At 37.4% G+C, this 288358-nt stretch overlaps 22 protein-coding genes and 1 non-coding gene across 43 annotated transcripts; 7 read left to right on the forward strand and 16 right to left on the reverse strand.

The window, feature by feature from the left end:
• Positions 1–915: 915 nt before the first annotated feature.
• LOC127799639 (PLASMODESMATA CALLOSE-BINDING PROTEIN 3-like) lies at positions 916–2467 on the reverse strand. Its single transcript, XM_052333849.1, has 3 exons — positions 1988–2467; positions 1783–1816; positions 916–1302 (listed from the first exon to the last, which is right to left on the reverse strand). Exons 1-3 carry the CDS (start codon positions 2316–2318, stop codon positions 1050–1052), a joined length of 618 nt encoding a protein of 205 aa, XP_052189809.1. The 5' UTR covers positions 2319–2467; the 3' UTR covers positions 916–1049.
• An 872-nt stretch (positions 2468–3339) lies between these two features.
• On the reverse strand, positions 3340–11716 carry LOC127799638 (ubiquitin carboxyl-terminal hydrolase 2-like). Of its 2 annotated transcripts, none has more exons than XM_052333846.1 (3): positions 11453–11716; positions 7989–11002; positions 3340–4315 (listed from the first exon to the last, which is right to left on the reverse strand). In XM_052333846.1, the coding sequence occupies exons 2-3, from the start codon at positions 10994–10996 to the stop codon at positions 4054–4056; spliced, it is 3270 nt and encodes a 1089-aa protein (XP_052189806.1). In that variant the 5' UTR covers positions 10997–11002; positions 11453–11716; the 3' UTR covers positions 3340–4053. The 2 variants fall into 2 exon arrangements, with proteins under 2 accessions (XP_052189806.1, XP_052189807.1); XM_052333847.1 differs by having other exon boundaries at positions 3347–4303.
• Positions 11717–16378: 4662 nt separating this feature from the next.
• On the forward strand, positions 16379–17787 carry LOC127799881 (ethylene-responsive transcription factor ERF062-like). Its single transcript, XM_052334116.1, has one exon. It carries the CDS (start codon positions 16429–16431, stop codon positions 17545–17547), a length of 1119 nt encoding a protein of 372 aa, XP_052190076.1. The 5' UTR covers positions 16379–16428; the 3' UTR covers positions 17548–17787.
• A 1305-nt stretch (positions 17788–19092) lies between these two features.
• On the reverse strand, positions 19093–43539 carry LOC127799882 (uncharacterized). 3 transcript variants are annotated; one of them, XM_052334117.1, is made up of 4 exons: positions 43138–43539; positions 42811–43031; positions 20566–20628; positions 19093–19359 (listed from the first exon to the last, which is right to left on the reverse strand). In XM_052334117.1, exons 1-4 carry the CDS (start codon positions 43384–43386, stop codon positions 19257–19259), a joined length of 636 nt encoding a protein of 211 aa, XP_052190077.1. In that variant the 5' UTR covers positions 43387–43539; the 3' UTR covers positions 19093–19256. The 3 variants fall into 3 exon arrangements, with proteins under 3 accessions (XP_052190077.1, XP_052190079.1, XP_052190078.1); XM_052334119.1 differs by having other exon boundaries at positions 20573–20628; positions 43138–43538; XM_052334118.1 differs by lacking the exon at positions 20566–20628 and having other exon boundaries at positions 43138–43537.
• Positions 43540–46342: 2803 nt separating this feature from the next.
• LOC127799089 (uncharacterized) lies at positions 46343–47662 on the reverse strand. The gene is made up of 2 exons (XM_052332810.1): positions 47152–47662; positions 46343–46715 (listed from the first exon to the last, which is right to left on the reverse strand). Exons 1-2 carry the CDS (start codon positions 47378–47380, stop codon positions 46456–46458), a joined length of 489 nt encoding a protein of 162 aa, XP_052188770.1. The 5' UTR covers positions 47381–47662; the 3' UTR covers positions 46343–46455.
• Positions 47663–47798: 136 nt separating this feature from the next.
• Positions 47799–49138, reverse strand: LOC127799883 (uncharacterized). 3 transcript variants are annotated; one of them, XM_052334121.1, is made up of 3 exons: positions 48771–49138; positions 48403–48671; positions 47799–48323 (listed from the first exon to the last, which is right to left on the reverse strand). In XM_052334121.1, the coding sequence occupies exons 1-3, from the start codon at positions 48820–48822 to the stop codon at positions 48144–48146; spliced, it is 501 nt and encodes a 166-aa protein (XP_052190081.1). In that variant the 5' UTR covers positions 48823–49138; the 3' UTR covers positions 47799–48143. The 3 variants fall into 3 exon arrangements, with proteins under 3 accessions (XP_052190081.1, XP_052190080.1, XP_052190082.1); XM_052334120.1 differs by having other exon boundaries at positions 48403–48700; positions 48796–49135; XM_052334122.1 differs by having other exon boundaries at positions 47799–48305; positions 48403–48700; positions 48796–49130.
• Positions 49139–49372: 234 nt separating this feature from the next.
• On the reverse strand, positions 49373–56038 carry LOC127799880 (high mobility group B protein 15). Of its 5 annotated transcripts, none has more exons than XM_052334111.1 (7): positions 55829–56038; positions 54517–54728; positions 53376–53454; positions 51522–51681; positions 51315–51437; positions 50320–50735; positions 49373–50205 (listed from the first exon to the last, which is right to left on the reverse strand). In XM_052334111.1, the coding sequence occupies exons 1-7, from the start codon at positions 55832–55834 to the stop codon at positions 49660–49662; spliced, it is 1542 nt and encodes a 513-aa protein (XP_052190071.1). In that variant the 5' UTR covers positions 55835–56038; the 3' UTR covers positions 49373–49659. The 5 variants fall into 5 exon arrangements, with proteins under 5 accessions (XP_052190071.1, XP_052190072.1, XP_052190070.1 ...); XM_052334112.1 differs by lacking the exon at positions 55829–56038 and adding an exon at positions 55549–55766 and having other exon boundaries at positions 49375–50205; XM_052334110.1 differs by lacking the exon at positions 55829–56038 and adding an exon at positions 54853–55410 and having other exon boundaries at positions 49375–50205.
• Positions 56039–57011: 973 nt separating this feature from the next.
• Positions 57012–63143, reverse strand: LOC127800037 (uncharacterized). Of its 3 annotated transcripts, XM_052334427.1 has the most exons (6): positions 62978–63143; positions 61928–62703; positions 59610–61120; positions 58361–58421; positions 57566–57610; positions 57012–57347 (listed from the first exon to the last, which is right to left on the reverse strand). In XM_052334427.1, exons 2-4 carry the CDS (start codon positions 62643–62645, stop codon positions 58362–58364), a joined length of 2289 nt encoding a protein of 762 aa, XP_052190387.1. In that variant the 5' UTR covers positions 62646–62703; positions 62978–63143; the 3' UTR covers positions 57012–57347; positions 57566–57610; position 58361. The 3 variants fall into 3 exon arrangements, with proteins under 3 accessions (XP_052190387.1, XP_052190389.1, XP_052190388.1); XM_052334429.1 differs by lacking the exon at positions 57566–57610; XM_052334428.1 differs by having other exon boundaries at positions 57012–58421.
• A 3184-nt stretch (positions 63144–66327) lies between these two features.
• LOC127799595 (receptor like protein kinase S.2) lies at positions 66328–69056 on the forward strand. Its single transcript, XM_052333764.1, has one exon. The coding sequence runs from the start codon at positions 66399–66401 to the stop codon at positions 68868–68870; it is 2472 nt and encodes an 823-aa protein (XP_052189724.1). The 5' UTR covers positions 66328–66398; the 3' UTR covers positions 68871–69056.
• An 88-nt stretch (positions 69057–69144) lies between these two features.
• On the reverse strand, positions 69145–72950 carry LOC127799596 (probable calcium-binding protein CML22). 4 transcript variants are annotated; one of them, XM_052333769.1, is made up of 6 exons: positions 72600–72949; positions 70430–70470; positions 70111–70350; positions 69810–70012; positions 69551–69725; positions 69145–69448 (listed from the first exon to the last, which is right to left on the reverse strand). In XM_052333769.1, exons 3-6 carry the CDS (start codon positions 70295–70297, stop codon positions 69330–69332), a joined length of 684 nt encoding a protein of 227 aa, XP_052189729.1. In that variant the 5' UTR covers positions 70298–70350; positions 70430–70470; positions 72600–72949; the 3' UTR covers positions 69145–69329. The 4 variants fall into 4 exon arrangements, with proteins under 4 accessions (XP_052189729.1, XP_052189728.1, XP_052189727.1 ...); XM_052333768.1 differs by having other exon boundaries at positions 70430–72462; XM_052333767.1 differs by lacking the exon at positions 70430–70470 and having other exon boundaries at positions 72600–72758; positions 72832–72927.
• Positions 72951–77243: 4293 nt separating this feature from the next.
• LOC127800808 (protein PHR1-LIKE 2) lies at positions 77244–83793 on the reverse strand. Its single transcript, XM_052335636.1, has 6 exons — positions 83339–83793; positions 79419–79495; positions 78845–78899; positions 78411–78486; positions 78171–78240; positions 77244–77902 (listed from the first exon to the last, which is right to left on the reverse strand). Exons 1-6 carry the CDS (start codon positions 83532–83534, stop codon positions 77462–77464), a joined length of 915 nt encoding a protein of 304 aa, XP_052191596.1. The 5' UTR covers positions 83535–83793; the 3' UTR covers positions 77244–77461.
• A 2267-nt stretch (positions 83794–86060) lies between these two features.
• LOC127800377 (uncharacterized) lies at positions 86061–107543 on the forward strand. Its single transcript, XM_052334959.1, has 14 exons — positions 86061–86162; positions 86279–86358; positions 86457–86568; positions 87333–87415; positions 87705–87770; positions 89325–89425; positions 90870–90988; positions 98084–98124; positions 99842–99930; positions 101053–101221; positions 101304–101420; positions 103818–103862; positions 106399–106527; positions 107009–107543. Exons 1-14 carry the CDS (start codon positions 86099–86101, stop codon positions 107141–107143), a joined length of 1350 nt encoding a protein of 449 aa, XP_052190919.1. The 5' UTR covers positions 86061–86098; the 3' UTR covers positions 107144–107543.
• LOC127800378 (transcription factor FAMA) lies at positions 100409–110106 on the reverse strand. The gene is made up of 4 exons (XM_052334960.1): positions 109463–110106; positions 108687–109151; positions 108465–108536; positions 100409–100542 (listed from the first exon to the last, which is right to left on the reverse strand). Exons 1-4 carry the CDS (start codon positions 110075–110077, stop codon positions 100498–100500), a joined length of 1197 nt encoding a protein of 398 aa, XP_052190920.1. The 5' UTR covers positions 110078–110106; the 3' UTR covers positions 100409–100497.
• A 1889-nt stretch (positions 110107–111995) lies between these two features.
• LOC127799482 (26S proteasome non-ATPase regulatory subunit 1 homolog A-like) lies at positions 111996–127761 on the reverse strand. 3 transcript variants are annotated; one of them, XM_052333547.1, is made up of 13 exons: positions 127389–127761; positions 120371–120434; positions 117587–117692; positions 117359–117470; positions 116803–116971; positions 115410–115885; positions 115159–115294; positions 114777–115022; positions 114466–114686; positions 114123–114381; positions 113539–113771; positions 112933–113452; positions 111996–112811 (listed from the first exon to the last, which is right to left on the reverse strand). In XM_052333547.1, exons 1-13 carry the CDS (start codon positions 127538–127540, stop codon positions 112503–112505), a joined length of 3003 nt encoding a protein of 1000 aa, XP_052189507.1. In that variant the 5' UTR covers positions 127541–127761; the 3' UTR covers positions 111996–112502. The 3 variants fall into 3 exon arrangements, with proteins under 3 accessions (XP_052189507.1, XP_052189509.1, XP_052189508.1); XM_052333549.1 differs by lacking the exon at positions 120371–120434 and having other exon boundaries at positions 127389–127499; XM_052333548.1 differs by lacking the exons at positions 116803–116971; positions 117359–117470; positions 117587–117692 and having other exon boundaries at positions 127389–127760.
• Positions 127762–135574: 7813 nt separating this feature from the next.
• On the reverse strand, positions 135575–138944 carry LOC127798714 (cyclin-dependent kinase inhibitor 5-like). Its single transcript, XM_052332267.1, has 3 exons — positions 138377–138944; positions 136226–136429; positions 135575–136110 (listed from the first exon to the last, which is right to left on the reverse strand). The coding sequence occupies exons 1-3, from the start codon at positions 138856–138858 to the stop codon at positions 136041–136043; spliced, it is 756 nt and encodes a 251-aa protein (XP_052188227.1). The 5' UTR covers positions 138859–138944; the 3' UTR covers positions 135575–136040.
• A 5522-nt stretch (positions 138945–144466) lies between these two features.
• Positions 144467–162393, reverse strand: LOC127799901 (E3 ubiquitin-protein ligase PRT1-like). Of its 2 annotated transcripts, none has more exons than XM_052334167.1 (7): positions 162167–162393; positions 161208–161236; positions 160952–161131; positions 159940–160302; positions 159661–159861; positions 145524–145648; positions 144467–145090 (listed from the first exon to the last, which is right to left on the reverse strand). In XM_052334167.1, exons 1-7 carry the CDS (start codon positions 162241–162243, stop codon positions 144737–144739), a joined length of 1329 nt encoding a protein of 442 aa, XP_052190127.1. In that variant the 5' UTR covers positions 162244–162393; the 3' UTR covers positions 144467–144736. The 2 variants fall into 2 exon arrangements, with proteins under 2 accessions (XP_052190127.1, XP_052190128.1); XM_052334168.1 differs by having other exon boundaries at positions 161208–161291; positions 162167–162371.
• Positions 162394–165172: 2779 nt separating this feature from the next.
• On the forward strand, positions 165173–166522 carry LOC127800784 (glycine-rich cell wall structural protein-like). The gene has a single exon (XM_052335597.1). The coding sequence runs from the start codon at positions 165363–165365 to the stop codon at positions 166197–166199; it is 837 nt and encodes a 278-aa protein (XP_052191557.1). The 5' UTR covers positions 165173–165362; the 3' UTR covers positions 166200–166522.
• A 6352-nt stretch (positions 166523–172874) lies between these two features.
• Positions 172875–186981, forward strand: LOC127799918 (uncharacterized). 2 transcript variants are annotated; one of them, XM_052334206.1, is made up of 12 exons: positions 172875–173044; positions 173138–173221; positions 176279–176374; positions 176477–176552; positions 176656–176754; positions 176856–176944; positions 177029–177136; positions 177240–177377; positions 184368–184473; positions 184833–185044; positions 186396–186513; positions 186593–186981. In XM_052334206.1, exons 1-11 carry the CDS (start codon positions 172982–172984, stop codon positions 186462–186464), a joined length of 1140 nt encoding a protein of 379 aa, XP_052190166.1. In that variant the 5' UTR covers positions 172875–172981; the 3' UTR covers positions 186465–186513; positions 186593–186981. The 2 variants fall into 2 exon arrangements, with proteins under 2 accessions (XP_052190166.1, XP_052190165.1); XM_052334205.1 differs by having other exon boundaries at positions 186667–186981.
• Positions 186982–187911: 930 nt separating this feature from the next.
• Positions 187912–222100, reverse strand: LOC127799916 (glutathione reductase, chloroplastic-like). Of its 3 annotated transcripts, none has more exons than XM_052334202.1 (18): positions 221937–222100; positions 221715–221831; positions 221005–221155; positions 219982–220046; positions 218138–218207; positions 216626–216697; positions 214478–214681; positions 214180–214253; positions 214023–214106; positions 209923–210010; positions 209701–209782; positions 208125–208198; positions 201770–201877; positions 201594–201658; positions 195640–195753; positions 193045–193144; positions 189390–189443; positions 187912–188232 (listed from the first exon to the last, which is right to left on the reverse strand). In XM_052334202.1, exons 3-18 carry the CDS (start codon positions 221143–221145, stop codon positions 188146–188148), a joined length of 1482 nt encoding a protein of 493 aa, XP_052190162.1. In that variant the 5' UTR covers positions 221146–221155; positions 221715–221831; positions 221937–222100; the 3' UTR covers positions 187912–188145. The 3 variants fall into 3 exon arrangements, with proteins under 3 accessions (XP_052190162.1, XP_052190164.1, XP_052190163.1); XM_052334204.1 differs by having other exon boundaries at positions 221715–221819; positions 221937–222073; XM_052334203.1 differs by having other exon boundaries at positions 221715–222032.
• Positions 222101–223738: 1638 nt separating this feature from the next.
• Positions 223739–241704, reverse strand: LOC127799362 (uncharacterized). Its single transcript, XM_052333336.1, has 18 exons — positions 240748–241704; positions 239885–239995; positions 239740–239796; positions 239510–239586; positions 239327–239426; positions 237828–237901; positions 236711–236811; positions 236484–236587; positions 235623–235676; positions 235445–235500; positions 235313–235351; positions 230385–230526; positions 229268–229452; positions 228685–228752; positions 228473–228545; positions 227441–227502; positions 224903–226184; positions 223739–224202 (listed from the first exon to the last, which is right to left on the reverse strand). Exons 1-18 carry the CDS (start codon positions 240826–240828, stop codon positions 223932–223934), a joined length of 2937 nt encoding a protein of 978 aa, XP_052189296.1. The 5' UTR covers positions 240829–241704; the 3' UTR covers positions 223739–223931.
• A 4516-nt stretch (positions 241705–246220) lies between these two features.
• TRNAM-CAU (transfer RNA methionine (anticodon CAU)) lies at positions 246221–246306 on the forward strand. Its single transcript is given in 2 exon segments — positions 246221–246258; positions 246271–246306. It is a non-coding gene; the product is annotated as a tRNA-Met (tRNA).
• A 757-nt stretch (positions 246307–247063) lies between these two features.
• Positions 247064–249286, reverse strand: LOC127800321 (uncharacterized). The gene is made up of 5 exons (XM_052334871.1): positions 249105–249286; positions 248878–248998; positions 248332–248587; positions 247977–248117; positions 247064–247842 (listed from the first exon to the last, which is right to left on the reverse strand). The coding sequence occupies exons 1-5, from the start codon at positions 249188–249190 to the stop codon at positions 247721–247723; spliced, it is 726 nt and encodes a 241-aa protein (XP_052190831.1). The 5' UTR covers positions 249191–249286; the 3' UTR covers positions 247064–247720.
• Positions 249287–267203: 17917 nt separating this feature from the next.
• Positions 267204–269625, forward strand: LOC127799093 ((-)-germacrene D synthase-like). The gene is made up of 7 exons (XM_052332824.1): positions 267204–267342; positions 267506–267770; positions 267886–268273; positions 268368–268586; positions 268708–268846; positions 268962–269210; positions 269293–269625. Exons 1-7 carry the CDS (start codon positions 267238–267240, stop codon positions 269623–269625), a joined length of 1698 nt encoding a protein of 565 aa, XP_052188784.1. The 5' UTR covers positions 267204–267237.
• Positions 269626–288358: the final 18733 nt, after the last annotated feature.

Raw genomic sequence — 288358 nt, forward strand, 5'->3', positions numbered from 1 at the left:
TTGGTACAAATTGTTTCTCTTAGAGCTCAAAGAAGCAAGAGATCATTGCTCAATCAACAGCAAAAGCAGAATATGTTGCAACTACTACTGGTATGAATCAAGCCTTATGGTTGAAAAAGTTGTTATCAAATTTGAAGCATGGTCAGTGGGAAGCAACTAAGACTTTTGTTGACAACCAGGTTGCTATAGCTATTTCAAATAATCCTGTATTTTATGGCAGGACAAAACATTTTAAAATTAAATATCACTTTATTAGAGAAGTTCATAAGATTAAAGAAGTTATTCTAGTGTATTGCAAAACTAATAATCAACTAGCTGATATTCTGACAAAGGCTTTGTCTAAAATCAGATTTGAAGAACGAAGGAAGAATATGGGAGTTTGCAGCAAGGAGGAGTGTTGAGCATGCAATTTCTGTTGCTATATTTGTGCTAAAAAATATGCAAAAATTATCTTTAACAGTTAGCTAATCTCTTTTGAATTTTAGTTGCTTAGTTTAAATAGTTTAATTTAGTTTGAATTCAAGTCAAATTAGTTGCTATTTTTTAGGAGATAATAATGTTTTTTCTATTGATCTATTGCTATAAATCAAGTCAGTTTAATGAGAATTGATCTATTCCTATAATTTCCCTTACTTGTATACAACATAAATCGTTCGGAAACATTTTGGAATGTCCTCTTGATGTTGTATAATCTCAAAGGAAATTTTGGAGAATGAAGGGCTTCAATTGGACTGCAAGCCCTGGTGGCGAGCATTTAATTTTGCAACCTATAGCTTCATACTTGCTAGCCATCTTTAACTTACCCACTAAATTCATGAAAATAAATGCAACGAAAAGAACCTGCTAATTTGAATTTGCAAAATCTACAATAATCCATAGCAATGAGGTTGGAGGATTCACTTACAACTAACTAGCTGGCCACTCTACAAGCAAAGCACCTTCACAAACCAGATAATTAATCTGAAGTTTACTAGCAGCAGCAATGCTAACAACCCATTTTAAATGGCTACAGGGTATTGACAAAAATCCCTAACAAAATTGCAGTAACCTTAAGTCTTCAAAGGCCGCCTTACAAGGGTTGATGATACATGGAGGAGGGAACAAGAAAGCCAGAGAGAAAAGAAAATTGTTGCGATTGAGAACTCAAGACAAGCTTTGGAATGGTCTATGTTTGGCGCTGCAGATCCCACAGTCGGTGCCAGTCCTCCATTGTTGTAGACTACAGGCACGGTGGTCCCTGGTGGAGGTGGTGCAGTGACAGATGGTGGGGTTGTAGTTAAAGGTGTCCCTCCTCCTGCTGAGCTGAAATGTTGAAAGATTCCAATAAGAAAAAGATGAAGAAGCCATTAAGCATCAGCAACAAAAAAAATACACAACAGTTTTCAAATAACTGCTAAACAAGTAGCTAGAAATAACTGGGAATCAAAACTCCCATCACAAGTAGAACAACTGGGAACCAAAAAGCAGATCAATTCTTCATATGATCGGAAGGGGATTTATCCTCTCTTTCACTCTCCGGACAAGGCACTGCAGGGTCTATAAAGTATGAAGCGTAGACTACTGGTTGTAGAATTAAATTCTCCCCAGGTGATCACTTAATTCCTTGGCACCATCCTCAAATACTACCAGAAATACAAAACTAACCTTCCTATACGCTAATCAATTTTACAAATATTCTTTTTCCATCATATCTATCGAAGAGTTAGTAACTAATCGAGGGTAATTATGTTCTTGAAGTCACAAGATGAAAGTAACCACGAATAAATTAAGGTAATAGCATACCTTGGAGAAGCTGGATAAACACAGGATCCAAAGCCTAATTGAAACCAAAAGCCAACCCAAAGAACCAAAAAAAGAAAAGAAAAAGAACAAGTTAACAATAAGCTTGCCTCTTGAGATAAACATATGTCTAATACGAGAAAACAGGAGATGGAAAAGAAGAAGAAGGAGAAGAAGACGAGATGATAAGATGATCAGACAAACTAACTGGGGTCGGTTTTGGCGATGGTTGCGGCGCCAGAAAAGTTGCAGGAGGAAGGGGCATTAGCTTTGCGCTGATAGTAGCTGTTGAAGGCATAGGAAGCATGGTTCTGAATAGAGTTGGGAAGGTAACACAGCCCGCTCGACTCTATGGGCGCGCAGTCGGCTCCGGCGGAGCAGGCGTAGTCCAGGGCCTCTTGCAGCGCCCCGTAGCTGGCGTCGCTCCTCGCCACGCACCACGTCGCTTCCACCACCGCCACGTTCAGACCCAGCACCAGCAGTACCACTAGTGTCATCGCCGCCTCCCCCACCTCACGCGGTACTGGCGTTACTGCCATGGTTGGAATGGACGGCCAGGCCAGGCCAGCCCGGAGGAAAGTTGTATGCTTTTTGGAGATGGTAAAGCGAGGCGAAGCATGGAGAGAACCAAAAAAGAAACAGCCACTGCAGTGCAGTGCAGTGCAGTCTCTTTTTCCTTTCGTTTTTGGCTTTTGCCTTTCTTTTTCATTCTTTGTATTACACTGAATAATAATAATACCAAATGGCATTTGGAATATCACAATTTTATTTTAGTGTTATTTTAAAGTTAAATTTTAAAATTAAATAACAAGCAAGAAAAAAGTTAATTTTTTATGTAAATTTTACCTTAACTAATTCTTATAATTTCATGTAAATTATTCTATTTATATGAGATAGAGAAAGTTTTATCACTTGATAAATAAAATTTCGTAATAACTAAAAGAAACACGCGATGCTTGCATAGACCCACCACATATTATAATAGACAAAACACCGTAACGACCACATGTCACCTATGATGCACAAAAATGGCTTAAAGAGCATCATTTCAACATTTTTGACACGTTTTCATTTTCAAAATACCAAAAAATTATTTTCAAACTATTTTTACAATTTCCCAAACATTTTAGGATTGTTCGTCTCCAACCTATGTTAATTAGTAAGTTATGGATCATACATGATAAAATTTATATTTATGCTTATTTAAATACATTAAGAAATTTATGTTTATTTTTAAATTGAATAATTATTTTTATAATTTTTATTTTAAAAATTATATATATAAAAAAATCTTTATATTTTTTTATTTATACATATTTTTGTTTAAATATCATTTTTTTACTTTCTATTTTTGTATTATATCCATTTTTTGCTTCTATTTTCATACAACTTAATATAGCCAAGCCACACATAAGATCATATTGACCGTAAGTTGCATTGTAATGATCGCGACCCAAAATATAAGTAAAAAATTACGATGACTAATGCCTCGGATTTAACGTATTCTCTTTTTATGAGACCTTGAATCTCAAAAAAGTCAAAAGTTAAAGTTAATCTTACCCCCTAAACAACAATTATACAAGGTAAAATGAAACACAAGGCATCCCGAGTATGGTTGCCTACAATTATAGCCATTTTATGAGGAAAGGAATACGGTGAAAACCTTCTTCGAACGTCATGTAGAATATAAATTGTGACAACCTAATTTTCTTGCTTCAAATGTAAACTTCTACCACTAGGTTACATTATAAATCTCATTATTTTGGGAATCATAATTCTATAACCAGATAAAACCATGACCTGCCATGTCAACTGGACAAAGGGTGAAGAAGCAAACCCAGGAAGCTTATGGCCTGTGGTTTGGCACGGAAATGGGATCTGCTGGCTGCTGGTGCATGCATTTTCAGAATAATCATGAACCTCCTCCTCCTCCTCCTACATCCACCCCTCATGGTTGTAGCAACTATAAAAGGCAAATGAACCATTGTGATGCAAAAACAAACGGCTCAGATTCCATGGAAACCAACAAAACTCATTTTCTCATCATATTGAAGGATATACATCATAGAACTAACTCAATTTGGAGAGAAACCCCCCCCCCCCCCCCCCAAAAGAACAAAACTAGATTAAATTCTTCATAATTGTTGTACTCTCTCTCTCTCTCTCTCTCTCTCTCTGTGGTATACATCGCAGGGTACTCAGTGGATTTCCGAGTTCATCTATTAGAAAGGTCATGAAAAAACCAAAAAAATATAATGGGAAATAAATATTTTCTCAAAGAAGATTTTCATAAAATAGGATATAGGCCTCACTGCGAAGAACTTCTTCCAAAGACGCCTGCCGAACGTGAGTATCACTGGCATGATACCACACAAAACCTCCATTTTCATTTTCTTCTTTCTCACTGTTGCTGCTGTTTCCCTTTCCTCCTCTCACATATGCTACGTAGTGGCCCCCTCTCATGCTCCCCTGATGCTCCACCACCCCAAGAAGCCGAAACTTGTATTCCCCTGTCTCTCTGCATCTGTGTCCAATCCTAGTTAGTTACAGCATCATCAACACCCATACGCTAACCAGAGGTTTAAATAGCACATAAACCAGCACACTGCGCTGCACATATCATTTAGCTACAGAGAACAAAATATAGTACCTAATCTTTAAAAAAAAAAAAAAAAAAAAAGTTATGAACATGGCTAGTATAGATATTCACTGTAAATAGGCAATTAGAAGTCCCAGTAACTCTATAACAAGAACAATTTATAATCACAACTCTCCTCCAACTCTTGCAAAGAAGGAATCAGGGAAGCCTAGTGAGTGCACTAGGGGCGCATGTTGCTACACCATTGTCATTCTACTCCATTCCCCACCCAAAATTTGACAAGTTAATTGGAGTCACTTCAAACCCTTATAATAGCCCTCTCCACCAACCAACCCCACTAGGGAAAGAGACCACAAGTTATCCACCCCATCTGTTGCTCCCACATTTATACTCCATCACTCTCCTCCAAAGACTTTCTGGTCCAACTGCAAACCTCCAGAAACACTTCCCTGAAAAGGATTTGTTAAAAAGACGTAAACTTCTAGTCCCTTCCTAGCCCTCCTCCTCCTCTTTATTAACCAATCAGATTTTAACTGGTTCAAGAAAGAAGTGAAACAGCTCCTCCATGCTAAATGCCAGGCAACCAATCTCAACTAACAATAACACATTTTAATATAAAGGACACACCATGTGCATGACCTCAGTGTACATAGGTTCTGCACATCAGCTTTTTCTTTTCCGCAGAAAAACTGTGTTTCTTAAACCATGAACTATGAAGAGTCTGGATCAGAATTGCATACAAGACATCTTTGGTGATATACAAGAGATTGTAAATAGTGCTAAACATCTTTAAAGCATCACATAGAAGAAAATTTTGATGTAACAATGACATCCTTCAAATTGTTGATATAGAAAAAGAAAATATGCTGCCAAATGCCTACCAAAAAGAAATTAACATATCACTTAAGCTGTAGTTACATCTGTAATGGATTTGCAGTAAGTTGCATGCATAGAGGCTTGAAATAGAAGTCTTGAATCAATGACATGTGTCAATATAAAATGGAAACTGCAGGTAATCCCTGCACAACGTTTTCTTAATTTTGAATAATTTGGTATGTAACCATTACTCAGCATGAAGCATATAACCTCCCTTCCCACAGAAAAAAAAAAGAAAATAAAAGAAAAAGAAAGCAGATAACCCCCCTTGGTACCGAGCATGAGGTCCACTTCTGCTATTCACCTTTCACAAGAAGGGTGGCATCCATATGCTTAAATCATATTTCAGATAAAGCAGGAAAAAAAAAACTCTTATTTTAGATAGTTACCTGCCTACATTCTGAGAGATTGTATGGAAAAATGAAGCTTTAGAGCATGCCATTCTTGGCGATGGGATTGTCAAATATCATATGAAGGACAAGATCGGTGATTGATTTCAATGCAAATCATTCCAAACTAACTTCAGAGGAGCCTCAATTCAGTTCTCATCCTTGTTTGCAAAAATCAATGCTCTCTGTTTGGTTTTCAGTTGGTTGGTTATCTACATTATAGACCTTGTGATAAAGCCAAGTGTCCATAAAACCACTACAGATAATTAAGTATAACTATGGAATTCTAAAAATTTAAATTCCATATCAATATCACCGTCAAAAACCTCCCTCCCCGCCTATAGTTTCTTTTTTACCTCTACATTGAGAAATGGATGGCTGTAATTACATCAATAACAAACCAAGCCTGCTAGATGAAGGCGGTTATATGGATTCTAGCTCAAAAATCATCTCCATCTATCACTATATCTTTTGTAAGGTCATTATAGCCTATGTCATGACTACAAGTTTTCCACCAAGTTTTTATTGATAGTCCTCTTATCTCTTTTGCTTCGAATTCCATACATTTCATTTCATCAATTCTTCTCACAAGAGCATATTTGGTTTTTTTCTCATATGACCAAAAGATCTTAACTGTGTTTCACATATCTTATTCTTTAAAGGAGCTACTCTAGCCTTAATATGGATAGCTTCATTATTAATTTCTTTCCTTTTCTATGTGAATGCACATCTAATATCCTCGTCTTAGTTATAAGCTTGTATTCTGTTTATGTTGGTGTTCTATTGTCCAACATTTTGTGTCATATAATGAAAATGATCTTATAGATGAATGATTGGCAACATTAGCTTAGAAATATTTCGATAACAAGAAAGACATTGGTTAGATAGATGGCAACTCTATAACACATCACAAAATATATATACACCTCTCAACAAATACCCTCTCTCCAGACTGAGTTATGCTAGTTATGCTAAAAAATTATCAGATAAGGAGAATCAGGAGGTCGGATTGGTGACAATTTGGGACTTTGGGGTGGCATTTTAAGAAAGTGTTCCAGATTGGATCAATTATGGGTACACAAACTGAATTGACTCATATGCACTCCTAATTTACAATAAGAAAATAAAGAATATACAAAATAAGAACCCTGACTTTATTACAACCTTCCCCTCCATGTCAGTCTTCTGTTTATGATATGATCTTAATAAAACACACACAATAGTCATTACCTAAGAAGCGGGAAAATTTCTGTGAAGGTGTCATATCATGATACACACTTGTGCCAAATACCAGAACAGGAGAACTCACCAAACACTTCAAACTGCAACTTGGAAACCATCCAGTTCTGTCCTATAATGTTTTGATTTTTTTAATTATAAGATGAGTGTCTTATAATTAGAGAAAAGATACTTCCTATCTCCTCTGAAAGCGAAAAGACCAACACAATGTAGAGCTCACAGTTTTCCAGAATTCCATCAGAAACTCCAACAGGAGGATTTCTCTAGATTGCACCCTCCTTCAGCACCCTAATAGTACCAAACCTCTTTTTTTTCCCCACTCACCAAGAAGTAACTAACAATTTTTTATTCCCCTAAAATCAGTCAAAGACAATGATATTCCATTAAACCACAACTAGCTTGTCAAGCCGTCCACATAATCCAGATCTTTCTCCTCATGGTAGAACATGCAGAACAGCATGCACTCTTTCTTTCCAACTAGAAGGACTTGAATACCATACCCTAGAGGCTAAAATTGAGCAACAAGGTTAAGGGATAGTAGAGAAAATTCAAATCTAAAGTTCATCTTAACCAATTGCACCTGTATTTCCATTAAACTTGGTTGTGAAGGAAAATACTAGTGCAGTAACTTTTCCATTTCCTTGCAATTGAATTTGCGGGCAATATCACCTAATACAATGAATACACTTACAATAAACATGAGCCAAGGCCAGAGTTGTTCAAGGTAACTAGACCAATCCTAAAGCTTGAATAAACTAATGAAACAAAATCAGCCCCCTTAATTTTCTCATTATCTTCCAATGTCATGCAAATATGTGACTTAACACCACAATGTAAACACAAAACATGCCTAATATTTTATTGGATGCCCAATTATTAAAAGAAATTTTCTAGAACCACCTTAAATTGGGGAAGTGCAGTTATACAAGTATATATGGTATACCTATTATATGTACCACATTCTTATCACATTTCTTTTTCACTATTGCAAGAATGAAAATAAGAAAACAAATTTACCACACAAAACAACAAACAGATTTTGTTAAACATGGAAAATGAAGTTGACCAAACGAAAAGGTTTTAAGACAAAGGTTAGAAGCTAACACCTGGGATCTATGTATGGTCTGAGATCAATCATCTCTCTGAATTCTACATGGCCATTCAATTTACTCAAACGACCACGAGCATCATGGCTGAACCTCTTAAGAAGAATAGTCAATATAGGTGGTGTTCTGTTAATTAAGGTCCTTTTAGTAGCATCTCTCTTCACCTTCACACTCTCAAGAATAATCTCTTCATTGCCACTTCCTTCTGATTGAGATCCTCCAGATAACAAGTGCTCCTTCCTTTCCTGGACCACATCACTATTACATCCAGCTTTACTAGGCTCAGCAACACTGCAAGAGTCACTGGCTTCACCACTGACACTTGATTGACTACAAGTTCTATAACTTGAAGACTGAGTTAGCTCTGCCAGTAAATCACTCATCTCATCAATTCCTTCTCCTGACTGAGAAACTGCCAGGATCGGCTCAATTTTTTGTCTGGCTTCATCTTTGTAATTCTGGTTATCACCATTTCCATTATCTGAGACTAAACTTTCATTTGTAGCAGTAACACCGCCTTTTCTCCTCTCTCCACTTAGGTTTCTGACCTCACTAGGGAAATGGACACGCTTTGCAGAACTTGTTGAGGAACTTAGAAGTTTATCCTCAACCCCACTTGTCCAAATCTTTGATGTAACTTTCTTCTGCATTTTCCTTGACTGAATCATTTGCTCTTGCAGAGCTTTTGAACAATTTTCACAATGCCAAGCATCCTCTTTAGAAAGAAGGTCGGGCTTTGTAAAATATGCCAAACAACTCTCAATGGACACTGGAGAATCACTATTATCCACCTCATCTGGATCAGAGTCACTGCTATTTCCAACTAAGAGACCAGTTTCTGCAACTTCATTTACCTGAAAACTATTGTCACTTGTCGGGCCAGCAGCAATCTCTGGCTCATCAAATAAGTCTCCAAAGCCATCAAAATCCAATGAATCTGGTTCACAACCAACAGCTGATGAGTAGGTATCACCTTCTCCTCTGAATACCTCCCCACTAGTTGAACTTTCTTCTTTGTAAGGAAGTAACAAAACTTCAGAACCTTGAAGCTGCAAAGGGTGCTCACTCTCAAAAGAATTGCCTGGATAACTAACTTCAAGATTTGACTCCCAATAACTAGAGGAAGCCTGAGAATTAGCTCCTGATCTATCTAGTAAAGAAATATCATTCTGATCAGCATCCTTGCCTCCCAAATCTTGACTTACTGACGAATCATTTACTTTTGAAGCCAAATCATAATCATCTGATACGGTGATTTCGTCAAGGTAATCCAACCATGTCAAATTTTCCAAAGAGGTTGCTACTTCTACCTTACAATTTGAGTGGATCTGCCTTCTATATTCTATGACATCCTGTAATGAGGCACCGTTTTGAACAGCATCACTTTTTCCTGAATCATTAGTTACTGCAGTAAAGATAGCCCGTGATGCTGTATCAGGGTTGTTTGTTATAGGATCTTGTTCCAGGTAATCTAACCATGTTGACTCATCTAATGAGGCCTCTGTTTTATCACAAATATTATTGAGGAATGGCTTCTTTTCGAACTCCGCAGCAGTCAAGAGATCTGATGAATCTGAACTTTTCTTATCTGCATCTGTATCTTGGCCAACTGATTTAGAATGTGCAGAATCAGATAATGCATCTCCCATTTTTTCATCAACAGGCACCACAGATTCTGCATGGTGGGAGGATGTACCACCAGCTGATGGATTTGAAACATTTACAGATGCCTCAGAACTTGCATCCTTGTTAACTTTAGGACGACCCCGTCCACTTCTTTTTGGGGGCAGTTTTTGTTTCTTGGCTTTAGAAATTGATTGAGCTCTTTTTGACTGGGGTTTCTTGGTTGGAACTGGGAGTGAGAGATCCATAAATGGCTCAAACACTGTTGAAGAGTGACCACATTCCAAACAAGAAACAGTACTAGATAGTTGACCGCCAAAGATGGCATCTATAAAAGTAGGACCCAGATTTGTAGAAAACCCATTTTCCCGGAAGGTACTCCGTTTTCGTGCACTGAGTTCTTCAGTACACAAACAATCAAGTAAACAACGAAGCAATTCATGACTGTCATGCTGTTGATATCCCCTGAATTGGGGAGCCTTGGTACAAAGACACCCAAAAAAGGATCTTGGGTTTATCACACTTCTCAAGCCAGCCTCCGGATTAGTTTCAACAAAGAGCTTCTTCAAAGAAACGGTAAGAGGCCCAATCGATTCATCCATTTCTAAGAAGTGATCCCGCAATCTATTCATCGCCAAGAGATTCTGCATGACTGAGTTAAAGAAGCAAGTATTACCAAGATTAACCAAACCTCTGACTAAGTAACCACTTCTCCCATCCAAACTTCTCAGAACAGTGCTTTCTGATTTTACCTTGCTTGAAATACTGCCACTCCCAAGCCAAACATCCTCAACATCCACAGGGGCAACTTGTGATGACCTGCCCTTTATCAGTTTCAAGATATCTGCTAGTGGATCTTTTTGTTCACCAGTTTCCTCCAATTTTTCAGCTGGAATAAGCATATTGCAACGGAAGCACCAACGCAGCTGAAGGTTTTCAAATTGGATAGCCATAGGGTGATGGGTTAGCCTGGCATGCCGAACTGCATGACTTTGAGGTGTTGTTGGAAATCCAATCCCTCCACAAGAAAAATGCGCGCAATCCAAACAAACCCAAATTGCATTGCACGCTGGTTTTGCATCCACAGAACCTCCCCCTTTCTTCTTCCCCTGCTTGCCTCTTCCCTTGCTTGCCCGCCTATCAATAACACCCTCCCGACAATCTTCACACCTAATTTGTTCTGTAGACCCTATCTTTGAAGAAAATTTTTCCAAATCAATACCCCTGTCAATATGGGGGCATACTTTCCTCTCTTTTGTGACTGAAAGTCCATCATCCACAGTCTCCATGGTCGAAATACTATGCTGAGCAGTAGTTTTATGAGAAGGGGTAGACACCCGCTTCTCCTTATGACCACTGCGAGCCTTCTTAACCCTTTTCCCCATTAATCCCTAAAACCAATCCAGAAGAACCATAAATACGAAGAACAAAAATCAAATCCACTAAGCAAAGTAGCAGGCATCCAAATTACCAGCAAAGAAACCAAACGAAACCAATACAATAAAACCACAAACAAAACAATCCTTATGAAGAAAGAGAAAAGAAAAGCAATCTAAGGAGAAGGCCAACTGCTCCCAAACCCAACAGTGCCGACGACGGGCAAAATATAAACCGAGGGATACACGCAACAGTCTGAACCGATTATTTCGCTTAGAAGATAAAACGATTTGAAAAGACAGAAGAACCGATCGCAGATTTGTGTATTTGGGAGATATCCAGATGCAGTTGTGGTGATAAAAGCATTCGCGTCAGCTTCCCAGTGATCGAACACGGAAAGAACAGTAGGTAACCGGAACCCAATCAATAAAACCAGACAGTAGAAAGCATAAAAAAAGATTAACCTGAGAATCGGAGGGAAATTGCCGAGATTGCAAAAATAATCTCCAGCGGGTTCGAAGGAAGATTATGTTCGAAGATGGAGAATCTAAGGAGAAGGGAAATGCAGTGTTGTTGGTGTGCACATGTTACGGCGCCAGGGGCACCACCACCATCTACTCTGGCTGTCCCTCTCTCTCTATCGACGGGGAGGAGAGAGAAGGCAGAGAGGAGAGAGAAGCAGTTAAAAACACAGGCAGACAGACAAAAGGGTTTATCTTTGGGGGGGGTGGGGGGACTTCAAGCTGTAGCTGAGTTGGGGTTAAAGCCCTAAATATATTTTTTCTTCTTTTAATTTATTTATATTTTAAGAAAAACCGGTAACTACGTTCAATCAATCACTCCTACCGTCCAAATTTTTAGACTTATATTTTAAAAAAATAATAAAATAATAACTTGTTCTATTACTCAAATCCTTCAATTTTTTTTTTCGGTCAGTAAATAATTTGTCTAATCTGTGGATCGAATTCGACGAAAGGATTCATATTCATGAATTATCTGATTATGGGTTATAAAATCTTTTTCTTTTTTAGTTTCGTTTAATTTATTTATTTCTTCTAGTCGAAATAATAGAATTGGATTTACTTTTGAGAATTTTTTTTTTTTAAAAAAGAATTCCTTTGATAATCCATTTTTTTGGTTTTTTTATGATATTTAGAAATAATTTTGTTCAAGTTAAAAAAATCATATATCATTATCTCTTTTATGTAATACATCTTTCAACGAAAATGTTACACACGACTTAACATTACTTCAAAAAATAATAAATTTAAAAATTTGATATAAATGCTCATATTATATTAAAATTTCAAAATAGCCCTCACACACGATCGTTATTTTTTTGAGACGCCTAACATATTTAAATATAATAATTAAATGTTGAATCATTTAATAAGTGGGTTTCAAAATAAACTTTGGTGTGTGAGTGAAAAAACATCTATTTATCTTCCTTTAATGTGGCAATTTGAGGCATTTCATCCTTTATAAGCCTAAAAGTCATTTTATCCCAATCCTATATATACCTGAGGTCAAGATAGAACATCATTAACATAAAAATGTCTAAACCCATTCAAATATGTCACAAATAGCATGCATATCCAAAGAAATATTACTAGTCAAAGGTGAAATATATATCCCGTTAAATTCATATTTTTATTTTTATATTTTTATTTAAATTTTTTATTATTTTAATTACACATCAAAACTTAATTTTTAAGTCAATTTAATTCATGTACTTTGACATTTTTTTTCATTAATAATTTAAATTATTTATTATTTCGATTACACTTATCAACTTGTATTTTTTAGTCAATTTAATCTATATACTTTTATTTGTAAAAATAAATAAATAAAGTGAGATAACAAATTTCATATCACACTTTGTTTACATCAAAGTATAAAAATTAAATTAATTTAAAAATACAGAGGTAGGGATGCAATCAAAATAATAAACAAAATTCATATTATTATGAAAACAGTATTAAAATATAAAGCTTAAATTAACTTGAAAATACAAATTTAGAAATATAATCAAAAAATTCGAATAGCCATAAAAAAGTGAAAAGAAAAAATATAAATATAGGTGTGACCCACCATATGAACATGAATGTAACTGTGTGGCATGGGCAAACACACACCATGTGAAAGTAACATGAAATAAATTAATAGGTTTAAAGGCATGTCTAAAAGTTTGTGTATGCGATGAATTAATTAATATTTCAGACATACAAATTTCCTTTTTTCCATAAATTATTTCTAGCATAAATTAAATTAAATAAGACATAAATTGGAGATGCATATCTATTTTTAATATTTTATTATATATATATATTTTTTAATTTTCTAATGACCTCATCATGTGTATACTTTACGCCTTATAATTGACTCTCATTCACTTAATTTTTCTACTGTTTTTTTCAATTAGAGATTAATTTTTAGACTTTTAGAAAGTTTCAAACTTTCCTATTTCTCGATATTTTTCTTATATTTTTCTTCTTTTCTCGGTCTACCTTTTCTTACCCTTAAATCACTAAGAATTTTATATGTATATATTTATATTTTTGGTAACTAAAAATTATATTTAATAGAGGAGAGGAGAGAATTTTAGAAAAATAAAAAATAAAACGGTGGATTTACTATATATATATATATATTCTTTCTATTTTAAAAAGGAATTAATACAAAAATAATTAAGCTCTACTAGGTTTTGTTGATATCCCAGAACACCAACTCCGATAATTTGTTTAAAAGCGTGGGCTGGATTTGTAATTTCACAATATACTTTTATTTTTTTTTTATAAGAAAAGAACAATAAATTAAAAGGGTGAGAAATTAAGAACCTACAACTGCATGCATGCATGCTTGCCAATATATAGTTGTTTTTGGAGGTGGGAAAAGTGTAGTAGTAGTGGGCTAACAACATCTGCAACAAACAGCAGAAGGCCTTAGCAATAAGGGGCCTTAGCAAGGTGGCCCATCATTCCTGGCCCAACATTGCTGCCCCAAGTGCTTCTTCTAATTAGTATATATATATATATATATTAATTAATTAATTAGTTATATATATGCATGCATGTATCTGAATGTTTTGGACTAAACTTAGGACCTTAATTAATTATCACATAATAAAAATGCTACTGTTTAGATGTATATCCCTATATTTATTATTTTAATTAATTATTGTCATTTGTAAGCACTCAAACACTAGCTACTAATATTTAAGGAGTTGGCATGGAAAAAGGTACCATGCCAGCCATATATATATATATATATATATATAGCTTAGCTAATTAGCTAGCTTCATATAAGGGTTTAATCCAAATAGAAGAGGTACGTACGTACGTAGTTGCATGACCAGACACACTAACCTTGTTTCTTTAATTAATTAACTATGATTTGATATTTATTAACTGATCCATGTTGTTGGTAACAATCATCAAGATTTTTGCAAATGTGAGATTAATTTGTATCTCTTATCAAGACAGTCATGATGATCATTTTAGTATTCAAATATAAACAGTACTATTAAAACACTTGAGTAAGTTAGAAGATGTGACAAAACGATCGATCTATTAAAATTAGATCATCTACTATTTTTAGTGGTTAGACAAGATGTTCAATACACACACTATAAAATAATATATAGAACAAATTAACATTTGTAATATATATATATATATATATATAGGTTTCTTTAACTAAAAGGCTTTAATTAGCGGGTAGTTGTGGAAGTTAAGAAGCCAACATCCCAATAACTGTAAGTTAAACTAAGGGCTAGTAGTGGACTTATTTTACATACATAGGTTTATTATATATATATTGCAGTGTACGTACGCATTATGTCTTTTATTATTATTGTTATAATAATTAATTTACTGCAGTTTGGTGAAGCCTCATCGTCCATGCATGTTATGTATCTGCTGCTGCTTAATTTTTTAAATTGAGAAATTAACTAACTAATTAATCAGTAGCTAGCTAGCTAGCTAGAGAGGGAGATGGCCGGCCGGTCGGTTACAATTAATTAATTAACAAATAATTAAGAAGCATTATTAGTTATTGTTGTATAGGGGTCTTCGATCGATTGTTAATTTGAGGCTGAAATATATATATATATATATCACACAACGTACGGAACAAAGAACTAGCTAGCTAGTTAGTGTGCTTGATATATATAACTAGAAAGGAAATTAATGTGAATGAAAAAGGGGAAAAGCAACTTTGAAAAACATGGCCTCATGCTTGCTTGCTAATCTTCTTCAAGATGAGATGATGAGAGGCAGACAAGACAAAAGGTATATCATCATCAGCCAGCACCATGCATGTCTACCTGTATAGAGTAACGATTCAAAAACACCACCAAACGTGGAGAAACATTTGTCATATATATATATAATAAGAATTAACTTCAAAATTGTAGAATAGCCAGACGGGCTCTTTGGAATCTCTCTCTCTCTCTCTCTCTCTCTCTCTCTCTCTCTCAGAGAAAAGAAAGTTGAGGTAACTTAAGATGGATGACTGCAACAGACCCTAAAAGTAATGGGAAAGCAACCATATTTGAGGCTCAAACTGAGGGCTGGGAGAGATGGGCCATACAGTCATCAGTTCCCTTCAATATATGTATGTATATATACAACTTTTTATCTTTTCTTGAGTTCGGTAAAGTGCCTCCTAACCCATCTCAGAATTATAAGGCACAAAGAGAAGCCTGAAGAAAAGCCAAATAAGAAAACCCAAAATATGGTCTTGACCCCCCGGAAGCCTAGCTATTTCTTTGATACTTCATAATTATTGATGGAAAAATTAGACACGGCCATTCGTTTCTCATTCTTCCTTGTGCAACCAATGTCATTTAAAATGCTTTGCATTAAGACCTGTTCAAACTTGATAATGATTCTGATGATAAGGTTGACAATTAAGCTTTGGTGATCTCGTTAATTAGTATGGACTTTCTATTTCCCTTTACCTGTAAAATCAGAACTCATGATTAATGTCTATATGCAATTAATTAACTAGCAAGAATAATTCTTATGTTACTTATCCGCAGTGATCTGCAGCTACTCTCCCTAATATGAATTAATGATGATATTGGTATAATTAATCATTGCAATAAAAAGTAAAGCAAAAGAATATATGTTTGAAGAAATGGCATGATCATTAATCAAAAGGGGTTGCACCAATGCATGCCATGGAAGTAAAGCAAAGGTTTGAGAGGTTGTGGTTACCGGTCACTGTCTTGGAAGAATTAATATTCATTCATTTCAGCTTTAAGGGGGATGATCTGAGTCAGACAAAACTTAGTAATCCTCTTAACTTAATTTTTTAATGAATACTGAAAGATAATCCTCATCTCAAGCTGTGTTCTTAAGTCCACATACACATGCGCCACACACAATTGTAACAGGTCTCTCTCTCTCTCTCTAGAGGAGGATCGTCACTTTACAAGATGGAAAGGTTCGTGCTGAAGGAACTGCAAATCCATTGTCAAGGGATGGGCATGGGTTCAAGGTTGATTGGGAATGCCAGTCCAGAATGCAATTCCCCAGTGGAACAGGCTCCTGCAGCTGCCGTGCTAGATTTCACCATAACACGTCCATTACCTGGTGGTGGATTGGATCTTCTCTCACGTGGATCTTCTGCTGCTTCTGATCTGAAAGGCAGTAACATTAATATTCCTGTCAACAACTTGCTCAAATCCTTCCCGCAACTGATCAGCCACGATCATCATCATCATCATCATCATCATCAATTACCAGCAGAACCATCCAGCTCTAATTCATCAGCAGCCACTTCACAATTCCCAAATCTTGATTTGTTCCCAAATCCTTCATTTTCTATGCCCCAACTTGGCCAAAGTGAGCTCCAAACAGGGGTTGAAGTTGAGTGGCTTAGCAAGATCAACAGCAACTTGCCCAATAATTATCCCTCTAAAGGCTTGATCAGTGATTACTGGATCAGAACCACCAAGACTCAGCCGATGAAGTATGCCGGAAGAAAATTATTGCAGCAGCAGCAGCCTCGCAATCTCCACAACAAGACTTCTTTCTCATCCCAGCAGGGAAAGATATATAGAGGAGTGAGGCAAAGGCACTGGGGAAAGTGGGTTGCCGAGATTAGGCTACCGCGAAACAGAACGAGGGTTTGGCTGGGCACCTTCGGCACAGCAGAAGAGGCTGCTTTTGCATATGACACTGCAGCTTACATTCTAAGAGGAGATTATGCGCACTTGAACTTCCCAGATCTAAAGCATCAACTTCAGGCCAGCTCTGCAAATGGTGCCACTGCTGCGCTGCTTCAAGCCAAGCTACAAGCAATTAATGAAAATAATATGAAGGCCGTAGATGATCATCCACAACCAAGCCAGATTAGTCCAACCAGAAGGGAACAGTTAATTAAGTTTGAGTTGGAGAATAAGGTTGGAACTGACGAGAAGATTGAAAAGAAGAATAATCAGCAGCAGGAGGTAGTTCCAGATGTTGTTGATCATGCATTTCAACTAAGTAGAATGCCATCCTTGGACTTGGACATGGACATGATTTGGGATGCCCTTCTAGCTAGTACTTGATTCATGACATATGTGCCGCCTGTCATTAATGAACCATCATTCACATATTTAGGCTACTTAATTAGATTCTTCAAGTGGTTATGATTGATTACTTCTTGGTATGTTTGACAAAGAAAAACAACCAGACTTTGGATTTAAGCCGGTGATGATGATCAGTTTGCTCTCTCTGTAGATGAGATGACTATACTTTAGTACTCTCCCAATCTTTTCCATAGTGTTAATTTTTTGATAAATATTGATATCGTGTATTTTATCATGCAGTTCTTATTCCTCTTTTCTTCTTAAAATTTCATTTGCTAAGAGTTTGTTGATTTTACCCAACTTTAGGACACAAGTAATGTTGGACTTTGATTAACATTCAAAGCTCTCACTAGAAATTGGAAGATGCAAACTTCCCCTTTCCCCTTTTGGTATATATTCTTCGGATTGGAAGAACCGAAACCTTTCTTCTGGTAATAGTAGTCGCCAAATTTGGAATGTGTTTGCTGGGCCCTCTGGATAAGCAAAAACGAAGAAAAAGGAAAAGGTGGGCCTTAGCTAAATATTCTCAATGCTTGAGGCATTGTGGGCCCATATTTAGAGAGAGTGAACAATGCACTGTAGCCTCTCATACGTCTTATCTTGGAATAAGAATCATGGCATTGTACTGTTTGGAAATTTATTCTAGAATATATAGATGGACGTGTAAAGACAAAGTGCCAAGCCAAAATATTTCCTTATTTTGCTTGGTAAAGTAATTCATTATACACAGGACTGGAATGGCAAAGTCTCAATATCACATGGGCTTTGCTCTTCCTCCGAGCCCACAAAACATGATGTAAGTCTGCTTCGGCTGCATTCTAGGCAAGATAATGAAAAGATTTGTAAATTTAATTTGCCTAAATCAATCTCTGGGGACCTTAGTTTGGTTAAACAAAGTAAGTAGTTAATCAAAATCTATGAATTTGAGAAAAAGTTAATTTTCAAGAGAAAAATAGCCACAATGATGGGATGGTTATGTTTTTTTGTAAATTATATTTTTATGCGTACAATTTGCTATAGTTTTAGGTGCATTGTGTGGATGAAAGAGGAGTTAGGGGCACAAACCAGAAAAAAATTGTAGTTGGAGAGGTCTTGTAGCCAGAGAGCAGCCTGACAAACATTTAGCTGAGGTTTCCTTCGAAATGAATCAAAGAGTCAGCTTTACTCATAATCTATGAAGCCACACAAAGATAAGATTTGCTTCACATATTTCTTTACAAGAAAGTAAACCTAAAATTGCCCTTTTAATTGTTTTAGAATTTGCCCAAACATCATCTGGATCAGTTTGATTGCCTCAAGCAAATGGCTGGGTTTTCAGATTCAACCTTGGAAGTATTGTCATCTGGTTGGCTGGTCACTTTCCTGATTAGGAATTTAGGATACAAGTTTCTGTTTAAGTTCTGCCTGGATTGTTGAATAATAGAGCCCATGACTATGGCTCAGAAGCTCCCAGTCGGCCATTGTTTTGGCCTCTGGCTTTAGCACTTGGGTGGTGGAAGATACGACTTAAAAAGGCTCGAATAATTAACTAACAACACAGCATCTGCTGTGAAGAACTGCCAACTTGGGCTATCATATAGACAGAGGAAAGAAGCAGAATAATGATCGATCAACCAAAACTTGTGGGCACAAAGACAACAAAGTAACCCTTCAAACTACACGAAGAAATCATTTATATTCATCAACTTTCAAATAGAACAGTGCACCGACAGCCTCTTTTTCCTTCCGCGCTTCGAGCTGTAGCTGTGAGCATTAACAAGTGAGTTGATCCTTGACCAGCACCTCCATATCCTACAAAAAAAATATATATAAAAATTAAATTATAAGAGACTTTTATATTTATTGAAGTTGATGCAAGTGTTATGAAATTGGATCGACAACAAATTATAATCAAATCAATCAATCACACACGAATACCAAATTTACATAGAAAACTCAAATCGAGAAAAATTACGGACAGAAAAAATAAAATATCATTAATCAAATATTGATAATACAAAAGTAATATTAACACACACACTGTTTAATTCTATATGACCTAAGCACTTATTTATAGATCTAAAATCATCTATGGATGTATACAGAAAATCATATCCTAATTAAAAGATGATACATGAGAATATTCCTTCAAATGAGATAAATCTCATATAAAATAGAATTTGACAATATCATAATCATAGTCAAATTCGAAATCATAATTACGGTCAAATTAGAAAACTCAATCATAGATAAATAAAAATTTGGAGTCATAATTGTCACAAATCTCCAACTTGACTCTAAATCCACAAACGAAATTATCCAAAATTATTTCTTCCAACGAAATCACGGAGAATCAATCTTTTTGACGAATACCAACCAAATTCTCACCATAAGAAATATCAATCAAATATACGCAATACTCACTACAGTAGATATCCTCAGTTACACTCAAAGCATAGGCGACAAAATCAATTTCAAAATATCATTGAGCAGGTTTGATATTTCTTCTGGGTCTATCTTTAGCAATATAATAATTTGATAAACCGACATTTGCTTTTAGACTTGACTTGGGGCTTAACTGAATCTGATATGACGACGACAGTTTAGATGTTTGATTGTTATCGATTTCAAACTCCACCTAAATATCAGAACTCTGATGACTTGTAGGGTTAAATACTTTTGCAAACGAACCACGAAGCATAACAATTTTATTAAAAATAATATCTCTGTTAATCACAACTTTAGGCACTTCTAGATCCCATAACTTATAACCCTTAACACTAAACTTATAATCAAGGAAGAGACATCATTTAGATATTGGTTCTAATTTCCCATTATCAACATGAATAAATGTAGGATATCCAAAAATTTTCAAATCAGAATAATTTGTAGGAGTACCTGACCATAACTCTTCTAGAATTTTCTTATCAATAGCAAATGAAAGAGACCGATTAACCAGAAAACATGCCATATAAGCGACCCAAAAAGAATTAGATAAATCAGTATTAGACAACATACACCGTACATTTTTCATCAAGGTTCTGTTCATCCGTTCGACTACACCATTTTGATGTGACGTACCTGAAATTATTCAATGCCTTAGAATTCCTTATTTCCTACATAAATTATTAAATTCACATGAATAAAATTCTAAACCATTATCTGTGTAGAGACACTTAATTTGTCTATCGATTTGTTTATCAATCATAGTCTTCCATTACTTGAAAGTAGAAAAAACTTTAGTCTTCTATTTCAAGAAGAATACCCAGACTTTCCTAGAAAAATCATTGATGAAAATCAACATGTATCTGGCACCACCTGCAAATGGTACTCTGGCCAGACCCCAGAGATTAGAACAGATATAGTGTAGTATACCTTTTATATTGTGAATGCCTTTAGTAAATCTAACCTATTTTTGCTTATCGAAAATGCAATACTCACAAAATTTCAATTTTTCAGTACTATACCCTTCAAGAAGTCATCTTTTGCTCAATTCAACCATACATATTTCACTCATATGTCCAAGACACATGCCATAACTGAGTGAGATCCATATAAAAAAGAAGAAATAGAAACAAAAGCATCATCTATAATAGTAGAACCCCATAAAATATATAATCGATCGTATTGTTTTGTACCTTTCACCATAACAAGATCACCTCTACTAACCCTAATAACTCCACATTCATCAATGAGCTTGTACTCATTCGAATCAAGAGTACTCAATAAAATAAGATTTATCTTGAGATCGAGAACATACCTGATATCAGTTAAAGTTTGAACAATACCATTGAACATTTTAATTTTAAAAGTTCCAATGCTAGCAATTTTACAAAAAGAATTAGTTTCCACCAACACATTGTTAGAATTCAAAGTTTTATATGTCGAAAACCAATCCTTATTAGAAGACATATGAAACATGCATGCCATGTCGAGAATCCAATTTTCACTAGGTTTAGTAACCTCATTAGTAACCACAATAAGTTTTCCATTACTAGTGTTATTTTCAACAACATTGATTTCTCTTGAAGTTTTTGATTGTTTTCCTTTTTGATCAGCTTTTTGTCTCCTAAGTTTGTTTTGCAGTTTATAACACTCATTCTTTATGTATTTTTTCTTCTTACAATACTTACAAACTTTGTCTTTGTTCCTAGACTTGGATATACTTTGTCCTCTACCACCAAAATTTTTATCATGTGTTTTCCCTCTAATCAATAGACCATCTCCCTAATTCTCAAAAGTCCCCAATAATTACTTATTAATTTTTTATTTCGAGAATAAAACATTATAAACTTCATTTAGGGTGAAAGTATCTCGACTATAGAGTATTGCGTCTCTAAAAGTTGATTACGAGGGTGATAGAAAATATAACAAAATTAGAGCCAAATTTGTTAATGTGTGGAGCCTAATTATCACATTGGCGCATATTATCCTTACGCAGAGTCAGTACGCATATTACCCCTTGGCGCAATTTTATAACAAGGGTTTTAGGTTTTCACATGTATTTGTGTTGCCCTAATTTTTACTTATATTAGAGTGGTTATTAGATAGTGTCGGTGCTTATTCTTGTAATCTCCAATTCGATTACAGTGAAAAACTTACAACAATGACAATGGACGTAACTCATATTGAGAGTGAATCACTATAAATCTCATGTGTTCTTCGTGCTCGTTTTGATTTTTTTTTCTACTATTTAGGATTAGTACTTGTTATATGTATTTCCCGCATCACCCCGCATGGGCCAGACTCGGTCCGATAGACCGGCCCAATCACCCAAGGCCTAGAAGGCCCGGACGACCTCGTCAAGGAAGGTCCAGCCTCCACCAAAGATCCGAAACTCGTAAAGCGAGCATATGGCGAGCTCCCGGTAATCCCCCAACGAGCTCGGAGCAATCGACTAACGAGCTCCTGAAATATCCTCCAGATCGCTGGACCATCCAGGTCGCTCGCCTAAAACCTCCAGCTCGCACGAGCGGCAAAGCTGCTGAGAAGTCAGAGGTAGAGTCCGATCACTTTATCTGCAACAGCCCATGCCCCTCGTAATGAGGATCCCACTCCCGGTCTTGCGAAGGCGGTAAGAACTATTTGTCCCCCATTATACAAACACTGTATTTTTATATATTATCTAGATTGTAAAAGCCCCTAAAGATAAATGAAAATAAAAGAGACCATGAGGGGCAAGAAAAGGAGAACAAGAAAAATATAATCAGATACCGCCACTCTGGGAGAAGGATCAGATGGCGGCCGTGGACTAGGCATCGTTCTGGCCGAACCACGTAAAAGATTCTGGTGTACACGCTTGGAACGTCGGGGGGAGGGGTTTTCTTCCTTCCTGCTCGGTATTTTTGGATTGACTCACCGCGGCCCAAAACGAATCACGGTCGGCCGAAATCAAACGTCGACATTTTGGCGCTAGAGGAAGGGGCCGCTCTGATCAATAGCCATGGCTAGAAGAAGGAATACTAGAAGTTCCGAGGCGGCGGTCGACCCACCTGAAAATCACCACGACCGACCACGAGACTTACCACCAAATGGAGGACCCATTGCCCCGACAGCCGACACTCCTTTGCCGCCGCCCGCCGGAGACGCTCCCGGCATACCACCACGGGTCCCTGTCCAGCCTACTGTCCAAATCACTGGGACAGGGACGATCCGGGACTGGCAGCAGCGCCAGGAAGCATGGGAGAATACGGTAATGCAACTCGCTGACGCGGTCAGAATTCTGGCCCAAGCTCAAGCACGGGCTGTCCACGACCCACCGGCGTCGCCTCGCAGGGTCCGCCAACCGCGGGAGGAGAGACACCCACCCGCGGAAGAAGATATCGGGGATAACTATCCGTCCCCAATTCACCGCTCCCCAGTCCGAGAAAGAAGCAGTCGATCGCAAGCCCAGCAATCAGTAGGACCGGACTCAACTGTGGAAGAGCTGTATCAAAGGGTGCGACAGCTGGAAGAACGACAAGGAGTCCGCAGCCAGAATAATGGCCGTGGGGATAGGACGCCATTCGCCAGAGAAATTGAGCTCGAACCCCTGCCCCGGAGGTTTAAGGTCCCGAGCATGCCACAATATAATGGGGACAGCGACCCCTATGACTACCTGGATGCGTACAACGTGCAAATGGATCTACAGACAACCAGCTCGCTGGCTAAATGTCGCGCCTTCCCATCAATCTTAGGAGACATCCCCCGAGCTTGGTTCAGGAGCCTTCCGCCTCGTAGCATCAACAGCTGGGAAGAGTGCCAACAGAGGTTCCTTAACCAATATAGGGCTCTAAGGAGGCAGCTCGCGCCACCTTGCCACCTCGCCACCGTGTTCCAGAAAGCAAACGAGCCATTAAGGGATTACATCGCCAGGTTCAGGCGCGAGGTGAGCAACGTCGAGGATCCCTCGGATGAAAGTATCCTAACGGCGATCTCCGCCGGCCTCCGAAAAGACGGAAAGCTCTACGAGAGCATCTACCGAACCCCGGTCAAAGACCTGGGGGAATTCTATGAACGAGCTTCCAAGGAAATCCGATGGGAAGACGCCTTCGGGACGAAGAAGCCCGTCGGGTCGAGAGAAGAAGCTGGGGGCTCCAGCCAGAATAAGAGAAGGCACAACGGAGACGCCGGAAGAGAAGCTCGGGGGGAGCGCTCGAGCAATGAAGTGTTCAAGCGAGCTCGGAAGGCAGAGGGAGATGAGCGACCTCATAGATCACAGCGCTTTGACAGCTACTGTGCCCTGTCAGACCCCCAGGAAAGGATCTTCGCCATCGAAAGGAACAAAGAGGAATTCGGGAAGCCCAACCCGTTAAGAACCCCAAACAAATTCCGAAACAAAGAAAAATTTTGCGCGTACCACAACGAGGCGGGTCACAACACCTCGGAATGCTGGGCCCTAAGGGACGCCATCGAAGATCTGATAAGAAGAGGTCACTTGAAAGATTACGTGGTGCGGCCGACTAATCAACCAAGCCAGCCACCTGTACAACAGCAGCCTCCCACCGATGATGACCAATCACCGGCTGTACGAACCATCTACACGATCCATGGCGGGCCCCACCTCGCTGGATCCTCCCACAAATCCCACGACAAATACATACGAGAGGCCAACCATGTCTTGCTAGCGAGATCGGGCGAACAGCCGGTTCCCGCGAAGCGGCCTAGGGGTAACCCGATCCCAGAGAAGATGTTTTTCTCGGAAGAAGACGCCAGAGACGTCCATTGGCCGCACAACGACGCGCTCGTTATACGAGCCCAGGTCGGCAACTCCGAAGTGCGAAGGATAATGGTGGACACGGGCAGTTCGGTAAATGTAATGTACAGAGCATGCTTCGATAAGATGGGTTTAGGACCGGAACAGTTGAGTTCATCCCCAGAGCCACTCTATGGGTTCACGGGAGACGCAGTGATCCCCGTCGGTCGGATCAGCCTTCCCCTCACCATCGGGGATGCGAACCGCCAGGCCACTACTTTGGCAGAATTCCTAATAATTGATTGCCCCTCAGCATACAACGTCGTACTCGGAAGGCCGGCGATGAACGACCTGGATCTAGTCACCTCAACCAGGTCGCTTACGGTGAAATTCCCGACCCCCGACGGTGTAGGGTGTGTACGAGGCGAGCAGCACCTCGCAAGACGTTGCTATGAGGACGCCCTGAAAATGGGAGCGAAGGGAAAGAAAGTAAATATCATCGCAAAAGTCGGCCCGCGATCAACCGGCCGATGGGAGGACCTGGATCCACGCGAGGTCGACTGCGAAAAGCCCACCGGTCCCATGGAAGAGCTCGAAGATATCTCAGTCGGCGAGGCAGACGAGGAAAGGCACCTCAAGCTAAGCAAGAGTCTAGCCCCCGAGGTAAAATCCCAACTTACAGATTTCCTTAAAGCTAACCTTGATATATTCGCATGGAACCACGAGGATATGGTGGGAATCGCCCCAGAAGTCATGTCACACAGGCTCAACATAGATCCAGGCTACAGGCCAGTGCGCCAGAAGATGAGGCCAATGACTCCGGAGCGTTATACCGCTCTTAAAGAAGAAGTGGACAAACTCTTGGCGAATAATTTCATCAAGGAAGCCCACTATCCGGTCTGGGTGGCCAACCCGGTCCTAGTAAAAAAGAAAAACAGGAAGTGGAGGACCTGCATCGACTTCATCGACCTGAACAAGGCCTGTCCTAAAGACAGCTTTCCCCTCCCCAGAATCGATCAGCTCGTGGATGCAACGGCTGGTCACCGCCTCCTCAGTTTCATGGATGCCTATTCAGGCTACAACCAAATCCCCATGAACCCCACGGACCAAGAGCACACCTCGTTCATAACCGACCGGGGGCTCTATTGTTACAAGGTCATGCCCTTTGGATTGAAGAATGCTGGCGCGACCTACCAGAGGCTGGTCAATACGATGTTCGAAACACTGATCGAAAAAACCATGGAAGTATACGTTGACGACATGCTGGTAAAATCCGAGCAAGTGACGGACCACGTTTCCGATCTAAGAGAAACGTTTGGAGTCCTCAGGAAATATCAGATGAAGCTCAACCCGCTCAAGTGCGCCTTCGGTGTAGCCTTTGAAAAATTTCTTGGGTTTATGGTAAACAACAGAGGCATTGAAGCCAACCCAGACAAAATTAAGGCTCTGCTCGACATGAGGTCGCCCATAAGAAAGAAGGAGGTGCAAAGCCTCAATGGTCAGGTCGCGGCTCTGAGCCGTTTCATTTCAAAGGCAACTGACAAGTGTGCCCCGTTCTTCGAGCTTCTAAAAAAGGAGAAAGACTTCAGATGGACAGAAGAATGCGAGTTCGCATTCCAATAACTAAAGGAGTACATGGGACGGGTCCCACTGCTCGCCAAACCTAAGGAGGGAGAGAGGTTGACCTTGTATTTAGGAGTATCCCAACAGGCTCTCAGCGCGGCCCTCGTTCGGGGGGAAGAAGGGGTGCAGCACCCCATTTATTACGTCTCCAAAAGCCTAATCGATGCAGAAACAAGGTACGCACCAATAGAAAAATTGGCTTACTGTCTAATAGTGGCATCAAGGAAGCTGCGACCCTATTTTCAAGCTCATGAGATCGAAGTCCTGACCAAATACCCATTGAAACAAATCCTCCAAAAACCGGATACCTCAGGCCGTTTACTAAAATGGTCTATTGAGCTCGCTCAGTTCGACATAAAGTACAAACCAAGGACGGCGATAAAGGGTCAAGCGTTGGCAGACTTCATTGCCGAGTTTACTGGGCCAATTGACGAGGAGCCGGAAAACCTGGAAGGACCGTCCTGGGAACTATACGTCGATGGATCATCGAACGAACAAGGGGCGGGAGCCGGGGTTATGCTAATAAGCCCCGAAGGTCACAAAATCCTCTGCGCCCTAAGGTTCGGTTTTTTAGCCACCAATAATGAATCCGAGTATGAAGCCTTATTAGCAGGACTCCGCCTGGCAAAGGAAATACGAGTTGAATTCTTGGAGATCTTCAGCGACTCTCAACTAGTTGTCAACCAGGTGCGGGGAGAATACCAGGCCAGAGACACGAAGATGGCAGCATACTTACAGAAGGCACGCGAACTTTTAGCCACTTTCGAAAAATATGAAATGCATCAAATCCCCCGTTCCTAGAACTCTCATGCGGACGCTCTGGCTCGCCTAGCAACTGCCCGAGACGCAGAATTCTTGGGGGACATACCTGTCGATTTTTTGGCCACCCCGAGCATAGAACAACGAGATGAAACGCTACTGATCACGGTGCCCCAAAACTCATGGATGACCCCCATCTTGGAATATCTGCAAGACGGGAAACTACCGGAAGACAAGCTGGAAGCACGTCGCCTGCGAGCTCAAGCCGCCCGATATTGCATCTACGATGAAAGACTGCACAAGAGGGGATTCTCGGCCCCACTCCTGAGGTGCATTGACGGCACCGATTGCCAGTCTGTGCTAGAAGAAATTCATGCAGGCCACTGCGGTAATCATGCAGAGGCACTCTCTCTGGCACAAAAGGCCCTCCGACAAGGGTTTTATTGGCCCACCGTAAAGCAAGATGCCATAGAGACGGTCAAGAAATGCGAGAAGTGCCAAAGGTTCGCCAAGGTTCCGCGAGCTCCGCCGGCTTACCTGCAGCAGATGAGCAGCCCTTGGCCCTTTGCCATTTGGGGCATGGATCTAATCGGGCCGCTGCCCACGGCTCGCGGAGGATGCAAACATGCCATAGTGGCAGTTGACTACTTCACCAAATGGGCAGAGGCCAAAGAGCTCGCACAGATCACCAGCGCGAAGACACAAGCTTTTACATGGGATAACATAATCTGCAGATTCGGAGTGCCACAGCAAATAGTAACGGACAACGGAACCCAATTCACCAGCGAGCAATTCATCCAATTCTGCGAGTCAATGGGGATTCAAAAGAGTTTCACCGCCGTTGATCACCCCCAGGCCAATGGGCAGGTCGAAGCAGTCAACAAAATAATCAAGCAGACCCTGAAGACAAAGCTTGAGGCTAGAAAGGGGGCCTGGGTGGACGAACTGCAAACAGTGCTATGGACCTATCGGACAACAGCCCGAAGCAGCACTGGAGAAACCCCATTCTCAATGGCATACGGGTCGGAGGCTATGATCCCCGCTGAGAATAAAGTGGCCAGCCACCGAAGGGCCACCTTCAGCTCAGATCGCAATAACGAGCTACTGGCGGCTAATCTGGACCTGCTCGAGGAGTCAAGAGATGTAGCTCGCGTGAGGATCGCCATTTATCAACAAAGAGTGGCACGATACTACAACAGGAAGGTCCGAATCCGACGTTACAACGTCGAAGATCCGGTACTACGCCTAGTACTGCCAGGAGCACGGGCGGCAAGCGATGGCACCTTAGGTCCTAACTGGGAAGGTCCATTTATCATCAAAGAAAATTTGAATAACGGAGCATATCATCTGGCAAACATGGACGGTCTCCCTCTCCCACGAGCTTGGAACGCAGAACACCTTCGTCCTTACTTCGGATAAATGTAATCGTTCTTGCCTATGCTCCGTCTTTTTCATTACGAATGACTTTCATGATTCTGGTCAGAATTTATGAACTTTCATTGCACTTTATTCTTATTGGTATTCGATTGAATGCCCTCGTAACGAGGGGTCGAGAAGCCATGGTTTGCGAGCTGAGGCCTAAATAACCTAGCCGCGGCGCTACGGTCAACGGCTTAACCGAGCATTCACCTTGGTCCCTCCCTCAGGTCGTGGTTTGCGAGCTGAGAACCAATCATCTTGACTTTATGTCATGGTTTGGAACCTACTGAGCAACCACTTCCACAAGTAACCCCGAGCTTGGGTTCGCTAGCCGAGGTCCTTTTATCTTGGCTTAAAGCCATGGTCTGCGACTTACCTGGGTGTTCCCTCTCAGTTCAAATAAAACTTGTAGAAGCCACTGGGTGTTAGCTGAGGCCGTAACGCGACCTACCTGGACACATATCCCGGCCGTACAAGTCAAACGAAATAACAAGCCATGGTGTGTTAGCTGGGGTCACTCTATGACCCGCCTGAACATATAACTTGGTGGTACAGGCTGCGCTTTCACTAGCTGGGGTCCTCCTATCTTGGCTTAAAGCCATGGTCTGCGACCTACCTGAGTGTTCGCTCCCAATCTATTGAAAACTTATTAAAGCCTCAACATGCCGGCCGAGGCCATGGCATAATCTCATACCGTAGCAAACTTTGCGTATTGGACCCTATCAGCTGAGGTCCGTCTTAACTTGGCTAAAAATAAAGCATTCGCGACCTATCAGGCACACGCCCTATAACGAGCTTCTCAGCCACCACATGTTAGACAAGATCACAAGGCCATCCGACTTTACATATATCTCGGGAAGGCTCTCGTTATTTCGTCAAAATATGCCGAACGGGGTTTCCTAGAAATTGCCTAAGTATGAGTGTTCGCGCTGATTATTACAACTATCATCAACGAGCTAGTTAAAGAGCGTTAGTCTACAAGCTGATAAAACTCCGGATCTACCTGGACCTATGTTCGAACAGTTTATTATCAAGTTACATACTCAAAAGTTCCTTATCAGTGAACCTTTCAAAAATACGGGAGCTTTGTTGAAGAAATTTTCAAGTTATACCATGAAGAAGTTACTTTCAAGACATGATTCAAGAATCGTCATGCCAAAACCCCGTCAGAGTTAACTTGAATTCGCGAAGAAATCTGAGGCAACATGCACAAAATGTCAATTTTTATTATTAGATGAAGCTCACATTACAAAAAAAAAAAAAAAAAAAAAAAAAAAAAAAAAAATACATGTGGGAATCCTAGCTAAGAGGGGCGTTCGGTTCTGCAGGATCAACCTCGACAGGGCGAGCTTCAGTAGGTAGGGTCGGCTGGAGATCGACCTCGACAGTCCCGGCTGGGCAAACCTCGGCAACCTCCACAGGAGGCTCCTTGGCAGTCTCACCAGTCTGAGCCGCGGCGACCCCGGATAGCTCGGCCCCGACCTGAGGAGCTTGCGTTGCGACCAAAAACGAGTCAAGGGGACTGGCATCATCAGCTTCCTCCGCGGCCTCGGCAGCATACCGAGCCACCTCCTCGACAGCCTGCGCACCAAAGAAGGAGAAATCCATCTCAGGATGGTTCACCCAAAGGGTGTACAGAAATGCCGAGCAGGTGTCGGATCTAGTCTCCCTACACGCCGCGTCCATCCGCTCTCCGACCTCCGCCCTTATGTCGTCAATGGTCCTCTTGGCAAGCTCCTCGCATCGGACGGCACGATCATCCGCCCGTGACCGCTCCTCCTTCGCCGCCCTAAGCTCCGCCTCGGTTGAGTCGCTCCTCAGCCCTCCGCAACTCCGCCTTCGCTCCATTTAGCTCGCCGGTGAGCCCGGAGTTGGCTTGCTCCCACATGTTCTTCGACCTGCGAAGCTCCTCGTCGAGATCTTTATTCTTCTGGATCTCCATCCTCAGACGCGTCAAGCAACCCTCCACCTCCTTTTGAGTGGCAAGGAGCTCGACCTGGAGATCTTTCTTCTCGCCCGAGAGCTTCGTTATTTCGGCCTTTTGGGCGTTCTTCTCGTCCTCAAGCTTCGCTATTTCGGCCTGACGGGACATGCTCACCGACTGAAGCTGCTCCTCGAAATCTTTGTACTGAGCTCGGAGCTTCACGGCAGCGAGAGAAGTCTGCAAAAGAAGAAATGTTAGCTCATTAAAAAAGTAGGCTAAGAAACCGAGGTACGAAGAATTCTTACTTACCACCAGGCTGTGACGGGCGACAAAATCACAAAGGGGGATTCCCTTTAACTTCGGGTCGTCGAGGGGCTTCGAGTTCGGACCCAGGAAGTCGGGCACGGAATCCAGGAGGGGACCAACAAAGACCCCTCCTGGCAGGGCCTCCACGGCCAGCTCCTTCTCACGGACCCTGACCCGTTTGGCCCTGATATCCTCCCCCTGTTGCAGCTGGTCCGATCTCCGTTTCGAGCTGGCAGCAGGAGCGTCTCGAACCTCCACTGCGACCTCCTTCCCACGGGCTTCACTCGAACCATGGTCTCGGGAGGCAGGGGGCCGATGCCCCAGCTGCAGATGAGCTTGCTTTGACTGTTGGGGCTGACGGGGCAGTGTTCTTTGCCGCTGCTCCTGTTGCCCCCCCCGCGACTGTTGGGTTTGCTGCTGCTGAGGGCGTGATTGCGGCTGCGTCTGCTCCGACCTGCCATCCCGCGAGCTATAGCTCGGAGTTATGGAGGACGTAGTGCTCGACCTCGCCCTATGACGCTTCGGTTGGAGGAGCTCGAGATCAACCATATTATCGTCTTGGTCGGCTTCCCCTCTTGAACTGTTCGTCTCAGCGAGCTGTAAGCCGGAAAGGAGAATCTCCGCACCCAAGTCCCTGAAATGATCTCCCTCGATAGTCTCGGTGCCAAGAGGAGGGGCGAGCTCGTATTCGCGAAGTAGCTCGTCCGAAAGTTCAAGAATCTCCGAGCTCGACTCCGCAGCCACAAGTTTGCCAAGGATATCAGTCTCCTCGGCCGATAAAATCGGTTTCTTCCCCCCAAAATCTGCATCAAAGCATGAGCAAGTTAAAGCAAGCACTCTCGGAACAAAGGAAAGATTTGTGAGAGCTCATATTCTCTTACCAGGGGTCAGTACGAAGCTACAATTCCTAAGTAGAGAAAGGGAAGGGCAAGACACGAAGAACCAACTGGACTTGTAATCGCCCACGTTGGACTTCCCCTTTGCTTTACCCTGAGGAAGGGCGGCCTTGTACGGAGAAGGACGAGCCGCCAGGTAATACAGCCCGTCCTTGGCATTTTTGAAAGAAAATAAAAATCTTATCAGTTTTGGCGAAGGGAGAGGAAGTTTGTTTATAAGGAATAAAACGGCCAAAGAAGTAAGTTGGGCATACGAATTCGGTGTTAGTTGGAAGGGGGCGAGCTTGACGTCGTTCAAGAGGGCGATAAGGTACGGGGCTATTGGGAACCTAAAGCCAGACTCGAGGTGTTGGGGGCTAATAGCTATGAAATTGGCTGGCGGGTAGGCTGCATGGGAGCTCGATGCAGGGATGTATACTCGGCAGGTCCTGGGGAGACGAAACTCCTGAGCACAAGTCATCACCTCGTGAAGCTTGGCCTTGGACGAGAATCTCTTGAAGACTGCAAGATCAGCACTCCCACCAGCGATCTGATCTTGAACCTTCAGCTTGGTTTCCCGAGAGGTCGGGACGGCGACCTCCCTGCACCCCGAGCTCGCACCCCCAAGATTTTGGGCCTCCATAATGAGACAATCTTCGGAGCTCGAAGTGTCGTTTTCTCCTACGATATAATTGCAGCGCTTTTGACCTGAATTTCCACGGTGTTGGTCGGACATCTACAAAGGAAAAGAGAGAACAGTCAGGTCGCAAGTCGCGAACCAGACCTCAAGAAACTAGAAGAAAAACCCTAAAACGTCCCCTAGGTCTTCCAGGCCGAGCGCTTCGCAAAAGGGGTGCCGCCTAGGGCGGAGGGGCTGCAGCCGCAAGCCCGGTGTTCCATGAAAAGCTAATCCTAAGGTCATTGGACCCAAAGGCCCAGCAAACGACAAACCGAATCGTGCTGTTTCTCCAAAAATGAGAACGACATCGATCGACGAAGCCAGAGAAACCACCGACGGCTAACCAACGGTGGACGGCCTCACAAGAAGAAGAAGAAAGTCACGACAAACTTACCTAAAAGCTGCGCTTGACGACTGAATGGGGACTCGTACCAAGCACCGGACGAGAACGGCAGACGTCTGAAAGCACGGCGATAACGGAGGCCTCGAGAGAGAAAAAAGAAAGCAGGAAGGCAAAGGTTTGAGGGAGTTTCGAAATAGCGTGAAAGAAGAAGCGGGTGGACACTCCTCACTATTTATACTGACGGCCTGGTCCATCCCAACCGTCGGATCGAATGACGACTTATCACATGCTCCGCATCCAGCGGCCGCACAACAGCTTGTGGGTCCCACGAGTGTAATCATGGGCAGAAATGGGGAGGGGGCGCGCATTAAATGCGCTCCAGACAAAGCGTGCTGCGTGGAACGACGAGACTTAAGGTGATTGGACAGAAGTCGGAGGGATGGAAGAACAGCTGGCACGCGTCAGTTCCCAGCACGAAGATCGTGCCGCGAACTGGGGGGCTTATGTTATATGTATTTCCCGCATCACCCCGCATGGGCCAGACTCGGTCCGATAGACCGGCCCAATCACCCAAGGCCTAGAAGGCCCGGACGACCTCGTCAAGGAAGGTCCAGCCTCCACCAAAGATCCGAAACTCGTAAAGCGAGCATATGGCGAGCTCCCGGTAATCCCCCAACGAGTTCGGAGCAATCGACTAACGAGCTCCTGAAATATCCTCCAGATCGCTGGACCATCCAGGTCGCTCGCCTAAAACCTCCAGCTCGCACGAGCGGCAAAGCTGCTGAGAAGTCAGAGGTAGGGTCCGATCACTTTATCTGCAACAGCCCATGCCCCTTGTAATGAAGATCCCACTCCCGGTCTTGCGAAGGCGATAAGAACTATTTGTCCCCCATTATACAAACACTGTATTTTTATATATTATCTAGATTGTAAAAGCCCCTAAAGATAAATGGAAATACAAGAGACCATGAGGGGCAAGAAAAGGAGAACAAGAAAAATATAATCAGATACCGCCACTCTGGGAGAAGGATCAGATGGCGGCCGTGGACTAGGCATCGTTCTGGCCGAACCACGTAAAAGATTCTGGTGTACACGCTTGGAACGTCGGGGGGAGGGGTTTTCTTCCTTCCTGCTCGGTATTTTTGGATTGACTCACCGCGGCCCAAAACGAATCACGGTCGGCCGAAATCAAACGTCGACAGTACTTTAATCCTAACAAAATTCTTGTCATCATACTTAATCTCCATCAGAAACAATTGTTTTAAAAATTATTAAATGACTCTCAATAAATGTACATTCGATGAGAATATAGTTAAGCTCTTCGTGATACACAACTGTTTCAGTTTCAACCATAGAGCAGTAGTGGGTTTTTTTTTTTTTTTCAAAACATCTTATAAAATTTGATTCGATAAATATAAATGTATTTAACACAAGGCATTATGATTCTTACATTATTTTTCTTCAATACTTCATGATTGTGAAATTTTTTCAAAGCCTAAAAGTACATCATCTAAATTTATCTACGCCAAAATTGTACGCATCTTAATCTGTCATAGCGAAAGTCTAATATTCCAGTTCTACAAAGGAATATCGTACTTCAATGAAGCCATTAAATACCCCTAAATAATATCAAATAACTGATAAATAAAAACCCAATTAAAATGGAGCAAAAATACTGAATATGGGCCAAATTTGGGCAAAAAACCAAACTGGATTTGCCTGGCAGGTCGGATTTGGCCTAATGGGTCAACTGGGTCGGACCAAATCCAAATTGAGATTTGGGTGAGAAGCTTCTACAATGGGGAAAAAGAACATGTGCGTTAATGGCTGAAGCTTGTAGGCAACGATGGGAGCGATCAATGACGAAGGGCAAACGACCGACGAAGAGGCTAGTGGGCGACCGATGGCGAAGGGCAGACGACCGACGAAGAGGCCAGTGGGCGACCGATGGTGAAGGCAAACAACCGACGATTAGAGTCGGCAATGAGGGTTTGTGATGTAGGAGGCCAACGGTTGCAATGAAAGGGGAAGCTAAAGCGACAGTGACCGACAGCAATGAAGGCAGTCACGAGGGCGGTCCACAGCAGGGGCAGTGTCGACAGTTGTTGGGTCTCTAAAATAGCGGACGTCGAGGCTGTGTTGTGAAGGCCGCGATAGTGTGCAGCGGTTGGACGATGGGGGCGATCAACGATGGTGGTGGGTGCGATCGACAGTGATGGAAGTGTTGGTGGAGGCGGCAGCCTGTGCTGGTAGCGACAACAACTGCTGCTTGAAAACCCAAACTGAAGATAAAGAAAATGACGATGATGATGCTGAAAATTGGATCCAACGGTTGAGATCTACAAACAGTGACGGTTTGATCCAACGGTTCTGATACTACTTTATAATCAAATTTGATCGACAACAAAACACAATCAAACCAATCAATCACACACAAACATAGAATTTACATAGAAAACCCAAATTGGTAAAAACTACGAACAGAAAGAATAAAATATTACTGATTAAATATTGGTAATACAAAAGTGATATTGACACATAAATACTGTGTTTAATTCCATGTGACCTAGGTATTTATTTATAAATTAAAAATTATTTATAGATGTACATAAGAAATCATATTCTAATCAAAAGATGATGTATGAGGATATTCATTCATATGAAATAAATCTCACATAAAATTAAATTTGACAACATTATAATCACACTCAAATTCGAAATCATAATTAATCATGATCAAATTAGGAAATTCAATTACAAATAAATAAGGATTTTGAGTCATAATCATCATAGCAAGAGAGGTTTTGTTTTGATGTTGAGGTACGAAAAACTCAAGAGAGGCAAGAGTTTAAAGGGAATGTCTATCCCATTTACGATTGCCGAACCAGGATGGCACGCAAATAATGTGAGAATAAAGGCAACAGACTAAATGCTGTACAAACTGCACGTTACCAAAATTTCTCAGTTGCAAGCGTTCAGCCCGTGATTAGAGGAGATTGCATATACGCACACACAATGGCTATATCTGAGATGGAGATCCGGTTTTGATTAATATCATGTTTATATATATATATATATGCAGTTGTTGAATTAAGCCAGTTGGTGTAGGTCTGATTTCTGATTGATTTGGTCCTTTAGTGAATGAAGATCTGGAGGTAGCATAGCATATTGGCTTATCAGGGTGAAGACCAATTTCACAAGGACTTTGCAAGCTGTCAGTTGAAATTACACTAGTATAAAGCCTACTAAAATTCACCAAAGTAGGAAAGAAGAAAATAAAATATAATCAGGATTCCTTAAAATATACCAGTTAGGGCCGTGTGTCTAATAATCTATGATCTGTATCCCAGAAAAAACCTTTGATTGATGTTTGTACAATTGCTCTAGCTAGCAACTGGATGACTACAATTGGCTATGACTATGCTAAATAACTGAAACTAGCTAGGCTGGAACCTCTTCAAAGTTAACTAACCTCAAGTCGGGATTTACCTATTCATGAGTTCTTCCGATCGAGTCCCAAAAGGCATTATTAGTTTTAGCATTGTTTGGCCCTGAGAGAGACAGTATAAGCTTGACATTTTTCCCAAGTTCCCATCGATAATTTCAGTGGATCATCAGTTTCCAGGACATGCATACACCACCAGCTGGGGGCACAGAAGCTAATTTAACCAATCTTTAGGCATGGTGACATACTGCTTGGACAATATTCAAGATGACAATAATGGGAAGGGAAAATATATATATATATATATAGGCCTAAAGCTGCTCTGCTATTAGGTTCCTTGAACCAATTTGGTGAAAGAAGTTAATTCCAGTTGTCAATTTGGAGCTTTAGTAAACATACAACTGATTTGTTTCAATTGTTTTATCCATGCTTATTGAAGATTTCAACTGTCCGTTGTTTTATCATGCACTACTTCAGTATGCTTCTTCGTATTTTTAAGGCTCATGAGTTTGTTAAACCCCAAAGGTCATCTATTCTTCTGATTTGCTTCTGGTTTTGTCAACTGTGAAGTCTTCTGATTTGTTCATTAGAGGTAAGGTAATTGATGTACCCGGGAGGGCAAAATGAATCTATGATCAAGTGTGAACCCCAATAGGAGATAAATCAAAGTCAAGGGCCAAGGAAAACCCGCTCGGCCGGGCCGGGTGGGAGCCCACTCGGCGCAACCGAGTGGCTAAGACCACTCGGCACAACCGAGTGGTAAAGACCACTCGATTGGTCCGAGTGGTTGAGACCACTCGGCTGGGCCGAGTGGGGGCTCACTCGACATGACCGAGTGGAGAGGGTCACTCGGTCATACCGAGTGGTCCCTCCCCCAAACTCGGCCCAATCGAGTGGGGGCCCACTCGGCATGACCGAGTGGAGAGGGTCACTCGGTCATACCGAGTAATCCCTCCCCAAACTCGGCCTAACCGAGTAGAGGTCACTCGGCATGACCGAGTGACCCTTCGAGATTGTTAATCCAGTCGAATACCCCCCCTCTCGCCAGACGATCAGCATTGCGAAATTTCCGTAATGGGCCGCGAGATTTCCGCCGAGAAAACCGCGAGGCCTCTCTCTCTCCTCTACTATAAATATGAGACCCCATCTTCATTCCGAGGTACACTTTTTTGAGCAATAAAAGTACAATTTCCTCATTTTCTCTTGAGATTTTGACTTAAGCATCGGAGGGTTTGCGTGGGGACCCCCACTCGCGTCCTAACGGTGCTCTCGTTTTGTAGGCCACTCGGTCATCAAGGGCACTCGTCATCAAGGCCACTCGTCGCCCTCAGGTCACTCGGTCACTACCACACGTCGCCCTCAGATCACTCGGTCACGGCCACTCGTCGCCCTCAGGTCACTCGTTCATCCGAGGCCACTCGTCATCCTCAGGTCACTTGTTCATCCGAGGCCACTCGTCATCCTCAGGTCACTTGTTCATCTTGGGCCATCTGATCATCAGCCCACCAGATTTACCAGATCCATCAGACCATCAGATCTATCAGACCCTTAACTCTGTAAGATCACCAGATCTGGACCTCTACCAGATCCAGTTACTCGTCAAGATTCTCATCAGTGAAGGCACGACTCCCAAGACTCTTGTGCCTCTCCTCAATTAAAAATAGATTGTTGTATTTTGACAACAACAGTAATCATCCATTCTTCAAAAGGATTAAAATCTCCCTGAAGAGACTTAGTAATGCAGAATAAGGATTTGATAACAAGGCATGTGTAACATCATCCACTTTAGAAATAATTAATTTATAGATTTAAGGTGATTTATTGGGTTATTTGTGATTTTGAGGAAATTAATGAAAAGTATTAAATTTAGTATGTTTTTGGAGTAGGGAAAATAATTGAAATTCTATGGAATTTTTGGACTAAAAATATTCAGATGAGAAGATTTTACAAGTAACGCTTGAGTGGTTCGAAAAACTAGAATCGATATAGGAATTGAATTGATAAGTGACCGAATCAACTGTAGAGAATGTCCTAAAACTTAGATATCTAAGAAAAATAATATGTGATTGACGAGCATTTCAATGTGAGATTTATGACAATGAAATTAATTAGAGCATAGATAGTTTTGGGTACAGTTAAAGTACAACTTAGAAAATCAAATGATTGTAAGGGACATTCAAAAAGTCATCAGAACCGTGAGGAGAGCTCTAGTTTTATGCAAAGATTAACTCTGAAGTAGTTTCAAGATGAAACAAAGATTCTCTGAGAGTGCAGAGACGGAATCGTACTTATCGAATAACTTGGATTTATTAATTTTAAGTTTTAAGTATTTCAATCATTATTAATTTGATGTTAAGGTCTAGTAGCAATTAAAGAAATACTTAAATAAAATTTTTAGTGAATAATTTTCATATTAATATAGTATATTATATTAATATAGTATATTATATAAATATAATATATTATATATAAAAAATATATATTGGTAACAATAGGATGAGAATCTGTGGGGCACATTGAAAAATATGGGCAATTCTACATTGTCCGACAAAGCTTACCGACGGCCTTACTAAAGTTAAGGGAAATTTTATTTGTAATCATACTTTTTACTCTTCGTAGTCACTTTTTAATATACCTAAAATAGTTTTGAACGAAAATTCAATTTTACCATTCATTTTATTCAATGTTTAACTACCCACATTACGCAATCACTTACCATCGTATTTTTTTTCTCACAGGCCAAATTCTGTAATTCATTTCTTATTATTTTATACTCGCTATTGCAAAGCTATGTTCTCCTCACTATAATAGAGAAGTCACTCATTTCTATTGTTTCACGTCCACCATTACTTAATTATTTTCTCTCAACCAGTCGGAGTTAGTCATAAATTACTATAGTCAACTGTTGACAACGATGTGGGTAGAATTTGACGAGGAAGATAACAACTACTCAAAAAAATACCACAAATAATTTGATGGACAAGTAAACGAATTTTGAGAGTTATAGTAATATCTGTATGTATGTATTAGTGTCTGTTGTAAGAGGTCGGAAAGTTGGATTCGAGAAACTTTAAGATTCCTGAACCCTAAGGTTTGGGGAAATCCATGTTTCCCGAACCCTAAGAATTTTCCTGTATATTAAATAAAATTTATGAAAAAATATGTATTTATTTTTTTTGAAATTAAATTATTCAAGTCCAATACTTAGATTAAAAAATTAAGTATAAGAAAAAATATGTTAATATAATGCATAAAATATGTTAATATAATGTTAATATAAAATATGTTATATTAAAAAAATATATTAATATAATTACATAAAATATAAAAAAATAAAATATGTGTTCCTCGAACTCGTGAGTTCAGGGAACTATGGATTTCCTGTACCCGTGGGTTCAGGAAATCCAAAGTTAGATAAAAAAAAATTAAGTAAAAAAATATGTATTTATTTTTTTTAGAAATTAAATTATTCGAATCCAATACTTAAATAAAAAAAATATATTAATATAAAATACAAAATATGTAAATATATTGCATAAAATATGTTATATTAAAAAATATGTTAATATAATTACATAAAATATAAAAAAAATAAAAAATATGTTCCCTGAACCCGTGAGTTCGAGGAACTATGGATTTCCCGAACCCACAGGTTCGGGAAATCCATAATTAGATTAAAAAAATTAAATAAAAAAATGTATTTATTTTTTAAAAAAATAAATTATTCAATTGTAATACTTAAATAAAAAAATTAAGTATAAAAAAATATGTTAATTGGCACTATTTAATTAAAAATTGGGTTTGTCAAATATTTTTATAAAAAATAAAATATAAAAAAATTAAAGATATAAAATTTGGGGAACCATGAATTTTTCCATCGTGCGTTGAAACCTCCGAACTTAAACCCGTTGCAAAATGAAAAATTCAAATTCATTATTTGAAAATTCCGGTAAGATGAGGTAACTCCGGCAACAAACAAATAACAAGTGACATAGCAAAGAATGCAATAGGGAGTAGAGAAGATGCTGTGTAAGTTGTGGCTGTGTGCGAGATATGAGATATGTGAGAGGGTAATTTTGGAATATAAGTGACTGCGAGGAGTAATAAAAGCAGTTGCTAAGAGTAATTATAATTTTTATTTATTTATAGCTGCGAAGAGCAAAAACTTGGCTGCGAATAAAATTTTCCCGAAGCTAATTACTATGACAAAATTACCCCTCATCCCTTAACAATATTGCCAATTTGCCATTGAATCTCCTCTAGGGTCTTCCTCATTTTCCCTCTCTCCACCATATCTCTCTCTCTCTCTCTCTCCACCCATTGTGACGTGCGTCCCCTCCACCTCCAGCATGCGTTTCTTCCTGTCGTCGACGCTCACCACCAGCAGAGATGTCTCTCTCTCCCTCTCGTGCGAGCAATCGGACCTCCAAAATGCTTTATGCTCGTGCCGGCCGTGGTATCTCCAATTGTCCAGCACAATCATTTCCTCCTTCCCCCTTCCCTTTTTTTTTTTTTTGATAAACCAGGTATCGATGCTTACGCTCCCCTAATCCTGGACCTATGACCCCCCCAAGAACCACAGACAAGTAAATTCGGGTTTGATCTCAGTCAACAGAGTCAGTATTGGCTCTAACGATGCACAGTCCAGTAGAAATTACATTACTTGCATCCAAGCTGCTCCTCCCACCACTCGAACCTGCGACGTCCTTACCACTCGTTCCCTCTTCCACCGCTGAGCTATCCCGTCGGGGTTTGTTTTCTTCTTTCTATGTGAGAAGTAGAACTGATTTTGACTATGATGTTGTGAACAAGAAATTTTAAAAACTCTCGGTATACCTCTCACAAATATTTTATTTAGATATTTTTATCTTTTTTAAAAATTTTGATGATATGTCAATTTGGATGCCTTCGTATCGCCACCCAAAATTTTTATTCTAAACAAAGCCTTCGCAAATAGCAATTCTAAGTAGAAACAAACAAACATGATGGCGGTACCTGATAATGACAGAAAGAACCATGGAGTTTTATCCATGTTACAGAAACAGATTAATTACCATGAACATTGAGGTAGTTGAATGTTCATGGTTCAATGTTCATGGTAATTAAACCCTGCTTCGAATTGCTGAGGCGAGGAAGCAGGAGGAGGAAAAAGGAGGTTGAGGCGCGTTTTTTGATAAACCCTGCTCCGAATTGGTCTTAAGAATGGACAGACAAAATATCGCGCTATATTGGCTTCGGTAATCTCTCGGTATGAGATATTCGGGTATTGTAGAATTGACCATGAAGCAGGGGGTGCCTGAAACTCTATATATAGGGAGGTTAGTTGTGAATAAAGAGCAAGCAAGGCAGAGATGATTTTTTGAGAAGAGTTGGTCGTGAGCCCAAGGAAGGAATGTGTAAGTGATATATATTTTTAAGATTAATTCAATAGTATTTAATAGAATGATTCGTGTGTCTTATTGCATTAATTTATGATAATTTATGTTAAAGGAATATTGAGAAATGATATTGGTGATTCTGATGTTATGCAGAAATATTGTCAAGCTATCAAGGCAAAAGGTCGGCATGCTTAACAAGAGTAGGCGACTAATATTGTAAGGTAAGGGTTAATATGTTTTGTGTGTAAATTTCTTTTGTCGTGGCTTGCATAAAATGTCAAGAGAGTGTCTAAGCATGGGGCAGTAGATATTTGACCGTGAGGGTTCTAGGACAAGGTCATGGGTGGAACCACTAGGGGCCACCTAGAGCTTAAGATAAGTGCAATGGACGCGCTTGCATGCACGTTGCACTTTATTTTTATCTACGATGTCATGCTTATTAATTTACTACATTGCATATTACCTTTACTAAGTCACCAGACTCACTCCTTTACCCCCACTAACCCAATAGGTGGCTCAGGATCTAAGAAAGAAAAAGCGATGTCGGTGGAAAAGTTGTTGGTTAACAGTGAGAATATGGGTTGTGTTTTTATATCGTTTATATAATAAATATGTGCTATGTATTTAACTACGAGAGTCAGCTTCAGTTTAAATGAAATTTGATTAAGATCAAGTTAAGGTTCCTGTTATGAGTAACTCAGAATGTGTGTTTGAATCGATTGGTTGCTGGTCAGGAAATAAAATATACTTGACTGTTGGGGTGTTTTTATTGGACATATTGGTATTTATTTTATTTGAAATTGAATTTATATTTCGAGGGCTTAATCGAGTACGAGAATCGGGTGAAATTCCCCTACTTATGCATTTTACACCCGAGTTCTCGATCGTTGAAGGCGGCGAAGCCTGGACTCCACCTAAGGTGTCCATATTATTTTATGTTGACAGGATATAACCGTTATTCAAGATAGACTAAGATTATAACCGTGGATTATGGTGGCACCCGGTAGTGGGGGCCAGGCCGAAAATTGCAGAGTTTCCAACAGCTAAAAAAATATGTATACGAAGCTTGAAACAAGGCATGCATAAGAACCACCATAAATTAAGAGAGTATGCTTTAATCTACAAGCCTTATCCTAGTGTTAATTAATTAGCTTAAGGGCAACCTGTGTGGTAAGCAGTGTCACAGCACAGGTTGGAGCCCACACTTACTATTGGACCCCCCCGCACCCCCCGCACCCCCACCCCAGGGGGTTTCTTGCAAAAGGAACCTGCAAGAGAAATCTTGCATCCCATGAAATTAAGTTGTAATGTTGTAGATTGGTTTAACGGAGGAAATACCGTTTGTTCCACCAGGGGCTTCGTGCTTGTTTCCGGTAATAGTTGTGGTCTTCCTGTTGTTCCTGATAAAGATTCAAAATTGGTCTGTCAGCCAGAATTGGATCCAGGAGAAGCGAACAAACGGAAAGCAGCAACTTCTCAGCGGTGAGGGCAGAACTCCACTGATCTGTCAGTATGTTGATGTGAACAGTGCCATCTGCGCCTATATTTGGATGACAAACCTGCATACATATACGAACAAGACGAACCCAACTCAGCTGGCAACAACTGAAGAAGAAATTTCTTTTATTAATTTGCTCTCGACCAAACACAAAGACAATTACGTACCTGGGTTTGGAATTTGATGTGGGGAGGGCTGAAAGGGTAATCAACGGGGAACTGGATGGAGAGGTGGAAGAGATCACCCTCAAGATGGGTGCCCATAGGCCCAATAATGATGCCTTGCCAGTGAAACATGCCATCGTCATCATCAGTTGCAGGGCCGAAGCTAATCTGGGCCGGGGGATTCGAATTTGAGTCTGCCAGCTCACTTTGAAGCCTCGTTCTAGCACTTTTCTTCGAAGTCTCTATTTCCATGGTCGCCCAGATGGTTGGTTGCTATAGTTGTCCTGTTACTGCAAAGCTTCTTCAAGAAGATGATGATAAACAAGCATGGAGATGGAGAATAATCAACGATGGAGGGACACAGAGAAAGAGAGAGGGGGGGGGGGGGGGGGGGGTGGCGTGCGCGGAAGTCTTGAAATGAAGTAACAGACACGAAAGAAAGAGTCGATTAGTGCAAGTCTTTGTCAACGGCCAAGTCAAGTCTCCTCTCCTATCCTCAACCTTAATAAATAAAAGAAATGGGAGACAGACAAACTATATGGCAACTGAGATTTCATTAGTTTCTGGTCAATTTATCATGTTAGGTAAAATCCCACCAAAATACCTTTTCATGTGATTAAATTGTTAATAGAATTAATGTTCGATTTATATAGACAGTGAAGAACACCATAAGAACGAGTTTCACTTTATCAGAAGAAAACAGTATGTGGCATATATAAATGATAAAAAAAAAAAAACTGATTTGTTTGGTCAAGTTCGAAAAATGAGAAAAAGGACCAATAATTATGCATCAAATGAGTATGTCTTTAGTTGGCTCCTCATTAAAAGTTTAATTTTTTACTTTACTTTCCTTTCTGTTTGCATAACAAGCTTTTAACTACGGACAATTTGTACTACAAATCTACAAACTTTTAATTGGCCGTTCATCAACTTGGTATCAGAAAGTTGTTTGAATTGGCTGTTGATATGAAGAATTATGCCGTCTTCATTGAATTCGGACTGCAAATCTGCAAATCAGACCAACCTACGCCATCATCACGACAAACAATGACATCCTGGTGCAATAATAAAGATTTTAATGAAGGGCAAGAAATCCGATGTACTTCACTTCCTTCCTGGTTCTAATGTTCTCAGTACAGAGACAAGCCCCAAACCCAAACATCAAAAGGTAATTTAGGAAACTTAAGGGTTTGGGCGTTAGAATTTCGCTCCATTTCAAATGACTAGCCACCACTCTTTGAGTCTTGACAGTTGAAACTTATTACTCGGCTCGAGGACTCCACAGTCCCACTCTATACTTTTGGGCGTACTTGAATATCAGCTTTCTCTGCACAGCAAGAGGTTGTCTAGGTGAATATACAAACCGAACCATATGCAGATTAACGAGAATTTCATATCTTCAAGTCACAAAACACAATTTGTTTTTTGAATATTTCTACATACAGATGGACAAGCTGATTAAAGATCCTCTACTCAAGTACATGACAGGTGCAGCACAATACGATTTTACGTCTTCTGATAATACCGACAAGAATGGTGAATGGCATATCAAAGTTATAAAGAACATGGATAGATCCAGCAAGAAGGACAAGGACAAGAGGAGGATATGTTGATGTCGTGAAGATTAGATGCATTGGGCCAGGCTTGTATAGAAAATCAGACAAAAATTCCCCAAGACATCCTATCAATTTTTGATGAAAACTAGATAACAACTAAATGAAGCCTATTAACTACTAAGCTCTTCGAATTAGTCATACAAGTAGACAACTTGAGAGATTATGACCTCTTTTGGTACATTTTCTCCTATCAGAATTAGCCCTCGACATTATTTCATTATAGTTAATTTCCTTCCCTAATTTCAGAAAGCAAGAAGGAAAACAGTTCTGTGATCATTCTCACTGTCAAGTTCATTGTTTTGTCAAAAATAAGCTATGACTTTGGACATGTTCTGCCAAAACATAAATTGTTAAAGAGTATTTCTAGTTTGATGGTCAGTTACAGAGAATCACCTCATCTGTACCCCTCTATATATATCACTTAATCCCTGAACTACAGAAACATTGAACGTTGATATTTCTAGTTGTATCCATAATCTGTTGAACGTTGATATTTTTCAAGATACTTCAAGTTGAAATGATATTTTATTTACCTTAAAGTTGTAGTTAAAAACTTAAGTCTAAAAGTTGTGGAGATCTCTGTTTTAATATAGTTGTGTACTATAATTGTAGTTATTATCAGAGTTGTTTTGATCAACATTTTTTAAAAAACATAAGAGCTATCTGGTTATGAAGAATATTTTTTTATTTTTTATTTCTAGTTTTCATCTCTGTTTCCACGTTTCTATTTCTACAGAAAATCAAATAAAAATGAAAAATACATTCATTTCTAACAAATATAAAATTAGTTTTAGATTTTAAAAAATGAAAAAATATATTCAAAATTATGTTATTTTCTATAATGACAACGTTTTGATAATTAGATTCAAATGTGTCGATGGGTTGAAGATGACGTTCCATCGATTTAACAGTCAAGATAGTTGCAAACGTGTAAAGGAGATGAAGAGAAGGGAAGAGGGTGGCTATAAATTTGGGAACAAAGACTAAGGGAAGAAGGTGGCTATGAATATAGGAAAAAATGAAATAAAAGGAAAAAAAAATGTTGTTGATAGGATTCAAAATGAGAGTGAAAAAAAATGAAAATTTTATAAAGGAAAAGAGCAGAGAATATCTCTAAGATATTTTCTGAAGTCCAATACAATTTTGGAAAATAAAAAATTTGTTTTCTATTAATCTAGAGAAAAAATAATAATTTTAAACACAGTTTCTAATTTTCTATCTTTGTAGAGATATTTTTAAGAAAATTATTCTAGTTTTCCAAACAAGTCCTAAACTTTGTTCTCTGTACAAGTAAAACTGCATTTAACGAATAGAAGAAATTTATTTTCCATATATATCACCTTTCTCCCCTATTTTTGTTCTCTTCCTTCTTCCCTGCCTGTTTCTTCTCGAGTAATGTTCTTACAGCAACAACTTTCATATGATTTTAAGATATCAAACCACTGATTCACTGAACATAAGTGACGTTCTTCGTAAAAGAATTGAATGCCCTTTATGATGAAACATGAATTGATCACACACAGTAATTGCAAAGAAATTAAGGAGTAACCCAAAGAACATAAAGGAAAATTATTTACAGCAACTCTTCATTTTTTACCAGTAGAGGAATGCCAAAACACATAATGAAAGCAAGATATATCATCCATTACGTAACACAACAAAATGTAGAGATTCTAAACTTAGCTAGGCATGCACCAACCCTTAATCAGAAGAGTAAAAAAAAATAACCATCAGAATCATAATAGTCAAATGCAGAAGAGTCATCGTAATAATCAACTGCATACCCTCGTGCCCGAATTCTGGTTTGTGAGAAGCAAGCTTTAATATCTTCAAAACCAACGCAGTCCCTAGCATCAAGATGCTCAAGTTGTTCACAGCCTTGTAAAATGATGAGTAGGCCGCTCATGAACCCCTTAAAACTAACCTCTTCAAGTTTGGTAAACGGGTGATAATGGCCGTTGCGTTCTTTTTACCAATTGATGCGCTACTATAAGGTTCAACCCAACAAAGTTCTTACAGTGAATGCTGATTTGGGTAAGGACTTCTTCCAGTTCAATTATGAGCCTTCCATGACTTTAAAGTCCCAAATTTTTCCACCTGCTCGTAAGGTTTGGGAGCATCTCACGACAATTGATTGGACACCCAAGCAGCTCGAAAGCCCGTAAATAGGGACGCCTGCTCAATAAAGAACACACAACTAACAAGAAAGTATAGTAGAGTGCATGCAGTGCTTCTTCCTTTTCCTTAATTATTTTACTTATCTAATAAATCATCAAGGATGTATAGAACTTACTCATCTGCAACGTAATGCAATGCTTCTTCTGTAAAATACTTGGGAAGTGCTATCAAAGTGGCACATCTATTGAAACGCTTGACCCATAGACTTAACAAGTGCCTCAGAGGGGCTGGCCCCTCAATTGTAATTCAGCAATTAATCTTGAGGCTAACACATACGAATCAAGAATTGCAGCAAAATCAAGGCGCCGCCAGCATGGGGGATTTTTAGTAGCTTGGTACCATGATTTGCATAAAAAGGGAACGTCCAGCAGCAGTGATCCCAATCCCAATCTTCCAAAAACATTCACTAGGCAATCAGTGTTTAATTCTTCCCATTTTGGTTCGTCACTCATCCAAACAATGTGGACAAATTGTAATTAAGACAGGAAAAGCCTGTATCAATCAGCTAGAGCCTAGAGAAGAACCCTTAAAAAATTTCCACGAGAGAAGAAGAAGAACCGATTATTTTTGCTTGCTTTCTATTCAAACGATCAACTACTTACGGGACATTAGGTATTTATAGTACTCAAGAACAACCCCACACAAGTTAATGAGATACATCAATCCTTCAAAGCATTGTATTTATTTAGAGAATTATATTATGGACTCCCGACCTTTCATTTCTCAAGGCTTAACAAATCATATTTATTAGTATCCCAATCCAACGAGATCTAACATTTTTCTTTCACCACATACTTTACGTTTGCAAAGAAATAAAATTTAATGGGATGTATATATAATAATGCAAAAACAAGTGACCCAAGGAGAAAATTAACATAATTAACTAGTTGCTATATAAATCTCTTATTTTCCCTTCTGTTTACGTGTCCAGCAACTGAACAAACTTTTGACCACAAACAATTCGTATAGTGCAAAATTATGTGCATGGAAGCTATTGATTTGTTTTTTGTCTGCATCATCACTTCGTGTCAAAAGTTGTTTGAATTTACTCTCGTTTTTCAGCTACAAACCCTGCAATCATTAACCTAGTATTGGTATGTGACAAACATTCAGATACCCAAAAAGAGAGAATAACTCTATACTTGGTATCTGTTTCAATGCTTAGCAAAACTTTTACGTGCATTCTACGATTGTTACAGTCTCTACACTTGGTGCTTAGAATGAAGATTGGGAAGTGGATTGGTCTTCCAGAATGGGTTCATAAAGAATTGAGCAGATGGAGAGTAGCAACTTTTCTGTGGTGAGGGCAGGGCTCCACTGTTCTCCTAGTATGTTGATACGAATGGTGCCATCTTCACTCACATTCGGGTGGTATACCTGCAAATCAGACCCAACCTAACCTCATATAAGGTTTATTTAAAGCGCAAGAAGAACTCCAATATAATCACGCACACATATATGAATATGCGTTAACCTTGGTTTCAAATTTTACTTGTGGAGGACTATAAGGGTAATCAGTGGGAAATTCAATGGAGAGATGGAAGATGCTGCCTTCGAGTGCGGTGTCCGAAGGTCCCATGATGATTCCTTGCCAGTGGAAGATATCATCATCGCTTACAGGGCCGAAACTAATATGTGTTGGGGGATTTTGATTCATGCTCATGAGCTCCATTTCAAGCCTCTCTCTTGCCCCGTCCAGCCGAGTCTTTTCTGCTGCTTCCATGTTGCTAGCTAGAATGGTGTCTGTTGATGAAGATTTGTGGGATGATGATCTTGCAGAAGATAAACAAGGCAATGAGATGGCTTCAAAATATCACCATATATAAAGTGAATGAAACTTACTAGAGAAGAATAGGGGAGACCGCACAGAGAGCAAAGTCTTTGTTTTGTGCATAAACTCATCTATTGGAAACCTTCATCAGGGTCAAGGTCAAGTGGGGACAGAAGTCTTCTTGTTTTGTCAACAAGCGGTTCGTAGAACAGTAAGTCTAGTTGCCTGCCTGCCTTGTCTTTTTTACTTTCCTCGTCAACAGAGTCACCACCACGCAGTTAATCAAGGTTTTCTGTTGAACTTCAATCAAATTGCAACGAGGACTATTCACTAGTATCTGTTCCAGCTTATCCTTGCATTGCCACCACCTAATCTTACGACATTCAATTCGAAAGCTATATGCTTTGGCAGACCAACCATGCTCTCCAGACATATCTGTCTCCAATGCGAAAATTAGAAGACAACAAACAAGAACAGAGAAGAAAGAATAAAATAATCAAAATAGAGATCCAAGAGCTGGATGGCGTAGCAATTAAGCTATAAGAATGATTCCAAATATGCCGAGTGCTTTAACACAATAGATATAATTCCTGTTAAACTATCTATATTCCCACGGTCCCACCAAAAGGTAAATGCGACAAATAAAATTCGACAAAACAGGTGACTGATTCGTTGATAATATAGTTCAAAACTCAAAAGCACGGGGTTAGGAATATGGCGTAGAATGCTCATTTAGCCAAATCATCTACATTTCTCCACTACAAAATTGTTCAAATGTTGGCTAAGACTCGGCCCCTACCCCAAACCTAAAAACACCACCATATATCTAAAAGCACCCTGATTGTACAAGACAACCAACCAAAACCACAGAAGAATTAATTAATGTATCTAACATGTAAGTATCCTCGGTCAAAGACATGATCTACAGGGGCTAGCCATCCATCCAACATAGAGAAGAACTTAGCAACTTTCACCATGCATCGATGCTTTCGCTTCACTCAATACTGCTTCTCTCTGTTCAGTGGGTAATGATTCTGTGGTATCACAAGCCATTGATCCTTTATCTCCCTCAGGTGCCAACTCTTGCTTGCTCTCCACTATCATACCTGTGTCACCCGAGCTTAGCAAGCTCTCATGTCCAACCTTGTCAATCCTCTTCTGCAACTCCAGGCACTCCTCATCAGCTGCTGCTGAATATTCCATAACCATATTTTCTGCACCAACTTCCTCTCCTGGATACGTTTCCATATACGAGTCCTTATCTTCTGAGTCACTGTTACAGCTCTTACCGGAACCAATCTGATTTTCCAGAGTTTTAGGTGATTCCTGATGTGCAGGTTCAATTTTCTTACAAATAATATCCACCAGGTTCACATCTGGCTCAAGAGGCCGCTGCTGTATTGGCACTGCATTGCTTATGATCTGGCCCGTCCTCAACCTCTCCCTGTAATCTTCCATTTCTGCTCTATATCTTTCTTTGTCCATCACAGCTTTATCCTGGTATACCTGAAACAAACAGCATAAATAAGAAAACACATGAACATTTGTGAAATCAAAGACATAATATCGTACGTCAAGCAACATTCTGAGATAAAAGAATTACGGCAATCATGGTCTTACTGCTTTTTCAGATTCTTTCATTTTTGTCCATAATTCACCAATCGTCCTACTGATTTCTCTGTCCTTTCCTGGATAAAGTGGTTTCAGTCTAGCATGCTGCTCTGCAAAGAAAAAATTATATCCACTTCTGTTAGGTTTGGGATGAGCAGGGTCCCTCTTTTTCATCTCAGATTTCTTCCTGCGTCTGCGACGGAGTATGCCTGGTGCTGTAGGATTGTTATTAACATTGCTGAAAGATACAATTTGATGTTGTGGCACATTATGTTGTACGACTTGATGTGTTGGGTTCTGTGGAGCTTGATATAGGACTCCTTTTAGTTTCTCTGAGCCAATTGTGACAGTAACAAGATACCCACTCTCAAATTTCCCATCAATGACTCCAATCACTGGAGAACCTGTTGATGGCACTGAAGTTGCTGCAGCCAGTAAAGAGGTACAGATATATATTCATCAGAAACAGCGAACAAAATCCAAAAATCAAAACCAGATGAAATATTAGGAGATTGGACTGTAAATTATTTGAAATGAAGGAAAATCCAAATTAAAACCTGAGAACAAGTAGCATCACAAAGTATATGCTTGATAACTATCCTCAAACCTCAATCAAATTAATAGCAATCACAAGAGGCATGCAACCTTAATTAGCATTTTAACATTGGACTAACGTGGAAATATTCCTAGTAGTTTTGTTTCCTTGCAGAACTCTCAGCAATTTATTTATTTATTTATTTTTTGCTCAGTAAAAAAATAAAAAACTATAAAAGGATCATATATACCTATAACCTCAGAACCCTCAGCATTTAAAAGGACAATATATAACTAAAACTGCAGCAAACTCACAGGAGACATCTGAACTATTCCCTAGATGAAACTCTTAATGCAATGGAGAAAGTACTTCCCTCCAGTAATACATGTGAGTGGGAAGCAAAAAATATCCAGAGCAAATGCAGCAGACACTGAAGCAATAAGTGGGGGCAGAACAAGAAAAAGAGAACCTCTATTTAAGAACTCTGCAGCATTTGCTACCTGCGGCAGCATCATAGCTGCCTGAATTTCTGGCGATGGCTCAATCAAACCCTGAGGTGGAACAGGAGGAGAAGACAGACACTGAAGAGGATCTGCAAAAGAGTTTCATTCTATAATTGGGAATACAACAAAAAGCAATTACAATTGTGAGGAATTTAAGACTTCTTTGCACATACCAGCAAGTGGGCTCCAACCCTTGGCCTTAAAAAAGTAAATTTGCTCATAATGGTAAAGCAATAGCACATAGTATTTGCGCAGCACAAAAGACGCATTTGTAGCTGTGGATGGAAAATTGAAAACGGCAGTTACCTCTTTCCATCGTCTCTCTCTAAGAATCTGTGGAACTCAATTTTTTACCACGAAAAGCACCAGTAAGCAAATCATGTTTCATAATACATTTTACATGATATATATAAGAGGGAGAAAAAAAGTATAAGGAGAGGTAGGCAAGGGATTGTTTTCAGTGGGAAGCATGATTTCAAGGATATTGCATAAAAATATATAATAAGGCAACTTTTTATATATTATACACATAGGAATAAGGAGCAGGTAATAGACATATTGTTAAACAAATTAATACTTGCTCTCCACACAGCCAGGGGTGCCCCAGTACTTAACAGAGAAAGGGAAAAATTGCGTCTAGATTCTGTGGTTTGAATCACTTTCAAAGACACCCCTATAAGTCCCAATGTTTCATTTATTTATTCAACAAACACCTTTTTTTAAGTGAAAGCTAACAGAGTTTGCAGACTAGTTCAGAGTTGTGTCGTTTTGGACTCCATATGACATTGATATGGATGTTAAGTGGACGTACTTAGGAATAAAGTCACTAAAAATGTCAAATAATGGGACATAAAAATGTCAAATTAAAGCCACAAGGGGTGTCCTTGAAATTGAATCAAACTGCAAGAGGATGTATATGAAATTTACCCCCAAAAATTGTGAGATACTAAACAAATCTGACACTGTTTTAACATTAATAAGCACTTAAATATTCAGAAAAACCATGCATGATAAAAAATTGTTTAAGTAATAAAATCTAGAAGAAATTTATTTTGTAACAAAATGAATAACTGGTCACATTACAAATATACAAAGGTTAACAAACTTAAAAATGATTATTCATTTTATATTTTCAATTTAAATTATGTTGAATTTATATGTTTTAAACCACAGAAGAAAATATATTCCCATCTAAATCACAGGAAATTTTTTTTTTTTTTTTTCTGTTGGGCCTACCCACTTTTTTATTTACTGTTTTATAGTAAATAAAGAGTTGTTACTGTGTACCCTAAAGCACTAGAACACACCCATCAATTATATAAATATCTTGGAGAATGATCCAATATTAGTTGCTAATATAGCTAGAGTTGAAGAGTCTAGGTGACTAGATTCAATGTTAGAAGCAGAGGAGGCAATGAAACAACTGGAACACCAGCTTCAACTTCTAGTTCATAGCCAAGTTTGGTTGAAAAAGTCAATTAGATAGCACTGAAGAGGAAGATGATGAGAACTACAACTCCAATTATGAAGATGATTTTCTTAATTGTCAAGAGAAGATACAAACAAACATTTACCCTTTCGTGCAGCATGGATACAGCCACTCTTGGTTCAATCAAACTCTCAAGATGAAATAAAATAAAATAGCAAGCAAAGAGAAGTGCTAAACATTTGCTTGGAACTATATTGTACACATCTTCAAAACAAAGAACAGTTTGACAGTCGCCAAAAAAAAGGAGGACCTCTTGCCCACTCAGCAATTAATAAAATTTAAAACAGCTACAACTTGTTTGGTTCCAAAGTAAATTTCAGGGTTCTGAGGGCAAGCCTCAGTTGCAATGGTAAGGTACTGAAAAGTCACATGTTCAAGTTGTGGAAATACTCTTTGCAAAAAAGCATGGAGAAGGGTGCACACAAATACGAGCCTCTCTTGACCTTTGCAAAGTGGGGAGCCTCACATACTGACAACCACCCTTTTAGCTAAATTCAGGGTTCCAATTAGATCAATCTGTAGATATCAATAAAAATACCTTCTGAATACCACCCCGAGAAGTGACTTCCACAAAAAGCCGATGCAAGTCTAGGTCCTTCCCTCCTATAATCGGGATCCTACAATAAGCATATATCCAAAAAGTAATCAACAGAAATGGTTGACAAAAGGAGTGGCAATACAGCAGCAAGGGAAGATGTAAAAATAGTTAATGAACAAAATTATATGCTAGAAAGCCTACAAGTTAATCCAGATCTGATGGCAAAGATGTTACTGATTAGCAGCCAAATAGATGGGTGAGTATTGCACTGTCATCCAAGGATTCTTATTTAGAATTGTATATAGGTAACATCTATTAAAAATTCTAATTTTAGAACTGTAATATGCAATCAGGGATTTAGGAACAAATCAACCATGGTTATACCAGGCAGAGTAGTTAGGACGAAGAATAAGGAATGGTTAAACCATATGCAGGACATTCTTGAATCCCAAAATTAATAGAAGTAGTCTGTAGAAATCAAGTTTAAACCCTCTGTCACCATGTACAAGTTCCAAAAGCATATCAGGTAGAAAATTTATGAATAGCTAATATCAATAGTGTAACCCCCAGAACTTCCATCTATCTGCCATCTAAATTTCATAAAACATCTAAAAGTCAACCACCCAAAAGATGCATGGGACTGCTGTACAGACTAAATATCGGGTTAAAACCAGAAAGATACTATGCTGCTGCTGAACAAATAGAAACTAAGGATGTGTGTGTGTGTTGGGGGGAAGGAAAAAAAATTGGAGCCAATATCCTGGAGATTTAAATTTAGATCAAAAGAACCAAGCATGTATTCAGTAAGAACCCAAGAAATATATCTACATCACATAAACTACACATTGCTGGGGTTGATGATGAATTTCAGCAGGAAAACTGTTTTTCATCACGTTGACAACATACATGTTTCTTGTCCAGTTACACCAAAGAATAGGAGTTCCACATCACACAGCCGGGTCTATATGAATCTGCATCCTGGTTTTCCACGGGGTATATATTAATGATAGACTTCAATAGAAAAGAAGAGATTTCAATTTTAATCAAACAACGCATACTTCTACATCTACATCAAAAGCTGAAAATGTAACACAGTGAGCCTAAAAGATTAGAAAATCTGCAGAAAGCGCATGAGAGTTACATGAATTTTGTTCCCATAGTAGCATGGAGCTTCTCTAAAGTGTCCATGAAGAGCTTGGGACTGACCACAACATCCTCGTATCTGGCCAAAGGAGGAGGATATGGAAGATATTTTTGGACTGCTTCTCTCTTAGGCGTTGAGTTGTTGCTTGCAGCAGAAGATGATGCCATTGCCAATGTCCCTCTACCACTGCCACCTTCTTCTGTCCTCCCCTGCCCAACCACACAACATATAATATAATTTACTTTCTTCACCTCACTGCATTCAAGATAATAAAGCAGGCAACAAATGCTGGGAAAGTGCAAGACAACCAAAGAAAAATACAAAGAAACACACCACTTGAAAAATCATCAGAGAGAAGAAGATTCGATCAACTGCATGCAGCAAGGAAACAGACAAAACCCATCAAGAAAAGGAACCCGCAGTTCCAGTCCAGAACAGATTTGAGGATTCTAGCCAAATATTGGACAGAAACAAAGAAAATGCATTCAAACTATGAATGTAGAACTGAGAAACAACAACCCCATTTGGTGAAGTAACTCCCAGTATCAAAGAGAGAGATTCAAAGCCCGAGAAAAGGATATAGTACTGCGTAGCTGGCATAGCCATGAATTCCTTCAGAGTACCAAGGATGAAAGAGGAACAACACATCAGAGCTATCAGGCAGGCCTCTCCTACAATCAGAGAGCGAGAGGGGCTAAAATCTCGAAAAGAGATAAGACTCTGGTAATAAAGAACCCAGAACCAAAAGCCTCTTCTCCAGTCTCTCTATGCCTGAACAGAACAGAACAACCATAGGGCCTGCCTGACATTCCAAAGATATGATGACATACAATTGGTACTGTGCGTAATCAGTAAAGTCCAAAACTTTTCCTTTTTTTTTTATTTTCTTTCTAACCCCTTATCTCTGACATAGTTTCTGGGTAAAAAGATATCGAAGATACCATACCATGGTGGGGGTGGTCAGAAGGGAAAAGTGCCCATCCATCAAGAAAAAGAAAGACATCTATCTCGAAAGAGGCCAAAACATACCTTTGCCAAACATATCCCACGTTGAAATTTCAAATCGGAAATAACCCTCCTCCCTCCTCCATGCAAGAAGATGGATAGACTAATGGGTCGAGGAAAATAGCAAAGAAAAACAATGCGGTGCTCTACTGTTCCCGTTTGTGGTTATTTTTTTTAACTGTATCTCGTTGTGTGTATTTTACTTAATATTTCATCTGCAATGCTATAAAATTAAGAATAAAAACAATAGAAACCCAGATGAAGAAATGAATAAAATATAGGGCTAAGCAAAAGAAACACTTACCAACATTTGGAGAGAGAATGATTTGTATGCACAGAGCGCAATGAGAGGACATTAAGGACGAAGCTTTTAGTCTAACCCTTAAAAATGGGGAGTATTATGTTTGGAGATTTTCCTTTTTAATAGTGACGATGGGGATGGGGATGGGGATGAGGATGATGGAATTGGGTGATGAAGAAGAATGAAAGGTAACCCCAAAAATAATCACCCGAGTGAAGAGACAATTCTGCCCCCGAGGTCCAGATGTTGCAGTGGTACCAAAAATAAATATCCCCTGAAAAGACCAATTTGCCCTCCTCCAACTTTCTCCCCATTCATGGACACAAAGGATTGTTCAGTCACCTGACAGATTCTATTGAGTGCCCATATTATAAGCCTATGAACACTATTCACTTTCCGTCCGTTTGTTTGTTTGTTTATTCTTCTGAGAAAGGCCCAAGTCTATATTAATTAACTAATTAATTAATTAATATACTTTAATGCATAGATAGCATTACATATCTGGCAATTTATATGATGCTGGGCGGTGGGTTAGTGGGGAATCAAGGAATTAGCAAAACGTGTCGTTTTGACTCCCCGCTTGAAACGCCACATCTCCCTACCCACTAGTCCCTATATTTAGGATTAATTAATTGATTTTCTTTCTGTCTTTAATAAGTAAATCATTTATTTGCTTTTTTTTTAATCTTCACTTATCTCTATCACACTTTCAAGGGATCAATCAACAATAAAAAATGGATGAGATATCGGTGCCGTAACAGAAGCAATTGTATGTATTTAATACAAAGACAACTTCGGCACAAGTCCCAACCTCTCCTCTGAGCTCTCAACCCCGCGCCCGCCCCCCTTTTTCCTTTTTGGTTAATATTATTTTGTCCATATATCCTTTTTACCATGACCACAGACTCTTCCACGCTTTCTGTTTGTTTCTTCTATTTTTATAGGCCTCGTCATCATGCAAGAAAACCCTCTTAAGAGCTCGCATGAAAGTTGCTTTAGATGAATTAAATATTTTTGTCAACTTTGTTTTAATTATTATATCAATGTTGTGAAGCATCTGTTGTACTGTACCATGCATATTTCAGAGGCCGTGTCTGAGATACAAGTGCATGCAGTTGTTTGGCTGCTTCTTTGTTATCAACTTTGCAGGACAGATTAAGGTGCCATAAGAAAATAAGAAAATGTGGGAATAATGAGCCAATAAGAGACTAATAATAGTGTATGATTTTGAAATATTACACTGGACTATATAGATACAAGTTGGTGGCAGCCAGCACTCCTCCACCTTTGCTAACTTTATACAACGAACTGAACCCACAAAAAAATAAGGGAGAAAGAGTAGGTAAAGAGGGATCTGTTATTGACAGAGTCCTGTTTGTCTAAGTGGTAGTAAACATGTAAGGGATCGATACTTCTTGACGAAAAGGTTGCAAGACTATCAAGATAAAGATAGTTACATAATTCTTCATGTCTGCTTCATGTTGCTGCAATCCTACACGAGAAGATCCAGCCAACTGCATATCTGCTTGAGACAGCATAAAGATAACCTAAAAAAGGGGTCCAACCACCATAACCAATAACAGACTAACTACTGTACTTGCATCTGGGACAAAATGCAGCTGCTTTAGCTCAAGAAATTCAACAATCCTTCATGAATCTATAGCCAAACCCCACTAAAGCAGAAAAACAAATCTAAAGAAACAAGAGGCAAAAGAAAGAGAATATGAGCAGAGTTGTTACTTGTTATCATCTGCAATGGCGTCCAGATCCGGAGAAAACTGAAGACTGCCACAAGGATCCAGAACTTTAACAATTGCAACAACAAACTCTAAACAGATTCCCTCTAGGGTTTCATAATAGTTACTGAAGCGTATAATCAGTAGGAATATAGCAAAGACATGGACGATTTTGCAGCATGACGTGAAAAAAGGTTTAAAAAAAAAGAAACAAAAAGTAAAATAGGAGAAAGAATCAGATGACCACGATCATTTAGGAGAGGAAGTATTAGAACTCAGAAGGTTGAGACCTGAGAATGATAGGTAGGCATTGATGGCTTTTTGTCCTGCCACGTCAGAAATTGAATGGCATTTGTGGCGTACAGAGTAATATTTTGCTAAATAGTTTATGTTGAGTATTCTTTTATCAATTTTTTTATATATAATATAGCCAACCCATTGAGATGGCCCAAGGTCTAGAGTTCATGTAGTAGATTCAGGCTTGTGACTGTTGTTTGTATAAATAACATTATTTTTAGGAAAAATTCTTTCTTCATTGAATATTTGCTTCTTAAAGAACTTGAGAGGGACAAATTGAGATGTTTTTGTTATTTTCAAGAAATCCAGTCTTCACTTTAAAATGGTGGCGAAAATGTGAAAACCATACTGAAAAAAGGGATAGAGAATAAGTCATGCCCAAGGACATCAAAGGAGATTTCAAATAAAAGTATTCTTTTGGTTTCTTTGTTTCCTTTTACTCTTCCACTCAATGTTCCCAATAATCAACAGTCTTGTATTTCACAAAGTAAATAACTCATACCTTAAGAGCTCTTGTGAACTCCTACAGATACACCTCGACGGCGCCTTTTCTTTGTTATATCCTGTGAACCGTTCTTGGTAGTCAGAGAATCATATTCATCAAAGTAAAAGAATGCCAAAAGAACCAGTAGAAACTTTATCATTATTTATTATTATTTCTTTCAGCAAGTAATATTAGGAACTAATTAACAGGAAGAGCATGTTAGGAAAGATATAAAGAGTTACTTCTTATGCAATGACGAAGACAACCTATTACCACTTACTTTAATTCCACTCTCTGATGTCATGTCAAGCAGGATTCAATAAGCAAATTAATTAAAAAAAAATCCTTGAGTGGATAGAGATAAGTATCGACTTTTTCTTAATTTAATCAACAATTTCCTAAAGCATGAGTGAGCTTTAGAAGCTTGGTTTCCAATTTATGCTCTGGTTCTTTTAACACCTGTTTTTGTCTCCTCCAGTAAGACAGTATCATCAACAAATAGCATATACTAAAGCATTTCTTATTGGATGTTTTTAGTGAGTTATCATCCATCACAAAAGCAATGAGGAAATGGTTCAATATAGATCCTTGATGCAGTCTAATTGTAATTGAAAAAGACTCAACATCTCCTCTGCAAGTCCAAACACATGTTTCTGCTTGAAAATATAACATGTACTTGAGCAATCCAAACTCCTTTCTTCTCTAACGTCTTCCACAAGGCTTCTCTAAAGACTTTGTCATAGGCTTTTTCCAAGTCTATTAATACCATATACAAATCTTTTTATTTGAATACCATAGTATATACACAGTGGATACTTTCTAGTCTTTAGGGGTAGCCCAGGAGCAATTAATGGTGATGCCTGCTCCATTGCAACTTGATGGTTTCAGACCAAGCAGCTTTTGTGCATGAATGAATAAGACTGTTTACTTCTCTTTCTCCCCCAACCTCACAATTCTAACCTATAAAATAGCTTCTTTGCTTATTGTTTGATGTCTTTTGCCTCTTTAAAGAAGTGTCATGTAAGCATACATATGGCACATATCTTATGGTTCTTATATATCTCCCATGTTCATATCAAGAGTTCCTAGGGTTTCAACATGAAGGTAGATTCACCAGGTGAACAGCCTTAAGGAACCATCATCCAAAAAAATTGATGAGAGACAAAAGACATGTTTCAAGAAGTGTGTGAAATGAGAAATCAACATATAAGGCACCCTATTTGATACAAATGTGGAGACTGGTGAAAGAGAAATGCAAAAATCAGACCTTAGAGGGCGGCAAGGGCAAGGAAGCCTGTCGTACAGCCTTTCCTGGTTCTGTTAACCGCCAAATATCTCTAAGTTGACATGCAATATCTTCCAGAAGTTGCAATTGGTAATTTTCCCTTTCACGACGATCTACAGAGAAGTTGAGCTTCTCTCTTCCTTCTTGCACAACCCTTAACCTTTCTCTGAGCCACCCAACTTCTGAATCAATTTTCAACCTTTCAATATCCACTGCTGACAAGGAATGTCTCCGGTGATCAGGAAGTATAGATTTGTCCCCTAATGAGCCCCCCAAAGGTGGCAGGCCAGCAGTAATGTCTGAACTGCTTCTGTTAATGTCTGATGCAGTATCCATTGCACTAGTGCTTGGACAATCAATCGCAACATCTTTCTTTTGAATCTCAGAATCTTTTAACAGTTCATTTGACCTGTGGATATTTGAAATATCATTGATCGAAATGCATTTATTTTGGTTTCCTTTGTAGGATTCACCACCAATGACATGAACATCATGAACATGAGGCTCCATGTCAAGCATCATGATACTAGGATCTTTCCTCTCCTGACATGAATCTCCTCCATGCTCATCTAAATTTTCACCATCACATGGAATGTGTATATCAGTTATGTCACGAGTTTCAATAATCTTCATTGCCATTCCTTCTCTTTCTTGGAGATTATTATTTTGCTCTTGTTGTTTGCCTGATGAGGTCATAGTTTCCTCAGAAATATAGTGTTCTTGAGAACTACCTGAAATGTGTGAGAACTGTTTGTCTAGGTTGTCTAGCTTTGACAATTCAGCTTCTTCATTCCATCCTGAATACTGCAAGTTCTCTTCAACAAAAAGAGTGGAGCTTTGCTTCTCAACAGATGAGACCTCAGTTACTGGATTTTTATCTTTTACAACTTCCTTCTTGTCAATGGAGTTACTAAGCTGTTGGAGCATCAGAACCAGATCCTCACCCAGATCAGGCAAGGAAGTAAGTTCTCCTCTCTGTGTGTTCATTACACACTGAACATCTGGTAACTGCTGATTTTCATCATAAATCAATTGCCTATAAGCTTCAACTTCCATTTCCAGGACATGTTTCTCCCTCTCTCTTCTCACAAGGATTTCTTTGAGAATATCCATTTCTTCGGCATCGTAGGCAGATTTTTCTTCTATCATCCTCTGGTATTGCCTAGCTTCCATTTCTATGGATGCCTTCTCCTCCTGTAGACGCAATATCATAGCCATAGCCTCATCTGCAGCAGTAGCAGCAGCACTTCTCTCCTTCTCAAGCTCAAGGTAAAGTGCAGCACGAGCAGCACGCTCTTCTTCTAGTGCTTCTTCCAAGATTGTAATTGCATTTTTTTCATTATCATCAAAGTCCCCATCCTTTTTTGCAGTATGTGCCTCTTCAAAAGATGACAAAATCCTCTCAGTCAGATTATTTTCATCAAAAGGCTCATCCAGCTCAAAAGCCTGTGAAGCTCTTTTCCTAGTACTCTTCATAAGGCAGTCCTCGTCATCTAAAATCACATAAAACAAAAGCAATATAGTGTGGGCATGCATCTAATTCACAAAGAAAGAATTAATGCTTGCATTTTAATTATCTTCACCAAAGACATGATTAAATGCTTTCTTTTTAATTGTCTATAGAATCCTGAGCAAAGTCTGAAAAATAACAAAGACCACGCCAACTCCTACCTAAGATCACATTGGGATGTGTCCAATCCTCATGCCCTGATGGGGGGAGAAGGGAAAATAAGTGGGGTTTAAACAGTCAATATAAAAGCTTAAGAGTGCTTGAGTGCAAGAGACGCCTAATATTTATACTTTTGACCTTTGCCATGCAATATATATGTACAGGTAGTAGCCTCATTTTTTAACCAAAAATAGTATAAAATATGTTATATAAACAGAATATTCAGCCTGATTTATGCATTGGATGTGCATAGAACTTGTACTTTTATAGTACGCTCTCATGTTCAGTCTATACAAGAAACCACCCTTGTGTGGGGCACAGATGCAAAAACAAGCTTCTAGAATTGATTAGTCTATTAATCAATTAATGGAAGTTGGAACTTATGTGGATGTTACCTTGTGAGCCAATATTCAGGCAGATGAACTCATATAATCAGATAAAGACTAGATATATTATAGTTGTTTTTATGTTGATGTAGAAAATTCCAAGCTCAAGAAATAGGAAATAATGCCTATTAAGTATTACCCTCATTTAAACTCGATGAAAATATGCCAATAATGACAAAGATCTAAAACTTTTGTCGAAATAAAGAAAATGGATGAAGCACAAATCAAGATCAATCAACACTCACATTTTAAATGGTTAGCATCAACTCCAGAATCAACAGGAACTGAGTTGCGTTCAATCTCCTCACATCCTTTTCGATTGATGTTAGAATGTGAACAAGCATCAACACATGAAGGATCATAGGACGAAGCAGAAGAAGCTTTCCCACTATCTATAACACATTTTCGGCGACGTCTAAACCCACTCCTTGGCCTCTGATTCATGATCCCCTTGCCTTTAAGATCAAACCTTCCCTCTTTGGCATGGAGCAATGAATGTATAACAAGACCCTTCCCTGATTCATTCCTCGTAACTAGATCCCCCCGAGACACATTTTCCGTCTTCCTAGAGGCTGATATTGAACTGCATGACGCATCACCTTCCAGTTCAACAAACCCATTGACATCATTTTCTTTATCCCCAATTAGCTTCAAATTTAAGTGATAATTTTGATCTTTAGGCCAAATTGAGCCAAAGGGAAACTTGCTCCTGACAGACAATTGAACAGAGGAGACTCTTTCTATTGGGTGATCAACTAATAGTCTATGCAAGCAGTAATTGCCGCCGGGATTGGCAAAGAGGCCATCACATGGACATGGTAAGTGGAGCCCAAACAAGCCCAAGAATTTAGAAGCAAAAACAGCAAGTGTTGATGCACAGAGTAAGAGATAGGCAATGGCAAGATCAAGAAAAGCACCAACCAAGCCACTAAATGTCCATGAATGCATTGCCTGGCATGCCATCTGTTCTGGAAAATCCCTTCTATCTCATTCAAATCCCCCTTGCCTGGTTCCGCAGAAGCTAGAGAAAGCGGAGGAAAAAACAAAAAAGAAAAGTATCAAAAGCCTAGTCAGTTTTGCAGAGTAAATAACTGCTGAAGCAACCCAGATTCAAGAAACAGAGCAAATGCAAATTTGCGAAGACGTGTTTCTTCTCCTCAACTTTCTTGGCACAGAAAAGGAAAACAATAGAGGAAGAAAGAAGAGGGATTCAAGAGAACGAAAAATAATCAGAAATAATAAGAATCCAAAAATTATAAAGAGATAGGGAGAGAGATTCAGTGGAAAGGTCTAACCTTTTATCCAATTGTATTTCTCGATTGCTGGAGTGATCTGGGTTCTGATTCCAAAACCCTAAAACATTCAACAGAGGGATCTGCGAATATCTCAACAGATACACATCATCAACCATAAATAAGTACAAAAGAAAAGCAAGAAGATACGAAGGAGGGGTTTGATGATGATGATGGATGCTCACAGGACAGGTCCCAGCAGCACGTGGTGCATGGATGGAAGCGGCGTCGATACGACGTCGTTGAGCAACTTGAGCCCATGATCGTGGTCACGTGGGTGTTCTGGACTTCGTGGATTGCCACGTGCAAGCTTGTCCCCGCAATGGGCCGACACGCGCGCGTTTGGGGAACTCAACGGGAAGAATAAGAATCCTTCAGAATCTCTGAACAGATGAGGTGAAAAAACAAACCATTAACAACAAGAAGAGCAATTATTAATTATTCATTTACAGTAAAACGGCTATTGGCTATTGCCCATTGCACGTCATAGAATTTCCCCTTACGGTCTAATTTTAGGTTTTCTTTTATTTTTTTTTAATGATGATTAAATACAACAGATCAAGACATTATCTTTTTCATAAATGCTTCTATAATTGGGATTGGGCTTAGTGTTAGGTCAGCCCAACATTAGAAAAAGGAAGGTTGGTTATGTTCTCTCTGGGTTGCAGAGGCAGATATGATATTGATATCGAGTGGGCTTTCCGTTGCTCGTTTGGGAGCAGAAGAAGAAGCTCCAAAAGCTAGCCCATTTCAAAATGAAGATGCATGATTTGGCCACAAATTAATATGCAAAGAACAAGAAGTACAGGCATTCCATGAAAATACAAAAGGGAGAAAGCAAAGCTAAGCTCAGAGTTGGGAGTTGGGTCAATAAGATAAAATCACTTTCTTTCTTCTCTGCGATTGGAAGAAAGAAACTACCTTTCCATTTGCTCTTCATTCTGTAGTTCGCAACAACAACTTCCGGTGTGAATGAGATGAGGCCCAAGAGTTGGCTGTGGAGGAGGGAGGGTGAGTTGAAATTTTTATTTTTTTCCTCTCAGACTCAGCTTTCTTGTTTGACTTTTCACCTGTTCATGTTGAGTGTTCGTGGGGTGGGCTCCTCTTTGCTTATAATAAGGGGGTCTAAGGTCGTGTGTAGCCGTCACGCAGTTAGGGTCAGTTTGGTTTGGACAATTTGGGTGGCTTGGTATTTTAAATTTCGTTAGGGTTATTGTTGCCGGGCAATTCAAGGGGTTGGTTGGGACCACGAAAACAGTGCCAGTAGCAGTAATAGAGGATTTGAATTGAATTGTGAGCAACAGAACTGCACTGCATGATCCAAAAGCGGTGTCAACTGTCAAGTATAGCATCACTGTCATCTGCTTGTCAGACCCCTCGCCCTTGCTCACATCTCACCAGTGATTCTGCTCGTCATCTGCGTGATGGTTGGCCAATTTGGAACACAAAATTCAAGCATGGTGCTGATTAAGCCTATATGTAGGGTTGAAGTTGAACTAATCAAAGCCCCCTACCAAATGACTACAAGCTTGCTGCTTCACTTCCTCCAACGTGGAATCAATATTATTATTATTATTATAATAATAATTGTCACATTACTGGTACCAACAATCAGTTGAGCTGAGTCTAACTAACTGCCCTTTTGCCAACCGTTTTGACAAACAAAACAAAAACATTGAGCAATCAATCAAATCACCACCTCATCCCAAACAAAAATGTTCACTATTCTCATAATAATCCATCCATCCATCCAACATTTTCAATGCTGTGCCACTGCATGCATCTGCAACTGCAAGTATATATCATGTGTTAGTTCATCTGATTGTTTGATTATTAGAGGTGTTAATGACGGGTAGTGGGTAGTGGGTACTCATTTGATCACTAAACCAGCTAAATTAAACTAAACTAGTATTAATTTATTAGCGATAAGATATTATTTATCACCAATTAATAATAATTTTTAAATATTTAAAGAATAAAAATGAGAGCCATTTCATTTCAAATATCAGTTTCCAGCATTTAATGTGAGCCGTCAGGTACTTTCTGTCAATTACTTACAGGGATGCCGGCAAAGCAAAGGGCAGAAGAAGAAGAAGAAGGAGAAGAAGCGTGAAAGTGGGCCGGCAATTAGCAAGCTAATTAGCCAACTAACTCAACCTACCAACTGCCACGTGGCATTTAGTAGATAATTGCTATTTATATTATTATTATTATTATTATTATTATTATTATTATGTGGTAATTAAAATACTTTTTTTTTTTTTTAAATTGCGAGTTGCAGTTGGAATAATACCTGTCCAAACGATCCCCCCACCCCCCACAGACCCCACTACGAACTGGGTCTTCCCTTGTGGTGCATTTGGTTTGAAATTAATCACTTCATACAATTCTTTTACTTTTTATCTATTATTATTATTATTATTATTATTTAATTTATTTAATTACGGCGTGTTTGGTTTGAATTAATAATTAGTCGTGGATTGATTGGCACAACAATCACAATTCTTATTCTTCTTCTATGCGCCACCTTTTCTTATTTAATAAAACATGTACAAAAAACAGGTTAACATATATAAATAATGCCCAGTGGGGGGCTTATTTTTAATTTAAAGCTTTTGCCTCTTTTTTTTTTATTTTTTTGGGGGGTATTTTTTAATTTCAATATTTTAATTTAAAGAAAACGTGGCAACTGCACACGTGTCATTGACCCAGTTAGTTCCCACTGGAACTGGGTTTAGCGAGCGTAGCTTAGATGGCTGCGTTCTCTGAATAGGAAACTGAGTCCAAATTGAACAGGAAATGGAATAGTCTATTGGGAAATGAGACAGATATATATATCCAAGTGAAGAGAAGAGCCTCTAAAGTTTAAGTTGAATTATTATTATTATTATTATTATTATATGTCATATTATATATATACATACATATTGCCACGTCATGTGTGATGTACTTGTTTACTTTTATTGATTGAGGGGAGGGAGGGAGGGAGGGAGGGAGATAGACCCAATATATAAGACAAAACATGTAATTAATTTGTCTCAGTTTCAAATTTTTGTACGGCAATGAAAATTTATTATTTTATATATATATTTATATTATTAATATAAAACATTAATATTACGTAATGTGAAACCCAGCCAAAAGGATCGTGGAAAGTGCGAGTATAGGCTGGCTGACGTCAAACCGGGTCGGCTCCGGTTCACGGAGGACCCATTTTCCTTCAATTCAAACAACCTGAACCAGCTAACCTAACCGCGTTTGAATATCCAAACCACACCGAAAACGATCCAATTCATTATTATTATTACTATTATTATTATTAACACTTATATATATAAAAATATATACACACACATATACGTCTCGTCTCTTCAATTCGCAATCCTCCTCCTCCTCCTCCTCCTCCTCCTCCGTCTTGCCCACCATGCAGCTGAACCGCCTCTGCTTCATTTTGCCGGCGGAGGAGCATCATCATGATCGTCAAGACCACGCGCCCAAGAAGAAACACCCATATCGGAACTGTGGGATCCAAATCACTCCCATCCTCCGGAGATCACTTCACCGGTTCTTGGGCTTCAAATGGGTCAGCTCTTGCTTCCCCAATGCGCCCAAGAAGCAACAGTCCGGCCCCTTCTACGACACTGCCGGCGCCGAGCTATCAGACAAGGTTGGCGGCGACAACCCCAGGATTTTCAGCTATGCCGAGCTCTATATAGGATCCAGGGGATTTAGCGAAAATGAAATTCTTGGGAGCGGAGGGTTTGGCAAGGTTTACAGAGCGGTTTTGCCCAGCGACCGCACCGTGGTGGCCGTGAAATGCCTGGCGGAGAGGGGCGAGCGGTTCGAGAAGACTTTTGCGGCCGAGCTCGTGGCGGTGGCGCATCTCCGCCACCGGAACCTTGTCCGGCTCCGGGGGTGGTGTGTTCACGAAGACCAGTTGCTTCTTGTTTACGACTACATGCCTAACCGCAGCCTTGACCGGATACTTTTCAGGAGGCTGGAGAATACGGGGCCGGTGCCAGTTCTAAGTTGGGATCACCGGCGAAGGATAATTCGTGGCCTTGCGGCTGCGCTGTTCTATCTCCATGAACAGTTGGAGACTCAGATCATACACCGAGATGTGAAAACGAGCAACGTAATGCTCGACTCCCACTATAACGCTAGGCTGGGAGACTTTGGCCTGGCGAGATGGCTTGAACATGAGCTTGAGTATCAGGCCAGCACGCCTTCTTCAACGAAAAACCACCAGTTCCGGTTGGCGGAAACAACCAGAATTGGAGGCACAATTGGATACTTGCCGCCCGAAAGCTTCCAGAAAAGAGTGGTCGCCACTGCAAAGTCCGATGTTTTCAGCTTCGGGGTCGTGGTGTTGGAGGTTGCTTCGGGAAGAAGGGCGGTGGATCTGACTTACCCCGATGATCTGATCATCTTGCTTGATTGGATTCGGAGGCTCTCTGACGAGGGAAAGCTTTTACAGGCAGGGGATTCTCGGCTTCCAGACGGGTCTTTCGCGCTCTCCGACATGGAAAGTCTGATTCATGTCGGCCTCCTATGCACTCTCCATGATCCACAGTTGAGGCCAAACATGAAATGGGTCGTGGATGCAATTTCTTGCAACATCTGGGGCAAATTGCCGGATCTTCCATCGTTTAAAGCCCATCCTCTGTACATCACACTGTCCTCTCCATCTAATACTAGCAGCTCTAGCATGACAACCACCTCTAAGTCCAGTACCAGCACCAGCACAACACCAGCGGCATCCAATTCATCAAACTTTGTCACCGCCACGGGAGAGACCATATATGCAACGGCTGAAAACGGGAAGAGTGACGCCAGTTCAACCGAAGGCGGAATCCAAAGACACAGTCTTTTCCCCATGGTTGAAACTCCAAGAGAAATATCCTACAAGGAAATCATTTCAGCCACAAACAATTTCTCTGATTCTCAAAGGGTGGCAGAATTGGATTTCGGAACTGCTTACCATGGCTTTCTTGAGAACCAGCAACATGTCCTGGTGAAGAGGCTCGGGATGAAGACATGCCCTGCACTGCGGGCACGCTTCTCCAATGAGCTCCGGAACTTGGGGAGGCTCCGCCATCGGAACCTGGTACAGCTTCGCGGATGGTGCACTGAGCAAGGCGAGATGCTTGTTGTCTACGACTACTCAGCAAATCGTCTTCTTAGTCACCTTCTTTTCCACTATGAACATAAGAATGTACATACAGTCCTATCATGGCGTCACCGATACAACATAATCAAATCGCTTGCTTCTGCAATTCGGTATCTCCACGAAGAATGGGAAGAACAAGTCATTCACAGAAGTATCACCTCTTCCGCTGTTATTCTTGATCCAGATATGAATCCAAGGATCAGTTCATTTGCCCTCGCTGAATTTTTGACTCGTAATGAGCATGGGCATCACGTAGTTGTTGACAAGAACAAATCTGTTCGTGGAATTTTTGGGTACATGTCACCGGAGTATATGGAATCTGGTGAAGCAACGCCAATGGCTGATATCTATAGCTTTGGAGTGGTGGTGCTAGAGGTGGTTACTGGGCAGATGGCAGTTGACTTCCGGCGGCCAGAGGTGCTATTAGTAAAAAGAGTCCGCAAATTTGAGGCACGAAGTAGGCCACATGAGGAGTTGGCAGATCCAAGGTTGAATGGTGAGTGTGACCCTAAGGAACTGATGAGACTGATAAAACTAGGCATGGCATGCACACACTCTAACCCAGAATCAAGACCAAGCATGAGACAGATTGTGCACATACTTGATGGTCATGACAAATGCTTCTTGGGAGGAGGGAAAAAGGAGGAAAGAAGGGAAGAATGGAGGCATAGGAATATGTCATCTTTGTCATTGATTAGGAGAATTCAAGCTCTAGGAATACACTGAAACTCACTAGAACATAACAGTGGCCGTTGAGAGCATGTTGTTTGCTTTCTGTTTCCTTCTGTTAGTTTTTTCCCTTCTTTCTGGGAATCCAGTAGTGTAATTTATGGGTGTTTATAGCAAGAGAGAAACATGTCTGTAGATGTATCCTTTTGAGTACATAGTGAATCTTCGATTATATTCAAGTTTTCCAAAGTATACCACAACAGAATACTCCATACAGAGGTCAATTGATTTTGATCAAATATTAACAAATAACAACAAATAAAAGAAAATAGAATTTGTAAATTCAGATTTTGATTGATAAAAGTTGATCTGTTTTTAACAGTAATCTAGAAGAGTCACGTTCAGAATTTTACAGAAAAGCAACAGCTAATAGTAATTGACGTAGACAGACAAATACGTGTATAAATCTGACCTCAACTAAATTCTTTCTTGCCCTTTCTTAGTACAGCTCTGCTTTCAAGCCAAACATGCTGTCACAGGATTCTCATCATCGGTATCGATCCCTACCCAATCTATCAAAGAAAAAAGGAACTCCCTGAAGCTTACCTTCCCATTCCTGTCCCAGTCCATTTCTTCTGCATTCACGCAAAGCGATCACTGGGATCAGTTAAGAGAACTCAAGGAAAATGCAGCTGCAAGTCCACTAGTAACAGTATGGCAAAAGAAGTAGGACATACTAAATCGGTTCCTTGTGATGTGTGTAGGTGATTTCTCCCAAGGAGTACCATCATTTAGTGCTTCGATCATGTCTTTCTTATTCAGCTTCCCATCACCATTTTTATCAAGGAACAAAAAAGCTTCAATGATCGTATCAAAGGTGGCTTCCACCTGTGGAGATCCTAGTCTTGATGTCTGCAAGAAATCCAGGGATAATGAGATCATTTATAAAATGGATGATTTCATATTAAAAGAAATATATAGCTTGGTTGTCCATACAGTGTGAGGAGAGTGCAAATGATCCATTAGGAGATATATCAGACACAAAAGAACAATAAACTCCTTAAATTGTATCCCTGCACTGCCATCTACGTCACAGTAATAAAATAGATCATCAATCTCCTTCTCTGTAAGATGAAGTTGCAATTTCTTTAAGCATTTCTTGAGTTCCTCATGGTCAATTGTTCCATTTGAATCTTCATCTATGTAGAGGAGGTAGGGAGGATGAGAGTGAGAGAGAGGACAAATCAATTTGCAGTACAGCTCCATAAAGCAACAGAGCAGTTCTGTTGAAACTCACCATACTGTTGAAATACACCTCTGATGTCTTTCAATCCCTCTTTGATCTGGGGGAACCTCAAGATTATGCCATTGATTGACTTGAAACTGTTAGTTCCTGATGTACTTTTCTTGACTTCCATCATTTTCCTTTCCAGTTTTGCGTCTAACCTCTTATAATTGTTTGGCAGATTATGACAGCCAAGCATGCCTCCTACTTTGTTGGACAGTGACTTCAGAGAGAGGCATGACTCAAATGGACCTAAAGAATACAAAGCCACAAATAATTGAATGTATATTAGCAGAAAAGATCAAACTTATGAATGACTAGAATAACTCACTTTCAAGTTGTCAGCCACTGCATGAAACAATTCTCCAGAATCTGAATTGAGGTTAGCAGGCATAATGCAGTCAATTTTTTCTCTACTTACAATGTCAGTAACCAAAAGTCCCAATACATTATTTGAAAAGGTCATGGGTCACACTCAGCAACACAATCTAGAGATACTAAGAAGAATCTTCAGAAGTGTCATTCCATTATACAAAACACAAAGGATTTAGGGATGCATTGCGAGTGTGGTTGTGAAACTGCAACTGCATGGGCTGGAAGAGTACAGACAGTTATAGTGGTACATTAAGGAGAAAGGTTAGATGCCTGCTAGTTTGTATGTTGCAGTGAACCATGGCAGCAAAGAAGACAATAGTGGTTCAGCAGCCAAATAAAGCCAAATACATGAAGCTAGAGGTAGAAGTGACTAGTGATTACACCAGAACACCTAAGAGTACTAGACAACCATCATAGGACTAGATCCTATAGTTTTCTGATTAGCTGTAACAACTCAGCCTTCTACATGAACCATTTTGAGCCAAAAAGGCCACTTAGTCGCACCAAAATCATTGTTGGAAGAAGCAGAGTGCACGTTTTGGGTAAACAGAAGCAGAATATTCAACTTGTGCAATCACGGGTACCATCTTAATCTTGTCAACCAAGTGTAGGTGCATTGGAACTCCAGAAAAAAACAAAGACAAAAAGGAAATTGAGAAGATCCCAGAGCACAGTATGCCGTCTAAGTTGTTATATAGATTTGTACTTAATACCTGTACTTTGAGTCTTCAAGACCTTGTTTTCCAATACAGACATATAGTCGACTAGGTACATAGGCTTGTATACCCATTAAGCTTCTATCTTTTGCACTTATTGCATATCTATAAGCAAAACTTTTCTTTCTTTTTTGGATATATTTTCTGAAAATGCTATGGAATTAGTGTGGAACCTTTACATATGCTGACATTTAACAAGATACTGATTTTATACTTCCCACATGTGTGAGTTGTCTATGGATTTGCCCTCTATATAGTAGTGAGCATGTGTTTGATAATCCTGGGAGTGAGAGGTATAGACATCACAAGCGATGATGTGTCAATTGTAACACGAACCAGGTAGCCCATTCAAGCATTAGACTTGGGAGTAAGGCAAGATTATTTGTAACAGCTATATCGACAGACTCAAGCATTAGACTCTGAAGAAGAACATCAGGGAAGTCCCTGGCAAGTGCATCCATACAAAATGGATTAAAAATCCAATATTAGAATGGCTGTCATCTATATCCACAGGTATATCTTAATTGTCACATCCAAGTATGAACATAACATATCCAAACAATCTACCTGCACCATAAATAGAAGATAAAAACCTGCTGGCACATGACCTAGTACAAAGTAAAGCACCAGTCACCAACAAGCAAATACTCTATAAGCAATGGTTAAGAAATAATTATGGGATCTAAAAAGGGTACCCCTAGTGCATGAAACTTTCTACTTTGTGAGGGTCATATTTGCAAGCAGGCTTCCCCTTGCATTTTTTTTGCAAAGAGGTTGCTTCCTCAACTCCTAATCAGTGACCTTCCAGTCACAAAGGGCCAGCTGCTCCATTGATCCAAATTATATAATTCTTGAAAAAGCCAAGTTTTCAGGAAACAGGAATAGCAACACCATACACAGGCCTCATTCAATAATTGGCAATACAAATGTATCAGTTGAATCAAGTAACCCAAAATAACTAGCTAGTACAAAGCACATAGAGAGAAAACCCTAGCTTATTTACTAGAATAATCAAGAAGGTAAAATTCACAACGAGAACCTAGCAGCAAGAAGGCACGGTATGCTGCAATTACACATCAAGATTAACAGTTTAAGATACTAGCAAGTCGTATTAAACTGGTATAATTAAACAGGCGTAATCTCATGACTCTTAGAAGTGAGTGTCGCTCGCAAGGCGGTAGACCAAAGATTTCAGCAGAAGTTCTTTCTTCTTCCTAATCTTTTGGGAAAACTTTGAACATCAACCCTCCGGCTCTGACCAATGTCCCACTAGCTGAATAGGAGTAAGACAAGTTGCTTATGTATGTATGTTTCCATGGCAATTTCGAGAAGCCAGCCGAGATTCAGAAATTGAAGAAACAGAGACAGACTTGAAGAAGAGAAGAGAGGAGCAGAGAAACAAGGACGTACCCAGTGAATCTTTCATGGCGGTGGGGAAGATGAGATGAGAGAATTCTTATTCCGCAGATGGGTTGTTGATGGGAACACAAGCTCAGCAGATATATATATATATATATATGATGATGATGATGATGATGATGATGATGATGATGATGATGATGATACGAACTGCAAACGAAGCGCAAACAAAAGTAAAGTGAAGGGGAATTGGGTTCGTTCGAGGAAAGTAAAGTGGAAATACCACTACTATAGCTTTGAATTGAAATCTGCTTTTCTTCTCTCTCTCGAGTGGATATTCCATGATTTCCTTCGACAACATTCTCATTCTCTCCCTCCCTCTCTCCTCCCCCTGCGTTCTCATGAAGCCACTTAACCGCACACACACCCACTGACACTGTTCGGATTATTTTACCACAAAACTGTCACTATAGTTCACCTTTAATTTAATAAAAATATAAAAATTATGCTGGTTTCTCAATTTTTTTTTTTTTTAATGAGTGATAAGGAATCAATTCTTGATAAATACAAAAATATTTTATTTAATGAGGGTTGACTGCACGTTTGATTGAGTACATAGGTGAAGTCTGAGTACTTGAGACATAAAAATATATATATATATAAAGATTATTTTTTTATATTTAAAAAATTAAACTGAGTATCATACCATTCAAAAACTGTATTTTTAACTTTTTTATATATTTACATCAATTCTTTGACATCTGTTTATTGAGTGAAAATCATTAAACATTTTGTTTTGTTTCTGATTTTTTTAAACTATTTGTTGTGTTTCCTAAGGTTCACGTTGCTATGGACAAAGGCTTCTTGTTATCAAACCCATTAGTTGTTGCCACCAAGTGTTCTCTAAAATGATGAATACCCAGAATAGTGATTTTATTGTTTCAAAAATTCACCTTTTTTTAGGCCCACGTAATAATAACACATTTTCAGGAAGCAAGAGGCTATTTTGGGTATACACCATTTTAGAGAAGACCCTTTGTACATTTCGAGACCCACATTGTAACGTCTCGTTTTTCCAGAACGTGCATTATTTCGAGATCTCGAGAATTTTTATTTTTTTTTTCAATATCATACACACAACATAAACCTCTCGACATACATACCCTCATCATAGACATTTCCCGACAATCTTGATCGTACATTCTCAGCATATCAAAATTTAATAGACTAAGACAGATATTATCAATCATATCAGCGGAAGCAAGATCGAAACCTCAATGATATATATAATTGATAATTCTTTTTACAATAACCAAATCGATATTTCACATGAAAATATCGGAATATTACATCATCTCTGAACATCGTAATCATAGACAAAGACCTACGAAAACTGAACCTAGCAGCTACATCTCGACGACATCCTTTCCCTTGATGCCATTGCTTTCACCTGGAACATTTGAATATCCCAGAGACATAATCTAAATTAGATGCTGAATCATCTAAGTGAGAGTTCAAAAATATTTTCATGCAGAAATGCAAAATCATATGCATAAAACCGATAAATTCTGACATGCACCAGCCTAAGAGAATCCCACACAGCATTTAACCCTAATCGAGGAAAATGCAATCTCTCTAAAGGCGACAAGACCACACCGACCCATTGGCAAACCAGTCCTGCTTAAGAGGGACAACCTCGACATATGAACCCGGGAATCACCCCATTGTCATTGTTAGGCTTTACGTTCCTACTCAAAAGCATTCCAAAATCCAACGCAACCCTAGCCCCAAGAATGTCACATCAGCACTATCCTCTGAATCGACGTCACCTCGGTATTAATGCTATTACTCAAAGGAACCTGAGGTGGTATCCACTCGCAGCCTCGCCACTTGAGCCAACAATCGGGGTGGTGTCCACTCTCAGCCCCGCCACATGGGTCCCGTAGGGTGAAGTCCGTCTCAGCCCCGTCCCAAGTGGTCACCCAGCATTAATCCTAGGTACACATCCCGAGTGTTGTCACTCTGGGCTACGTCACAGTTTACCAACTCACGTCTCACATGGACAACACAAAACAAGCCAATGTCGAAAATCATAACATGCATAGCTTAAAATCAACATTTCGATATATGCAATTTACTGTACGAAATTTAATGCATGTGTAAATAACCGTTTGGACAATCCATCACAATAAACCAAGCCATAGGGATGAACACTCACAGTAAACTATTCACATGTCACTTAAAGTCTTTTCGAGTAGAACCACTCACCTTAGGCTAAATTCAAGATTACTCGAAAAACGAGCTCGATCGACCTCGATTATAGTGCCAGGCGCTCTCTAGTTCAACCTCGAGCTTTAATGATACCCTAGACATCGTATGCATTCAAAGGAAAATAAATATCTATTTTCTCAACTTTCTCATAATTTTATCTAATTTTCTCCTATTTTTTTCTCTCGATAATTCCAAATAAATACCTATTCAAGCATTTTTTTCAAATTTTTCTCCATAAGAATTCATAAAACAATATTTATAAGCCACTGGAAGTTTTTGGAAATTTTCCAGATTTTCTCCTATTTTCTCAAATTTCCATAATTATTTTTTCTTGAGAAAATTTATTTCTTCTTGATTTACTTCGAATCTCTTCCAAGAAAAATCACCAAAACTCATAAAATAAATCCCTTATCCTTCTGGAATTTTCTCAGAATTTTATAAAAATCTCTCCTATTTATTTTCCATTTACATTTCCTTTAAAAAATCCAAAATAATTATCTACTCAAGAAATTTCCAAGATAAAAATTTATCAAAATAAACTATTCATCTTTCTTGAATTTCTGGATATTTTTCCATAATTTTAGTCCCTTTAATTTTATTTTTTCTTGAATTTTCTATATTTTCAGTAATTAAAAATTACAAAAAATACCTCTGGTCATCTTCTCCAACGACGGCGACCGGCGACATGCTTCGATGGATGATCCAATGACACCACCTTGAAGCTCTCCTCAAGTCGATCACAATGGAACCATCACATGGCCAAAAAAGTCACCGGAAATAGCCTAATTTGATGATTTACAGTCCGGCTTCGGCGAAGCTTTGCGTTTTCTGGCGAGCCAAATTGACCTTCAATTTGAACTCTGATTGACACGAAACTTTCCAGATCAGTTACCCATAACCTTGCGACCAAAAGCCCCTTATTAGCTCCCTCGATCGATCACTCTACAACCCGATTTCACCTTCACTCGTTATATATATATATATATATATACATACGGCCAAATACAAAAACACATCTATACCGCCCCAAAAATTCCCAAAATCTCTAGAAATGATCCTCTTCCCTCAAGGATCAAAAGCCCCTTATTGGTTTCCCTCGATTCGCTCTCAAACTTGAGCGGTTTGATGATTCAAATTCGGCCGAAACCCTTGGATATTTATAGCCAAAATCCGACCCCCATGTGGCCAATTTTCGGTCAAAGCTTTATCCCCACACCTCCTAGACTACCCTAGGCCATGCCCTGACGAACCTAGTCTGCCAAATCACCGGATTTTTCGGCCAAATCTGTGGCCAAATCGGCCATGCATGTACAACTTTCTGAAAATTGCAGTTTAGCCCATTGGAATTTCTCTTTTGCATTTTGGCCCTTATTCTCAAGTCTCTGATCTTTCTAGAACCATCACTAAGACCCTCAAGATTAGAACTTCTCATTTCTGCCTTGAAATTTCTAAAAATTTACCGTTTTGACCTCCCTCGGGCATTTTTAGAAAATTATACTTAGACCCGATTGATCGATTTGACCTTAAATCCATTCGATTCAAGCCGAAACCACTTAAGGGTTGTTCTATACATCAAATATTAGTCCTAGATACACTCTGTTGATTTTTTGAATATTGTTTATAACAATTCGGTAATACGACCTAACTGTCAGCTGTATTTTTGCTATATCAAAAACTGTTCCCGATCTCATTTCTTTTATCACTAAAAATCATAATTTAAATTACTTGTCATTACTATACCATTTTCCTTGACTATCTAGGGTCCGAGGTACTCCCTCTGACTAATTCGGTCGTCCAAAGCTATACTAGTGTACCTTATAGTCTTATTTTTTCTCAAAATTTCATTTATGCCCTTTATCAAATATTATTTTTGTCTTTAAATTAATCTCGGGTATTACACACGTAATGTATGTACATTTTGAGATGATTCGAAAATTGAGGAACTTTTTGGTTTCCAAGGTCAAAGTAGTACTCTCTGGTTCCTAAATCTCTCGAAACACGGATCACCCATCTGAGACTGAGCCAAAAGAATGATCTTTTCTAGACGTGAGAAAGTTTCTATTGGAAGAATCCATTGTCCATGTCGAGATGACATAATCCCCCCTTAAACCACAACGGATAAATGGTTTCTCACCAGAATCATAGTAAACAATCAAAAACCACCAACCCACATGCTACAACAGTCAATGCACATGATGACCCTTCCATCCAACAATAGGGGACTTTCACACTCGGACCACAAGCCATATTCTACTAATAATAGTATTTTTCTCTCATCTCAAGGTTTAACCCATCTGACCCACAAATACACTACTAGCTAGCTACGTAGCTTCTGCTGGCAAAAACAAAGGTGAAAAATGCATCATAATTGCCTCCATCATTAATCTGAACCCGAGCCCAAACGAAACAACTTTCACACGTCCAGACAATAAAGGGCAATTTGAAATTGACCAAGGCATTCCAAGCTCAAGTTATCAGCTTCAGAGTATATACAGACCACTGATGCCGTAGCTGGCAATGCAGCATGCTAGTCACTGAGATCGATTAGAGGCAAAAGGTAAAAATAATGAATTAAGGTAAAAAAAAAAAAAACAGAAGATTTGTTTCTGAAGATTTGCTTCTTGGGCAGAAATGTTTCCAGCTCATCCAATATTAGTCATCCACTCCAATTGCCGCATGCTGCCATCCAAAGACACAGAATCTCCATTGCTAAACAGGGGTCTTGGTCTCTTTTTCAGGGCAGCAGCCTGTGACGCCATGCCCATTGGAGAAACCGGAGTTCCATTTCCAGTCAAGCAGCTGTCAACAGAGCAGTTGCCGAACTGGACAGGCACATTGGGAGCATTCTTGTTCTCCAGAGACACGGCAAGTTCAGACAAAGATGACATCTTTAGGGTCTCACCTGGAACCACCCCATTACAGTCATTAGAAACCTTGATTGCCAATTCTGAGAGTTCTTCCCTGGCAGCTTCAAGCCCAGTAGTGGCAGCAACCTGGTCACCAAGAGCTTTACAGGCTTTCTCAAGGATAGATTGCAGATACTTGCCTTGTGCTTCAATACGAAGTTGGAGATGACGCTGCACCTGGATGTAGTAGAACGTTAATGATAAGTTTCTCTAAAAGCATAAATCTGCAATCGAGATCTAGTGTGTAGGGTTAATTCTTCAAATCGAAACTACTCAAGATGGCTTCTTGTATCTTTTATTTTTCCTTTTCAATAACTTCCCGTCATGATTGTGGCCAATGCATTTAACTTTACTCTTTTTCAATTAACTTATTGTTGTCAAGTTCAATCCATGAGTACACTATTCCAAGGCAAATATAGAACCAATGAAGTGGCTTAAGACTAACCTCCAGCTGCTCATGCAGTCGCCGCTGGACTTCCATCTGTACTCTTAAAGCCTCGGTGACCTGGAATCCACTGTTTAAAAAGATGAAAAGCCAAAAATTTTGATGATAAGACTATTAGGTAAGCTTTTGCAGTGAGAGAGAACAAAGATATAACCACCACTTGACCCAGAAGTAGCCTCTCTCTCTTTCTCTCTCTGAAATGAGTCATCAAAAGCTAGAAGGAAATGGTGTGTCACATACTCGTTTAAATCTTGAGCTATTTTTGATGATGATGACGTAGATGAAATGCTGTCCTGGCTCTCTGCAATGCATGATGCTGCAATGAAACTCTATATTAGTAAAGAATTAACAAAAATCTCAAAAATAGAGGTACTTGCTAATGCCACGCCCCTCCCGTTGGGGCAGCAGAATATTGTATTCACACATAACAATAATAATAACTACTTTCCTCTAATGGAGCGTCTAATGTCCAGAAAAGCACGTAACACTAAATTACTTGCACTAAAAACATTACACCAGCACATTTCCAGTTCAGAGTGGAAATTTTTTCCTGTGATATTCACCAATACTTTTGTGTGTGCATAAATTTGCAGTATATTACCTTAGATCCATTAAACTTAACCCATAAACAATGTCGAAATTCCTAAGAATTACAGTGAGATCAAGGTTGATACCATCTTTAGAGTTTTCAGGTAAATCCTTGCTAGATTGCCTTCCCAGCCGATATTTCTGCAAGGAGACATAAAAGACTCAAAGATCATGCTTGCAAAAACATAAACAATCTATAAATCAGTCAGTAACTTGGATGAGACAGAAGGAAATCATCTGAAATAACAATATTGCAGAAGAATGGTAAAAAGCGGCCAAGTGAAGCATGAGTGAGACTTGTGGACCAAGCCATGAACTCGGATGTCTTGGGTTCAAATCTCACCCCATCCACCTCAGTCTAAATTGATGTTTGTGGTTTAAGGTTGATTGCCAGTATATGAGGTTTTACTCTGGAATGGTGGATTCAATTTGGATATGCCTTGAAGAGGTTCCTCATCATCCAAATAAAAAAATGGCATTCAAAATGTTCAACCCCTGCCAGCAGAAATATCAAACATTGGCTATATTTTTCTTTCTTTCTTCTCTTTCCATTTCCTCCTCTTTTCCTTCATCCATGTGGAATAGGTGGAATTAGGGGCATTGACCATGGCAAGCAAATAAAACACGAAAACAATAACAAGAAGTATGGAGGCAACAGACCTGAAGATGTGACTTCAAGTGATAAAGAGTAAGACCTTTGACCCCCATTGTTCTCATAATTGTCTTTGGTGTTGCTTCTGCAATTCACATATAATGCAATCCAGAAGATCAGCTCTCTATAGCAAAAGAGAGTTTCTGAAAGTAGTAATCATAAGAAGACATACCCTTCACTTAAATTGGTAGCTGAAGTGACATAGTAGTTAAAACAATACACAATAATGTTGGAAAAGTTCCAAACAAAAAACGGTTTGAGCAATATTGACACAGATAAGGATTCCAAAGTTCATTTTCTTTGTCACATCATCATCATCAAAAGCTTTAATCCCACCATATAGGGTCGCCTACACAAATTATAGCTTTCCAATCATCTCTATTCACATCATATCTTTTGTAAGGCCATTATATCCCATGTCACGTCATGCCTAATGGTTTCCCACCAAGTTTTCTTTAGTCATTCTCTATCTCTTTTGTAAAAACTTCCCTCCATTCCATTCACTTGTCACACGTGTGCTCACCAGCTATAATTCAGCATACAGTATATGCATAGTAGTTCAATCTATTTCTCCCAAACAGTCCTAAAGAGCTCCACAATCCTCTGTTCAAGTCCTAGAGCAGCATGTAAATTCCTGTGGTATGTAAAAGATGAGTGATGAGAGGTTGGCGATGGAACATGGATGAAATACCAGGAATTCTGCTTTCTCACAAACATGTGAGGACAGCAGTTTATCCAGCCTTTTCAGACTGCTAGATTATTGGTAACAATGCCAGTAAGAAAAATGAAGTGAAGACCTCATCTTTTTTTCCGTACACATGAAATTTTCACCTGTTTGATCTTCATCCATGCTTGGAGGCAATATGTTAGTACTAGTACTACAAAATCTTCAAACTGGAGTAAGCCCCAAGAGCCAACAAGAGGGTACATCCAAAGAACCCACCAATGCGCAAAGGCAGTTCATGCACATCCCATGTATGTAACAGGATTCCTCCAAGTTAGGTCCCAAAAGGAAGTATTAAGCCATTTGTTCTGCAACTTAGAGTATTAAAACACTGCCTTTTCCACAAGATATATGTAGAGCATGAGGTCACTTAATAACACACACACACACACACACACACAGAGGGAGAGAGAGAGCATGGGGTAGTTGTAGCACATCCAGTCCAGTTCCCAACTGGAGCTTGTGCTTTGTATTTGACATAGCAACAATCAAGATCTCTGACAAAGAAATATTCTAAAACAAACAGCAAAATTAGGTAAAGACTCAACTATGCTTCCAGTGGACATAAGCCAAGCATATAGAAGACTATTTCTTACCTCCCAACATATTAAGTGATCATAATTGCAAATTGTCATTTGTTTCACTGAATTGGATTGTAGAATGAACCAACAAGATGAGTTGAGTTTGCCATGCGGGCTATTGGATTAACATGATAGACATATTATTGATGAGTAGACATAAGTCTACACCAAACCAGCTGCATGACCAAAACTGGACCTAAAGTCACAATCCACCTGAAAGAATATAACTAAATAACTCAGCCCGGACATTTATGATCCCTTTCCACAACAAAAGCCATATGAGTGGCCTTAATGCTACTTGCAAACTGCCTCCCCAACAACAATCATACTTACCCATCCCTGTCAGAAGCAAATCACCACAACCATTTACCTAAATCTGTATTAAAAAAAAAAAAAAAGAAAGAAGAAAAAATTGATATGACGGTTTTTGTTTTTATTGACTAAGCTCAGGTTTTTACAAGCTGAGCTGATCATCTTTTAGATAGGGGCGTGCATGCACGCCGGGGGGGGAGGGGGGGATAAGGTTCACCAGTCCCGTACCTGCCCAGTTTTCATTTCTAACATTAATAAGATTTAATAAAAACAGCAATCTTTAGGACCTAATGGAAAACAGCAAGCATCTAAGTTGTCAGTTATCTAGGTTGTGAAGACCTTGCCATCAGAAAGGTAGTGGAACACAACAAATGTTAAAGCCTGCATAGTTATTTCCTTCCTAGTGATAAACTAGTAGTGCCTCAACTTTTGTGGTTTCAAGAGGACTGTAACGAAGTTCCACAATTTTACATTGACGGGACAGCAAATATGGGATTACATGGGATGAACTAGATGATAGAATTTCCAAAGTTATGTCAACAAACACATGTACTCTAAGTTTCAGGAAGGTTATTCTGATGGTATAACTAACAAGTTTATATTGCATAAACTAGAGAACAGAAGTTCTGGATGTATTATAAATAAACTGGAGTACACATCAAACTTGGAACCAAAATGAAAAACTAAATATGCATTGCCTTCAGTAACCAAAAGCTTTTTGGGGCTAAATATGCATTGCCTAAAGTAACCAGGGAGGGACTTCCAAGGTTTTTTACTAAATGCTTTGGCAAGTATTTGGATATGTAGGCCAATGCACTTGCTGTTTTAGCCAGAACCCCAAGCACTAGGTGTCAGAGTCCTGAGGCACTACTCCCAGTGCACTACTGCAAGAATGCTCATAGGCCCTCTGTACATACACTGCTCCATAAGCAAATGCAAGCTAGGCTCAACTAAGCAATTTTCCCAAAAGAGAATGCCCTCCCATCTTAACTGATGCAGCCACTCTCAACAGCACACCACTAGCAAATGCTAAGCTTGCCAAGGTGGAATCAGGCATTGGTGAACTTTAGAGATTGATACACTATGATATAGTGCCTCAATGCTATCTTGAAGCCTATCCAAGAGATTTTTATGGTTGACTCCATAACTACATCTAAGGATGTATAAGGGTGCCTTCATAATATGACAAACTTTTTGCCCTGACTAATCTTCAAGAAAGGCAGTCATACATGAAGGCAAGCTAAGAATCAAATACAGTTAGCAATTTAACATGGACGAACCTATCACTACTATGAATATATATTGAAGTTCAGGTCAACCAAGTTAACAGTGACCAAATGAACAGTATCATGTGTAAATATAAAATTTAGGTCAAGCATGTTTACAAGCCAATTTAAAAGCTTGTGCCATTGATTCTATCCATGTTGTTTGTAAATATTAGATATTTTCATAACACAGGCTTAAACTTTAACTCGGAGATAAATCTTCCCATAGTTGGATTTGAACCCTTACGAAATGAGAAATGCAAAAATGATCCACCAAACAGCAGAATATTCTCCCGGTGCAATGACAAAGTGTCAAGGCCACTCCAATTTGTCCACAACTATCCTAACCATGGATGCAACACATCATTGACCGGGATGGTACCAAAATAGGGTATCCTTGGGAAAGTACGCTAGAAGATTTGGGTGGATGGATACTTTGTTATTATATGACTGAAATAATATATATCACTGGATAATACTGTAGTTTAGCTAATACTTACAAAAGATGACAGGAAATTTCCTTAGACCTATCGAGTAACTACAATAGAATATAAAGAAGATGAATTGATGGGACCATCAAGTTTCAGACCCTGGAATTCCAATAATTAGTTGAAAGAAAAAAAGTCAGGGCATCACAGGTAGGGAATGATAGCATCAAATAGTTTAAATTATGGAGTAAACACATCCCTCCAACGTTACCCACAAGCATGATAACGATGATGATGATGATAACGACCGTAGACTAACTGGTCTCGGCGATTAAGAAAAGAGGATGGGAACAGAAAATAATGATAAGTTTACAAAATCAGTCAACTCCAAGAATACATAGAGCTACTCAACTAAAACTCAACAAATACCTAATAAATGTGTACATCTAATGTATGCTATGCACAGTATACACTGCACATCAAATGGAAAAACTGCTCCAAAATCACCAACTACAACTACAAGGACTAGCCCAAGTAACAAGACGAACGACTTCGACAAATTGGAGGAACAAAAACCAAAACCAATGAATAGAAAGAAAAAACCGAGATTGCACTCACTGTCAGGTCCACCGAGCTGAGTGACGGCATCAACAAATCTCTCATGGAGTTCGGCGGTCCAGCGGAGGCGGGGCTTGGGATCGGTGGTGAGCACCAGGCACGCGTCCCCAGGCAAGTTCGTCCCTTCCAGCGAGCCCTGGAAGTCGCCGCCCACCATACCCCCATCCACCGGCAGGGAGTGAATCGCCGAGTACATTTTCCCGGAAAATCACCGCCAAAAAAAAAAATTTGCCGAGAAAATTGATTGAGAAAGGACCACACTTTACCCCACCGTCAAATAAAAGACACAAAATGGGCGTTTGATGTACTGGGGAAGAAGTGAACAGATGCATGCATATACGGCATGATATATATATATAGAGAGAGAGAGAGAGAGAGTAAACAGAGATGCGCTGCTGGGAGAGGGGAGAGGGAGACTGTACTGTGCAAGCAAAAGGCTGAGGAGGGAGGGGGAAGGCAATGTGTAGTTTGGCTGTCATTTTGATGTTTTCACCTGTCATTTTATGGGGCAGGCAATGCTACAATGAGGCACTCTCCATGCGGTTCCCGTGGACCTTCATCTTCAAATAAAATAAGTTTTAACATAATATTAAAATTATTCAAAAATTAATTACTATTTAATGTTTATGAGTCTAAATCTTATTAATATAATTAATTTTATTTTTTAAATAAGGTACATAAAAAATATTTTAAAAAATCACTTTGTTACTGGTAAAATTCGTTACATAAATTTTAAATATTAGAGCATTTATATCTATGACCATATATATATATATATAATTGACTAAATTATATGAAAAACAAAAAAAAAACTCTCCTTTTTAATGATAAAAATCAGACCTACGTACGTGTTCATTTCGATCAAAATTAAACTAGACCTACGTACGTACGTACCCGAAATTCATAGAGGTTCTGGATTGATTGGGTTGGGGACTGGACTGGCTGGCTGGCTCTTGTACTACTAGACTAGACGGGTCATCAATTTATTCCAATTATTACGAGTTAAAACACCTATAGCTCCCCATGAGTTTAAGGCTGAACTGAAGGGTGGTGGGAGGGATGGGGTGGGTTGTCCTGTTCACATGTCAAACAGAGCCTTAAGTAATTTGGTCGTCCACAAATTCATCACATGCATTGCTTTCTTTCTCTCTCTTTCTTCTTAATCCCTACACTTCCAAAATAAAGAGTACAAAAGTTAACAAAGACTGGGGGGAGGTCCGAAGCCAATCAAGTATTCTCAATCTCTGCAACAATACCCATTGGCTTGGCTAGCTTTCGGCTGGGGGAGAGGCCTGCAAATTGCACTTGTTGAAAGGGCGGCTGGGGTTGGCTGACTGACTGGCTGTGGCTGAGCTGCTGACCCTCCACCATGTACTTTTTGTATGTTGTGGTTGGTTTGGCATTCATTCATATAAATATATATGTGTATAAATAAAGGGATTGGGCTCATGCAAATGCAATGCAATGCAAGCATAGAGAAAAGAAAACTATATATAGGGGGGGTGGGTAGCTGACAATGAGCTTTCAGACAAAGGTCTTTCAATTCCCAATTATGATGAGGCTTGTGGGGTTGCCTGCGCCCCTTTCTTATTATTATTTTTTTTGCTGTTTAATTCCCTTCTTCCAATGCTAATGCTAATGCTTATGCTTATGCTACTTTTCCTTCCTCCATCTCTTTCTATATCATCTCTTCTTCTTGTTGTGACAACATATATATATATAAGTAATAATGTAATAGAGGAGGGTGCCTGCCATGCCATCTAGATCTACTAACTAGAGCATGCAGTGTCTATTTTATAATAAAGCAATTAATGTTGAGGGAGGGGAGTCCAGTCTTGGCCTGAATAAACATAACACGGTCAGCCCACCTAAAGCCTAGGACCACCCTTAAAATAAAATTAATCAAAACTGGGAGGTCTTGCCCCCACCCACCAATCACCATGGTACGTACCTCCTCCTATACACTTCAATTATTGAGGTCAACTCCATAACAACAACAAAGAAATTCATGCAACTTCCCGAACCCACAACTCATCAACCAACCAGACTGTTCCCCATCTTTACAAATTAAACATATGCATCTCTCTCTCTCTCTCTCTCTCTCTCTCTCTCGATATATATATATATATATATGGCTTTCATTTTCATCTCTGCTTAATTATATATAGTTAACCTTAATTACACACACACACACACATATATATATATGCATGTGTGTGGATTTTAGTCAAGCCTTGCATCATCCACCAACCAACATGTGTTTATTATGTAAGCACTGAGTGTGACAACTCTGTTTGTTTTATTCTTTTTTATTTTTATTTTTTTTATAAAAGTTAACTAAACATCTCCTTAATTTGACCGATCGAGATGTCCAACCTAGAAGTTTCTTTAGTGTGTGATTCATGAATCATTCCATTATGCAGGATCATGGTTTGACGCTCAAATCATCTTTTTCAATTGATTTTTTTTCTTTAAAAAATGGAATATAAAAACAGTGATTTTTCAAAACAAATTTTACTTAATATAAAAACAGTGTTACTTAATTGAGATTTTTGGGTCCTTTCCTTCGTAGAAACAATGGAAATAAAGCCCAAAAATACAGACCCACACTCTACGGGCCTTGGATGGGCCTCGGGCCCATATCTTATTTTCAACTATAAAGCCCATAAAACCTAACGGGCCCGCAGCCTCACAAACCCCTGCATCCCCCCCCCCCCCCCCCCCCCCCCTCTCTCTCTCCGGAGCTCTCAGTCTCAGAGCATGGCGTTTCGCTCTGCCTCCCCTAAAATTCTTACTTTTCGCTTCCGCGTACTCATAGTCAAAGGTACTCTCTCTCTCTCTCTCTCTCTCTCTACATGTATGTATGTACGTGTGTCCATATATGCATATGTATGTATTTCCGTTTGATTTCTCTGTCTTTACAACTGAGATTGCCTGCAGGGAGTTGTTGTGAATCCTTCCCTCATCCGTCATCTGCTGCTTGCTTCTCCACGCACATTGTTGGCGATAACCCTATTCTTGTAACTCTCCCTCTAATTCTTACGAATTTTGTCATTGAATTATTCTGCATTTCAAATGATCGGAATGGTCTGAACGCTTCTCTCTTTACTTGCTGCAGGTAAGAGATTTTGTACGTTCTGCATTATACGATCCCAATCACGGTTACTTCTCTCAAAGATCAGGCTCAGTTGGAGTGCTTGATAAAAGTATCAAGTTCAATCTGCTTGAAGGTATCCATGCCCGTCTCTCCCTCTCTTATTCTCTCTGCATTTCTCTACTTACGGCTCTACAGGGCTTCGTGATTTATGTTGGCTTCGTGATTTATGTTGGTCTGAGTTACTTGCTGTGCCAAACGAAGATGAGTTATTTGCAGTGGACTGAAATGTGTATTGAAGTTATGTTTTTGTTGCAAATTGATGATCTTTTTCACAATATCATTTGTAACAAGTGAGAAAAAATGCTCTTAGCAAAAGAAAAAAAAAATCTAAAAGATGTATTTATCTTTCCTGGCCTCAGCCGAAGTGCAAACCACATTATTATAGTAATATTTTTTAGTAAATAATATTTATTCTCCCAAACAACATTTGTTGACGCTAACTTCTTAACAAATAATATATACGTGTAAATACTTGCACGTTCACTTCTTTCTTCTTCCACCTTCTTAATTTGTTGAGTGTAAAAAAGTTTCCTTGTCCTTGTATTCATATCATGTTTCATCTATTTCTCATGAGTTATGTCAATATGTGTGTTTCGTAGTTGCCATGGCATCTGCCAGGAAACCATTGCAGTAGACAACTATTCTCGTTGATCCTTGTCTTTGTATTCTTGTTAACTTGTTTACATGTTACATAAACTTTTCTTGTTCATGCCTGCTGTGCATTTTTGCTTTCCTCTAAAGTAAAAGAGATTAGAAGTATTAAATTATATTACAATGACATTTTTATTGGAACTTGCCCTATTCATATATCAAACACCAAGCTGCTGAGTATTACAGGGAGGAAAGCTTATATGCAACAATTGGATAATATTTACAAGCAGAATGACATGTCCTGGTTCACTCCCGTGGAGCTTTTCAAGGTAATACACTTGTTATTACATACTGGTTGCTTGCTACCTTCTTTTTATTTCTTCCTTTCTTTCCTTTTCCTTTGATAAATATGGTTTGCTCCTTTTTGACTTGGAGGTCAAGAGTTTAAATTAGGCGCATCAGCTGGGTCCAATTGTATTTTATTTTGTTCACTAATTCTTTCCTATTCGTATAGCCAACCCCACCTAGGATTAAGGCTTGATGTTGTTGTTGTATTCTTTCCTTTTTGTACTTCCTTTGTGTTTTCTTTTTCATGTTATGAAAATTTGTTCCTTGTAGCCTTGGTATGCCCATGCGATTGCTGAAGCCATAATGCGAACTGCTAACCTTTCCGTTCCATTAAAAGTAAGTTCCTCTATTTCTTGATCTGTCTAAAAATTATGCTGCTTTGATTCTGTTGAAATCTTCGCGCTTTAACTTCTTAACAATCAAAAAACGTGTCTGGCTGGATGTTGCATTGCAGGACTAATCCATAGCAATCCTAGTGACATAATATAATGCTAATATTTGATAGATTTTTAAAGCTGGCCATATTATTTAGGCGCATTCTTATTATCGCAATGTTTTACTAAGGACTAGATGGTAGATATCAATGGCAAGCTTAAGTGAAGAATTTTTGCACTAATTTTCCTTTTGGTTTTTGAGTTTAAATAAATGAAGGAATAAAGGGTAAGATACTAAGAGTAAAGTGCCGGGATCTGATAAAACTTTTCCTTGAAACCTTGAATTGCGGTGGATATCAAAATGTGATGCATAGTAACTATGGTTATTTTCCAAATCCATCTTCCTTTTTCTGTTTACTTTCTCTGATCTTTTATAAACTTCAGCTGCCAGATTTCCATTTCATACTATTGATAGTTGATATCTGTCATGTAGCTGAAGTTGTTAACTTGGAAATGGTCCCCGAAAGATGGGACACTTCAAAAAAACATGCCTCCTCATGTTTTTCACGTGATTGAACTCCTGCTTGTCAGGTGCTCTCTGACATGTCAGGGTATGTGGCCTTAAGTTTTGGTTTTTGTTATCTTTTAGAGCTAGAGATTCAACACACAAAGAACACATGTTTAAAAACAACTTGAAACTCAACTAGGACTTGAACTTTTTCGTTTTTATGAGGGGGCACATGTCTTAACTGCCTAGATTCAATTTAAAGCTCAACTAGGACCTGAGCTTTCAAACTGGCAGCTTGAGCTTTGCAATTGCATGGCAGTGCCAGTAACTTATAGTGTCAAGGACTATAAACTTGATCTTTTTTCATTTGTAAATGATTAGAAATTGTTGATCATTTCTGTTCTTCAACCACCTTTTTTATATTACCTGCTGTTTACCAATATATACCATAATGTAGTGTTCATTTCCAGGTTTTGTGAAGCCCCAGTGAAGAGTGAAGCACTGTTTTGATATATTAGAAGTATTTCTTTACTTATTTTTCCCATCCCTAAAGATGTCATAATTTTTCTTTAAAAGGTACAGCTTTCTTTTTCCCTTTGATAATGGTCATCAAAGGGTACATCTTTTAATAATCAAGAAAAGAGAGTCATCTTGTCTTTTTAAACTGTAATGATATTACTCTGTGTGGATTTGTTATAGTAAATGATATTCTGTTTCCTTTTTAGAAACTCATCACTGCTATATGCCAATAGCTATCCTTGATATCCATCTCTGTACCCTGTACCTTGTTTTTCAGCCAATTAAGTTTATAATTGAACTCATGATTTAAATTGAAATGCTTTATTTGAATGTTCTCTTGTTTTTTCAAAACTTGTATCTCATGTCATGTCTTGAATCGTTTTACATTTTTGTATTTGCTCACTTCTCCATAGCACTTGTATTGCAGTTCGTGAATTTCCCATTATTTTTTTATGTATTTATTTATTTTTTCTTATCATCTGCTTTCAGATATATGAAATTGGTGCTGGATCAGGAACTTGTGCAAAGGGAATATTGGATTTCATAATGTTGAATGCACCAACGAGAGTTTACAATAACATGAGTTACACGTATGTGTACTGAATTACCTTTTAGTTATCATGAAACTGTTAGCTTCAGACAATTAACTTTAGTGTGTAATAAGTATAATTATATGCTCTTTTAATGAGTTTTCTTTCTTTTTTTTTAATTTTCAGGCTTTCAGCACATATCTAGGCCTAAAGAATATAAAAGTTGCAAAGCTTTGTTGTTTTCTTGCTATGTGTTAGTATCATTCCCCAATTGGACTTATCTTAGTTGTTATGTTAAACTATGGTTGTTTCTACACTTCTAGATGTTCTTTTCTGTTCTTTTAACATCAAGAATCATTCTTCTATATTTCTCTCCTCCTGGGACCATTATACTTATTTTGGATGCTCATAAAAGTATGCGCATATTGTTTTCCTTGCACTATCATGATTCACATCTTACCTTACATTAATTGCTTCTATGCATGTTGATTGCAAAAAAGCAGTGTGTGAGGTTCCTTGCTTTGTGAGGGTTGGGAGATGATAATTTTTGTACCTACCTTTACTCATGCTTGGCAAAGAGGCTGTTTCACAGTTCAAACCCATGACCTTCTGGTCATATAGAAGCAATCTTATTGTTGCTACCAAGGCTTCTCCTCATGTATTTTGATTAAAAAGGGTGCCTCAGTGATTAAACATAGAGGATACATGCATTGATTCATTAAACAGAAAACTATGCTTTTGAAGCCGTGCTAGAATAGAAAATGAAAATTTTGATGTTAAAACTCTTGCTTAAGATGAGTCCACCAGTTAACTGGTGAAGTATATAGCCCTATAAATAACTGAGCTTTTTTAATCAGAAAACAAAATGTTTCCAAGTACTTCACTCAGAGGCTTTGTTGGGCTTGTAATACTTGATACTTAAAACCGTGATTTTGACTTCTGTGTGTATGTGAAAAAGGAGAAGCTTTTGATGATATGCTCTTTGCAGGTGCTAGCAGTTCCATTTCTCCAAAATTGATATGCATGAAACCCTATATTTGTTTCTGTATCAATAATGGGATGAATGTGTTCTTGGTCTGCAAATGTTCCATAAGCAAATTTTGACTCAGTAATCCACAGCACAATTTCTCATTTTCTTATGTCAGAAAAAAGTATCACTCGTTTAGAGTTGGGATCACAATTGGCTTTTCCAGTACAAATTATTAACATAACATGCTTTTGAGAATTTTAAAGATTTTCTAGTTGAAGTTTTAAATTGTTTCAACTATTTTTTTTAGATGATATCTTATTTACATACTGAATTTCTTTAATTATACCTTGATCTAGTTTTCCTTCAAAGTGTCTTTTTTGGGGAGTTTTGGGGGTGGGGTGAGGGGTTGGGTCTCATTTTGGTGTTTTCCAACCTGGATAGAAGAAGTTGCCTGAATTTTATCAAGTTCCAGCTAATTTTACTTTTTAAGTTCGTGTTTTTTTAAAGATGCGAATTACTTTCCTTTCACTGCAGTTCAGTGGAAATCAGTTCTTCACTGGCCAAGAAACAATTAGAAACTGTTGGAGAAGTTCGCAGTCACTTGGCAAAGTTTAGAGTAGAGTGTCGTGATGCTGCTGACCATAGTGGATGGGGTATTGATTCCTACTTCTGTATTCTTTCAGAATTGAAGAACAAAGCATGTTAAAATATATTCCAGATATATGCTTTATTTTTTATTTTGACCATGTGCGCTGCCAAATCAGTGATGACCAAGGCAATGAAAACGTATAGTTGCTTCCACATTATCCATGCCATATTTGTACAGTCACTGCTTTTTCTTCCCTTTGCTGCCATCTCTTTTGTACTTTTACTGTAGCCTTTATCACTGGTGTTGTTCATGTTGTTAGATCTGCATAATAAGTATGCAGTATCATTGATATACGAGTGAAAGATCTGTGCTTTAATTTGAAGTTAGATGGTTCCTCAGAAAGACACAGGCTTCTGGTCTTATACTATCACTTTTGTTGGACTTGATCTGTGAGTTGAACAGATTTTGCTTACTCACCTGACCAAAGCACTTTGTGTTTTAAATTTGAAAAGCGCTTCAAATGTGTCAGAGTGCAACTGTGAGTTGGTTCTAGGAGATCTCTTCCAATTATAAAAAAAAAAATAAAAAAAAAGATGGAAACCTGAGATATATGAGAAAATATTAACTACAAAATAAAAAATTGTTATTTAACATGGTTAGCAATTGGGAATGGCCAGGGATTAGAGATGGATGGTGGTCTAGAATTCATGTAACCAGCCCCACCCAATGGAATTAGGCTTGTGATTGTTGTCGTTGTAACATGGTCTACAATTGGAAGCATATTTTGGGAGCTTCAGATTTAGTTATACAAAGCTTCACTAGAAGTCTTCAAAAATCATACTATGGTACTTTTGGAGAATTAAGACTTGGGAGTCTTTAAGTTTATATTTCTTGGGAAATATAAAATACTTCCAAAAAAGGGGTAAAGTGATGGGAGTTTATGACCTGATTACTGTTGAAATGGAAAGGAGACAAATCCCTTGATTAGTGGGGATTGGCTCCAATCCCTTGATTGATGGCCTAAATTTTTGCTTGATTGATTATAGTTTAGAATTAGAATATCCTAATTTGTTGTTTCCTCCCTCTATAAGAAGAGAGGAATCATGTTATTCATTTATGGTGAAAATATAAATCATTCTTCTCTTAGCTTATATGGTATTAGAGCAGGGAAGTCACCCTTACACCATCAAACCCTAGGCAGCCCTTACGCTGTCAAACTCTAGGCACGCTGACAACCACTGTTCAACCCTAGGCAGCCCTTACACTGTGAAACCCTAGGCACGCTAACCACCAAACTTCCAACTTCAGAGCTACCGCAGGCAATGGTTTAGCCACGACAACTTGCAGATCCGACGACGACGACAGCTAAACTCAGGTGGCACGCACGACAGATAGCCGTTGCAACCTTGACCGTTTGCCTTCCTGTTCTCCGATGCTCGACGACAACAAATCACCATATTATCCCTAGGGTTCATTGGATTAGATTTCTTTAGAAGGAAATTAAGCCTTTCACCACTTTACTCACTCATGGATTAAAAAACTCAAAAACATAATTAAGACAATCAACAGAAACAAATGAACAAAATAGTAAAAGAAATGCAAACCACACAATAAAGATAGATCTTTATCCTGGTTCGGATCATTCAACATGAATGACCCTACGTCCAGCCTTGAAACACCTGAGAACAGTCTTTGATTATTTTGAAATTGATCAGTACAACAATCCCTTCTTCCCCAAGTACATACACACTTGAATTCTCTCCCAAGATTACAAAGTGTTATCGATTATCTAGCCCTCTCAAAGAATACAGATGCACTCGACAGACAGATTTTCATCTATCAAACAACTCACCCCTACCCTCATTTATAATAGGGGTGGACTTCCCAATACAACTAATTGAGAATTAGATAATTCCGGTTTAACTCCCTAACTTAAACTAATTTACAGTTGGGCCATCTCCTATCTAACTTAGCCGCTTGAGACACTTGACTACTTCACTTGGATATTTGACTTAACTCTAGGCAAACTAATTCACACACCGTCAGTCTCCGCTGCGACCGTTGTTGGTGAATGATTGTCTTTCTCAGATCCGGTTGTCAATCTTCAGTTTCGACCATCATTTCTCAGATTCGATCGTTAATCCCTCAGATCCAACCATCGTTCCTCAGATCCGGCCATTGTTTGTCCTTACGTTGCGCCGCCCAACACCAACCGACATCAATCTCAATTGATGTCACTGCTCCAATCCGATGTCGTTGGCTGCGAAATCCTCACCTACTAACATACCCAGATCTAGTTGTTCAACTGATGTTGTCCTTACTGCCACTTCAGCCACCATGTCTGACGTTGCATCTACTGTCACTCCAGTCCAGCAACCACAAACATGACCCTTCGAAAAAGAGCAGTTCAATCAAATCTTGAAACTGTTACAATCTAATATGTTACCTGGTACACCTAATTGTTCTTTGGCCCATTCAGGTAGAACTCCTTTAGCCCAAGTTCCTTAAAATTTGCTTCATGGATCATTGATTCAGGGGCATCTGATCATATGACTAGCTTGTCCAATCTATTCGATTCATAAAATCTCTAAAAGTATTGATCTTCAATCAATACTTCACGTTCTTAAACTTGTAATTTTTTGTCTGTCAGTAAACTCTCAAAAGATTCTAACTACCGCATTACCTTTTTTGATTGTTATTGCCTATTTCAAGACCAAAACTTGGGGAAGACAATTGGCAATACTAGAGAGATAAATAGACTTTACTACTTCAATAAGGATTTCTTTGGTAATAAAAAAGCTCACGAATTCAGTGGTAATAGTTTAATTTCTGTTTCTGATCCAATAATGTAATGGCATCTCAGGCTAGGTCATCCTAGTTTTCCTTATTTAAGACACTTATATCCTAAATTGTTTAAAGGAGTGGATTGTTCTAAGTTTCAATGTGAAAGTTGTCATTTGTCTAAAGATCACTGTGTTAAATTTGTTTCCAAACCTTATAGTTCTTCAAAACCATTTTATTTGATTTATAGTAATGTTTGGGGACCCTCAAAGGTAACCACTTTATCTGGCAGAAAATGATTTGTAACTTTTATCGATGATCATACTAGACTATGTTGGGTTTACTTGCTTACCAAGAAATCCAAAATGACAAGAGTTTTCAAAGATTTCTTTTACATGATTGAAGCCTAATTTCAAACAAAAATTTGTATTCTTCAGTCTAATAATGGAACAGAGTACTTCAATGAATGTTTAGGGGACTTTTTGAAAGAAAAATGTATTTTACATCAATCAACATGTCGTGAAACTCCTCAGCAGAATGGCATAGCTGAACGAAAAAATAGACATTTACTTGAGGTAACTAAGGCTATTATGTTTTCTATGAATGTCCTAAAATACCTCTGGGGAGATGCTGTTTTAACTACTTGCTATTTAATCAATAGAATGCCCACTCAAGTCTTAAACTTTGAGACACCTTTGAATTCTTTAAAAATGACTTTTCTTATATGTCGGTTGTACTCTGAGCTACCTTTAAAAAATTTTGGATGCACTTGCTTTATTTATATTCCACAAATTTCTCGATCCAAATTGGATCCAACAGCTGAAAAATGTGTTTTTGTTGGTTATGCTCCAAATAAAAAAAGAGTACAAGTGCTTTAATCCTTTGACAAAGAAAACTCACATAACCATGGATGTGTCTTTCACGAAGAATCAACCCTATTTTACCAAAAATCATCTTCAGGGGGAGAATAATGTAGAAAAAGATGATTTTTTTAAAATTTATAATAATGTAGAAGAAAATAATTTTTTGAAAATTTCTGAACCTCTTCCAAACATGTTTGATATGATTGATACTCCACTCCACTCTGATAAACGATCTAAGGAAATTGGTGCTCAAAATAATAAAGAATAGGATGCATATAGTTCATAGGTGCCAAGCATAATGGAGTCGGAACCAATGAGAGAATTACTACAAACGGATCAAAGCAATCCGAAACCTGAGATTCAGTTTTATACTAGAAGAAAATCTTTGAGAAATGCTATTGATCCGAATGTCCCTCCAATAATTAAACAGTTGACATCCTCGAATGATGGTCCTCCTTCCACTTAGGGTATCTCTAAACTTACTCCTTCAAATTCTCCCTCATTTGATTTGTCTAATCTTGATGTCCCCATTGCCACTAGAAAAGGAGTCAAATCTTGTACTAAACATCCTATTGTCAAGTACCTGTCATACCAGGAATTGTCCAATAACCACAAGGCATTTCTTTCAAATATTTCTAACTTGCATGTTCCAAGAACTATTCAGGATGACTTAGGTAATCCAGATTGGAAATTAGCTATAAAGGAGGAGAAGAAATCTCTTAAAAAGAACGAAACTTGGGAGATTGTGGAGCTACCAAAAGGCAAGAGAACTAGAGGTTGTAAATGGGTATTCACTGTAAAATGTAAGACATATGGGAGCATAGAGAGGTATAAGGCAAGACTTGTTGCCAAGGGGTTCACCCAAACTTATGGTATTGACTATTAAGAGACCTTCGCTCCAATTGCAAAGACAAACTCAATTCGAGTACTCCTTTCTCTAGCAATGAATTCCAATTGGCCTCTACACCAGCTTGATGTAAGGAACGCCTTTCTGAATGGAGATTTGGAGGAAGAAGTGAAGTGTTCATGGATCTTTCACCTGGATTTGAGAAGAATCTTGGTGCCAACAAGGTGTGCAGATTGAAAAAATCCTTATATTGTTTGAAACAGTCACCAAGAGTATGGTTTGAAAGGTTTGGAAAGGCAGTGAAGAGCTATGGTTACATTCAGTCAAGTTGACCACACAATGTTCTTCTAGTACTCTAGAGATGGTAAAACGACTATTTTGATTGTATATATGGACGATATAATAATGATTGGTGATGATAGTGCAAAAATTGGAGAGCTTAAGAGAAAGCTAGTTCATGAATTTGAGGTCAAGGATTTTGGGGGCCTAAAGTGCTTCCTTGGGATGGAATTTGTAAGATCAAAGAAGGGAATTTTTGTCAATCAACATATGTTTTGGATTTGCTTAATGAAACAGGGATGCTTGGATGCAACATAGCCGAAACAACCATAGAACCCAACTTGAAGCTTCAACCTGTCGAAGCCAAATATGTGGTAAATAGAGAGAAATACTAAAGACTTATGGGTAGACTTATCTATTTATCTCACACCCAACCTGATATAGCTTTTGTAGTGAATGTTGTAAGTTAATTTATGCATTCACCATGTTCAGAGCATTTTGAAGTTGCCTCCAGAATCCTAAGGTACCTAAAGGGAACAACTGAAAAAGGATTGCTCTTTGAAAAATGAGGACACCTACACATAAAGGCCTATACCGTCGCAAATTAGGCAGGCAACGTTACAGATAGAAGATCAACTTCGGGCTATCCCACCTTTTTGGGAGGTAATCTTGTCACTTAGAGGAGCAAGAAACATAATGTAATAGCCAGAAATAGTGCTGAAGCCAAATTTCGTTTAGTAACCCACAGGATTTGTGAGGTTATGTGGATAAAAAGATTATTAAGGGACTTGAAGGTTTCTATTTCCTTATCAGTAAAGGTTTACTGTGACAACAAAGCTACAATCTCCATTGCTCACAATCCGGTTCTCCATGACATAACGAATATGTAGAGGTGGATAAGCATTTTATTAAGGAGAAACTAGACAATGAGGTAATCTGTATGCCTTACATTCCAATAGATTATCAAGTTGCTGATGTCCTCATAAAGGGGTTACATAAGAAACAGTTTGAAAATCTAGTAAGTAAGTTTGCCATGGAAGATATCTTTAAGCTAGCTTGAGGGGGAGTGTTGAAATGGAAAGGAGACAAATCCCTTGATTAGTGGGGATTGGCTCCAATCCCTTGATTGTGGGTATTGGCTCCAATACCTTGATTGATGGCCTAAATTTTTGATTGATTGATTGGTTATAGTTTAGAATTAGAGTATCCTAATTTGTTGTATCCTCCATCTATAAGAAGAGAGGAGTCATGTTATTCATTTATGGTGAAAATAAAAATCATTCTTTTCTTAGCTTATAATTACTTTTTGTACCAAAGGATTTTCAATGCTAGGCAAGGACCCTAGATTCTCAACTGTGGATTTCTTGATCAACCATGATATTTAAAAAGTGTTTTAGAACAAATTAACAAGTCTTTTTAAAAATCAAAGCTAGCCCATATCCACATGATGAAGATTAGTTTTAGTATTATATAAAGTGGATGAACATTTTGTTTAATAAGAAGACAAAGTGGCTAGTGTAATGTACATATTGTTTGATGCTAAAAGGTATTTCAGTGTGAAGAAAAGTTGTGTTTAATTGAAGTATGTATGAGATATGATTATGTAGGTGGAAATATACAGTATGTGGGTATACAAGAGTGCCTAGGTGGGGTTGTCTTTATTGTTAAAAGTTCCTTGAGAACCTCAGTGGAAGGGTTAATTTTCCCTGTAACCCATCCGAACCTAATATAAGACTCAGAAATTTACTTTGAAATTTTATATAATCTTGAAAGATTTCCCTTCATATATACTGAAAGAGGCTAGCAGAACAATATTCCATACTTCCTACTGCCACTAACTTTATGCCAACCAGCCAAAAGATTCACCCTTAGTTTTGTCCAAAATCCAAAGTCACCAGTGAGCAGTCTTTTCCTTTGACCACAAATCTCATTGTTAACCAACGACCCTTTTGGCTTTCGGATTTCAGTGGATATCTGTATTTAACAAGATAGCCTGTACTCCAAATAATGATTGGTTATCTTTATGCAACTTTTTTGTGTGTGTGTGTGTGGAGGGGGGGGATAGATTATACATATCAAGTATTAAAGAATTTAGAATGCTGACCATATGGCACATCATTTCATTTATTCCTCATCAATTAACTTCATTTACTGTCTTGTTACTTGCTCTCTCCCCCATAAAAAAGTTTGTCCACATCATAATGCAAGTTTGATTTATCTTTCAGTAGTCAGAAAACACTTCTTCTTGTGTTCTGCAACTTGATCTTTTATTTTCAATTGCTAGCTTAACTTTCAAAGTTTGTCTTAGAAGTTGTTTTTATATCCAAAAACAAAGAAAAAAGAAAAGAGAGAAGAAATATTTGTCTTACTAGTTTTGCTGGTGCAACAGGAGATGTGGATCAACAACCTTGCTGGGTAATAATGCTGGAGGTATTCTCTTTACTAATGGCTCTGTTTCATCTTGCTTGTCTATCTCTTTCATGAAGCCAATTTATGATTGCCCCCTAAAATATAAAAAATAATTGGGCATTCACTGGATTGACTCACCATTTTTTCATGTTATTCATTTGTGGATGAATAGCAAATCTGCAGGTCAATTTTTGCCGACATTGATTCATAGGAAAGCTAAGTATTGTTTAGGAGATTTAATGTGTGTGTATATATATATATTTTGTTTACTTCATGCATAGAGTTATGCCCTTTAGATTTTTTTCATTATAATTTTCCTTTTTGCTAATCCCAAAAGTGGTTCTAGCAATTAAAATTATTTTGATAGGTATGTGGGATTTCAACGAGTAGGGAACCGTATCTTTGACTAAAAAGAACATTTACTAGTGTTAACCTCAATTAATCATGGATGTTGATGGGGTTGAGAATGTATACAGAGTTAACCTTTCTATTATTGGCGAAAACATGGGTTTAAGAACATATATGAGGGCTTGATGGGTGCTTGCAAAGTTATTAATGAAATCTCATAATTGTTGTGCTTGCATTGTATATTGAATTTTATAATTGTTGTGAGCTGAGCCCCTAATAATGGTGTTTATTTAATGGCTAAATAGGACTAGTTAACTTCTAGTTATGTAATATCCCAAGAGCCCAGGGAAAGGTAGTATATATGGAGGATAAGTAAGAAAGGAAACAACACCAGGTGGATACCTTTTGGGTTGAATGTAGGCAAAGAATTCCGGGGTTAAGTATGCTTGAGTTGGGGAAGCTCAAGAATGGGTGACCCTTGGGAAGTTCGCATAAGCCCATCAGGATAAGTTGTTATGGTCCTTTCTATTGCTCGATGCGGGATGTTACAGGTGGTATCAAAGCCGACCCTTGGTGAAGGCGGTCCAATGAGGGCGGGGAGTGGCACCGAGACTCGAGGGCTTGTACAAGGATCGGCTTTTGGCAGGCTTCTAGGACGGCAACCCCCAAAGGAAGAAGATCTGAGACCAGTTGTAAGGTCGCATGATAAGGACATCATGTGCTTAAGGGGAGGAGAATGTAATACTTCAAGAGCCCAGAGTAGGGTAGCATATATCGAGGATATATAAAGAAAAAAACAATACCAGCTGAATACCTTTTGGGCTAAATGTAGGCAAAGAACTTCTGGATTAAGTGTGTTTGAACTATAGTAGCTCAATGATGGGTAACCTTCTAGGAAGTTCGCGTAGGCCCATCAGGATAAGTTGTTCTGGTTCTTCCTATCGCTCGATATAGGATGTAACAAGTTATCATGCTGTTAACCTTGCTATGGGGACTAGTGGCTTTGCTGTTGTGCCTGGGCTCATGATATGTGCTTTACAATATATTTTCTTTTCTTGTCCCCATAAGGTAATACTATTCATGAAAAAATGCTTTTTTTCCTTTGTTGGGGGGTGGGGGGGGAACCTTTTATAAAGAAAATATATAGGCTTAGAAAGGAAGCACATCGAGAAAGTTTACTTAGGACTCTGTAAAGCAAGACAAAAGCTCGCCAACCCAGAAGAAGAGGATTGAGAATGTTTCTCTTAAGAGGAATGGGAGAGCTTAGAAGTTTTATATGGAACCCTGCCAACAACTATGTACTTGTTCAAACAATATTTTGTAGTCAGTTTTTGATTAGTTTCATTTCATGTGCCCTATTAGTGATTAGTTTGACCAAAATCTTGCGTAGGTACTAGATAATCTTCCACATGATCTTATCTATTCAGAAAATCAAATTTCACCATGGATGGAAGTGTGGGTTGAGAAGCGACATGACAGGTAAGCAGCTACATGAGACTATTATTTCTATCTTTGTTTGCTGCAGTGCATGTATCAATGTGTCTTGATAACATCCCTTTTTTTGGGGGGGAGTTCAAATAATTTTTAAAAAATTTGAATGGCAACATTCCAACTTGTTAATACACGTGGAATTTGGTTGGCTAGGTCAAAAACCAATGTGCTTAAATTCACCTATTACTGTGTTTTTTGGGTGTTTCTTTATAATTTTTTGGGCTAGGTTGTCTTTTTGGGTGTTTCAATGGAGGACTATAAATATTCCTTTGTTAGACGGTGACTAAAAATAAAAGAATTACTTTTTAGAGACTTTCAGAGAAAACTCCTTAGGATTATTGATCAACTGCCAATTACTTACAAAACCAACAACTATAACAACAACAATCACAAGCTTTAATCCCATTACGTGGGTCAGCTAAATGGGAAGGAAGACACAAATGAATAAATGATAAATGATTCAATACTTGAGGTGAACAAAAATGTCTTCAGGTACTTCTGTAATCAATCATGTCATACGTAGCAAACAATGGAATGACATACCTGCAGGTATACTCAGTGCCTTATTATAGCTGCAGGTGTAACATTCAACAAAGCATCCTGGCATCCCAAAAGAACACCTCTAGTTAACAAGTAGCAAACTGTGTTTACCAGAGCCCACAAGAGAAAATCAGTCCTGCATGATCCGAAAAAATCCCAGGCTCCAAAAACTCTGCATTCTTCCCAAACAGAAAGCAGGGACACAAAAGACCTATAAAACAGCTCTAATCACCTGTCAGTTACTGCTTTGAACTTCTTCTTTTTTTAGCTAAGAAAAATTAAGTTCGTATGTGTAGCAATTGTTTTCAATAGAAAGACTACCCTTTTCTGTAAGGCTGCAATTGCCAGATTCTGTTTGATTTCAAAGAGTCATTTTGGGAAGTGAGCATGGATCTGGAGGACTTGTGTGGAAATTAAAACCATCTAAGATCTACCAATGCAAAAGCTAACTTTTGTTCTTTAATTATGTTTAATCTATTATATGTTGAAATCAAGTCTTTCCCAAAATATTTTCCAGCATAGCAGTTTTACCTGTGGGAACATTGAATAATCATTTATGTTTCTTATTAGGCCTGGACCCTCTGAGTTGTACAAGCCACTACAAGATCCACTAATTACAAAGTGTATGGAAATCATGGATTTGGACACTCAGGGAGGCAGGGGAACCTCCCTAGCAAGAAATATTTGGGCCAAAGTTTTTCCCAAGCCTAGAAGGTGTTGGCTGCCAACTGGTTGCTTGGTAAAACATTAAAACTTGATGTTGAAATGATTCATTTTGTAATACACATTAACTTATGACAACATCACATCCTTAATTGCAGAAACTTCTAGAAGTTTTACACGGAGCCCTACCAAAGATGTCCTTGATTGCTTCAGATTTCAGTTACCTCCCTGATGTGAAAATACCCGGTGACAGAGCTCCATTGGTGTCAACCAAGGTACATTCTATCATGTTGTGTTTCCTCACCAGGGCACGAAGTTATTTACTTTTTATGCTGTTGTTTGTTCAACATTCCTCTTTAACCTCAGTTTTGTATCAATCAGCCCTTGCAGTTCTAGTTTTCCATTCAATGCTATCCTTATATTGTCCTCCATCTGTTAATAGATGAAAAGCAGTTAGGTGACCATCACATAATCATTGTTTAGTGGCATTGAAAAAAAAAAGATGCGTGGCTAATGGTCATACAAGAAAAATAAAAAATGAGATTATCTATAATAAAGTTGGGGTGGCTTCCATCAAGAAAAATATGCATGAGACTGTCGTGACCCTAGGGTTTCAACAGAGAAATTAGGGCCAATTGTAGGAAGAATTGGAAAAAGATTGGGAAAAATGGAAGAGAAGAGAGGGAGAATTAGAGAGAATCATAAGGGAAAGATAGGAAGAGAGGCTGAAGGGAAGAGAGGACAAGTCCGAGAGGGAGAGAGATAGTTTGGGAGAGAGGAGAACAAATGTTTCAATTCATATTTTCCATATCCCCACAACAACAGCCTAGTAGCTTAATATAGCTACCACCACAGCCTACAATCAGCCTATTGGTTGTTCCTTTAACAATATTAATAGCTCCTCTAAACCACCTAATTGCGATTTAACAGCCTATTGTTACAACCAACTAACTGTTAATCCTACTGTCTACTATTACAACCATCCATACTAACCATCTAACTATCGTAGGGTCCTGACAGAGACATAATTAAAATGATGAAGACTAATAAATACTCCTATGAAGAGGGTAGATGGATGGAAGAAGCCGTTAGAAAATGAGGTAGAGGATGACCTAAAAAAAGAAAAACTTGGAGAACTCTTGGCATGACAAGGGTTATAACAGGCTTACAGAAGATATGATCATTGATAGATATCATTGGCTAGTTAGAATCATCTACCCAGCCCCACCTAGTGGGAAATAAGGCTTGGTGTGTTGTTTTATTTTAAAAAAAAGAGAGAGATGATTTTAGTACTTCTGTGTATCAGTGGTCATCTTCTTCAAACCTGTAACATTTCATGTTGTCTAAACAATGGCCATGTACCTGACCTGTAACATTTCATCTTCTAAAAAAATAAATAAATAATGGGATTAGTTTGCCATGTACCTGACTTGCGTCAAGGACTGTTGGACTGGTGATGGTATTCAAGACATTTCTCACATGAGCAAGGCACTGTGTGCTTCTTAGAGGGCCAACTATGTTCAAGTTTGTTAGGCCATATCTAGGCCCAACATATAACATTGTTTTTGACCCTGTAGGACATGTATGAAAATTGTGAACTGTGTTCTGAAGGCGGCCAGGGTTCTAACTAAACTAATAAAAGTTGGAGGAAAGTCTGTAAAGATGGAAGGAAATGGCTGTTATAGCAAAGTCAAGCTGATGAATTCACTTTCTCTTCCTTTCACTTTCTACTTATGCATTAATGGGTTCCGTATATTGTATTTGGTTTCCCTGCCTAGGATGCTGAAAGCATAATCTTATGGAAGGAGCTGTGACAAACCTCTCCCCATCCCCGTCTTCCTTTTTTGTATGATAAAATTATCGGGGCTTTATGTTCTATCCTGTTGTGGCTCTGCTTTTGACAGCGTGGCTAGTCCAGATGAGTGGTGGTGGATGGGACCTTTTCTCAAAAAAAAAAAAAAAAAAACTCTTCTTTCGACTATGATTGGGCCCTGCAGTGGTAGAACCTAGTGAACCGGGCGTACTATTTCCCAACCACTTTGCTTCTCTTATGATTTTTGCTACTTTCTTTAGTTTAGTGATTGATATCAAAGGATTTTTTGTGAGATCTCTGAAATCACAGTCCTTCTCCATGATCCTGAAATTGCCATTAACAGAAGATTAGGTAGTATACTTCGCTCTTCCAAGTGATGTTTTTCTCTTTATCAGGATGCCATGTGTTGTACAAAATCATCTGTTATTTGGTTGATGGGATGGATGTGATTTTGCAGCTAGTAATGCATTCTTCTAAACCGATTTGAGTTGGTTGGGTGTGTGCGAGAGAGGGAGGATGATGCATTGTTATTAAACTATTTGAGGTGGGTGGGTCTGGGAGGGAGGGAATATGATCCTTGATAGAGATGGCTAGAAGTCTGGAATTCATGTCGCAGATGTGTGTGAGGGAGGGGGAGAACAGGGTCATGTATAGAGATGGCTAGAGGCCTGGAATTCATGTAGCCAACTCATCTAGTGGGATTAAAGCTTGTAATCGCTGTTGTCATCTTTTTACTTGTTTTCTTTTTGTTGTCTTTACATCCTGTTTAATTTATCATTATTAAGTTCTAGACAAGCAGGAAAAAAAGATTAATAGTCTCTAGTTAATGTATGCTTCACCATTTTTTTTTCTCCTGCAGAAAGATGGCTGCACTTCAGACTACAACAGTTACCTAAATGCAAAGGTGTGATGGCATCCCCAGTATGTGTGTGCACACAAGTTTTTTGTATGCTTTCTATGTTTTAAATGTGTATGTGTGTGTGTGTTTTTTTTTTTTTGGTGAGGGGGTGTGTGCGCCCGTGTGAAAGAGAGAGAGAGAGAGGTTATATCATGTAATGAATTTCTTAAAAAGCCTTAGTCAAACGAATTGTTCAAAGACAAATATAACACCCAAAGCATTTCAGATGTGTGAGTAGATGTCGATAGTCTTAGAGGAGTTTTTTTTTTTCTTTTATTTGTTATTTTTTTGGGCTTTCCTACTGCACAAGTTCCAAGAGGGTCGTATTCGTATGCAGCCTTCCCCTTATTTTTGTGCAAAAAGGTTGTTTCCAAAAAACTCAAACCCTTCCTATTCTCTTTATTGTTTTCAAGCCGTTTTCAATTTTTAGTTTTCCAAAACAGTGAAAACATGTTTACTTTCATATTTTCAAAAACGCATTTTCGAAAACAAGGAAAAATTTGTAGAGAAAACTTAAAATAACAAAAAAGTCATTTTGGTTGTTTTCATCACAAATACGTTCAAAATTTTCAAAACGCAAAAAACGCTACAAATAAAAAAGAACGCATTTTCAGCAATGTCAAAACAGATACTCAAAACACAAAACTAAAAATGAATTCAAAACTCAAAATTGAAAACTGAAATATGAAAAGAACAACCCCTTACCTTTTGATCACAAAGGAGCAACCTTACTATTGCTACCTAACATGTATATAAATAGTTTAATTTACCATCTAGCAATACATAGAACTCTTAGGTTTTTGCACAAGATGCTCAACATTAGTTTGTGAATGCCATTTAATAAAACCTAAAATAAGTAGTTAAAAAGCATCTGACTGTTTATCGCATTGTCCTTAGGTAAAAGTAGATGAACCGACACTAGGGGACAATTATTTTAGTAAACCCATCCGGGGTGGTGCAGTAAAAGCATTTTAATTTGTAACCACATCCACATATTTTGTGATTGGTATTTTGTTGCTTGTCCTACGATACATATTATCTTATCTCCTGCTACCCATAACTTACATCCAGTATATTTTTTGCTGTTTTCTTTTCGTGCTCGTCATTATTTAGAAGTAGCAACTTAATTAAAGTTCTAGGCATAGTAGTTCTATAAATATAATATTGAATACACTTGAGGCAGTGAATTCATATGTTACTTGATTAGCAGCTATTATATCAACATATGAGTGCTTTCTAGGAATAAATTAGTTTCAGAACTTAATTTTGTTTGAACTCGTCCTTTTTTCATTGAAATTCTTGAAATGTCATTTCTTATTAAAATATGGGCATGCACCTTTTATTTCTAACTTCTAATTTCAACTTGTGGGTGCACATTCCACCACTTCCATGTGGCAAGCTCAGAATTTTATATAGTTCTGAAGTCCTTGCCATGGCACATGGCTCTCCACATGACGATGCTAAATTAGCAATTATTTGCCTAAAGTAAAAAGCCAGCATCTTGAGGTGATTCACAAGAACACTCTCCCTTCCTTCCTTGAGGTCCCCCTCAGAAAGACTGGCTCAGTCATGGGACTGTGCTGCCCTTCCTTGGCTAGAGCAATAGCAGTCTCCACCACTGACCTTGTTCAAGTTCATCCTTGTACCAACCCTCCATGTGCCTTGATGTTGCTGGCATGACCAAGTTCATTCTACTTGGGACTCTCAGAGACTTGTGGATTAGAGGCCGGAAGCAGCCCCTCTTCCCCTTTGCATCAATAATGGTGTGCTGCCCCTAGCCAGTCATTTATAGAGAGATTATTATAGAGAAAAGATGTATTTTCTCTAAAACCATGTGCTGATTGGACAGCAACCTGCATCCCATTTGCAACCTTTTGAGGTGCCAATTACCCATTGTGGGAGGGAATCAACTCCACAGGTTACAGGTGTAGACAGGATGGAGCTAACTTCATTTACATCCTCTCTGTCAACCAAAGGGATAGCATTATCATCCTGCACTTAGTCTCACTCATGGTTCCCTTGCTTCATTCTCTTCCAACCTCTGAGTGTGGTCTTTGAGCTTCTTAATGCCTGCCACTAGCTACGTAAGTTTTCTTCAGCTTTTTGACACAAGCATGTCTACTCTCACGACAAACACAAGCTAATCCAGGAATTTGAAAACCATAATGCCCATGATAAGAATCATCATTTGAGCAATGACATTTTCAAACTTTGACACTATTGACCAAAAGAGGAAAAATCATGTGTTGCATTGCAGTCTTAATTTCATATTAATATCAAGACTTCTATCTACTTTAGTTTGAAATTGTCAATGACTAATGACAACTGGAAACAAAATAGAAACTTCTCAGCAAAAAAAAAAAAATAGAACCTAAGAGGTCATGTTCTGTTAAAATGATTCATCAAGCCAACTTTGCGCAACTGGCGTAAATTTCTAGATGGAATTGAGTGCTTTTACATAATGGCCACTTTGTAGTTAAGGAGTTTGTCATCCTAACATGAACAAAGCAGGATACATAACTTTCACTATTTTCTATTGCAGGGTGATGCAGATATCTTTTTCCCAACAGATTTTTGGCTATTAGAACGTATTGATCATTATTGCTCTGGGTGGCTGAAACTGCAGAGAGATAAATCATTAAAGCAAGGGAAAAAGAGGCGGACTATTATGGTAATTTCTGACCATAATTGCATTGTGGGAAATTGAAGATTTGACCTGTAAAAAAAATCCATTTACTACCTGCACGAGTCCCTGTAAATTTGTTGCATTCTTTTAAATGTTTGAAAAATGCAATTCTCATTGTTTGTTGAATATCTCGCCATTCTATTTGTTTGTAGAATATCATAGTTGTGCATAAAGTACTTGTCTTAGAGCATATGATGATATGCTTCAAGATGAGTTTTGTGTTGTTATCAGCTTATGCTTGTCTACCGTATGTATGTTGTATAAGTACATGAGAGTAACAAGAAGCATCCCGTGGAAAAGAAAACTGAGATTCCCTTCCTTTCCTTTCCCTTCCCTTCACTTCACTTCTGTCTTGCTTCCAGCTTTAAGGATTCAATCTGGTGCTCCTTTTGAGTCTTCTTTTAGTTTTAGGTAATTGAAAATTCCAGTTTTAGCCTTTTAAGCTGATGTTTGGCACTGGATGCAGCTTGATACATCTTCATTCATGGAGGAGTTTGGTCTGCCGTCAAAAACTAGAACCAAAGATGGATACAACCCTCTTCTGGACGACTTCAAGAACACTAAATTTTACCTGAGTGTTCCTACACACAATACCAAGTAGACAGCTGATACAGTAGTAGTTTCTTAGTTTTTATGCAAACTCCATCTGGGATAAAAGCATGCAGCCTCACCAGATTGCTCAAGCGGCTAGATTATTTGGAAGAGAGAGATGGGATGAAGAGTCAACACGATTTGTGTGCCCCTTTTTAATTAGGTTTCTTATTTTGTAGATTCGCACATAATACTACACAAGAATTTTGGCTAAGCATATTATGTTTTTTGTTTTTTTCCTTCTTTTCTTTGTAAAGGGTATACACTACTTGCTCCTACCCAACTTGTTGTCTCACGTACCCAGGAGACTAGAAATGAATCTCCTTCAGTGTATGTATTTGAGGGACGAAAATTGTTGAAGTTTCTGGGCTTAAAAGAAATTAATGTTACATGGAAAATGATTAATGTTTATGGAACTTCTAATCTTAGAAAAATCTTCTAACTTTTTTGGCATTACTCTTTCATCTTCAGTTATAGATTGATGCATGATGTTATCGTGGAAGATAAGGTTCTAAAAGAATTAATTTTAATGTAATGATGTTAAAAACGAATAGGCATTTAGCCATCCTCCCAATCTCCAGAACCAGAACCAAAGAATTTGATGTCCCATTGTTTTTATAGGAGCAAACATGAAAGGGGACGAATCAACGCATAGACGTACCAATTGGAAATTGTTTATTTGTCCACCCCATGTGCCATGCATCCTTGTATATATTGTGTGGATGATGATTTGAATTGATGATATATATATATACATACACCAAAACGTACATTTTTTTCTTTGATACTAATTAATGGGTTAAATTATTTTGAATAAAATAAATTGAGCTAACCATTAGGGTTTGAAGGTAATTACCGAGACAAATATTCCAAACTGCAGCATATTATATTTCAGCATGGTATGGCCTGGCCATAAACGGCCATCTCAGTAGTGCTGTCCAATATACACCGCCTAAGGTTTGATGATTAATTATTTCTGACAGGTCAATATATATATATATAGTCCACGTATATATGTTGACCAACTTACCTCCCAAATTAAATATCAATTCTTTCTGTTTAATTCAATCAAAGACGCCATTTGCACGGAGATCCTGTCGTCTCCCCCGCATCAAAAGATAACATTAATTAATTGGTACGTTTGGTTAATTATCTGAGCAATATATAACAGCATGGTTTTACAAAGGATATAAGTATATCCACAATGAGGATAAGCATGCATGGATAGAATTATTTCTGTCTTCAATTAATATATATATATATATATATAAGCATGCAAGAGGATTGTATAATGGGCATACATATGTGGATCATATGCTGCTGGTGCTTACATGGATGAAGCTGAATATCTGTTGAACTGAACTTGCTATATCCTCCGCCGTGAACCTTACTTCACCACCAACCTACAAGAATTAATTAATAAAACCATAGCTTTTAGTAACCCAAGATTGGTATATAAGCGCAGGTGATGATACATATATATATATATATATGTATATGTATATATGTTCTTGCAATATGGCATATATATATATATATATATACGTACGTACCTTGACATTGAAAGAATAGATAACAGTTTGGTCAATTGTGGTAATGCTGGTGTGGAGGATAATAAGGTGCAAATGATGTTCAAGAGCAGCAATGGTGTTAATAAGCTGTCGGGGTCTTCTAGTGGAGAGGATGTTGATCATGGCGGCATCCAACCCCAACATCTTCACTTCCACGTCCGCCAACCTCGAGTTGCTCTCCGCTGCTGCTGCTGCTGCAGATGAATGTTCCTCCCCCTTGCAGCTGCTCTCCAGTGCATCCCTATTGAGCAGATCGTCATCGTGATCTTCAAGTACTAGAGCAGGCTGCTGGTAGATCAATGGCGGCTGAGTCTCTGGCATGGCAAGCTTTGGGGCTTCTGCTTCTCCCAACAGTCTCCTCCTCTTTCGTGACTCAAGGCATTGCAGGAGTTGCTCTAGTTCTCTCACAAACTCAATGGCTCCTCCAATTATCGAAGCTTGATCTCCCTGTCAGTCTCAATTACATCCATTATCATTGATATATATATATATATGTATGTATATGTGTGATGTGTGATGTGTATGTGTGTGCGTGCGGATTTTCAATGTGAATATATATGGTTCTCCATATATATACACCCGGGTGTAGATGAGAACCCATAGCTTCGAGTATGTATGAGCTAAGCACACCCTATTGTTGTACACTGAATAAACCCACCGGACATATATACACACGCAATAACTCACATATATTTGATTATATTTGTATGTGAAAAACAAAGAAAGATGCAATGTGTAGTGATTGATTTGATACGTACCCTTTGGACGTAAGAGGCTGGCATGAGAGATCTAAGAACGCGAAGATGCTCATTCATTTGCTTCCTTCTGTTTCTCTCCACTACAATGTGAGTCATTCTCTGGCTTTCCACTTCCTGGCTTTTCTTGATGGCTCTTGGTCTTCTCCTCTTGCTCTCTGGAAGGCAAGAGCCTGAAACCCTGCCGGCTTCTCCGCCGCCACCTTCCAGAATGCCCACTGCGTGCTGATGAGGACTAACCATTAGTAGAGACGACTCATCCTCCGGCAACATATAATGATCATTATTTAAGACTGGAAACTTCAAGAAGAAGACAGGATTAATCCCGGCTTCTTCCTCTGATGAGGTCTTGGTCTGATTCAAGGCCACCTCAGGCCCAAAATCCACGAACCGCATCGCATCTGAGAAGCTCAACTTGCCAGGAGAATTTGAATTGCAAAACCCAGAAGGATTGATATATTGTTGACGCTGAGGATTGTTTTGCAAGCAACGATGGACTATTTGGTTGCCGCTCTCTCCTGATGTTTCGCCAATATTTGGCTTGAAGAGCTGCGGATGATGATCATCATCATCAAGCAAAGTTGCCTGCAAGAATTCAGATTTGGAGTAAAAAACCATGGGGGCGACGAAAAGATATATCAGTAGACAGAGACGAGAGAAATAATATTGATGGGTTTTGTGCTCTGTGTATGTGTATATATATATTACCGTGTAGGTGTAGGTCTCTTCTTTGTGCATTATTATGAATACAAGTTGCTTTTACAAAAATTCCTAGCTAGTGGCAGTCCTCAATGAAATATCACAATTACTTGGAACCGCCTCAATTAATCATATATTACCGTACGTGTAGGTCTCTTCCTAGCTAGAATTAATCATATATATATATATAGCTAGCTAGGTTGAATCGATACATGTATCCTAGCTAGCAACTAGTTTTGGCAATAATTAAAGTTGAAACATGCATGTAGCAAGGGTTTGATGAAACCGGTGATAAAAAAAACTGAAAGTAATGCACAGATTAACATGGACATGTATACATATATGGAAACCTGTGATATGGGTTTTGGACAAGCAGATATGGATTGCAATGCTAACCTTATTGGAGAGAGAAGCAGAAAAAGACAACGACTGGAGTTAGTGAAGAAGGTGGGGTTCCATGTATATAATAATAATAATAATATATGATATATATATTATTAATTAACTGGGGATGATCACCTTCACTGCAGCAGAGATGCAGATTTCAGACTTTGAATATTCAAATGAAAAGAATTAACAGACCAACCCTGTTCTTGTTGATCCAGACCATTCATTCATTCATGCCTTGCATATTGACACCATTTAACTAATATATAGTACAATTGTGAAATGATCATGTTATCATCATTATAATATAATCCCAATTATCCTGTAATTGGAGATGCGTGGATTCTGTTTACTCATTTTCTGTTATCAACAGGGAGAGGACAAATTAATGATGGGTTATTAGAGAAGATGGTAACTCACCACCAGCAAACATCTTCCTACGTACATATGCGCTGTGGTATTAAGATAAAAGTCGAGATCCCGAACCTCACTTACAGATGCCAGATGATGAACATATATAGAAAAGAAGCTAGTTATTTGCATTAGTCGAGGTAATTGATACCTTTAGCCTAACTCGGTTGCATATATAGTATGTGGATAGTTACGTTATATAACCAAAACATGTAGCATGTAGTAAAACAAAGTAAAATGATCAGAGAAGATCAGAACTTGTCCAATGGGAAGGGCTTTGACGGATCAAAACGGTACCCTTAAACCTTGTCCCGTCTAGTATATATATATACATATGTAGCAGTACTTTCAATCTTTTTATGAACACTCCTCTATCAATTTTAAGAGAGAACCCTAGTGAATTGGATTCAAAACAATGTAGTTTTTTTTTAATTTTAATAAAGTTGAATTAAACTAACTAAGTTATATTTAATTTAAAAAATAAAAACCAAGCAACCAATGAACTTCTAGTCCCTGGAACCGATGGGACCCATCAACCAATGAAGGTGATGCTTTCGAAGGTGGATGAGGAGGGGAAGAGAGAGAGAGAGAGAGAGAGAGATTGATTGGAATCATCATTGGTAATGGAGATGGGGGTTCTAAAACAGATCTAGAAAGAAAGAGAAGAAGAAAAAAAAAAAAAAATCACTTGCGATTAAACAGTCCATAATAGATCCAGGAATCAAATCCAAACAGATTCAATTCTAATCATTAATTCGATCCAAGTACAAACCTAGATCTAACAACTACCAAGATTGAATGATGGCTGTGTTTGATCGTTTGATTTGGAATGCAACCCATCATTCCAGAACTTTCATTGACACTAAATTGTGCAAAAATGCATCCCTAGCCGAAGAAGAAGCACCTTCTAGAAATCATCTAGCGACTCTTAATTTGATTTTTAATCAAACTAAATTTCATATTATTTAATTAAAGAAGCCCACCCAAAGATAAAAAGGTTTAACGATATGAAATGAAAAACAATCATAAGAAGCATAAATATCTGGAACAGGATTAGGTTGTTTGATTTGAGGGCACATTTCTTAGAAAAAAATCAGCAATGCCAACAGTAACGTACATATGTTCCTCCTTAGGAAAGTGATGTAAAAGTTCCCGGCCAAAAAGCTATCTATTTCCCACAAAGCTTATTATATGCTGCTGCTGCTGCTGGTGGTTAATACCCAGTCCAGCACCAGACCTAAGGAGAGCAGTTCCTGCCTATAGCTGGGACCAGGGAATCACAGGATGCATCCTGCATTCCTGCTCCATCTCCATTTCTAAACGATCATCATACAAGCTAAAGAGAAACACTAAGTGATCAGCCAGGATCGCCATCACCATGATATCACCACCATCCACCAGGAATCGCCTGCCTACCTCTTAGAAGTTGAGCATAAATTCTCAGGATAATACACAAGAGTTGTCTAAACCATGATGGTTGCTCCACACAACTACCCTGGAACAACACCCCCCCAAAGAGGACGAATTTAGCTCAAAACCAATATTATCAAGAGGAGTATTCAAAGGGCTGAGGAGGTTGAGGTTCCTCGTCAACAGCCATGGCAGATGTTGAACCCGGTTGTCCAGCTGTGGATCCAGCAGCAGCCGAGGGTGCATCAGTGAGAGAGAGCACTTCTGGTTCGGTTGGACGTAGATCTTTCAATAGAACAAACCCTGAAGGTGCTATCTTGACCGGTGCATATCTGCTTTCTTCCAGAAATTTAATGAACTTCTCCTGAGAAGGAACCACCCTGGCAGGGTTCGTCAAAATTTCAAAAGATGGTTCAGGCTCTAACTTCTTATCTGGACTATCAACCTGGTAAAAAACATAGAAAGGCAAAACCATATAAGTAAATACAAAACAAAGGATTCAATACACTGCAAATAGTTTGCTAAAACAAAATTTAAAAGTAAACGTGAAAACATATTATCTTTACCTGCATAGAAGCCCCATCCTTGTCAACAGAAGATCTCCCTTTGCCAACATTTGAGCCGGCGGAAGACGACTCTGCTACTGACTTTTCAAGGATAGCTTTCTGCTCAGCCTCTTTCTTGCTAGCCCTAGCCTTCGCTTTTGCAGATATTGATAAGACCGCAGTAGGAAGTTTCACAGCAGAGGTAGCAGTGGGTACAGTAATTGGCTTAGTATACTCAAACAGAGATGGTTTTGCATGTGACAAGAACTCAAACCTTGGAACTTTCAAGTCATAGTTCAGCCCAATAAAGGCAGTGGGAGAGAATGACAAGCTAATAAAATATGTAAGAGGATACCAAAACCAAAATTGGCTGAAAACAGCAAGACCAACAACTGCGGTGATTTTATCATGCTTTGACTTGGAAAGCAACTTAATTGTCACATTCCTTCCACCAGCATCAAGTATTCCTGAAGCCAAAATAGCTCCCATCTTGCTCATGGTGTCCTCATGCTTATCCAATATAATTTTCTCTAACTGCCGCCTAGTGTAACAAATGAGTGAAACAAAAATAATAAGCTAAAGAAAGATATAAAGAAAGAAAAAATCAATTAGAAAAGGAAACATTACCTGAATGCTCCGACATGAGAATCACTAGCTTCACTGATCTGAACCATCACCATGGCCATGGCAATTAAAGCACCTTGACGAACAAAATCAACCACATCTGAAGTCAGAGGCTCTAGAAGAGATATTGCTTCACTCAAACCTGTACCCGCACAGGAAATGCCTACTGCTAGCGCTGCTCCATACCGGACATGTGGGTTGTAAGACTCAGACAACAAGGAGACTATGCGAGGGGTCTGCAATCCACAGGCAGTGTGAGATCAAGGTCAAGCTGAAGTAGATAAAACTGATAGGTGGACTGGCCAGCCTGGCCAACAAATTTTATATCTACACCGAGATAAATGCTTTTGCAAATACAAGACAGCTAATGCCGACACTGGAGATCAAGATGAGATGGGTACTCAAACAATGATCAATCACAACCAATCAACATTATGCCAATATGACGTGCAAGCACATGCCTCCACAAGCAACTTCTTCAGAGAAAATATGTTGCTGATAGCCAAAACAACACATCAAGAGCAGCAATCACAAAAGGAGGACCGGATGCTTCAATTCACCAAAGAAGCAAAGGAAAAGTACCTAACCTGTTCTGGTTCAGAGTACAGGACAAACCCAAGAGCAAGAACAGCTGTCCGCCTGACATCATCACTCACATCTGATACAGCAAAATGCAGCAGCTGATGTATCGCCTTGTTGTTTGCTGTTCCCCTGTATGCCAATGCCAATGCATACATGCCACCATAGCGTAGAATAGGATCTTGATCCCGAGTCATCTGCTCAATTAATGTATCTGCTTCTTCTTCTCTTCCATAGACTGTGAGTCCTATCCCTAATGCCAAGCCCCTGCAAAGTCAAATAATCAGCTTAATCCTAAGACTATAATTTAAATCCCAGTTTGAGCACCTGAATCACTAATCCAAAATTTACCTAATGATTTTTTCATGTTGTGTCTCATGTGCATAAGTGAGCATTTCACTTGCCTTCTCACTTGCAGTTCCAACCATCAGTAAGCCCATACTGATACCAGCAGCTTCTCCAGCAACAGCACTGTCACTGTAAAGAACATTTTTTATTTCATCATATATATCCTCATCAGCAGTTCCAAGAGCAGCTAAACCAAGACCCAAGCATGCACCATGCTGAATAACCTGCATCAATCAAAATTTTCAACATCAGATTATGAAGTTATTCATGACACCAAAAGCAACCAAGCACTGGATTCTAAAAAGCAAGCAAACCTCAACATTGGTACTGTGTAGGCTATCACGAAGAAATTGTTTGATACCCTCCCCATGGTTTGCATGAATCAAGCCTAGGGCATAAAGGGCCCCACCTTCAGAATATGGACTCCCACCACCAGCCCCATTTTGTGGCAAGTAAGGAGCCATCAAGGATCTGCCCTGCTGCAGGTGGCCCCTGTGGATAACACCTAGCCCAGCTGTGGCACTGAATTTAGCCCAATTAGTAGCCCTGCTCAGCCAATCCTAACAAATTTTTACAAGAAAAAAAATTAAAAAAAGAAAAATGGGGGGATTATGTAAATACTAAATTATTAACAATCTTAAAGTACAAAAAGGAAAAAAGCTTTATTAAGAGAAAAAAACTGGAAAGCAGGTTTACCAGATTCTCCCGGAGAAATGTATCAACAGTTGTTCCAGCATGCATAATTGCATTAGCATAAATTGTTGCACTGTGGCACACACTATTTCTCATCTCTACAGACTGTTTTATTGTCTTAAGGATAAGAAGATCAGACCTAAATGCAAAATTAAAAATTAGAGGAAGAAGTTTTTCACAACACTTAACTCTTATAGAAAGAAGTTGAGAAACTCTAAGAAAAGATGAGCAAGCAAATAAATCTGTTGCCTCACTTGTTATGACTGTATAAAAATTGTAGAGACAGCTGTATTGAAGTCTCGCCAGACAAAATCCCTTTCATTTTTGTTAGCCTCTCAGCAAAGGTCACTTCATTCTGATCAACCTCTTGCACGTTCCTGCTTTGAACCTGAGTTTCATCTGTCATTTGAACATCCTCACCAGCAGTAGCATTTCCATTCTGACCAGAATCAGGTGCTGTAGATCCTTGTTGTGCAGGTTCTGATGTTTGAGACTTGGCATTGGGGAGCATATTTCTTACATTCAATAGGAAAGCTTGGTGCTCATTCTCTACAAGATCAAAGCCTATTTGAAATGCCAGTAAAGCATCATCCTTATTGTCAGATCGTAGAAGTTTTTCCAAGATGCTGGCAACACCCTCTGGTTCATCCAGGAACATAAGGCACTGACAAATGCTCAAATAATCAGGTGAGGGTAGCTTCTGGTAAACTTTGACAAGAAGATGAAGCACCTGTATAAAAATTGCAGAGAATTAGTTGTTGATATTCCAAGAATCACTATTATATCTTTCCTCCAAAATGTTTTTCCTTAAAAGCACTCTCTGCCTTATACTACATTACATGCAGATGAACAAATGTAATATGTAATATTTAATAACAGGAAAACTATAACTGAACATGGTGTTCCTCTTTCTTTTTCTTTATTTTGTGAGATTAAGAGGACACAAGAATTAATACCTAGAAACTAGGAAAGCTAAAGGAAAATGGTAAGTCTGTTCTAGATGACTTAAATTAGCCACATAAATCAGCAGGGGTATAGCAAAAATAAAACAATAACCCTAACAAACTCATTACAAATTTCTGTGTTAAAATTCTGCTTGGCTAAAACACCATATTTCAGACATTGCCAATCAAGAAATTCTCATGCCTATCCGTTATCCAAGATGTATGATATTTTTTCTTATTCTTTTGGCTTGGTAAAATGTATGTTATCGTCATACTAAAATCCATATCATATTCAAATGTATGCATGTATATTTGTCCAAATTAAAGCAAAAAGAAAGTACCAAGGAAATCATCGAATAAAAAAAGAAATGAAAAAGATCCATTTTCACATATACACTAGGTAGGATTTGTTTCCTATTCCAGTTGGAGTATGTTTCCCCTTTTTATTTTTCAGCCACTGCAGTTAACTTGTGAATCAACAAATACAACATTCTGACTAAGTGGAAAATGTAAAGATGTGTATGCCAGCAAGTCTAACACAGAAACATGTTATCAAATTGGGATAATATAGGCATCCTGAAAAAACAACTTCAGTGTTGTATATCAATGAAATAATCACAACAATGAGAACATAATGTTGACTGCAAATACCTATGGTTCAGAATATGGAAATAACTTGAATTGGATAAATATAACATCATACCTCATGTCGATATTCTCTCAAACTAACAAAAGAATTACAGATATTAATGCAATACGACAAGGTTGAATGAATATTATCACTTCTTGCAATTGCTTCCTCAAGCTTGTCTAATCTTCTGCATTCAATTGCCATTCCAATGGCCTGCTGATACCGTCCATCCAGTATACACCTATATATGGCAACGGTAGGACAATTGGAAAACAGTGCCAGAGCATTGAAGAGTGTTGAGCTGTGAGATTTTTCTAGATACTCTAAAAGCTAAGAAGTATTACTTTTTTGTATTTTTGCTATGAAAACTACTGCTTTTTGTCAAGATTAGTCAGAAAGGTATGGAGATCCTTAAATCTCCATAGATTTAAGGATCCCTGTCTTGAAAAAGTTGTGTAAAAGCTGTCTAAGTTTGGTATTGACTAAACAGTGCTGTACTTTAAGATTTTCTGTATATATTAAGCTGAAATGGATGGAGAGATGTCTCTCTCTTGTCCTCCAAACACTTTCCTGTTGTTTTCCAGTTCTTTTCTCTGAAAACAACAAAGAGAATCAGAAGTTTACATACTTATCCAACATTCTCTCCACGACAGCCTCCAATCGGGGGTCCATTTTGGCAGTTTCATCATTTGACTCTGCAGCCTTTGACTTTAGACTGGCATATTCATCAATAGCTTTAGCTGAGTGAAGAACGTTGCCAAACACAATCAGTAAAAATGGACTGAAAGGGGTTTGTTTCCATCCATATAAATCTTTTATCATGTTGGAAAATAGTGGTGTAAGGTCACACTCTTACCGAGAAGGGTATGAACATAATCCGAATCCTCAGAAACATCAAACAAAGAACCGGCTCCAAGAGCATATGACAATGAGTCATTAAGTTCACCCAAGTAATAGAAAACCTGTCAACATAAAGGATTTTGTGTGAAGAAGATAAAGGTTACCAAAAATTATGCATCCATAACAGGCATTGGTATTTCATTTCTAGTTTTATCTTCACAATGTGTACAAGAATGTTGTAACTTTCGGACAAAAAGAAAGTCATGGATATTTTGTGGACAAAGAAACCATGCAGATACTCTACGCACCAGGGTCTAAAACATCAGAACAGATTGAATTTCTGTAATTAACATCCGATGTCCCCCAGGCAGGCATCTGATTACTTTGATAAAATTCATTTTCAGAGTCTACTCCCATGGAAAGCAAAAATATGACCAGAAATATTCTTTTCCTTTTCAGTGATTGATGGGAATCTGACAGGAAGAGAAGAAATCACGAAGGGATGTCACTCTAAAACAAAGCAAAGGGTAAAGGAGATGCAACACAAATGGCAAAAAAATCATTATCCCTATAAAACTTCTAGAAAACAATATATATATATATATATATATAGTCAAGGTTAAGGTTAACTACTCTGCTAAATAGCTATTCAGAGATACAAGTCTTTTAACTTGTAAAGAGAGTCTTCTATGACACAAAGGGTCCCTTCATAGTTATTAAAGGCGCGCCTAAGCGCAAGGAGCCTTAAGGCGCCAGTTTGGCGCCTCGCCTGGGCTGAGGCGAGGCGGTTTCAGCAAGGCGCTCACCTTGCAAGGTGAGGCACTGAGGCGAGAGGCGCGCCTAGATGAAACCCGCGCCTGCATCCTTTCTTCCTCTCCTCTCCAGCATCCCCTCTTCTCAGTTTCAGCATGTATACATCACTACTTATTTACATTTCTTTAATTTAAGTAAATGTTCACATTTTCTTTTATTTATATTTTACTTTCCATTTACTTTAATACATAAATGTAAATAGGAAAGTACCCCCCATTTGGATTCAATAAAAATATCTAAAAAATCAAAATCCATAACAATAAGAAAATAGAATTTTGATTTTAGTACAAACTCAAGATTTAGCGATTTTACCACCCCCAAAATACATACCTACTATTTCTTGAAAAATTCATTAAAAATCATTTTAACAACAATGAATATTAACTATCAAAATACCGGGAGATAGTTTTTCAAAATGAAAACATTTTCTTATATGTCTCCTTATAATGCCCTAATCTTCCAGACGTAGAAAAAATGCGCTAATCTTCCAGACCTAGAAAAATAGCATTTTTCAAAATGAAAACATTTTCTTGATTATGGACTTGTAGTGTTTATTGATTGTGGAGAATATTAAAGCTATTCCAAAATGTCCTCCATCAATAAAACAAGAGATTGGAGAGTACATGCAAAAGAAGAAAAATAACAGGGAATCAGGGATGAGCAAAATATGGCACCGTAAGATGATGATTTTCAATTTGGTGAAGGGTATGATGATGATGATGATTAAAACTTCTTTATTGATTGTGGACTTGTAGTGTTTATATGTTTGTTTAGAACTTTGCACGATGATTGGTACTTGTTTGAGTTTGAGACTTTAAGTTTGAACTTTGATGATGTTTCTAGTTTAGAAATTGCATGATGAATGAATTAACTTTGATGTTATTAGTTTAGAATTTGAAGATAATAAAACATTAATGATATGCATGTGTTATTATTGATAATTTGATAGTTTTTATGATTTTACAAGATTTTGAGTTTTTTTTCTAAAAGGTGCGCCTCGCTTCACAAAGGCGCGCCTCAGGCTCCAGGACCCTTTGCGCCTCGCGCCTTTCAGAACTATGGGTCCCTTTCTGCCACCAACTGCAAGGCCATAGAAAACTCAATGCACAGCTAAAGTCCAAGTCCCCCACCCCCCTCTCTGCTAAATAATAATAATATATTACACAGAAATCAAAGCTTTCCTCTGTTTTCCAACTGCCCAGCTTAGCCACGACCACATAGAACAGTGAGACACATCCAAGCATACCAGAACAAAATGGCGATGGACTCTGCAAACAAGGGGAGGCTTGTAGACAAGAGGCATATTGATTTAGTAAACAAAATTCAAATGGGATTATCTCACCCTCATTGCTCATTGGCACGGCATGCAACTTCATATGAACAACTCAAACAAAATACCATATACCCACTTGATCACTAGAAAACAGAAGAAAGAAGAGAAATTTTGAATATTAAACTACAACCTCTCAGGCATTGCTTACAATTTCAGTTGTTAACCTCTTCAGATATTACAAAAACATAAATTGAGAAGAAAGGAAGAGAGGCACTGAGCAAATTAAATGAGCATATAAAGTTATCACTAACTGCACCTTATCCTAAGCAAGTTCGGATTGGTGGCACGATATTCAAAATGTCAACTAACTTTTAGAAGTCGCATTAACAATATGAAACCATGCAAAAGAACAATGTGGCAAAATATTTTGCTGGATGCCCTTCTTGACATGACTCTCTAGCAAGAAAATAATGACAAAGTTCCGACACCATCCTCATATAGAAATGTTTCATGAGATGGCAGTGGATAAAGATAATTGACATGGTCATGTTCCATCACAAAATAGAAAACTAAATCATTTGTATTATCAATGAGGATACATAAAAACTATAAAAGAAAATTTTCTTCCTCTATGCAAGAAAACTAAGTTATCACAAAATAGAAGAGAAATGGAAAACAAACACAAATGAGGATACATGGAGAAACAATAATGACCTTTGAAACAAGTAATGCAGCAAGTTGACGTTGGTCAAATTCCTCATCTTCATATAAGCTCTCTCTGAATAAGAAATCAGCAGGAACATTTATTTCTCAGCAATTAAATTGATAGAAATTCGAAAATGGATTCTATACTATCAATAGTCCACTTACATAACAATTTCTTTTCTTTCTTTAATGAAAATAAAAATGGTGACATACTTCAAGCATGCAATTTAATTAGGCAACTAGGACTAAGCATTACCATATACAATTTAATACCAAAATGGAAAAGAAAAAGGGCAACTACATCCATATGTGTGGGCTGTATAGATCAGTGTTATTAAAGGCGTGCCTAGGCACACCTTGGGTGCTTGGAATGGTTCCAGGAGGGCACAGACCATCAAGGCGCGCCCAGGTGCGCCCATGCGCGCCAAGGCCCAAGGCACCTTGGGCTTAGGTGAGCCTGGGCTTTTTTTAACTGTTTTTTTCGGGTTTTTATTTTATTTTTTATTATTTATTATTTTATTTAATTTTTTATTGTTTAGAGTTTAAATTTATTGCTTCAACTACAAATTTGACAATGAGTAAAAGGGCTACTACTTCAAATGTTCCAATTGAATTTGAACTAGATGAAGATAGAGAGGGAGATGATGTGGAAGAAGATATTAGAGATGATACTTCTAATGATGAAAATATGATGATTTTTAGATTATTTAAAATGCATAATTAGCTAATCTTGATTAAGATTTAAGACCTATAAATTATTTTAAAATTTAATTTAAGTTGACTTAAAAACTTTTACATTGCATCTTTTTGGCATTTTTTATTGTTCTTTTTATTAGTATATATTGAATTTTTTAATTTCCTTGATAACATACTTGTGAATATGTTATTAGGAGTTAATACCTAAATTTTTTAATTTCCTTGATAACATGCTTGTGAATGTGTTATTAGGAGTTAAGATATATTTTATACCTTATTTTTCAAGTAGAACACACACGTATATATATATATATATATCTATATATATATTTTAGTTAGCATGTGCCTAGCTCCATTAGGCGCACACCTCGCCTTACGCCTTGCGTCTTAAACTCCAACACCCTTTTGCCCCTTAGTGTGCCTTGGGCTTTTAATAACATTGGTATAGATTTTTTAACTTCTTTAGATGTAAAGAAATTGCATGTCACGGCACAAGGGCAAGTCTGTAATTAGAGGAATGTAGCAGGGTATAAGGGGACATTAGTGTAACTGTAATAAGCTCACTTGGCACGTGGCCACTTGGAGGTTCTAGAGAAGTAGTTAGAGGAAGTCTCTAGTTGTACCCAACCCCTATAAATAAGAAGCTGCTCACGAGAATGGGGATATGTGAAGATTAATCTACAAGTCCTTTCCCTCCTAATTCTCTCTCTCTCTCATTTCCCTTCTTCTTGCCAATTCTCTTCCCAAATTCCGGAAGAGACTCTCTGTTAGATCCAAATATTTGACATTTGGTATCAGAGCTAGCAACCTGTCAGGTGTGGAATGGCTAAAGGAACGCAAGCAAAACAGGCGAAATTGCGGCTGGATGCTGTGGAAGCCGAGCTACGCCAAAACCAGGCACAAGTAAAGGATCGCCTGGAAATTTTGGAATTGGGCATCCAGAATACTCAGGAGGAGATTAGCAGGAGTCGATCAGAACACACGACCAATTTGGATCGGGTTGCGAGCGAAATTAGATCGGAATTCGCAGGGTATGCAGCCAACTTCGATCGGGCCGTTAGTGGACTCAGGGAGGAATTCACGGGGTTAAGCCAGCAAGTGAGTGCTGCTCGGAGCATCTTTGCTAGGCAGCCCCAGGCCAATTGACTTTCCTCCAAGGGCTTCATCGGCACCCATTCTGACTACACCAAGAGTGAGGCAAGGGCCTAACGACCCAGTGGAGGCCAAGGACAAGGGGGAAATAGAGGACGACATCACACACTGAGGAGAAGGATTGAATCGCTCCAATCCTCAGGGGCCGCAAATGGACATTCCCCTGTTCGAACGTGACTGACCTCGATGGTGGGTAAGACGTTGTGAGAAGGTCTTCTACCATTATAGAGAGGGACAAGGTGAATATGGTCACAGCTTACTTGGATGATATAGCCGATGCCTGGTTCCAAAATTGGAGCAGGGGAAGAGAAGAGTTGAGTTGGCCACGGTTCGTGAACGACATTTGCAACTAGTTTGGGGAGAAGACGAGGACCAATGTCATAGAAAAGTTCAATAAGCTTAAGCAGAAGGGATCGATGGAGGAATACTTGGTGAAATTTGAGGAGCTGAGATCGCTGTTATCCTTAGCTCATCCCTCCTTGGATGAGGCTTATTTCATATCTAGCTTCATCAGTGGATTGGATGAACAGATCCACTACACAGTCAAGATGCTCTATCCTACATCGGTGGAACAAGCCGTTGAACAAGCTTACTTGTATGAGATGGCCTTGGACGCCTTCGCCAAGAGACATCAATTGTTACCTAAAGGGAGCAAGGAGGAGAACTTGTTGGCGATTGCAAGTAAGGGTAGCAATTCACCATGGCAGAGGAATGGGGTCGCATGAAGGTCCCAATTCACACCAAACCAAACTAAGGACCTCACCCTTGATCAGAAGCGACAGGTGAGACTTTACTTCCATTGTGGAGAGAAGTTTGGTCCGGGACACCAGTGCAAACGAATGTTGCTTACCATGGAAGGCCACCAGGAGGAAGAGAAGGAAAAAGAAGGAGAGGAGGAACCTGAGGAGGAGACGGAAGAAGACGAAGGCGAGGAAATATCAATGCATGCATTGCAAGGTCATGCATCTGGCAGAGTATTGAAAGTAAGGGGAATAATAGGGAAAAGGAGTCTGGTGGTGCTCATTGATAGTAAAAGCACACACAGTTTCCTTGATGAACAAAACAACCTCTGCCCTCCAGAGTGAAATGCAAGAGACGACTCCCTTGTCGGTAATGATTGCAAATGGAAGTAAGATGGTAAGCCACTACAACTGCAGAGAATTTAAATGGAAGATGGGAGGTCATGAGTTTGTAGTGAACCTAATGATCCTCAGGCTTGGGCGTGGACTAGATGAGGAAGGTAAGCCCTCTCGTGTTTGACTTCAACACCTTAGAAGTCACTTTTAATAAGGGAGGCTAGAAAATTACTTTAAAGGGGTGTCAAGAGACAGGCGAGTGCAAGGCAGTGACAGGCAAAAGATTGCAGAAGCTATTGGATCAAGGGGGAACGTCGGTAGGGCAGTTGCATTCCTTATATGCCTTGGAGAGGGCCAACTACCAAGGGGAGGGCAATGCCTCTGTCAAGCTAAGAAAAGAAGGCCAACCTACAGTCCATTCTCCTAAGCTCAGCCACACTCAGGTACACTCTCTAGACCCTATTCGATTATTGTTGATGGAGTTTGAAGATTTGTTTGCCACTCCTACTAGCCTACCCCCACACCGATTTCTTGACCACTTCATTCATCTCAAACCAAATGTTGAACCAGTTAACCTAAAAGCCTACCACTACTCACTTGTCCAAAAGGCAAAGATTGAAAAACTTATCAAAGACATGATGGACAAATCTCTCATTCAACCAAGCCAAAGTCCCTTTGCCTCTCCAGTCCTCCTAGTAAAGAAAAATGATGGATCATGGAAGTTTTGTGTCGATTATCAACAGTTAAACACCTTAACCATCAAAAACAAATTCTCAATTCCTATCATTGAGGACCTCCTAGACGAATTAACAAGAACAGCCATCTTCTCGAAGCTAGACCTTACCTCCAGATACCACTAGATCAGAATGAACCCAAATGACTGCCATAAAATAGCTTTCAGAACACACCAAGGACACTATGAGTTTTTGGTAATGCCCTTCGGCCTTACTAACGCTCCTGCCACCTTTCAAGCTCTCATGAACCACTTTTTTGCTCCCTATCTTAGAAAATTCGTGTTGGTCTTTTTTGATGACATATTAATCTACAACCCCAGCATCTAACCCACCTCCGAAAGGTATTCGAAATCCTCAAAAGCCATCAACTATTTGTAAAGAAGTCTAAGTGCATCTTTGTCGAGCCAAGAGTGGAATACCTAGGCCATGTAATCACTGGTCAGGGAGTAAGTACAGACCCCCAGAAGGTGAAAGCTATGAAGAATTGGCCTAAACCAAAAACACTGAAGGAGTTGAGAGGATTTCTAGGCCTCACTGGCTATTACCGACAGTTCATCAGAGTCTATGGGGTATGGAGTAAGCCCTTGACAACTCTACTAAAAAAGAATAACTTTCGTTGGAGCAGCAAAGCAAATAAGGCTTTTGCAAAATTAAAGGAAGCAATGACCCAAGCTCTGGTGTTGGCCCTTCCAGACTTTTCGAAAGAATTTGTGCTAGAAACAGACACTTGTGATATGGGAGTAGGGGTTGTGCTAAGCCAAGAGGGTAGACCAATATCCTATTTGAGCCAAACCCTCCCACCCCGGCACTTAGGCCTCAGCATATACAATAAAGAATTATTGGTTGTGTTGGTGGCGGTGGACAAGTGGAGGTATTATCTAAAAGGCAGGAGGTTCATTATACGAACAGATCATGAAAGTTTGAAGTTCTTATCTCAACAAAGGGCACACGATCAATTGCAACATAAAGGGATCACTAAATTGATGGGGTATGACTATATCATCCAATACATGAGGGGTAAAGAAAACTTAGTGGCAGATGGCAGATGCACTATCAAGGAAGGTGGAACCAGTTAGTTGCCACACCATCTCAGCTTTGGTACCAGATTGGGTGCAGGAGATCACTAACAATTACGAGCACACGACATGGATTAAAGAGAAAATAACTAGGCTAACAGTGCATCCTCAAGGGGAGGCAGAATATTCCTTCCAAGGAGGCTTGCTAAAATACCAAGGTCGGGTAGTCATAGGGGAAGATGATCAACTGCGAGGCAAGATCTTGCAAGCACTACATGATTCGCCCATAAAGGGGCACTCGGGGCAGAATGTAACATATCGTCAGGTAAGACAGTTATTCTATTGGTCAGGCCTAAAAAGGATACCACTAAATATGCGCTGCAATGTACCACCTGCCAACGATTCAAACATGAGCAAGTACCCTACCCCAGCCTATTACAACCACTAGAGTTTCCCTCCCAAGCTTGGGAACAGATCTCTATGGACTTTATTGAGGCCCTAAGTCTGAGGGGTTTGACACCATCCTGATAGTGGTAGATAGACTGACCAAGTACAGTCACTTCCTTCTCCTTGCCCGCCCTTTTACAGCTACTGAAATGGCTAGGAAGCTTACAGAAGGAATCTTTAAAATACATGGAGTACCGAAGGCTATGGTTTTAGATCGTGATAAAATTTTTACAAGCCAATTTTGGAAAACCTTGTGCAAAGGGTTGGGGATAGGGCTGCAAATGTCATCCGCCTACCATCTGGAGACCGATAGACAGACAGAGCGCGTCAATCAGTGCTTGGAGACATACCTTTGGTGCCTTTGTTTTACAAAACCCAGAAGTTGGAGTCGTTGGTTACACTGGCTCAATGGTGGTACAACACCAACTTCCATACAGCTCACAAAAGGACCCCATTTTAGGCTTTATTTGGCTACCCTCCACCTATAATTCTGGCAGTAATGCATTACACTCCCGCAAAAATATCAACTGACCACTACCTACAAGCACGGCAGGACGCTCTACAGGTAATAAAGAGGGAACTTAGCATGGCCCAACAAAAGATGAAACAGAGGGTAGACAGCCATCGCACGGACAGAACCTTTGAGGTGGGTGACGAAGTCTATTTGAAGGTAAAATGGTTCCAACAACACTTATTTCAAAAGAGACCTGTCTCTAAAATTAGCCCCAAATACTATGTTCCCTTCAAGATACTGGCAAAGATAGGAACCTTGGCATACAAGCTGCAACTGCCTGATGGTGTGGGTTTACATCCGGTCTTTCATGTGTCTCTTCTCAAGCCAGCAAGGGGAATCACAACTGATACTAGCTGAGAAATACCCAAGTTACAAGATGATACGGTACTGGAAATCGAGCCTAAGGCAGTGATCAATCGGCGTGTCATTTACAATGATTCCCTGCCCATCCCTCAAGTTCTAGTCCAATGGATGCACATGCATCCGGATAACACCACCTGGGAATACCTTTCGGAGCTCCTTCAACGCTATCCCAGGGTGGCCAGCTTTCTTTAATTTCTTGGGGACAAGAAATATAATTCAAGGGGTGGGGAGTGTCACAGCCCAAGGGCAAATCTGTAATTAGAGGAATGTAGCAGGGTATAAGGGGAGATTGGTGTAACTGTAATAAGCCCACTTGGCACATGACCACTTGGAGGTTCTAGAGAAGTAGTTAGAGGAAATCTCTAGTTGTAACCAACCCCTATAAATAAGAAGCTACTCACGAGGATGGGGATATGTGAAGATCAATCCACGAGTCATTTCCCTCCTAATTCAATCTCTATTCTCTCTCTCTCATTTCCCTTCTTCCCGCCAATTCTCTTCCCAAATTCCGGAAGAGACTCTCGGTCAGATCCAGAGATCTGAAATTGCATACTATAACCATTTGGGTTATTACCACATTAGTCACTAGTTACAGAGTGCATAGTTTTTGTTTTTTTTTTTCTGTATGCATCTACAAATCAGTTAGCAATATCTCCATGGCATAACTTGTTCCCTAATGATAAATGACAGCAAATGCACTAAAAGATTATCTACATTAAATGAGCGAACAGAAAGAGTAAAACCCGAAAGAAAAAAAATATACTATGAAAATCAAATTTTGTGCATTAGAATCTTCCTCACTTGTGCGTTGTGACACAAGGGAAACAGGAAAGTCAATCAAGTTTCCCACTTTCTCCGTGGAATGCGAAACAAAATCAGCAAATTTTATGATTATACTTCTCTATAGATATACGCTGCGACCAGAAAGGGGGTTTCAAGCCACAAGGACATCGAGCACAACGATAACTCAATTCCAATTGACAAACGAAGGGAGAAGACAAGAAACGGAAGGAAATTTAAATGACTCACATAACGGGGACGCTAGTTGAGATCTCGGGCCAGAAGTAGTCAACAAAAGCGTTAAGATTGGACAGAGCGTGAAGCTTCAGAGATGGATGGTTCTCGTTCAGCATGGCCAGCAGCCCTCCCGCCGAGGTCACCATCGTCGCCGCCGCAGCCATTCTCACACCCCCGCCCCTAGCACTGATGGATAGACTATGCAATTTGAAAAAGGAATTAGGTTACCTATTGATTGTTGCTTCCACCTGTTCGATCTCCGCAAACAAGATTAGGGTTTCGAAACTGAAAACCCCAGGAATCGGAGAAGACGAGAGGGCCTTTGACAGAGGGAGGGTCGGGCATGGATGGATGGAGTGTTGTCTCGGATGTATGTGCATATCTTGCATTTCTTGTGGAGCAAGTTCAGCACAACTTTTACTTTGCTTTATTTGCTGCTGAGTCCTTGAAATAAGTTTATTTATTTTCATACTTCAAATAAATGACAAATGCACCACTGAGTCTAGGCCGAACATTGCACATACCACCCTACCTACCTGATGCATTGCCATTTCTGTTCCAAAAAAAAAATAAAAAACCCATTTTATAGAATACTTAAAAGTATCCTATAAAATTACAAGGCGAATTGTGAAATTGTGCAATTATTATAATTTTAGTAATAGTTTTATATAAAAAGTTCATGTAACAAAAAAAATGGTTATAAGGACCAATTAAATTGTGTTTACTATTTATTTATGGACAAAATAATTTTATATATTTTTAGTTCTTGACTTAATCTACATTAGTTGAGTCGTTAACTTTGTCTCGTCACGTTATTACGTCACTTATAATATCCACGTCTATAGTTTATATTTTTATAAAAAAAAAAAAAAAAACAAACCCTAACCCTAACATCACTAACTCGTCCTCACACTTGTGACCCACCTCTGTCCCACGTCAATCTCACCAAAAAAACCTATTGGCCGCCATTGAAACAGTCACTGTCGTCGACATTTCCGCAATCAACCACTGTCGTCACACTCGTTATCGCTTCTCAGACCATCGTCACAACAACCACCGTTCGTTGCAGGTAATAGGTCGCACATACCATCGTCATCCACATTCAATGCAGGTAATAGGTCGCACACCCACATATCCCATTAACAATCGTACATATTTTTGAGTTAATTTAGCATTGCATACACTATCAATGTAAGTTAAGGTTTTGCTCACCCATTTTATCGGGCGCTATCAAATTTGAAGGTTTGTTTATGTTAACCTGTAGTAATTATGATATAGGATGGCTGATGATGTGGCTGTTAGCCTTTGTTTTCATTTTGGTGGGAGTATTGTAAGAAGCTTGGAAAGGTCCGAGTATGTCGATAGAGAGTCAAGGGAACTGGGGCGATTTGATGTAGACACGTTGTCTTTTGCTGTAATGTGTTGGTATACAGAAAATGTGTTAGGAATTAATAGAGTGCAGGGGATATTCTACAAGGAAAATGATGTTTTCTTTTTTATTTGGGATGACCTGTCAATAAGTAGGGTTTGTAACAAGTTAAAGAATGGGGATATCCTTGTCATTTATTTAGTTGGTGGGGATAAAATAGAGAGTGTGCCACCAAGTAATCCTCACCAACCTCACGTGCTCATTGAAAAAAGTAAAGTTATTGGGGAAGGGACAAGTACTAGTGGCCAAACTAGTGTGCATCAAAAGGAAAGCAATGTGGGTGAGGCTTTATCTATGGGTGAGGCTTATTTGAATGAGAATGGGATATAAAGGCAAGACAAGAGTGGGGACGTAGATGTGGGAAGGCAAAGCCATGTTCACATAAAGGAAGCATTTGATGATGAGTTAGTAGAAAGGGAATTAGATTGTGTAGATCTAAATGAGTTTATTTCTTTTGATGAAATCTATAATGTGGGGACTAATTTTAGTGACGACAAGGACGATGAACTTCAAGAAACTAGGCAGAAGGTCATAGAAGTTAAGAGGAAAATAAGACAGAGGGATAAGAAGAAGACAGATGCATTTGCAGTTGCTGAAACTAATGGTGAACGAGGTAAATATGTTGTTTATTGTTTTATTTTCATGGCTTAATGCATTACTTTGATATGGTTCTTGTCTTTTAATATGTTTGGTAGAAATTGTTTTGGAGTCTTAGGGTACATTTCTCACTAGTTTCTTTTCACATTACCAATGTTTTGTAGGTGTAAATGAACCTACATCTTCAATTGATGCTGCTAATGAAAATACAAATCCAGATCTAAATGTACTTGCAGTAGAAAAAGAGCGGCCATATGTTGAGTTGGTAAGTGATAAAAGTAGTTCAGATGGAAAGCAACTCCTCACATTACATACCAAGTGATAACCCAAGCAACTACAATGACAAAAGTAGTAACTCAGGATCTGAAGATGAGTTTGAGGTTCGTCCTAGTAGTCGTCAAAGGTTTGATGGTAGTAGTGAAATTCCTCAATTTACTCTTGATATGACATTTGCTAGCCTTACTGAGTTTAAAGTTGTTGTATTTAGATATGCAATTTTGAAGAGAAAATGACTGAGGTGTATAAAAAATGACAAGCTTAGGGTTAGGTACACTTTTGTTGGAGATGTAAATTTGTCATATATGCATCGAATGAGAGGAATGATGGTAGCTTTGTGGTGAAAACTTATTATCCACACCATGAATATGGTGGAGAGGATAATAGAAACAAGTTAGTGAGGTCTTCCTTCATTGCACAACATTTTAGGACTAGAATATTGACTGATCCTGGGATTAAAATTAGGACCCTTAAATCTCTATGCAAAACTCAGTTGAAAGTTGAAATGAATACTAGTGTCTGTAGGAATGCTAAGGCTATTGTGTTGAATGAAGTAATGGGTTGTTATGTTGAAGAGTTTCGTAATCTTTGGGGTTATGTCAGGGAATTAAGAAAGTCAAATCCAAGCAATACTATTATTTTAAAAACTTGTGCAAATAATTCCAAGAAGAAGAACTACTTTGATAGATTGTATATTTGCTTTGATGCACTTAAAAGAAGCTGGTTAGCAGGGTGTAGAAAGATAATAGGTGTTGATGGATGTTTCTTGAAGGGAGTTTGTAAAGGTATTTTATTAGTGGCGGTTGGAAGGGATGGAAACAACCAAATGTTTCCAATTGCATGGGTTGTTGTTGGTGCTAAGACTAGTGTGATATGGACATGGTTCATTAAGGTGTTACAACACGATTTGCATCTTGGTAATGGGGTAGATTTGGCTATTGTCTCAGACATGCAAAAGGTAACATAACATTCTTTGATAGGTTCTTTTGTTTTACATTATTTCATTGTTTCTTTTTTTTTTTTCTTCTTCTTGTCAGGGATTGACGAAAGTTGTAGCTGATGTTCTCCCACAAGCAGAACATAGGCATTGTGCAAGGCATATATACCATGCCTTTAATAAAAAATGGAAGGGACAAGAACGAAAACTCTATTTTTGGTTGTGTTCTAGGACCCCTTTCAAAAAAGATTTAAAAGATAAACTTAAGGATTTGAGTAAGTTGGGGAAGGGCATAGTCGAAGATGTGCTTACATGGCCATTTGAGAAGTGGTGTAGGGCATATCAAAGAACTGATATTAAGTGTGATGTTGTCGACAACAATATGACAGAGGCATTCAATGGTTGGATATTGGATAGCAGGCAATTAACAATTGTGTCAATACTTGAAAAGATACGGCTGATGGTGATGCGAAGGATTGCCTCTAAACGTTAATTCGTGGGCACTTAGATATCCAACTTATCCCTTGCAACTTTCAAAAAGTTGGAAAAAAACAAGGAAAATTCTTGTGATTGGTTTATGGAATGGAATGGAGAATTTGGTTATGAAGTCAGCAACATTTTCGATAAGAATGATAAACATGTTGTGAACATAAAGGGGCTGAAGTGCACTTACAGAGAATGGGATTTGTCTGGAATTCCATATGTACATGCTATTAGTGCAATCTTTGTTGCAAGACAGCATCCAGAAAATTATATTTCTCACTGGTACAAGAAGGATACTTATTTGAAGGCATACAACTACTATTTGTTGCTTATGAGGGGGAAGCAATTCTAGGAAGAAAGTACTAAGGAGTCTATTGTGGCTCCTAAGGTGAGGAGGATGCCAGGAAGACCTAAAAAGAATAGAAGGAAAGATAAATATGAGCGTCAAAAGGGATGAAAATTATCTAGGAGAGAAAGAATAATAACCTGCAGATTGTGTAAAACACAAGGTCACAACAGTTATATGTATCCAACCAAGCCTGCACCCTCAGAGGCAATAATTATGCTATTGAATTCTGATTGTTTTTATGTAATTTATACTTGTTTAAAATATAATAGTTGCTATGTTTGAATGGAAGAAATGATTGATGGTTGTGAGACTTTTTGTTTGCAGCCTGTGCCAAAACCTAGCAAGAAAAAATGAAGCACAAAATAAACAAGTGATACTGTTGTTGATGAGAAGCTGCGAAGAGAAGTGAGAAATCAGAAGTCATCTACGAAAAGAGCAAGGCGACAGATTGGAATAAGACTATTTGTTTCTGAAAATTGAGTTATGATTGAAAATGTAAATACCTATGTGTGAGTTGAATTCATCTTGGATATAGATTTTGAAAATGCTTCGAATGGTAACTTATGTGTTTATGTTTTGCAGCTTGGTCAATCTTCAATGAGAATCTAGAAGCTTCCTCCAAAGAGGCAGAACTTTGACAGTCCATCTTCTGCTGCAAAAGGCTTCAACTTCTATAGTGACTACCAACCAACTCTAACAATCTCAATAAAAGTGACAAGCTTTATGTTGTTTTGTGGTGTTTATGTTGTTTTGTGGTGACCAAGTATTGCAACTTGTGTCTCTTTCTGAGTTAGACAATGCTCTATTAGGTGTTGTTATGTTAGGAACAACTTATCTCTAATTATGATTAGTGGAAAGATACTTGCTTCTATTTTGGCTTTCATGTAATTATTGGACATATTCTTAGGTCCTTATTCAGGTGTTAAGCAAATTGCAGGTTCGAAAATATGTGACTATTTTGGCTTATTCTATTATTGTTTAATTGGTAAAATAATGGTCGTGCATAATAGAAGCATGTTTATGCTTCAACATCTTGTTGTAAATAATGTGCAAATAATTGGATGGTTCATGTATATAATGTTCTTCTGTGAATGAGGATCCAAAATACAAAAAAATACATATTAGATGTTTACATTAGATGATAAAATTAAAGGCCTAAACAAAGATTGACTGTTGCAAATAATTTAGGGACAACCACCACAAAATCATCTTACATAGACATTTTCACAAACACCTAGTGTCCACACTAAATATTGATCATTTGCATAAAACAACACATAACACGACCACACATATGACAAATGCCCACTTCAACAGCTTAATCTCCCTTTTCATACCATTTTCAAAATTGTTGCTCTTCATCTTCATATCTTCCAAAACCACCTTGATCGACACAATGTCTCTAAGTGTTTCATACAAAATCTAATTCATGTTGCTTGAAGTATGCCCCTCTTCAGACGTCAATTCCAGTAATACTTCATCAACCCACATAAAATAATTACACCGACAACCCTAGTAACATAAAAAAAAAGTATTATATTTTTTTAATTTTTTTTTTCACACCAAAACAGTTAAATTGGAAATCACTCACCTGAATTTTGGCACACCCAAAGAACTTTTGATTTGGGTTTTTCTCGGTTTGTGATGTTTTCACAACTACCTTCATTTTGCAGTCACATTTCCCATCAAAATCCTATCTGACATATTGCTAAGATGAAGATGGTTCATTTTGTCTCCTTATTCTTCACGAAGCCCACAAGATTGGTTGAAGATAGATGAAGAAGACAAGTTACGCAAACAATGACGGCGATGGCTGTTGCGATGATGGCTTCAGCAATGAGCGATGGCTATTGCGATGATAGGCGGTGGCTGTTGCGACAATGGTCTAAGTGACGATGGCAAGAGTGACGACGATGGTTGATTGTGGAGACGTCGACGACGATGGTTGTTTCAATGGTCATCGATGGGTGGGTTCCTTTAGTGAGATCAACATGGGACAAGGGTGGGTCACAAGTGTGGGGATGGGTGGATTCCTCTGGTTTTTTTTTTTTTTTATAAAAATATGGACAACATACATGAATATTATAACGTGATAGTAAATATGGCAGCGTGATAAGACAAAGTTAACGCCTTAGTTAACATCGGTTAAAATAGGAACTAAAAATGTATAAAATTATTTTATTCAGGGATGAATAATGAACACAATTTAGTTGATATCCTTAAAGTCATTTTTTTAATTAGTTCAAATATTAAAAAATGCATTAAGCCTCTGATTTTCCATTTTAGATTGTATTGAGTGAGGCCTAATCATATTGTTTTTTTTTTATGGATGGATGCTTGTTAGAAGCCCAGCCCAGTGGGCTGAAGCCTCAAGGCTCTCGAGAACGTCTTTTTCTATTTTCTGGGCCGAGTTCCGGGCCTGGCTTTTGACAAACTAGAATACAAAGTCAGAAATGGACAGAATGTTCCTCTCTTGAATTGAGTAGCACAGTGAGTGATAGAAGTGAGACGAAACCCATCGTCAAGAAGTGTAAGCTCATCCTCACAAATCATTCACTGCACTGATTAAGACAAGCATAGGATACCCATCCACATCCACCCACCTACCAATCCCGGCTGATAGTGCCACAAATAACCCTATTATAATATTGGATGTGCAGTTGAATCACACACAAATGACCAATTTGTCGTTGACAATGGTAGCTTTGAATTTGAGTTGCTTCCCTTGTTTCCATCACCATCATTAATTATGGGATGTCCTCTGCAAGTTGTAGGAATTAAAGAGCAACTTAAATATCAGATCAGAGAGAGTAGTCCTTGGTTGCCATCATCAATCAAACACACAGAATAGAAGAGAGTTTAGATCTCTTATTAGGACAACAAGAAAGGAAAGCAACCCTCTTCAGGCTTAGAGAGAGAGAGAGAGAGAGAGAGAGAGGAACCAGCCCTCTCTGTCTGTCTGCCATAGGATAGGCCTCCCTCAACTTAAGTCATCACTTGCACGCAAATGGCTAGAAGCCCATCCTACCATTCATCTTTACACTAGCATGAACTTTTGAGTATGAAAAGATGTAATTGCAGTTTGACTTACATGGTTTTGTTGGAGATGGCTTTAAAATTAAGTTGATAATAATAAGGATAACACAACATGTACAAAAACCAAGAAGTTGTATTTGGAGAGAGAGAGAGAGAGAGAGATTGAAGAAGTTGCAGCGCACTTGGCCTAACAGAGAGCAAGGCAAGAAAGACGGTGGAAAAGACAGAATGTGGGGGGCAACAGAACAGAATATATATATTCTTTCTTTGGAAAGAGAAAGAGAAAGAGAGCCCGTTGTGAATGGGGGGCTGGGCGGACAATCAATCAATGAGGGAGGGCTTGACAAAATTTGGGCGCATCCGTGCGTGGGTGCTCTCTTCTTGTCCCCATGTTTGAACGTTCAAAAAGGTCATTGGAACCACAAGATTCCTCTAATTTCATCCAATCCATTCCATTCCACAAGCAGCCAATTGCTTCACTTAAATACAGCATTATCATGAATGCACATATCCATGATGATTATGCTTCCGCACTAACATTAGCTTGGAAAACTAGCTTTTATTTTTTCAACCCCATGCCATCGGCAACTTTTTTTTATTCTTTTTTGTAGATTATATAGTACCTGCCCAACATTATGAATTAACTCATCATTTTGTAAACATTTTCTGTATAGCACGTTTCCAGTGACTTCTTCAGTACCATCTCAATCATTGAATGAGTGCATTTCGTGCTCAACCATTCCTTTCCTCTTAGCAAGCATGTTACAGGCTGACAAGTTTGCTCTTTGTCTCATTCAAAAGTTAGAAGCAGAAAGATTTAAAAAAGAGAGTAGAGTAGAATAGAGTTGAAAAGATAATGGGTTGGACAAAAAGATTATTTCAAGAACCAGCCCCACCAACACCACCACTGATATCATCCAACCATTCTCCGCAAGAGGCCAAAAATAAATAAATAAAGCCATATCAGTAGTAGTAGTAGTAGTAGTAGGGTCAACCAACAACACAATGAAAGTGCAAATCAATCAGATAGACAATGCCAGAGTTAAACTGCACATGATATAGAAGATGACAATGCCTAAGACAAAAGCGTCTAGAGAAAGGGAAACGGATCATTTTTATTCATTAGAATTCCATCAGTACTTCTACTACAAGTATAGACAGCCAAGGGAAAGGAAAATACAAGATGCAACACGAACCCACCACCATCTACGTCGTTTCTGTACCACCCAAACCCAACTCTGACCTAATTCACTGAAACCTAACCCTAAAACCCCCTCCTCTTTCCCTTTCCCCCTCAGATGATCTGTTAGACAAAGGATCTAGTTGTATTGCTTGTTTTACTAACAAGCTTTGTAATGTTACAGATCATTAGTCTAGTCTGCACACCTCTATCCTTTGACAGACCTACTTCTTCTTTACAAGTAAAAAAGGTGACGGAAAATGGAATGTACCACCATCACCGAGAAAACTGAAACGATTCCTGCACATGTTTTCAACTATGCTAAGCTAAAGATCAACCCTGAATTTGCAGGAAAATCAGTCTTGCTGGAATAGTAACTATGGGTCCAGCTTCACCCATTCATAGCGTCCAGGAAGGGGCTTTTCATTCACAGGATCAAAGTTGTACCTGCAAAAAAAATTCCCACATGAAGGCCATAAATAAGTGGGGATGTATGAAAAGAATAAAATTGAAGACAAACAAAATTGTGAAGCAAACACTTAAAGAGATTATGCAAGAGTACTTCTCCAAAAATTGTCTTTGTTGCTTTTCTTCTTCATTAGCGAAGAATTCATTCATTTCGCGTGCCATTGGGATGTGCCTTTGCACGGAATTCTGCACGCTCCTGTGGGCTTCAGTAGAGCTGGTGGCCTTTGTGGTAGAACCAGGGGTTCTAATGCTCTCTGGATCTCTTATCAAGCTGCAAGGTGTACTTTCTCTGGTGCTCCTGTCACAGGAAACATGCAATGAATAACCCAACCATTCCCCACACCATGAAAACTAATTCTGAACTTCCTGTGACTGGCATTCATATTCAAGGAGATTCAAAGCTATTGCGGTTTGCACAATCGAAAAACTAAAAAACCTTCAGTTTGGTAGTCCTGGCAGTAGAAAATGTCATGTCATGATTCATCTCTGATCAACTGCTCCAATTAGTTATGATAGCCAACATGCAAAAATCAGGACCAGGGACCTCCAAATCACTTATAACAATGCCACTCAAAGAGCCAAAACAGCAAATGCACTCATCATGCTCGTGTGGAAGTAAATGACAATACTCAACACCAAAATGTTTTGATCACAGAAACTCCAGAAAGTGAGTTATGCAAATTTCAGAGATATAAGCATAAACATATGCACTTGACCTTCTTATTATATGTGCGTTGGTGCAGGTGGACATTTGTCCTCCAATATTTACTAATTTGAGTTTTTGATCATGTACCATTTTATGGTTCAAGAAAAAGTAAAACGCAAAAAGAAATAGTGAAATAGCAAAATATTTATGACTTCATTAGATGAAGATCATAAGAGCTGGAATCTTGTGATTTTTCACTTATTTCACACTAAGCACAACTAGAGACAACATCTCCGCAGCACAAGCAACCCCAAATAAGAGAGTACAGAGCAGGAGCGCTCTATAATAACAAAGCAGTATCACACCATCGAAAGAGTAACAGAAAGGTTCTGTGACTGTATATTAAAACAAAAATGACTCCTTCAGCCTGGAATGGTTAATTGTCTGGGGAAGTGAGAGTATATATACTTTATAAGACAAATGCCAAAAAAGGAAAAAGAAAAAGAAACCACCAACCTTCTAGAAACAAAGGCAGATCAAAATAAAAACCACCAACCTATGGGACTAGCTTGCTTCATCTTATGGCTCAGACTAGTTTACAGAACAACCCAAACATGAATGAATGCTAAATATCACCGATATTTTCAACTTATTCCCGTTCCACCTCAGAGGAAAATCCTAAAGACAGGAAACCTTCAGCAACGGCGGAAAAAAGTCGACGCACATAGCAATAGCCTTACGTTCTTTATGGTATTTCTGTTCAAATAAATGGAAAATCCGACTTCGTCAAGGTAGCTGTCTTAGGAATAAAGCGTCCGCCTCCAGATGATCCAGAAGAAAGTCACATATAATATCTCTCTCTCTCTCTCTCTCTCGGCAACCAAACAAGGAATGAATAAAGCTCCTAAATATTTCCCACAGGTTCAACAAATAAATGGTGTGTTTGGGGGGGGGGGGGGGGGGGGGGCCGCCAAAAGCCAAGAAGAAGTAGAAGTTTATTGACGTCACAAGCCGTATATAAATGGCTATAAACAACAGTACTTTCCTCTGGTTTTACCCATAAACGAAATATTGGCAGAGCCGGTGCTCAAATTAACTGAAAAGGAATGAACTCTACGAACAAGCAAATGAGAATCCAACAAAAGGCACCTAAAACTTCACGAGGACTCCAGGAAGAGGAAATCTAAGATTTTTTGATTGATTTTATTCTTCTACATTTTCTCAGCAACCAACCAGCAGGACATGAGCCAGCTAAAAGAAGACCAAATTACCAAAACTAAAGCACCAAAAAATTAAAAGAAAACTACGCCCAAAAGAATTAGCAAAATAATAACTTTCAGCTGTTTTCGTTTATTTTCTCCTGAAGGGAACAAACCAAATTAGGGGCAAGGGGCAAGGACCAAGGAGTCCTCAAAGTAGAATATGAACCAAAGACAGAACCATGTTTTAACGCCAAATAATGGACAAAGAAATAGGCTGAAATTTTTTATTTTGTTTCTGTGACTTCATTTCCTCGGCATCCAGAGAGTGAAACAGCCCCTTTTTCTGGGTTGGGGTTTTGAGTCAAAAGAAACAACTATATGAAACGAAAAAACCCACCTCTCTCTACCTTCAAATTCCAAGACATTCTCTCCAAAAGAAGCTTCAACATCGTCATTGCACTTCTCCCGATTCTCTTCCTCTTGAGGGCTAACTTTCTCAGCCTCGGAACGAGTCCCCTCGACCGATTTCTTAACAGACGCGGAATTCACAAAGGCACCCTTCAACCTGGAACCCTTCCCGGGGCTAGGGTTTTGCACGCACGTCTCCTTGTGGATTTGTTGCCTCTGCCTCTTCGAATCGGTGGTGACCGCAATTGGAGGTTTCTCGAGTCGGCGGCTCCGCAACTGGAGGTAGGACCCAGTCCCAGGGGGAGAAGGCGGCGCCGAAGCAGCGGCGGAGGCAGATTTCTGGAGGCGCTGCAAGGCAAGGGTTCTGGCGCGGGTGCGGACGCCGAGAGAAGACTGGGCGGCAGGGGCGGCGACGTCTAAGACCGCCACCTCTGCTGCGGCGGTCTTGGCCTTCCTCATGTACTTTCCCATGTCAGCTTTCTCCTCTACACTTTCATGGGGGGACCTGCACTGGAGGGGGTTAGTTGTTGGTTGGAGAGAGAGAGTGAGGTGGGGGGGGGGGGGGGGGAGCGGTTTGTAGTTGGTGGAGTGAGAGAGAGAGAGAGAGAGGGGGGTTGGGTTTGGGGCAGTGAATTGGGTAGTAGTACTTTTTTGGAAGAAGATAAAAATAAATAATAATATAATTAAGAGGGCGGGGGAGAGAGCCCAAAGCCGTAGGGTTGGGGGAATGTTGAAAAATTGCACCATTTCCATTTTCCAATTTCTCGTGCTACTTTTCGTCGCGACTCACGAGAATCAAAATATTATGTAAATGGTGCTTCTAAGTTCTAAATTTGCTACTAATCCCCATTTTGAACTTTTCTAATAACATGGACTATAAAAAAAAAACCTTACTCCTATAAAAATATTGTTAAAATAATTCTTTAAGATAAAAAATTCTAAATTTTTTTTAACACACTCTATTAGTTACCAGAAAAATACCATATTTGTAATGATTTTTAAATATCTTTCTTATTTTTTGATATCTAAAAAAATAATTAAAAACTTTATCTCAACTCTTTGATTAGAACAAGTAACAAAAAATTGGATGATTTTGCCAATCATCATTGCAATCATCTTTTTCATAGCAAACATCCTAATATAAATTGAAAAAGTCTAGAGAGCTTGACGGGCTCATCGACTGTCCTATCGAAATGAGACAAAATAACGATTTTGCCATCGTCTATTTTACAAATTTGCAAAATAGGCCGTTACTGTCTCTCCCTACTCGCTCGTCTCCCTTCCATGGCCACCGCCTCACCACTGTCACCTTCACCGTCTCGCTGTCATCACCGCCTCGCCTTGTCTCGTTGCGCTGACCGTCAGTGCATCTTGAAGATACAATGACAGTCGGCGAGGCGGTGATGACAACTAGGCGACGCAAGGGCAACGAGGCAATGGGCATGAGGCGACGATGTGGTAATCATGGAAGGGAGATGAGTGAGCAGGGAGAGAGCAACAGTGGACGGGGGCAAAATTATCTTTTTGTTCCCTTTTTGTAAGTGGCTCGATAAGCCCATTGGGCTCTGTAGAACGACTCATATAAATTACATGTAATTCAAGCATAATTACGAGATAATAATATTCAAATATAAAATTACTTCAATGAAAATATCGACCTTAGATGTACTTTGTTAACCAAATCAAAGGCTTAGCCCATCCCATGAGTCCACCTATAATAGGAGTTTGGTTGGCCTATCTAGTTTTTGAATCTAGATAGTAAAAGCCAACTCAGTTCCAAATAAGTTTGAAAATAATTTTTTAAAATATATATATATAATATTCTTAAAATTTAAATTTCAGTTATAAAATAAAAATTTAGAACATAGAAATTAAAAGTTTAAAAATTAAAACTTTTAATAGTTTTCAATTCTACTAACTTTTTAAAGTAATACTAAATTTTATAAATATTTAAAAATTATAAAAATTAAATCATATTTCAAATTCGAACTCTAAATGATTATATAGGAGACATATATTTAGACTTTTTTAAAAGTGATTATGATTTTACTTATTTATGAGATATTTTTTTACCTCTATTGAGTTCATTATTGATGCAAACCTTGATTAAGTGTCGCTAATATGCCAACACATGGAAAAAAAAAAAAAAAAAACCTCAAAAATATATTACTATCAAATTTGAATTTAAAACTGTTAGTTACATATAAAATATATTATATGTTCTAAATATCAGGAGTGGTCTGTGTTACTATATGCAAGAAAAAAAATAAAAAATCCAAATAAAAGTTTCTCAATTATAATTTAATTTTTACTATTATAGGCAAAATTTAAAAAAAATAAATTTTAATTTATTAGATAACATCTCATTAAAGTAACGTTTGTTAAAATGAGCAAAATAAGAAAGTATCAAGATAAAGTTAGAATGTTTTTCGAACTAAAATATAGAATGGTCAAGATAAAATTATGAAGCATTTCAATATTTTTATCAAACTATTTGTTAAATTTTTTAGAATTCATTGAGAATTGTATTTTTTCTTTCTATATGTTTGTTAAATGCACATGATAAGCACTAAAATAAGAATTTTTTTACCAAAATATCTCTATTACGAAATTCATTTAAAACTGTATGTTAACATCAATAATAATTTTATTATTAAAATAATATTTTATGATTAATGTGAATTATCAAAAAATTAAAAAAATAGTGTTTTATTTTCTAAATCCATATTCAAAAATAGATTTTAAAAAGACTAGGAAAGTAAAAATAATTATTGATAAAATTACAATAAGTCCACTTATATAATTAAAAATTGTCAAAATATATTTTCATATTAGATAACAAAATATAAAATTAAATAAAATAATGTGAAATTATTTGAAGGGAGAATCTAAAGAAAAATATGAAAACCTGTTCCTCCGATTTGAAAATATCTTCCTTTGATATTAAATCTTTGACTCATATTAGATTTAAAAGAAGATTTGAAGGAATATCGAAGGAATGAATCTATTCTTTTGATATGAAAATCTATTCTTTTGATATTAGATATTAAGGAATGAATATGTTATTGCTGGCCAAATCGAAGGAATATGTGGTCATGAGAAAGATCGAATGAAGGCTAGACGATTTGATGGTGAAGAAGAAAATGAAAGACGATAAAGATCAATGGTCGAATGGACGGTGGCGAGCATGATGAAAAAGATGAACAATAATCGTAAGGAAGAAATGGGTGAGGAAAAAAGATGAATAAATCAATAAATAAGGGGAAAAAATAAGATGAACATGTGAAAAGAAATGGATGAGGGTTTCATACAAGAGCATATGAGTAATTTGGATTTTTATGTAAAATGTCAAATAAATTTATCTAATAGGGGAAATTAGATAAATTTATCTATAAAAAGTCAAATAAGAGTTATGTGAGGGTTTTTTCAAATATTGTTAAATAAATTTAACAAACATGTTGAAAAACTAAAAAGTCCGAAATGTTTTTCATATCTTACTTTTTCTATCTCATACAATGGATAACAAATATTATTTAAAAGAAAAACTGTCATGTTACCCTTATGAGTCCTCTGAACACCATGTGTACCACTGAATGCATGTTTAAGGTTGTCACGTGTTTGAGCCAAGAAATACGTCGTGTTAGCTAGATCTCAATATCCATCTCTAGAGAAACTTTTTGATTTAACCCAATTCAAATCCATCGCGAGCATGAAAGACTTGAATGGACACGATTTACTCTAATGGATCTAATTAACCAATAATCTTTCTAATATTTTAAAAATCCCTCTAAAAATATAATCATGATAACAGTAATTCACTTTATATTAATCCACTCTCTTCTTACATTATAGAGTTCTCTTAAGAGATAAAACTACTACTTTTATAAATGCCCGACTAAAGACAAATCTCGATAATCAATCCAACACCTTGTTAGCAATCAGCTGAATAATTCGTGAATTATTTTGTATTTTTACCAAAAGTATTATACTCATATTTTTCAAATGTTTAGATTAATAGGCAAATTATGAATTCTTTCGTATTTTTACCAAAAGTATTATACTCATATTTTTCAAATGTTCAGATTAATACATGAATTATTCCACTAAAAAGTATAAAATGAGTACTATTCGTGGAGGTGTAGCTGAGGCAACGACGAAAGAGAGAGAGGAATATAACGACAGTGGAAATGGAGGATGCAGTTGCGATCGACAGTGTAATGAGAAACAATTGTTGGACTAGAGAAGAAGAGTAACAGACGGACGCGACAATGGAAGAAAAGAAAGATGAAAGAGAGGAAAAGTTGTTAGACTATAAAAGAAGAGTAAAGGCAAGAGCGATAAAAGAATGAGAGAGAGAGAGAGAGGAGGGGGGAAAAAGATGAAGATTGTTTATTGTAGAAGGTGATGGTTGTTTTTGAAAAAAGATTAATTATATATATATTATTTAATTATAAAATAATATATTTATAAATTTATATTTACAAAATATATTATATACAAATTAAAAAATATATATTTAACACATTATTTATATATAATATATCAAATTTTTATTACCAAATTTATTTATATTAAACAAGAATTAATTATATCTTAAATATTTTTTATATAATAAATATTTAAAATATATCAAGTGAAATAATACTCATAATTTCATCATCCTACAACGTGTTCGTACGACCAATTGCTAACAAGGGTCGAACCTCATTTGAAATCCACAGTTACTTTATTAATAATAATAATATAACAATATGTAAGAATTCATTAAATATAATATTTGGAGATTGAAACAGCGGCCACGTGGAAAGTGAACTTCAAATAAAATTCAAGGCCACTCGCGACGAGGAGTGTTGCGTCACGCGCATGCTTTAGAATGAAGCATCAAATCAAATTTATTCATTTGACAGGGCCCCCGTGAAAACTGAAAAGTTACGGGCGTTAGTTTTTAACCTTTTTTTTTTCTTTTTGTATATCATTGCCGTCCTTACATTTTCCTAATATTTAAAAAACAAGAACAAATTTAAAACTTATCAAATTAGCCCTTCAAGTTTTAAAAATTAACCATAACACCCTAACTGTTTAGGCGAAAGGAATCCAATGCTGCGACGCCCAATACATCGGCGACTTCAAAGGCGCGGCGCGGCGTCGCAGCAGCGGCTTCCTATTACTCCACGGCACAAGCCCATTCCCATTCATCACTTGAATAAGATAAAAAGGAACTTGTCAGTCCAAATAGAATTGTTTTTTTTTATCATTTTAATTATTGATGTTAAAATAATTATGTTATTTAATATTTTATTTATCAATAATATCTTCTCCGGTCACAATTTAAAATTTTATTACCTCTCTTTCTTGTTAAATTTAAATTTTAATCTCTCACCTCATTTAATGAATTTTTAGAATCCCAAGAGTTACAATGACTTTAAATACGAATTATTCTACTTTATTCGAATTGATTGACGTATGAAATCACTAAAGACATCAAATAACAAAAATATCAATAATAAAACCCACTCAATAATTTAGATAAACCTCAATTTCTGACGGACTGCATCTAAATGCAATCTGCCAGATGCAGTTGCAGCCCACCAGCAGACTGCATCTCCGCCAGATGCAGGTTGGCAGACTGCATCTAAGATGCAGCCCCTACATCCCAACGGGCTGCATCTATGATGCAGTCCGCCAATGCATCTAGCAGACTACATCATAGATGCAATCCGCTAGCGCTACATACAATCCGTCTAATGTCGGCAAATTTCAACATAGATGAAGTCCACCCGTTCAATTCGAGGCAATGTGGCAATTTTAAGATGATAATATTTTTATGATTTGATGTCTTTAGTCATCCCGTGCGTCAATTAATTCGAACAAAAGTAAAATAATCTATGAATGAAATAAAATAGAAAGTGAATGCAAAGAGAATACATTGATTACGGCCAATGATGTGTTACCACCTAAGTGTCATTATTCATTTTCATAACTAATTTTGTTTGCTTTGAAAATGTGCAACATTAATGTGTTTGACAGTAGTTTTAGGCGGGAGTTTTAGGTAAGGAAGCATACGAGTGAAGAGTTAGAATTTTTATAAAATTAAAATTGTCTTTCTATTTTGTTTAATATAATTAAAATATTATAAAATAATATAAAACAAGTATTAAATGTCTTTCTATCTGGATAGATTCTATCCCCGTAAAATAAAAAGATTTACCGTAAAATAAAAAAGGTCCAAAGCAGAATGAATGTGGTGGCCAGAGGGTATCAGCCATCAGCTATCCACATCCCAATTCCCAGTCCCAATCCCAAAGTTGCATTAATCTCTCCGAAAAGAACTTGTCAATGGTTTGAATCATTAGTGAGTGGCCTGTTGATCTTCCTGTAAGGCATTGTCCGAGGAAATGGGGGCAGCTGAACCATCATCCTCTGGAGAATCAGCAGACATGGAGGAAGCAGAAGGGATGCTTTCCACGTCTGCCGGATGATCAGACTCATCATGCTCACCCGAATCTTCTTCAACCTGAAGCAGTATCACGTTAGCCATCATGCTTTCCGGCTTTACAATCTCAAGCTCGTGTTCTGGTCTGTGCTGCTGGTTAAACCGCCCTGGAAGCTTCGCCGACCTCTCATGGCAGCCTCCGCACAAGTCAAACCCAATCTTCTCCTTGCAGTCTTTGCACCTGTACCGCTCCCCGATTATCGGGCACATCTGCATCAAATGGCAAGCAACGGAGGCAGCAAAATAAAAAAATAAAAAAAAAGTAATTAGATGTGACGAGCATTCGTTCACAAGCTAGAATTCATGCAGTCGAGTTAAGTTAGAATTCATGCCATGATAATACCAAGCATGTGGACTTTTTCAATATATTTGTGAATGAAACACAGAACATGGCCAACAGAGATTGGGGCAAAAGAGACCACGGTTGGCCATCCTGTGCTTGTTCCACTATTACTAATTTTGTCCAAGCATATGCTCTGTTTCAATATCAGAAAGAGAGGAATTCATCAACACAATCATTGCAGGATGTACATTTGCAGCAATCCTCATGGACAAGGAGTACCAGATTCTCATAGTCACATGAAATTACACAATTAGTCTTCCCAATTATAAGAATCCTGAAGCAATAAAAAGAATAACTTACCCCACAATAATCACAGCCAACTCCAGCATGAATCTTGAGTTGTTCTTGGCCTAACCGTCCTGACAGGTAATCATAGATAGGTCTTGAAGATGATGGAGCATCAATTTTTGAGGCTTCAGTTGAACCTGATATTGATTTGTGGATCATAGACACAGTATTGATTGCAGGGACATTTGTTCTTAATATATCATACTGAGATTGGAACACAAAGATTAAGCAAAAAGAAGTATCTAAATCTCAAACATGAAATAATAATTCTTTTCAGATTCTCCAGTTATCTTGAGCTCAACAGTTATCTTTCCAATAATACCCAGGCATCTTATTGTCAGATCTCACAAACACGGAACATGGGATATTGTGGTGGCAACCTACCAGAGATGCAGTGCTAAACACCAGTGCAAAAGAGTAACGTTTAGCAGCAGAAGTATTTTCCATACCAAGATGTGCATGAGGATTTGCTCCTTTATAGATTCCTGGAAGTAAAGGAGCCAATACTTTATCCTATCAAAGAAGAATTAAAAAAAAAAGAAAAGTGCCAGTACTTTATACATCTCTTCTTGTGTCATTTGATGAAAAGAATAAAAGGAAAGGAAGACCTAAATAAGCTTCTGGGACTGGGACCCAAACCCACTTCTCTACATTCTGAAAGACAATTCTGACACATTTCCCATAGTCCAGTTCTTAATTAAGCTGCTGAAAGCCTTACAACTTTAGTCATTCGTGCCATGTTCTAAAGGTTCATGTTTGTCTCAAGTAAATCCAGCCTATTGGCAGACAGGATGCATCGGAATTTGTGGTTATAGATAACGGTTTTTCTAGCTTGTAATTAGAATTAAGTTTGGCTGTAAAACTGGAAATGTTTATATCGATTATAAGTTCCTAGTAGTTAATGCCCTAATTTGCTATAAATAGGACAGGGGTCTAGGCTTAGGAGATATGATTCATTCTCACGAGAAAGTCGAAAGAGGAAAGGCTGTGTGTGTGATAGAATAGTCTTTGTAATCTTGGAAAGGCTTGTAATCATGAGGGAGAGGGATTGTACTGTGATCATTCTTTCTGAATCAAAGAAAGCTGCTCTCGGGAGGCTTTAGAGGCTAGATGTAGGGTTTTCCTAAGGGGCAATCTGAACCAGGATAAACAGATTGTGTTCTTCTGTGGTTTGGTTTATTTTTCTGTCATTTACATTCTGATTCTTTCATTCTGATTTCATCTCTATTGTCGTTCAAAATCTGTGAGTGTGCGCGCTTGGTGAGGCAGCGATTTTCGACTAAGAAATCTAATTCTAAGTGCTCCTAAGTTAACAACTTGGTATCAGAGCCAGTCTTTAGGATCAAGAAAGTCCAAGATTTTCATTGTTCGAAGTTTCTTTCATAGAAATAGTGTCAAGAATGTCTGCCACTAAGTATGATATTGAGAAATTCGATGGCCAGAATGATTTTAGCCTCTGGAAAAGGAAAATGAGAGCTTTACTAGGGAACTTAGGATTGGAAGAAGCTTTAGATGGTGAATAAAAAATGTCTAAGTCATTCTTGGATGAACAGAAAAAGGAGATTGTCAAAAAAGCCTATAATACCTTGATATTGAGTCTAGGGGATAACGTGCTGCGAGAGGTATCAAAAATGAAAACTGCAGCAGAAATTTGGCTTAAGTTAGAAAGCCTTTACATAACCAAGACCCTATCAAGTCGATTGTATTTAAAGGCTAAATTCTTTATCTTTAAAATGAATGAAGGTCAAAAGCTTCAAGACCATATTGACAGTTTTAATGAGTTGTGCCTAGATCTGGAAAATATAGAGGTCAAATACGATGATGAAGACAAGGCATTAGTCTTGTTGCATTCTTTCCCAAAATCATATGAGACTTTTGTAGATATATTAAAGTATGGCAGAGACACCCTAACCCTAGATGATGTAATAGGGGCATTAAATTCAAAAGAATTGTAACATAGGGTAGATGGGAAGAGCATAGTTGGGGATGTGTTAACAGTTAGGTCTAGATCCGATAAAAAGGACTCTAAGCAAAAGGGAAGATCTAGGTCTAAATCCAAGAATGGTAAGAGAACTATAAAATGTTATAATTGCCATGAGGAAGGACATATTAAGAGAAATTGTCCTAAGAAAAAGAAGGATTTCCTAGATAAACCGAAGACTGAAAATTCCTCATCTATTTGTGAATATGACCATGATAGTGCCGATGCACTAGTAATATCTAAAAATACAAATAAAACTGTATGGATATTAGATTCTGGGTGCTCTTTCCACATGTCACCCCATAGGCAATGGTTCTTGAATTTTCACGAAATAGAAGGAGGTAAGGTGTTGTTAGGAAATAATCATGAATGCAGGATTAAAGGCATAGGAGATATAAAGATCAAATTGCATGATGGGTCCATCAAAACATTAAATTCTGTAAGATATGTTCCTAAATTAAGAAGAAACCTAATTTCCCTTGGAGAGTTAGATAGAAATGGCTACTCCTATAGAGGAGATGGTGGAGTCCTAAGGGTATCTAGAGGCTCTCTAATAAGTATGAGAGCAGTCCTAAATAATGGAATCTGTGTACTGCAAGCCTCCACGGTGTGTGGAGAAGCTGCATCCACTGAATTAAAAGTTTGTGATCAGACAAGGCTTTGGCAGTATAGAATAGCTCGCATTAGTGAGCAAGGCCTTAGGGAATTATCTAAGCAAGGGATATTAGGAAAACTTACAGATTTAGATAAATGTGAGTCATGCATATTTGGGAAATCTACTAAGGTAAAATTCTCCAAAACTGCCATACATTCATCTAAAACACCTCTAGACTATATTGATTCTGATTTGTGGGGTCCCGCCCAAACATTGACTCATGGTGGAGCTAGGTATTTTCTATCAATTATAGATGACTTTTCTAGGATGGTTTAGGTGTATGTTCTTAAGACAAAAGACCACACTTTTGAAGCCTTTAAAGGCTGGAAAACCATGATAGAAAACCAAAAAGGTAGCAAAATTAAAATCATTAGAACTGATAATGGTTTAGAATTTTGTAATAAAGAATTCTCTCATCTATGTAAAGAAAATGGAATCCTAAGACATTTGACAGCCCCTGGAAATCCAAAGCAAAATGGGCTTGCTGAAAGGATGAATATGACCATGCTAGAAAGCGTTAGATGCATAATTTTTCATGCTAAATTACCCAAATTTTTTTGGGGAGAAGCAGTAAATACAACAGCTTATATTATAAACCTATCTTCCTCAGTTGCTATAGGTTTTAAGACCCTATATAAAATGTGGATAGGACAAAAACCTAGTTTAGATCACTTAAGAGTGTTTGGATGCTTGGCGTATGTCCACGTTAAGCAAGGGAAACTTGAACCAAGGGCTAAAAGATGTATATTTATAGGGTATCCTTCTGGTGTAAAAGGGTATAAATTGTGGAGGAATTCCTAAGATAATAATATCTAGGGATGTAACATTTGATGAAAACTCCACTATAAAAGACATAAACTTAGATATATCTAAAGGAAATGAAGAGAAAACTAAAGCTGTGGAAGTTGAATAACATTCAGAATCTTCAGAAAATGTCTTAGATAACCCTATGGACTTAAATCCAGAAGAAGAGATGTCTGAAAATTTAACAAACAGTCCTATAGGTTAGGATTCAGATTATAGTAGAGAGAGTGAAGAGCCATCTAGCATAGAAAGTGTGTAAGACCATGAGAGGTATAATGTTGCAAGAGATAGGCAAAGAAGAACTGTAAGGCCTCCAGTGAGGTATAGGTATTCGGATTTGGTTTCCTATGCATTGTCAAGGGCAATGGAAGAAGCTGGTGATGAGCCTCTCACTTTTGAAGAGGCTATGCACTCAAAAGACTCCAAGAAATGGAAAGCTTCCATGAAATCTGAGATGGAGTCCCTTATGAAAAATGAGACTTGGACTTTAGTAGATAAACCCTTAGGGAAAAGGGTGGTGGGCGGCAAGTGGCTGTTCAAGATTAAGGAAGTTGTTGGGATAGAAGAGAAGCCTAGGTATAAGGCTAGACTAGTGGCTAGGGGCTTTACTCAAGTTCCTGGTATAGATTTTAATGAAGTATTCTCACCAGTTGTATGACATACTTCAATTAAGATTCTATTAGCCATAACAACACACTTAGACTTAATGCTTGATCAAATGGATGTCACAACAACCTTTCTACATGGAGAGTTGGAAGGAAATATTCTTATGGAGCAGCCAAAGGGGTTTGAGGTTAGAGAGAATAAAGAGCAAGTGTGTTTGCTTAGGAAGTATCTTTATGGATTAAAGCAATCCCCTAGGCAATGGTATAAGAAATTTGACTCTTTTATTATTGTCCAAGGATTTAAAAGGAGTGCATATGATAGCTGTGTACATTTCAAACATATGCCTATGAGGTATCAATATATCTTCTCCTATATGTAGATGATATGTTGATTGCAAGTCAATCAGCCATAGGAATCTAAAATTTAAAGCTGAAATTAAGATCAGCCTTTGAAATGAAGGAATTAAGAGAAGCTAGAAAGATATTAGGCATAGAAATTAAGAGAAATAGACAGCAAAGACAACTTAGTTTATCCCAAAAGACATACCTTAGTAAGCTGGTTAGTAAGTTTAATATGTTGGATGCAAAGGAGGTTTTTATTCCTTTTGCACAGCACTTTAAACTCTCTCATTATCAGTCTCCAAACAGCAAAGCAAACATGAGAGAAATGAGTAAGATTCCTTACTCAAATGCAGTGGGCAGTCTAATCACTAATGTACAGCATGGTCTGAACAAGGCCTGATTTGGCAAACTCTATGAGTGTATCTAGTAGATCTATGGCCAATCCAGGGAGGGCTCATTGGGATGCTGTGAAATGGACACTGAGATATGTAAAAGGAACATTCGATATGGCTTTGGTTTATGGCGGAGCAAAGCTAGGAGAAGAACCTTGCATTTTAGGATTTTTGGATGCTGATTATGCAGTCGATCTAGATAGGAGGAGATCCTCAACTAGATATGTGTTTCAACTATAGAATTCTACCATAAACTGGAAGACCAACCTGCAGCTTGTGGTGGCTTTATCCACCACTAAGGCAGAATATATTGTTGTCACTGAAGCAATAAAGGAAGGTCTTTGGTTAAAAGGGATTGTGGGTGAACTGCTAGGAAGAAATGCTAAGGTTGAGTTAAGGTGTGATAGCCAAAGTGCAATCCACCTGGCTAATAATCAATCCCATCATGAAAGAATCAAACATATTAATGTTAGGTATCTTTTTATTAGGGAGATCCTTGAGAAGGAAGAGGTAAACCTAGTTAAAGTTGCAGGAGAAAATAATGCGGATAATATGTTTACAAAATCAGTTCTTTTGTCCAAATTACAGCATTGCTAGAATATTCTTAATGTTTATTTGTGTTGGTGATCAGGTGCATGTCGAGCTAAAGCGGAAAAGGAGAACAGGTCAAGGCTTTGATGATTGAAGAATGGAGTGGATCTACTCTAAGACAATGGCGGAGATTTGTTAGAGTGTTGTCTCAGGTAAATCCAGCATATTGGCAGATAGGATGCATCGAAATTTGTGGTTATAGATAGGCAGTTTTTCCAGCTTGTAATTAGAGTTAAGTTTGGGGGTAAAACCGAAAATGTCTATACTGGTTATAAGTTCCTAGTAGTTAACGCCCTAATTTTGGACAAGGGTCTAGGCTTAGGAGATGATTCATTCTCATGAGAAAGTCAAAAGAAGAAAGGCTGTGTGTGTGATAGAATAGTCTTTGTAATCTTGGAAAGGCTTGTAATCATGAGAGAGAGGGATTGTACTGTGATCATTCTTTCTGAATAAAAGAAGGCTGCTCTTGGGAGGCTGGATGTAGGGTTATCCTAAGGGGCAATTTGAACCAGGATAAACGGATTGTGTTCTTCTGTGGTTTGGTTTATTTTTCTGTCATTTACATTCTGTTTCTTTCATTCTGATTTCATCTCTATTGTTGTTCAAAATCTGTGAGCGTGTGCGCTTGGTTAGGCAGTGATTTTCGACTAAGAAATCTAATTCTAAGTGCTCCTAAGTTAACAGTTCCCAATACACATGCACATCTTGCATATTTCACAACTCAGCTATTAAAATACAAGAAACAAGCAGCCCTAAAGATTGCATATCCAACATATTTCACGGCTAAGCTAATAGAAGAGTATTTCTCCATTATTAGCCAACATCACCTTGGACATGTGGTGTAATCTTCGAATGGGTCTAACCCTCAATCAAGCACTTCATGGTAGAGAGGAAAGACATAGGATGGCAATTGGCATGTGGCATGCATGTCATGAAGCAGAAAAAAATGGTCCAACTCCATCAATGTCCTGCCTTGGTATTGTACTGTTTGCAGTATTTTATAACTGAAACACATGATTTGAGCTATCATGATATTCACAGCTAGTGGCAACAGTACACTCTTTTTATTGCCTTCCACTGTATCTTAAGGATATGCCATGTACCTTATAACTAAGGGGCATATATTTTTGGGTAGAAGGAATGGACAGATGAAAGGTCATTCTTCTAGAAGGAAGTTTGATAATTGCAATATTTTGAAAGCTGTAATTTTGAAAAAGTGGAGGCCCTTTTTGGTGCCAAAAGCTAATTATAATCAGTATATAATTATTGATTGCATTCAGTGCGAAGCAATCAAAGAAAGTAATCAAAAAACTTCTGATTTCCCTCTCAATCTCTCCTCTCTCTCTCGGATTTCCCTCCTATCTCTCTGTCTCCCTCCCCCTCTGGAATTCTTCTTATTTCCCACTAATTTCTTAACCAGATTCTCACCAAATCAGTGAGAACTTTCTGTCAAATTCAAGGATATGACATTTTGGTATCAGAGCAAGTCTTAAGCCAGCAATCTCGCAAGAATCTTCCTTTCCAATGGCAAAAGGTGCCAGAATGAAGTAAATGGAGTTGCAATTGCAGCAGGTGGCTGCAACAATGGCAAAATTGCAGAATTGGATGGGATCCATAGAATCAAGGGTAGAAAAGAAGCGGAACAGTGCAGTTGAAAGGTTGAGGGACAATATTGGAAGCCAGATGAGGGAACAAAATAATCAAATGCAGGGACAAATGCAATAGTTTATTCATGCTAATGTTTGCAAGACAAAACCAGGTAGTCTTTCTCCTGAATTCCCTCCTAGGGAGAGATCGAAACCAATATTACCTGGAAGTGGGGCGGTTCATGGGCCTACTGAGACTTCTGAAATTGAAGAACTAGCTGGCAGGGAAACTTTTGAAGAAAGAGGACAAGGGGTGTAGACTGCCCAATTCCAGCCGTGTATGCCCCTACCTAAAATGAAAATCCCAGTATTTGATGAACATAAACCTAGGTAGTGGGTGAGAAGGTGCGAGAGAAAGTTTAGTGTGTACAACATTTCAGAACAGCAGGTCACATTGGCCTCTGCTTACCTTAATGACGTAGGAGACGCCTGGTTTCAAAGTTGGATTCGGGCTAGAGACAGCTGTCAATGGACAGAATTTGCAGAAAACCTATGCAAAAGATTCGGAGACAGTGGTTTGATGGATGTTGCCAAAGAATTTAACAAGCTGAAACAGGAAGAATCGGTGCAGGAGTATCAGTCAAAGTTTGAGGAATTAAAATCACTTCGTCTCAAGCTTAGCAGCTTGAGCGAAGAACTGAGGGCCACGGTTAAAATGTTGAGGCCAAGAACTATAAAGGAAGCAACAGAAAATGCTAGGTTACATGAAAAGACAATTGAGGCTTTAATAAAGAAATACTGACTGCAAGCAAAAGGGACAAGTTCAGGGGCCTTCTAGCAAGGAAACAAGAGATATGGCAAGGAGCTAATCAAATTCAGCCCGGAGTCGAAGGGGTTGATAGCAACATCCACTAATAATCTGGCTCAAGCACAATGAGGAAGGACTATGGAACAAAGGAGGTAGGCAGGGCTGTGTTTCTGTTATGGAGACAAATACACTCCTGGGCATCAAAGCAGAAAGTAACTACTTTGGCTAGAAGGAGAAGAAGAAGCGGTAGAAGAGGAAGAGGAGTTAATAGTTAACGCTGCACACGGATAACTACACATGGGAATACTTGTCAGACTTGCTCTAATAGTTTCCTTAAGCAACCCAATTTCTCTACATTTCTTGAGGACAAGAAAATTTTTAAGGGTGGGAAATTGTCATGGACCTTATAACTAAGGGGAATGCATTCTTAGGTAGAAGGAATGGGCAGATGAAAGGTCATTCTTCTAAAAGGAAGATAGATAGTTGCAATATTTTGAAAACTGTAACTTTGAAAAAGTGGCAGCCCTTTTTAGCCCCAAAAGCTAGTGTCAGACCTTGAAGAATCTAACAAAGAACTCCAGAGAATTCACGAGAATTCTGGAGAATTAGGGAGATAGAATTCGGAAAAGAGAGGGAGAGAGAGAGAGAGAGAGAGATAATTTGGGAAATAATTAGAATGACTTTGATTCAAATTTCAGCATAGCTTCAATACAATTGAGCGGTCATTTATATAGAGAGGATCCCGCACTTCTATTCCTGCCAAAGGGAAGTTTTATTTACATTGGTACCCCCTTCTAGAATTAACTACCCAACTTCCTAGTTGTGCATGTGACATCCTGCCACTTACATGTCTTATTCCCCTGTTGTGGTTTATATCATGACAAATTCCCCCTTGCTTGAGACATTTCTTGTCCTCAAGAAATAATAAGCTGGCTGCTTGAGAAAATTGCCTTAGCAAGTTAGGCAAATATTCCCAAGTGCTGCTATCATGGGAAAGATTGGACCATTTAACCAACACTTGGATGATAGGGGCCTTGTGTTTGTACAAGACTCTTTGTCAAGTATTGAGCTGGGCTCTGCTGTCACGTCTGCTTCCCTCGACAATTGGGGTAAATTAGAGGCCACATGTTGTTCTCCTACTGATTTCTTGAGTAAAGATACATGAAAAACCAGGTGGATCCCGGTCTCTTCTGGTAGTTTCAACCTATATGCCACATTTCCTACCTTGGCTTCAATTAGGTAGGGCCCGTAGTACCTGGGACTCAATTTAGTTATTTGTCCAGGGGCAATCTTCTTGAGGTGGGTTGGTTGGAGTTTCAAATAGACCCTTTCTCCTACATTAAATTCCCTCTCACTTCTCCTTTTATCCGCAAACTGCTTCATGTAGTTTTGGGCCACTGCTAATTCTTTCTTGAGTTGTTGTAATACATTCTACCTTTTCTCCAAATAAGCCTCCACAGTGGCCACAGTAGTGTCTTCCCCTATAGCGGGAAGGAGTGGGGGTTGATAGCCAAACAGTGCTTCAAAGGGTGACCTCTTGATCGAGGCATGGTGATTGGAGTTGTACCACTATTGCGCAAGAGAAACCCACATGTGCCATCCCTTAGGGTGGAGAAAACATAAGCACCTCAGGTACCCTTCCACACATTGATTCACCCGCTCAATTTGACCATCCGTTTGAGGATGGTAGGCTATAGACATCTTTAATTTCACTCCTAAGGCCTTCATTAGCTCCTACCAGAATAGGCTACTGAAGATCTTGTCTTGATCAGAAATTGTCGAGTAGGGAACTCCATACAACTTCATGACTTGGTCTAGAAAAGTCCTGGCCACCTCTCAAGCAGAATAGGGGTGAGTCAAACCAATAAAGTGTGCGAACTTAATCTGTCCACTACTATCGTAATATAATCTTTCCCTTCCGATTTAGGCAAACCCTCAATAAAGTCCATGCTGATGCTCTCCCATGCTTGAGCAGGAATAGGTAAGAGCTGTAATAGACCTGGAGAGAGTATTGTTCCATATTTACAACGGCTACAAATATCACAGGCCATGACGAATTCAGTCACATACCTTTTTAGCTGGGGCCAATAGAAAATCTGCTTTACCTTGTGGTATGTGTTATGGATGCCTGAGTGGCCCCCCACCGGTGACTCATGTAAAGAGCTCAATATCTTTTTCTTTAGGACCTCACTATTCCCAATCACCAGTCTTCCTCTATATCTCACCATCCCTTGATTCAGGTTAAATCCAGGCTTGCTGTTGGAGCTTAGGATCAACTGTTCCTTTAGTTTTTTCATCTTGTTATCTCCTTCATAACTCTCCTCCACCTCCTTATACCAATCCGGGGTCACCACCATGAGGGCTGTGGTTTGCCCTTCCTCATAGCACCTAGAAAGGGCATCAACAGCCACATTCTCCCTTCCTATCTTATATTGTATGGTGTAGTCCAAACCCATGAGTTTGGCCATCCCTTTCCTTTGAAGATGCATCTATAGTTTCTGTTGGAGAAGAAACTTCAGACTTTCGTGGTCAGTGCATATGATGAACTAACCTCCTTCTAAATAGTGTCTCCATCTTTCCACGACCATCACCACCGCCAACAACTCTTTCTCATATATGCTTAGCCCTTCATGTCTAAGAGATAAGGCCTGGCTAAGATAAGCTAGGGGTCTTCCTTCTTGCATTAACATCGCCTCTATTCTTGTGCCACAAGCATTCGTCTCAAGGGTGAAAGGTTAACTAAAATTCGGTATTCCAAACACCGGCACCTTGGACATGGCATCCTTCAATTGTCCAAATGCCTTCTCTGCCTCCGGTCCCCATCTGAACCCGTCTTTCTTCAAAAGTTTTGTTAATGGCTAACTTATGAGGCCATAATTTCTTATAAAGCGCCTGTAATAACCTGTCAACCCAAGAAGCCCCTCAAAGCCTTCAAGTTGGTAGGCTTAGGCCAATTCACCATGGCTACTACTTTCCTCGGATCAGTACTCACCCCAACCCCTGAAATAACATGGCCCAAGTACTCTACCTGCTTTTGACCAAAGGTACATTTAAACCGTTTAATTTAATATACAATTGGCTAGACTTGAGGATATCAAATGTCGTCCTTAGGTGCTGTAAATGTTGGGTGTAAGTTTGGCTGTAGATTAGGACGTCATCGAAGAAAACTAGGATGAATTTACATAGGAAAGACTCAAAGACTTGGTTCATAAGTGATTGAAAAGTAGTTGAGGCATTGGTAAACCCAAATTGCATCACCAAGTGGCCATGGTGGGTTCGAAAGGCTTTCTTATGGATATCATCAAGTTTCATGCGAATCTGATGGTACCCCGAGTGTAAGTCTAGTTTGGAAAAGATGGAAGCATTCTTTAGTTCATCAAGTAAATCTTCAACTATAGGGATTGGAAACTTATCTTTGATGGTCAAAGCGTTAAGTTGACGATAGTCAAACACAAAAGCGCCAGGAGCCATCCTTATTCTTGACAAGTAGGACAGGGGATGTGTATGGGCTTTGGCTTGGTCAGATTAAGGATTGCTGCAACATCTCTTTCACTATTTTTTCAATTTCAATTTTCAGGTGAGGGGGGTACCAGTAAGATCTGATGTTAACAAGTTTTGAGTTGGGTTTCAAATTGATTGAGTGGTCGAAGGATCTTTTGGGTGACAGAGAATTAGGTTCTACAAACAACTCCTCATACTCAGTCAAAAGCATATTAAGATAGTTTAGTTGATGTACCTCTAATTAATTTTGGTCTTAACTGAACATAGTTAGGTGAAATTCCCCTTGCAATTCACTTCCTTCCTCTGCCTCCTCTATTGCTTGGATTGAAAACAATTGGGTTACTTGAGCCCATTTGCTTTTGAGTAGTTTTTGTAGCTTTCTTCTAGTGATCATCTTACAAGCCTTGATTTCTCTACTACCCATTAGAGTCATCTTCTTGTCCCCCTTCTCAAAAGTGACTTCCATTCGGTTAAAGTCGAAGCTGATTGGGCTGACTTGTTTCATCTAGTCCACTCCTAACACCACATCACATCCCCTTAGCTTGAGCAACCTCAAATCCGCCTCAAACAACTCACCCTGCATTTCCCAACAAAACCCGATGCAAGCTGATTTGCTTAGCACCTTGTGACCATTGGCAACGATCACTGACAAGGGTTGGGTTCCTATCATCTTGCAGTGAAGCTCTTGGCAGTGCTCTCGTCCAAGAAACTGTGAATACTCCCACTATTGATTAAAATCATCAAACTACTCTCCTATACCTGACCTTCCACTTTGATAATTTTGTTGTTGGTTAACCCCTTGAGTGCATGCAACGAGATTTCTCCATTATCTTCCTCTTCTAATTCCTCTTCTTCCACTATCTCATCTTCCTTTTCTACAACTCCTTCTTCGCCTTCTAGTAAGAGTAATTGCCTCTTGCATTAGTGTCCTGGATGATACTGGTCACCACATTTGAAGCATAGCCCAACCTGCCTCTGCTGATCTATCAAGTTGCCAGTCTAGCCTGCCAAATGGCTACCAAGTGCAGTCATTGCCACTCCTCTCACCCCGGGGTTTACCATTACCAACTCCCTTCCATACCCTCTCGTCTTTGTTTCTTCATGATCGCTTCTACCATGATCTCCTACAACCTTGCATTCTCTGTTGCCTCCTCCACGATCTCTAGCCCGAGCATCTTGAATATAGGTCGGAGCTCTTCATTCAAGTCGCTCCAGAAGCTAGAGACAAAATATGCTTCTGAGAGATGGGGGTTCAAGGTGACCATAATCGATCTCAACTCTTCAAATCATGTTTGATAAGCCTACACGCCCCTTCTTGTCGCAATTTATTAAATTCTTCTACTACATCCTTCCTATTTCTGTCTCCAAACCTTTCACATAATTTGTCTGCAAATTCCCCCCCAAGGACACTCTCCCCTATTCTGTGACCAACCTTGGTACCAGGCATCCCCTGCATCATTGAGGTATGCAACTGCCAGGGCTACCCTGCGTCCCCCTGGTATCTTGTGCCATTCGAACATTCTTTTAGATCTTCTCACCCACCACTACGGGTTGTTCCCATCAAACATGGGAATCTCCAGCTTAGGCATAGGAAACCTCAATTGATTGTGGACAACTGGTTCCCCTCATCTGAGTTCCATTTCCACATCCTCTTCCTCCCTCGGGGCTACCTCGATTTCAAAGGCCCCGACATTCCCATTCTTTCCTCCGATGCCGGTAAGGACCAGTTCAGTCCTTTCTCCTCGAATCCCGTCCAACCTCATCTCCAAATTGTCGAGAGAGGCATCCACTTTTCGGTCCATCACCGTGATCGCTTCATGGTTGCGATTGGATCCGATCTCCAGCAATTCTACTAGAGCTTGTTGGTCGATCACCGTCGCATGGAATTGCTGCACCTGCGACTTGAAATTCTTCATTCGAGTCGCTTCTACCATCTCTACTTCTTTGGCCCGGGATGAGCTCTGATACCAATTTGTCAGACCTCGAAGAATCTGACAAAGAACTCTAGAGAATTTGCAAGAATTAGGGAGATAGAATTCGGAAGAGAGAGAGAGAGAATTTGGGAAAGAATTATAATGACTTTGATTCAAATTTCAGCATAGCTTTAATACAATTGAGCGATCCTTTATATAGAGAGGATCCCGCACTTCTATTCCTGTCAAAGGGAAGTTTTATTTACATTAGTACCCCCTTCTAGAATTAACTACCCAACTTCCTAACCGTGCATGTGACATCCCGCCACTTGCATGTCTTATTCCCCTGCTATGGTTTATATCATGATAGCTAGCTACAATCAGTATATAATTAATGATTGCATTCAAAGAAAGTAATCAAAAAACTTATGTTTTCCCTCTCAATCTCTCTTCTCTCTCTCTCGGATTTCCCTCCTATCTTTCTATCTTCCCTCCCCCTCTAGAATTCTTCTCATTTCCCTCTAATTTCTTAATCGGATTCTCACCAAATCAGTGAGACTTCCTGTCCAATTCAAGGATCTAATAGGATAACAGGGTTGCACATTAGTTGTAAACAAGGATTTGAATTTGACTAATCTTTAGGAGAAATGGTTATGGGGATACAAGTTGTTATGTTCTGGGTCAACCACTTCCAAGGGGATTTTTTTCCTAATTCCCAAAGTGTATTCAGATGAAATATTGTTAGATTCATATTTTCATACAGGAATTGATAAAGCAAATAGAACTTAAGAAAACCTAAAATCAATTTGTGCTTCCTACGATAATTCATATTGGGTTAGAAAGAGGAACTCTGTCTCTCTGATATGTGAAGTAGGCATATAGGCATACAATCCTCACAGAATATAAGCTGCACTGGAAAATTCCACTGACAAGATCAACAATATTGAAAATTAAAAGGCAGTTGAACATACATGTTGATGAACTTCCATTTTGATTATCAGCTTGCTTGGATACAGCTTCCCTTCTGAATGCATATTGTTCTGGAAACTGCTCCTCCAAAAATTGGTCTAGTATCAAACAAACCTTCGGGTATCCATTAGGATGTGCACTTTGACAAACTGGACACCTAGGGACCTTATCACTGCTCTGAAGTATACAAGCTTTGCAGTATACTGCAAAGGAAGACAATCAGCATTTCACTAGACAAATTGTTTCAGGCATAACATGTGTAAGATGACAACTTCAATTACCATGCCCACAATTAAGAACTACAGGTTGATGGAGCAGTTCCTTGCATATGGCACACAACAAATCAGCTACAAGCACATGCTTGCAATTTTGCAGTTTACAGCATTTATCTCCAAGCAAATTGTTTTGGATGGAGGCCACATTTTCAGGGTCTTCAATAGTTGATTTTGCAGGACTGTATACTTTTTCATCTTTATGAGGCACATTAGTACTTTCTGATGAAACGTTGATTTCTGAAGGCTCCCCCTCAACTAAAGTACATGATCTTACACTAACCTCATCACGTGAAGTGGTGGCATAAAGTGAGGGAACACCATTGTGGATATTTAGCTGGGGTGAGGACCATCCTAATCTTTTTTCTTCTTCTGGAACAACAAAATCAAAGAACAAACAGAACGCCATTAGATAATACATCCTCCAGACAGAACAACTTTAATAGAAATCAACAGACAAGAGCTTGAAATGCAATGGTTCTAATCATAAGATGCATATTTTAATATCTGAAGCATTTGCAAAAGAAAGGGAAGAAAAATGCATAAATTATTCGCAACTAAAATGTCAAAAATGCCGAATCAGTATTTATAATTTTTTCTTATAAGTGAAACAAATATATATGGAATAAAGTTCAAATAAACCGGATTATTTAGAAAGAATGACTTCAGAACAAATCAACAAGTACAAGCTTGGCACTACAGTGGGAATTTTAAGAGGTACAATTAGTTAAGTAAAGCATTAGAATATGGATAAAATCATACATGACACGTAAAATCAACTTGATATCAAGTTTATCATAAATCAAGTGAGACTTGTCAAATTGAATAATATATGAAAAGAACGTAGATCCTCCAAAGTCGGATATGTAAAGAAAATGGTGCAAACTTCTACTACAACAAATTTAGAGCAATTAACTATTCATTTAAAGAAGAAATGCACAAATATGTAGTTCCTAAGGTAAACCAATAATCTGAGGGAAATAATATCGATGTACAGAAGACCAAAAAGTTCACAACACACCTATAACCTGCTGTTCCCTTCTTCTGTTAGCTACTGGGTACAACTTCAAGAGCAAGGAGTGCAGTAATTGACAGATTCTAGGGAAATGATTATATGGATGCCGACAAACTGGACAGTACGACTCCTGCCAAGGATCCATTGATTTGAAGACACACCCAAAGCATGAAATATGCCCACAGGCTGCAAACAGGAAAAATATACTTTGAAATTGATGGAGAAATAGCTGATTTAATTAGTTTTTGTGAAGTATTCTTACCTAAGACAACAGGCTTGTATAGAAGATCCCTGCAGATCAGATCAAAAGAAAAATGCTAAGATTGTCCGTAAGAATAAAAGATTCCTGCATAAATTCAGTGAGCATTTAACTGGATCCCTTTGAATGTGGGCCCCCAATGCTTCACAGGATATTTGAAAGTAAACATTACCTAATTTCAGAGTCTATTTATCATGCTGCAAACATGGTATCTCATTTTCTATTTCATATAAAATATGTGTGATCAATCAAAATCTCACAAGTTAACCGTCATAATGCATTATAAGACGGTTGAAACATAACTCAAAATCTTCTTGGAGCCGACCTCAGCCAAAGATGGCACTCCGCTTATCATTCCAAAGAACAAATTGTTGAAGTCCAAAACCAAGAATTGTGAACTGGAAAAAGGTTTATATTGCAATACAGTGAATTATTCTAAACAGCTTCTTGCTGTTTACTTAGACATGTTAACCAATTCTAATGCATAGTCTGCCCATGTTACATAGTAATCCAATGGCAACATCGGATTGTAAGTGTATCGACTTCATGACTCCATTTCAATTTCTTCTTCTGTGGACCTAAGTGGAGGCCATACCCAAAGAATCCATTCCTTTGGAAACCTGTCAAGGATAGACACGTTTTTGAACGTTTGGCCTCGGACTTGTGGGGGGAAAAGAACACAAAAACATAGGTGAACGAAGCTAATTTCTTTCTCTTGATTTGATTGGGCTAGTAAAACGAGAAGAAAGTGAATCTGGAATCAAAGAAAAATCACATTTTTAGGGCGTTTTTCATGAAAAAAATTGGCCTCATGGACATAAGCAAGATGAGAAAAGCTTCGACAGTGAGATGACACGTAAAACGGGCATCTAAAGCACACAAATTTGAGTGAGATATAAAATTTACGAAAGTAAGCATCCCATTAGAATAAGAAACGCGTGTGCATATATAGAGAGAGTTACAGGCAAACGCAACACTGAAACTCATGGTGAATTTCTTCCTCGGCTTCAACTCCACTGGAATCCCTCTGGTTTTCCATGGCTAAATGGGTATAATTGCGTTGTATGTGCGCACGAAGATATTCATATATATATATATATATACACGTGGGTGTATGTATAGAAACTCTCAAAGAGACACGGGGGAGAAAGAGGAGACCCCAAGGCGGCTGAAAAAAAAGCAACCCAAATTCATCACACCAGCCCCACTTTCTAGACACCAAACCCGATTTATATACCCGTTTGAGTGAAGTGGGCTCATTAAGTTTTATTTTTTATTTGTAAATATGTTGGTGCATAGAACTTGCAGGGAAAAAGGGCCCGAGAGAGGTGGGCTGGCCCGGGAAGAACAGTGGCGGGTTGTGACAAGGCCGGCCCGGTCAACTTCTGAGCTTAATTTAAAAACTCAATCTCTCACAACCCGCCACTGTTCTTCCCGGGGCCTTTTACCCTGCAAGTTCGCATATTTGCTACTTTTATGCACCAACATGCGAACTAAGTTCGTTGAAGGAAATTTTATTTCGACATTAGTAATTCTGATATTAATAGGAGTGTGAAAAAAATTGGTTTAATTGAACTAATCAAAGTTGTTGGTTTTGTTTGGCAATTGATAAGGTTTGATTTTAATTTTTGATAATTTCAATTATTTTGGTTCTATTCGATTTTTGTGTTGAGAAAAATTGAAATAACTAAATCAACTGTAATTTTAAAACTATGTCAATTTTTACCTACATGGTCACACTAAATAAGAAAGGAGGAACAAACCAAATTGATCATTCCTTTTGTCTTTCTCAACTTATTCGATTGTCATATTTGCCCTTCTATCAACTTAAATGGAAGAATCGAGTCTCCTATTAGTTATCGTCACCTTGACCAATCCCAATTCTTTCGTTTTGCTCCAACCAATGACCCGCGAGTCGCGACCAATCTGTCATTCCCCATCTTCAACCAATAATAAGTGATCGGTCCGTCATTTTCCTTCTTCTTTGTTTCGACTAGTGACTGTAAAGATGAGTTTAAGATATTGTAATTCTTATATTTTTAATTTTTAATTATTCAAGTTAGGATTTTTATTTTTCAATTATTGTAGTATAAATTTTTGATGATATATATATATATATTATGATGGATATTCAATTATCAAAAGATGGCTGTTCTTGCTTTTAATTAATATTGCTGCAATGTAACAATGCAAAGTGAACAGTTTTTTTTTTTTTTTTTCAATTTTTTCAATTTTGTTAATTTATTTGTTTTTTTATTAGTTCAATTTTTTAAATTTTTTCTTTTATTAGGTCGGTATAATTTGATACATTAATATTAATTATTAAAGATGTCGTAGCATATATATATATATATAGCATTTCCATCTCATAAGACCGTGAAGTTTCTATTATTCACTGATAATGACGCCAATCAAACGCGCATGAATGGCATCCAAATAAATAATAATGGATACATATAATATATATATATATATATATAAGTCCAGATCACATGTGGATGTCCTTGCAGTCACAATCCTTCTTATTAATTTAACACAATATCTTTCTGATCTTGAACATAAATTAAGTGATCATTTTTCTGTGAAGCCTTTGTAGCCTTCTCGCATCACATATTCAAAGATTTGAAAGATTTTGCCCCATATATATATATAGTCAGCTACCTCTGTCACTTTTAACATGTTAAATAGTATGAATTGTCATTAAATTTTGTGTTAAACTACATAAAAAGGTTATTGAATTATAATTTATAATTAAAAAATTATTAAATTTTAATTTAATATATAATTTTATAACTATCATTAATTGCTATTAAAAGAGACTACGGAGGCGTTAACGTGACTAATAATGTGAATAGTTAAATAACATAAATAATTATTGAATTTTATATAAAAATACAAAAATATCGCTGACTTTGTACTAAAGTATAAAAAAATTATTAAACTTTATACTAAAAATACAAAAACGTTAGTATTTCGTTGGTCTCTTTTAAGAGTAATTAACGATAGTTATAAAATTGTATACTGAATTAAAATTCAATGATTTTTTAATTATAAATTAAAATTTAGTAACTTTTTTATATCCTAATACAAAGTTAATTGACCGTTTATACTCTTTATAGCTTAGATATAATTTCCCTCTACTTAGTTAAACATTAATCGGAGTAGCGAACCAAATTAGTCGGCAGAGGTCTAGTAGGAGCTTATAAATTAATTTGCTACCTTGTTTGGTGCCACTACTTCAATGAGATCCTTACCCTTTTTGGTACATCTTTGTGCTTAATTTAATTAATGACAGAATGCTTCGCTTATTCTTCATTTGTCCTCCAAAATATATAGTTTTCTACCACATTGCAACAATTGTTGACCTTTGGATATGGATTATGAAATTTACTGAGTTCACAAACCTAACCTGCATGTAAGAGATCACTACTAGCTAGTTACTTTTTGATTGGTTTAATAAACATTAAATGATAAAATTATGAAATTATGAGAAACCATTCATGGGTGGGTATGATTAGTTCTTTAATTAATTTGTAATTTGCCTATTGGAAAGGAACAACATTTCAGCATCTCTCTGCATGTGCACAATCCGATCACCATGGAATTGGTTTCTTTCTCTACTCTGAACTAGCAGCCTGTGTCGTGCATGTTGTCTTGCAGGCCGAGAAAATTTGTGTGGTACTTGTCACAGAGAGAGAGAGAGAGAGAGAGAGAGAGAGAGAGAGGACGGTGTTTGGTTGATGCATTAATGAAGAAGTCAGAAAGGACCAATGAATGATCCCATTAAAGATGAAGCAGCTACCTGTAGGGTTATTTCACCTGTCTACAGATCATGAGATGAACGATCAAGTTGAGTCAGTTGACTATTTTTTCTTGTGTGGGAAATTGAGTTCAATGCGACCCCTCAAGCTGAGCCATAAATATAATGCATTTTGGAGGGGACGGTTGGAAAATAAACTTGTTGCCCAATCAAAGAACAGCGCTCATTAACTCATTGGAAGATGCCAGTTGGGACAATGGGCCTCCCTCGTAGCCATATATGAAACAAAATTAAGTTCTTCTCCTGCTATATATAGGTCAATTCTTCACACTTCACAGCACAGATCACTCAATCTTATTCCACTGTTTTCTAGTGTGGGTTTCTTTGCTGAAGCAACAATGAGTGTCGCCAGTTGTGATTATGTGTCTGGAATTGTGTTGTTTGTATTACTAGTTGTTGGAGAAGTTGTTGCAGATGGTAATGGAGTAGTTAAAGATGACAAACACTTACTTGGGCATGGAATATACAGAAAGGGGTTTCGCCATTTTGGCAAAGGAGGAGGAATTGGTGGCGGTGCAGGTGCTGGCGATGGTTTAGGAGGTGGAGGCGGTTTTGGGGGAGGTGGAGGCTTAGGGGGTGGAGCTGGTCTAGGTGGTGGTGGAGGACTCGGAGGAGGTGCAGGCGGCGGTTTGGGCCATCACGGAGGATTAGGGGGCGGAGGAGGTCTAGGAGGTGGTGCAGGAGGTGGTTTAGGTCATCACGGAGGACTAGGGGGTGGAGGTGGTATTGGAGGAGGTGCAGGAGGTGGTTTGGGTCATCATGGGGGACTTGGAGGAGGTGGCGGCCTCGGAGGTGGTTCTGGTGGCGGGCTTGGAGGCGGCGGAGGTGTCGGTGGTGGAGCAGGAGGAGGCGGCGGGCTTGGAGGAGGCGGGGGTGTCGGCGGTGGAGCAGGAGGAGGCGGCGGGCTTGGAGGAGGTGGGGGTGTCGGCGGTGGAGCAGGTGGAGGTGGCGGGCTTGGTGGTGGGGGAGGTTTAGGCGGTGGGGCTGGTGGTGGCTTTGGAGGGGGTGGAGGACTTGGCGGGGGTGCAGGTGGAGGTGGTGGTTTTGGCGGTGGGGGCGGAGGTGGTGTGGGTGCAGGAGGCGGCTTTGGAGCCGGAGGAGGTTTCGGAGCAGGCGGAGGAGTTGGTGGTGGTGGCGGTTTTGGGGGAGGCGGCGGTGTAGGCGGGGGCCATTGAAGTGCATGAATTTGTATCATCATCGATCCGCCCCATCTATTTTCATATTCGATGCCCATTTGGATGTTTGAATTCGTGCGTAGCTAGCCCCACTGCTATCTTGTTTACTATTTTGTGCAATTTCCAAGGTTTACTATTCCTGCCTGCCTAGCTACCTCCTTTGTAATGTCAATTACAGCCTTATTATTAATTTGTGAACCTGTACTGTATTACTTTTGTAACGTTTATCCAACTCTACTCTAGCCTCTCTGGCTGCTTTCTTTCCAATGTGAAAGTGGTTTGCTCAATTAAAATAATTAACAATCTCCTCTTCCCTTCGCTTCTTTTTAAGCCCCACAATTCAATTAAGTTTATATTCATTGGGTGTGCAGATGTGTGATATTGGTTTGGTGACATATATTTTTCAATTAAACTTGTATATATATATATGTAGTTAATTAATTACGTACTAGAAAGTAATTATAAATATTGATATAGACTTTGCCATATTTTTCAAATGGTTGATATTATTATATGACTAATTAAGAAAATGCATTATTTTCTAATTTTCCTGTAATTAATTTAATTTCAATCAATGTACCCATATTCCATGCATATCAACTTAATACATATATATTAATTAATAAACAGTCTATTTGATACATATATATTAATTAATGCTGAAACGAGCATTAATTAATTTGGAAGCCACAGTGATTTAAACCACCATGTCAACAACAGATAGAAGTCCTAATACAAATTATTGTTTCTTTTCCCCTTTAGAGTTGCCATTATTCATATATGTTCATGCTTAGCAGACAAGAACATATATAGGCAAACTAGTCCAATGGGAAGAAATGATAATCATCAGTCTGTTGCATGATTATACACACACACACACTCACATATTATAGTGGTTAGAGCACTAAAAGCAGAACATTAATAGTTATGGAATAATATTGTTGACCTCACTCTTTTTGGTTTGTCGGATTATTTATCGGCCAGTTGTTTGAAAAGACAAGTGCAAAAATCCATATGGCCTACTGAGCAATAATCTTTGCAGCACAATGACCAAAAGCTACTCACTGTACTCAGTACACAGAGAGATCTGATACCACTGCCCTGTGGCTATGGCCCGTGGGTCAAGCAGACGTCTCTCTTTTTCTTCTTCACTCACTGCCCTTGATTTTATGGCCAAACTGTATCAAACTTGCTCTAACCTTCTACACAGTATACATTCATGGTGTTCTATCATTTACCTGGAAACTTGTTCACTCGATATATATATATATATATATATATAGCAGCCAACCATTCATAAATGTTGCATATATGCATGTACAATTTAATCAAAATACAAGCAAAGTAAGCTTATTTCATCAAAATGTCTTTTCTCGGTAACACCAATACCCCAGATCTATTCATGCACATGGAAATAAAGAAGAATAAGTGTTTTTTTTTGGGTTATTTTACTAGCTGTATATCAGGCAGAAAAAGAAGATAATCATTACTATATATATATATATGATGATGATGATGATGTTGATGTTGACAAGTACCCCTTTCATATGATTTAGTAGAACTAGTGGCCATCGATCGCCATGGATATATACCAGAAGAAGAAGAAGAGGAAGAAGCTCTTTGCTCACCTGTTGGAATCTGGATTGGGACCACTGGGGACTTCATGGGCAGCTGCCTCAAACTGTTGATGACTTCTAGCGATAGCGGTGGTGGTGGTGGAACTGCCAGCAGTAGCAGTAGTTGTAGCAGAAAAGGACTTCTTTGTTTGTCTTGGATGCAACTCCATGGCTGCCTTGGATGAATCCAGCTGATGAGGGCGAGCCAAGAGAGGAACGATCAAGAGAAGCAAAAAAAGAAGGATTTGTGATGATGATTTGCAGATTTTGGAAACTGCCCTGAAAGGTTTTGCCATAGCACTACTGCTGCTGCTGCTACCAGTACTGTTGGAACCGAGAAACCACACCCCCCAGTTGTCCACCGGAGATCAATATCCATGAACCAGTTGGGACTCCAAGTTTGAGCAAAACAATGGAAACAAGAAGAATAAAGAGAAGAGTTGTGAAGTTCACAAGCACATTTATCAAAGTCTACAACTATCTGAAGGAGGGAAGAGGGGTATATATGCACACCCTGCTACTATTGTTCGAGGTTCCTTGTATTTGAATTGACTGATTGAATTCCGGCCTGCCAGTTCACATTTTATGTTCAAGGCCTGCCCACCTCAACCTATCCTATATAAAGAATGCTGTCACTTTTTATAATTAGGTGAATTATTATTCGCACCTGAAGTTTTTAATTAATTAGCATGTGTATAAGAATATTAGAGTAACTAATTAATCTGTTGGAGACTGCCCCTTAATTAATCCTTGATGATTGATATCAGGCTCTTGTTTTGTTTTTTGTCTTTTCAATCTTTCTTTTACTTCTGCTTTCTCGCTCTGTAATGGAATAATGTAGAAGCAAATTATTTAAAGACAGTTCATATATCTAGAGATGAGTATAGTAATAATGTGCATTTTCTAAAGCACAATAAAGATATATAGATCATTTAATTTAATTCTCAAAAGTGTTAGGCCAGGTGGCAAGAGGTCATCCTGACTTCATCAGGGACTGGAGTTTGTTTAACCTTCCCTAATTAAGTTGCCTAATCAACAAGACGGTACTGAACTTGACTATTAAAGAACATTAATTATTGGTCCTAGCTACTTGATTGGTGCAAAGGGAGTGATTATTGTGGTGTCAAAACCAAAGGAATAATTTGGGCAATTTGGGCATTTTCTGCAGAGAAGAGCTAGAAAGAATCTGTGTAAGTAAAGCAACTGATTGTGTAAAAAGAGGGCGAAGAAAGGTGGTGGCTTTTCTTTGTTGGCCTCTTGCCCAAGAAATCTAGCATCCTTGACTTGGACAAATCCTTAGAAAACAACCACTGATATGGTTCTGGTTGTCTTTTTATCACCCTAAAAATTAATTATACAACACTCAAGTAAAGCAAGCTAAGCGTTCCATTGTCTACCTCTGATTCACTGCAGCTCTGATTGTGAAAAATCCTGGGCTTGTCTGCATTATTGGGGTGCAAGGGTCCCCACAACCTTTGATAAGCTGCATGGCCTAAGAATATATATATATATATATATATATAAAATATCTTCAACGTGTCCATGCAAAGGCAGTCCTCTTGTGAATAATTTCAAAGGTTAGGGAGGATTAGGACAAATTACTATAACAAAATTGTCTTTTGGACACATTAATTTATCTCGTTAACATACTTAATTAAGTAGCTATATTACCAAGGTTACTAAACTGTTTCGTATTAATTTTTTTTTATTTATTATTTTTTCTTATAACATTTGGCATGCCAATATCTCTAATTCATAGTGTCATTTCTTACGCATCTATCTGAAGCACCCTCATAAACTTATTTACACCTTAATCCAAAATTATTCAGTGTGCATTTGTATATTATCATCGGGCACTACTCTAATACCACATTGTTACCGACATAGCATGACACATGCCTTTGTGTGACTCTCTACTTTATCTATGTGAAACCAATTTTTTTTGTTTAACAATAAATATACGACTCTTTAAATAATGTACCTCAAATAGAAGCGCACCTGAGTTCATAGTTATTATTTGATTAGTAAACTTGCAACAAGCTAAAGAACACTTATAATGTATCACTAACCCTCAATGCTAGGGGGTTACTGAGCATGACATATCTTATGAATCCAACTATTCTAAGACATTTAGTTGACAGTTTCACCATCTACTTTTTGTGTGACTTTAAATTTAAAACAAATCAAACAAAAGAATAACATACTATTAATTAGGTCTGCCAACATTTAAAAAAGAAATTAAACACTATTAATCAGGCCAAATTGATCTCACTATATCTACTGCTATAATACAAGAAGCACCTGATCTCCTCTGAAATTAAATTAAACGGCCAGGATTAAAAAAGCCTACTAATTAAGAGATTTGAGAGGGAACCAGTCAATGGGCGCATTTCAGGCCCTCATGTTTGCTTGTAATTAATGTGACTGAGTGACAGAGAACTCTTTTGACGTATTATTAGCTAGTAATTGTGATTACGAATGGTAACGCTTGCAGATTAATCATCCACGTACTAATTAAGCTACAATCCACCTAAGTACTTTGTCTATTGTTGAATTTTCCATGTTATGACGGCCAGGCCAAGGACTTTGAGCAGCCAATGAATCTGCTATGGGCCATATCTGGGGATCCTGTTATATGTCATCATCCCATGTGTATTATCTCGACATACATATTGCTAGTGCCATGGATGCTAATTAACCCTTTTTAACTGCAGTATACAGAGAAGTCTAGAGAATAATGTGACGATAATAATAATTTTATAATATTCATTACATTCATATTACCCTTTGACTAGACAAGTAACAGCCCTTTCTTCAAAGGGATAATCGTTTAAACTAATCAAGCATGCTGTGTCTGTGCTGAGCTAATAATGATGTTTGCTTGCTTAATTAATCAAGAAAATATGTACCAAACAATATTCAAGAAAGCTGGTTCCCACCTCAGATCCCATCTTTCAATTCACACAAAGAAATCCGGGGAGAGAGAGAGAGAGAGAGAGCCAAAAAGTTTAGAACTTTATTAATTATAGCCTTTATATGCCAAACCTTATCTAACACAGTAACACCCCCACAGGCACGTGTGTTATTTTATTTTTCTTCTTTATTGGAAGGGAAACCATGATTAATTATTTGTGATTTGTATAAACCACGTTCAAGAGAAAATGGTAAAACAGTGTAATGGCACTGGTATCCATTACCATTAGTCAAATCTCAAATGCTGTAAAGATGAAAGAAAGACAAAGCTGTAGCAATTAAGCAAAAAGGAGAAATGTGCTCTGATGGACATAACTGATATTCCCCACAATTAACTCTCTCCTGTTCAATTAGCTGACCTTCGACTACTGCTAATGACGTTCATGCTCACCTACCAGTCCCATGCATTTACGTCAGCCTGCCCGCCTGGTCCATTGCCTATATATGGTGCCATAATATAGGCAGTCCAAAGAACTTAAAACTAACTAAATTAAAGAAGCCTATTTAACCCCTCTTTAGATCTATATTAATAATTTTTTATGTGTTTTAAAGGTCTTAATGTTTTAGAATGACTTTCAAGTATGGTTTAAGGTAACATGAATTGTTCTTGCTATAAGACTCAAAAGTTCTTTAACTCTAATCTTATTCCTTTTAGCGAGAAGAGCAAGTTGAATTTGGTGTAAATTTTTTCTTAAATTAAGTTGGACATTGAGCGTTTGGTATTCATACCTTTTAAAATAATTTTCATATAAGGTGTGAACATGACTAATAATAAATCTTTTTGAATAAGACATGATGATGTTTATCATGCAATAGAGAAATAGTGTGCATGGCAAGGCCAAAAGTATAGCTCCATTTCAATTAAGAAGAGATGATCTTCACAAAATGTGTTGTAGCTTTCGAAAAGTATGATTCAACTTTATTGCTATTGCTTGTCTATTTCTCAAGTCCAATTACTTTCACTCAAGTTATGTTGTTTTCCTTTCTTTTCTAAGGGTGACATCATTTAAAGACAAACATTATTAATGGGGTTTTACATTTAGATAGTGATTGAGAGATTTACTAATCTTGTGTTCAAATTAAGAGTCTGATTTTCACATTTAAAAAGTTTTGGATGTGTGCATTGTACCATTTTAAGATTATTTGAACTCTTTGTTGAAATGCTATTTTAAAATTATCTGATATGATAAGTTTCTTTTTTAATTAAACAGAAATATAATTTAGACACTCAATAATGATATTTAATGATGTACTATATATTTATATTAATTAAATACACAATATAATACATTAATATAAAAATATAAACTCTTAAATGTTGAAGTAATATTTTTGTTAATCAAAAGGTCTTCGACAACCTTTTTACCTAGTAAATATGAATAAAAGGTTAAAATTCTATGACTGTATTAGAAATCATTCCCTTCGATTTGCCCAAGAAAATAAGTTTATGACCCGTATGCCTTTTATCTCCACACGGCATTGCTCTGTCAAGTCTTCGCACATTTGCAAAAAATTCCTCATGTTAAAATTATCTTTTGGAGAGGTCCATTAATTTGATATCTTAAAACTATTTAGTAATATATAATTGGACAAGTGCGAAATGTTGGAGTGAACCAAAACTTTAGTAAATATTATCTTTCACCAATTTTCTATTTTGCTTCAACATAATATTTTTTTTTAAATTTAAATATTTTGATGTGTCATCAATTTTAAATTATTAAAATTTTAATATAATTAGATAAATTTTGAAACTAATTTATGTCTTGATCAAACCAAATTTAAATAAATTTCCTAAATAAAGAAAAATTCCATTATAATTAATTTAAATTTTAATTTATATAAAATCCAAACCAACTTCATCCATCATAATGCAAATTTAAATTTAATTTAATTAGAAGTGGACCATTATCCGAGGACCGGACTTGTTTATGGCCTTCTTCACAAACTAGTAGAAGCCCAATTCTAGCACCCGACCCAAACCCAAACCCAAACCCAAACCCATTCCCATTCCCAAACCCGCAAAATTGCAACGGTGTCGTATGCTATGATATTTCGTCGAGGACATAGGTTTCTAATTTCCTCTCGATCTCTCCCGTACCAAGTTCCCGTCTTCCTCCTAAAACCACAAATCAGAGATTGATTCAATATTAGGTTTTCTCTCTCTTGCGCGCTCGCTCCCTCCCGATCTCCTCAATGGATTGTAGTCGCAGTCTCTGCGCGCTAATCATTTTACTATTTCTCTGCCTTCAATCTACGGTAAGTAACTACTTATATTTCTCTTAATTCGCGATCTGTGTTTGGATCTGATTGATTGTTATTGTTCTTGAATTTCTTCGGGTTCCGATGTAGGCCGATCTCACTGGCTCGGTTCTCTTCCTCGATAGTCCGAATCGTCAATATTTCCGGCCTCCTTTGTCAGATCCTATTACCGAGGTAACTTGTGGCAAACTTCTTTTCAAATTTCGATATTTTTGATACCAGTTCCATCGCTTACGTTGGGATCCAAGTGACGTTCAATGTAAGAACTTCAAATTATGGAAAATATAAGAACTAACAACATTGGAGGGAAAGAGGTTTTATAGCGAACATGAATTTTCCTAAACCTTGCTGTATGATTTTGGATTCTTCTATTACTTTGCAATTCAACCATTTGGACTGTTACTTTTCCTGATTGACTGAATCGTTTTATGAAAGTAGCTTCGGTGCTCCGCAAATTAGTTACTTATAGGAGACAATGATTTTCCTCTTCCGTCAACGTTATCAGAGTCATGATAAGTTTCAGCGTCCATGTGTCAGAGTGAGGTAGTAGTGTTCCCAATTTCAGGCTCTCCCTAGCCCGTTCTTTATTCTTGAACTCATGATCCTCTTGGTGCTTTCCTTAGTGCACAGTTGCAAAAACTTTTGTCTATTCTCCAAAAGGGAAAATTAAAATGGATCTTGAAAATTTGTTTGGTAAGCTAGTACAGGTGCTGATTTTAGCATTTTTTTTCTTGAAACACCATTCGTTTTCGCAATTAAAGAAAGTTATTTATAGAGGTTACTTTCTGATGAAAGTGAAGATAATGTGAAATCGCATGGTATTTTTCTGCATACCATATTGTTGAAACCAACACAAACATCTCTGCTTTGTCTTAGTTAACTTCTCTGAGCATCCTTATTTTGTAGGGCTCACAGTATGTAATGGCCTTCTATATGGTCAATTTGAATGTTTACTTGTTCCTGTTTAAAAATAATTGTCATAAAATCCTTGTACTTGACATGTTACTGGTTTCTAGCTGTCACGAATCTTATACGTATTAAAGGTAGATGGGTCCATCCATATTTTGTAATGCCTAATGGGTGAGCCTCGGCAGTGTAGGGGATGCTGAGTCATGGACTCATGGGCTACCTTCTAGAAGGGCCCGCTAACAGCCTATATATGCTGATGTACTGGAGCCATGCTTGGCATGATGAATGAGAATATTTTTGTTTTCTCTCTCTTTTCTGTTGTTCTTTCTCTCTCTCTATTCTCTCTCTCTTTGCTCTCTTCTTCGATTAGCTGGAATTCCCTTGAATTCCGTCCCTAACCTTGTCATACCAATTGGTGCCGACTCTAGCTTTGTGCCACTTTGGACTTGAACCTTTTCCTCAGGGTTCAAATTTTCCTTCAGGAATCATAGCCTAAAGTTTAACCGTAAGTAAAAGTTGTGATTACATTGCCAACACAGTATGGTGAGTAGAATTCATCTGCTATTGCACCATGGGCATAGGGAAGATCTTCTTATGTGATCTAAAATTTCCAACAGGGATCTTATTATTTATACCATGGACCTTTCACGTGAGTCAACTCTAGGACAATAGCGTTCTTTATCCCTCAATATTTGGTTTCAAGGTGTAGGAAATATCCTTTCCTGGAAGTTTTCTGACCTCAAGAAGTCTGAGGATAGGTGGCTGGTTTCAAGAGATTGGAAAATCATTTATTAGATGTGTGGCTATCCTCTCTTTCTCAGCCTGTTTTAGACCATACATTATTGGAGTATGGAAGGCTCTTCCTTTATGTTTTAGAAATGGAATGAGGGTTTTATGGACCTTGTAAGAATTCTCCCACGTTTGTCTTGGGAGGAAGTGTTACTCAACAAGGATCTCAATAAGTGAACAAGGATGCATTTAGTTTGTGAGGTTAACATTGATAGGTTTTTGAAAAAGATTAAGATTTTAAATGGGAAAGTGGGAAGGCAGTTTCCTATTGCTGAATTATGTGGATGGTTGGGAGGTGAGGTTGGTAGCATGTTGATCTTTGAAGAGGTGAGTTGGAAGGCAATGTTTAGAGTATTAATTATCAAGGTTGGTCTAGGAATCTAAGTTTCTAATGCTTATGAGATATAATTGCATTTGAAGGTTGTTCCCATTTCCTTTTGTAGGCCATTTGGGAACATATTAAGGTCAAGAATTAGATTTTAAGTAATTTTTGAGTTTCATTGAATAGAAACAAAGGTAATTTGCTCTCAAACCTTAGAATGAGAAAAGAAATAAAAACCCAATCAAAGTTGGTAGAAATTGTTGAACATATCAAACCTTAGAATTAATTCATTCTCACCAATCATCGCTGTCCATGATCATATATTCTATAAGGCTATATAAGATTTTCTCGCTAAGCTTTTCCTGGTCAAATGAACGTGTTTGTTAGAGTTGTTAAATGAAGGAATTAAAATTCTTGAGCCTCACATATTCACTTTTTTCCTTGCAACAAATAATGATAACATTCTCAATACCATACGCTTTTTTTTTTTGTGTGTGTGCATTTGACAAGGGTATTCAGAAAGATTAGCATTCTGGAAATCAAGTTGACCAACTATTAGCATTTGGTAACTTTTATTAGTGTTCTTATTATATATAGTACATGACCTAAATGCTATTAAATGTGACTTTGGACTATGTAAGTTCATGGATGTTCTTAACAAATGATTGGAAATTGTGGGGAAAAAAAAAAACTAAAGATATTATGTACTCAATTTTTTTGTGGGTAAAGTCATATTATGAGCATTATTTTAATTAACAACTTCTCTTAGTCATAACTTTTTCACTGGTTAAGCTCATGGTTATATATGCAATGGTCAATATCTAATCTATATTTGGTACTTTAATTTTTTTGGATTAAATTTTCTCCATGATATAGGAGTATACAAACTTAATATTATTTATTTTGCAGGTGCCTTCTTTTTGAGATTGATTTTTGCTTTCAGAATGTTATGGGCATGCACTTTTTCCTTTCTCAGATAACTTTAGATCATTTCTGTCTGTCATCCTTTGAAGTTCAGCTGTTACTGAAGATATGCCCCCATCTATGTTCATCACTTTCTTTGAGATTGAGAAGTTAGATGGTGCATATTGGCATATAGTAAAACTAAAATTCAATGCAGCAGTTGTCCAGCCATTATGGAAATGCTATTTGACAACTTTGGTTTAGAGGCATTGTCTAGTGGTCTGACTACCTAATCCATCTTTTTTAAGGGTAATTCACTGTTACTCTCAGAAGTTGGTGCTGCTGTGTCAGTCTTGCTTGGTTTTGCACCACCTGCTACCCTTTCAGCTACTGGTTCATCCAAGGCAAGTATAATCACCTCAGTTATAAATACAACTTCTGTTATCCTCTTGCCTCATTCAGATCCTTTTGCCTTATGTAAATTTTTAATGTCATTGTTGTTGCAGTTGAATGAGATTCTCATGCCAAATCCATTTAATAGGCCCCGTGCTGTGTTTTTGCTAGATGTCAGAGGAGCTGAAGGTTCCTGAACTTGAATATGGATGCATCATAAGATTAGATATTTATTTTGTCATGTTTCTGCATGGAATTGGAAATTTTTTATAAAATATTTAAGTGTATGCAGATTCTCGAGTCATGATGCAGTCTGATAATACTTTGCTTGGTAGTGCCCATAGGAGTGGGGTTATCTCAGGACCAAGTAAAGCCGATGTTCTACTTACCGGTACCTCAATATTTGTGTTCTGTGCAAGTTAAACGTGTTAAAAGCAAATGTCCTTGCATACAAATTCTGAATCAGAATATGTTGATTTACTACTTTTGCAGATGAAGATGAAGTTTCTGTCATTTCCTTGAATGAACCATTAAGTTCAGACACTGATGTGGAGTTTACTGACAACGAACTCAGTGATTTTGTTAGTCCCGATTCCTCCACTCTCTCTTGTTGCTCCTTTCTCTGTTTTCCGTTCCTATATATGACAATTGTTAAATGTGATTAGGCATCCTGGTTGGGTGGAACATATGTTGCTAATGCCTTGGAGCCCGTCACTGGAGAGTTGACTATCCCTTTGCCAAGTGGTGCTGATATAAATCTTCATTTGTCAAAGGTGTTTATATTCTCTGTAATTCTAATTATTTGAGCTATGCTTACCGTTAACTAACTACGGGTTTACTTAGATTTTATTGGAAGCATTTTGTTTGAATATGCAGAAAGCTGACAGAGAGTTCATTGGAAGTCTTGTGTTTCTCGTCCACAATACTCGAAAAGCAGTGGATGTACATCAAGATTTGTCTGAGAGTAAAAAAAATCCAGCAGAGCTAATTACAGGAAATTTTGATGGCATTAAGGTGATCAAGATTTGTCTTGTCTTATTTTGTGATTTCAAATTATTGTGTTATACTAATAGCTTCAAGGAAAAGCTTAGTTAAAAGGGTTGAAGTTGATTTGAAATTTTTGGATGATTGTATCACATTAAACATTGAATGCTCAACAAGATAAAACCAGAGAGAGAGAGAGAGAGAGAGAGAGCGAGCTTCATCTCCCACCGCTGGTTCTTCTTCTTCGTTGACAGCAGATGAACCCTGCCAGCTGCCACTGCTGGTGCAGCCTTGGTAGGAGGAGGGGGAGGAGCAGAAGAGGGAGAGAATTGATTCTTGTGGTATATCTTGAAGAAAAGCTTAGCACCTGGGAACCTTTTTGTTGTTTGAATTTCCCATCTTCTGAAGTGAAAAGGTGAAACCAAAAGGAAAAATTGTAATATATGTATATAAATAAATTTCTAGCAGCACGTCCCCAGAAAATGGTCACAATACTATTTTTAGTTTTGAGTAGGCTTAATGGCATGTCAGGGGAGAACATCTTAAGGTGTTTTTTTTTTTCTCTTTTTTTGGCCGGGAGGGGGGGGGGGGGAGATTTTGAACATGTGTTGCAGGAGTTAATCCACTAAGTTTGATAACTCACACTTTATCCATTTAAACACAAGGTCATTTCGTCTTCACTTTTAGGAGTGTACTTTGGACTTTATAGTTAGTTAATGGTCATCTAAAGGATATGAATATTTTATTGGCTAAAACAGGGGTGCTCCCTGCCTTTTTGTAGATCTTCTGGTCTAAGTTCTGATACACAGAATCTTCAGGCCCTAGGCCAAAATACCTGTGGTTTCATCCCTTGACAACCAATTAATGCATGGTCATTTTCTTGTTATAAATACAAGAATATTTATTTCTTGGAGAGCTGCTCTGGCTTAATTAACTGACTTTTAAATTGAGTTCCCTTCCTGTCAAATTACATCATTTGAAGTGGAAAGGAATTATTTACTGTTAGAGATGTCCATACTCTCTGCACTTCTATTTTTTGTCTTTTGTTCCTTTCCTTAGCTAGCTATTTTTTTTAACTGATGGACACTATTTTGTACAGTGTTAGCCCCCTTAAGGCAGTCTTTTTTAGGCCTAATACTATTGCTTATAAAAAAAAGTGTCGAGCAGATCATGAACCACTAAATTGGTTTGCATGGTAGGATTTTTTTTCCAGAGTGTGAAGAGCTCAAGTTGTGGTACTCTTGATCTGTTATTCTTATTTTTATTTTGTTCTTCACATTTATAGTTTTGGTTACTTACAATGAAATGACAATTTCAAATCAATCTATGTTGGGTTTGTGGGTTCTGGCTTTGTGTTTCTTGCATGGTAAATATCAATGAACAGAAAGAAACTTGACTTGAAATGTGATGTAATTGCATTTTATCCTTTTTTGAGCATGTGATGTAATTGCATTTTATCCTTTTTGGTTGTAGGTGATGTAGTACTTTGTAAAATCACAAGTGACAAGACCATGTCACATTTATGTTCTTGTGGCTGGGAGATACAAAATTGTATTTGACTTCAAAAAAAGGATGATTTAGATTTAAGAAAGGATAATTTAGATGTATTCATTTTCTTTATTTTACTTTTGTATATAGTTTCATTCTGTATTTGAGTTGTATTGGGAAGACCCAACTTTTTACTTTAGTTAATTACATAGCCTCATTAAATAGCCCATGGATAGAAATGAAGGTTAACCATTGGGTGTGGGGTCAAGTAGTAGGAATATGATCGTCTAGAAAATTGAAGCAGTAAGAAGATCAGCCAGTTGGTCATTAAAGCCAACAAATGAGGTACTAATCTCTCCAGAAATCAACTTTTATCTCACAAAATGATAGTCCATATCTATGCGTTTGGTCTGCTCATGAAAAACTAAATTAGAGACAATATGAAGAGTTGTCTGATTATCACAAATAAGCTGCATAGGTCCTGAATCTCCAAATTTTAGCTCAGTAAGAAGTTGCTTGAGCTAAATCAACTCACATGTGGCTAAAGCCATGGCCCAATATTCCTTTTCTGCACTAGATTTAGCCACAACATTTTGCTTCTTACTCTTCCAAGACACCAAATTTTCTCCAACCAAGATACAATCACCCAAGGTAGAGCACCTATTTATAGGACAACCAACTCAATTTGCATCAATATATCCAACAACTTGCTTGGGTCTTTTGTTCTCAAACAACAAGTCTTTACCAGGAGCACTTTTAATGTATCTCAAGATACACACTAAAGCATGCCAGTGACTACCACAAGAGGAGTCCAAGAATTGACTTACCATACTAACATAAAAAGAGATGTCTGGCTATGTAATAGTGAGGTACCGGTCTCCTATTTTACCAAGGATTCTCTAATGGCTTCTCCTGTTCTAATACAACTTAACATTAGGATCCATAGGAGTATCTGTAGGCCGAGAATCAAGCATACAAGTCTCTTTTAAAATATCCAAGGCATACTTCCTTTGAGAGATATATACACCATGGGCAGATTGAGCTACCTCAATGCCAAGAAAATACTTCAACTTGCCCAAATACTTGGTCTGAAAATGAGAATGTAAATGAGTCTTCAACTGCCCAATACCAACCTCATCATCTCCTATAATAACAATGTCATCCATATACACCACCAATAATATGACTCCTCCAAGAGAATGGTGATAAAAAACAGAATGACTAGCTTCACTTCTTCTCATACCAAAAGACTGGATGATAGAACAAAAGTGACCAAACTAGTATAGAGAATATTTCTTCGGGCCATATAAGGACTTTTTCAGGCGATATATCAATTGAGACTCCCCCTGAGCAACAAACCCTGGAGGTTGCTCTATATGCACTTCCTTTTGAAGGTCACCATGGAGAAAAATATTTTTAATATCCAACTAATAAAGAGGCCATTGCTGAATAGTAGCCATAGAAAAAAAAAAAAAAAAAAAACATGAACAAAAGCAATCTTAGCTACAGGAGAGAATGTATCACCATAGTCTAGGCAAAAAATTTGAGTATGGCCCTCATCAACCAACTAAGCCTTTAGACGATCAACAGAGCCATCCAGACCAACCTTGATAGTAAACTGTCACGAACCTAGGGTTCGTGATGGGTTAGAAGAGGAATTGGGGAAGAAACTGAGAAGAAATGAAGGGGGAGATTGCCGAGCATTTGGGAGAGAAGGAATGGAATAGAGCTGAACGAGAGAGAGAGAGAGAGAGAGGGGAAAGAGAGAAAATAGAGATTCAATATCAATATCAATTTCAGCATACCCAACAAACCAATAGCAGTAGCCTTATATAGGCATTACAAGCTCACTAACGGCCTAGCACATCCACCCCATGTGCTTCTAAAATATCTTCTAACTATTATTATAATACTATTACTATATTTCCCTTTACTTACTACTTGGGTCATGACATAAACACCCACCGACAACCAACAATAGACTTCCCCGGAGAGAGAGGAACTAGATCTCACGTCTCATTAGCTAGCAAGACAAACATTTCCTCATCCATAGCATGTCTCCACCCAGGGTGAGAAAGAGCTTGAACATCTATTTTAGGAATAGAAACAAAAGAGATAGCATATACAAAAGCAGAATAAACAGGTGACAAATGGTGGTAGCTCACAAAAATATAAATGGGATGAGGATTTCGAGTGGAATGTGTACCATGGGAACAAAAGCTTGGGCAGAGTTTGAGGGAGACGAAATAATGACATTAGTTGGAGGAAGACATTAGTTTGAAGGAATACCATCATCGGCAATGGGAGGAGTTGGAGTTGGAGGCACCGATGGAGGCTTAGAACGACGCTGATAAGTCTAAAGAAAAGCAGGAGGAACAAGAACAGGTATTGGGACTAGAGGAGGAAAAGAAGGGACAAGAAGAACCTCATGAAGAGAGGAAGAAGACCCATCAGATGAAGAAAAGAAAAAAGGTGTAGACTCAAAGATTGCAACATCAGAAGAGAGAAAGTATCAACCAAGTTCAAGGGAGTAGCACTTGTATCCCTTTTGATTACGAGAATAGCCTAGAAACACGCACTTGATTGAGCGAGGAGACAATTTATCATGACCAAGGGAAAGAAGATGGAGAAAACAAGTTGATCCAAAGACACGAGGAGGGATAGGATAGATGGGATCACAAGAAAAAAGTAAAGAATGTGGAATGATCCCATTCAAAACAATGGATGGCATCTGGTTGATCAGATAACTAGAAGTAAGAAGAGCGGCATCCCAAAAAACAACAAGAACATGCATGTGAAGGAGAAGCATCTAAGCAGTCTCAATGAGATGACGGTCTTTAGTTCAACTACCCTATTTTGTTGCAGAGTACAAGGACAAGAGAATTGATGAATACCCCGAGATGAGGGAAAAGCCTAAAATGCATGAGAACAATATTCCTTGGCATTATCACTGCGAATGATCCAAATAGTACGGCCAAATTGAGTATAAATTTCATTACAAAAGGAAGTGAATAAAGATTACAATTCAGTACGATCTTTCATTAAGTAAAACCAAGTACAACGAGAATAATCATCGATGAATGTAACAAAATAGTATAAACCTTGTTTAGACTTGACTCTACTAAGGCTCCAAATGTCAGAATGTACTAGATCAAAAGGAGTATAAGTTCGTTTATTAAGACAACTAGAATAAGAAGAACGAACATGTTTGCCTAGCTAACAAGACACGTATTCTAGAATAATCAACGACGACAATGATGAAATCATCTGTCGAAGAGTAGATAAATGAGGATGACCAAGCTGAGAATGAATCTGAAGAGGAGATGCCCTATAGTAGCACAAGCAGATGCCATAGACGACGGTAGGGCAAGATAGTAAAGTCCCTCAAAACTCACGTCCGATGCCAATCATTTGTCCCATATCCCGATCCTGCACATGAAAGAAATTAGAATCAAAGATGACATGACAATTCAAAAAACGAGTGAGACGACTAATAGAAATGAGACTATATGGGCAATTAGGAACATGTAAAACATAATTAAGAGAAATAGACGGAAGTAGATCAACCCTACCAATACTAGTGGGAAGGGTTTTAGGCCCATCAGTCATAGTGATAGGAGGAAGGGAAGCAGAGGAATCAAAATAAGAGAATAAAGATTTATTAACAAAAATATGCTTCAAAGTAATAGAATCAAGAATCCAAGGACTAAGCTAAGCATGAGTAAGACATATATGAGAAGTACCAGTGGGTGACCAAGCAGAAGAAAGAGATCCCTGGGTAATAGAAGCTACATGGGATGAGGAATTGATGATACTAGCGAACTCCTCGGTAGAGATTGTATGTATAAAATCTGGTTGCTCATTATGAGAGGTATTAGGTACCACGGACTATGCTCCTACACCCTCAGGAATTGCAACATTGGCCTCAGGAGGGTGACTATGGAGTGCATAACATGTATCCTTATAATGACTAGAGCGATTACAGTAATTACAATAAGGGTGCTTACCACTGCGGCCACGCCCAACACCTCTGCGACTACCACCTCTAGGACCAATCTCAGAGGAAGATCCAGGAGTCTAAGAGGTAAGTATAGATCGCTCTCCAATTGAAACCTTAGAAAATGTTTGTGTAGTACGAAGGATCTGGACAAGCACCTCTTCCATGGTAAGTACGGTGGGACTACTCAGGATCTGAGTGTGAACACCCTCCATATCGAGACCAAGGCCTGCAAGGGTAAGCACCATAAACAACTTGTCTCTTTGCTTCTTCTGCTCAGTGAGATTGGCTGTAACAGGGAGCATGGCGTTAAAATTTGTTACAACAAACTAGATATGATCCAAGTAAGTAGGCACATTTGAGTCCCCCTTCTGAATACAGAACAAATTACTAGTGATAGTGTATAAATGCACAATATCACTAGTATATAGCTGCTGAGCAAGAGACCAAATATCAAAATAGTTCTCATAGACATGAAATAAGTGGATTAAATCAACATCCATTAACTGCCACAACAATGTAACCAACTAAGCATTTGTGCGATCCCATACAATCCTATCTGCTTCAGCGATGTCAGAAAGCTTCATAGTCACATGGCCACTAACACCATGCCCGCGAAACCACATTTGAACAGAGGTTGACCATGACATATAATTCTTACCATTCAATTTTTTAGTGGTAATGGATGTAATACTAGAAAAAGATGGTACAGATACAAGAACGATCACAAGTACAGTCGCAGTTGAAGAGGTACTCACCACTCCAAGATTTGAAGAGGCCATAGCGCAAAACTCAAGCCCAACCAGCAATAGCACAACCCCGATCTGAATCAAAATCTTACAAACCAAAGCATTGTGAACCAGATCTGAACCTGATGACCCAAAAACAGATCTGAAGCTGCTGCAAACCAAATCTAAAATTGCAAGACCCAGATCTGAAACCAGATAGCACTGCAAACCAGATCTGAAACTGTAAAGCTCAGAGCTGTTTCAGGTGGCTAACGGCTACAGAAGGAGAAACAGTGGCGACGGCAGATGGGAACAGGGCTGTCACTGAGTTCACATTGGGTTCACCAAGAGGGATCTGAGAGACCTGAGAATGGCAGGATGAGGGTTGTCTGGAAAAGAGAGAGATCTGAGAGTCGCCAGCTGTAGATTCATGAGATGTTTCTGGGAATTGAGTTAGCTGGAGAGATACGCGAGACCAGTGTTGGATGGTGGCAGCTGACAGAGTGATCAGCGGTGGTGGCGTCGGCTGGCAGCAGGACGGCAGCGGTTGGAACTAGGTTTGGGGTTTGTCTAGTGGCTTTGATACCATATTGAGTTTTGAGAGGAGAAAAGTTTTTCTTATCTTGTTTTATTCACAATAAAGTATATATATATTTATATTTTTATATATATATATATACACACACACACCAATCTACAAGGTACAGCCATGGGACAACATATCTTTTTAATATATGTACAACACTATCCAGCATATATATTATATGTGTACAACAACAATTCTAACAATCACAAATATGCTTGCAGGCTTTAAGAGAGACATATGGTACTGAAGGTATTGCTGAACAAGGACTGGAATTATTCTTTATTTCGATGTCCAAGATTTTTGACTCCTTGCAAACTTTGTACAAAGGTATTTGAGTGGTTCCCCCTAACTATAGTTTTTTCCCACTAATGTAACTTTTCACCTTCAGACAGGCCATATTTTTTGTTTTTTTATGCATGACTGCCATTAGCTATGTCTTTGCTATAACTTATCATACAAATTCTGTTTTTTAAATGTAAAAAGTTTACTTTTAACTAACATCATCACTTGAAAATATGCTCCATTTGGGCAATTCCCTTTGATCAATAATCAGTGTTGTATTTGGATCTGTAGCTCATATTTTACTTACAATCTTAAGAATTTTTGTTAGTCTTTTTAGTTCATTGTTATATTATACATATATCACATTCAAATCTTTGAACAATTTCATGTATTTGGTTGGGCAGGACAAATCGTGGGGGTCATCTTATTTAATGGATCACCTCTTCCAGAGTCAGAAACAGTTTTGAATCTGGTATATTCTTCCCACCCATCTGCACGTTCCCTGAAGGAAACAAAGGACTCTTCAACTTCAGCCAATGATCCAGAAGTAGTGTTGGTCAGACGAACCTTGGCTTGGTTAACAGGAATCATTCTTATAATTGCTACTCTCTTAGGGGTGAGTTGCTTATGGAAGCCTTCATATATGTTTTTCCTCAAATTGGGTTGTCGAAAATTACAAGGCTTGTTTACTTGAGCTGATTTCTAAGCCTAAACCAATTTAATTGTGTCACTGGAGATCTTGACCTGGATTCCCCAGATGTGTTTATTTGCGTTCTGTTTTCTTCCCCACCCTCTTCCCAATGATTAAGATAGTTGTTTTTATGGTAAAAATGCTTTAGTTCAGGACTACAATTTAATTTTTCTTGATTACTAACTTGTGTATTTGGGGTCTCTGGTTGTGGAACTGGTATTCATTGGTTAAAAGGGTATTTAAATTTCAAACCTCAAATATAGAGAGATCATTTCTTTTGATTTTGCAAATGGCTGAAACTCAGGGGGAAGAAACATATCCTTTATATCTCCTGGGTGTACCTAGGCTTTACATAAATATAACGATGTCTTTTTTATGTATTCTTCTTCAACCAGAAAGAGAACATAGAAAGCAGTCCAAGTGCCCACGGGGAATGCATGCTGGGAATCATCAAGTAGGGTTGTAGCCAATATCAGGAAATGTAGAAACTGTTGCTCCTCTGATATGAAAAAATAATGGGGATACCCAAATGTACCTGAGAGCCCATTTTCTACCCAATTAGAGGCTGTAAATGGGGCAGTTTTGACCACCCTTACCCCGTTTGCATCCTACACATGATAAATGTTAGTGAAGTCCAAATATCATAGCTTAACTAATTCTGCCATTTCCTTCAAGTCAATAAAACTTGAAGTTTTAACATAAATCTCTGGATAAATGTATGCATCTTCTCATTTTTATCTGTTTTAAAGGTTATAGGAGTTTGATAATTATTTTCGTTTCCATGTTTGACTGGGTTGACAACTTGACATAAGAATGTAAGTGTATGATAATTAGGTTTTATGAGGCCTAGGAATGTGTCTTGGTGCGACCTGGGGTGGACTGTGTGATAGATAAAAAGACAGCGCTGATTGAAGATTAGAACTCTCTCTGGGTCTCTCATCTAATATGTTTTTTCTCCCATTCTGGAGTGGGTAATTTGCCTGGGCTTCTTTTGAACCTGTTTTAGCATTAAATTCAATTTGATTAATCCAGGTTTGTTATGAATATGAACTTTGGGATCATTTTATTTCTTAAGGGCCTCCTCTGGGTGGTAGTTTGTAAATTCTTAGTTGTGGTGCTCTACAACTGTAAATTCTGAAGGAGATGGCATGTAACTTTAGCTTATGATACCACACCTTTCTATGTCTTGTCCTATGTCTGAGGAAGCCATAAATTTATGAGAAATCTATCAAATTTCATAATTTTTTTCATTTTTATGGGTTCTGTTACCCTGCAGATTCACTTTCTTCTGAACATGCCACTCACAAAGGACACCCTCTTATATTCTAATGTCAAGCTTGACTAAGAGCTCAGGGGGACATACTACCGAGCTTTGTACTGCCGGGAGTATCCAGGTTACCATTATATCTGCATCTACAGCACTTGATATTTGTAGATGCATTATGTTGTTGCTATTTGTTTGCATTGTTGCAGTGGTGATGCATCTTTCTGGCCCCTCTCTAGTTGTGTGAAGGCTGACCTTGATGACTAGTCTGCTGCCTTTGTAGGTGGTATCATGGCCTGGATGAAGTGGGGAACACATTTTTTGTAGACTTGAACAGCCTTTGTACGAATCTTATAATAAATTGCATGGACTCGACAGTTGGGGCTACCTGGATAAGGAGTCTGGAGCTCAGGTTATTCTGTTCAATGTATATTTGGTCACTTGATGATATAGGGACTTCTGTTTTTGTTCCATATTTTTGTATTCAACTTCACCTGTTTTCATGAATGGTGCTCAATTACACATGGAGTGCCTTGGCGCGGGCAACTTGAATTCCCGCACTGCGCCTCCCAATTACACATGCCTGGTTTCTTCAGTATATTCCCTGATTCTTTTGTTGGATAATTGTAAGAGTTTCTGTACTAATTCTGCTAACAGCTGGTGCTTGGTAAAGAACTTGGCAATGTGACATCGAGCGCCGATCACTGAATCGATAGTTACATTATGCTATATTCTCCGTAATTGCTCTCTGGGGACGATCTGAACTTCTGATGCACAGGACTACGGGTGGCTCTGATTGGAGTTGTATGGGATGTGTTGGGCTTTAATTGGGACGTTAAGGAATTTGTTGGGCCTTGATTTAGGCTTGTAGGTGGGACCTGTTGGTTTTGTTATGGGCAGTATTTGGGACATAATGGGCCCTTAATTGTGTTGGGTTCACTTAATTTAGCTTTTTTTGGGCCGGGACTTAGGCTGTACGGTGGGCTTTAATGGGCCTCGTTTTTGGGCTAGGTTTGCGCCGTATTATGGCCTGGCAAGGGATGAGGTGGGCTTTTATATCGGGCACAAAATTGGGTCTGTTTTTGGGCCATTATTGTTCCTGACATGGGCTTTCTATTACTCCTGGGTCGGGCTTTCAGTTGGGCTATAGTGGGCCCGATCTGGGCTTCTCCTTGGGCCAAAATTGGGCCTGGTATTGGCTGTTGTTGGGCCCTGATAGATCCTGACATGGGATTTTTTTGTTGTCGGTCCTGGCCTCGCCGTGGGCTTCTATGAGGCCCAATTTTTGTTAAAGTCATTTCCAGCTGTCGCAAACAGTGGCTAGAAGAGCATGTCTGCATATGAGATGAATCCCAGCAACGCACATTGAACAATTAAACTTTAAGTTCTGAGATGAATCCCAGCAACGCACATTGAACAATTAAACTTCTCAAAAAACTACTTGCACACAGGCCTAGCTTTGGTTACGATGGTCAGATAGAATAATAACTCCAAACACACAGGACTCCTGGGAGCCCTCTGTAACGTATGAAAAAAAAAATAGTAGAGAGCGATTATTCAGCTCCATGCAAAAAGGGCAATAGAACTTCTTCAAAATACACTGAAGTTGCCTAAAGAAACTTCGCTTTCCATCAAGGTACTGTGACGGCTTTTTATTCAGCCAAAACTACACTTCCAATGAAACAAATACCCTTTCTAACAATAGTTCCTCTTGCAACCAGAAGTAACTTCTCTATTACCCTACCTCTTAGCTATTTCATATTTAAAGATTTGTTTTTGCTTTGGGAATACGCCTTGTCACTGTACGCATGGTGACGAACTCCTCTGCAGCAGAAGGATGTATGCCAACCTGTCACCCAATAAAAAGAATTAAAAATGTGACATTTCTAATGCCAGGCTCCTTAAATAAAACGAAGAAAAAAGCAAGCTTTTTCCTCCTCTGGATAAATACACACGAACCGGTTTCTCAGAGAGACCCACGTACATTTTGCAGTTAGTGAGCTCAAGAAAAGAACCTAAACCAGAGGAGCAACATTCAACTATTTTTTATTTTTTGGCAAGGGCGGGCAATAAGGTAACTGTCGCGGTGGGGGGGGGAAGAACAAGGAGCTGTCCCTCAACCTCTAAGAGCTGCGGAAAGTGTATTACTAGTTAAGCTTTGTCTAAGCAGAAAACATTTTGTCCAAAGCCAAAACACAAGCGCAATGAGGGCGCTGTCATGAAGCAAGGAGCAGCCAACCCTCTAAATGTGACACCTACCAATGTTTCAGAAGATTATTCCAGAAGGAAAGCAATATTGTGCCTGAACAATTATGGGAGACTAGAACGTTTAAGCACAATTTATAAGACTATTTAAAAGACGAGTGACACATGATCACAAACAAATCTGGACCCAGCAGGCCAGGCCAGGGATCATTGTGCGGTAAAGGTGCTTCCTCCCACTAGCCTTCTTTTCTGGACAGCAACTTTCGATGCCATATTGTGAGAAATTGGAAAGCCAGTCTCCTTTTGCTTATAGCTAGTAACTATAGCAGAAGAGTCACTTAATTGTCCTTTGATTCATCATTATACTTCTAGACTTTGTTTGAACCAAAATAGGTTATGCAGGCTATGATTTTCGAGTCCTATGTGCTTTATGTGGAGCTTTTGGAGAGAGAAAATTAGTGCACCCTTCAAAGCGTACAGACGGTTGTTCATATACTTTAGCTGACCCCAGTTTGTTTGCTGTATCCATCTTTTGCTAAAAGATTGTTTTTTGACTCTCCTTTTTGGTTGGCATATCTTGAATAAGAGATGTATTTTTAGAAGTTCAATAGCTTTTTCCTTTTGGTTTAATTTTTTCATGTGTAATTCCAATGTGCAGGAATGGTGTTCCTCAGGACCAACCAAACAGAACCATCTTACCTGACTAATGTCACAGAGGGAAGTGAGGACGGGAAAATTGTCAGGAAAATTTTTCATGACATTTCACTAACAAATTTGACATTTCATTTCAGTTAAGCTTACCGTACTATCAAACTGTGCCTTAGTTGCTCCACACTTGAGTGCAATTGCAATGCCCTGAGAAGATGAGGATAGAATGCAAAATATTACAAGCAGCATAAGTAGGCAACAAATTGAAACCCAAGAGTGTAAGATCTCTGGGCTGTTGCAGGCAGTGGTCCCAGAGAGAGGAAAAATATATTATCTGGCAGGCATTGTGTTGTTTCAGTTCTCAAGAATTGGGGGTATTATTAACCAAATTTCCCTAATAGCATATCATATAGCAAAAAAAAAAATGAATAGTTGCATAGTGTTTGATATAAGCACATAATTGAAATCATTATGGTGGATGTTCTATTAATTTCTTTAGACTTCGTATTCCTTATTCTCTGTGAAGAAAATAAGAATAATACTATTTCAATCTATACCTGGGGGAATAGAAGAAAGAAAGGATTGGAATTACATAACGCAAAGGATATAGGGTAAGATTGCTGTCAGAAAAAAGTGATGAAAGGTCTTTTTCTCAAACTACCATGTCACCAGGACCTGGCATGTCTAAGTGCAATTACTCCATCTAGATTATGTATCATGGGCCATCCAGAGGTCGTCCATAAGAAAAGAAAATAAAAGATGCACCTTCCTCGAAAGAAGGCAATCTGAGAAAAATAGTCATTGGAAAAATTATAGCATATTCAAGGTCCTACAGATCTTGCAAGGGAAGGAAGACTTAGCAAAATTACATGTAAAGCTGTTAAGATGAAAATGTGTCAAATTTGTTCTGTTTTTGACAGTGTTTGGTACCAGTAAAATTTTACCGTGCATTAAAGTATCATGGTTCGATATCGCAATTGGAAAGGTGGGGGAAGGTTCACCCATGCACTCACATATGCTGAAAATTGATGAAATTTTGATGGATGGAGGATGACTACTAAAGAAGACTTCAAAACAAACTAAATAGGCGTGCTCTGCATCTGAAGAAAAGACCTCATGTGGTTGCAATTTGAAAAAATAAGTCCAAATATCTAGATTCCTTGGAGGATGGTGGTCATACGCACTTTCCAGTGTGTATTGGCGCACTTTGCATGAAATACTTTGCTTTGTATGGTTCAGCAATGGACAAAGTTATACCAGTGGCCATGCCTTTTGGAGGTACTGATGGGATACCATGGTTGATTTGAAACTGTAGACATTTTCATAATCATCAAATGTGGAGACCCAATAACAACCTTTCATGAGACGGGCAGCGACAGGAGGGAAGGGAGAGGTCTAATGAGGGTGAGGTTCAAGGGGCAGACACACTTCTGCAATTGTAAAGTTATAGTCTCCTGCTGCCTTATCTTGCATTTTAAGGCAACATGAAATTGAAAGTTCCCACAATTACAGGACATCTTTTCAGTTTATTTTGAGGACAGCAGTTGACAGCTAGCACAAGCCCAAACAACAAAAAAAATAAAGGCAAATTCATCATATCAATGAGGCAGGGAAAATAGTGGATTCCTCCCCCATATGTTATTGGATGGAAGAGAACTGTGATTCTTCTTCTCTTGTTTGGTACTTCTTGGGTGATGTCTGGGTAGCTAACCAATGTGCTTGCTCATTAACAAGCTAGAGTTCTACAGAAATGGTTGGCCTGGAACCTGGCATCTGTTAATGTCATTAAGCAGCAAAGAACTTTGTTGATGCAAGGAAAAGATGGAAGACCATTTAATAATGTTTGTCACGTAAGTACAATGATATGGACAGAAATTTTTCCCTTGAATATTTTTTGAGGACATTGTGGCATGCATGAAACTTCATTCACCACCATCTCATGAAACTTATCCATGTGAAGATGGTGTTCAAACTTTATTTCATCATTACTCCGCCAGAGGATATTATCCACTGCCGGTCCCAAGCCCGAATAAAGGAGGAGGGTTGCGTTAGGTAGCCGACAGCTAGCGTAAAATCTAGTCGGATCCAAATATGAATTCTAGAAAAACTATCTGTTGGGATGTAACCCACATAGAAGTCTAGAGTTCATGTAGCCAACCCCACATAGTGGGATAACGGCTGGATATGTTGTTGTATTGTGGCATGCATGAAGCCTTATAGAAGATATGACCATAGGTAGGCATGATTGGCCGGCTAGAACCATGTAACCAACCCTACATGATGAGATTTAAGGTCTGATATGTTGTTTTTGTCGAGTGCATGAATATCCTTTGGTCATTCCCCACATAGTACAAGCCTAATGTTCCATTTTCTCAGACTCAGAAGGCACACGAAGAATACAGCAAAAAGCAGAAAATTCAGTAAACTAACAAATTAAAAATTGGAACTTAGAAGATACAAATAGAAGCATTAAGAGATTGCTATATTGTTGCCATAACAAACTGGTGGATGTAGGAATTCCTTATTTGATATCGTTTTTTATTTTTTAATGGTCAACCTTTGTGAGTGTCCGTGGGGTGGTGGGCAAGTTCAAACCTTGAAATTTTTCACGGATTCTCTGGCATTCCTTGTTTCTGAATATCTAAGTAGTCAATGCACTATGAAACCTAAAAAATAAAAAATAAAAAACCTAACTTCTATTGTTATAGTTTTGAGTGGATATTTGCCAACTAAGTGTCAACATCAACCCTTGCCCATTTTTACACCAAATGCTTTTGTATACCCATTCCTTGTAAAGGTTGCCTTAAGGCAGAGGTTAAAGTATCATTTGAAAGGAAAAACGAAGGCCGCAACCCAAAATAAATCTATTGTCAAATCTATTTCCAAAACCAACAGTACGTTAAGGCATGCCCCAAATGCACATGGTTTTATAAGCAGTGAAATTGTGTCCTACATAATGATCTCATCTTATAAACTTACATCCCAAGTGGATTATGCCACAGTTTTTTCTTCCATTTCCAAGATAACAACTCAATTGTGTTACAGTTATCAACAAGGCCATACCCAAGGTTTTATACAAACCAGTGACCTAGTTTTGTGACATATAACATCAGGGTAGTCAAAACCACTAAAAGGTGCTTTGGAAGATTTGAATTAAAAATTACTGCAGCCAGAAAAAGTATTTGTAGCAGATACTTATTCCTAGGGTGAGAGTTGATAGATGAATGTAATTATGAAAGGAAGGCACACCAATTTAAGAAAAGGGCAGGTTGTGTAGGAAATTCACCACCATGAAAGAAGACCAATGGTGCAAAAAGTTTGACTTGAAAGAGAAAGTTGGCCAAGTTGAAGGTTTAGGTACCAAAAATAAATACAGAGAACAAAACAGAAGATATATTGAGCAACTGAGAGCACACAAAAACCTTGATTAATTCATAGGATTCTTGTTTTTTTTTTTTTTTTTGCACGCGTGCGCATGCTTGCACATCTACTAGGGAAGGGGGATGCCAGTGGCAGTCCACTGTTTGACCACATGAGCACCAACTTGGACAGCTGAAAATAGGGATATGTCCTGACAGGCTTGAGCCTGTGGTAAATTGAATAAAGAAACAAAGCATGCTATTTCATTCTTATTCATATATTTCATGGAAGGGAAGAAGTTTCAAGGGAGATCTCTTCTATGCTAACACCAATACTTCATCCACATATTTGCAGCAAAAAATAACAGTATCTAGTATCAGGTTTCAAATTAATGTAGAAATTCTTCATTCAAAGGCCAATATGTAGCTGCAGCTTAGCTTAATGATACCTGTATAATCTCAGGCGCATCTGGCCCACACATGGATGCTCCAAGAACTTTATCTGTTTCAGCATCAACAACAAGCTTCATAATTGTCTTCTCTTGTCGTCTGTGGACACGATAAGGAAGCATCAAATGGAGTTCCATAGACAAGTCTGCTCCAAAATGAAGCCATAGAAATATAATTTGCAAACATCATATACTAGTAAAGCAAGACACAGTTTAATGAAAGAATATCATCCCATAAATGAATTAAAAACTTAAGATACATGCTTGAGAAATACTTAATACAGATACCCCAACTGAATTGCAGCATCTCTGGAGTTTGTGTCCTCATTTTTAATGCTGCACCATCCATCTTCAAATGCTAAGATGCAAACAGCTATTACTGAGGCAAAGAGTTGGTTGGAGGAGCTCCACTCACCATATGCATAATCCTTCACTACTTAGTACGCTCCGATAAACTATACCAGCATCAGAACAAGGCCTTGCCACAGCTTGACAACTCAGTCAGGCTAACATCCCTCCGGGCATCCTCTATGTTATTAGGTTATTTTGAAAGTTCTAGTAATTCATCATTGTATAAATGAAGAGAATATTATTTCCATACGAATTCCTTTTTATGCAGGGATGTGGTAAGAGCCATTTTACATTCACTGGAGAACTAAGAACTTTATAACCTTCTCAACTAGGGCCAAACTTAGACATGTTTATCCTGTCATAACTAGAGGATTAGCTTTCGGTACCAAATCTCCCTCCCTCTCGTTTGGATGAGGGGGTAGGGACAGGGAGGGGGATGAGAAACTCTTTCCTCATTTGAGAGAGTTTCATAATGCAAGGGCCGGGAAGGGAAGGGTGCATGATAATCCTCACCTCCTATACCCTGTTTTTTAACTTGCACCCCCATTTGGGGTGCATGGAAGAAGAGAAACCATTAATAAACATTTTTACCGACTTTACTAATTCACCCTTGTTATTTATGTAAAAACCTGATATTATCCTTAACCTCAATAAAATTCTAAATTACTATTTTATAATTTAAAACAGTCTGATGAGTCACACATTCCTCTAGAAATATTCAACAACAATAGGTTCTATCCATATTTTAATGTAAATGCATAGTTTCTATCACTAGAATATCTATATTAACTATACATCTTCAAAAATGTATAGATATTAATAGAATGAATTGGAGGATATGATCATCACTTTGTTTCTATGACTTTAACATTCCGTCCCCAGGATTCTGTGGGTCCCCCCCGGGGGGGCTCCTTTTCTTCTCCCAAACAAAGCATCAAAGTGAAAATGGTAAACGTGATTCATATGGCAACATGGAACAATCAGTATTATTTCTATTATTGTAAACAGACATCAGGCAGAAGGCCATTACAGCTTGAATACTAGAAAGAGGGAGAAAACAACAAATATTACCTAGGAGTTCATTTCATCTTGTTATGCTCTTTATGTTTAGGTCAACTATATTGTGCAGGAAAACAAGAACATTTGGTCCCCCTTTGATTTTGTTATCATTTCATAAGCTTGTACTCATTCTTTTCTCAAATTCTTCATGTTTGTTTTAATTTTGTCAAAAAAATATAGAAATCAAACATTATGTTTGAAAAAGTTTGTCATTTTCACAAAAAAAGCATTATTAAATATATTTTGACTTTATTCTTCTCCTCCAGGAGGCAACCCTACTTGTAATGGGCTGTTCTTGTTCTACTTTATTCTCCTCCTCCAGGAGGCAACCCCACTTGTAATGGGCTGTTCTTGTTCTTGTTCATCGTCTTTATCTTCTTTTTTCTCCCCTTCATCATGGGCAAGGATTTGGTGAACCCTTGCCAATGGTGAAGATTCAGAACAGAAGAAAAAAAATTCAAAATGAACAGTGTTTGTTGTTTATGTGGCTTGAAAATTGAGTATGAAAACCAAAAACAAACATAAAAACCAAAAGAACAAACACAAACACCTTTCTGGTGTTTCCATGATTTTTGAAAAAAAAAAAAAAAAATTGTAACTGTTTATTTTTCTTAGAAACCAAAATACACACCAAAGGATGTATTCTTTTTTGTTTTTTTTCAAGGATTGAAAACTAAAAACTACAAAAATATCAAATGGGTCTTAGAACTAAGAGATACTGTTGTAAGTTGATAGAACACAACTGGTGAACCTCAAGTAGCCATGTTCCCTAACAACATCCCCAAGTTTATCAATCCTACCTACGAAAAAGGATACTGAATATTAAAAATATGCACAATCTTTTGGCATAACCTCTGGCGTGCAAATACAGCAGATACGATTTTCATAGTATTTACAGTCTCTTCATATCATGCCCAAGTTACTAAAGAGCTACAGTTCAAGTGTTCTACCCTATTTTATGTTACTCATTTGATAAGCAGCATAAGCGAAAAAAGGTTGAGCATGTGCAATCTGGAATCATGGTTTATGTCAAAGGCCATGAATTCTAAGCATAGAATATAAAAATAATCAAAATAAGTAATGAGCCATAGGCCTGCAGCAGACTCTGATATTTCAACAAATTTTCTACATGTGGGGTTTAAACTTCTAAGATTATCCAAAAAAATTTAATGTCCAATCACATACCCTGAGATGGTGTTCTTCATAGGATTAAATGTTGATGTAAAAATCAAAATATCACCCTCTGCTTGCTCTCTAGCTTGTTCTTCACTGAGTCCAACTACCGAAAGAGGCGGTATGCTGTGAAGCAACAGAAGATCCAAAAACATGTGACAAAAGGTTCTACAAACTAATAAACAGAATATATTCCTATAGAAAATGGAAAGACAAAAAAGAGAGAAAAAGGGCCATTTGCATGTACTGAAAAGAAGAAAATTTAGAAGTATGAGAATAGCAATTATAGGAATGTAGTATTTGGCTAACGCTACATCATACAGCATCAATGGTAAAAGTTTGAAGGCAATATCAGACAAGGTGACTGATAGGAACCCGATTGAATTCCAAAAAAACAATCCACTATCAATAGTTCCAATTCTTTACAGCAGCAAAACAAGAATGAAACAGGGCATTCGAGAGGCCCTAACTCTCCCTAATCACTATCAAAATTCAGCTACCTCACTCTCCCTCCTCCCTTCCTACTTATACCACTCCCGGACCCCACTCTAACTGAATTCCCCATTCACATGCTGATTATTCCCTCAGCAATGTGAATTACAACTCTACATGGCACATGCTGGTTGTTACACCTGCATGTGCGGACCACCCCCTACTCCCATCTTCATGCCTTCGGCTGCTTGATGCGTCTTTGATAGGTTCGGTGCACCGGCGGCCTATCATTACTCCCCTCCCGGACTTTCACCTTGTCCTCAAGGTGAAAAGTTGGAAACTGTTGCTGAATCATGTTGTAGGGCTCCCAAGTTGCCTCTAATGGTGGTAAACCTTTCCACTGGATCAAAATATCCAGCCCTCGTAAGTTAGAACCCTTCCCAGGCTGAACTCCCAACACTGCCTCTGGCTCAACCTTCAGTTCTAAGTCAGCCTGCAACTGGAGGGGAATTTGCGCCCACCTCACCCTTGGCCTCTCTCAACTGGGACACATGGAAAACCGGGTGGACATGGCAGTGGGCTGGTAATTTAAGTTTATAAGCCATCAGTCCCACCCTCTGTTCAATTTCAAATGGCCAATAGTACCTAGGAGCCAGCTTCTCATTAGGGCGGGCAGCTAGGGACTTCCTTCTATACGGCCTTAGTTTCAAGTAGACAAAGTCACCAACCATAAACTGCACATCTCGTCTTCTCCGGTCAGCCCCCCTCTTCATGATCGCTTGAGCGCGTACCAGCTGATCTTTGAGCTCTTCCAATGCTAAATCTCGTTCCAACAATTGCTGTTCTACTGCAGATACCTGCATTGAGCCCTTGTCAAACCTAATCAAGGTTGGTGGTTCCCTCCCATAAACAGCTTGGCAGGGAGTAACCTTTGAAGCAGTGTGGTATGATGTGTTATACCACAATTCAGCCCATAGCAGCCACACATACCACCCCATAGGTCTTGCTGATGCAAAGCAGCGCAAGTAAGTCTCTAGGGTCCGGTTGAGGACCTCCGTTTGTGGGGGGTAGGCCGTACTACGATTGAGCTTAGTACCTTGAAGTCGAAACAACTCCTCCCAAAAACGGCTCATAAACACCTTGTCTCGATCCAAAACAATAGTCCGAGGCATACCGTGCAGCCGCACCACTTCTTTTATGAAAATACCAGCTACTACTCCTGCTGTAAATGGGTGTTTGAGACCAATAAAGTGGCCATATTTGCTGAGTCTATCTACAACCACAAGTATAGAATTCATATGGCCCGATCTTGGCAACCCCTCAATAAAATCCATAGCTACATCATCCCAAATCTGGCCAGGAACCGGAAGAGGCTGTAAAAGACCCCTTGGCGTTAAAGCCTCATACTTATGTTGCTGGCAAATGTGACACTTTCCCACATGGTGGCGTATGACCCACTTCATACCCACCCAATAAACACTCACTGCAATTTGTTTATATGTCTTTAGGAACCCGGAATGACCTCCTACACTGCCATCATGACCCTCATGGAGCACCAAAGGAATTAGGGAAGAACCCTTAGGCAGGAACAACCGCCCTTTATAAAGGAGCTGGTTACCCACCAGCTGAAAATCTAAGTTGTAAGCCGGATCCGCCTGTAACTTCCGTATGATGTCCTGTAAAGAAGCATCTTTCGCCACCTCTTGGACTAGCTGATCGAGTTGCACCACCTTTGGAATCGTTAGTGCAAATAGAGCTGCTGGTTGATTAATTCTCGAAAGGCCATTTGCAGCCTTGTTTTCCAACCCCGGCCGGTAGTGTATCTCAAAATGAAAGCCCATCAATTTCAAAATCCACTTTTGATAATCCGAGCTCACCATTCGCTGCTCAAACAAAAACTTTAAGCTTTTTTGGTCTGTTCTTACTATGAACTTCCTTCCCCAGAGATAATGTCTCCATTTCTGGACTGCAAACACCATGGCCATTAGCTCCCTTTCGTAAACTGATTTTTTCCTTTCTGATGGTTTAAGAGCATGACTATAGTACGCAATCAGTCTAAGATTCTGCATCAACACCGCCCCTAACCCATGCCCTGAAGCATCAAATTCAATTATGAAGGGTTGATCGAAGCCCGGAAGTGCAAGAACTGGCAGTGACACCATTGCTATTTTGAGCTACTGGAATGCTCGTTTAGCCTCTCCATCCCAACAAAAATTGTTCTTCTTTAATTTCTCGGTGAGGGGCCAAGCCAACTTGCCATAATCCTTTACAAACCTCCTATAGTACCCCGTAAGACCAAGGAATCCCCGCAATTCCTTCAAGGTAGTAGGTGCAGGCCAGTCCAAAATGGCTTGCACCTTGCAACGATCAGCCGACACGCCTTGCTGGGAGATGATATGGCCCAGATATTCGACCTCCAACTGCCCAAAGGAACATTTCTTCTTGTTGGCATACAACTGATTTGCAGCCAGCACCTTCAACACACAATGCAAGTGCTGCAAATGTTGGTCAAAATTTTGGCTATAAATTAAAATATCATCAAAAAATACCAGCACAAACCGACGCAAATACTCCCTAAATACATCATTCATTAAAGATTGGAAGGTGGCCAGGGCATTCGTCAATCCGAAAGGCATGACGAGAAATTCATAGTGGCCTTCATGTGTTCGAAATGCGGTCTTTGGTTCGTCTCCAGCCTTGACTCGAATCTGGTGGTAACCAGATTTGAGATCCAATTTTGAAAAAACCTTTGCGCCATGTAGTTCATCCAGCAATTCATCGATGACTGGAATAAGAAACTTGTCCGGAACTGTTACCTTGTTGAGAGCCCGGTAATCTACACAAAACCTCCATCCCCCATCCTTATTTTTAACAAGCAACACCGGGCTAACACTTGGTTTAATAATACCAGCTGCCAACATCTCACGTACCATCTTTTCAATCTCATTCTTTTGAAGATACGGGTAACGGTAAGGTCGAACACTAACCGGGGAAGTGTCGGGTAGGAGATTGATGGCATGATCTTTATTTCTGGTAGGTGGCAGTCCCTCCGGGTTGGAAAAAACTCCTCCAAACTCGGCCAATAATTCCTCCAAGCTTCAGGGCAGTCCCACCTGTCATTGCATTCGGCAACCACCTCTCTAATTTCCAGCAGCACTCCCTCCCCATTCTCTTTAAATGCCTTCATCATAGCTTTTAGGGAGACTAATGTCTTACTTAAGCTAGGATCACCCTGCAATATCACTGCCATTCCCCCCACTAGAAACTTCATGGTCAGATTCCTCCAATCCACACTCATCTTCCCCACCGAAGCCAGCCACTTCATGCCAAGAATGACATCAGAACTTCCTAACTTAAGGGGAAGAAAATCTTCCACTATCTGCAGGTTATCCAGTGTCAGTTTCACCCCCTTGCACACTCCTGCTCCCTGTACAGCCAACCCAGTTCCCATTATCACCCCATACCCAACCGTCTCTGTCCTCGGCAAACTCAAGCGTTGCACCAATTCGGATGCGATGAAGTTGTGAGTTGCACCGCCATCCACTAGAACGACCATTGGCTGCCCTTCTATGAGTCCCCTTAGCTTCATCGTTTGAGGTGTAGTTAATTCCACCACCAAATTCATGGATAATTCAATCACCTCTCCCCCATATTTCAACCCTTTATCGCCCCCCTGCACTTCTTCTTCTTCTTCTGCCGCAGCCTCGCCTATTTCTTCGTCATAGATCATCAACACTTGAAGCTCTTTGTTCTTGCACCTATGGCCGATTGAGTATTTCTCATCACAGTGGAAGCAAAGGCCCTTCTCCCGCCTTGCCTTCCACTCAGCCTCACTAAGCTTCTTGAAAGGAAAGTTGCCCCCATTACCAGCGGGGTGAATCCTAAGGCCTGGCTAATTTACCAACTTTTGGGAGGAACCCAAACTTTTCCCTGGAACCGGTGACATCCGACCTGTGATAGCGGTTGCTGTGGAATACCCGCTCCTGGTTGGTCCGGTTGCCCGATGGCAATTCTGAAGAGCTACGTTCTTGTCCTTAATGCTCTGGGCCACGACCATAATTCGATCGAGCCCCCGCGGTTGTAACACCCTGATCTCAGCTCTTATCTCTGGGGTGAGGCCGTTGAGGAATTAGCCTTCCAAAAATGCCTCAGGAACCTCAGGCACTGCCGCGGCCATGGTCTCAAACTTCAAGCGATACTCCTTCACCGACCCCTCCTGCCGAAGAGCCAAGAAACGCTCCTCTAGCGACCCCTCCTGAGTGGGGCAAAACCGGCCCAGAATTCCTTGCTTTAGGCCTTCCCAGTTCCGAATTCCTCTTCGCCTTGTCTCCCATTGGAACCAAGACAGTGCTGCTGCTTCGAAACACAGGGTTGCGGATTCTATCTTCTCCTCGTCCGTTAGTTAGTTGACAGCAAAATATCTTTCAGCTCGAAAGATCCACTCATCCGAATTTTCTCCTTCGAAAATGGGCATCTCCAATCGTCTTCCATGTAAGTCCGACCGGTACCCGCCCCCGATACCCCCCTCTGAGTCACAACCCCCCACCACCCCAGGAGTTACTTCGGAATCCATGGTGAAGTCCGAAGGTCCTTCTCGCTCCTTGGACTTGTTCTTTCTCTCCCGCTCCAGTTCATCCCACTTCGTTCGCATGAAAGCGAACTGTTCAAGCATCACCGCTACATTGCGCTCCACCATCTGGACGTTCCCTCTAATGTCGTCGACTCCCCTTCGTACGTCTTCCATCTTCGACTCCAACTCACCCACTCTCTCCGTCAAATTCACCATCAGGTTTGGAATGGCTCTAATACCAAATTGATAGGAACCCGATTGAATTCCAAAAAAACAATCCACTATCAATAGTTCCAATTCTTTACAGCAGCAAAACAAGAATGAAACAGGGCATTCGAGAGGCCCTAACTCTCCCTAATCACTATCAAAATTCAGCTGCCTCACTCTCCCTCCTCCCTTCCTACTTATACCACTCCCGGACCCCACTCTAACTGAATTCCCCATTCACATGCTGATTATTCCCTCAGCAATGTGAATTACAACTCTACCCCCATGCGCACATACTGGTTGTTACACCTGCATGTGCGGACCACCCCCTACTCCCATCTTCATGCCTTCGGCTGCTTGATGCGTCTTTGATAGGTTCGGTGCACCGGCGGCCTATCATTACTCCTGAAATACTATGATGAATCTTATGAACAAAAGAGGAGGGTGTATATTATTTGTTTCAGTGTTTGTCCACAGGAGGGCAGAAAAGAAAGGGGGATATTTAGCATAAGATTATTGCCAAAAATAACTTTGTCCAATAACTGATGTTAAACTTTCAATGAAAGCAGACAGACCAAAGCAATAGGAACTCAGACAGGTGCTGAGAGACAACTCAACTACTTTATTGTTTGATTGAGTTTCATTTGTGGCAAGAACAACTTAACTTCTGGAATTTGCATGATAATGGCGGATACTCTGCAATGAAATACAAAGGGGGAGGAAAAGGGAGATTTAGCTCGAACATCAGAAACCGTACCAGAATACAGCACAAGGCACGCAGTTGTAGTCAGGTTTGCTATGCTGCTGGCCAAAAACAGTTTTCTGTAGGCAAAGCAAGGAAATGGATCCAGTAAAACATAAAACTAGTATACAGATAACTAGTAATATAGAAATGATAGAATGAAAACTCAACAATGACAATAAAGAACATACTGAAAAGCACGTTCCTTCCATTAGGGCCACAGGAGTAAGATTCACTCTATTTGTAACATCGCCAACAGCCCATATGCTTGGTATATTTGTGCAAGAGTACTCGTCTACCTGAAATAGAAGATTGAAAGATGTTAACTGTTGACAGTACAAACATTTTATTTTTTATAAGCAAAACAATTCTCCTCAATGTCCTCATGAACATCAAACAACCCATGTAATAATTGATCATAGTGAAAACACAGCCAAAAGAAGTTAACAACTTATCCAAAAAATTAACACTTTGCAGAACCCAAAAACAAATATTTTGTTAGACAATGAAGACCACAATAACCATACTTTCAACCAACAAGAGTAAAAAGTTGGGCCTTTATATTGGGTCAAATGAAGGTAACAATAACCTTCACATAGAATGAAAGAGGCACCAAATGTCTTCAAAGTCAACCCTGTCAGTGTGAAGGAGCAGAAGAGACCAAAAGATCCCAAATGCCAAGGTTGCACATTTGCAGAAATAGATGATTGTCAAGTCTCTGGACCAAGACTTGAATTACCAGAACATTTAGGAGGATTGAGAAGGAGAGGAAGAGAGGGAAAGAGAGAGAAGAATTTGGAGGGAGAATTGAGAGAGAAATTTGGAGCGAAAGAATTCAATATTATTTTCATGAATGAATTCCCATCCTCAAGGGCCTAAGCCTTTTATAGGCCACCCCTCTTGCGGTTACAACCATACCGCGAGGGTAGAACGGTAATTACTGCATAACTGAATTAGTTAGCTACTGCCTACATTTAAAATTTTTGAAAAAGTTACAAAATTGGCCCTTAGGTCATGACACTCCCCTACCCTTCAACATTCTTGTCCTCAAGAATTCTTCAAAGTAGGTTGGTAGCTCTGGGAAACTTCTTCAACAGTTCAGGAAGGTATTCCTAGGTGGTATGGTCAGGTTGGAGCTGCGACCATTGGACCAAAACTTGGATGAGGGGCACTGCTCCTTGGTACACCACCCTCTTATCTAGGATAGCCCTTGTTTCCAGGTTCTCCTCCAATTCATCTTCGATATCTGGTAGATGTTGACTCGTGGATGCCCCCGATTCAATGGTTCTCTTGAGCAGAGAAACATGTTACATGGGGTGCACATGTATCCCTTCGGGCAGCCTTAGTTTGTAAGTCACCTTCCTTACCTTGACTTCGAAGACATAGGCCCCAAAATACTTGGGGCTGAGCTTGGATATAGGTGTAGGTGTGAAAGGCTGTTGCAGGAACCTCTTCATCTTAAGAAACACCTTGTCTCCTACTTCAAAATCCTTGTCACTCCTTTTGTCTGCTGCCTGCTTTATCCTATTTTGGGCATTAGTTAGCTCCCTCTTAAGGATAGAGAGCATTTCCCTTCTTTGCTGAAGATAGTGCTCAACAGTTGCCAAGCTAGATGAACCGCTAGCTATGGCTGGTAGGAGGGGGGCTTGTACCCGAACATTGCTTCAAAGGGGCTTCTCTTGATTGCACTATTGAAGCAGGAGTTATACCACCATTAGGCTAGTGGTAATCACTTGTTCCAACTCTTTGGTTTGGTGAAGCACATGCATCTCAAATAAGTCTCTAGGCACTAATTTACCCTCTTCGTTTGACCATCGGATTGAGGGTGGTAGGTTGTTGACAAGTGTAAGCCCACTCCCAGCTTCTTAAATAGCTCATGCCAGAAGTTGCTGGTAAACTCTGTGGGACACAATGGCTTTAGGAACCCAATGCAACTTAATCACTAAATCTAGGAACACCTTGGCTATTTCTTGTGCTGAGAATGGGTGCGTTAGGCTAAGGAAGTGTCCAAATTTTGTCAACCTATCAACAACTACCAATATCACATCCTTACCTTTCGATTTGGATAGGCCCTCCACAAAATCCATTGAGATACCTTCCCATGCTTGCTTCGACACTTCTAGCAGTTGTAGGAGGCCAAGGTATGATACTTGCTTGTGTTTGCACCTCTGGCATGTTTCACAGGCTAGCACAATATCCACCACATCCTTCTTTTGCCTTGGTTAGAAGAACAATTGTCTAATCATGAAATATGGGGCCTGGATCCGTGAGTGGCCCCCTAGGGGTGAGCAGTGAAAGGATTTCAAGATCTTCTCCTTCAACTCCTTGTCATCTCCTATCACCAAACGCCCTTGAAACTAGATAAGACCATTGGATAGTGAGTAGCCCTTTTCCCCCTTTGTGTGAACTGCCAATTTGGGTAGAAGGGACTTCGCCCATTCTATTTGCTCAAACTTTGCTCCACCTCTTTCACCCATTCCAACACTACTGCAGTAACCCCATGGCATTGGTCCCCATCTTCATTGTCCTCCCTCTTGGATAACACATCTATAACTACATTCTCCTTACCCTTGCGGTAGAGGATGGTGTAGTCCAGACCCATTAGCTTAGACACCCCATTTTTTTGTAATTGGGACTGTAGCCTTTGTTGGGACAAGAACCTTAGGCTCTCATGATTTGTCCTGATAATGAATGGATTGTCCTCTAGATAATGCCTTCATTTGTCCACTACCTTCAACACAACCAACAATTCCTTGTCATATACATTCCAACCCAAGTGCTTAGGGCCTAATGCTTGGCTGATATAAGCTATGGGCCTTCCCCCTTGCATTAACACAACACTAATCCCCTTCTCACAAGTGTCAGTCTCTACCACAAACTGTTTGGTGAAGTCTGGAAGGGCCAACACAAGGGCTTGTGTCATGGCCTCCTTAAGTGTTAGGAATGCTGCCTCCGCTTGGGGATTCCAACAAAATCCTTCCTTAAGTAGATTTATCAAGGGCCTACTAATCACTCCATAGTGCCTTATAAACTTGCAATAGTAGCTGGTTAATCTAAAAAATCCCCAAAGTTCTCTCTTTGTAAGGGGTCTAGGCTACTCCACCATGGTTGTGACCTTGATGGGATCAGTTTTGACTCCCTCCCAAGTAGCCCACCTCATTCTTGCCAAAAATACATTTGGATAGCTTAACATAGAAGTGGTTAGCTCTTAGGACCTCAAATGTGGTTTTAAGGTGGGTTAGGTGTTGTCCTAGGCTTGGGCTCTAAATGAGAATGTCATCAAAGAACACTAGAATGAACCTTCGAAGGTAGGGAGCAAATATTTGGTTCATAAGGGCTTGAAAGGTGGTTGGGGCATTTGTTAACCCAAAGGGCATAACAACAAACTCATATGGGCCCTAGTGAGTGCGGAAGGCTGTCTTTGGGATGTTTGTGGGTTTCACCCAGATTTGGTGGTATCTGAACCTAAGATCAAGTTTAGAAAATATCTTGACTCCTGTCAATTTATCAGATAAGTCATCTATGAGGGGAACGGGAAATTTGTTCTCGATGGTTTGAAAGTTGAGTTGACGATAGTCAACACAAAATCTCCAAGACCCATCTTTCTTTTTGACCAACAAAATAGGGGATGTAAAGGAACTTTGGCTAGATTGTACAAATGAGGTAGCTAAGATGCTAGAGATTTGTTTTTCAATCTTTGCCTTTTGTGTGGGTGAGCATCGATGGGCTTGAATGTTCACTGGAGTGGTATGGGCTTTAAGGGGTATGACATGATCTAAGGGCCTTCGGGGAGGTAGGGAGTTTCGCTCATTAAACAGGTCCTTAAAGTTTTCCAACAGTACATGCAAGCTATCTAAAGTAGTTACCTTAGAATGGGTTGTGTGAAAGTCCTCCTCCTCATGTAAAGCCCCTGCTATCCTTTCTGCTTCCTCCCTTTCTACGGCATGGATTGAATAGAGTTGGGACATCTGTCCCCCTTTGTTTTGCAGTAGCTTCTGCAATTTACCCTCCTTGATCATTTTGCACTCCCCTTGTTCCAAACTTCCCACTACTGTTAGCTTCTTGCCCCCCATTTCCACTACCACTTCTAGCTTGTTAAAGTCAAAGGTTAGTGGACTAATTGTCCTCATCCAGTCCACCCCAAGCACAATATCACAGTCACCCAATTCTAAAACCCTCATATTAGCCTTGAACTCATACCCCTGCATCATCCAAGAGAAATCCACACATTTACAATGGTTGTACATTTTGTGTCTGTCGGACACAGTCACTGATAGAGGGGTAGTGTGGGTTAGTTTACACCTCAACTCCTTGGTCATAGCTTCATTCAGGAAGCTGTGGGTGCTACGACTATCAATTAGCACCATAAGCTTCTTCTTCCCCATTTGGTCCTTGACTTTGATTATCTTCCCCGTATGACCTCCCCTTAAGGCATGGAAGGAAATCTCTCCTTCCTATCCCTATTCCTCTTCAAGTATTTTTGTTGATGGTTCACCCTTCTCATCTTCTTCTTCCTCATTATTCAACACTTCCTCTTCACCCTCGTCTTCCCCTTCCATATTAAGCAAGTGTCTTCTACACTGATGCCCCTCGCTATATTTTTCTCCCCACCTGAAACATAAACCTAACATCCTCTTCTGCTCCATGGTGAACATTGGATCCCCCCATATGTCCTCTTGAGGCTATTACAGGTACCATAGCCTTAAGAGTGTAACATCCCAGTATTTTAGGGAAAATAATAATGTGTAATTTTGAGTATTGGAATAATTTATTGAGGATTTATGTTTTAAGGAATTTAAAGGAAGGCAATAAATTTATTGTATTTTTGAACAGGGAAGTGATTGGGAGTTTGTGAAATTTTCAGGGCCCAATTCATCATCAAGTGCTTGAGATGAATAAAATATTATAATAATAATAATCGATGTATAACAAATAATATATATAAAATAAAATAATGGAACAATGAAGTAAGGAAAGTAAAGGCTTATGAGCAAATAATATATATAAAATATATTTACATAATATAGAAAATGTAGTAGGGTGTTTAGCATAGTTTGCTTATTATTTGTTATATAATGTTAATGCTAAATATAATAATTGAAATTGAAGTGAGAGAGATTGAAATTGAGATTTGAATGGTTTGTATACATGTATATATATATGTAATATATATGTGATATATATCCTATGTTATCGTATAATATTATGGAAAAGTCAAATATTGTGGTTAGGGAAAAATATAATATTATACTTACCAGCTTGAGGGGGAGTGTTGGCAGACAACTACTTATTTCCTATTGGTTCTTCTTACCTATTTGTTCCTATTTGTTCTTCTTTCCTAATTTAGTGCGCATTGATATTATGCACAATCAGTGTGATTGATTTCCTTAGGTGCTCTTTCCTTATTTGCTTGATTGCTTTGTTCAATTGTATATTCTTTTCCTTTTGTATATATTTCCTAATGTAATCTAGATATAATCTAATTAGACTTAGGAATGTTGCCTATTATGATAGGAGTGTATGTGTATATATCGACAGCTACTTTAGCCTTAAGGAATAAGATTGGAGATTATTTTATCATCCTTTTGACACACCCCAACTCGAGAAGCTACCATGTCCTCCCACAGCTCTTCCCTAATGGATCGCACCTCTTCTTTACTCTGGGTCACCGCTTCCTGCGTTTGCGTGAGGCCATACTCCATCACCTCCATCTAGTTCTCTCGTTGCTTCAATCTTGCGCCCTCTGTCATCCCGAATTTCATCGCCCAAACTCACCCCAATGATCGAACTCCTACTTCGAAATCACAGTCGAGAACATCCGACTCTAATACCAATTGTCAAGTCTTTGGACTGAGACTTGAATTACTAGAACATGTAGGAGGATTGAAAAGGAGAGAAAGAGAGGAAAAGAAAGAAAGAGAGAAGAATTTGGAGGGAGAATTGAGAGAGAAATTTGGAGGGAAAGAATTCAATATTATTTCCGTGAATGAATTTCCATCCTCGAGCGCCTAAGCCTTTTATAGGCCATCCCTCTTGTGGCTACAGCCATACCACGAAGGTAGAATGGTCATTACTGCATAACCAAATTAGTTAGCTATTGCCTACATTTAAAAATTTTGAAAAAATTACAAAATTGACCCTTAGGTTGTGACAATGTGACAATGATTAAAGCATATAATAATAATAAAAGAACAAGGGAATAGAGAGGGAAGGAGGGAGAGCATAAAATTCAAAGACAGGTCTGAAGACCTAGATTGACAGCCAACATGTGCTAGCATTCACCATCCACCAACAAAATGTCATCCTGGTCCGAGTAGGGTTACCAAAAATAAATGTACACTAACATAAAAAACAAAGATCAACATTTTACGAACTTGAAGTTCTGTATCAAAGTTGATCCTTGGTAGGAAATGGAGCTTGAGTAACCAGCTGCTTAAAATACAAGCCCATACATCCAAACTCACTCTCATTCATACCTTCAACAATGACATACACACACCATAATGTCAAAAGTACAAATGCAAGAAAAGATGAAGGAATGCTAACCTTTATAGCTCCTGTCTTGTCAAGCTCAACACCTACAGCTTCCAAATTCAACCTCTTTGTGTTAGGAAGCCGGCCTGTAATAAATGAAGAAGATTTCAGTATATAAATCTACACATCTATAGAACCAACACCCCCCACACCCCCCCCCCCCCCCAACCCCACACCCCAAAAAAAGTCTTTTTGAGGTCTATTATAAAAATAAAAGAAACAAAATCTGATATCTTTCAGAACAATGGCAAATTCGCTGTTCAGAGTTCACAATGCTAATTCAGTTACGGGAATGACACCTGCCAATCAAACAAATTGATAACCTTTCATGCTTAACTAAGAACGCCACCTGCAACTGAATTAACTTCATTTAGCTGTGAAGTCACCTTAGGTTTGAACATCAGGTTGTCATCATTTTGACTTTATGATATTTACAGAAAAAAAACCCTTGTTGATGAATGGATTGATGAAGCACTTTCAACAAACCATTCTGTGGAAAGGAAGTACTTCTGGATATATGATGTGAAACATACTAACTACAGGACATGAATGGATATCTTCTCAAAATTTGGTCTCAAGTTACTGAATCATGAATGTATATAATCCTAACTGATGAATACAACCTCTACAGCTATTGATAAAACCTTTAGTCCCTGGCCAATGCTTTTTTTATCTATAAATAAGAAATTATATATTGGGAAACAAAAAACAACATGCACTATCAAACTCCAAGAAACCCATGAAATTATCAAAAATGAATCCCAGATGGGGTGCAAATAAAAAATGCAACATAGTTTTAAACTTAAATGAAAACAGAATATATGGAATGCAAATTTAGTAAAAATGTAAGAGTGGATGATGTTATAATAAAATTAGAAGACCAAATCTTACAAAGAAAAGACCATTTTCGATATTTGGGATCAGTGATTCAAAAAGATGGAGAAATCCACGAGGATGTCGCACATAGAATTAAGGCAGGTTGGCTAAAATGGAGAAATGCATCGGGGGTGTTATGTGATGATAAAATCCCATTAAAATTGAAAGAAAAATTTTATAGGACAGCTATAAGACCAGTCTTGCTGTATGGCTCAGAATGTTGGGCAGTCAAATACCAGCATGAGCAAAAGACGAGTGTAGCGGAGATGAGAATGTTAAGATGGATGTGCGGACATACAAGAAAGGATAAAATTAGAAATGAAGTTATTCGTAATAAGGTAGGAGTAGTGCCAATCGAGGAGAAGATGAGAGAGACTAGACTAAGATGGTTTGGTCATGTGAGAAGGAGACTAAGAGACGCTCCTGTGAGGAGAGTTGATGAAATGGAACAATTAGTCACAAAAAGAGGTAGAGGTAGACCTAAGAAGACTTTGGGAGAAACATTAAAATTTGATATGAAATATATGGATCTAAATGAGGATATGACAAAAGACAGAAATACATGGAAGTCTAGAATTCATATAGCCGACCCCACATAGTGGAATAAAGGCTGGATATGTTGTTGTTGTTGAAACTTAAAATGCAAATCAATAGAAGATACATTCATCTTTTATTTACATTTGCCTGTAAATATAACAGAGCTGATAATTACCAGTTGCAAAGAGTACCACATCAGCCACTATTTCTTCACCATGGTCTGTGAGAACTTTTATCCCCTCTGCTGTCTTAACCAACTGTGTAACCACAAAAAATTCTCAATAAATAAGTTCAAGATTAAACACAAAAAACAATTGGCAGAAAAACAACAATGAATACTGTTGGAATATTAATCATGAACTTGGGAATGAAAGCATCCTGGAGGACATTATCATACCTTCGTCAAAGTTGTCCCGGGATGCATATTGATTCCCCTGCCTTCAAGATTTCTGGCAACGACTGCTCTCATTTCATCATCAAAACCTCTGCAGCGTAGATTTCAAGAGAAATAACATTAAGAACACAAATGTCTTAAGGAGAAGGGGAAAATAGTTATCTTGACCAAGACAGTCATGGCTAAAGAAAAGTTAAGTATATCATGATAGATACACAATAAGGAACCAAATTTACTTTCTGTCACAGCAAATGGATCTCTTATTTATATTACAGTATACTTGCAAGGTGAAGAATTCATTATCTACCTGCATTTAACATTGGCTTAGACATGACTATTCTCCTCATGTTATTTATCCATACTCTTGAAGAAGAAGAAGAAGAGGAAGCGTTAGGGCAAGCAATCTCAAGGGATAAGATCTGGTGGGGGTTCATTTTGATTTGCTATGCTGGTCAGAAGTTTCAAATTGTATCAGCAACACTTGTGAACTAACTAAATTGATGATCATTGGTTGTCCGGTAATCTCTTCTTTTCTTACTCTTAGATGACTACATCAGTATCTACACCAGTCATTTCAGTGTTAGCGGTCCTTTATTTTCCATCTTAATATCCAACTTAGTATATGATAGGATCCTCACAAGAAATTGATAAAATCTCACAATCAATGTTAAGAATCTCCGATTACAAGCTAAGAACATAAAAGAAAACAATATAGGCCTATTCAAGAGGGTCTTCTCTCCCAAAACTTCTTCAGAATTCTCTAGCTACTTCTCTCTCCTTTTTCACGTGTTTTTATACCTCCTCGGCTCCTCCTCAGTCCGTTGCAACCATGTGGGTTGTTATTCTCCCCCAACCGAATTTAACCCTTCTGCCCTCGTGTCCTATTCCTTGGTTGTCCCTGCCTCTGGTAAAACTTACGAATCAAGGGCTCTAACATTACTCCCGCCCACAAGATTCATCTTGTCCTCAAGGTGAAACTCAGGAAATTGATGCAATAACAGATTGTACGGTTCCCAGTAGGAATTCTAGTTTCAACTCTGTAGTTGGTTGGTCAGGGATAGTGGTGGCCTTCTGCACTGCTCCTTCAACCTTTCGGAGCTGGAATATGCGAATTACGGGGTGAATTGCATCGGAGGGTGGTAGAGACTGCTTGTACGCCAGCCTCCCAATCCTTTCCTCCACCTCGTTGATGATCTCCACCTTGTCGCAAACAATAAGTTTCCCCACTAGGCTGAGAATCTGGTCAACCTTAGCAACCACGACCATCAAATGGCATCTCTTTTTAACTTTGGAGAAGAGATGGCCTCATTCATAAACTATAGGTAGTGTATCTGGAGAGTCTGTAGGCACCATAATCACGATCCACACCTTCAAGTTTCTTAGAGCAGCAGCCAATCCTCCATAGATAACTTTCGTGTCCATAACATTCCTGACAGATAACCCATTTCTCCCCATTCCAATCAGATATGATTTAATCACCACTCGTTTTCGGGACTAATGGTCTGCAGTGAAATCTTCAGGGGCTACTTTGCCATAACCTCCAAACTGGGAGCTCAACAACCAGTACGGTGGTTGTCCCACTCGTGCTGGCCACTGTTCTGGACATTTAGATCCCCGTTCTGTTTTAACAACATGAATTCTGTGCATGCATGCTTGCAGTGGCACATTCCAGGCTGCATTAGGGTCATTAGATTCTTAATAGACAGGAGGCTCATTTTGTGCTCTTTTTTCATAGCACTCATTTGTAGTAGTTTCAGCACCTCCATCCCTGGTTATTGATACAACTTCAGCACCTTTACGTTGTCAGTTGTTTCATGGCTTGCCAATTCTCAACCTCATCATGATGTTTGCCCAAATTCCCATCATTATTTAAGATCTTTGGGTCTATACTATTGGGCTCCACAACAGAATGCAAATTGAGCCCTTGACTTCTAGAAACATGCTGCCTTTCCACCATCATGACCTGCTTGAACGAGGCACCCACCCCCTCATAATGGTGAGAATACATGGGGAGCCCTCCATTATCAACCAACTCCATGTGAAATCTCTGAGAAATTGGGCTAACAATCAAACCAGCTTCCCAGAACAAATGGACTGTTGATGGCGCCCCAATCATCGGTAAGATGCTCTCCTTGGATGTCTCCGGATTGGCAGTCCTTGGCATTTTAAACGGACCGATCGTCGACTGCCCTTCTGCCTCGCCGATGAACTCCCCAACACCACAAAATTTTACCTTCATCGTCTATGGTGGAGTTAGGCCTACCACGGAATTTAGCGACAATTCCACCATCTCACTCTCCTTAATTGTGTCCCCCAGCTCGTCTGACTTCTCCACCGTGCCTTCCTATGTGGATCCTAAGCAATTCCTTAGCAACCCCTTTAGCTCTTCCCAACTTCTCACTCTTCATCTTTGTTGCTCCCACAGGAACCATGAAAGTGCAACACCCTCCAAACATAGTGATGTTGTGTCCATCTTCTCCTCGTCAGTCAGCCCATTCACTGCAAAGTACCTAGCGGCTCGGCATATCCAACCATCAAGATCTTTGCCTTCAAAGAGAGGCATCTCCAACTGTCGCTCTCGGATCTCTGGCCCCCAACCCCCCCCCCCCCGGAACCCCTTGCTTCAGCTCACCGCACTCCTATTTTCGGCATTGCCTCAGAATCCTGAATGAATTCCGGAGGCTAGTCTCCCAACTCCTTCTTGTTCTTCCTCTCTCGTTCCTGCTCTTCCCACCTCATTCCCATCCAAGCGACCTGTTCCAGCAAGCTCGCTACATTCTTCTCCACCAATTGAACCTCACCCCTCAAGGCATCAACTCCCCGTTGCATGCCTTCCATCCTCCCTTCCAATTCACCTACTCGGTTCGTCAGGTTCACCATTAGGATCGGTGATACTCTGATACCAAAATGATAGGATCCTCACAAGAAATTGATAAAATTTCACAATCAACGTTAAGAAAAGAAAACAATATAAGCTAAGAACAGAAAAGAAAACAATATAGGCCTATTCGAGAGGGCCTTCTCTCCCAAAACTTATTTCAGAATTCTCTAGCTACTTCTCTCTCCTTTTTCATGTGTTTTTATACCTCCTTGGCTCCTCCTCAGTCCGTTGCAACCATGTGGGTTGTTATTCTCCCCCAACCGAATTTGACCCTTCTACCCTCGTGTCCTATTCCTTGGGTGCCCCTACCTCTAGTAAAACTTACGAATCAGGGGCTCTAACAGTATATTGAAAAGTATTATAACATTATAATCTAAAAAACTTCTATATCCTATCACAATTCAAGATTTCGTAACTTTGTTACTGAGTTGCTCCTTTTGTTTCCCAGCATTAAGTAATGCATATCCTAGGTTAAGTCAGAATTTGCTTGCTTTTTCCTTCAGTGCGTCCACATTTGCAATAGAAGAAATAGAAGGGGGTTTTTTTTTTAATGACAAATCTGTTGCAAGTAAATTGGCTATTCTAAAATTATAAGTAGCTTTATATTATCAACGTGAAGCCAATGCCTGGATATATGTTAAAAGGATATTAGGAAGGAGAGGGGAAGGGGAAGAAGTAGACCCTTAGATGACTTCATCAAATCATAGTAATGGCTTGAGTTCTTACTAGGAAACCATGTTAGCATCAACCACTCTGCACACCTTGGGCAGTAAAAAGGGAACAAAAGAATCAGCTTTTTCTACTAAATCTTCAGTGTTAGCATTCTGCAAATGTATATACTATCTGATGCTATCAGAAGAGCAATAATATCTATACTGTTACAAATGATATGCAGTCATGAGAATCCAGTAACCAAAGAATTGGCAAGCATTTCAAAAACATGAGAATCGAAACTTATACCCAATTGAGTAGATCCCATAAAGTAAACTCCAGGCAACAGCACAATTTTCAAACATAGGATACTGAATGAATCAAGACCTATTTACTGTAACCAAGTATTCCTTTGCCCTCTGCAGTGATCCTCATGACCTTCTGTCTGGTCATTAATTGATGTGAAAGGGTACAATATTGACAAGCCATTGCCTTTTTTGGCCATTCAAGTGGACAATAATTTTGGAGCAATTAAAATGAAAACTAGTTAGAATTGAAACTTATATATAACCTTAATGGAAGTTCCTTTCTGAAACACAGATCCACCATAGCGCCCATTCCACGCCATATTGAAGCAAATTCAACAGCAATGTACCTAAACAAGAGAGTGATTAAGTCATCTAATAATCTAAAGCACTAAGACAACAGAAAGATGAAGATATACAAACCCTCCGCCAAGTATAACAGCATGCTTTGGTAACTCATCCAAGCTCAAGGCTTCATCAGAAGTTATAGCTAACTCCTATGATGCCAACCAAAAAATAACCCAAAACAAAAAAATAGTTACATAGAGAGAGAAAAAAAATTATACAAAATTATATGACCACGGAAGTTAAATTGAAAGAATTCTTTCATTTCAAGAGTTGACAGTTGGTATTTGTGTTCCCACCAAAAGCTATGTCCTGAACATAATTACTAAGCATATCACTTGTCTACCCATATTATAACAGAAGTAAAAAGGTTTACCTGCCCAGGTATATCCAGACGATGAGATCTGCTGCCGGTTGCAATAAGTATGTGTTTTGCTGAATAGCATAATTTAGTACCATCAAGTTGGGTCACCTCAACTTCATTAGGACCAACTACCTTTCCTTCTCCTTCATACAATTTAACCCCAGCATTTGAAAGTAACCGCTTGTAAATTCCATTTAATCTGATTATTTCTTCAGTCTGCAATATTTCCAATATTAAAAATTCAAGGAAAATGACCAATTATTATCTTATTGACCTCAAACACGTAAAAGCAACAATTTATTCAAGATCTGAAACTAAAATATGCCTTACTAATGCAAATTTCAGCCATTAAGCAATCGAGTGAAAGTGAATTATCTCAGAAAACATCAAAGTTCAACCCCAACATAGGATCAGAAAAAGATAAAATTTTATATTAGAAGGGCCCAATGAATATCTGTACAATAGAAATTCTAATGCCACTGGGGAATAAATCAACATGTTACTGGTTTTGGGGTGTCAAAAGGAAGCAGATCAACTCCCTCCTTATGTCATAGAGAAAGGGAGGATATAAACAAGCAAATACTCTTTCCAATACATGCATTAAACCCATATAAAATTTAAAGAGCTGATGCTTGAATTGCCAAAACCTAGAATTTTCTAAGGGAAACAAAAAAACAACCCCAGTGTCCACACTGTCATGTAGAAGAAGAGAAAAGTGTGGAATTTGACATCTGAACTGAGCAGCTATCAACCAGTAAAACATTAAATCAAAGAAACACCTTAAAAGAGTGAATCCTGAATGCCTATTTAACAAAAATACATGTCATATGAGTCAGAAAGAGAAGGAAGAAAGGGAAATAAAAATTAAGAAAAAAAATATATGCATTTTTTTTCTTTTTTCATACTACTTATTGCACAAACTCATCAAGAGAAAATGTGAAGTCAGAAAGAATAAAAAATGGTACTAAGATGCTTTAAACATAGCAATGCCTATCAAAAAATAGTTTTAAACATAAAAACAATTAAATATGTCCTCATAAAACCACACTGGAACTATATTTTCTCATCTTAAAAAGATTGGAAAACATTTAATACAGTTGTAAACCGTCATCCACAAGGGACATGAAAAAAAAAAAAAAAAAAAAAGAATTTTTCTTTGCATTTTCCTTCTTTTTTTCTTTCCTCCTCATTTTGCTTTGGTTTTCTTTCTTTTTTTTTTTTTTTTTCCCCCTTTTTTCTGAACTGTGGGGTGCAGTTGGGATAATTTAGAGTTGAGAGTTTCTGTTGCAAGCACATTTGCAAACCTCTGAACAATCCTGGTGACACACATTAGGTTATGGACAAGTAATCAATATGGAGAGACTTACATAAGGACTATATGGAAGAATCAAATTCTGTTAAAAAAAAAAACAATTCTAACCAAAAACTGATTCTGTCACTAGAGCCAGAATATCTAAAAGATGTCTCAAGGAGGCAATTATGGTCCTTTCATCTTGCTGCTTTCCAGGAATATCTTAGTTTTGTTTGCTTACTTTGATGAAGTCCTGGGATCAAAAAATACACCAGCCAGTAAAGTGATAAAGAAAACATAAGGTCCAAAGACAAGTTCGACTGAAAAGACCACACATATTGACATCAATATGATTCTTTTTTCAACAATTTGAGACATGATACTAATGCAAGGTAGGTTGAACTAGATTCCAGAATCAAACTCAATAATACCAGATAGACAATGTCAGCTAGCTTTCTTCTCAGGTCATGTTTCCAGATAAGAATTAGGCCCAAGGTTAGTTAAGGAGGCCCTCTTTACATACGTACTATCTGATGAGAAGGCTTCTCCAGCATTGGGTCCTCTATTTTGTTTCTTAAATAAAGTTTATGGACAAATTTACAGGATTGAATACTATAAGAATAACCTATAAACCCCTGTCATTACTCCAGGACACATTACAACTACCATTTGTTCACTCTACATACACTGTTCATAGTCATAGATAAGCATCAGAACTAGTAAATATGGAATGGTGCTACCAAAGACAGTGATTGGGGAATATAGAAGTTTGCCAACCAAGCCTCTTGACTAACAGTCTGCATGCATATGAAGGTAAAAAATAGATAATAGACATAAATAAGCAGGAAATAAATACAAAATTTAAAGACCTTCTTATGTAAAAGGTTTTTCCAATTGAAATTGATCTTCTCATTTAGCTCCCATCCATACTTTCGGGCGTCCTACAAAAGCAATTGTAATAAACATTTTATATGAGCATATAAATATAGATCAACACTTTATACATTCATTTACAAAGGCAACAAAATTACAAGAATTTACATATAAGTCAATAACATTCAATAAAACGTATGAATGAAAGTCAGAACAATCCTGATGAACTGTAAGAAAAGCAAGGAAAAGGGGGGTTGCCAAAAAAATCCATCACATCTATTCTTGGACTCAAAACACCAAATTTTCTCTTCCTTTCTGAAACATTCAGGCAGGTGGAGGATCTTTCTCCTGTCAAGAGTATATTGCTGACCAAACAACATAAGCTTTTTCCCATTAGCGCTAGATAGGAGAGATGTTACATTTTTCTGTCAGCACACTACATAAGAGATATGCTTTATGGTACAGAGTGCTGGCACTTAAGAGCAACATAATATCAAAATGAATTTGGTTGAAATAAGATAGTGGTAGAAATAGAACTGTGGTCAGGAATGAACAAATGCGTGAAATGATTAAAGTAAAATCAGTTGAAATAAAATAAGAGAACATCAATTAAGATGATTTGGGCATTTAAAGCAAAGATTTCTCAATGTTCTATTTAAAGAAAGGGACACCATCCACATGAGGATAATACTAGAGCTGAAACTGTTTTTGATTGAGATAGTGGATAAAGACATGATATATAGTGGTTTAACTAAATACACGCCCCTTGATAGCTTTGATGGAGAAAAAGGATCTTTATCATAGGGCACAAGGCACACTAAGGCACAAAGAGTGTTAGGAGCCAAGGCATGAGGAGCAAGTCACAGGCAGTGCCCCATAGACGTGAGGCACATATTTATACAAAATGCATATAAAATACTTATACACCAATATTTTCAACATGTAACCATAAAAAAAAAAAAACATAACAATTAATATTATTTCAACAAAGTACTAGAAATCTAGAACATCAAAAAGCATTGTTTCAAATTTTAACAGAAATAAACAAATTCAGAAAATCAAGAGCAAGTAAATTGAAATACAATTTGCAAATATAACAAATTACAAGTAATTTTTAAATCATAGTCCAACTTCTCAATTCATATGTTAAAAATTACACATTATACTCATTTCTCAATCCTCATCAACAAATATTCAAATTGAAGTTCAAACCTAAATTTAATAAAAAATAAATAAACAACTAGTTTCCTAATAGCACGAAAAATTAGTTTCATAGAGCTACACTGAAAATAAAAAATAATAATAACTGTGAAACAGATGTTAAAACAAGAGATTAGGAGGAGGAAAAAAAAAATTTAATAGCAGAACAGGAAAACAAAACGAGAGAATCAGAAAGAAGGAAGGAAGAAAAATGAAGAAAAGCTGAAGCTCTGAGCAGCAGATATTCAGTGTGAAATGGTGAAGAGCAAAAGTGCAAAACCTGTCATTTGGAGACATTCTAACCTCACCTCAAGTTCTGGCCCAAAAGATGCACCATAAACCAAAATCTTCTTTGGGACACAACCGCGAATGACACACCTACAGAGCATGGAACATAATATATGTGCCTTAGTTTCATTAAATTTATAATTGAGAATCATCCATTACTAATTTAATATCTAATAACTTGAATGAAAACCTACTTATTTAACTAGGAATCTAGTATCTGCTAAACAGAAATTCTAGAAATCTAGAGGTCACCTATTTACAAGCAGAAATAATAATATAAAATATTATACCCATTTCAATCAAAACATAGGTAGAAGGTGCTAAAGGAATGCAATATAGACTTTTCTTTCATAAATAAAAATATCACTACAAGTAACCACCAATTAGAGGGTGAACTATGCAAAAAGGGGAACAAAAATGAATTAAGAGTCTATGTCTCTATAGGCAAATAAACCTTATCAAAAAACTAAAAGAAGGGGAAGATAATGAAATAAAATGATTCCTAGAACTAGGGGTGGCAATTTGAGTTTGCACTTAATTAATCATGTCAAATACCTTAACCACACCACAATACGTTTATTAAATAGATAATATGACACGCAACTCATATAAGCCGTTAAATAAATTAGTCATTTCCGGTCAGTTTGACACGACACAACCTGCATAACCCATTTAATAGACAGATCATGTCAAGTTGGCTTAACCCAACACCAGCCAATGTAAACTACTTCATAAATAAGTTGTGTTAGATAAGAAAATAAATAATTACAACCTGACTTAAATAATTAGTGTTACAAAAGATTAATTTAAGCATTTAAAAAAGGAAAACAACTAGAAGTCCATTTAATAGAACACAAAAACAATAATCATAAAAATATTAATGATCAACCATATAAAAATATTCAAAATCATTCACATCAACTACAAGTCAAGGTTTTTCTAAGAAAGGGTTAAGGTTTCTCTAATTTTTAAAATTACAAAATTAACCTAATTTGTAAATATTACACACATTTTTAAGCAATTATTTATTTATTTATTACGAAAGTGGTCTGTTCACAAAAAGATATATATATAGAAAAAAATTAAAAGAGTTGGAATCGATGACCTGTTTAATAAATATGACCAATGTGTGCCATTTTTGGGTTAAATAAATGATTAATCTGTTTAACAAACAAAACAAATGTGAGCCATTTTCAGGTTAAACAAGTTAAATGGATCGAATTTGTATGGTTTAACATGATTAACCTATTTAATAAACGCATCAAATGAATTACATTGAAGTCATCATGACCCAATCTCATGAATAAATCATCTAGGAAAGCAATACAAATTGCCCAGCAAAAACAAAAAAAGAAAGAAAGAAAAAGCACATCAGCAATTGCACAGGTTAAATAAGAAAGCACTACAATAAGTTCATTTAAATAGGCAACAAAAAAAATAATCATAAATATTATTGTTGAAATACATGAGTACTCAAAATAATTCAAAGAACTATGAGCCAAGTTTTATCCAAGACAGGGTTAAGGTTTCTCTAATTTTTAAAATTGCAAAGTTAACCTTATAATGTTTAAATATTACACACATTTTTAAGAAAAAATTTATTTTTAATTAAAATAGTATTTTTAGAAAAAGTCTAAACAATTTAAATGAGTTGGGGTTGAAACAATTAACCAGTTTAATAAATGGGTCCAATGCCTCAATGAAGGGTGTGATAGAAAAGATGTGATGTGTGGAAAGGTGGGAGTATTGGATCAGTTTTGTGGGAGAATTAAATCAATTTTTTAAGTGCCAGAAATAAATTATAAATTATTTGAATTCATACTTCCAACAAACATGCAGTTGAATGAAACGAGAAAATACTTACGTTCCTCCAACTCCTCCAAGTTCTTCTGAGCTGATTGGATGAAATGGAAGCTCACAAATACCAACCTTAAAATGTAGCCATGAGATTTAGTAAAATATTAACAGAAATGTGATCAAGGAATAAAAATAAATAAATCACTGCTATAACCAAACTACATGAGATATTGAAATCGTGAAGAGATGATATCCATCATTTTTATTAAACCTCCAAACGGATGTCATGTTCACACAAGAGATTAAAAATCAATATACAATTAATGCATCAATATCTTCTCTAATTTTGTAAAGGTAATTCTTACTTGAGAAAATTAATTAACTGTCAAGCACTTAGGGTGCAATATCATTGAAGCTAGGCATACAAGCCTCTTTACTCTCATTTTTTATATAGAACACCATTAAGCTGTCCATTTTCATTTTCTAATATTTGTATGGTTAAAAGAAAGAAAGAAAGAAATAATAGGGACCACTCCTCTCCTATCATCATAACAGCTAAATACCCCCTACATATGAGCAGGAAGAATAAACTACCCAAGAGCTTAAATAATGTCAACTAGGAATCCTATTTCAAATTCCATCTATACATGCACTGAGGACATAAAATTAGAATTTTCTTTTAATCAAAGATTTTACTTGAATCAAGGCATCAGAACTATGTGGGAGAAAAATGGAAGCATAAACATTTTGCATTTATCTTTCAGTTTCCTTTATCAGCACTAGGCTGAACCTCTTTGCTGCAGAAAAAAATAAATAAAATTTTAAAATTATAAACCTGCTAATACTTACAGATCAGATAAAACTTTTAATAGATTTGAATTCTGCTGTACAAAATTCCGTTAAGTTCCTCCATATTTGTTCACATATTCAGGACAAATTCAAAAAAAGGAATTCATAGATCCTAAAGAAATATTACAAGATTCGTCCAGGAATAGGACTCCAAGAGCACGCTCTAAAAAATTGTTTGAACATGTAGACAACAGAGTAAATAGATAAGAATTAACAACATATGCATTTTGGAGAATAATACCTTAGCTCCATACTGAGCTGAAAATCTAGCAGCACGAACACCACCACTTCCAGCCCCAATTACAAACAAATCAAAGTCGTAGTGGGCCTCCTCTTCATTAGATTTGTTTAGCTCCCCGTCAATTAGCATTTTCCTAGCCATGATTAATAAACTGGCCCCATACAAGCGACACATCATTAGCACAAGACAAATTAATATCCACATAACTAATTCCATTTGGCTGGCGAGAATCAGTGGAAAATGGAAAAAGACAATAAAATTAGGCTCGAATGTTGTTGAACTCCTAAACACAAAACTCTTATTGCCGGCAATGGTCAGCCAAAAAGAAGTTTTGAATATTCAAGTCTCCAGCACTCTGTTTACTTGCTAACACAGCAATCCGATTCACTTTCACTAAGAATGTCGATCCATTTCTTATTTTGTCAATTTGAGATTTCCTAAGATTCTCAGCAGCCAAACGAAGAAACAGCAGAACCAGTAGATTCATTCTCTCTTGGAGGAATGCAACAGAAATGTTACTTTCTCGACTCTTTTACTTCTCACGGGGGGGACACATCAATAAAACGAAGAAAAGCATCAAGCAATTCGAAAGGAGTCCTCGATTTCACCTCCGGCCGAACTACCTAATCGTTATTTCCTTATTTTCCACAGATATTCAACAACCAAACGATGAGAAGAACCAAGACAACGGAAAAGCGATTCGAGTTCACCTGTTTAAACTTGACGACCGCCGAGTGTCACTTTGCGTTGATCCGTGAATGTGCCTCCTCGCCTAGAATCAGCTATATCTTTGTTTCCTAGAATCCGGAATAGGGCTTCGACAAGAACTTGAAGAGGAAAGATCGGGTGATGAGAGAAACAGCACGATAAAACTTGCGCACCTTTTAAGAAACCTACAGTCTGTATCGAAGACGAGAGAAATGGTTGAATACCTAAGATACGTGCTTGTATTGCAGTCGTATGATATCCCTTCTAGGGTCGATGATCTTGTGGAGAGCTCGAGAATGGAAGAAGAAGAAGAAGAAGAATGAATAAGAACGAAGAAGGCGGCGACGGCAACGACGGGTTTTAAATTTGTTAAATTCATAAAAGCCATCATAAGGGCATTTAAGTCAAATTGATCTTATTACAATTTTTTGACATTCAGAGCTACAAAACATACAGCTTACCTTTCACTCCGTGTAAAGGGACGGTATGTTATCTAATCAGGTTTTTGTCTCTATCGAACAGAGGTTATATGATCTGAATAATATAATAATTTTTTTATTATGTAAATACAAATTTTATATAAAGTGTCACACTCAAAAGGCAAAATAATGTCTAAGTACAATCTTTTTTTTTAGTTTTTTTGACATTTTTTTACTTTCTCTCTTTCGAATTAATTCAATTTTTTTGTATTTATAAACAGATTCTAACATTTGTTCTCTCTCTATTTTGAATTAATTCAATTTCTTTGTATTTATAAGCAAATTATAATATTTGTTCTCTCTTTATTTATCTTCAAGATAAATAGTTTTAAAATTATCGAATCAGTAATTTCGAGTTGATAAAAAAAAATTAAATTAAATTTGAATAACAATAAATATATCATATTTGTCTCAAATAAATTAACCTGTCATATATAAATTTATAATATTTTTACACAAATTATAATAGTCTCATTTAAAATTAATAATAAATGTATTTATTATTACTATAAAATTTATTTTCAATTTAAATAAAAATATTATGAAAGATTTGCAAGTGAGGATAACATTTGTGTTGAAAGCAGAGAGCCGTATTGGAATTCTTGAAAACCCAATATGGACAAGTAGCCAAAGTGCAAATCAACAACCACCTTTGAACGTGCCCGCGGCCAGGGCCACGGCCACGTCATCATAATTTGAAACCGGGGGGGCAACCCTTCTTCCAGCTTGACGTCTGAAATAGTTCCTTTTGAGAAGCAAAGCAACAAATCTATGTCATTGACAATTAATAAAGCCTTGTTTGTCAACGAGGTTGCGTTGTCAATGATGTTTATTTATTTATGGAGTGTTTCATAAAAATTGCTCTTATTTATTCAAAATTTTAATAAAACCAAATAGGTAAAAAAAAAAAAAAAGTTCAAGTATTTTGTTTAAGTGTAGTGTTTTGAAATATTACAAAATCGTGATTTTAATTTTGTTTTCGTATAAAATTGTGTAATTATCTGTTTTTATTCTAAAAAATTAAGTTTTGAAATTCGACCCTCAACAAATTTATTTGTATATCTAGACTGAATTAAGATAGATTGTGAATTTTAATAAAAATAAGATGATCCAAACTAAAAATTATATATGATCGGATATTCTTCAAATTTTCCATGTTACAAAAAAAAAAAAAAACAAAATTAACAAAAAAATGTCATACTTCAATAACCACATATGGAGATTGTTCTCAATGTAGTTACATTGCAATGCAATAATCATCTATATATGTACATATCACTAGTATTTAAAATTTTCTATACGGATAATGATTGTGATTAAGATATTTAGTAAATTTTTAAATTCACTTAAGCGACAACTTAAAGTGTCATATTTTAATTGATATAATAAATATTAAACCTAATTTACAAAATATCAATACCTTATTAGGTTTGAAAACACACATTTCCCCAAACATTATGCCTTAATACGCATGAATATGGTGCAGGCTTTGTCAAACTATTCAGTTGGTTTGATTTGGTTTGGTTGTCCAGAAGAAGTTACAGAGATTAAGAAACCTAGGAAATTGAGAATGTATACGCCTGCCTTAATAACTGCAGCAGATTAAAGTGGCTACAAGCAAAAGAATGAAACGCATAATTTCTTATTCCCTTGACATTTTCCTTCTTTTCAAGAGGGTCAAAGGAAAAAGATTTTTTATTGCAAAAAATTTACAAAAGATAGAACCTCACAAGTGGATGGTCAGCATGCACAGTGAAAGACAGAATTGCTGAAGCACTTGGCTTTGGTTGCGATCTTTTTGACACCAGTAGCAGTCTCATTGTGGGAAGATCTTGCACTATGAGGAGGAGATTCATTGGTTCTGTCCATTATGTTGATCTCAGGGGCCCTGAGAACAGCCTTAGGCAATGACAGTGCCCATTGCATGGCCCAAATTGAGAGCGGCCTCATATATATCAGGGATCGGAAATGTCCGTCCATGGTCCATGCTTCTGGTGTCTGAAAAGAGTACCTGAAAGTAGAAAATGGAAAGCAAACGTCTTAACCTCCACCATTCAATCCACGAGAGAGAAGATTAGTGGTCTTCTTTCAGCTCAAATTATATATCTGAATTCTTTGACGCCAAATACTAACTGGCAAATGATGTTACCAATGAGAAAAGATCTGCTGCTAAAGCTATGTTGAAAACCCAATGCACGCAACCTTTACCCAGAAGAAGAAGAAAATAATTGCATGAACAAAGAGGAGGCCACGTTACACACAACTTTCACTTATTTTAACGTCAAAGTTATTGAAAGGTCCCTTAATTTGCCAAGTGGGAAGAAAACCATCTTAGTCCAGCATTCTTACTCCGGAGATGACATATATCTTTCCCCTCTCAAATGCACCCAAAGTCGATGTTACCATCTTAAAAATTATTCCAATCTAGAAAATCCAACCAAAATGTGTAGTTATGAGGGAACAATGCATCCTAGAACCACAAAAACGAGGAATGTAGCTGACGTAAAAATATCAGGATATATTTGTATACAACAAATGCAAATATCCGTTGGTAGAGGTGTGTGCGTGCAGTAAAAATTGTTACAGAAGTAAGAAAACTGATTTCATGGTATGCAAGTAGCTTTTATAATTTTCTCCATGTATCTATCAGCACCTTATTCAAGACATGAAAATAGCATACATATTGCTTTCCTCGTATAAATATTGCTTACCCGTATCCTTCCTCTGACCAGCCTGCGGTGAATATACCCTCAGCAGTGGTGAATGCCTCATTCTCCATTCCCGCAAGGATCATGGTCGCTGCCACACCATATGTGACTCCAGTCCATATTTCACGTGACTGCATGCAAGTTTCATCCACCTTCCCGTTGGGATACATGCCATTTACAGCACCCATCCTGCCTCCTTTTATTTTCATAACATTGAAGTCATAGACTTTTTGGAGAGAACTACGGATCTTGAAATGGTCGAATAGATCAGGCAAACCCGAAGATGCTGCGTACCATTGCCCTGCCAATTGATCAGCTTGGATGGATTTACTGTTACTGCTTGATCCACTGTCATAGTTAAAATATGAACCATTCCACAATTTTGCTTCAAATACTGATTTAGCCTTTACAAATCTACTTTTGCATCTTTCTGCAAAGTCCCTGTCACCAAGTTGAATGGCCATTGCAGCTGCAGCTTGGAGAGCAGCAAGCCACAAACCACCACAATAAGCACTTATACCATGAACCGTCCAAGTATCATATGTTTGATCTGGGAATCCATCATTCTCAATAAGGCCATCATTGTCCCGATCAAATTGATCCATGTAATTAATTGCAGCACAAACAGAAGGCCAGACATCGGCTCCAAATGATAAATCTCCTGTTGCAGCAAAATCCCTGTACACCTGAAGTACAAACTTTGGGTTCAGATCCTTCCATTTACTTGTATCATGTATATTATATGCATTCATTTCATGCCATGGATCATGAGTTCCCAAATCATGAGGCACAGCTCCTCTGACTTTGCGAAGTCCACAGTTTCCCTCCGCTAGAAACTTTACTTTTCCCCGATCCTCACATAAAACAGCTTTTGCAAAGTCTCGTTGAATACTGAGTTCAATTTTCGGAAATAGCATAAGAAGGGCGTAAGATGCATAGAAGTGCACATCGTATGTACACCACATCATATATTCTACACCTTCCAAGTACAGGAACCCACCCACATTATCAGCATCACTATGCAGACCCGACACAGTACATAGACAATCCTGGTCCTCTTTTCTATGAGAAATCGCGCACTCATCTTCTTCATCCCCCGTAAGAGTTTTTTCGTCATTATCATTTGAACAATTTCCTGCATTGCTATCAAAAGTACCAACTGTTGAATGCTCAACAAGCAAACCATTTTTGCATTCCACTTTTGTTTCAGTTAATTTGACTTTCCTGTTCTTCCTTGTTGATCGATGCTGATAACTTCCTGTATCAACTACAGGTATGGCAGAGTCTGCACAGAAATCGAATACAATCAAACATATGGATATGAAAGAAGAAAATTGGGGGGACAAGAGTAACCTATATCCTATAAAAGCCCCTTTCTACAAGTTTTTTTTTTTTTTAAAAGCACCTTCCAATACTTAAACAAAGTTTAGACCAATATACTCAAAAGTAACTTTGCTAAAATCATTATCAAGCACTTTGGGCAAGTAATGTATGCAGCCATATTAAAACAATGACAACAATTAAAAGTATTAGGTGAAAGAACATCTCAGTGAACTCTGCCAAAAAAAAAGAAAGGAACATGTCATGGTGCAGACCGCTTGGCATAAAAAGAATTTATTAATGATAGAAAACATTACAATATGGTTATTTTGTAAAAATAAAAAGAATAAATCAGGTAAAATTCAAAGCATGGTTCATGTTAAAGCAGCCAATCCCCAACCCCCACCCCTCGCCCCCCCAAAAAAAAACTAAAAAGAAAAGAAGAGAGAGAGGACCTTGTCTCTCTCCCTTTCAATCTTAACAACGAGCACTCTTCATATCACTCTATCAGGCCCTGTGATACCCTTCCTTATTCCAGTCATAGGATGCCACAACCTGTTTTAGGCTTGTTTGGGATTGAGTTTACAAAACTGAGTTGAGGTGAACAAGTCACTGTACATAAACTTGTTTGGTAAATTTATCAACTTGAGTTGAGTTTTAGTTATTAATATTATAATATAATTATATTATGATAATATAAACAATAATGTATTAGTATGATGATAGATTATGTTATTATATAAGATAATCTATTATAATAATAATATAACAATATTATTAAAATTATAAATTAATCAAGAAATTAGAAGGCTTCAACTCATCCCAACTCCCCTCAACCTCATCAAAATGATGAGGTTGAGATTGAGGCCTTAAACTCACCTTAACTTAGTTAAGTTTGAAAAATTGACGTTGCACCAAACACCTACATTATTGCGTTTGACTTCAAACTCACCTCATCCTGGCTTCAAACTAACACAAAAAGGGCCTTAGTGCTTTTTGTAAATCACAAGGTAGTCAATCAAGTCAACCAATGCTTGTTCCTAACTTGGATCATTTATCTCCAGTCCCCTATATTAAGGTCATAATATTTGTTTAAATCCATAATGTTTTTCTTTATCATCTCAAATCAAATTAATTTTGGCCTCCTACATCCTGTAACTGTTTCAGAAATCTTATCAGCAACCGACAATGATATCAAATGCATGACATGGCAAATTATACCTGTCCACACTGTACCACCAGCAACCAAAAAGTACAGCTCATTAAACAATGTGAATTTATACCTGCAGACATAAAATGCAATTGTTTTAGGTCCAACAAGAGAGAAGTTTTCACTCCAAAGAACTATTTCTATAGAAAAATTATTCACATCATAGCAAGCAAGAGGTCTTTAAGAAACTGCCCATTCCTTCTTCATTTCTTACTTTTTAAGTGGATAAAGAGGTACCACATGAAATCGCCTCATTAGATAATGCTTATAAGCATTTTTAGCCACACAAACCATGCACCTTACAATTAACCTAGTGTGCATCTTGAAACCATAAATGCAATGCATGAAATGAAGACAACCTCAGTCATCACCACAACCTAACACAGGCTACCTAACAGGTAAAATCATGTGAACCATCTAATGATGCCAGAGGAGAAATGCCAACAAGGCTAAAGGGAAGCAAAAATGGGGTCATTTTCAGGACACGAGTCTTAAGCATTTGTAATGCTAGCATCTGAATTTAAGCGTGCAAGCATGTGATCTCATACAAAAGGGGAAGGGTTACCCCATGAGAGATGCAATAAGGCTGAGCCATCAAATGTTGACACTTTCGCCTTAGAAATTTAAACTGAAAAAACTCAAGCTCCCCAGGACTTGCCTTATAAAAGTTTATTGATCAACAAAACTTGCCCCTTTCAAAAGACCTAAGGACCTTACTAGTTTTGTAGCCTGTCATCACTCAGGATACCAGTCTAACATCAGGAGATATGTCCAACAAGGCCAAAAGCAGGTAAAAATGGGGATAGTCTTGGTACATGGAGTCTGATTAAGCATGTGTATTTACGAGTACACATACATGTGCAAGCACGAGATCTTGTGTAAAAGGGGAAAGCTTATACTATGAGAGAAACAAAGGCTGACTCACCCAAATGTTGACAATTTAGTCTTAGCAAATTTAAACTGGAAATTGAGTTTCCTGGGGCCTTGCCTCAGAGTTTATTGATCATAAAACTGGTTCCATGCAAAAAACTGTAAGACCTTACCATTCTGGTAGCCTGTCATCACTCAGGATGGGAGCTTGCCATTTCTCAATTTCTTCTTCCCAGCGTTTATAATCTGATCAACAGTTCAAAACAACAAGGGGTTGAAGATATAATGATACAGACTTATCTATTGGTATCTAATTAGTTAGTCATAGACCCTGGACAGAAAATAATCAAAGAGGTACAGTCAAATCTTATCCAGATATACATACTCATTAGTGCATCATGAACCAGGTTTGCAGCTGCTCTTTCAGAAGTGCCATAGAATTTAGCATACCTCCTACAATAAACACACGAGCCAATATGAAATACAGAAATTAAAATTGAGAAGCTGAGCATACTAGACAGTATTTTAGCAATGTACAAGAAACGTTTATCCACAGTATATAGGTCCATCAGACAAACATACAAAAGCAAATAAAATTACCTGCATCTGAGCAATAAAATAGTGCTACAGTCCTTGTAGGTGTTACATATCTGCTTTTCTGGCCTAAAATTAATGCCTCACATCTAACTTTCAACACCATCATTATTGGTAATCAGAATGGAGATCCATTTCTCTTGTTATGATAATGGCCAGAAGCCCTAATCAGTTCACTCTTTGTTTTGTTTTCTTGTGTCTATGTGTGGTGTTTTTCTTTTTCCTTTTGGCGAATAAAAGAGAATAAGAGTGCAAATAAGCATAGTTAATGATGTGTCTTCAGAACTAACATCAACAGTGAAAGTCAAAAATACCTACACACATATATATGACAATGCAAGTAAAGGAAAAATAATGAGTCTTCATAAAATTACCTGTGGTATAATTTTCCCTTCAAAAATTTTACTTTTGGGGATGACCATGCGAGAGCAAATGCAACAGTGCACTTTCCATGAGGTTCAACCCATGTAGAAGCAGACACCGCAGCACAAAGAGTTTCTCCAGGTGATGACGGCATGCTAGGACCAGTCTTAAAGTTCTCCAGATCAAAGTGCCCATCCTTAAGAAACAAACACAGGAACATATGTCATTGATAGTACTTGATATGCCAGCATAGTTGTTAAATCAAGATTCGAATTGAGAATCAAAATCTTTATTTTATAAATCGTGAATTGAGAATCGAATCGAATCGTAAGATTCAGTACACATTCTCAATTTTAACTATAAATAATATATATCCATAGAAAATAAATAATGTGCCCACCATGAAATATAAATAGATAAATAATACTTCTAAATATATTTGCTAAGTTTAAAATTATACCAAAAGACAAAAGTATATTCATGTTGCCTTTATATTCAAATTGCACCAAACCAAACTACTTTCAAAATAACAAGCTAGAAAAAAAAAAAAAAAAAACCCTACAACTATTAAGCTACTAATAAACTCCATTGTCTGTAATCTTCACTAATTATGAATCATTTCGTCTTCAAGTTCAAGAGCATCACCATCTTCATCATTTTCATCATCTTATTTGTCTTCAAAAATAGCCAAATCGGACGAATATTTGATTAAAACACACATGCATACGAAGTCGCACGAATCGGATGAATCGCACGAATCGTGCGATTCAAGGTCGATTCGTCCGATTCACGGTCGATTCTAAGGGATTTTTGATTCACCCTATAGATTCGACTCGATTTCTATATGAGTCGAGTTGAATCGTATGATTCGACTCGTGAATTGTATAATTCTAACAACAGTGTATGCCAAAACTTAATAGACACTAAACATAGGGCTGTCATATTGTGGTCAAATATACTAGCACTTCTAATTCCAATTGGTTTACTGAAGAAGTAGATTGGCCATGTTAAAATCAGCTGGACACTTCAGAAAGCAACAAGACAATGGTGATTTCATAACAGCAGCAAAAATCAGGAAAAGGCAAAATTGCAGGAGGGTCATATAGCTCTGAATGGTGAAACTATTACCTGCACCATTTTACCCCACATATCTTTTGCAGTAACACTGCTTCCTTCAGATAGACCAAAGCATGGCAAAACAGTAACATTCACGTTCTGCGTTTCACATGCAGCAATGGAAAAAGTAACAGGAGGGTTCCCTTTTGCAGTCCTGAAATTGGCTTCTGGTTAGAGACAATGAAATATTCCTTTCCCATGGAGTTACAAATTTAAGAATTCTATAATCAAACAACATTTAAAGTAACATCCTCCGGTTCAGGAACATAAAAAGGAAAAAGCAGGGTTGGAGACTTCAGATACATCAAACAATAATAAAGGGTATCTGACATGTTGGATCAAGTCTGCATGACAAGTTCCATGAGAATAAAAAAACACGTGAGAACCCAAAAACAAATATGTAAATTGGAGACTTCAGTTGAATTAAATTTATAACCAAATTTAATCTGCAAAAGATATAATTTCCAATAAAAAGACAGCAGCTTCTGGTACTCTGCCCAAGAGTTTATATCATAATTTGCCAAATAGGGTGATGCTATCTAAAAAAATCTAGAAACCAGAAGTTACACAGAAAATATTTTAGAACATTTCTTGAAAGATATCAAAAAAAAAAAAAAAAAGAAAGAAAGAAACAGGAACTACAAAATTAACCAACATCAAACTATAATGTAATTAGATCCCAACAAAGAGATTACATGTATGTGAGAATATTTGAACAATAATAGTAGGTTGTAATCAAAGGTTGAAAAATAATGATCACCTAATAATAGTTGTGGAATAAGGTGACATAATTTTAAGCTGTTATGTGACATGATTGTTACTGTATGGTAAACCTTTGAATAGGCAATCAACAGCACACTATAATACTATTACAGTCACCTAATGCCACCTAATTCCAATATACTCCAAGATACTTTCAGATCAAGTGTTATGGCATAACTCCCTCAATCTGATGCTATAACGGGTCAATTTCATATGCACACTGTTTCCACCACCGCTGGAGTATAATTTTGTTTAAATGTTTAATCTGAAGTATAATCTAGAAATTACCCAAAATTCTCTTGAAGACCACACAATTACATTCAGGAAAGAGTATGGAAGAATTACATCCCTATAAACTTGACCACGTAATTTGATAATCCCCTCAAATGGTATACAAAATTGATCTGTAGCCCTAAACAGAAAATTATCTCTCAGCACTTGTTTTCAACCTCTGTTTGGAAATTAAACTTGAGCCATACATATTTTAGTGAATTATCTAGTGTGTGCTCTACTGTGTTACCAGCCCTAACAGATGGAAAATAAATGTTTTGATGAGACATAAAATATGGATATAAAATATGGTACATAGGAACTAATCGAGCGAAAAATGGAATGGGGATTATTATGGATAAAAGCTTAATAGATGAGGTAGTGGATGTAAAGAGAATAGGGGATAGGATTATTATGGTGAAGATTAGTCTTGGAAGAATGACTATGAATATCTTTAGTACATATGCACCACAAGCGGGGTTAGGTGATGAGATAAAAACAAAATTCTGGAAGGACCTAGAAGGACTCATACAAATGATACCAAGAGGAGAGAAAGTGATTATAGGAGGTGACTTAAATGGGCACGTGGGTAGAGACGGAAACGGATATAGAGAGGTACATGGAGGGTGTGGATTCGGGAAAATTAATAATGAGGGTAAATCTATCCTAGATTTTGCTATGGCATATGGGCTCATTATAACCAATACTAGGTTCAAAAAACGGGACGAACACTTAATCACATATAAAAATATCACCTCAAGCACCCAAATAGATTACTTCCTCATGAGACAAGAGGATCGGTTATGTTGTAGGAATTGTAAGGTGATACCGGGAGAGTGTTTGACTACTCAACATAGACTTCTAGTACTTGACGTCCAAGTAAGAAATTGGAAGAGAAAAAATCACATAAAACAAAATCCAAGAATCAGGTGGTGGAATTTAAAAGGGGAGAAACAACTAATCTTCAAAGAAAAATTAAGGGGTAGAAGGGAATGGAATGGAGAAAGACAGACAAACCAAATGTGGAAAGAAATAGCTAATGCTCTGAGAAGCACGGCAAAGGTAGTCCTTGGAGAGACAAATGGTAGAGCCCCTAACCTTAAGGAGTCTTGGTAGTGGAATGAAGAGGTACAATTGAAAATTAAAAATAAGAAAACTTGCTATAAGGCGGTATATCAATGCAACAATGAAGAAAATCAAAAAAATTATAAAGAAGCAAAAAAGGCAGCAAAAAGAGCTTTTAGTGAAGCAAGGTCAAAAGCATATGAGAATCTATATAAACGACTTGATACAAAAGATAGAGAAAGGGATATATATAAATTAGCTAAAGCAAGAGAGAAAAACACGGGATTTAAATCAAGTGAAATGCATAAAAGATGACAATCAAAATGTTTTAGTAAATGAGGGAGCGATTAAGGAGAGATGGAAGGAGTATTTCACAAAATTATTCAATGATGGTGGTGACACAAGAGTTAGGTTGGGACATCTTAGTAACTCCGAAGGGAATGTAAGCTACACATTCTATCGACGCATAAGTTCAAATGAAATAAGGCAAGCATTAAAAATGATGAAAAATCATAAGACAGTGGGACCAGATAATATACCAATAGAAGCATGAAAATGCATGGAAGAAGAGGGCATCTCCTGGCTAACGCAACTATTTAACGCCATCCTTAAATCAAAAAAGATGCCAGATGAGTGGAGGAAGAATACTTTGGTTCCTATATACAAGAACAAAGGAGATGTTCAAAACTGCGAAAATTATAGAGGAATTAAGTTAATGAGTCATACCATGAAACTCTGGGAGAGAGTAATAGAGCAGAGGCTCAAAAAGGAAACAAAGGTGTCAAAAAATCAATTTGGTTTCATGCCTGGTAGGTCAACAATAAAAGTTATATATTTACTGAGGCGTCTAATGGAAAGGTATCGAGATCATCAGAAGGACCTACATATGGTGTTTATAGATCTAGAAAAGGCCTATGATAGGGTCCCTAGAGAAGTACTATGGAGGGTTTTAGAGAAGAAAGGAGTCAAAATAGCCTATATACAAGCCCTTAAGGACATGTATCATGGTGTAGAGACAAGGGTCAGAACATGCGGAGGGGATACTGAACCATTTACAACTACAATAGGACTGCATCAAGGTTCTGCACTAAGTCCATACTTATTTGCCCTAGTAATGGATGAACTCACTAAAGATATTCAGACAGATGTGCCATGGTGTATGCTATTTGCAGACGACATAGTGTTGGTGGATGAAACAAAAGAATGAGTGAACACTAAGCTTGAGATGTGGAGAAACAATTTAGAATCTAAGGGATTTAAATTAAGTAGAAAGAAAACATAATATATGGAATGCAAATTTAGTAAAAATGCAAGAGTGGATGATGTTATAATAAAATTAGAAGACCAAATCTTACAAACAAAAGACCATTTTCGATATTTGGGATCAGTGATTCAAAAAGATGGAGAAATCCACGAGGATGTCGCACATAGAATTAAGGCAGGTTGGCTAAAATGGAGAAATGCATCGGGGGTGTTATGTGATGGTAAAATCCCATTAAAATTGAAAGGAAAATTTTATAGGACAGCTATAAGACCAGTCTTGCTGTATAGCTCAGAATGTTGAGCAGTCAAATACTAGCATGAGCAAAAGACAAGTGTAGCAGAGATGAGGATGTTAAGATGGATGTGCGGACATACAAGAAAGGATAAAATTAGAAATGAAGTTATTCGTAATAAGGTAGGAGTAGTGCCAATCGAGGAGAAGATGAGAGAGACTAGACTAAGATGGTTTGGTCATGTGAGAAGGAGACTAAGAGATGCTCTTGTGAGGAGAGTTGATGAAATGGAACAATTAGTCACAAAAAGAGGTAGAGGTAGACGCAAGAAGACTTTGGGAGAGACATTAAAATTTGATATGAAATATATGGATCTAAATGAGGATATGACAAAAAACAGAAATACATGGAAGTCTAGAATTCATGTAACCGACCCCACATAGTGGGATAAAGGCTGGATATGTTGTTGTTTTTTAATGAGACATTACTGATATGAGCATAACAAATTCAAACATTTTGAGGCACAAACAGCTGCTTATAGTTTGGAAATAGCAAAAGGAACTATTGACAGCCATTGGAAATCCTCATAAATAAAATATCTTAATGCTACTGAAGGACAAAACAGAAAGCTAAAGTTAAAAGGCATCCCAATTAAAGAGTCTCCCCACTTTTACATGGTTGGGGAGGGTTGTTTTTGTATGCAGACTTACCCTTACTTTTCAGAGAGTCTAGTTACATGACTTGAAACTCCCAACCTTCATTCATAAAGTTACTATGACCACAGTATTTTTCACTAAGATTCTAGCACTAGCTGTCCTATCCGGAATCCAATTACAACTTCAACATCTTACTATTCTTTATTCTTGTTTTCTTTCTTAATCAAACTCAAATCATTATTGTCACCACTCAACCAGCACAAAATACACACTACTCCTTCCACTTTTCACTTTCTCTCTTTACAGTCAACCAGTAATGCCAAGTTAGGACATGCCACTGCACATCCGACACCAAATGGTAGCAGGACCAGTAATTGACATGATATTCATTAGTCACTAAGTTGAATTCCAAACTCAATTGTTCTATAATGTTAGAATACTCTTCACTATCTTACTTTCCGCCTTTTCCTTGACTCTTAGGAAAATAAATTGAATTTTAGTTGACCTCCATAACCCATACTAGTTAAGTCATCAATTACTAACATCTTTTCTTTCTAGTGATTCAGACATGTTCATCAAGAGTGAAGATCTGTTAAGACCCTGCCTTCACTTTCACAGATAAAACACTGAAATAACCCAAGAAATATGCAAACCAACCATCATATATAGCTATTAGGGTTTGATGACTTGCTTGTGATGCAGAAGTACTCCAGAGACTCCATCTTCGCCACTATCAGACAAAAGAGAAGGAAAAAGTCAAAAACAAAATGAAACCACTATACAACAATAATAATAACAATAAATATGCCTCATGCATACTGACATGAATGGTTCGTTCACATGGTCTCCTGATAGGTGTGAGATTCCTCCAATTGAGTTCTGTTCCCAAAGCCAATTAGAAAAATAAAGATGAGAAGACAGACCGAGTATAGAAAAGCTTATCATGCTTCTTTAGCTTGATGTCTGTATCAGAAAAGCATTGCCAACAAAAACTAACTCACCGCCCAGGTAAAAAGAAGGCTAGCTTTTGCCCTTTCCCTCCCAGTATTCACCAACTACAACAGAAACAGCAACAATTTTTAAGGACACCAGTTACAGGATCAAGGGACCTCATAAATCTTGCACAAAGAGTGTTAACACAATTAATCCCCCAATGGGGGTACAAAAAATTACCGTGTCTGTTTCTCAATCTCAAATGGCATGAGATGTCCCAGTAATTACAATGGTTGTTATTTCAGAAAAACAATTTGCAGTGTACAAGCAGCTGATTATATGTATTTAAGCAGTTTTCCTTGGGGCAGTACAAGAGAATCCATTCCACTACAAGATATCTGATTCTATTTATAAATTTCTGTGGGAAGCAATACAGATACATACTCCATACCATTATTAGCTATAATTTCTTTTTTTCTATTATATCTATCTCACTTTCTCTTCCACCTCTTTCTTCAATCTATCCACTCATCACCCACTTCTATAAAAATACTGAGGTTTGTTCAGGACAAATAGCTTTATTCCATAAGACATTACCTAAATCTCAAAGCCCCCTGGCTCTTCCTCACCATTTTGTTTTACTGATCAACTGATCACACTAGTTCATCAAGTAGCTTCATTCAAAAAAGGTACACCTGTGACTTTGTATAGTCTAATAATTTTGGTCTCGTCTTAATAGTCAAGCTGCTACATGTAACCCAAAAACATTAATTTTGCATCCAAAGAGTGATTTGTGTTGATAACCATTCCGTGTGGGTAGTAAACAAATAATGAAGAACCAATTAACTAATGTCTACATCTGACAATTCTAAAGGAGCTGTCACGGTCATTGGTTAACAGCCATACATTGCAATGCTAAATCTGCTTACCGTATATACAAAAACAGCAGTAGGAAGACTACTATCTTGATAATTATGAGGAATGAATGGCGATATTTGGCGACAGGATATTTTTAGCTCTGGGTCAGGTTCACCTGGAGGAAAAAGTAGATTTTTTTTTTTTTTACTTGGTGAGGAAAAGTAATTATCATTAAGCAAATGCTACTGCAATAGAATATCTATTTCTCAGGAGACGTAAATTTGCAAAAGAAAGATACCATCATATATAGTCCATGCCCTTGGGAATAGAGCATGATATGTGGAGTGCTGACCACTCAAATTCCAACCCCATGATGATATGCCCTGATCATCCAATTTCCTGCAACAGAACAGGAGCAGGAAAAGGTGACATTCTGCCACCAACAATCATAAACTTCAAGTGAAACAACATATCAAAGAGGATACTCAAAGACACTATAAGAGGTCACAGATTAATGGGCTCGCATGTAATTTCTGTGTCAAACCATCTTCATAATTAAATCATTGCAGGGATGGTGTAATAATAGACCAAATGGTGGTAAAAGGTGTAAGTTGCATCCTTTTTAAGTGTAAATTGATTTCATGAAAATGAATTCCATAATGGTTTCGCAAACAGTCCTGCCTCTCTTTTACAGTACAAAAGTTACACAGTTCTACAAATTAGATTTTTCTCTATTCATAATTAATAGTTCTCTTTCTATTTGTTTTTTAAGTTATATTACATTTGAATATATCCCCATAGAACTGCACTGCAACTAGGAAAAAGTGACAAATGCAGCAGAGAAAGGCATTGCAGTTTCAGAGCCAAAATACCACTCCCATAAACTGTATCTCCTGTGACAGAGTAACGGAGGAAATAGTTAGGCTCCTCAGCTTGAACATGGTTGACACTGGGAATCAGCAGCCTCAAAAATGAGTTACAAGTACAAGTAGATTCAAACTTTTGTACACATATGCTAGGATTGCTGCACAGAGCTGAAATCTTGAACTGACTAGAACCATGATCCACAGCTGAAATAAGCTGATATGCATACTGAGTGGAAGATGTAAAAGAGTAGCACAATGATGCAAAATATAGGATAAAGTTAAAATGCTGCTTCTAAATTTCATTTTTGAGATTCCAAAATCTTCTCTTGGAATGCAGTTTTGCGTAAAATTCCATTTTCTCATAAAATGATGGTTAAATGTTTTGAAGTTGACAATTTATGTCCATAGATAGGCCCAAAAATGAATCACACATCAATAGATAAGAAATTACTTGTCAATCTTAAAGCATTTGAGAATCATCATTGAATACAAACTTCATACAAAAGCTTATTATCTCTTTGAGAAAAGCACAACATCATATTCCCTTACCCTAGTCCTTCATGCTGGCCTGGAGCTAGAACCGATGCATAACTCTTGTTCCCTCCATCCCGAGATACAAAAATCTGTAGCAAAAGATAACTAAATAAAATCAAATACAACATTCTAGCTACAATAAAGAACCTAAATTTAAAGATATGGCATGCTTTCTTCCAGACATTCAGTTTTAGATTATATATAATAACATCCATCATCCCTTAAGATTTGAGTAGAGACACCATCCACAACAAATTTCTGCAGGTAAAAAACTAACTGAAATTAAATTTACAAACCAATACCAATCTAATTAATTGAAATATCAAGCAATGGTATGAATATTGAAACTTTGAAATCCTATGCTCCTCAGTAATTGAGCTGCAGGTAAATTTTGCGACCAAATTTGAGACACCACTTTATAGGTGATCCAGACTAAATCAAAACCACTATCCTCTCACTTCAATGCATGCATCTATCCTTTGACTCACACTCCTAGAGTGTTGCCACCCTCATTTAATACAGATTTGTCTTTTAATATTTCTCAGCACACTAGTTCAAGTGTCTCAGCTGCATTGTTCACCCATTCTTTTCGACCCACCAGCACCCTGACTTCTCATTGGGATGATGTACGAAACCATCTACCACTAAAATAGAGATATTAAAGCTTTAGCATAAATTTGTATCATGTTTCACCAAACTGCATTTGGAGATGGTAAGTTTTCCTCCCTTCGACAACCATTCTTGCTCCAACCCAATCCATCCCTTGCTCAAATTCTTGGTAACACTATTCAGACAAAGACCCCTTCCAAGATGATCCAAGAGGGAGATTCAAATAAGATGTAGGCATACAACCCAGTCTAAACCCCATATTAGCCATCAAGTTCTGGTGTATCTCACTAGTAACAATCAACTTATTTTTACCCAGAATTACACTTAGCCCTGATCTACCTGGAACAATAGCTATAAATATGTCTCTCACCCCTGTAAGAAAAATGAAGCGCCGCTGGTGCTAAATAAAGAATCAAACTCGTCATGGAAGAATTACATATATTTTGACTTTATATTATAGAAGAAAAATCATTTCTATATTTCTTTAAGCCGATACACTATGCAGGATTAGGAGTTTGCACATTTAAATTTGACTCCTAATACCTGTTGTTGTTCCAGATGTAATTTATTATCAAACATGCAATAAAAATACAACATGAACAAAGTATAAAAGGAGAGAAGAGCCAACCATGCTTGCAGGGAAAAAATAAAAAACAAACAAGACCACATTTATTTTTAAAATACTCAAAACGCAACTACCTTGATGAAATCAAGAGCCAAACAACTACATAAAACAGTAGCAGCATTACAAACACATGTTGGACCATAAACAGTAGCATTACAAACATCAGCATCAAGCAGATGGTATATGCAGAATCAGCATTAAACATACCAACAATGTATAATATATTGTTAAACTAAAGGACAAAAACTAGCAGATGAAGAGCTGAAAGGCAGAGCTTTACAGAGAACTGATTGGCCATGACAGGGGAAGCCTCACAAGTACCAGGAACAATTTGCCAATGCCTGAACTCGCCTCTAAAACCTCTGGATATGCTACCACTTCTGTGACATCAAAAGCATTGACACCATAAGATGCATAGAAATACTAAAGAAAAATAGCTGTTTGACATCAGCCCAGTGATTACCCCATTCCTCCAAGTGGGACCCCTTGAGTTGCTGATGGCTTGCAACTCTCCCGTTTGAAAGGATTAATAGGTGCCGTCTGCATATATTAGGTAATTAACAGTTAAATCTAAGAAAAGGCTCAAAATAGAATAGGTACAGAGGAAAACAATTGCTATTTGTAAATAGAGAAAGTATCTAATGTAGACAAAAACCAAACTATATTGTAGATGAGAACAGTTAAGCAAGTTACCCTTCCATGGGAAGCCTCTTCCCTTACATAGGACCACATGCGTATACCAAGCCGCATCTGAAACCAGAATTGGTGAAAGATATAATATGAAGGATGCATGCATCTTTGATGCCTGCAAATTGGTCTGTGTTGTAAAGGACATTACCATTTTTATTGCTTCTGTAAATGTAACACTAAATTCTTTAAGAATGGTTGCATGGCTGTTTAATTTCCTTCTCCAAGCTTGTTCTGGTGGGGAAGCACTATCAAAATCAAGCTTCAAGCAAAGTTTAATGACAGAATTAGTAGAATTCATGTGACAAACAAAACTAAAACTATTAGAAATAGGTTACATATCTCATGGGCATCAAACATGAACTGCTCACATTATCTGTGTTGCAAATATTCAACCAACTAATTTGATAAACAAACACGACCAATACTTGCCATCCTAAACTCATTGCCTTGATTTTGGATTCATATGCAACCACAGATGTGACCAAGACGCAGACAACACAGAACAAAAGGGCCAGCAGATTGAGGAGCGAAAATATAACACCTCTTCCCAAATCTCAAACAAGTTAATTATTTTTATTGTCACAAGTATCTGTTGTAAATTATGACATTAAGCGTATTTTAGAAACACAAGAAACAGAAAAAGAAGAAACAGGAGTTGTAGCAGGAATCATAAACAATTAACTCAAGCGCCGAGCATCATTTGAATCAACAGGACTACAAAATCTCAATTTGCAGCAACCAACAGAAGACAAAAACGCCTCCAAAAGGACAGCTGAACAAAATTAATAACTAAAAGACGATGACAATAGCATCTTTGTTGAACTCTCTGCAGAACCTAAAAATTTAAAAATTTAAAGTAGCAATAGTAATGATTCATTCGGAATGGTGTAGAATTCATAACTGATTCTGCCTAAATGTATTATGTAAAACCAAATATAAAGCAGCCCTTTCAATTGCAGCAGTCAATTCCTACATACAAATACAAAAGCTCATAGATATTTAAATGCTTACCAAGTGTAAAGTGTTTCTGCTGATATATTCCTCTGGTGGCCAAGAGTTCTTCCTAAAGTGGAATAGATTTCCAGAAACCATGTCGACTAATTATAAATCTATATCTCTATATATCGACAACCCAAATTGCGTCTCCCCCTGTAAAACTCAAAGCCCTCAAATCCTGAAACTTCCAAATCTTTACAGGCCCCCCTGTTCATCAACCATGTTCCTCTATAAATCCAAACTTCTATGGACAACTACATATAAATACGCAGCTGAGAAGTGCCTTCAGCTTCAAACAAAGTTCAAATTCCACCTCGAAAGCGAGCTTATACTTTAATCCTCCTAAAAACAAAGCTTTTAAGCGTCCTTCTAAAACCGAACCTTTCTGCGCCTAGAAATGCCACGTAGCTGTGACGATCATTCAACGAAATCCCCGACAGAGCTTCAACAACTTTCTCCAATCAACTGCCAAGGAGAAGAAACTTCAAAAAAATCTAACGCCTAGGGTATTGAAGGCAGGAATCAGGTGAACAGTAGCACACAGAGACTCCAAACGCTTGAGAAAATATGAAAAACCGAGCCCCCCGCCCGAGCCCCCGCCACTACAAGTCTGATCTGGTTTATCGGGGGTTTGGAGCTGTCAAATCAGAATCAGAACGACTTAAAAGATACCGAATCTTAGTTCGGCCTTTTAACTGCTTTCAGATGCCTCCGCTCCGAATGGCGATGAGTACAGAGAGAGAGAGAGAGAGAGAGCTCAGCGTTGGCGTGGCGAGCAGAGGATCCACCGCCTGGAGAATTGGAACTCTGCGAAACGCCGCTCTGCGATTGCCAAGTGTTGACACGAGTTTTTCTCTCAACCTGTATGTATGTATGCATAGATATACAGAGAGAGAGAGAGAGGACTTTTCTTCCCTTTTTTTTTTTTTTTTTTTGTTCTCGTGTTGAACCAGATGGAGAAGACGCTTGCGACGAGTCAGTCAGACTGTTTGTGCTGCGCCTTTTGCCTTTACATGCTCTACTTTCCATGCGCTGTTATTTGTAAGATCCAGCCAAACACGCCCCAACTCCAATTTTTGTAGGTTAATCATTGGAATGATGGTTTAATGATAGATAATAACTAAAATGTTAAGTATTAAATCTTAAATTTGAGCTTAATAACATCGTCACAAAAAGCTTAATAGAATTTTCTTTATTAAGTGTTGTTCCTCCTTATTTTTAAAATATAATTATACCTAATTTCATAAATAATGCATCAATTCCAATCAAATTTAAATTTTAAATATTTAATCATAGATTTTATTTTACTTTCATCCTAAATTTATATTAATATTATAAATATAACATTTTTTAAATTTTAAATTTATTAAGTTTTCCCTGATAAATTTTATTTTTTTAATTTTTATATTAAATTTGTAATTAATATATTTATTTTATTTTATAAAAATACATCACTGTTTAATAAATAAATACTTTTAAGGTAATAAATAAAAGCTAATAAACATGTGTGTGAACAGTGAGTATATATATATATATATATTTTTTCTTTTGCTTCAAAGTTACAAATGGTTGAATTTTTGCCAAAGAGCCCGTGGGCCCCATTGACTGAAGTTGGTGGGTTGAGGGTTGAGATTGGATGATCAGCGGGTGGTGGTGAGATTTGGGAGATGGAAACAGCGCGGCGATTTTAATGATTTTGGACCTGTAGACCCCACAGAGAGAGAGAGAGTGAAAATTCAACACAACAGCCATCAAATTTGACTCAATTGGATCCACCGACGACCCGGCCCACCGGAAAAAGTAACAAATCGTGAAGCATCGATACAGAGTCAGCTGCGTGACAGAGCAGTAACCACGTTTCCAGAAGCCTATAAATTTTGCAAAATCAAAATTCTTTGTACGCCTAAATATTAAAATAATATATTGTACACTTCCCTCTTGAAATTTGATATTAATGTATGAAATATTCCTTAAATCTTTAAAAAAGTTACACCTCCCGTCCGTCCCTGTTATTTTATTATTAGATGGACTTGACTTTTTATGCATTTACATATATTTTTTTCCAATCATTGTAATTTTAAAAATGTAAAAGAGATGAGTAATGTAATTTATGAAAATGTTAAGGGTGTGGATATAATTTAATCAAATTTTAAAATACAAAATGTTATGGGTGGTGATGGGATTTGTAAACCCAATGTTATCATGTGAGTGTCAATCAAACTCAAAAGTAAAAATAAATTTAAATTTTAACACAACAAAATTAACCTAACCATATTAATTCAAATGGATTTTTAAGATTTTTATTTATTAAAGTGTTATTATAATCTCATCTCTATTATTCAAATGTGTTATATGCATCCCGCATATTTAATTTTACGATTTTTAAAAATCTTGGAATTAATGACATTAAAAATCTCATCTAATAACTTTTGATTGTGTCAAGAATCTCGTTCATTGCTAAAAATTTAATTTATATAAATAATATAATTTTTTATAAATAAACACACATATATTCTTCAACTTAAATAATATTTTAATATTTTTCATGATTTTTTTAGAATATTAATCTTTTAAAAACAAATATCATAATCAATTGATTAGAACAAAAGTATGTCCCTTAATTTAATTTTTAAATCACAATGAGACATCAAAATAGTACGGATGCTATAAATAATTATCACATGCCAAAACTATCTAACGCAATACCCAAAAGAATATATTCCTTCCCAGTTTGTGCAGGCAGCCGCAACAATCCCATTCGATTCCCAATCATATTCTCTTTATCAATTAATTCTCATTCGTTGAGATGATAGGCTGCCAATGCTTAAACAAAAGCATTACGGATAAATATGTATTTTTGTTGTTATATTTTTATATTTTTTGTAGTTATTTATTTTTTTGTTATTTTAATTATTTATGAAGATTATTTTTGAGTCAATTTAATTTAAATATTTGGCATTTATTTCTTAAATATTTTATTATTTTAATTATACTCATGTCGATGTTAGAAATTAATCGACTATTATTCGTCGGTACATACTGATAAAATGAACACAATTAGGAAGAAAAATAGGCACAGCAAAGGAATTTGATGTGATTGTGGCGAGTGTTTCGATTGTCGGTACTTGCAAACACTCCGATGCTCAGGTAAGTATGAGAGTCAGGAGCAACTGTGTAGCTGTGGGCTAGTAAGAAAAAACATATCCTTAGCTCTTGAGAAAGTTGGCAGATATATAAGAAAATGGAATGTCCATTTGGGTACGTCGTATGCCTGCAGGTGATGGAACTGAATATTTGGCGCCAACGTCCGAATGGCGGCATAACACCGACGGGACCCTCATTAATAAAGATGAAAATTTGCCATTAATGAGGATGAGATTTGAGGTAGGCGAGCAAAAATCCAGAAGTGGTTGCAATGATGATATTGCAGACAGGTATAGGGCCAGGATGGGACCACCATGGGCCAATAAAATGGGCCGAGGGAATAGGGCTTGGATAGCCTAGCTAGAATAACCCCTAGCCCATAATTGCTCTCTGGTTACTTTGCGATATTCTTGTTATGCGAGCTGATCAATTAGGCCCGTGAGTTGGAAGCGTGCAGTATGGCTGGAAGCTCGCTAAAAGTATTGTTGGGGGCTCGTTTAAAGCCTGCTTGATCTTGTGACCTGAGCTTGGTCTCCAATGATGTGTGGCCTTACTCCAACAGACTTAGCTTGGAGCCTATTGGACTTTAAGCGATTGGGTTGAGCCCAGCCCATAAGAAATAGTATGGGAAATACTCATAACAACTTCTAAATCTTTATCTTTTAATTAATTCAAGTTTTATACTTTAATTTGTAAAAAAAATAAAGTGAGATGATAAAATATATATACACTTTGTTTATATCAAAGTTCAAGAATTTAATTGACACAAAAATACAGATCTAATATTATATTAAAATAATAAAAAATTAATTATAAATTTAAAGTATAATAGTTAAATTAATTTAAAAAATATAATTCAAATTTATAGTCTAAATAACAAACAAATTTAAATAAACACACAAAAATTCATAAAAATAGATGGACGAAAAGTATAAATTTATCGCAAAGCATGACCTTAGTCATCATGAACATATAGATTTATCGCGAAGCATCACCTGGGTCGGCTGCAACATTATCGCCTACTACCTTGACATGCTCATCTTTGTCGTTGTCGTCGATGACGAGGTCCTCACCACCACCAACGTTGCTGCACTACCGTCAGTGCGAGTCTCTCTCTCTCTCTCTTACTCTTTCACTCTTTTGTTTCATCAAGCACAGTGGTTTGGCTGCTTCATCAATTGCTTGGAAAATTGGACCTCCTTTCTCTAAGGAATTTCGTTTCTTTGATTTGAAAGAAAAACCCATCACTGAGCATAAGTGGAAAAATAAATTATCTAAAAAAAAAAAACTATCAAACAGTGCATAAGTGAATTTGGGCGGAAAAAATGGGTTTTTCTTGGAAAAAAGTGACTATGCCTAATATTAATATTCACAAACCCAACAAAGCTAACCGCAAACGTAGAATATTCTGACGACATTGTGTGGATCAGATTCCAACACGTGTTTGATTGCCACAGAATTTCCTCTCACGCTCTCAGATTTTTTTTTTTATTTCTATGTTGTTAACACAACTAAAAAAATAATATATTATCTAAAAAATAAAAATATTTAAATTTTCGTTTACACCCTAATATTCAATCGGAGATTCTTATAAATTTTAATCTCGATCTAGACTAAACAAAAACACACACACAAAAAAAAATCTAAATTATGAAAATTAAATGAATAATGGTATGTAACTTAAATTTGAGAGAAAATTAATTAGGTTAATGAGTGAAATGCACTCCTTTTTTTTTTATTTTAACAAAATTTTGGGTTGTCTTCTCTTCATTATTAGCTTTTGTTTTTGGTGTGTTTTGTACAACAAGTACCTTTTATTGTTTCTTGTATCCCTTCTTACAAACAAAGCTAATTACTTGGGCTGGAATCTGAATTATCGTCATCTATGAATATATGGTCCCCCTCTATATGTGTATGTGTGTGTGAATGGAAGATTAGAGATTGAAGTTGATTCATGATGAGAGTTAAAAGGTTAATCATGGTTCATAATTTATTAGTAAAATTTTATCTATTTCTTAAATTTGAGATTGTCCTGTTAATTTTTAAATTTAAGTTGCCGTGAGTAAATTATTTTTGCAAGAAAAAATTGGCAAGACAGTAAATTTTATTAACATTTAAATCAGTCATTATGTTTAAAATTGTGCAATAAAAAGGTAATCAATGACATATCTCACTCATTACATATTGTGCCCTTGTATCTCCTGTTAGGTCGGTCTTCTTTTGTCTTGGAGCTCTAAGTTAAGTTGGCCTCTTGACATAGAGTAAACTTTTCTATTGGAGTGACATATTTTTATGTTCTATAGTTGAGAAGATGAATATTGAAATTGAAGGGGATGGCAACCGGGGGGTGGTGGCGCAGTTGGCTAGCGCGTAGGTCTCATAGCTCTGAGAGTAATCCTGAGGTCGAGAGTTCGAGCCTCTCTCACCCCACTCTTGTTTTTTCTCTGTAGCTTGTACGTGACAAAGACATCAATGAATAATGCTATGGCCTCCATTCTCCAGGCCGACAAAACATAATGTAAAGTGTAAAATCTTTCATAAACATTCCCCCAATTACATATACCACGGAAGAACATCAAAACGTGTTTTCCACTTCATCATGGATATAGCATCTGCCCGAAAAGGCACTTCTTCGCTGGGATATATACCAAGTGGACCATAGCATTATTATTCCTCCCAGACCCACTTAGCCCTGAAAGCATTATCCACGGCCGGCCTTCTGCATGCAGCCCGTAAATCCAAGAAACGAACGAGAGCAGCAATAAAAACAGCCCTTTACAGTTGCAAATGAAGAAACAACCATCTCAATTCGACTTAACAAATAAAAACTTCTAAAAAAGCAGCCCCCAAATGAAAGTATGCCCAACAAATAATGGGGTATGGTCCAAGAGGCTACCCCATATTTGGGGGCACCAAAGCTTAGAATCAAGAGAAGCGACCAACCAATCTGGGGGCAACAAGATCTTGTCAATCCTGCTTCTACACAAAGAGTTGATCCCACCACAAATAAACTTTCCACCCATCAGGGGCAAATCCACCAGTTCACAATTCAACACAAATTCATTAAACAACCTTATTCTCCTAAACAGAGCCTATCTGTTAGATCTTTCATCCAAATTCAATACTTCGGTAAAACCCCCCATCAAACAGCAAGGAAATGAGGAAGAAGATTTAAAAGAATGCAAATCAGACCAGAAACACGGACTTCTCCTGTTCACTGGAGGGAGCGTATACACACATCATGAAGCATTTGACTTGTTGAAAAGTCCACTCTCTTCCAATCGCAATCCAGTTAGGATTTACCTCCAAACTCTGAGCCTTAAAAAACAGTGGCATCCCATATCACAATAATACAACCCATACTGTTAGCAGAAGAAAATGGAAGAACTCAACTTTTGCTCTTTAACTTTTCCTTAGGCGGAAAGGGAGTTTTTAAAGAAAGCTGAATCATCATCTTCTCAACTTCATTTGTTCAAGACATCCTACGATTTTCCGTGAAGAAATATATACTATAAATTCACAATACGATGGTCGTGCCTAAGAATTCTTTCAACATTTTAATTCCCCAGACTGTTGTTCAATTGGACTCATCTAAGACATATTCTCATCCATCAACCAAATAAATTGCAAAAGATAGCAAGGAAGCATTGATTGGCAGAATGTCTTGTACAAGCCACATCACTGGCATAAAGGGTTTTGCTAATATAATCTTTAAAGCCCCTTTTTTTTCACAGGTTCTGTAAGAGGGTGTGTGGATTCTGAAATATTTTGCTTTCCCAGCTCAAAACAAGGAGACATACTGAGAAGCTAAATCAACGATGATACTTGTGGAGGATGATTTAAATCAATTCCACTCCAGTTCCCCCAATGTGGCAGAACCTATCCCTTCCCAGACTTCACTGCAGCCTACTTCTTCATTATCGACACCTTCCATGTTACAGTCCCACCAGCCACATCCATTTGCATCTGTTAAGCAAACCACAAAACCAACACTTATAAGCTCGAGCACAAACAAGGAATTTATAATATAAAATATTCACAGATTATCTAAATGCAAGAAACCATCAAGGTAGTTTGTCACTTATAAATAGCATACTCACAATGGTTGAAAGGATGTTTTGGTTTCTTGTTTGCAATTAAACTCTCTTTTTTCTCTTTTCGCTTGGCTATTGGACGAGTGGTTTGTGGATCACCTCCAAGAACAACCAAATGTTTTCGAGCAGATTGTTTCCCATCTTCACCTTTGAAACACATGAAAAGGTGGGGAGTAAAAAAGGTAATATATGATATGTCAGAATTAAGTTTCTAGTGACAATATGCCACATTCAAAGTATGAATTTTCTACTAGTTCGTGGACTGTGCTTCAAGCTAGACTAGCAAGAAGTTGGATGACACACACACACACACACACACATTCAACAATTCATAAACCAATCAATCGGTTAGATGACAAACCTGAAAATGGGCTTTTCCTTTTCCTGGATGCTTGGTTTTGGATATCATCTATGCCAGCATTTCCAACATCATCAATGGCACATGAACCAATACAATCTTCGCCCACTTTTCTGGTCCACTTGAACTGTTCAAAAACTTCATCAAGAACAGGCTTCACCTCTGCTTCAACTCTTTTCTTAGTCTCATTTTTTCTTTCATTTGACCCACTCAAATCCTTATGTCCCACGGGTGACAAGAAGTGATTCTCCTCCTTTCCCTGACAGAAACAAACAAAAAAGTAACCCTTCACTTTTTAAGCCAAAATTTTAACAAATTCGCTTCAAATTTTGGTACGAAGTGTAGTTACCCACAAACCCGCTGTTTCGCAGCCAAGGAAACGCTAGAATGTATACACTTTACAGCCTCCGCTAAGTGTGTTTAATGCCAACTACTTAAATCCCTAGTCGATTTTTCCGTTTCTCGGAAGCCCGCATAATAAGTAAAAGAATGAGATCCTAAACTCCATTTCATCTTTCCGACACTTTACAATCACAGGCAAGACCATACCTGAGATGAACTTGGCAAGACAGAACTCCTGTGCAGCTTACGATTGAGGAAGTCCGAGAGCGAAACGCCTGAGCCTTTGTTGGGAACTTTTACCTTAGCGTTCTCTTTACAAACGCCTGACCTGATTGGTAAACAGAAAGATGGAAAAAACCACAAAGAGTACAGCATCAAAATCAATCAAAATACGGGCATTAAATGACAACATGGAAATACAGTAATCTGCTCACTGGTTGGGAGTCGAAGTGCGAAAGAGGAGCGTCGAAGTTATAGATCGCTGCCCCAAAACCCTAACTGGCGGACCTCTTGAATTCATTTTCCTGTGATCTGCTTCCAAGTTCCAAGTCTCCCAATTTGATTTTCGTTTCGCTTTCCCGTCGCCTTGATTTGGCGCCAAATTCCCAAATGTTTGGGAAAGAAAGAATTCATTGGGCCCCTTTTTTGGACCCAACGGCCCAAATAATTTCACTTCATCATGTTATTATTATATGAATGAATATGAATATACGATGACAGTTATAATAATCATTCAAAAAATATTATAAAAATATAATAAATATATCGTGTCTCTGAAAATAAAATATATTCAGTATAACTGTCATAAACATAATTTTTCATAAATATTAATGGATCACTCCATTAAAAAAGTAACATAAACATATTTATTTGATGATTTTACCGATTTAACATAAGTCAAAGTTTGATATATGGTTAATCGCCCAAAAGAAGATCATCTTATTAATTTTATTTTAAATTAAAATATATGAAAAAATTTATAATAAAAAGATATATATATATATACATAAAACTTATTTAAATATTTATTAAAATTAATATAAAAATAAATTAATTAAGCAACCATTTTCCTCCCTAGACAAAATGTCAAAAAGGGCATATAAAATTGGCCTAATCACTTGATTTATTTTGAATTTTTTGTTATTTTTTTATTTAATCATATTTTTATAATCACTTCAATTTATACATAATACTTTAATATTGGTTGCAATTGTATCTTAATTTATTTTATCTTGTATCTCTATTGATGTAGCAAAATGAATCGGTACCCTAATGTGTTTTATGATATTTTACTATTGTGTTTAGTTTTGATGATAAAAAATAAAATTGATTTATACCCTAAGTCATAAGTCAAATATATAATTTTCAAACAAAAAACAATTTCAAATGTGTTGTTGAATTAGAATTGAATCAAATTAACTATAATTATATATATATATATATATAAATGGAGATTTGGAACAACTTATCTTTTGATTTAAATAAATATGCTAAAATATTGTTGAATCGTTGGTCAAATTAGAGTAAAATTTTTCAAAGGCAAGAAACAAGTTGTCAACAGATTCTAAAGACCTATCGACTTAGAACCAGTCGACTAAAGTATGGTATTGATAGATTGATATTTTGCCTTTGATATGATTTTGATGATAAAAATCAATTATATTTTGATGATGAAATTATTTTGTTAATGGTTATTAACTTGATGCTACAAATTTCTTTTATGTATTCTATTAATCACCAAAATAAAAATTAAATTCATGATAAATTTTTTGATGGAATTTGCAATATTATGTTTTTATTTGATTAAAAATGTACCAAAAATATTGTGATAAATGTTTTAATGGTATTTGAAATATTATGTTTGTATTTGATTAAAAATGTTGTACAAAAATATTATTTTCAAAGAGCTTTAAAAAAATCCCAACGCTGCTAACCCCCAAACTCGAACCCTCGCCATCAACCACACCAAAACTCCTACGCGCGCGCTCAAGCCCACTTCATCTACAACATTTCTCACTTATGTGTGCATATAAATTAATTATATAGTACACCGAATCCCATTTTCCTTAGCAAATTATTGACCGTTTGTACCAATCTGCTAATCGACAGAATGTTTGCATTGCATCTGTTGATCAATTTGCTCTCATTTGTCAATCAATAGAATGCGTTTTCACTAATCTGTCAACTATTTTTTAAATTTTAACAAACCAGTCGACCGATTCTCTTCATCTATCGATCATTTCTGTCGCAAGAACCTCCAACGACTAGTTTTTTCACCCATCCAAAGTGCTCCTCCCACTATCAATGGTAAGATTTTTGAAAGGGGTTGTGAAGCACTATAAATAGAGGGCAAATAGATGATTTAATCTAACCAAGAGAATTAATTGCAAGCTTTCAAGTGCTTTATCCTTTAAGTGCTCAATTGTTTTATCCTTTTTTTCTCTCTTAAGGCTTTATTACTTCATTGTATTTATTTGTTTCAAGTCTTGTTTCATTTTGAGAGAATTTGTAATTGGAGTTTTGCCTCTCAAATCCTCTCTTGTTTTGTATCATTCTCCATTTACCTAGCTTGTATAGGTAAAAGGGCTACATTGATTGTAGGAGATTGTATTATCTAGCTAGTTTGCTAGAGAGTCTACATTGCTTATAGGAGGATTGTGATTCCTAACTTATTGTTAGAAGGCTTATTTGTCTAAGCAAGAGATTGCAAATTCCTAACTTATTACTAGAGGGCTTATCCAGAGAGATAAGAGAATTATAGTGAATTGGTTGAAAAATCGTTAGTGAAGAGCTAAGGGAGTGGATTAGGTTTGGTTTAAACCGAACCATAATAAATTGCTTATGTCTCTCTTTTTGTTCTTGTTCTTGTTCTTGTTTTATTTATTGTGTCGAACAATTCCTCACTTAGATTAAAGTCACACTTTTCATCAAAAAAGATTTAAAATTCAATCAAATTCTTAAATAACCCAATTCACCCTCCTCTTAATTTTGGTGCCATTGTTTAAAACCTAACAATTAGTATCAAAACCTAACTCCTTGTTATAAGCAACAACTTAAGGAGAGATCCATGGCATTCATGAAGGTTTCCATGTTTAAGGAATGTTATCCTATTGATATGACACATTTTTTTGATGGCTCATACTATGAATCTTGGAGAATAAGAATTTGTGTTTTCATGAAATCCATTGATTTTAGTTTGTGGAAAAATATGATTTGTTCCAAAACCAAAATTCATTTGGAGTGAAGATGATAAAAACTATTTTTATACAAAAATTTCTTTGTGTTCAAATGCTAAAAATATATTGAATACTCTCGATTTAATTTATCTTATTAACAAATGTTGTGAGCATGATGATGAAAATTTATAGGTTGAAAATTCTTTGAATCATCAACAAAGAAAGAAGGAAGAAAGCTGAAATCCCATCTCGTGCTTTATGGCTAAGGAAGAAGATGAAGTAACCTCTAGTTTTACTTATGTTAGTAATGATAATGATGATGATTTTTTAGAAAAAGAATTACTAAATGCTTTTGATGAATTATATGTCAACTTTGAAAAAGTGTGTTTGAAAAATAAAACTCTTCAAATTCAACTTGATTCTTTATCTAAAGAGTTGGAAGTTTTAAAATAAAATAAAAAAATGAACTTTTGCCTACTTCCAACAAGGAATTTTTATTGGAAAAAGATTTAAAGGAAAGACAATTGAAATCACCTAATAGTGCTTTGAATGAGAAACCTATTTTAAATAAGAAGATTTCAAATTCTTGTGATTATGACAAAGGTGTTCAAAATTCTTATAGTCAAAGAGCTAATATCAAGAGCTTATCTTTACACACCTCTCATGACATTAGATGTTTTCATTGTTGCAAGTTAGGTCATATTACATTTTGTTGTGCTTTTAAAAGAAAATCAACTAGTGGCTCTAATTTGAAATGGATTCCTAAGCGAACTAAGATATTTAGTATTTCTTATACTAAACCCCAAGGATCCAAGCTTGATTTGATACAAAAAATTTCTCACTTTCATTTTTATTGATCTCTAAAATTAAGGAAAAGTTAGAGTGATTTTCAAATTTTGATATATGCATTGATTAAGGGAGAGAATAAAAATTTGTTGATATGTGCAGGAAATTATTATCTTGATAAATGATCTTGAGCACAACCTAATTAACATAAGTCAATTGTGTGAAAAGGGACATAGTGTAATGCCTCGCTTTCTTAGGCGCGTTATAATTTGAGACAATTTTGGGACAACAAATTTTTTCTTTCAAACTTAAAGCTAAATCATATAATTCCTCGTATCTGTCCTAGAATTCCCAATCATTTTCTCAAAAGAGAATTATTATACACATCAAATGCGGAAGCAAGGATCGAACCTAATATCTTAACATTAATCAAAATTTAGTTCTCACATCATCGCTCCTCAATATAACTTAATATAAATCATAAGTTCTCAACTAACATTAACCCTAAATAAGGTTATACATCATCATTTCTCAAAATGATCATAATTTAAAGTAGTAGAACTTAAATACATGGGTTACATTACATACATTCAACTCATTATGCACTTTGTTAAGTGTCATTTCATACCTCATTCATCTTCGTATCTGCTACAATCTCCATCTGAAACGTTTGAATATTCCAGGGGCAAACCCAAGTTAGATGATGAATCATCTAAGTAAAGGCACAAAATATTTTATCATGTATATATGCAATGTCTTACTTCATCATAGGGGTCAACTGCGCCCTTCCTGCTACTCCCATTTTTACGGCCACATTTTTCAAAACCGGGGTGTATGGGGACACGCTTGGTAAAGTAACAACGCCAGTTTGTACTCCCAACAGACAACATGCATGTGGTCAATAATTTCAATGTGTACATATGCATTTCATAATCATGTCATGTATGCAGCCTATGTAATGGATACATATCAGGGCATGTCAATATGATGAAAACATCCTCAAGGATCGGGGTTTGAAACATAAATCACCTACAAACCAATCATTTTCCATAAAACTAAATTCAATTGGGATGCACCACTTACATTTTCAAACTTATCGAGCTACTTCAATATTCTTGCATTGCCTCGAAATTCGTGCATCGCCTCAATTTGCGTGCCAATATCAAAATTTTCACAAGTCACTTCAATTTAAAGTCTCAAAGCATCCTAATCACCATATTTGATTAAATAAGTATTAAAACCTATTTTCTATAATTTCTTGCATTTTCTTTATTTTTCTCTCTATTTCTTCCTATTTTTCCTCAATAAATTCAAACTAAATATTTTTCAAATATTTTAACATAAAATAGTATTCCTAAATTTTTAAAATTTTTTAAAAAAATTTACTTACCTTAACTTAGTCTCTCAGACTTCCTCGATATGCGTGTCATATCCTCGAAACGTATGCCCAAACCATTTTCTTGCCCAAAGTCTCCGAGATATTAATAAATATCAATTTCCTTTTTTTTTCTAACATTTTTCAGCATTTTTTCTATTTCTTTCCATTTTTTCCTTTCTTTTTCCTTTTTTATTTTTTTCTTTTTCTTTCTTCATCTTCAACCTCCAGCTCTCTTGCTACCGCGCGAACGCTTGCAACTTCGCCGCTTGGTTCCTCGGCCGCCGCTACCTTTCAACGCCACCACCAGCTGGCCTCCATCGGCCCTTTTGCTGCCATCGCCGGCCTCTGACTGCCATCACGTAACCACCAGAACCGACCACCGCCTGCAACGCAAGCCATCGCGACCCCTTACTCGCACGACGCCGACTTCCATGGCTGACCCAACCGACATTGCCGCTATATTTAGCTACTACCGCCACCTCCTTAAGCCTTTTCTCGCCATCACGAGCCACCGCCATGGCCGATCAGCAGCTTAAAGCTGTCCGCTGTCACTGCCATGCTTGCTGCTTGCTTCGCCCGGCTGCCATGGCTTCCTGCCACCATCGTTGGTCACCAAGGCCCCTTGGTTGCAGTCCACCGAGACCACCAGCTCCCTTCCTCAAGCTCTCTTCTCTCTTTTCTCTCTCTCACGAACTCTCTGGCTGCTCTCGGCCGCAGCTTGTTGCTATTTCCTCCATTTCTCCATCTTATTTATAGTCGAATTCCACCCCTCTCCTCACTGCTTTTGCCCATACTTCTTGGCGTGTAAATCACTCTTACAGGACATGGAGATTTGCAGGGCGTGGAGTCGTAGAGCATGGTTTGAAGTTGCAGAGATAGGGATACCCACACACGTGCATAACTTTGCACATGCATATATATTTATATAATTACATATAACATAATAAAATTACATATTTAATTCCTAATTTATATCTATTTCACGTGAACAATTCTCTAATCACAATCATATCCTCAAATATCATATTAATTGACATTATGATACCAAAAATTCAAAATTAATAACTTAAATTTTACTCGATGTAGACGATTTTGCCCCAGTATCCTCACCGGGCTATCGTTTCATCTCAAAACCACTGAAGGTTTGCTCATTAAGGAAAATCGGAGCCCCCTCAACCTTCTGTTGACTTCACGTGAGCCTCCTACAATGATTCGATTTTGCAGCCTAAATAGCAGCTGCATTTTAGCTGTACCGAAAACTGTTCCGATCTGATTTCTTTTGATACCATAAATCCTATCTCAGAACGCTCATAGAGACCATATCATTTTCCTTAGACAATTTCACTTCGAGGCATTCCCTACAGTCGATTCGATACCTATAACTACTATTAAGCCAATTTTTCGATGTTCTAAACTTATCGAAATTGCATGGCAACCTCATACAAACATGGGATATTACACATAGAGTATGCTTTAATGCCAAATCATGTGAAATATCTTGTTTCAAAACAAATGAAATAAAGATTATAGGAAATAAGATAGAAAATGTGTATAGACTTATCCTTATATAGTATATAAAAATGCCTAGTATCAACCATCTCTCAAAATATTTAGTTGTGGCATAATAGGCTAGGTCATACAAGTACAAATGTTGTTAACAAATTGTCCAATCATGATTTTGTTAAAAGATTACCTAAAGGTAAAATATGAAAAAAAAAAAGGTCACATTTGTGAAGCATGTATGAAAGACAAACAAATAAGCATGTCTTTTAAACTTTAAAATGAAGTCTCAACTTTTAGGCCTCTAACCGTCATTTAGATATTTCAGGCTTATGAGAACCCAAAACCTAGGTGGGAAACATTATACTCCTGTCATTGTAGACTATTCTAGGTTCACTTTGATAATTTTATTACATCTAAAAGTGAAACATTTAGGGCATTTGAAATATTTTGTAAAAGAGTTAAAAAAAATAAAGGTGAATGTATTTAAAAAATTAGAAGTGATTATGATGGAAAATTTAAAAATGATCAATTCAAATACTTTTGTGAGGATAATGGCATTGAACATAATTTTCTCTTGTACTAGAACACCTTAACAAAATGGAGTAGTTGAGAAAAAGAATAAGTCATTACAAAAAATGGCTAGGACCATGTTGTGTAACAAAAATTCTCCTAAAAAATCTTTGGGCGAAAGTTGTAAACACTACATGCTACATTTTAAATAGGGTTTCTATAAGACCCATCATAAAGAAAATCCATATGGATTATAGAAAGGAAGAAGACCAAATATTTCATATTTTCATGTTTTTGATAGTACATGTTTTATCCTAAACAATGATAAAAACACTCTAGGAAAATTTGATTCTAAGAGTGATAAAAGGTATATTCTTGGATCACTCCACACAAAGTAAATCATATAAAGTGTTTAACAAAAGAACTCTAACTGTAGAAGAGTCTATTTAAGTAATCGTTGATGATACAAATATTGGCGCTCCTAAGACTCAAGAAGAATATGAAAATGAATTAAGTAATTTTTTTTTTTGAATCATAAACATTCATCAAATGATAATATTCCAAATAAATAAAATATATCTCATGAAGAAAGAGAAGCATCATTTCCAAGAAAAAGAAAATATGTAGAAGATAATGAAATCATAAGAGATCCTTCTAGAGAAATTAGAACAAGATCATCTCTTAGAAATGAGTGTAAATTTGCTGTCTTCTTATCTTAAATATGAAAATTGGATCATTACCATACAAGAAAAGCTAAATCAATTTGAAATAAATGAAATGTGATAATTAGTTCCAAGACCCAACCATATAAACCAAATGGATGTTTAGGAACAAAATAGATGAAAGTGGCATTGTTGTTAGAAATAAAGTTAGATTAATATCTCAAGAGTATAGTCAAGAAAAGGGGATAGATTATGATGAAATCTATACCCCCATAGCAAGATTGAAAACCAAAAGAATGTTGTTGGCATTTTCATGCCACAAAAATTTCAAACTATATCAAATGGATGTTAAGAGTGCATTTTTGAATGGTTATATAGATGATGAGGTATATATTGAACAATCTCTAGGTTTTGAGAATCCTCAATATGAGGATCATGCGTTCAAACTCACCAAGAAACTATATGGTCTAAAACAAGTCCTTAGGGCATAGTATGAAAGACTTAGCAAATTTTTATTAAAGGAAAGATTTAAAAAAGGATAAAGAGATACAACATTGCTTATTAAGTCTCATAACAAGAATATTTTATTAGTTCAAATTTATGTAGATGACATTATATTTGGATTTATAAATAAATCCTTATGTAATCAATTTGTCAATCTAATACAAGGAGAATTCGAAATAAGTATGATGAGAGAATTAAAATATATTCTAGGACTACAAATTAGGCAAGAAGATGAGAAAATTTATATATTTCAACAAAAATATGTAAAAGATTTTTTTAAGAAATTCAATGTCCAACATAACAAACCGTAACCACTCCTATGAGTACTTCATCATATATAGACAAAGATGAGATAGGGCAACAAATTATATAAAAGTATGATTGGAGCATTGCTATATTTGACAGTTGGTAGGTTAGACATCATGTTTAGTGTTTGCCAATGCGCTAAATTTCAATCTAATTGAAAGGAATCCCATCTTAAGGCTGTAAAAAGAACTTTTAGGTATATAAAATGATCATATCTAGTTTAAAATTATTTTATTCTAAAACATATGAATTTCATCTTGAAGCTTACATTGATGAATGCAAAATAGATAGAAAGAGTAATAGTGGCTCACGCCAATTTTTAGGAAATTCTCTAGTGTCATGGTCTAGTAAAAAGAAAAATATCGTTATACTCTCTTTCACTAAAATTGAATATATAGCAATTGCAAGTTGTTGTACTCAAATCCCATGGATGAAACATCAAGTAGAAGACTATGGTATAAAACTTCAAAATATTTCAATAAAATGTGATAATACAAATGCTACAGCTTTAAAATCAAGTATGTCATGTACAAATTAAATACATTAAAGTTAAGTATCACTTCATTTGAGATCATATACAAAAAGGAGACATAAATTTAAAATTTGAAGACACAAATCATCAAGTGGCGAATATACTCACAAAACCTCTAAATAAGGACATATTTGAATATTTTAGAAGTGAACTAGGAAGGATTGTATCTTGACATTTGTGAAAAATATGTGATTGATTGAGTATGTTTAATAATTGTGTGTGATGTGCAAAATCTTATATCCTTTGAAGATATATGAAAATTTTGTGATTTATAATCTAAATTGTCAAAAGCCAAACTTGTTTTGCTTTTTGGCTATAATAGACATACATGTAGGCTTATTGGGCTAATCGGTATTTACCCTTATGTATTGCTTGAGTAAGAAATTATGCTAATATATGCTTTGTTTTAAAAAATTAAAGGATTATCTTGCTTCTTGTTAACCTCTATATGTAATGATCATCTATTATAATCCTAAGTTTGGTATATGGTATTTATGGTTTGACTTTTTGAGTAGTTACATTATTTTATGGCTTGATATCTTGTAAAAAAAATAGAATGTATGGATTGACTGTTGTGTTTTTAGGTACCTTAATGACTATGATCTATGTCTCTTGCATGAAATTTGCCACAGCTTGTTTGGTTTTGTATAATGAATGAACACTTATCTTTTGAATATATGGAAAATGAGTATATGCTAATTGTGGTTGATTCCATTAATGTATGTCTTTTAGTGACGATCTCTCTTAAATTGATAGATTACATCTTTACATCTTAAGTAACATGACTCATTCATTTCATATTAAGGAGAAGTTTTTGTCTTCAAGGGGAGTATTTCTCTTAATCCCTTTACTTGGATTGATATATTTTACTCCTATGTTGATCATTTAATGTATATGCCTTTTATATTATGCATGACTATGAATTTGATTTGGTGTTTTGTCATTTTAAATCAATTATAATATGAGTGATTATTTGGAATGAAATATTTTGGCTCTTACATGATCATAAGTATGGGATATGGTATCAAAAGTTTTGAACTATTTGGAGATTATTATGGTCGCTTCAAATTATTTTTATATATTCTATTAAGCACCAAAACAAAAATTAAATTCATCATGTGATAAATTTTTTGATGAAATTTGGAATATTATGTTTTTATTTGATTAAAAATATACCAAAAATATTGTAATAAATTTGTTTTGATGGTATTTGAAATATTATGTTTGTGTTTGATTAAAAATGTTGTACAAAAAAATTATTTTCAAAGAGCTTTAAAAAAATCCCAGCACTATTGACCCCAGGCTCGAACTCTCACCACTAGCTGCGCTTAAGCTTCCATGCGCACGCTCAAGCCCACTTCATCTACAACACTTCTCACTTATGCATGCACACAAATTAATTATATAGTAAATCGAATTTCAATTTCCTTGACAAACTGTCGATCGACAAAATGTTTGCCTTGCATATGTTAACCGATTTGCTCCCATATGTCAACTAACATAATAGTTTTCACTAATCTGTTGACAGATTTTCAAATTTTAACTAACCAATCGACCGATGCCCTTCATCTGTCGACCATTTTTGTCGCAAGAATCTTCAACGGCTAGTTTTTCCACTAATCTAAAGTGCTCCTCCCACTATCAACGATAAGATTTTTGAAAAATGTCATGAAACTCTATAAATATAGGGCAGATGGATGATTCAATCTAACCAAGAGAATTAATTACATGATTTCAAGTGCTCAATCCTTCAAGTGCTCAATTGTTTTATCCTTTTTCTCTCAAGGCTTTTTTGTTTCATTGTATTTATTTGTTTCAAACTTTGTTTCATTTTAAGAGAATTCGTAATTGAGAGTTTTGCCTCTCAGATCCTCTTTTTTTTTTTGTAGCATTCTTTATTTACCTAACTTGTTTAGCTAGAAGGCTTACATTGATTGTAGGAGATTGTATTGCCTAGCTAGTTTGCTAGAGAGCTTACATTGTTTTTAGGAGAATTGTGATTCCTAGCTTACATTGTTTGTAAGAAAGGAATATTAAAACGAATTGAGCCATTGAGACTGGGGACCGACCTGGTGAATTGGTTGGATATGACCACAAATGGTTCCAAGGTGGTGAAACGGAGAGGCCTTATTAGGCCCTAGTGCTCAATTTTAACCTAGGTAACCCAACCACCATTGTAGCTAACGTGCTTCCAACTATAAGGGTTTGAACTAGTCTACTTGAGAGAATTCAAAGGGTTCATCTTTGCCTTCAACGCTAGCATTGCTATTGTGTCACTTGAGCTTGACTGGTCGTGGACTGGTGCCAAAAGCCACATCAAAGACAACATGAAAAGATGACTCAGTTGGGGTTCCCCATTTTCTCGAGAAAATTAGCAAGAAATGGTGGGAAAATTGTCGAAAATGACACTAACGTTGTTTCAAATCAAGCAAACGATGTCGTTTTAGAATTCTAAATAGGTTAGCTTAATGAGTTAGTATTAAGACACATCAACTTGCTAGCTCATCTTGTTGTTAGTATTGTGTACCCTACTACTAGATTTAGATGACATTTAGTGAACTTGTTTTTAATGCATTAATTGTATTTTTGTATATATCAATAAAATGCAAGATTTTTTTTTATTCATATTTTCTCTAATTAATTATATGAATGAGTCCCTAGATATTTTGTGTAATAATCTTATTCTCAAGGTATTGAGATTGTGTGACAGAATTCTTTGATAACAAGACTTCTTAAATTATTCTTACTTCTTAGATTCTTTGGATGGGCCGGGGACTCCGATTAATCAAGTATGAACTAGCACATGGATTATTTTCTCATTCGATATGGGGATATCAATAGGTGGTCGTTGGGGAATGATTAGCCAAATGTGATACCAACGACCAACCATACGACATGGTGGATAATGGTCAAATCATCAGGTTGAGATGGTGTATTGATCCTTAGACTTAAACAGACATGGTTGTTTTATGTATTGGTGTGCGAGATTTGTTGATGAGTTGAATCATCCAATTGAGAGGTGAGAACGTTCATCTATGTGGTTCCATATTACTGATGCATGGAGACAAATGTTGAGAATATGATATATCACTTTCGTTGGTATTTAATGGGGTGAATGTTTTATGTAATCTATTATTAATACGATATGATAGTCTCTGGCTAAAATAGATTGAAAGGCAAGAAATGTGTTTTCGAAGGTGTTATTTAGTTACATTAATGAGGTTTGACACATAGTTACCGAGCTTATGAGTTTGTCACTCCATGACTCTCACTTAGTTGGAACGTTAGATGCTGGAAGGATTATAGTATATAATAATCGTAAATTGTAATAGGTTTATTTGAAGTGAGACTTCATTACCACCTGTATTATCTTAAAATTTTTCTAGGCGCTATTAAGAAACTCTTGATCATTGTTAGGATTTGAAGACGTTCTGGTGATGGGTCAAATGGTTAATTAGTATCAAAAGAGATTTTAATATTATTTAATTGTTAACAGATAGTAAATTTAGAAAGTCACACATCATGTAATATTACGTTTTGTATCAACATCATTTGTCCGAAATATCTCGAGAAATGATTAGTTAACATTGGCCTCACATCTGCCAATAATTAAAGTTTAATTATTGAGAATAATTAAATGCATAGTATATAGTTGATTACATAATAAAATCACTTATTGGTTGCATAGTAAAATTAAATATTAATTGCATAGTATAAAAAAGGGCTGGGCGGACGTGAGAGAGAATTAAAATTAGTGAGGAAGAAGAGATAATTGAGAGAGTGAGAGAGATTAAATTGATATCACAGGCTTTTGTCTTTACTCCATTTTCTACTTTCTGGTTACTTATTCTTCTTCTTCTATTAAATTGATATTGCAAGCTTTTGTCTTTACTCCATTTTCTATTTTTTGGTTACATATTCTTCTTCTTATGTTTTCTCTCTAATTTCATTGCTACTATAAATTATATGCATGAAGGTTATGTGTATAATTTTGAAAGACAAACACTAGTAATACATGAAACTTCTGTGTTTAGTATAGAAAAATGTGACCAAAACGGTATCATTCGGCGTATTAAGTATGGATAAACTAAGATCTTTATAACGTAAGGTAGACATGATCTCAGTGCATAAATTATTTATGTACGTCAACCTTACATCAAATTGTATGTATGAATTTATTTATATTCATTTGATGAATATGCATGTTGTTTAAATACCTAATTTAGTGTTTGGTGTGTATATTATATTCTACTATATGTATCTGATACACAATAAAAAAATTATTTTTGTCTCTAATATTGTATTAGTAATTACTTTCGCTTGCCATATATATTAGCAGAGACAAATGTTAGAACAAGTTAGAATATAATTACAATCAATCTAAATGTATTAAGTATCAATTAAAAGAATTATTAAAATAGAATCAAATTAAAAATTAATAAAAAATTCAAGATAAATCAAGTCAGTAGGCCTGTAGCATGATGCTATACCTCTTTGGATGTGTTTTTATTATTTTCAAACCCAGCTTTTAAACGTGTTGAATAAAACAAAAACGTAATCAAGCCTTCACCTTGAGAGGATTGATTTGTCTTTGACTAATTCAGAACCATAGATTTTAGGACCGTGGATTAAACATTTTTTTAAGGATGATGAAGTATTAATAAATATATATTTTTTAAATAAATATATTTATTATTTTTTATATTAAAATAATTTTATTAATTAATTAAGTTAATTTAAGATATAATAAAATTATTTTAATGTTAAAAGCTAAATGTAGTAAATATATTTTTATTTAAAAATAAAATACATTTATTCATGTCATGCTTAACTGTTGAGACTATAGTTAATAATTTGTCCATTTTTATACTCATAGTCGGTAATTATATATGGATTGTAGACTATTATATATTTAATAAATTTATTTATGGTACATAAACAAAAGATAAGGGCTGCATATTCTAATTAATAATAAAAAATATTCATAATTAATGACCCTTAATTAAATTAGGGTAATATTAATCATTATCTTTAGGTATAATAATTATATATCTTATTTTTAGATAAAACATAATAATATGAAGTTGGGAAATTAAACAATATGGCAAAAGTTGAAGATTAAATATTCCAAGGCCATAAACCGAGTGGCTACTCTTCATGTGGCTACACAGCGGCAAATAAATTGAAAAACGTGAAACTTAAAACAATTAAATTATTGGTAGGGCAATCAGTAATTGAAATAAATCAATTAAATAATTAGAGATTGAATTGGAGGCGAACTGGAGATTTAATTGGAGGCAGCTTGGCCAACGCACAACAGCCACACCACTTTGCCAAAACATAATTTGAATGGCCACTCGATCGGTTAATCTTCCATCTCCCATTGAGAGGTCATTCAATTAAGCGAGAGACCATTAACACTTCTAATTCCACAATGACTTTGAAACAATTGACATGAAATATTTATTCTTTGTCAAAAATTTTATTATAGACGCCATTCATAAAAGATAGATGTCATTTATAATAATTTTAGTTTCAATCAAATTAGAGATAATTAAAATAAATATTATTTAAAAAGAATATTAATCTCATATTAATTAGAATTACTCCATATTTCTTTATAAATAAGAGGCCCGTTTCTTCATTCATGTATGCTGATTCTAATACTCAAACTTAATTTTTGCACTAGAACACTCAAAAATTAACTTAAGTATCGAAAAGTTTATATGGGAATAATCTCTCGTGCCTCTCACTATTTGTTTGTTTTGACAGATCTCCCAATTCTTCAAGACCATTCAATTTTTCAAGAGCACTCAATTCTCAAGGACACTTGATTTTCAAGGACCTCTCCATTTTTTGATATCTCTCAATTATTTTAAGCCTTCTATTCATCAGCAAACAACCACTCACCAATATTAACAAATCATCTCTTAAGGCAACCTTATTATTTGTCACAAGACCTCTTGATTATTTTGGACCTTCTGATTATTTTGAGTTACCTGATCATCCTTGCACGCAGACATTTTTTTCACGTTATAAATCTATTGTTATATTTTAACAATAACAATAATTAATGACTAATACATAGTCTTTTGTAAGAGAAGGGGTGCTAATTGGACTCTAATACAATGTTTAGATTACCTAATAAACTAATATATATATATATATATATATAAAACAAGAAGAATGATATGTATTGATTCTTTAATTATAATTAACATCACCCATAAAGTAATTATGCAAGGTTTTCCCCTTGAAGTTATTATTTAATCTTCACCAAAAAATATTTTACTTTCAAGTATGGTGGATTTATTACATATCATTGATTCTCTTTTAAAAATTTAAATATTAAGTTGGCCTATTTTTTATTTATATAAAGTATTAGATTATTTAAAGCTTAAGTTTTATTTGATGGCAAAATGGCATATGAATCAAATGGAATTAATTAATTAACAATTTAGGCTAACTTTGTGATGGCTGAGACGTCAAATTGAAGATGAATGATTGCATGATTGACATAACTCATTAACATTTTCCTTCAAGTTATATTTAAAAAAAGAATTAGTGAGCCATAATTCATATGTCCCTTACATGCATTTTTTGGGATTTTAAAATGCTTAATATTTATTATTTAAAGATAAAAAATTTAATATATAAATTTAAAATTAAGAGAGATTAATGATTTATTTTAAGTAAATTATAAAAATGATATATAAAATTTACGAGTAAAATTAAAAGTCTAATGAAGAAAATAATATTATTCGAAGAAAATAATAAGGCCTAATCCTCGAATGACACATGTCGTCTTAATTAACCACAGGCCGCCCTACCCTAAGACTCTTATGCTTATTGTCATGGTGTGCCACAAACCGACAATATAGATAATATATGTTCCCTCTTTGACCATATGGCCATGGGGTGCGAGAGTGATCCTAATGTTAACGTGGGTGGATTCAGCTCGATTATAATATTTGCTAAGTAAAATATAAGATAAAAAAATAAATATAAAATTATTTTAAATAAAAATATTTTTATTATACTTGTTAAATTTATTTGAATACATATTAAAAAAAATTACCTAATTTTTTATTTAAAATTACTCAAATAAATTAATCTCTCTCCTATAGACAAATTCATCTAGAACCTTACAGATGAAAAATAATAATCTATATAATTATCGATATATTTTTAAAAAATTAACAAACAGTCTAATATAAATTTGAAAATAATTGTTAACCTTATTTTGATAATTCCATATCTTAGTTCAGAAAGTATTCAAATCTTAATACTTTTTGAATCAAGATATGAAATAGTTAAGATAAATTTGTAAAACATTTCAAAATTCTTATAAGATTTTTTGTTAAATTTTTGAGAATATATTAAGAATTTTATTTTTTCTTTCTATATATTTGTTAAAATACATATGATAAGTACATAGATAATTTTTTTACCAAAATATCACTATTCTAAAAAAAATCAATACTTAATACTAATATTTACAAAAAAATTCTTATTTACACAAAAAATAATATTTAATATATACTAATATTTAATATTTATTTAAATTAATTAAAATTAAAAAATAATACTCATTTGTTGTGATAGATGAGTTATAACAACAGCTTAACACAACAAAAATGAAGCAGACGTCAATAATATAGGCGAAGCAAGTCACAACAGAGGCAATGATCAAAGGCGAAATAGATTACAATGACTACAATGGCTATCTCAATAACACAAAATTCGTAAAGAAGAATATGAAAGAAGAATAAAAAGAAATGGACATGACAAAAGATAAAAAGAAAAAAAAAAATAAGATAAACATATGAAAGAAAAGAGATTGGTGAAAGATTTTTATAAGGGAGATATATGAGTTTTTTTTTTATCTGTAAAAATTATAAATTTATTTATAAAATTTTAGATAAAAAATATGTGATTTTTTAATAAATTATTAAATAATTTTTTTTTATCTAAAATACTTTTTATATATCATTTTTTAATTAACAAATACTATATTAATGAGTGATGGGGACATTTTCAAATTTCAACCCCTTTAGGAGAGCCATCAGCCATGTCAAGTCCCACATGACCAAAGTCATCAGCAAAAAAGCCATCAGCCCGTGTCCCACATGACATATTGGGTTTGGACGGTCGACACGGTTGATATTTCATTTTTTTCGTTACACAGTGCATGCTTATATTTATTGGGAGTATGCAGATATAATCATATAATTCACAAAAAACATGGGCCAAAAAAAACCTAGTTCTAACTTCTCGACCTCTAAAAATCATTGTGATTATTAAAATCAAAATATGATATTTTGTAAGCATTAAAAATATCATCTTCCTGTTGAGAATATTTTGCGTGGTTATTATTAATTATTAATACTTTTATTTTTGTTAAAAAAATTAATAATATAATCAATTATTTTTCAAGAGATTGACCTGCAATATATATGTTTTCATTATTAATAGTGGTCTCACTAATTGTTAGTGAAATGTACAAAATGATTTTAGATTCAGATATAACATTAAAGGAGAGTACAAACCATTACCTAGCTAACTTAGGAGAATTATTAAAAATATTTTATATGAGGCTATATTCCTTTTCTACTACTTTAAATAATAAATATAGGTTAATTTTTTTTTTAACCTTATGTGTGTTGTATGCTTGTTCTATTGAACAACTACCTATCTATTAATTAGTAGTCGGAGAAAAATTTTACTGTTTAAGATCAATTTTGATCTGAAATCAGTATTTGTACTCTTGATTTAGTGACAGATCGAATCATACAAAATGTTATTCAATAACAAATAATAATATCTTTAGTCTATATTTAATATTCTGTCAGTTTATACTATTCAATCATTTAAATATTTTTTCACTCTAAATCTAAGTGTGGTGCAAAATCTTAGAAATGCACAGAGAATTAGATATCGACAAAGTATACCTTCCTATTTATGTATATAATTTTTAGTCCTTATACTCGTCACTACTACTACTGCTAATACAATGAGGACAATAACATAACAAACAAACAAAACAGATTAATAGTTTCACAAGATGCATTGCATCAAGTCCGGTGCTTGCAATAGAGTCACGTGTCGTGTCATCTTGTGCAAAGATGGCTATAAATAAAGCCCCACCTCTCCATGGAGAACTACTACAAAGACTGGTACGTACGCAGTGCTGTATTATAGTGATCAAAGATGTCTGCTCTTGCTTCGGACGTCGACATGGCTTCTCGTCATGTAGCAAAGTTTCCTCCCAGTATTTGGGGGGATCGTTTCCTGCAATGTTTGAAGAATCCAGTGGTAATGATTAAGAAGTTATTTACTAATTATTATATGTTTTGCTTCTAATTGTTCATTCCGATTCAGCTTTCTTAAATATTGTTTTTGAATGTGTACCTACCTACCGATAATTGACTTAAAAAATGGTATAATGGATACTTTATTCGTATGTTCTTGCATGTAGGTAACAGACACCACGTTTCCTCAATTCATAGAACTAAAAGAAGAAATGAGGAGGGTGCTTAGGGAACCCGACCACAACCCTTTGCAAAAGCTAAACTTGATTGATGCGATGCAAAGATTGGGCGTCTCTTACCATTTTGAGAAAGAGATAAAAGAAGAGTTGAAGCAAATGTACAATGAATGGGATGTCGACAAAGACAATGATCTCTATATTGTTGCTCTTCTATTTCGTCTCCTAAGACAAGATGGCTATCGAATCTCTTGTGGTAATCAATTAAGACTCCATCAATTGTCACTATATTACATGAAAAAAAGAGAGGATGTTTTGAGTGGATGATAATCTTTATTTTTTTAATATATTTTGGTGCATGTGCGGAGCAGATGTGTTTACCAAGTTTATGGATGAGAAAGGCAGCTTGAAAAGAACACATACTGATGATGTGCATGGCATGTTGAGTTTGTATGAGGCATCGTTTCTCAAAGTAGATGGAGAAGAATTGCTTGATAAAGCCATAATTGTGACATCCACCCACCTTCGTCACTGGGTGGCAAGTCAAGTTAGCCCCAGTCTTCTTTTCGAACAAGTAATTCATGCCCTAACTAGGCCAATTCGAAAGGCTTTGCCAAGGATTAATGCAAGACATTATATATCGATTTACAAGATAAGAGATGATCATTCTTCGCATGATGCAAAACTTCTCAAGTTGGCGAAGTTGGATTTCAATAGGCTACAAGCACTGCATCAGCGAGAGATAAACGACATCATAAAGTTCGTTCCTTTTAAATATATTGAACATGCATGCACTTTCTTAACCAAATATAAGATGTTGTTCATTTGATGTACTACTGATCTTGTGCCTCAGGTGGTGGAGGGCACTAGACACTGAAACAAAACTTCCTTATGCCAGAGATCGAGTAGTGGAGTGCTATTTCTGGATATTGGGAGTGTACTTTGAACCCCAGTATTCCCTTGGAAGAATATTGCTCAGCAAGGTGACTACATTAGGATCCGTCATTGATGACACTTATGATGCTTATGGCACAATACAAGAACTCAAGCTCTTTACCAAAGCCATTCAAAGGTTTGCTTGCTTGCCCTTTTTAGCACTCAAGTTCAATAAAAAATATTGGTTAATCTGAGGGGATATCATCAATTAAAGCTAATTAAGGATTCACGCTATATTTTATATCTTGAATCTTTAGGTGGGATACAAGTACATTAGAATCACTTCCAAAGTACATGAAAATACTTTACCAAGCAATCTTGGATGTTTACACAGAAATTGAGGAGGAGACTACAAAAGAAGGAAAACCCTACTGCGTTCACTATTCAAAAGAAGCTGTAAGACTAAGACCTATTCTTGAGTTGATTGGATTGACAATATATTGACATGGATTGAAAGTACCATATAGTTAGATGTGGCTTAATAATTAACATGTCATTGTATTCTCGCCAGATGAAAAAACTTTGTAGTGCTTATCTTACTGAGGTAGAGTGGTGTCACAACGGTTATGTCCCCACAGTTGAAGAGTATCTGAATGTTGCAGCAGTGAGTTGCTCCTACCCATTGATGGCAACAATTAGCTTAACTGGCATGGGGGAGTTTGGGACGGAGCAAGCATTCAATTGGCTGTTAGAAGATCCTTTGATTCTTACAGAAACATCACTTATCTGCAGGCTCATGGATGATATCACGAGCCACAAAGTAAACGATGACCATAATGATAACATATAATAACAATATTTCTTACATAACGATTAATTTGTGTGCTTTTTACTTGTTTCAGTTTGAGCAGCAGAGGAAACATGTAGCCTCAGCAGTAGAGTGTTACGTGAGCCAACATGGGGTTTCAGAAGAAGAAGCAATAGATGAATTGAGAAAACGAGTTTCTCATTCCTGGAACATCATAAATGAGGAGTTACTCAAACCAACTGCAGTCACTTCGATGCCTCTCCTGACTAGATTTCTAAATCTGGCTAGAGTCATGGATCTCATATACTCAGAGGAGGATGGTTACACAAATGCTCATCTTCTGCAAGACTCAGAGCCGGCCCTGGCCCAGGGCTACCAGGGCGCCAGCCCAGGGCCCACAATTGAGAGGGGCACAAATTTTTTGTAAGCAATGTGTATATGTGTATAGAAAATTAAAAAAAAAATAGCAAAAGAAACCTTGTCAAAAAAAATTTTTATTGCTATTTTTATTTTGTAGATACATGTGATGATTGTTTTTGCTTCGATTAATTATGAAGGATGAAAGTAGGGGTGTCAATGGTTTGAATTGGTCCGGTTCTTTAAGAATCCAGTAATCGAACCATTTTTAATGGTTGCAAAAAAATAAGAACCGTAACCGAACCATTACATATATAAAACCAAATCATGATCAATTCGTCACACCAGATCGGTTTCAATTCGGTTTCGGTTCCATTCAATTAACATTTATCTTCTAAACATTTTCGCAAAATATGAAATTACAAACAAATTTATTGATTAAAATAAACCCATAACTTCAATAATGCTTCAAGTCTTGAAGTAAAAGTAGAACAAAATAATTCATACTATCTCATCAAATGAGATTACATTGACAATTTATTATAGCAATAGTGCATAAAAGCTTAAAAATAAAAGAGTTCATGAATCTCATTAGTTTCCTAAGAAATGATATTATTTATGCATATGTATATATATATATACCAAAAAATTATAATATATATATATAAGTAAAATTTCGATTCCGATTCGGTTCGAACCACGGTTTAAAAAAAAAAAAATCAGTAATCAAACCAAATATATTGGTTCTTAATTTTTTAGAATCAAAACCTAACCATTGAACCATAGAACCAATCCAAAAGGCACGGTTCAGTTCAATTTGGTCCAGTTCACCTGTTTTCGAATATTTTTGACACCCCTAGATGAAAGGAAGATTGATCAAATCAAAAAATACTTACGGAGATTCGGGAGGAAGCATATAGACTCAAATATGTAGTTTTTATTTTTTAATGCAATGTTTACAATGCAGTGTACTCTTTTTTCTTCGTTTGTGGTTTTGTCCCATTAAGTTTTCCCCAAACAAGATTTTAATGAGGCCCTAAATTATTTTTTCTTATCTTTTTGTAAATTTTTATAATTTTAATAAAATTAATTAATTAATAATTTTTATTTTTTTATTTAATTTATATAAAGGGCACACTTAAAAAAAATTTGCCCTGGGCCCTAAAGCAGCCAGGACCGGCTCTGGCAAGACTATGTGACCTCTCTTATAATCGAGCCCATTATCATGTGAGCAGAATGGGCGTTAATAATAATGTGTAATATTAATCTGTACTTTCCATATGGAACGACTAATAATGTGTTCCATATTTCTACTCCAGTAGCTAATGTGTGGTACCTATATTACAATAAGGTTTTTCTTTCTATATATAATAAATAAAGCGACATCATTATGCATGTCGTCATAAATTACTAGTGTATTAATTAGTCATGCAGTTTATGGAGGCACGAACTTGTGGAATAGAAATAATGGGACTAACAAGATTACCGCGTCCAAATTATTCACTGAATGGGAGCCTCATGACCACTTATTTGTAGCATTAAGTTCCTCTACTCGAGCAACGAAAACTAATCATTGTGGAGGCAAATATGGTTTTAGTTTTGGTGGGTTAGCTTTGATAGTAAACTCAGCTGCTGTTGGCTGCTATTTAATTTTTTTAATTAAAATTTTTGTCAAATAATTGAATTTCTTTTGGTACGTACAAACAATTGAATTTTAAATATAAAAATTGAAATAAAAAAATTTAAACCGTGAATATTTGAAATTACAAATTTCAAAAGACAAGATTTGAAAATCCTATTCAAACAAACGGCACATTTCATATTTAATTACGCATTAGGTGTAACACCTCATTTCCTAGAACTTTCCGAGAAGAGGTGCTACGGGAAAAATAAAATAAACTAACTAATAAACTGAAATCTGATACCATGAATGAACATCTCAATCAATTGGAATAAAAACTTTGAGTCAATACAGATTGAAAAGTACAAACTCTGTTTAAGGGACAATCCCTCAACTGAAGTATAAAATAGATCTAAACTGAGAAAATATTATAGAACTGAATAGACTCCCAGACATCTTTTATCTTGAGCGGCTCCACATACACACACTATTGACCACTGCTGCTAGGCCTCACATCTGGTACTCTCCCGCTAGAACTTGGAGGGATGAAGAGTACAAGGTGAGCTACAAAACTTAGCAAGTAATAACCTGAAAAGAATACTGAAGTTGAATCGAAGAATATCGATACTAATAAATAACTCACTGAACTTGTACTGAGTATAATCCACTACAAGAAAACAGTCAATTTAAGACGGATTTAGAGTTTGAGACGGATTTAGAGACGGATTTTGGGCCGTCGCTAAAACCTCCGTCGGTAAATTTGAGACGGATTTAGAGACGGATTGTTTTTGTCCCTATTTGAGACGGATTTAGAGACAGATTTTTTTCGTCTCTGTTTAAGACTGATTTAGAGACGGATTTTAGAGACGGATTGTTTTCGTCTCTATTTGAGACAGATTTAGAGACGGATTTTTCCGTCTCTATTTGAGACGGATTTTGAGAGGAATTGTTGAAGCAATTTGAGACAGATTTAGAGACGAATTTTTTCTGTCTCAAAATCTATTTCTATTTTAAATTTAATTAAAAAATAATATTTTTATAAAATTTTATATATAAACCTGATATACATAATATAAATAATGCAAAAACCTGATATACACAATATAAATAATGCAAAAACCTGATATAAACCTGATATACACAATATTAAATCCATACAATATTTAAATTCATACAAGAAATCCATACAATATTAATAAAACACATCGTCCATGAACAATAAAAATAATACAATGTAATATATATCCATGGCAATGGCGGATCCTCCTAATGATTCGAAGGATTTGAGGGCGGTGGCGATGAAGAAGGATTATGTAATCTTTCTTCTATGGCTGACAAATGATGGGTCAATGGTTGTATAACTGTACTAACAGCTTGTTGAATTTGGTCAGCAAGTGAGATAGACGACGAATGTGGAGGCGGTGGCGATGGTGACAACATATGATAAAAACCAGGGATAACGTATGCTTCTGACCCTATCCCACATACACGACCCTTCTTTTTCCCGCCTGCAACCTCCAACCATAATGATGTCTCATCAAAAGATGGCTGCGAGGGCTGTCCAGCAACGTCACTATCTTCAGTCGGGCCAATTGCTGATGATTGTGATAATGCATCATGTTGGCGCATCTGGAAGTCAGCCTGCAAGTATATATATACATGGAATAAGTTGTACTATCAAAAAGGGCAATTAAGCATAATAGTATAAGACACAAGTAATGTTGTATATTTACATAAGTTTTCTCAGATCTACTGTTAACAAATCCTGATTTATCTTTTCTTTGATGTGTCGCAATAAATAACTCAACCTGTGTAGGTGGGCGACCAAGTAGCTTAGACTGCAAAGGAAAAAATTAAGTGTTCATGCAACCATACTTAAGTAATTAAGTATAATGAAAATAATAAAAAATATCAAATATTACCAGTCTCTTCTTATGCTCAGACATAGGGATGGAATCACAAGTATGCTTGCTACCTCCGACATCTAAAGACCGATTTTTCTTGGCCTTTTCTGATTTGTTTTTAAATTCTGGAGTATTCCAATACTCCTTAAGTGCTTCAAATACAACAGGACACATCCAAGATGGTTTTTTTGGCAAGTCCCTCATCACATGGAACAAAAGATCAGTCAAACGATCAGAGGCCGTCTTTTCAAAATTTATCCTTATTTGATTTTCCAATTCACTCTCCCAAGAACAATTCTTCTGTAATGTAAAGCAAAGCAAAATTTAAACAAAATAAAAAGACAAAAGCTTTGATCAGTTTGTAGGGGGGAAATTATTATACATTCTAAATTAAAGACAAAAGGTTTTTTAAGGTTGTCTAAACCATTAACACTTGCTGATTCCAATGGGTTTGGGAATTTTTTTACTATTTGAAGAGCTTTTCTTTTAATTATTAATGTTACCAAGATACCATATTAGTTCGAGTCACAATCTTAAATAGTTTCCCAGTGTTCTATCATTTTAAGCTATTTAACTTATAATTAGTATTTGCTTATGACATAACAAATTTAAATGAAGAGTAACATCTTATCATCTTATCTTATAACAACTAGAAAGTTGTCTGTTTGAACTTTGACTTAGATATTTATAATTGTTTTTCATATAAAAAAAAAAAAAAACTCTTAATTGAGAAAAATGAATATATGTGGTGCTTGCCTAAATAAGGAAAATGAATATGTGGTGCTTGCCTAAATAAGGAATTCGCCAGATTAGGTCAGCTTGCCCAGCCCGCAAAATTATCACAATGTATTGGGCTTTGAACAAATGTCATAAGATCAGGCCACAGCCCACAGTACAAGTCCATACTCACTTGGTCCTGGCTCATGGGCTTTTGACAACGGGATTATTCAATTGGGTTTGGAAATTATTTTGGTAAAATGTATTTCAAAAAGCATGTAAAAGAAGAAGTTTGATAGTTCTAAAAATTTGTTCAAAAATAGAAATGATTTCCAGAGATGCTTAACTAAAAATTACATCATCCTGACCTCCATCGCATTAATGCAATAGGCATGCATTGCTTTGTATATTTATATGGCTTTATGCTGAGAAATTTCTAGTAAAAGATTCAATAGAACATTAGTTGAAATGGTTGGTTTACGATTCTTGTGGATAAAGTTTATTTTATCCAGGTTATTTCTGATTCTTATGCTTCAATGATATGATATCCTTTTAAGCTAATGATTATAATTTCTTTGTTTGTGGTAGAACAAAGATGTAACAGAAGCAATTCAGAAGGTTGCTGCTGCCTATGACTGTAAAATTGTTGAAGGTGTCCTTAGCCACCAGCTGAAACAGTTTGTGATTGATGGAAACAAGGTTGTACTTAGTGTATCAAGTCCTGATACGAGAGTTGATGATGCTGAATTTAAGGAAAATGAAGTTTATGCAATTGATATTGTCACAAGCACAGGTGAAGGCAAGGTAATATGGTGTGATATATAGTTATTTTATTTTCTTTGTATTCTTCTTTCCAGGGAGATGTCTTAGTTACAAAGTTAGGGTAAAAAAAAACAGCCTATAAGCAAAATCCAAGCAAGGAGAATCACTACAACCCAATTTGGTGACTTAGAACACAATTTTTTTTTTATAAACAATAAAAGCCAACACAAAACAGAACCAAAAATACTCTAATTAGAAATTAAAATATGTTCTGAACATAATAATACATTATGTTCATTTTGTATTATAACAATACGTATATTTGCAACAACCTACCATGGTCAATTGTGAATAATACCTCCCTACTGTGGGACATTAAAGCCATTTGGAATATAGTTCCCCATCATGGAATTTGATTTATGTTTGGATCGAGTCAATCATGGCTGCTATGGATAAGGAAAGGAAAGAGTTGGTTTGTTCTTGTTGGGTTAGCTTTGCACATCTATTGGATACTCAGTCGCATATTTTATGTTTCTAGACGATTGCTCTATATTGTAAATATTGTTTCAATGAGAAGATGTGTCTTGACTGGCTTGGTTGTATTTATTATTTCATATGTTTCTTTATTTAGAGGTTGCCCTTAGTTATTTTTATGTATTTACTATAATAGGATCCTAAGGAATGCAACACCTTGTATCTCTGATGTGTAATGTCATTATCTAGGTTGGCTCTTCTTAACATTTTACTTTGCCCAAAAAAAGAAAACAAACATGGACATAATGATCTTCACCTCAGTCTCCAAAGAGGAAGCTTACTCAAATACGTAAGACAGGATAGGACAAGGCATGCACACTTTCAATAGCAAACCAATGGGAACCAATGTTCATAAACACAACAAGAAGAGTAATATTTTGTTCATAATTTCAAACTAGTGAAAATTATATAATAAATAATCTAAGTTGTTCTATTCAATTCAATTCAATGTAATGGCTAGATCCAATGTGTAGCATAATGAAGAATAGATAATAAAAAACACTATCTGTAGAGCTCATATTTTAAATATGTTTAGTGCTTAAATGTTAAACTACTAGGGCATATATATATTAAAAAGTTATCCATTGGGTTAAAACAGGTCAAAAGCAAAAAACATATATGACTTCTAAAACTTTAAACAGTTTAGATAAACTAAAATAACACATTACTTTAAATTCACCAAACCACATATCCCTGACCCCAGGGTTTGTCTTTTTCCAACTCGTGTATGGCTTCTCAAACTTATTTTGAATTATTCGTGTTATATCTCATTTACACCAAATGTTATCAAACCTGTTGAAACACACATAGTTTGTGAAAACATCTACTAAAACTTTGTGCAAATAAAAATTGATTAATAAGATCAAGAATACTTACGAGGAACCTAAGAGATGTATCAGCATATGGTTTTGAGGGGGAGCAGGGGGCGTTGATGAACCCCCAACCTCAGCGAGCATGGAAGAAGGCCCATCAGTGTAGGATTGAGGTGTCTATAGGCTAGGGGAATCAAATCTCACATCAGAAGGAGATAAATGTCCCCCTACAAAAATAAATAATTGTGAGGGGTTCAACATGCAAATGATGAATAATTTAAAGATGGAGTGTAGAGTGTACCAATGTGGTCCTCACCAGTACTCTCTCTAAACTGACGACGTCGCATACCCTGACTATATGGTGTTCTTTGTGACATATCCTGTCATATAAGGAAAACAGTTAGTAGGCATGTGATAACAACTTTTAAATACTTTCACAATAAATTATGATTTATCGTGTATAAAATAGTTTATGTTATATTCATGAACCCGTGTTTAAAATTGTGTTTTTGAACTAGTAACTTAAATGTAAGCATAACATTATAGTTAGTTGGCATATGTTTAGTTGTCTATGTGATTTATGAATTATTATAAATATTTTTAATTTTACAAAATATACATTGAAGAACTAGTGACCACAAATTATTATAAATATTATGTATATATACATATATATATATATATTTCAATCTAAGTTCCTAATCAGCCTCATATTTTGTTAGGAGTTCACAAATAACATTATTGATACCTCTTAGTTAGATATTAATAGTTTGAAAATGAAACTCACAACATCAAACTTTCTAATCTATAAAAGGATCAAAAAATTAATTAACAGTAGATTCAAAAAATTTATACTATAAATTTCAATTCCTTTTCCATGGTTATTGTTATTATTACTATTTTGGGTTCTAAGTCACCTTTGCATCTTCTGACATCCTAATTCATGTGCAACAAGAAATTCATAGAGGAAAGGTAAATAATGTATTAATTCTGATATTAATGCTTTGACCATCAGAAGCAACATGAAGTTGAAAAAGGAATTATTTTCAGAACTTGAAAAAAGAAACATGAGAAGGATAAGAGGTCAAGAGTTCTAGTTGTTTTAGAACTTTATAATTCTAATTGTGTTAGGATTTCATCCATTTAGATTAGGATTCTTTGATTTTATTAAGATGCATTTTAGTTTTATTAGGAATTTTAATAGATTATGCAGTAAAATGTCATAATTAATAGGTTATTTACCACCACCAAAAAAAAAAAAAGTGGTAATAGGTTAACGTATTAGATAGGATTAGTTTTAAAAGAGTTCTAGTTGTTTTAAAGTTTTATCAAAATTAGAAATATGGCAGGTTGGTGTAATCCAAAACCATTGTTTCCTAAGAAGGTTTCTTGAGATTAAATACGAGAGAAATATTTGAAAGAGCTTGGGCTCTCTCCTCCCCTATTCTACTTTATTCTTGCTCCTTCTCATCTTATTTTCCTACCTTGGTTCTCCCTCAAAGCTCCTACTTAAAAAAAAAAAATGTTTTGTAACATCTAAATATTTGCAAACTGTGAAAATATTCACTTTTTTCTTCCACATCTCACCATTGGCTATGTAATATTCTCATGTTGATATGGACCAGCGCGCGGTAGCTATTCATCAAATATATTCATTTGGAAAAAAGTAGTTCTTGGACATGGAGGACGGATATAATTTTGATCTTTGGCATATTTGACACATACTTGTATGATCTATTATTCATACCCAATGTTATGTCAAATAGAAAATAGGCACTTCATATATTTCAAAATGTTGTAACAAATATACCTATGCTAACTCTTAGAAAACAGTACTGGCTGCAAGCTAAGTTCAAATTACTATGTTTTGGAACTTGTGCTGAAAATTGTTGACCAATTTTATGGACCCATTACATAGTGTCCTCAGGAAACTATCAACCAAAATACTTATAATAAAACAATTAGGTATGACACTTGTAAAATTGTGAAGTACCAAAATGGAACACTTTTAACAATTCAGGAATACAAAATGTGACCAACATGTCTAACTGGACAATGACTTTACCTTAAAACTCCCATTCCATTAATTAAAAACCCTATATTAGTTTCCAACATTTATCTTAAGTAAATATGAAATTCAACTAATATTTATGGTTACAAAAATGAATACATTTTACTAATTAGTATTTCAAATTTCAAAGTTAAATATGCTATTTGAAACTAAGAACCTAAACCAAAGATTGAATCAAAAGAACACATCAAAAGAACACAACAAACTTTAAGAAACAAACCTCTCAACTAAACCATATCTTCAACAAACCTCTCAACAGTGTTATAACACGAAAAAAAAGCAACTTAAACATAAAACAAAGGCTAAACTAAAATACATATCAAACCAATACAGCATATGAAAGTAATAATACAAAAGCAACTTAATAGTCAATAGCAGCAAAACAATATCTTCAACAGTTATTGTTATTCTATGAGGGTTGAGTGTTGATACCTTGTAATGGAGTTGGTATCGTAGGACTAGGATCTACTGATCTAAGTGAGGGGAAAACACTGTTTAGTGCGACGGCCAGCGAGGGAGAGCCAGAGAGCGAGGACGAGCCCGAGAGCGAGGGTGAGGGCTAGCCGACGAGGGCGAGACAGAGAGCGAGAGCGAGGGTTAGGGCTAGCCACGAGAGGCGAGAGCAAGGGTGAGGCAGCGGGCCAGCCGCAAGGACGAAGGCAAGGGTGTAACACCCCGTCTCGCCAGGCGTGTCACTATAAGGGTATTCTCGGGATTTCTTTTTTTTTTTTTTCTCTTCAAGTTCAACACGCGCGGTATATCAAGAACAATCTTCACATGCAGATACAAAACCCCGCGAACCCCAGCCTCGCCCGTTTAACTATCAAGATCAATAATCTTAAACTAAATGAGTCTTCATACAACGCAGCGGATACATTAATACCAAAACACCATAGTTCTTACATTGTATTTCCATAGCAAAATACGTAATACAGATCAAATGATAAAATCGTTATTATACAACTATTCATTTACAACCTGAAATGCATATTAAATCCTCCAAACGTTACAATGACTTAACAAACTAAGCACCATTGGCCCTCAACCGGCCACATCCTTGCCCTCACAGCAGTTCCTGGCTGGAACATTAAACGTTCCAGGGGCATAGCCCAGGTTAGATGATAAAACATTTAAGTGATGGTATGGAACAGTTAATACAATGCATGAGACACACACGAGTATGGCATACTGAGACAAACGAAAATATGCAAGACACGTCTAACTTGAGAAATCTCCCTGATATACTTAATCCCCGGGTGCCCTACCGTGTCACTCGGTTACCAGTCCCGGATGCCCTACCGTGTCACCCGATCACCAGTACCGGCCCCGGGTGCCCTACCGTGTCACCCGATCGCCAGGACTAACCGTGTCCCACTCTCAAGTAAACCCCATCCTGTCCCACACAGAAATCAACACTGACACGAATATCAATATCCCGATGATATGAAAATCACACGCCATGCACCGATTCTTTTATAAGTAAAAACAGTTGATGCAATACATCACATGATCAATATGCAAATGATGTCATATATACATAAATAAAACGTATAAGCATAGCATCCCGAGTCCTGGTGAGACCGTTCACCTGAACTAAAGGTAAAACTAGAGACAAACCACTCACCTCAAACGTATTCAGATGCCTCAATCCTCGTGCAATGCCTAGATTTGCGTGCCAAATCCCAAGTACTTGAACTTATACGCAACCCCGAGCCATAACACTTCCTAAACACCATATTTAATTAAGAAAGCAGTAAAATCCATCTTCCTCAATTTTTTCATAATTTTCTCTATTTTCTCCCATTTTTCACCTCAATAATTCTAAAATAATTATTTCCTCAAACATTTTCCAAAATATTTCAACATGATAAATCCTCAAATAAATTAACAAAAATACTGGAAGAGGAAATACCCAAAATGCCCATTTCACGCGCCTTCACGCGCTTGGCGCGTGGGTGCGTGTAAAAACTGGCGCTTGACTGCACGCGCCACTTTCTTCCTCGTTGAACCAGTCTCCGGCGGTTGCTCCGATGGCCGAAATAAGGGCACCCCCTTGAATCCCTTTGCAAGTCGATCCCAACGGCACCAATTTCAGGTCGAAAAGCCACCGAAAAATGCCCCTAACGGGCAGTTGCAGGCGGCAGAAGGCGGTTCGCCACCCATCCTCGGCCGAGCTTCGATCGGCCTCTACACTACCCCAAAATACTTCAAAACACTCCCATTTTCTTCTCCTTGTTGCAAGGATCATAAACCCCTTAATCACTTTCCCAAATACATCCAAAAACGCATTCGATTTGAGCTCCAAAAGTCGAAACCCTCGGCCCCAATTTATACTAAAAATCCGATCTTTTTCCGGCCAATCACCGGCCATGGCTTGGTCACCAAGCATCCTCGCGCCGGCTACCACCTCCCCCAGGTCGCCCTTGGCCATCCTTTCGCCGGATTCGGCCTCCACGTGCGAAGATTTGCGGCGGCCGAAATCCCTTCGCGTTCACACTATGCCATTTTTGTTAAATTGCAATTTCACCCCCCCACAGTTTCTTCCAATCACGTTTTGGGTCTTTCCCATGCACCCCTGAACTATCCAATACCACCATTGAGGTCCAAAAGTATAGTACATCTCATTTGACCCTCGAAATTCCTAAAAAATTATCGTTTTGACCTCCCTCTGACTGATTTAGAAAATTACACTTAAGTCCGACTAGTCGATTTGACCTTAAATCCATTTGATTTAACCCGAAATTACTTAAGGGTTGTTCTATACATAAAATATTAGACCCTAACACACTCTGTTGACTTTCTGGACGTCTCCTACGTCGATTCGATTTTCTCAACCCGGTCGACAGCTGTACCGAAAACTGTCCCTGATCCAATTTCTTTCATCACTAAAATCATAGTTTGAATTGCTCGTCGATACTATACCATTTCCTTGGCTATCTAGGGTCCGAGTTACTCCCTCCGACTGATTCGATCGTCTAAAACTACGTTAGTGTGTCATATAGCCTTATTCTTTCGATAATTTCAGTTATACCCTTCATTAAATATCATTTATACTCTAATGATTTCCCGGGTATTACAAAGGGCGAGGCCGAGGGCTAGGGCGAGGGCAAGCCGCGAGATCGAGGGCGAGGGCGAGAGCTAGGGCAAGCTCGAGCTGAGAAATCGAGGGCGAGGGAGAGCCAGTGAGCGAGGGAGAGAGCTAAGGCGAGCTCAAGCCGCAAGATTGAGGGCAAGGGTGAGGCCGAACCAGTGAGCGAGGGGCAAGGGCGAGGGCAATCAGCGAGATCGAGGGGCGAGGGTGAGGCTGATCCGCGAGATCGAGGGCGAGGGCAAGGGAGAGCCAATGAGCGAGGGAAAGAGCTAGGGCGAGCTTGAGTTGCGAGATCGAGGGCGAGGACGAGGCCAAGCCAGTGAGCGAGGGTTAGCGGCGAGATCGAGAGCGAGGGTGAGGCTGATCCGCGAGATCGAGGGCGAGGGCAAAGGAGAGCCAATGAGCGAGGGAAAGAGCTAGGGCGAGCTTGAGTTGCGAGATCGAGGGCGAGGACGAGGCCAAGCCAGTGAGCGAGGGTTAGCGGCGAGATCGAGAGCGAGGGCGAGGGCGAGATCGAGATCGAGCCAAAGAGATCTAGAGAAATGGCGAGAGATCCAGAGATTTAGGGTTTTCGGGTGGAAAATGAGAATGGGGGAAAAGGAAAAGGGGAGAAGGGGAGAAATCTATTAATATTTAATATTAAAATATAAAAATAAAAATAAAATATAAAAATAATAATTAACATTAAATATTATTTAATATGTAATACTAAATAAAAAATATAATTTATTAAAATGTAAACAATTATTATTTAATTAATAAAAATAATATAATTTAAAATTATAATAGAGGATAAAAACATTTAAATTATGAAAAATAATATTATTGCATAAAATTAATATTTATATAAAAATATAATTATATTATAAATCTAATAAATAATTTTGATATATTATAAATCTAATAAATAATTTTGATATATTATAAATCTAAAATTAACTTCTCATTTTTATATTTTTTGGTATTTAAACAAATATTAAATAAAAATATCACAAAATAATTTAATGCATAAAAATAAAAAATATAAGAAAAATAATATTAGGGATGGAAATTGTTTAATGAATTTTAATTTATATGTATTTAATATCGATTCAAAATATATAAAAAATATCAATTTTATTTTTCAAATCTTGATCAACTTGATTATTGAATGAATATATTAAATATAGTGTGCACTTATTGAATGAATAGTTTTCAAATTAGTCAATATACTTTATAATAGTTCAATAATAAACTATTTTACTTTTAGAATTATGAATCTAATTTTGAGTTAGTATCTAAATTACGACTTAAATTTGATAGTGTGTTGCAAGCGCCATTGTTTCTACGAAAACGGTCGTATTTTGAGTTTCAACACCAATCATTCTCCTACCAACATACTCACCAAAACAAAAATGTTGTCGGATCGATGATTGAACGACTGAATATATACATGGCATAAATCGATGATTTAGAATGGTGTTCTTGAAAGAAAATTGAGAGAGAGAGAGAGAAAAATTGATGAGGAAACTTTTGACACCCACCATCGACCCCATCCTATTTATATTTGACCCGATCGACACAGGTTGACCTTCCATTTTATTAGGAGGATTCGACCCGATCTGCCTACCTTATCTATATATTTTTAATATAGATATTATTATTATTATTTAGATTAGGATTTTCTCCCGTCTCTTCAATCTCTAAATTTTTTCGTCTCAAAAATCTGTGTCTAAACTGTTATTTTATTGTAGTGTCATTTCGTCACAATAAGTATGTTGCCAGAATTTTCATACGTATTGTGACAAATTAGTTTATTAGAACAAGTCTAAATTATTGTATTAAAGGTGTTCACCATCTTACTGTGAATGGCATTGTCGAAATCTTTAGGGGTTAATTAATTGAATATGTCTTTAATCTATCATGCATCCTTAAATAAATAAACAGTTATAAGATTTATCATAAAAGAAAAATATGATAAATCGATTATAAATTGACAGATAGACTATTACTTTTAATTAGTATGAAATATTAATTTTAAAGCATAATAAGTCACATGCCAATATTCATGAGATGAATATAGTAGATATATGAATAAATGTTAGTTGAACATTTACTGAATGTGACACGAGTCGCATAGGTAACATTATTTTTTTTTGTTGATTCATTTAAGAAAATTATTTATATATTTATTATTAAATGTCTATAATTTTATTATTTAACATTTTTTTGAATTGATTTAAAGGTTTTTTAATTATTTAATCATCTTAAGTTGTAGATTGATTAACTTTTAATTTAATTATTTTTTAATATTTAATTCCCCCATTTTACGTCCTTAAAATTTAAAATGTAGTGTATATTTAGTATATATTTTATTTATAGAGTTTCATAATATTAAAATGTAGTGTATCATTAATTTATATTACTAATTAAAATGGAGTGTGTGTTTTATAAAATTTTATATTTAGTTTACATTTTTTAATATACTTTTCATTAAATTTTTTATTTTATTATTTACATATTTAAATAAATTTTCAATAGACTTTAAATTAAATAATTATATTTAATTTTCAATTAAAGACGGATTTTGAGACGGAAAAAATCCGTCTCAAAATAGAACTGGATTTGATAAAAATCTGTCTCAAATTTGAAATGGATTTTGAGACGGATTTATTTCCGTCTATAATTGGAGACTAATTTTTTTCCATCTCAAAATCCGTTTCTAATTGGACACAAAAAATTTTCTGTCTCAAAATTCGTCTCAAATTTGAGACGAATTTTGAGACGGATTTTTTTCCTCTCAAAATAAAGATGGATTTAGAGACGGAAGAAAATTCGTATTTAATTAGAGACGGAAATAAATCCGTCTCAAAATTTTTAGACGGATTTTTCCTTCTCTATTTTGAGACGAATTTTTTTCGTCTCTAAATCGGTCTCAAATTCGTCTCTAAATGGTTCTGTCTCTAAATCCGTCTAAAAAATCCATCTCTAAACGCGCGTTTTCTTGTAGTGATCACTGCTTGTATTCATAAAATTATAATGCACATAAACTGTAAACTAAATGTAGGTATGCAACTTTGGCTCATAGGCCCACATAATCTGATAAAACATATATGACTGATCTGAATCTTGTAAACAAAAAAAACTGTAAGCACATACTGTGGGCAATAAACCCCTAGCCCCCTGGTGGCCCTTAGGCGGGCAACTCATAAACTGAGCTGAAATTCAAATTGATGGGATCCCCGCGGATAAGTCGCCTGACGCGCATAATACAATGCATTGCTCACATAAATGCTGACACACGATATATAGTGCTCTATATAAAGTCATGCTCAATGCTCATACCAAAATGTATGCACATAATCTCACAAAATAATGCTGAACATGATATGATCTTCATCTATATATTGGAATACAAAGATTCAATGAATTATGATTTAGGGTATGGGCATGATTAACTTGTTATATTATGGCATATAAACTCATTATCGGATGTTATTGAATGATTTAACTAAGTTAAAAGTTGAATTAAACTATTCTGAAAGTTCAATTAGATTTCTGGAAAAACTATCCAAATATCCGGAAGGATATCCGGATATGAAGAACGACATTCGGATATGAAGAAGACTCATCCGGATACACTGACGCTCAAATAAGAAACTGTTCGGATATGCTAAAATATATTCGGATAGAAACTAGGACATCCAGATATGATACTAGTCATCCGGATACACTAGAAGCACGCAAAGAACTAGTTATTTGGATATGCTGGATAGTATTCGGATAAGGACTAGGACATCTGGATATGATTCTGGCCATCCGGATATCTCACTGAGGCATTCAGATACCACAAGAGACTATTCGAATACGAATTTCAACTTTTGAGGGAGGCATCCAGATATCAAGCGAGACATTCGGATATTATCTTGACCTATCCGGATGTATAAACAAACCATCCGGATATCATACTCGAAGACTTTAGATACATCCGGATACAATACAAGGTATTCAGATATTATTCACAGAAAGTCTTAGACTCATCTGGATATAGCACGAAGCATCCGGATATCACTCACAACAATTAGGCACATCCGAATACGACTCAAGGCATCCAGATACTACTCATAATCACTACTAGACACATCCAGATATGAAAACAAAGCATTCAGATATTACTGGGCTATCCGAATATGAACAAGAGATATCCGGATACTACTCACAAAGAACCACTGAGACATCCGAATATCACAACAACCCGTCCGGATGTCACGCGCATAAATCTTTTTGATACATCCGGATAGCCTCTAGCCCATCCGGATATCACTCACATACTTAGAAAACTCATCCGAATATGAAGGCTCACATCTAGATATCTGCAACTATTTTTTATGAACACGAACGATTACAGAGGCTATGTTCTTGATCAAAACTCAATGAAACTATGTCATTCTGAACGAAATCTTGGAAACATGAATCCCAACTGGTATGAAACAACATTAAGGATGATTCAATAATGATATTTGAAAGAATCGTTGTATAACTATGCACATCTATCTCTTGCATTCACTATGAACGTATATATATATATATATACTCTGTAACTGGTAACAATATGATAAAACAGACTGAATAAACTTGAAGAACTGAGAGTAATACTAAATCATTATCCTGTAAGGAAGATTTACAGGGATAGATACTTGCCTTATGATCTATTGGATCAATAAAACTTGCAGACTCCCCTTTATTAGACACTGATGATGCTCCCAAGCTTCTCTATTCTTCACATTGTGAAGGAACTAAAGCTTAATGGGCTATATATAGGTATGAAAACCCTAAATCTCACTCCCTTTATAACATGGATTCCTTCTCCTAATATAACTAGGAGACTCTTAATCCAAATCCATCTTATACATGGATTCTCATTCTCCCTTAAATACATAATCTCACTTAATTAATAATAATACAAAATTATTATTAAAACTCTCAAATAATGATAAAACTCTAGAATTACCTTCATGCCCTTGCATTTAATTTTCACAAAATAAATGCCATTTAAATATTATTCTCTACATTAAAAATCTAAATTGTCACCTTGACAAATTCTTTTAACTCCAATATTAAAAAGAAATTAATGCTATTCATTTCTTTCAAAATCTCTAAATTACTATATTAAATAATTAATTAATAAAATTTCTTAATTAAATATTTTAATAATTAATTAAATAATTCTTAAATAAATACTGATTCCTTTAATATATCGTTCCATTCAGATCATGAAAAATCACATCCTATATTTTCATCCATTAGTTTGCAATGAGTGTCGGCTCAAGGCATATTCTTAGAGCCCCCAAAAGGGTGGACCCCCCCCCCCCCCCAAAAAAAAAAAATAAAAATAAGAAGAGCAAGCAAATAAGGAAATATTAGTTTAACTTAATATAATAAAAACTATATCAAATAGTGTATTTTTGACTTTGGTACAAAGTGTATCAGATAGTATATTTCTCGCAGTACATCTCGGAAACCGTTTGCAATTCCCAGTCCCCTCCCTCTCCAGTCTCTGGCTCGACGCCGCCCTTTCCTACCGCCATTTATACGCTCTCGCCTGGATATCCGCCAGGCGCCGCCTTCAGAAGCCTCCGAAGCCCCGTCTTTCGCTCGCCAATACCTCATCTTCATTATTGACGTCCACAATGAGGACGATTCTTGCATTTTCCAAGTAGTAAAACCAGGCGTGGAACTTGATACCGATGCCGACGGCGTATTCCGGTTCGATATAGACGTGGACGATGAGAATCTCTGGGCGGTGGAAGACTTGGATGGGTCGAAGGTTACTTTTCAACGCGGTGTTGGAAGGGTTTAAAGGGATGTTCACAATGATGGACTACTGCAAGGGCAAAGGCAGCTTCCTGCCACGCACGGACCCATGGGTGGTTCTCGGCGAAGCTTCCGTCGCCGGGGTGCTGTTCGAACGTCTCGGGGAGTGGGTTTGAGGCGAAACGGTGGGAAGGGGGGCAAGATGAGGGTGGCGATGCTGGGGGTGGGTGTGTTGAGCGTCGTTAGCTGGAGATATGTTAGCACTGAATTAGATTGTATGAGATATTTGGAACATTTTATTCTGCCCTTGTAACCTGTCACAAAAGCTTAGCCTAAAATTAAATAGCAAAATATTTTTATTGTTTATCTTTTGTTATTATAAAATTTTAATTTACAATTAAGGATTTCATTTTATCTGTAGAATTGATAAAAAAAAAAGAAAAGACATCAATTTTCCCGTGGGGCAAAGAAAAAGAACTAATTGTCCATCATAGTCATAAATTAATTAATGTTTAAGAGTTTTTTACAACTGAAATCTTGTTATTAAGCTTCATTTTTATTTATAAGTATGACATCTTAAAGAAAACTTAATTATTTAAATAAATAAGCATGGGTTGTTCATACAACGTGGATTAATTTCATATGGGCTAGCAAGTGACATTTTATAAGTACTATAGGTATATGCATCCCATAAGGCCGAATCATTCATATATAATTTGTCTTTTTTTATGAAGAAGGCAAAAAATTACTCTATTATAAGTTAAAAGTTGCACGAAAATAGAAATGAAAAATATTTTCGATACAGAAACGAAAACGCAGGGATAAAATGTAAATTAAAATAATATAAGATTTTTTCTTATAGAGTTCAAATATAATACAAACAAACATAAATAATAAATATAAGCACCAATGAAAGGGAAGAACAACATGAGCATTGAGCAAGAAACAATAGGTGGTCCCTTAAGGTGAGGGACTTCACCTTTTGCAGACAAGAAACAATAGGTGGCAATGGCAAAAGGGAACGACAGTGAGAGGATCGAGGTTGGAATTGACAACCACATGAGCATTGAGCAAGAAGCAATCGATGAAGATGACAAGAAAGAATAATGGTGAAAGCACCAAATATTCTCTCAATCCCCTCGGTCACCGAGAGTTGAATTAACAGCCACATAAGTAGTGAGCAAGGAGCAATTGTCAAGAACCAACAAAGACAACCTATAAGTGTGAGAGTGACAACGATAACGAGAGGTTACACACAAGGCAATCTTTGAATTCGAAAATTAAAGTTAAAGAGTAAAGGCGACGTGAAAACTAAAGAGAACGAGAAAAAGATTAAAACTAGAAGAATACAATATATATATTTACTGGTTAGAGATGGAAGTAATTTCGTTTCTAATCATATTTGTTGTCAAAAACGTGTTTTTAAAAAATTTGTGTAATTGTGAAATGCGCCCAAGACGTTTTACAAATTATAGAAACGATTTGAAAATGTTTTAGA

This window comes from Diospyros lotus, chromosome 4 (assembly GCF_014633365.1).
Source record: "Diospyros lotus cultivar Yz01 chromosome 4, ASM1463336v1, whole genome shotgun sequence".
NCBI classification, from domain to species: domain Eukaryota; kingdom Viridiplantae; phylum Streptophyta; class Magnoliopsida; order Ericales; family Ebenaceae; genus Diospyros; species Diospyros lotus.

Excerpts from the sequence above, each read along its gene's own strand:
- LOC127799639 (XM_052333849.1), bottom strand. The coding sequence starts at position 2,318 with ATGGCAGTAACGCCAGTACCGCGTGAGGTGGGGGAGGCGGCGATGACA. Across the intron at positions 1,817-1,987 it reads CATCGCCAAAACCGACCCCA|GCTTTGGATCCTGTGTTTAT; the intron begins GTTAGTTTGTCT and ends GGTTTCAATTAG. Across the intron at positions 1,303-1,782 it reads GTTTATCCAGCTTCTCCAAG|CTCAGCAGGAGGAGGGACAC; the intron begins GTATGCTATTAC and ends TCAACATTTCAG.
- LOC127799638 (XM_052333846.1), bottom strand. The coding sequence starts at position 10,996 with ATGGGGAAAAGGGTTAAGAAGGCTCGCAGTGGTCATAAGGAGAAGCGG. Across the intron at positions 4,316-7,988 it reads AGACCATACATAGATCCCAG|GATTGGACACAGATGCAGAG; the intron begins GTGTTAGCTTCT and ends GTAACTAACTAG.
- LOC127799881 (XM_052334116.1), top strand. The coding sequence starts at position 16,429 with ATGGAAAGGTTCGTGCTGAAGGAACTGCAAATCCATTGTCAAGGGATG.
- LOC127799882 (XM_052334117.1), bottom strand. The coding sequence starts at position 43,386 with ATGGAAATAGAGACTTCGAAGAAAAGTGCTAGAACGAGGCTTCAAAGT. Across the intron at positions 43,032-43,137 it reads ACATCAAATTCCAAACCCAG|GTTTGTCATCCAAATATAGG; the intron begins GTACGTAATTGT and ends ATATGTATGCAG. Across the intron at positions 20,629-42,810 it reads AGCCCCTGGTGGAACAAACG|GTACGTCACATCAAAATGGT; the intron begins GTATTTCCTCCG and ends GAATAATTTCAG.
- LOC127799089 (XM_052332810.1), bottom strand. The coding sequence starts at position 47,380 with ATGAGTGACGAACCAAAATGGGAAGAATTAAACACTGATTGCCTAGTG. Across the intron at positions 46,716-47,151 it reads ACAATTGAGGGGCCAGCCCC|AACGCAACGGCCATTATCAC; the intron begins TCTGAGGCACTT and ends ATTGGTAAAAAG.
- LOC127799883 (XM_052334120.1), bottom strand. The coding sequence starts at position 48,830 with ATGAGTTTATGCACAAAACAAAGACTTTGCTCTCT. Across the intron at positions 48,701-48,795 it reads AAACAAAGACTTTGCTCTCT|ATCATCATCCCACAAATCTT; the intron begins GTGCGGTCTCCC and ends ATCTTCTGCAAG. Across the intron at positions 48,324-48,402 it reads AAGTAAAATTTGAAACCAAG|GTTGGGTCTGATTTGCAGGT; the intron begins GTTAACGCATAT and ends ATATGAGGTTAG.
- LOC127799880 (XM_052334110.1), bottom strand. Across the intron at positions 53,455-54,516 it reads ACTATGGGAACAAAATTCAT|GATCCCGATTATAGGAGGGA; the intron begins GTAACTCTCATG and ends TGCTTATTGTAG. Across the intron at positions 51,682-53,375 it reads CTCGGGGTGGTATTCAGAAG|ATTCTTAGAGAGAGACGATG; the intron begins GTATTTTTATTG and ends TGAGTTCCACAG.
- LOC127800037 (XM_052334429.1), bottom strand. The coding sequence starts at position 62,645 with ATGGCATGCCAGGCAATGCATTCATGGACATTTAGTGGCTTGGTTGGT. Across the intron at positions 61,121-61,927 it reads TGATGCTAACCATTTAAAAT|ATGACGAGGACTGCCTTATG; the intron begins GTGAGTGTTGAT and ends ATGTGATTTTAG. Across the intron at positions 58,422-59,609 it reads TGCCCTTGCCGCCCTCTAAG|GATATAACAAAGAAAAGGCG; the intron begins GTCTGATTTTTG and ends AACGGTTCACAG.
- LOC127799595 (XM_052333764.1), top strand. The coding sequence starts at position 66,399 with ATGCAGCTGAACCGCCTCTGCTTCATTTTGCCGGCGGAGGAGCATCAT.
- LOC127799596 (XM_052333766.1), bottom strand. Across the intron at positions 69,726-69,809 it reads ATTTGCACTCTCCTCACACT|ACATCAAGACTAGGATCTCC; the intron begins GTATGGACAACC and ends GATTTCTTGCAG. Across the intron at positions 69,449-69,550 it reads CATCACAAGGAACCGATTTA|AAGAAATGGACTGGGACAGG; the intron begins GTATGTCCTACT and ends GCGTGAATGCAG.
- LOC127800808 (XM_052335636.1), bottom strand. The coding sequence starts at position 83,534 with ATGTACTCGGCGATTCACTCCCTGCCGGTGGATGGGGGTATGGTGGGC. Across the intron at positions 78,900-79,418 it reads ACTTGAAGTCACATCTTCAG|AAATATCGGCTGGGAAGGCA; the intron begins GTCTGTTGCCTC and ends GTCTCCTTGCAG. Across the intron at positions 77,903-78,170 it reads GACTGCATGAGCAGCTGGAG|GTGCAGCGTCATCTCCAACT; the intron begins GTTAGTCTTAAG and ends TACTACATCCAG.
- LOC127800377 (XM_052334959.1), top strand. The coding sequence starts at position 86,099 with ATGGCGTTTCGCTCTGCCTCCCCTAAAATTCTTACTTTTCGCTTCCGC. Across the intron at positions 87,771-89,324 it reads ACCTTTCCGTTCCATTAAAA|ATATATGAAATTGGTGCTGG; the intron begins GTAAGTTCCTCT and ends ATCTGCTTTCAG. Across the intron at positions 103,863-106,398 it reads ACAGTTACCTAAATGCAAAG|GGTGATGCAGATATCTTTTT; the intron begins GTGTGATGGCAT and ends TTTCTATTGCAG.
- LOC127800378 (XM_052334960.1), bottom strand. The coding sequence starts at position 110,077 with ATGGTTTTTTACTCCAAATCTGAATTCTTGCAGGCAACTTTGCTTGAT. Across the intron at positions 108,537-108,686 it reads TCTATTCTTTCAATGTCAAG|GTTGGTGGTGAAGTAAGGTT; the intron begins GTACGTACGTAT and ends TAATTCTTGTAG. Across the intron at positions 100,543-108,464 it reads AGATATTCAGCTTCATCCAT|GATGCTTTGTTGAATGTTAC; the intron begins GTAAGCACCAGC and ends TTGGGATGCCAG.
- LOC127799482 (XM_052333547.1), bottom strand. The coding sequence starts at position 127,540 with ATGGCTGCGGCGGCGACGATGGTGACCTCGGCGGGAGGGCTGCTGGCC. Across the intron at positions 120,435-127,388 it reads TCAACTAGCGTCCCCGTTAT|AGAGAGCTTATATGAAGATG; the intron begins GTGAGTCATTTA and ends TTTCTTATTCAG. Across the intron at positions 115,023-115,158 it reads CATTTCTCCGGGAGAATCTG|GATTGGCTGAGCAGGGCTAC; the intron begins GTAAACCTGCTT and ends AAAATTTGTTAG.
- LOC127798714 (XM_052332267.1), bottom strand. The coding sequence starts at position 138,858 with ATGGGAAAGTACATGAGGAAGGCCAAGACCGCCGCAGCAGAGGTGGCG. Across the intron at positions 136,430-138,376 it reads GAATTTGAAGGTAGAGAGAG|GAGCACCAGAGAAAGTACAC; the intron begins GTGGGTTTTTTC and ends TTCCTGTGACAG. Across the intron at positions 136,111-136,225 it reads CAAAGACAATTTTTGGAGAA|GTACAACTTTGATCCTGTGA; the intron begins GTACTCTTGCAT and ends TTTTTTTTGCAG.
- LOC127799901 (XM_052334167.1), bottom strand. The coding sequence starts at position 162,243 with ATGGAAAACCAGAGGGATTCCAGTGGAGTTGAAGCCGAGGAAGAAATT. Across the intron at positions 160,303-160,951 it reads AAGGGAACAGCAGGTTATAG|AAGAAGAAAAAAGATTAGGA; the intron begins GTGTGTTGTGAA and ends TTGTTGTTCCAG. Across the intron at positions 145,649-159,660 it reads AAATGGAAGTTCATCAACAT|GTTCAACTGAAGCCTCAAAA; the intron begins GTATGTTCAACT and ends AATCAATATCAG.
- LOC127800784 (XM_052335597.1), top strand. The coding sequence starts at position 165,363 with ATGAGTGTCGCCAGTTGTGATTATGTGTCTGGAATTGTGTTGTTTGTA.
- LOC127799918 (XM_052334206.1), top strand. The coding sequence starts at position 172,982 with ATGGATTGTAGTCGCAGTCTCTGCGCGCTAATCATTTTACTATTTCTC. Across the intron at positions 176,375-176,476 it reads CAGCTACTGGTTCATCCAAG|TTGAATGAGATTCTCATGCC; the intron begins GCAAGTATAATC and ends TTGTTGTTGCAG. Across the intron at positions 176,553-176,655 it reads AGATGTCAGAGGAGCTGAAG|ATTCTCGAGTCATGATGCAG; the intron begins GTTCCTGAACTT and ends AAGTGTATGCAG.
- LOC127799916 (XM_052334202.1), bottom strand. The coding sequence starts at position 221,145 with ATGGCTAGGAAAATGCTAATTGACGGGGAGCTAAACAAATCTAATGAA. Across the intron at positions 214,254-214,477 it reads GTCTGGATATACCTGGGCAG|GAGTTAGCTATAACTTCTGA; the intron begins GTAAACCTTTTT and ends TTGGCATCATAG. Across the intron at positions 189,444-193,044 it reads ATGCGCCTGAGATTATACAG|GGCATTGCAATTGCACTCAA; the intron begins GTATCATTAAGC and ends TCATCTTCTCAG.
- LOC127799362 (XM_052333336.1), bottom strand. The coding sequence starts at position 240,828 with ATGGTTTCTGGAAATCTATTCCACTTTAGGAAGAACTCTTGGCCACCA. Across the intron at positions 235,677-236,483 it reads CTGCTGTTTTTGTATATACG|TTGGTGAATACTGGGAGGGA; the intron begins GTAAGCAGATTT and ends TTTCTGTTGTAG. Across the intron at positions 230,527-235,312 it reads GGAGTACTTCTGCATCACAA|GACTGCAAAAGGGAACCCTC; the intron begins GCAAGTCATCAA and ends AGCCAATTTCAG.
- LOC127800321 (XM_052334871.1), bottom strand. The coding sequence starts at position 249,190 with ATGAATTCAAGAGGTCCGCCAGTTAGGGTTTTGGGGCAGCGATCTATA. Across the intron at positions 248,999-249,104 it reads CGCACTTCGACTCCCAACCA|GTCAGGCGTTTGTAAAGAGA; the intron begins GTGAGCAGATTA and ends TTTACCAATCAG. Across the intron at positions 247,843-247,976 it reads AAAACATCCTTTCAACCATT|ATGCAAATGGATGTGGCTGG; the intron begins GTGAGTATGCTA and ends TTTGCTTAACAG.
- LOC127799093 (XM_052332824.1), top strand. The coding sequence starts at position 267,238 with ATGTCTGCTCTTGCTTCGGACGTCGACATGGCTTCTCGTCATGTAGCA. Across the intron at positions 268,587-268,707 it reads TTTACCAAAGCCATTCAAAG|GTGGGATACAAGTACATTAG; the intron begins GTTTGCTTGCTT and ends TTGAATCTTTAG. Across the intron at positions 269,211-269,292 it reads ATGATATCACGAGCCACAAA|TTTGAGCAGCAGAGGAAACA; the intron begins GTAAACGATGAC and ends TACTTGTTTCAG.